This window comes from Schistocerca serialis, chromosome 2, assembly GCF_023864345.2.
Source record: "Schistocerca serialis cubense isolate TAMUIC-IGC-003099 chromosome 2, iqSchSeri2.2, whole genome shotgun sequence".
Lineage (NCBI taxonomy): Eukaryota > Metazoa > Arthropoda > Insecta > Orthoptera > Acrididae > Schistocerca > Schistocerca serialis.
This window is the reverse complement of record NC_064639.1, coordinates 703600898-703889255: the sequence shown is the minus strand read 5'-3', so window position 1 is coordinate 703889255 and position 288358 is coordinate 703600898. Positions and strand designations below refer to the sequence as shown.

The window sequence follows — 288358 nt, the reverse complement described above, 5'->3', positions numbered from 1 at the left end:
AAAGAAGCAGAAGGACGGGTTCGGGTGCCAAAATAACACAGCGACGGACTCACGTGTGTATTACGAAGTGTCTTGATAGAAGCAACAACGTAAATATAGGTGAACATTATTTTTTATAAAAAATAGATGGTCCTTATCACAAGTACAGTACAAATGGAAACAGGAATTCAAGGGAAGATACTCATTCTGGCTGACAGTCATGAACGAAAAACAGCAGAAATGGTAAAAGAACTACAAGCTAATGCGGCAGCTTTAGTTAAGTCGAGTGACCAAGTGAACACAGGACTACGAAACACTAGCAAGGCCACTAACCAAAAAAAGACGTTGTTGCAATATTTGGTGGAGCAAATAATGTCTACCAAATCAAAGAAGCAATCTGATCTGTTAGAAGTGCACTAAATAATTTTTTAAAATGTATATGTAGTGTTGTCAAGCATACCATTAAGGAAAGATATGTTTGTGTGAACAAGGGAATTGAAGTCATGAACAGAAATCTGGAAAAAAATTGCCAAAGCCTTCCCAAATACATTGCTTTTGGAACTTGATGGTATAGAAAGAATGCATTATGTCACATATGGAAAGAATGTGAATAATGTGGGAAGACAAATGTTTGTAAACAAATAAAAACTCGCCTGTAAATTAACTGTTGTTGTTGTTGTTGTTGTGCTCTTCAGTCCTGAGACTGGTTTGATGCAGCTCTCCATGCTACTCTATCCTGTGCAAGCTTTTTCATCTCCCAGTACCTATTGCAACCTACATCCTTCTGAATCTGCTTAGTATATTCATCTCTTGGTCTCCCTCTACGATTTTTACCCTCCACGCTGCCCTCCAATACTAAATTGGTGATCCCTTGATGCCTCAGAACATGTCCTACCAACCGATCCCTTCTTCTGGTCAAGTTGTGCCACAAATTTCTCTTCTCCCCAATCCTATTCAATACTTCCTCATTAGTTATGTGATCTACCCATCTAATCTTTAGCATTCTTCTGTAGCACCACATTTCGAAAGCTTCTATTCTCTTCTTGTCCAAACTATTTATCGTCCATGTTTCACTTCCATACATGGCTACACTCCATACGAATACTTTCAGAAATGACTTCCTGACACTTAAATCAATACTGGATGTTAACAAATTTCTCTTCTTCAGAAACGCTTTCCTTGCCATTGCCAGCCTACATTTTATATCCTCTCTACTTCGACCATCATCAGTTATTTTGCTCCCCAAATAGCAAAACTCCTTTACTACTTTAAGTGCCTCATTTCCTAATCTAATTCCCTCAGCATCACCCGACTTAATTAGACTACATTCCATTATCCTTGTTTTGATTTTGTTGATGTTCATCTTATATCCTCCTTTCAAGACACTGTCCATTCCATTCAACTGCTCTTCCAAGTCCTTTGCTGTCTCTGACAGAATTACAATGTCATCAGCGAACCTCAAAGTTTTTATTTCTTCTCCATGAATTTTAATACCTACTCCGAATTTTTCTTTTGTTTCCTTTACTGCTTGCTCAATATACAGATTGAACAACATCGGGGAGAGGCTACAACCCTGTCTTACTCCCTTCCCAACCACTGCTTCCCTTTCATGCCCCTCGACTCGTAAATTAACTGTGAATAAATATTACGAATGGAAGGAGAAGGCCCAACAAAGCACTCTGTGTACAGGAACGAAGGAAACATCCACATCAATTTGTCTAAGTCAAGTCTTGTCCAAGACAAATTATGTGCAGCACTCCAACAGAATCAAGAACCAGCAGAATAACAAATGCAGTACAGCCCATGTCTGTCGGAACAAATACATACAAGTCTGGAAGCAAGAACAATAAATCGAGGAAACACTCCACTAATCTAAGCTGTTCTAAGAATAACGAAAAAACAAAATCATTGCAACCTATCGTAGCAACCAACACACTGAAGAATGGAAAAAATGAGCTTATGACCAAAATGATCGTTGAGAATTAACCAAGATTTTTTCTACCCTAGAGTAGGAAAAGTTGCAGTTTAGTACTTTCAACAAATGTGCAGACAACAAAACCCTTTACGACCAACTTGACAAAATAAATTGTAATTGTAACTAAATCTAGGCTTCCCCCAAATTCTTTTCAAGTTATGAAACTAAATACACAGTGTCTAAGGAATAAATACCTTGAACTAGAAGTTACCTTAAAAGAGTTTTACACTGAGTGCTCGTATTTCTCAGAGCATAGGTGTATGGGATATCAGTCTTTCAGAAGACTTTTACTGAAGGTAAAATGCCAAAAATGGCGGTGCTTGTACAAAAAAAGAGTAAAATTCAAAAGGAGAGTTTATATTGAAAAGTTAAGTGTAGGAAGGCATTCTGGAACAGCTGCTGTTGAGTTGTATGGCAAGCAGAGAAAAACGATAGTAATAACTGTACAGGTCACCATGTTCGGCTTCGAGAAATTTATTTCCGAACTAGATACAATGTTAAACATTGGGTACAATAAAAAACTACTGTACTTCTTTGTGGGAATTTTAACATATATCTTCTGTGCAATAACACAGTTAAAGATCATCTTTTGAATATTTTACGCCCCCTCCCAGAGAGGTTTGATCTCTCTTTCTAAATTCTGTATCTGTAGTGTGAGCCATTTGGGGAAGATCTCGCTCCCTAATATCTCTGGTGTGGGTTCCTGCCCCCCCCCTCTCTTTCCCCCCTCTTTCTTCTCCACCATAGACCCCGCTGTCCCCACTAGGTCACCAGCACATGTAGCCAATCTGTGCGGTTGGGGAATTATCTATCCATTTGTCTGAGCTCCCTGACAACACAGGGATCACACTTCTGCTACCTGATCTTTCACTGCCTTGTGTATGCCTAGGAGTGGATGCTCACTTTTTAGGGGACATTAGAACTCCAGGCAATGACCATCATGTCAGGCAGCCATTGCCACGGCTGGGTGGCACCCACAATAAGCCTCTGACAACTTAGGGATCACACTTCTGGTGCCTGAGCTTTCACTACCTTGTGTATACCTGAGAGTGATTGTTCATTTGGGGGGGGGGGGGGGCATTGGAACTTCTGGCAATGACCGTCGTGTCAGACAGAAATTGCCATAGCTGGGTGGCACCCACAGATGAGCCCCTGATTGGAGTGGGTGGTACCAGGGTGGACACTCTGCACATGAAGTGTGCTAAGCTCCATATTTCTGACGACTCATCCAGAGCCATCTCTTCAGACAGGAATGGGTCTCCCTCTCTTCTCCTATTTTTGCTTCCTCAGCCTTCCCCTCCCTGGCCACCCTGTGGGAGGTGGGCCAGGTCCACTGGCTTGGGGCAAAACTCTTTCCCTATTACTCGGTTTGTTCCAGAACAGACGGAGACTTTCGCCACGGCCAAAAGGCTCCTTTTTATAGAACATAATGAAGACTGGTTTGGTGAAGTCAGCTCAGTAAGACACAATCTGGTTCCCTACTTATTAAAACCTCTTCTGCCAGCCATTTGGCTTCTCTTTGTACATGCGACCACTTAGGAGACATACCAGTAACCATTACTCTTCAAAAGTCTTTAAATATATCCCAGGGCATCATTTTCCACAGGGACCACCTTCTTCAGTCTGATGAGGAACTCGAGACTAATCTGGCATGGTTCAGCAATCATTTCGTCCAGCATGTCCATAGAGGCCCTAAGGACAATTGCTTTGATACCGGTGCTTTCATTCAGGCTTTAGGGGGATACCCTTCTGGAAAAATTCAAAGTTATGGTTTACTGTTGTGACGTGAAGCCCTGTATCCCATCTCCCACACACTATTTTTAGTGTCTCTGTTTTGGTCACATGTCTTCGGGATATGAGGTGAATCCTACTTGGGGTGAGTGCAGCCGCCCTCTCCATGTGGGGAGTTCTTGCTCCCCACTATTCAAGTGCATGAACTGTTCCTCCCCTCCATTCAATGGGGAGTTCATGACAGTTTGTACAACAGTGATCTTTTCCGATTGCGTTATCTTTTCTCCAGCATCACTCACCCAGACACTCTCCTAAGTGGGCCTTTACTAATACAGACTGGGATGCCTTTTGCTGGGCTGCCATTTCAACTGCTCCACCACTCGATGGCACTGAGTCCATACAGAGTTTGACTGACACCATCCTTTCAGTAGCTGCTTCAGCGATTCCTTCTTCCTCTGGTTCTACTTAATGGAAAACTGACCCATGGTGGACCCCCAAAATTGCTGTAGCTATTAAAGACTGCCATCATGCCCTCCAATACTACAAAAGGCATCCATCTCTTGACCACCTCCTGATCTAAAAACAGCTTTGTGCCCGGGTTCAGTATATTCTTAAACATCAGAAATGGAGGGACATATATACCCTCTTTGCAGGTATGGGCAAAGATCAAGTACGTTTTTGACCACCATCCTCCTACAGGTGTCCTCGTAATTTCCTTGAATGGTGTTAGCCTCACCATCCCAGACTCTGTCACTGAGCATTTTGCCCAGCATTTCATGTAGGCTTCAGCATCGGTCCAGTATCCAGTCCCGTTCTGTCTTCTCAAACACTATCTGGAACGACTCCCTTTATATTTCGTTCCCCATCACCTGGAGCCTTATAACGCACAATTTAGCAAGTGGAAATCAGCTGGTACACTTGCTCTCTGCCCTGACACAACTCCTGGACCAGACTGGGTGCACAAACAAGTGATTCAGCATTTATCAATGGCTAGCCAACGTTACTTACTTGCCCTTTTTAACCATATCTGGAGCGAGGGGGAATTCCCTTCCCAGTGGCAAGAAAGAGTAGTTATTCCATGTATGGTGAGCCAAAGGCTGTATTGGATCCTTGAATTCCAAAATCTTTTGGCTTTGACCCAGGGTGGTTTTCGCCAAGGCCACACTACTGCAGATAATTTAGTCCACATGGAGTCTGCTGTTTGAATGGCTTTTGCCCAATTCCAACATCTTGTTTCAGTCTCCTTCGATCTGCATAAAGCTTATGATACCACATGGTGCCATCTTATGTGTGTGAGAGCTTTGTAGCCCGTTCCAGATTTTTATCTGGAACTTTCTTTCGGGTTGTATTTTTGAGGCATATTTGGGTACCCCACGTAGCACTTCCCATCTGCAGGAGAATGGGGTACTGCAGGGTTCTGTCTTGAGTGCGCTCTCTTTTCAGTGGCTTTCAATGGTCTGGTGGTGGCTGGGGGACCTACAGTGTCCTCCTCTTTGTATGTTTATGATTTTGCATTTATTTTTGTTCATCCATGATGGGTGTTGCTGAGCACAGACTGCAGGGAGCAATACTCATAACACAATCTTGGGCTCTTGCTCATGGCTTCCAGTTTTCAGCTGCCAAGAAATGCATTGTCGTCGCCCTAGAGTTCATCCTCATCCAGATCTGTACCTTAATGCCTAATCCCACAATGTGCTGGACTCTCATCGTTTTTTGGGACTGGTCTTTCATGCTCAGTTGACATGGCTTGCCCATCTTCATCAACTAAAGCGGACATTGAGATCACACCTCAGTGCTCTTTGATGCCTCAGCAACACCAGATGGGGTATAGAACACCCTACATTGGTATAGCTCTACACAGAATTGGTGCAATCACATATAGATTATGGGAGTCTTGCATACACCTCAGCATCACCTTTCATGTTACAGATGCTGGGCCTGATACACTATTGTGGGGTAAAACTGGCAACTGGTGCCTTTCAAACTAGCCCTGTGATCGCCTCCTGATGGAGGCATGGCTTTCACTGTTGCAGGTTCTGCACCAATAACAGTTGACTGCTTATGCATTATGCATCTGCTGCTCCTTGGAGCAACCAAACTACCATCTCCTCTTTCCAGATATGGAGATCTACCTCCCACAACGGCAGCCAAGGTCTGGGGTTACAATCACCATCATCATCTGGTCCTTTTTTTCTGAACTCCCATTTTCCCCTCCACCTCATCTTCTCTGGGCCTCCTCACATATGTCTCAATGGTGCATCCCCTGTCCATAACTCTGTTTTGACCTATCACAAGGTCTGAAAGACTCTGCTCATCCTGACGTCCCCTGCCACCAGTTCTTCTCCATTCTTGTCATGTTTTGAGGTTCAGAAGTCGTCTGTACTGATGGCTCAATGGTTGCTGGTCTTGTCGGTTTTGTTTAGGTTCATGTGGGATGTAATAAACTCCACTCCTTGCCAGATGGCAGCAGTGTTTTCACTGCAGAGTTAGTAACCACCTCTCATGCTCTTTAGCGTATCCATTCCTGCACCAGTGAATCCTCCCTCATCTCCAGCGACTCTGTGAGCAGTTTACAAGCTCTTGGCGAGTGTTACTCTCGCTATCTCTTGGTCCGGTGACCCAGGATTCCTCTTTCATTCTTGAACAATGTGGATGCTTGGTCTCCAATCAAAATTATGAAAAGGATATATTGCTACCGCCATATAGACAAGATGTTGAGTTGCAGACAAGCACAACAATCTTTATGTTATGCCTGTCTGTAACTAAATACCCATATATCCTCTACATGGTGAGTAGCAATCTGTCCTTTTCATTATATAGAAATTGAAACAGGCACTGGATAACAAGTATACTGTAGAAGATTTACACATTGTTCACAACACAGGCATTACTCTCTTGTACTATTACACGATGAAGCCCTGTGGACTGCTCAAGTGTCCTCCTCCATCTTCTGTCCAGCCCTGCCATATGTCCACATCTATCACTGACTGATACAGCTCTTCATGGACGCCATCCCTCTACCTCTTCCTTAGCCTTCCCAAGGGTCTCCTACCAGTGGTGATGAGCTTTCATAGTCATCTGTCATCTTCCATGTGAGCCACATGTCCAACCCACTTCAGTAGCTTGCCTCTGAAGATTCCTGCTATATTAACATCATGGTAAAGTTCATCTAGCTCTTGGTTGAGTTTGACCCTCCATTCATTTGTGTTTTGAGTCCAACATCAGACCAAACATCTCCTGCAGCACTATTCTCTCAAGTCTTGCTATCAGATACTCCGTGTCTTATAGCCATATAATACCACAGTGTGAATTGTGGTTTAATTTTAGCCAAATCTTGAACCATCTTGAAGGACTTCTGGACCAAAGCAGTTGTTTAAGGTTGTAGAAGGATTGGCTTCCTTCCTGGATCCTGGTGTTGATCTCTACTTCATCTGATAAGTTCTCTGTGAAAGATGCTCCCAGGTATTTAAATTTGTGGACTTTCTCATACAACCAGTGGCTCTAGTCGTCCAGTATCTTGACCATGTTGACAAGTCATAATGAGATAATTCATCTTGGTTAGCACAAATTTGGTGGCGGCCATCTTCAGGGTCTTGGTCTTATGTTTCAGTTCCTCTTCAGAGCTGCTCAGTAGGCAGATATCATTGGCATAGGCTAGACATACTAGACTCTTACTTTCAACGTGGATCCCTTCAAAGTTATCTTTAAAAGCCTCACATGTGATCTTCTCAAGGCCAAAATTGAGCAAGGTAGGAGATAAACCATCTCCTTGCCTGAGACCCACCACAATTTAAAAGTCAGCTGTTACTGAGCTTTCCATCTTCATCTTACTGTGTGTTTCACTCTGGCCAACCATTACCGGGTTGATGAGTTTCTGTGCCATCCAAAACTCTTAAAAATTGAACAGGCTCTTGTGGTGTATGCAGCCATAGGCCTTCTGAAATTCATCAAACAAAATGTGTACTTCTTTACCATGTTCTCTCATTTTGCAGAGATATGGTAGAGAAGTAAATGTGATCTATTGTTGACCACCCTGGCCTAAACCTCCCTTGTATTAATGAATTACTGATTCTACCAAGGGTTGAATTCTAAGAATGAGGTAGCTGAACAGGATCTCATAGCAAACATTAAGCAGTAAGATTCCTCAATAGGTGTCAAACTGAAAAGTGACTCAGTAGTTGTCACATTTCAGTTTGACACCTTTCTTATGGATTGGACAAATCAAACTCTTTTTCCATTCTGTTGGTAGTAGTTCTTTGGTCCACATTGTTTGTATGAGCTGGATGATCTTTCTGCAAGTTTCTCACTTCCTCCTTGAATCATCTCAACCTTTATTCTATCTTCATCTGCACTCTTATTCTTCTTAAGCCCTATGATCTCAACAAATGTGGCTGAGGGGCAACCTGGGTCAGCTGTGGTTACAGACTGAAAATCAAACCATATTTTGAGTTAATCACAGATGAGAAGTTGGTCAAAATACTCCTTCCATCTTTCAGTGGTTTCACTATTATTGGTCAGGATTTTATCATACAAATCTTTGACAAAAGACTGTCTGATGTGGTACTCTTTGGAGATTTACCCAGTCTTGTTTCCTCTAAAATCTACTTCACACCAACATTAAAGTCCTTAACATACTTTCTCTTTGCTCTCCTCAGCATTGCTTGAGTAGCTCTGTGAACCTGCTCAAATCATGCTTTACCTGCACCAGATCAGTCTCCTCCTAATTCATGGCTTCCTGTCTCTTTTAAAAACATCTAGCCATTCCTTTCCAAACCATATCTTTTTGCCTACTGGCTCTCCTTGATCATTTCCTTTGGTGTGTTAGTGAGCTCCGGATGTCTCTCCATGTTTGTTCAGTGTCTTCACTCTCATCCTGTTTACTGAGTGTTTCAAAATGGTTGTTGAAATGAAGCTGATATTTGGTCTTTATTGCTTCCACTTTTAGCCTTTCGACATCATATCTGACAGTCTTCTGTAGCTTATCACAAGGCTCTGACCAGAAAGTGGTCACCTCCACACACTGCATCACCTTAATATCTTACATTCATCTTCGGGCTCTCATACTGATAGCAATGTGTGTGACCTACCTAGTTTATTGACCTCTCAACTGATGACACCCAGATTCCCTTATGTATGTCCTTACACTGGAAGTTTGTGCTGGAGATAAAACAGACCCATTGATTTGGTGAAGCTAATGAGCCTCACACCATTACCTTACTTAGCCCATGTAGGCTGTCTCTTCCTATTTTACCTTGGAATAGTTGTTCTATTCCAATTTTAGCATTCATTTTACTAATGAGAATCCTCAAGTGTCCATTTGGGATAGTATCTATCACTGCTATAGACTGCACATAGAACTCATCTTTCACTTCAGGTGCACTTTCTTCTGTGGGGGTATGACAGCCCAGACAAGTCATCTAGTTATGATTTGTATTCACCATTAAGACAGAGATTCTTTGGATGACAGAGACTGACTTTGAAATAGTTGTGGCCAAGACCTTGCTCACACAAAAACCAGTTCCTAGATGTCCTAATTCATAGGTTCCATAAATGACTGTATAAGCTTAAACATTGAAGCTGCCAGAATCTTTCCCATCAGATTTCTTTGATAACACTGTTTGCAGCTTCTGCCTTGTATGAACTCCTCACATTCCATGTTCAAAATCATATACCATTTCTTTGTCATTGTAGTCATCAGCTTTTTCCATTAGTGTTCTGAGTCTTATTTGTGGTTTAGAAATCATTTTATCATTTATTTTTTAATGAAGTAAAGGTGCTGGCCTCTAGTCCAACCTGTGTTACTTCACAGCTTACAGTGTTGCTGGCTTTTCTGTATAGCTTTCTCTTCGTTAGCTCATAAGGCATAGTTGAGAATAATTTGCCAGCCCTCCATCACAATCTTCTCACTGATCCTGTTTCCCACTGGGTTGATTACCCAACCTTGCACTATATTACTTGACTATGCAGGGAACACCTTATGCAGGTTTGTATTTGGAGTTGGAGTGGAAAGGCTATGAAGATCCCATTCAATTCATTGTATTATTAATGCTGTTATTCTGCATCAACCCATCAAACTCCCATTTTTCCAGGTCTCCCACTGGTCTGGAGACCATCTCTGGTTGATTCCAAGGGCCTCACAGACAGGTATTAGAGTAAAAAATAAAACCTTGAGGAAAATCATTAAATAACTATGAAGCACTAGTTCTCCTAGGTAATACTGAGTTTCTGCCAAAGTATGAAAATCATATGATCACTCTGGAGCTATACTTACAACCACTTGAACATTCAAGGTATACTTCCTCACAGACTAAAATTGAAGTAATGATGCCCAATTGAGGGTATGTTTCACTTGTACTTACAAACTTTACTTCTTGTAATATATAAAAGAAGTTAAGCAGCTTATAGTAAATTACTTAAGTCATTCCTCTGAGCACAACTTTTGGACTGCTCTGCTCACTAATTTACCATTTTTGTGCTCACACAGCCGAAACTCTACACAAGTAAGATGAAATTAGTAATAAAGTCACTACATGAGAAAAGGAACTGTGGCTTAATTTGACAAATCAAGTACTAAATAACTGTTGTTTATCTGCCAGTGCAAGCTATGACTAAACTATTGTTTATAAAGAGTAAGAATTACCTACATGCTTAGCAATAAGGGCCTGTTTTTTTATCAATATCCCAAATGAAAGCACTGCAATTCTGGACTGGCTGAAGCTAGTAGAAGTTGGTAGACTTTAGGTCATGAGCATTCCATGTCTGGCTGCTACAAGCATTGGCTACCAACACAGTACCTGTTTGTACCATACACATCTACGGTAATTTATTCAAGTTACGAGGGGAGGGGGCTGAGACCAAAATTGCCATTTTTTATATGAATGAGTTAGTCATTTTGGAGACACGTTGCTACAGTTGGCCACATAATGCTACGAGGGTCACTCCAAAAGAAATGCACACTTTTTTTTTTTAAATCCACCTTTTATTCTACATCTTTGAAAGTTTTACAGTGTGTAGATACATCCTTTAGGAACAATATTTTTATTTCTCCACATAATTTCCATCCCTCTCAACTGCCTTATGCCATCTTGGAATCAGCACCTGTATACCTGCATGGTAAAATTCTGGACAAACCTGTTGGAGCCACTGTTTGACAGGATGCACAAGGGAGTCATCATCTTCAAACCTTGTTCCACAAAGGGAGTCTTTCAGTTTCCCAAAGAGATGAGCACATGGAGCCAGGTCAGGACTGTAAGGCGGGTGTTTCAGTGTTGTCCATCCGAATTTTGTGATCGCTTCCATGGTTTTTTGACTGACATGTGGCCGTGCACTGTCGCGCAACAGCAAAACATCCTGCTTTTGCCGATGTGGTCGAACATGACTCAGTCGAGCTTGACGTTTCTTCATTGTCATCACATATGCATCAGAATTTATGCTGGTTCCATTTGGCATGATGTCCACAAGCAAGAGTCCATCGAAATCGAAAAACACCGTAGCCATAACTTTTCCAGCAGAAGTGTGGTTTTGAATTTTTTTTCTTGGGTGAATTTTCATGATGCCACTCCATTGATTGCCTCTTCGTCTCTGGTGAACAATGATGGTGCCGTTTCATCACCTGTCACAATTCTTCCAAGAACTTCATCTCCACCATTCTCATACCGTTCCCAAAGTTCGCTGCATACCGTTTTTCTTGTTTCTTTGTGAGCCACTGTCAACATCCTGGGAAGCCACTTGGCACAAACCTTTTTAACGCCAACACTTTCAGTATTCTGCAAACACTTCCTTCCCCTATCCCAACATAGCATGACAATTTGTTCACTATGATGCATCTGTCAGCAGTCACCAATTCGTTAACTCTCTGCACATTGTCTGGAGTGTGTGTAGTACGAGGCCTGCCGCTGCGAGGACAATCCTCAATATTGCCGTGCCCGCTTTCATCACATAACCTGCTTGCCCACCACCTAACTGTACTGCAATCGATAGCAGCATCTCCATACACCTTTTTCAACCTCTTGTGGATGTTTCCTACAGTCTCATTTTCACAGCACAGGAATTCTATGACAGCATGTTGCTTTTGACGAACGTCAGGTGTAGCAGCCATCTTAAAGACATGCTGTGACGGCACCATTCACGGGAACAGGTTGAACTAAGTTTGAAAACAAGCGAGAAGGATGTATCTACACACTGTAAAACTTTCAGACAAGCAGAATGAAAACTTTATTTTTACAAAAATAGTGTGCATTTCTTTTGGAGTGACCTTCGTACAATCATTTAGAGAGCTGTTAGAGCAGTTCTAGAAGTGTATGGGAATTCTGTAATTAATAAAAAATTTACTCTCCAGTTTCAAGGGAGTGGGCAAGCGGATCTCATTGTGTACGCCTGTGGTGTATACCATAGTCATTATAAAGTGGTTGTTGTATTGTGCTGTGCCAAACAAATACACAAGTAGTGCCAGCAGACCATGACGAAGGTCCAGCTTGTTTCCCACTGCACTGCCACTCTCCCCTTGGCTGTCAATGTGTTGGGCTTCAGTAGGTGGAGCTCACTTCCTCTGTTCACTGCACCTTGCTGAAAATTCCACCTAGATATCGTAAAATAACTATATTTGCCATCTAGCCTGCAGAAATCTTACATCCCAGAAGCTAAATAAAAAGGTAATTTATAATACTGAGGGTTAAAAATATGTTCCTTCTGGGGGGGTTCCTGATTTCTAGCTTTTAGTCTGATAGGAGTTTGTTGAAGACTTTCATACCTGAGTACAGCTCTTCACGCTGAACCCTATAAAACCAAGTGGGGTAGTGCAGTGGTTAGCACACTGGACTTACATTCACTAGGACAACGGTTCAAACCTGTACCCGGCCATCCTCATTTAGATTTTCTGTGATTTTCATAAATCGCTTATGGCAAATGCCAGGAAGGTTCCTTTGGAAGGGCATGGCCATTGTCCTTCTCCACCCTTCCTTAATCCGAGCTTGCGCTCCATGTCTAATGACCTTGTTGGCAATGAGATGTTAAACACTGGTCTCCTCTCCTTCCTCTTGGACCCTATGAAGGAAGTAAAGTTTGTATGCAAACAACTATAAAACAATTTCCTTCAGTACAAATTGTGTAGACTTCTGACTAGCATTAGCTTTAAAAAATGCAATTCCTGAAGAGATTATAAAAACCATCTAGTCACTCAAATGCTGTGCTTACAGCTGGATGTTAAAATCTTTACAGACTTGATAGGACTATCCTCTATCTACATTTGTAAACAGTCAGTGACGCAAGTCACATTTCTTAACAGACTTCAATAGCCGTCTACAAAATTGGAGATATGCAAATCACTTCAAATTACAAATCCATTTTATTTTTTCAGTCTTTTCAAAGCATTTTAAGAAAGTGGCTTACAGTAGACCACTGAGTCATATTTCAAAAGGTTGCTTGCTCACTATCAGTTTCACATTTGTATAGGGTTCCCTATTCAGAAAGCAATTTATGATCTCACCTATAAAATCCTGGCAGGGTACACAATAAAAACTAATCACTTGCTATAGTCTGTCATCTTGCCTAAGACTTTTACTGTATCACAAAATTCTACAAGGTAATCTAAAATGTTGCAGAATTAATGGCATCCCCACTACATGGATGAGTTTTACAAGCATAACAGAAAACAAATGGTTACTCTGACAACCACATACACTAAACTCAAAATGGGGGAACATAAAATCTGGAGTTTCACAAGGTTCAATATTGTGTCTGCTCCTGCCTTACACAAATGGTCTTCCAGTGATTAAAGGACTGTTCAAAAACTCCAGTATATCGAAATGATACAGGCATGTTAATCTAGGGTCCAAACTCAACCACACAAGGTAAAAGCCATATGATAGCTCAAGAGACATGCAAATGGTTCACAGCAGACAGTTAGGTCTTTGATTCAACATGACCTGTAATATGCAATGTTAAAGAATACAATATGATGACTAGTACTGGAAATATATGCTATAATTGTTCATAAAGCTATGCCTTTCTCATTCCATTGTATTACACTTAAAATGTACTTCTTCCTCCATCCCACATACCCCTTTTTGCACACAGTATAGGGTATTACCCACATAATGCAATGAAGGTGTAAAAATTATAAGGGCATAATGCATTGCCATATTTTGGTTGTACTTGTATTATGCACACCATGAGGTATAGATATGAAAAAGGTGAAGTTATTTATTTGTGCAAGATAAAAGAACCTGAATTGAAGGTACAGATAATGGAGCTTTGTGTTATCAATAATGGCATATTTTTTATATAAAAACATCAAAATTTTAAATTATTTAGAATATTTGCACACATTAATGTCTTACAACATATTATTCTGAAGCCAGTTATCACTAATAAAGTTAGTTAGTTACTTATTAGTTAGTTTATGTTCCATGGATCATTTTCACAATAAATCATAATGATGTGGAAACCAAACAATAGAAAATCCAGGATGGAATGTAATAATATTATGAGAAGGAAAGTTGATACCATATAGTGGAGATGCTGTGTCGCAGATAGCCACATGAAAAGACTTTCACTATTATAGCTTTCAGCCTTAAGGCTTTCATCCACACACACACACACCACACACACACACACAACTCTGCAGTCTCAGGCAACTGAAACCACTGTGGCCGAAAGTTGTAATTGTGAGAGTCTTTTGTTGTGCCTATCTGCGACTCAGCATCTCCGCTATACTGTGATAAGCAACTTTCCTTCTCATAATATTGTTACATAATGATGTGGAATAATTCATTTCAGTTAACAGAAAACCAGTGTTTCGTATCTACTGCACTACATGAGATATCTTTTCAGAAGATTGGAACTGATCTTGTATAATTTCTGTCACACTAAAGGGAATGAAATATTATCTGCTGAGATTTACCAGTAAAACCAAAAATCTGCACTTACAGCAGGAGCTTCAGTGAGAGTAAATAAATTACAAAGGGTATTTTGGTAACAATAATACTTCAATGTATAAATATCAAGACAAATTTTTAAAACACGCTAGCAGTGAGCGCAATAATTGGAGAATGTTGCTGGTATGAAGTGCACAGACACCAAACCTGCAATTCAAATAATATCTTTATCGTGAAACAATGTTTGCATAGGCTTAATGGCATTTTGACACATACAGGAGTATTTCTGTACAATAAATTACCTGACAATCTAAAGGTAATTCAGAATCGATTTAGGGGCAAACTAAAAAAGCTATTCCAGAAAAACTTTTTCAATACTGTTAAAGATTTACAGAAACCCAAGTAGCCTAATTAACACAGGGCAGTCCGTAACTTATTGGTAAGGGTTACTAGTAACTAGATAATGTATATTTCCATTTTTATATTTTGTGTGAATGCCCATCAGTGTATGAAACTGTGTAGTTATTAGCAAGTCATGCATATAGCTACTACTAGCTATTCCATATATGTAATATAGTTTTTACAATCTGCATCAGCATCTGGAAACACAAAATTGATTTATGGCACAAGTAAATAAGTTTTCTACAATACTGCCAAAGAAGAAACATAGCCTCTTATTGCAAGTCAGTTTTCTGAACAGAGTGGAGTTAGTGGAAGGGGCATGGCAACATGTTCATGGCCCTGGAGTCACTAGCCAGTGCCCTTAGTGTGTGCAGTGATAATGAGCAAAACTATGTTTTATTGTATAAGTAATCTGGATCAAATTGCATGTAGAGCAAAAGAACTTCGTACAATAAGGCCCAACCAAATGAGCCAGTTATCAGGACAGTTTCTTCATCATATGGCTGCAGCCAGCCACATGTTGTATCCTCATAAAAGCATACTTATGTAATGTGTGTGTGTGTGTGTGTGTGTGTGTGTGTGTGTGTGTGTGAGAGAGAGAGAGAGAGAGAGAGAGAGAGAGAGAGAGAGAGAGATTTAGAAATGATCCCTGGGTGAATCAATAAGCCGGCAATCAATTCATACATTGAGTAGTGCAACTGCAGACACTTTCCCCATTCAGCTCCCTAAGGCTGACGACAATTAAACTGACTAGTTCATAAAAAAAGCTGATGAATTACGACATGAGCTTGACTGCACAAATAAGTGACAATAAAAAAGTTTACATTTTAAGGTGCTACTGCAGCATATGTGCAATGTAGCACAACTTTGATGCAGGTATATGAGCACTGACATGTAGCCATGGAATTAGTGCAGCATTTGTGTCTTTCTAATGTGCATGTGGTAAATACAGAAATGTGAACTATGGTAAGATTATTACCAAATGCATCCAAACAGGACCGATGTGCTGTTATTCTTTTCTTGGCTGCCAAAGGACAGCCACCGGTAGACATCCATCAGACAATGAACAATGTGTACGAGTCAGCATCTCTTTCAGAAACCACTAAGGTGCACCAAGTTCCATCCTGGTCACAATTTGACACACAGGCGGAGGGATTTACTGGTTATTGGGAGCTTCAATGTTAGGCGCATTATGAAGCCCCTTAGGCAGATAGCATTCATGGCTGGAAAGAAAGCCAATGTACACTCGGTATGTCTGCTGGGGGGCCTCATCCAATATGAGGAGGCAACCTTGCCTTTATGGTTCAAATGGCTCTGAGCACTATGGGACTTAACAGCTGTGGTCATCAGTCCCCTAGAACTTAGAACTACTTAAACCTAACTAACCTAAGGACATCACACACATCCATGCCCGAGCCAGGATTCGAACCTGCGACCGTAGCAGTCGCGTGGTTCCGGACTGCGCGCCTAGAACCGCGAGACCACCGCGGCCAGACTTGCCTTTAGCTATCAAGCGTGCGGGATGTAGTCGTGTGCAAGTTGTGGCTCACATCAGCACCAACAAAGCCTGTCGTTTGGGTTCTGGGATGATCCTCAGTTCGTACAAGCAGCTGGCAGAGGAGGTGAAGACTTCTGGCCTTGTGCATGGGCATTATTCCCAGAGCTGATCAGGATCCTTCAGTTTGGAGCCAAGTGGAGGGACTCAACCAAGAGCTTCATCGACTCTGTGGTGGTCTTGTCTGCAGATTTCTAGACCTGTGGTACCATGTGGGGATTTGTACGACTCCCGTTGATAGATCAGGGGTGCACTATACAAAGGAAGCAGCTGCTCAGGTAGCAGAGTACGTATGGAGTGCACATGAGGGTTTTTTAGGCTAGGCGGTAGTTTGAGATGTTATAATGAACAATCCCCAGTCAATTTTCACAGCAACGGAAGTCAAACATCTATCAGAATAAAGACACTTTGGCTGTCACAATTTTATCAGTAAACTGTTGAAGTATTCACATTAAAGTTCCTGAATATACTGCCCTCCAGGAATGTTCACCCCTCGAATTATTTTTGGGACTGAGAGCTGGCTGAAATCCCATGTGGAAAGCTCTGAGGTATATAGTGAGTCATGAAATCTATATCAGAAAGACAGATTAGAGGCCATAGGAGGAGAAGTGTTCATGTGAAAACTGTGGTAGGGAAAGCAAATGGTTGACTTTGGTTTATATATGTATGTAAGGTATTGTCTCTGTTGAGGTCGAAGTTAAGTCTGACAGTGAAGTGATTTAGTAGTGTATAAGAAGTGTAGGTGAAACTAAGTTAATTGTTGGATGTTTTTATTATCCATCCGATTCCGCTGTGACAGTTCTAGAGTCTTTCAAAGAAAATCTACAGTCAACAGCGCATAAATACCCAGATTATGCAGTACTGGTTGGAGGTGACTTTTAACTTGCTGAGTATAGACTGGGATGTCCATGGATTCATTGCAGGGGGGGGGGGGGGGGGGGGGGGGGGTGCAGACAGACAGTCATGCGAAATATTTTTGAAAATTGTCTGGCATACAGGAATAAGTGAAAGATTTGAAAACAAATAAATCACCAGGTCAGGATGGAATCCCAGTTTGATTTTACAAAGAGTAGTCTATGGCATTTGCCCCTTACCTAGCTTGCCTTTATCGTGAATCTCTCGTCCAGCACAGAGTCCCAAGTGACTGGAAAGAAGTGCAGGCAACTCCAGTATATAAGAAAAGTAAAAGAACGGACCCACAAAATTCGCACCAATATCCTTAATTTCTGTTTGCTGCCGAATCCATGAACACATTCACAGTTCAAATATATTAAACTTTCTTGAAATAAAAAGCTTATGTCCAAGAACCAGTATGGTTTTAGGAAGCATCACTCATGCAAAACTCAGCTTGCCCTTTTCTCACACAATGTACTGAGAACCATGGATGAAGGGCAACAAGGAAATTCCATATTTCTAGATTTCCAAAAGCATTTGACATGGTGCCCCATTGCAGGCTGTTAATGAAGGTATGAGAATATGGAACAAGTTCACAGATATGTGAGTGGCTCAAAGACTTCTTTAATAATAAAACCCAGTATGTTGTCTTCAACGGCGAGTGTTCATCGGAGATGAGGGTTTCGTCAAGAGTACCCCAGGGAAGTGTAATATGACCGCTGTTGTTTTCTATATACATAAATGATTTGGTGGTTAGGGAGGGCAGCAATCTGCGATTTTTTGCTGCTGATGCTGTGGTGTATGGTAAGGTGTTGAAGTTGAGTGACTGTAGGAAAATACAAGACAACGTGGACAAAATTTCCAGTTGGTGTGATGAATGGCAGCTGGCCTTAAATGTGGAAAAATGTAAGTTAATACAGATAAGTAGGAAGAACAAAGCTGTAATGTTTGAATACAATATTACTAATGTCCTGCTTGGCACAGTCAAGTCATTTAAATATTGCAAAGCAATATGAGGTGGTAAAAGCATGTGAAAACTGTGGTAGGGAAAGCAAATGGTTGACTTTGGTTTATTGGGAGAATTTTAGGAAAGATAGGTTCACCTGCAAAGGGAACTGCATATAGGACGCTGTTGCAACCTATTCTTGAGTACTGGTTGAGCGTTTGCGATCCATATCAGGTCAGACTGAAGGAAGACATCGAAGCAATTCAGCAGCTGGCTGCTAGATTTGTTACTGGTTGATTTGAACAACACATAAGTGTTACAGAGATGCTTTGGGAACTCAAATGGGAATCCCTGGAGGGAAGGCAACATTCTTTACGAGAAACACTATAGAAAAAATTTGAAAAACTGGCATTTGATGCTGATTGCCAAATGATTCTACCTCTGCCAACATACATCGTGCATAAGGACCATGAAGATAAATACAAGAAACTAGTCCTCATACAGACGCATGCAGCCAGTCGTTTTTCCCTCACTCTATTTGCGAGTGGAACAGGAGGGAAATGACAAGTAGTGGTACAGGGCACCCTCCGTCACACACCATACTGGGGCTAGCAGAGTATCTCTGTTGATGTAGAAGATGCCGGTCAATCTGGGAGGCCAGTCTAGAACAACTCAAGTGGGAGGCATTCGAGCAGCCACCCTGTAGTCCTGATCCCTCCTCATATCATGCTTTCAGTCACTTAAGAAAGGATTTTAATGTGTTGACGATTCCTGTTGGGAAATAATTTGCAGCAGGCAGTCATGCACCTCTTCATGCAAAAGGACATGGTGTTTTACCAACTAAATTCATTGGTTACAAGCAAAAAGTTGTGCTGGAACAAGAGTTGAATCCAGATTTTCCATTTTGCTGGACCAGGACACAAACGCCTTAACCACTTGCTTAATGTGAGTACCGGTCTGGTACCAATTTTCACTTGTCGCCATTCAATTCATTTCAGTGGCCAATTGCAGCTGATACTAGAATTTATTTCATTTTATCATGTCTACAAACAGCTGAGAGATCACGACAGCTGTCTGTTCTTCTGGACATGTTCACAATAGACATCTCACTTAGAACTTTTGTGAGTGGACTGAAAAGCATTATCTTAACATTATAAATGCAGCATCCCTTAAAGAGGTACACTTCAGTAGCTTTAGATGAAAGCTCAGTTAACCTTCCACATCTCCGTAGCTGAGATCACTAACACACACTTGTTCGCTGGTGCAGCAAATTCTGCCGATGTAAAATGTTTCATTGCCAGTATTTGGCTAGTGAATGGAGGTGAGGTGATGGCATGAAATTCCTTGTTTATACAATTTTTGCCAATATCCCAGACTCTACAGTGTCTCACAGCACAAGGACGTGTGGCCCTGCTAGCAATGATCTGTTTGTTGGTTGGAGATGTTAAGCTCACCAATTTCATTAATACGGTTAAAGAGTAGTAGTCTATGTGCTGAAAGCAGTTTTCAAATTCTTCCATCTGCCATCACCATAACACTACACTACACTCACCAATACATCATAGTCACCTGCATAGGGAGGTTACATGTAACACATAAACTGCTCACGATATGTCAACTAGAAAAGCTGCTACCAGCCATAAGCTACACAAGTAAGAAAGTAAATAAGTTTTGTCCAGTAATTTCTATGTCACAGACATTTCTTTTACCACTTAGGATTTGGTGATACCCATTAATAAGCAATAATATACAGGGTGTAACAAAAGACTGCTGAATTTTTCAAGGGGCTTCAAGGGAGTCTTGAGGAGCAAATTAAAGAGAGGAAATCATGTCTGGAAACGACACTACAAACCGTTATGGTTGCAGAGACCAATGCCTGCCTGTAGACCATCAATTCAGCAACGAACACAAGTATTTAGCAGTCTCTACAATGCTGTGACAGAACTGGTCACGACACATTCAGTGCCACCTAATGTTTTAAACACTATATTGATCATTGTGAGAATATCTGCTTATGGTCCATCAGTGTACAAACTTGGGTGTACTGCTGATAGACTGGTCTAGTGGTGGGCACTGGCATCTTTTCTTCAGCACCAGGTAGTCCCATAAGACGACATTTCCCCACATAGGTTTCACCGTCAACTTATTCCTCGTGATATCCACAACCCCTCTAAGTTTATTCGGTATTTTTTTGTAACACCCTGTATATTTCATAGTCTTCTTAGGTTCTTTGCTGATGGTCAGTTTGTTTGAGATTCATAAAGTGGCCAGATACCTAAAAATTATGTGTAGACCTAACTGGGTCCAAAACAGAAAACAGAAAAAAATATTGAATGTCATAAACTGAAAAAGACTGCAACACAAGAGAGTTTTCTGTTAATGTTCTATGAGGATTGTGGTTGAAAATTCAATTTCCACCAGCCATTTGAAATGTGTAGGTTCTAACAGATCTTAATAGCAACACTGGTAACTCAAAGTTCTACATTCGCTTTTCTACTGGTTTCTGTGTAGCTATGAAATAACATCTTTAACTAAAATATTGATCAGAAGCTGAATATTGTGCTTTGCTGTAATTAACGAGTTTTATTCATAATAATGGATGCATACAAACTATTAACTTTTTTGATAGCATACGCACTGCACGACATCCCTTGTAACAGTGTTTCTGCCGTCTGATTTTAATACTTGTTTCTGTTGTTTAAGATATATATTTTGCTTTCGTCTCTTTGAAGTGTTTGTTATCATTGTATTAGGATGACAAACCCTTTATCATTGTGAGATGACCCCGGATGAATAAATATATAGATCATTAAAACATGGTTTCTGAAAAGATGTGATGTACTGCTCAAAATCTGTCCCAGTTATAATGAATCTTATTGGCTGATGGTGACAGTATGAAAAAATTAAGTGCTTCTATTTACCATCTGGGAACTAACTAGTTATTTGTCTCCAATAAATGCAAGAATATGACGTGGTTGAACATTCATTGAGGCTTCACGACTTTGGGCTATGTGTCACAACCCAAAAGCTGGTTTGAAAACTGCAGTTTTTTTATCGGCGTGAGTATTCAGTTACTTCCCAACAGTGACATATAGCAAATTACCGCAACTTCGGATAAAGACGTTTTTAATAATGATGGATTACAGAACAGACAAGACTCTGCGTACAAACAAATTAAGTCCAGAATCTAGACAAATTGGTCCAAAGTTCATCAGCCTCGGAGAGATACCTATAGTTCTTGACATGGAGGTAAGAATAGAGGGAGACGCCGTGACGTCACAGCTGCGAAGCTATGTGAAGCCGAGGGTAGCCATCTCAATCTGACCAAAACATTGCTGCTGTAAGCTTGTGTGCATAGGCTTGTCGCTCCCTTTTGGAAGGAATTTGCGCTATTATGGTGACTTGTGTGGTGTTCGGATGTACGAATCGTTGTGATTGTGATGCGAAATCGAAGGGAATAACATTTCATGTGTAAGTTGTCTCGTTAAGTGTGATTTTACAACTTCATTGTGAACGAACGTGTTATACATCTGTACTTGTACTATAGCGTATTTTTCTCCTGTATGATTTTAGATTTCCTAAAAATGAGCGTCTAAATGGAGCACTATATGTTCTCAGCATTTTCGAGAAGAGGACATAGACCGAACTTCCCATTCAACAGTAAGGCTGCGTGAAAATGCTGTACCATAAGTTTTCCCTACACAGCCAAAACATTTGCAAAAGGTATGTTAATTCAAAGAATTAAAATCTTAGTTTTCAAGTTCACGTTTCAGTATAATACATACGTATCATCGATAGTCGAAGTGTTGAGTAACTCACTTTGTCTTCATCATGTAGCAAATTAAAAGTTAACACTACACTAACTGGCGTAAAGTATAGGCCTAAACAGGACACTGTGTAGATTTGCCATTCTATGTACGGTATTTCAGTAAATATTGGTGGTAATGAACAGTGTTACCCAGTAGTGTAACGTAACTGAAATGTTCCAGTACGTATTACAAACAAAATGTATTTATGGGGCTTTGGAGGGAGGGTATAGCTGACTTTGTTTTCAGTTACTATTATTTAGTTTGTGATGCACGTTTATTACTGAATTAACAAAATTGTATCGTTTACATTGAAGACTAGCTATTCGTAATATTACATTAAAAACTATTTTTAATCAGAAGAAACGCGGAATTTGGCCTTTACGAGATTTTATTTTAAACAAAAACTTTGAAACAACCAGTCTGATGACGTTACATGCGTATATGGTGCAATTAGCGACTGTAATACACGCAGCGCTATAGCACACTGGCAATGTTTTGGTCAGAGTGTCATAGCAGCGAGCCACGCCCCCATGGCTTCAAAACGTAGTACGGCTGGGATACGTAGCGCCATCTCCCCTTATTCTTACCTCCATGGTTCTTGATTCAATTGCTGATAGTCGATCCAGTTCTGTTGGAGGTGGGATCACAGTCTAACATAACAGTCGCGACACTCACTAGTCACTGCTGTAAAAGTTTTTGCCGTTTGACAGATGGAGCGACACTAGCGCTCCAAGCGGCAGGTAAGGTGAACGTCAGACGCGTCGTAAGCATAATGTTTGTTTGCATCCATTACCTACGTAATTTCCCAATTATTCGAGTGAGTTTCTTGCCTCCAAGAGTTTGTGTAGTATCAGAAGGCATATATGTTTCTAAAAATGATTCTAAAATAAGCGCAAGTGTGGACAAAAACCATGAATAGTGTGGCAAGCTACAACACATTCGTGAAGAAACACTTATGACATTGGACAGAATTGCAGCTTACCACGTTGATATCAAAAGAGTATAAACACACAGATTCACATGTAAGAAGCACAGACATGCAAAAGCGATGGACAGCTCGTTTATCATTCTGTAGGCCTACTGTGTTTGTCATTGTCGCTGTGGTCTAACATAGCAGTCGCGACACTTCGCCTCGATTTTGTTGCCTTAAGCGCCAGCAGCGCCCCAAGCAGCCGGTAGGTTGAACTGTGAGTTCGGCGCGATCGTGAAAGAGAATAATGATTGTTTATTTTGATTTATACAATGGTTTTTACCATCGGGAGCGTTTGTAGCGCAATAAATCGCAGCAGCAATAGGCAGAAGACACCACAGCCGTCTTTTTTTAGGTTTCCTAAGGATCCTGAGAGGTATATACCATCATGTTACTAAACTGTATCATCAGGATTCACTTGCAAATGTATGTGTATAAATGATTAATGTTTCGTTTTAGGAGCAAAAAAATGGCTAGTTAATAGCAGACGAGAAGACCTTATGAAGAAAGACCCGGTTTACCCGTATAGTAATATTAGGTTTTGTTTGCTACATTTCGAACAAAACCAGTTCATGAACACAGAAAACAAACTCGTGTGGAATGCAGTACCCTCACTGTCTGACATTTCAAATGAACCACCTCAACTGACGATGAAGAGGAAACTGCCACAAAGATTCGACAGTCAATCTAAAGCTGTAAAACAGTCCTATGACACAGAAGCAGCCAGTTCAACTCTCCTTGTATTAGTGCCAGATTCGTGAGAATCGTCAACACAGACCTGCTTTGACGATGAAGTGGTTAGATTAAGTGCAGCTGTTCATGTCTTACAAAAGCGTGTGATGTGTCAGAATGTGCAGATCGCTAGACTTCGAGCGAAACTGTTATGGGACAAGGAAAGTGCCTACAGACAGATGGTTTGAAAATTATTCAAATATTTGATTTTTCGTGAAATGTTATGTAATCAGCTCATTATAATGTTTTCAGCATATTTCTCCCACTATTTGTCAGTTGCTTAGAATAATATAAAGATGAAGGTCGTACTTGTGGCAACAGGCGACAATGACAAACACAGTAGGCCTACAGAACGATAAACGAGCTGTCCATCGCTTTTGTATGTCTGTGCTTCTTACATGTGAATCTGTCTGTTTATATTCTTTTGATATGAACGTGGTAAGCTGCAATTCTGTCCAATGTCATAAGTGTTTCTTCACGAATGTGTTGTAACTTTATTGAAGATTGAGCCTGAAATGTGTATAAGATACTACAGAAAAAGAATTTAAATTGACAAACCAGATTTTTAACCCCAATGTCTCCCTAATACAAGGTCATGGTAAATATCTCATCTGTTAACCAACATTTCTTCAGCAAATTTTGCTTTCTGAGATGTATAGCAATAATTTTACGTATAGTTTTCCAAACTGAAAAAGTCTGGTGTGCAGCTCGGTTGCACGTAATAGAGTTTTGACGAAAAATCATAACTAATCTATTATGTGAATATGTAATTTAATTATCACTCTCTTTTATACAATGGTTACAGAGACTAATGTAATGCTTACAGATCACATAAATTACAAACTTTATCTCATGTAATAAGGGCACCTCACACTGCATCAAATTCATTTCCTTTTCGTCACTCCTGTAGCACTCACACTGACGCAGCACTGCACTTTTTGGCTTTTATGAGTCTTTTTGAAACGAGCTTTCCTCTGACTAGAATTTTTTTTAATCATTATGAGCATATTTAAGAGTCATATGAGACGAAACCTTTCTTTGTTTTGTAAATTTCCAATTATACCGATTTTCACTTATATTTTGACCAATATTTTCATTGTGTCCATTTGAATACGCGTAGTGCTCCATATGCATTAAAATTACACCCAAATAAATATCCTATCTAAACGTGTTTCCAAGCTACACTAATTTTCATAACTTTACACAAAGCTTATTTATTCATTTTTCATCCTTTCATCACTTTTATAGTGAAGGATGTCAGGGTATAAATGGATGGATTACAAAGTATTTTGTACTTACATAAAAAACTTAGATATACACAATTTTTCAAGCATTTCTGAAGTTGTAGAATTTACACCATATAAATAAAATTACCAGGGTGTATGTGACCCGGGACAACCAGGAGATCTGGGAAAAACCCGGAAATTTTTTAGAATTTTGGGAATTTTTCATAGTTTTAGTTTTCAGTTAAATTTTTGTAATTTTGACTGGTAAGAACCGATACTCTAACAAAGGATATTACTGTATCCCGCTACTGCAGAATAATGCTTCAACAATAAAACATAAACGAGAGAAAAAGACGAAAATAAATTGCAAAGGAAATGCGCCAGACACAACGACGACACACAGTGCTCATCAAGCGTCTGCCAACAGCAAAATGTGTCAAAGGCTTTAGGAAGACTACGCAGTGCTTCATAACAACAAATTGCCTCCAATGAGCGTGAAGTCACAACTGTGTACATTAGTTTCGTTTTAGCAGTTTCGAGCGGGCTCATGCGCGTGTGCAGTTGAGTTGTGCTTGAGCAGTAGATTCTCCCGCTTCTGGCTACAGGAATGTGCCTATTGACCGTGCAAGTATTCGCAGCAAGCAACTACATGCTGCCGGGAAAAGGGGGCGCCAAATTCATATTCTTGACGAAAAAAAAACTTGTTTCAGAAAGCGCCTAGCATCCAAAGCAAGTTTGTCTCTCGATTATTCATATGATTTTGAAACGCTTCCCTGTTGGTTTTCGAACATTTTTTAACACATTTTAAGTTGATTTTTGAAAGTGTGCACATTGTACATGATGTCTCTGTCAGGAGAATCCTCGTCGCATCTAGAAATAAACTTTCTGCAGACAAAAGGGGACAGGGCTATATGAACTGAGCAGAGCTATACGAGCTGAACAGATGAATGCCAATCGCTGTCTGATTATGTGGTTGATTGGTTTTGTGAATGATAAGCGTTTTTATAATTACTATCGAAATCCATAGATTCAAACTACCAGAATGGAAATAAACGACTGACAGGATTAACAGGTGAGAAAGATTACGTACTGTCTTCTTAGTGCATCCAAGAAAATGAAATTTTGACAGAAAATTTTTGGCCCATTCGCTACACTAGTAAGGACCAGTTGTACAGTCCCCAGCTAGTAGCCGCTTAAGTTCTATTTGGAAGTAACGTGGAAAATGTTTTATACGAACACATAATAACGCCTAACTGGAAAACAATAGCGGTGTAACTAAACCTGTGATTCTGGTAGGGTTAGTGAAGTTAATCGGCGAACAAATTTGGACAATCGCAGGAACAGCTGCAGAATTAGTGATGACAAGATTGTTTGTTAGAATGAGGAAGGAGAAGAAATGGGGACATCACACAATTTATGGAAGAATAAGATGATTCCAAATTTATATAAAGTTTCTTAATACTACTTTTCGATCTCATACCTGAGAAGCTGGTGCATATGAATGAAATGTGTAACTATTTCCTAATATAAAGCTGTTTGCTTGTAGTAGGCCTAATAGGCATTTGAAATTGGCACTTCGTGAATTATATTCTGTCGTGTTTCAAAAATGGCCATTTGTGCCAAAAAGTCTCGTTTATTTGGCGTGTCTTACAAAATTACTCCAATATTTTGTTTTATCTACCATACAGTGACAAAACAGACGTAATCAGATCGAGAAACCACACCAGTCTCGGTTATTATTTATGTTCACAGTTTTTTCACTATCAGATAACGACATTTCGATTTTTCATGTAGCGAAACGTTTGACGAACTTTGATGAGGTAATCGATTCTTTCGCAGAGTGGAAAGCTTTCCATGTAAAGCTGTAGCAAGATTAGAGGGAAAAAATGGTAAGAGCTAAGGATTGAAGAAATATGTACTGCCTTGCTTGTCTCTTGTCTTTACTGGTTTTATGTATCCTATATTTAATTTTATGTCACACAGAACAGCAAGTTATTAGCTAATAAGCAATGAAGAGAGCAAATATTCTGAACAGTTCTTGTTCTTCTGGTTACAAATAATCCCATCCAGTATTAATTGCGAGATTTTTTTAAAGGGGCAGGCTGACAGACCGGCCGACTGGGAGCAGGAGAGGCACCACAGGACATTTCAATTTCCACTGCCCTGAATATAATTTGATGCAATCCATTACAAACTATACTCGTTTCAATTCCACAGAGCGAAATACAGTGACACGTGATAGAAGAATGCTTTATGAAGAGGTGTGGCACTGCACTTTGCCACACTTAAGACCAAATATCATGTCTTACGTTTCCTCAAACACATAGTTTTACGCTTCAGACTTTTCAGAAATATGTGCATTACAAGATGAACATATTTTTGAAAATTCGATTTTTTTTAGTGTTGACCCAGTTCTCAAATATCATAGATCCGAGGCTGATGCGCAGAGCGGTCTGATGTGAGTTATAGTGGATAGTCTCCACGGGGCCCGTGTTTACATTTAGCGATTTTGCTGTTTCCCCTTCGTTTACTCTCACATCAAATCAAAACAAAACAGATATCTGTGGCCGGGAACTATAAAGTGAATTAAAATACATTCACATAATTACAGAAGGCTAAAATATGTCATTAGTTTCAGATTTTATTTTATTTCCACCTTTCTGACTGTCAAGCATTAATCGCCTTGCAGAACAATGAAGTTATTATTGTCTGTTTGCTAAAGAAATTTGACTTTTATTAACCTTTTCCACAGAGGCAGTCAATGTATTTGAAATGAAATGTATTTGAAACGAAATGTTTATTTCCACAGTACTGGCTAGTTTCAACTGTTCGCTGCATTTCAAGCGCACATTTTCATCTTCTAGCACGTATGGCATTATACCATAATAAAGAATCAAACATGATATAATACAGTACGGGAGTTCCAAGAAAATTTACATCCCGAAAACCACACTGAAAACCTTAATATCAGGTCGAGGTCTTCTTAATTGGGAATATGGTCATACGAATGTGCGCTTTAAGTATGCACTTTAAATGTGCACATTTTAGTATGGTTCACTAATTCAGACTATTAACTTTTCCTTGTGTGTTTGTGCTACGTAACAGTGATGTTGCTGTTGGCTGACAACATCATGTGTCCTATGCTCTGTGTATCCGCTGTCATCGGCTGGCGAGATCACATGACATGAGCTATGACTGGCTTACAGAACCGCATCGCTATCTCGATTTCAATGATTCGGAAAGTAACATGCAGTGTTTGGTGGAATTCCAATGTGTACTTTCGTAATACGAAAATACGCAACGTACATGTTGCTGCACATAAAAGATATTTTAGAAACGTATCTTTTTCTCTGAGTTTCGTTTTCTTATGTGCCAGGAAATTCTACGCCCATGTGTAAAACATTAACCGTTCGAAGGATTGATAAGGGAAAATATACAGTCACTTAACATGGAAAAAGCGTATTTTCACCCAGGAGAAAGTGTATTTTTAACCGGGAAATCCGGGAAAAATCCGGGAATTTTTGTTCCTTGTCTGCGTATATATTCTGAATTACTCATACACATACACAAAGCAGTTACAGACACAATAAAGAAAATACACTCCTGGAAATGGAAAAAAGAACACATTGACACCGGTGTGTCAGACCCACCATACTTGCTCCGGACACTGCGAGAGGGCTGTACAAGCAATGATCACACGCACGGCACAGCGGACACACCAGGAACCACGGTGTTGGCCGTCGAATGGCGCTAGCTGCGCAGCATTTGTGCACCGCCGCCGTCAGTGTCAGCCAGTTTGCCGTGGCATACGGAGCTCCATCGCAGTCTTTAACACTGGTAGCATGCCGCGACAGCGTGGACGTGAACCGTATGTGCAGTTGACGGACTTTGAGCGAGGGCGTATAGTGGGCATGCGGGAGGCCGGGTGGACGTACCGCCGAATTGCTCAACACTTGGGGCGTGAGGTCTCCACAGTACATCGATGTTGTCGCCAGTGGTCGGCGGAAGATGCACGTGCCCGTCGACCTGGGACCGGACCGCAGCGATGCACGGATGCACGCCAAGACCGTAGGATCCTACGCAGTGCCGTAGGGGACCGCACCGCCACTTCCCAGCAAATTAGGGACACTGTTGCTCCTGGGGTATCGGCGAGGACCATTCGCAACCGTCTCCATGAAGCTGGGCTACGGTCCCGCACACCGTTAGGCCGTCTTCCGCTCACGCCCCAACATCGTGCAGCCCGCCTCCAGTGGTGTCGCGACAGGCATGAATGGAGGGACGAATGGAGACGTGTCGTCTTCAGCGATGAGAGTCGCTTCTGCCTTGGTGCTAATGATGGTCGTATGCGTGTTTGGCGCCGTGCAGGTGAGCGCCACAATCAGGACTGCATACGACCGAGGCACACAGGGCCAACACCCTGCATCATGGTGTGGGGAGCGATCTCCTACACTGGCCGTACACCACTGGTGATCGTCGAGGGGACACTGAATAGTGCACGGTACATCCAAACCGTCATCGAACCCATCGTTCTACCATTCCTAGACCGGCAAGGGAACTTGCTGTTCCAACAGGACAATGCACGTCCGCATGTATCCCGTGCCACCCAACGTGCTCTAGAAGGTGTAAGTCAACTACCCTGGCCAGCAAGATCTCCGGATCTGTCCCCCATTGAGCATGTTTGGGACTGGATGAAGCGTCGTCTCACGCGGTCTGCACGTCCAGCACGAACGCTGGTCCAACTGAGGCGCCAGGTGGAAATGGCATGGCAAGCCGTTCCACAGGACTACATCTAGCATCTCTATGATCGTCTCCATGGGAGAATAGCAGCCTGCATTGCTGCGAAAGGTGGATATACACTGTACTAGTGCCGACATTGTGCATTCTCTGTTGCCTGTGTCTATGTGCCTGTGGTTCTGTCAGTGTGATCATGTGATGTATCTGACCCCAGGAATGTGTCAATAAAGTTTCCCCTTCCTGGGACAATGAATTCACGGTGTTCTTATTTCAATTTCCAGGAGTGTATATACAGCTGTGCAAGAACATAAATACAGCTGTGCATACATACACTGTCTAGCACTACATCATTACATAATTTTATATGGAACCATGGACCTTGCCATTGGTGGGGTTGCTTGCGTGCCTCAGCGATAAAGATAGCCGTACCGTAGGTGAAACCACAATGGAGGGGTATCTGTTGAGAGGCCAGACAAACGTGTGGTTCCTGAAGAGGGGCAGCAGCCTTTTCAGTAGTTGCAGGGGCAACAGTCTGGATGATTGACTGATCTGGCCTTGTAACACTAACCAAAACGGCCTTGCTGTGCTGGTACTGCGAATGGTTGAAAGCAAGGGGAAACTACAGCCGTACTTTTTCCCGAGGGCATGCAGCTTTACTGTATGGTTAATGATGATGGGGTCCTCTTGGGTAATATATTCCGGAGGTGAAATAGTCCCCCATTCAGATCTCCGGGCAGGGACTACTCAGGAGGACGTCGTTATCAGGAGAAAGAAAACTGGCGTTCAATGGATCGGAGCTTGGAATGTCAGATCCCTTAATCGGGCTGGTAGGTTAGAAAATTTAAAAAGGGAAATGGATAGGTTAAAGTTAGATATATTGGGAATTAGTGAAGTTCGGTGGCAGGAGGAACAAGACTTTTGGTCAGGCGAATACAGGGTTATAAATACAAAGTGAAATAGGGGTAATGCAGGAGTAGATTTAATAATGAATAAAAAAAATAGGAATGTGGGTAAGCTACTACAAACAGCATAGTGAACGCATTATTATGGCCAAGATAGACATGAAGCCCACACCTACTACAGTAGTACAAGTTTATATGCCAACCAGCTCTGCAGATGACGAAGAAATTGAAGAAATGTACGATGAAATAAAAGAAATTATTCAGATAGTGAAGGGAGACGAAAATTTAATAGTCATGGGTGACTGGAATTCTGTAGTAGGAAAAGGGAGAGATGGAAACGCAGTAGGTGAATATGGATTAGGGGGTAAGAAATGAAAGAGGAAGCAGCCTGGTAGAATTTTGCACAGAGCACAACTTAATCATAGCTAACACTTGGTTCAAGAATCACAAAAGAAGGTTGTGTACATGGAAGAGATACTGAGAGATTTCAGATAAATTATATAATGGTAAGACAGTGATTTAAACCAGGTTTTAAATTGTAAGACATTTCCAGGGGCAGATGTGGACTCTGACCACAATCTATTCGTTATGAACTGTAGATTAAAACTGAAGAAACTGCAAAAAGGTGGGAATTGGGGGAGATGCGACCTGGATAAACTGACTAAACCGGAGGTTGTACAGAGTTTCAGGGAGAGTGTAAGCGAACAAATGGCAGGAATGGGGGAAAGAAATACAGTAGAAGAAGAATGGGTAGCTTTGATGGATGAAGTAGTGAAGGGAGCAGAGGATCAAGTAAGTAAAAAGACGAGGGCAAGTAGAAATCTTTGTGGTAACAGAAGAAATATTGAATTTAATTGATAAAAGGAGAAAATATAAAAATGCAGTAAATGAAGCAGGCAAAAAGGAATACAAGCGTCTCAAAAATGAGATCGACAGGAAGTGCAAAATGGCTAAGCAGGGATGGGTAGAGGATAAATGTAAGGATGTAGAGGCTTATCTCACTAGCGGTAAGATAGATACTGCCTACAGGAAAATTAAAGAGACCTTTGGAGAAAAGAGAACCACTTGTATGAATATTAAGGGCTCAGATGGAAACCCAGTTCTAAGCAAAGAAGGGAAATCTGAATGGTGGAAGGAGTATATAGAGGGTCTATACAAGGGCGATGTACTTGAGGACAATATTCTGGAAACGGAAGAGGATGTAGATGAAGATGAAATGGGAGATATGATACTGCATGAAGAGTTTGACAGAGCACTGAGAGACCTGAGTCGAAACAAGGCCCCGGGAGTAGACAACATTCCATTAGGAACTACTGACGGCCTTGGGAGAGCCAGTACTGACAAAACTCTACCATCTGGTGAGCAAGATGTATTAGACAGGTGAAATACCCTCAGACTTCAAGAAGAATATAATAATTCCAATCCCAAAGAAAGCAGATGTTGACAGATGTGAAAATTATCGAACTATCAGTTTAATAAGTCACAGCTGCAAAATACTAACGCTAATTCTTTACAGACAAAGGGAAAAACTAGTAGAAGCCTACCTTGGGGAAGATCAATTTGGATTCCGTAGAAATATTGGAACACGTGAGGCAATACTGACCCTACGACTTATCTTAGAAGCTAGATTAAGGAAAGCCAAACCTACGTTTCTAGCATTTGTAGACTCAGAGAAAGCTTTTGACAATGTTGACTGGAATACTCTCTTTCAAATTCTAAAGGTGGCAGGGGTAAAATACAGGGAGCGAAAGGCTATTTACAATTTGTACAGAAACCAGATGGCAGTTATAAGAGTCGAGGGACATGAAAGGGAAGCAGTGGTTGGGAAGGGAGTAAGACAGGGTTGTAGCCTCTCCCCGATGTTGTTCAATCTGTATATTGAGCAAGCAGTAAAGGAGTAGGTATTAAAATCCATGGAGAAGAAATAAAAACTTTGAGGTTCGCCGATGACATTGTAATTCTGTCGGAGACAGCAAAGGACTTGGAAGAGCAGTTGAACGGAATGGACAGTGTCTTGAAGGGAGGATATAAGATGAACATCAACAAAAGCAAAACGAGGGTAATGGAATGTAGTCGAATTAAGTCGGGTGATGTTGAGGGTATTAGATTAGGAAATGAGACACTTAAAATAGTAAAGGAGTTTTGCTATTTGGGGAGCAAAGTAACTGATGATGGTCGAACTAGAGAGGATATAAAATGTAGACTGGCAATGGCAAGGAAAGCGTTTCTGAAGAATAGAAATTTGTTAACATCGAGTATAGATTTAAGTGTCAGGAAGTCATTTCTGAAAATATTTGTATGAAGTGTAGCCATGTATGGAAGTGAAACATGAACAATAAATAGTTTAGACAGGAAGAGAATAGAAGCTTTCGAAATGTGGTGCTACAGAAGGATGCTGAAGATTAGATGGGTAGATCACATAACTAATGAGGAGGTGTTGAATAGGATTGGGGAGAAGTTTGTGGCACAACTTGACTAGAAGAAGGGATCGGTTGGTATGACATGTTCTGAGGCATAAAGGGATCACCAATTTAGTATTGGAAGGCAGCGTGGAGGGTAAAAATCGTAGAGGGAGACCAAGAGATGAATACACCAAGCAGATTCAGTATGATGTAAGTTGCAGTAGGTACTGGGAGATGAAGAAGCTTGCACAGGATAGAGTAGCATGGAGAGCTGCATCAAACCAGTCTCAGGACTGAAGACCACAACAGCAACAACATATGGAATTTTTATAAGATGCTCTTATTCAAGGATTGCATCTAAGAATTCCTTTACACAGTAGCAATAGGCTGAGATTCACCGACATCTTAGTTTTTGTTTAAAAATATACTGTACTTTTAAGTTCTTAATATTACATGGCAGTTTCTTACAAAATATGCATCCAGAATTTGTGGATCTTTGTCACTTGAGCATATTTGTACACATGTGGTAGTTATCTTTACACTTAGTGCTGTAATTCTCTATATTTTTGCTCAGCAGAACTGTGTAGTTTCTTTTTAAAAATACAATGGTTCCAAAATCTTAAACATGGCTGCAAAACAGCAACTGTATAAATCTGAATAGATTGAAAAATCAGCCAACCAGTTGCAAAACAAAGGCTTACTAGCCCTTCACCGTAGTTTTGATATTTGTAAAAGTATCTTCTTCAGAAGTAGTATCCTTATTACATCAGATGGTAACACAATAGATTAGATGAAGCAGAGCAGCTCGTGTCATAAACAAATTGAATTCTGGCAAGCCATGGCTTTAGATAGCGCCAGTTACATGTATCATACTGCAGAATGAATACTCATTAATAAACGCCCACAGGTATCATGGTGAGTTTTGACGTCGTTTCCTTGTTTACGAAGGTACCCCTGCGAGAGTCATTAGAATTGATTAGTCAGAAGTTTGACGAGAAGACCACTCACCATTTTGGGCATGTCTTGACTTCCACGTATTTTCTTTTTAATGGAGAATACTATGAACAAACGGAGGGAGTCGCCATGGGTAGCCCACTCTCACCAGTGGTAGCGAATTTGTGCATGGAGAACTTCGAGGAGGAAGCCCTGTCGTCATCCGAATGGAAACCTACTTGCTTTTTCCGTTACGTGGACGACACATTCGTCATCTGGCCACATGGTATGGATAAACTCCTTGAATTCCTTACATATCTAAACTCCATACACCCCAACATCAAATTCACTATGGAGACTGAAACAGAGGGTAAATTACCTTTCCTTGATGTCTTGGTCAAGAGAAGGGCTGACAGGACCCTGGGTCATGGGGTGTGTTGTAAGGCAACTCACACTGATCTGTATTTGCACGTAGACAGCTGCCACCACCCTTCACAGAGGAATGGGGTACTTAAAACTCTAGTACATAGGGCGCGCACTGTCTCTGACGCAGTTAGTCTACCCCAGGAATTGGAACATCTGAGAACTGTATTTCGAAAAAATGGGTACTCAGAGTGGCGGATTCAACGTGCTCTCCGCCCAACCACTACAGCACAACCTGTGGAGATGGATGAAATCACGAGGGAGAAGGTAGGCACTGCGTTTATTCCATATACAGGCGCACTCTCGGCGAAAATCGCCCGCATTTTGAAGAAACACCGGGTCGGAACTGTGTTTTGTCCTCCGAATATAACTCGTACACTGGTGGGGGGCGCCAAAGATGACCTCGGTTTGAGGAAGGCGGGCGTGTACCAGATTCCGTGTCAATGTGGCAAGTCGTATATTGGTCAGACGATGCGTACCGTCTAGGATCGATGCTGTGAACACCAGAGGCACACTCGACTGATGTATCCGAGAAAGTCGGCGGTCGTTGAACATTGTTTGTCGGAAAATCACGCTATGGAGTATGAACGCACGAGGATTCTGGTACAGACGTTGAGATACTGGGACAGCGTTGTTAGAGAGGCCATCGAAATTCGCACCAATGACGACCTCATAAACCGTGACTGTGGCTATATCTTAGCAAGGCTTGGGGACCAGCGATTGGGTTAATCAAGAGTAAATCGAGCTAACTTATAGTTGTGACGACCACGGCGGACAGAGCCATCACTCCGACGTCACTTCAGACGCCGTCGCAATCTGTTCCACCCCGCGACCGTGGCGTGGGGCGCGGACAGCGGAGGGAGCGCGCCACGGGCGGAGGATATTTAAATCGGCCCCCGCCGCGACCGAACCCGTTTGTACACGGGGGCCCGTATTGTACAGTTTGTACACTGCAGACACTCCAACGGCCCCCCTGGTGCACACCGCGCATTACGCAGACGACACAGCCTTCTACACTAGAAATGCGAACAAGGACCTGGTCATTCGTAGGCTACAAAGGGTTTTAGATGACACAGAAACCTGGGCCCCTCGCTGGCGCATCACCATCAACTCGGAGAAAACGCAAGCAATGCTGATTACCCGCAGGCTTGGAAGGCGCGAACCTCCTCAACGTCCCCCCCCTCCACCTTCACCTAAATGGAACCCAACTCCCCTGGCGCAGAACCACCAAATACCTTGCCGTAACCTTGGACTCTCGTCTTACGTGGAAACCCCACATAGACGAGGTCCACAGGAAGGTCTGCGCCAGAATGTCCATCCTATACCCTATCCTGAACACAACCAGCTCCCTTCCTTGCCCAGTAGCAGTAAATGTATTCCAGGCCCTGATCCGGCCGGCAATGGAGTATGCGTGCCCTGTCTGGGGATACGCAGCAAAGCAGCACCTGGACAAACTCCAGAGGCTGCAAAACCGCGCCCTCAGAAGGGCACTGCGTCTACCTCTTGGATTCCCCACAGACGACCTGAACGCCGCAGCCGAAATCCCACTCCTGAGAGAGCGTTTCCAGGATTTGGCAAGGGCCTTCTATGAAGGTTCTTCCAGATCCGGAAATGCACTCATCCACTCCCTAGGTCCGTATGACATGTCCCGCGATAAGCATAAGCGCCCTATGACGATCTTCGACGATTAAGTCGAAGAGAAAATCCCAATAGCCAATTCCTAATCCAGTTCCTTCCCATATAACACCAATCTTCTCCCCTACCTCAGGCAAGTACCAGACACACTCACAACAATCATCACAAATCACAGACACCAGAAAAACTATAGAAAAATCACACACACACGTTCATAGGGGAATAAAAGCCAAAAGGCTACAAACTCCCCCTCACACTTCCCCAAAGAGGGGAAAGTAAGAGATGAGAGCAGCAGCGACCGAACCCAGTTCCTTCTGAGCAGCCATAGCATACAGATCTCCGTGCCGGCAGGTTCATAGTAGCTCAGTCCGTCAGCTCACCTGACGATGGCGACATATATGATCGCCGAAATATTGTTCCCGTTGGACACTATAGACCGGCAGTACACCCGTGGATATTTTGACTATGAAAGTCATGATATATTTGTTATGAACTCAACTATTATTTATACATTTATCTTATAATTATTATCGTACATCCACACAATGCCTTTTTCTATTCAATTTTGTGAATAGTCTTACATTTCCAATGGTGCAACTACACAGTTTCTTCGAAATATAGACCACACATAAAGCCCCTATTTCCACCTACAAAACTGCTTGGACCCTCTAGCCTATCATTGTCAGTTTCTTCTCCCTTTCATGCTAAAATAAAATGAGATGCAATCATATCAAACATAAACTTTCGTCAATTAAGGCGTAAGACATAGAAATCGAAAATCGCAGTGTAAATATTTATGCATGTTATTTAGAAATAAACTACTGCCAATATACCGTAAGTATGAATATCTGAAGTTAGGTGCTAGTGACAGGTGTCAACAATGACAGAAAAGTGTATCTGAAAAGTGTGGTTGGATACTCATGCTATGGCGCTTTAATGACGTAACTGAGTAGCCTGACGTCAGTACAAAGGAAATGATGGGGTAACTTAGTTGTAGCCATCAACAAACAATGGTTCTAGAAACTGAAATGAAATACACTGATGATGCAAAAAATATAAAAATTGAAAATGACAACCTCCATTCTTGTGGACTCTAACATGTATAACATTCCTGAATTTGACAAGTCCAAGGATGTTAATCTAAATATCATCTGCTAATATTAAAGTTACATACACAACATTTTTTATAAAATGAAGTACAAATGATACATTGAACATTAATTAACCATCACATATCGACTAGGAATCTCCATTGAGTATTTCTGTTTTAGGAATAATCACTGAAATGTTTTGTTTTGAAATGTGAAATACAAACGTTCAAACTGGTATATACAGTAAGTCTCCAGTTACCACTAACGAAATCTTGCCAGCCTTATCACTGCAGTTTCTCAAGAAGAAAATCTAAAATACAGCAGTGATCTCTTTCTGAAATTTGCAAACAAAACATTGACATCCCTTTATATTTCTCATTCCTCCGTTATTTAGATACTGTCTTACCCACAGTGACCATTTTGTTTTCTTGTTTTGTCGCCTTTTCAACACAATAACCGCAGCACAAACTCCTACGCAAAGACACAATGAGCCGGCATGTGAACAAGATAACACCCATGTTTACATGCATTCTTACCATTAATTTATGTGCATGTGCTTTAGCAATACAGGATTTGTTTGTTGAGTTGTGAGAGTGGCTGCTGAGCAGCGCTCCAGTCGTGAGCAGCATGCTCCCCAGTGGAGATCTAAGGTTGTAAGCAAAGCACTGGGCGTCAGTCGCATCTAAGCTCAGATGCACGGTGTGAGAACTGTTTTTGAATTTTTGTCTCTAGAGGAAACATGAAAAAAATTTTACTTTCATCTGTACAAAACAGCTTCCGAGAGACTTGCCTTGGTTAAGGAGCCTTACAAAGGCAATGCCCTGCAAAGGCTCAGATTTTTTGGTGGTTCACTGAGTTTAAGAAAGGACAGGGTAATGCTGAAGACATGAAGCGATCTGGACGCCCGTCAGGGAGATGTTTGTAAGAAAATATGGCCAAAGTGAAAAACCCCTTGGACTCTGACCATCGTTTGAGTGTAAAACTAATCGCTGCAGGCCTCAAGATGTGCAAAACAATGGTTCACATAATTATTTCTGAAAATTTAAACATGTGGAAGGTTGTGTGAAATTGGTGCCAAAAGTGTTGAGTGATGAACAGAAACAACAATGAGCTGACGTTTCCTGTGAGACGCTCAAGCAGTTAGAAAGTGAACTGGATTTTGTAGACAACATAAAAACAGGTGACAAATGATGGGTGTTCCTGTAAGACCCTGAAATGAAATGCCGAAGATCAGGGTGACACACCTCAAACTTACCACGCTCCAAGAAAGCGAAAATGTCGAAAACCAAGGTAAAGATAATGTTCGTTGTCTTCTTTTACAAGTATGTTATGGTCCACAATGAATTTAAACGTCCAGGATGAACAGGCAACGCCGTTTTCTAGAGAAAAGTCCTTGCATACTTAGAGAGAGACGTCCAACGTAAACAGCTGGAGACTGCTGATCACTGGGAGCTCCACCACAACAACGCTTCACCTCGAGCCTTCATTGTGATTGCCTACCTGGCCTGGACAGGGATTGCAACCTCATTGCAGCCACCATACAGCCCTGATATGAACACACCAGACTTGTTTCTATTCCCAAAGTTCAAGAGAAACCTGAAAAATTCCTGTTTCGATGACATTCCCCTCATGCAATGGGCTGTCACAGTAACTCTGAAATAGCTTATGACAGGTGACTTCTAGGAAGCATTTGCAGCGTGGGAATCCTGCTGTCAGCAGTGCGCCGACGTCTATTGAGACTGTTTTGAGGAATTTTAGCAGTATCTACCAATCAGATCAATAAATTATTTTTACCAGACCCAGTGTCACTCGTACACTCAAATCCTGTACATATCTAGTGGTATTTTGTCACACAAGAAAGTCCAACCAGTGAGTGAAAAGACATTTTCACATGAAATATACTTACTTTAAGTGTACATACTCTACAGTGTCTCTCGCTTTCATTCAATACTCACCACTGGAGACAGAGCAATACTATATGTATTGCACACACTCAATTTTCACCAATACTTAGCACCTATAGACATAATATATTCAATCGGGACTTCCATGTAAATTCTAAAGTGTTACATACCACAAGTGATTATCTCTTATCCAATACTTCAACACACTAGTATCACTTTTCGTTAAGCACTCGACACGAAATAACGATTAATTTTTAACTACACTGTTGCAATAGGCTTGTTACCTGATTTTTCCACTGTTCCACGCTGTTGAGAAAGGATGGCATAAACAACATTGGACTTCACACAACAAGAATAATGACATGTGGGAATGCTGTGAAGATGGCCTACTACCAATGAAGTACTGTGCTCAAAGAAACACAAATTGTGACCATTTAGTCTTCAGTTGTTGCAAGATGTGCAACAGCTGGTAAAATATTTCCCACAGATGTTCAAACGCCTTGTGAGAGTGTGAAGACACAGAATGAACTGCACAGATGTAACATGTTAGTGAAAAGTTGTGTGTTACTTATAGTAAAAGTGTATTACTCTGAATTAATTAACATTTTTCACATGCCAAAGACTTTCTTCCACTCTGTGTCAACAATTTTCGAGACAGTGGCTATAGGAGCTATATCACAGTATTCAAGTTCACGACATTTAGAGTCACTAACAGAGCAATTCCGAAGAAAAACTACATAATATGCAAGAGATCTGTGGTTTTTGCAAAACATTTTAAAGGAGAGGATATTAATAAAAATACATCTGAAGATTTTCAAGTAATGAGCATCAATACCCAAGAACACCATCAAAAATATGTGAAGATGTGATTAGAAGAATTTTCCCCAGTTTACCGCATTATTTAATAAAATCAACAAAAATATTCAGTGTGGCAATGACCCTAATGAAAGCATTCAGATATTAATTAAATCAACTGTGGGTTCTTGATGAAACATTGTAAGTTAACTAAACAAACACTGTTTTCCGCCTTGTTTCACAGTTTTATTATTAATGTTACTACATCAGCTAGGTTTTGGGTCATAAGACCATTTTCAAGTGCGTTAGTGATTCCCAAAGATGGTAATGCACAGATAAACATGATGATAAGGCAAAGATAGTCGTCTCAACTTCTCAAGATATCGATCCATAGCTTAATGTAAAATTCTCCAATAACCATCTTTTAACATATTTCATATGGAATTACATAATTCAGCAATTACGCTAACACGATGGGACTTAAATTACGCATCAGCCCAGAACTTTTTCTCTACTGATGGACTGAGGCTCAACTTTTGCTTCTATCCTGGAGTTGTGATCTCATCAGAAAGAGGTGAGTAATGGAAATGGGTTTGCTCGTTTAATAATAAGTGTGGGGGTGTAGACATCTGTCTTTTAATTTCAAAAATTTCTTATTTGATGAGTTTCGCCCCCTTTTCGTTTGTGTGTAAGACTTGTACATCCATTATGTATATGTGGTTATTGTTCAGACAATGTTCCACAAAGTCTGAATCAGTCTTCATCAATCTCCAGCTTCTATGGTGTTCTTTAAGCCCAGCGCAGATTCACCTCACTGTCTGTCCAATGCAACAAGACTGACACTCAATGCAGGTGATTTTATAAACCCCATTTTTGGCTGGTTGTTTGTCTTTTACATTGAACAAGCAACTACCTATTGTCTGAGGGTCATAGAAAACACAGAGAAACCCTTTGTCTTCAAAATGTTGCTTATCCTATTTGATGTTTCCCCTCAAATGGTAATCTGCACCATTTCTTTTCCAGTTTGTCTGTGTTTCTCATTGAGGACAGTAGGGAGGGATCTGGCTTGTTTCTTCATACTTTTACCTAGAATTTTCTCAGTGATGATGGGATTAAATTCATTACTTGTGGCTATTGTTTTTATTGCGTTAAGTTCCCAGTCAAAGTCTTCTTGGGACATAGGGATAGAAAGGAGACGGTGGATGATGTGGTGGAACGCTGCATGTTTATAGGTTGCAGGATGTTGGGAGGAAGCCAGGATGAATGTGTCAGTGAAATAGCCTTTTCGACAAATTTTAAATTTATGGTCACTGTCTTCTATCTTTAAGCTAATGTCTATGAAATTTATGCTGCCCACTCCCCCTCCACCCCCACCCCGCAACTCGATGCTCACCTTAATGTTAGTGTGCCACTGGTTCATATTTTCCACAAATATGTGGAGTTGTCTACTGGAACCTTTCCGCATACAAAGAATATCATCTACATATCTGTACCAATACACAACATGTGTTGCCAGTGGTTCCCTCCTAAGAAAATCAGTCTAAGAGGGATAAAGGTGAGGCCATCGTCAGACCATCTGCTTGGTGATAATAGCTCCCTTGAGAACATAAATAGTTTTGATTTAACCAGCATTCCATTGTACTAACAATGCTCAGCTGTTCTCTGGATTAATGTTCTGAGTATACAACGATTGTGACACAATATGTACACGGTCTTTCACCGGAATAGATTTGAACAAGGTTTGCATAGTAAAAGAGACTAATTTTGCATTTGTTGAAACCTTAACATCTGTTAATTTGTTAACTAAATCTAAACTGTTCTTAATGTTGTACTTCCCTTTGAAGTTCAGTTTCTTCTTCAGGATGTTGTTGATCCTCCTGGCAATCTTGTGTACTGGAGCTTGTATTGCGGATACCATAGGTCAGATTGACATTTCTGGTTTGTGGAGCTTTGGTAAACCATACAGCTGTGGTGCCCTAGGGTTTATTTGCAGAATGCTCTTACAGGTATATTCAGAGAAGAAGTTGGAGCACTCGTTTACTATGTGCTTAGCCTTATCATTCTAACTACCTGTTGGATCTCTCTGTAGTCTTTGTAGCTGCACTGACTACAAAAAATCTTCTACTTTTTTGGTGTAATCTGTTTTGTTTAACAGCACTTCAGCCCCTCCTTTATCTGCCCTAGTCACAATCACATTACTGTTTTCAATCCTCGTTTTCATTTCCTTCCTGACTAAGAACTCGTTGCTCTTCTGACATTACGCTTGTTGTTGTTTCTATGTCTATGATTTCTTCTACACACTGTACTTTGGTTACTATATCTTTCTGTAGGGCTAGTTCCAAACAGGGAGATCAATCTGCACCAGGCTTGAAAAACATCATAGAAGCTGGAGATTGAAAAAGACTGATTCAGACTTTGTGAAACATTGTCTGAACAATAACCACAAATAAATAATAGATGTACAGGTCTTACACACAGAGCAACTGGGGCTAAACTCAACCAATTAGAAATTTTATAAATGAAAAGACACCTAATATTAAATGAGCAAACCCAATTCAATTATTCACCCCTTTTTGATGAGATCACAACTGTGGGATAGAAGCAAAACTTTGGGCCACAGTCCATCAGTAGATAAGAAGTTCTGGGCTGATGCATAACTTTTGTCCCGTCATGTTAGTGTAATTGCTGAATTGTGTAATTCCATATGTAATGTGTTAAAAATGGTTATTGGAGTAATTTTACATAAAGCTATGGATCAATATCTTAAGAAGTTGAGATGACTACCTTTGCCTTGCCATCATGTTTATCTGTGCCTTAACATCTATGGGAATCAGTGATGTACTTGAAAATGGGCTTATAATCTGAAACCTAGGTGATGCAGTAACATTAATAATAAAATTGTGAAACAAGCCAAAAAACGCTGTTTGTTTAGTTAAAGCATACAGATGTATGAGCCAGATCTTCGTTAGATGGCAATAGCCATTATGAAACGGATGGTTCAAATTGTGTCTCTCTCTCAAAGGAAGCAAAGGGTAAGGTATACAATAGGAAAGAGTCCTGTATTATTCTATTAGGCATCATCCAACTGTGACCTAATTACAAGTGGTGTCCCACAATGTTCCCATCTTGGGCACTTATTTTTTCTAGCGTATATCAGTTACTTTACATCAGTAATATTACTAGATGCGAAGTATGTTTCTTTCACACATGTTGTAGCCATTGCACCCTAATTAGGAAATCAGGTGTTGTCTTAGAAAAACTGATCCATTAAATTTTGATGGTACTTAACCAATTTTTTGTCACTAAACATAAAAATACACAGTTCAGACCCTCCTCTGTATATCGATAAAGTGTAATGACAAGCAGGAAGAACATGTTGACAGTGTTAAACTCTTGGGACTGCTGCATGATAATACATTCATCAGACAAAAGCATACCACAGAACTGCTCAAGTGCCTAAGCGAATCGTTATTTGCAATCTGAGTGTTGTCAGAAATATGTGATATAAAAATAAAAAGCTATCATACATCACTTACTTTCACTCCATGAAGTCATATGGGATCATGTTTTGGGTTAACTCATCAAGCCAAACTCAAGTTCTCCGAGTCCAAAAATGTGCAATTTAAATTTTTTGTGGTGTATGAAATGAAGAAAGTTCTGAAGAGGCCTGTTCAAGGAACTGGAGATACTATCTACTGCTTCTCAATGTATTTCTACTTTGATCAAAGTTGTGATAAATAATATATCTCTTTTTCAAACCAACATATCAGTTCATGAAATCAATACAAGAAATAAGAATAATCTTTAGATAGATTTAAAGTCACTTCCTTTGGGCAGAAATGTTGTCAGTTACTCAGGAATACACAAAAAATGGTTCAAATGGCTCTGAGCACTATGGGACTTAACTTCTGAGGCCATCAGTCCCTTAGAACTACTTAAACCTAACTAACCTAAGGACATCACACACATCCATGCCCGAGGCAGGATTCGAGCCTGGGACCATAGCGGTCACACGGTTCCAGACTGTAGCGCCTAGAACCGCTTGGCCACTCCGGCCGGCAGGAATACACATTACCAATAACTTGCCAGCACCATGAAAAGTTTAACTACCAATAAAGTTCAGTTTAATTTATTGGTGGACAACTCCTACTCCACTGACGAATTTCTTACCAGAACTGGCTGATGAGCCTATATTATTAATAATAAGCATATGATTATGCCAGGGCTATGTTTGACCTTGCATGCCACATCCAATAACAGTAAGTAAGTGGTACAGTATCAAAGTATGGATGATGATACTGGTTTCACAAGTGAGGCCTTTTAAGTTCTTAAAGTCTTTTCGGTCGCAGGTTCGAATCCTGCCTCGGGCATGGATGTGTGTGATGTCCTTAGGTTAGTTAGGTTTAACTAGTTCTAAGTTCTAGGGGACTGATGACCACAGATGTTAAGTCCCATAGTGCTCAGAGCCGTTTGAACCATTTTTTGAAAGTCTTTTAGATTTTCCTCTAAATGCAACCTGATAACAGTTGATATATGAATTCGGCAGTACGTGGGTTTTGATGACCATCAATACTTATATTGATGAGGAAACTGTTATTGAGTCACATAGTTTGCCAGTAGCAAAAAGCACAATGGTGTCATCTTTGTGGGCATAAATAGCAGCTGGAAGCTGCCTGTTGCATATTTTTTAATTGCACAAACGAATGGAGCCGAAAGCGCAAACATAGAGAAGAAATGTTTTGTATTCGCTGAGTCTGTAGGTGTCAAAGTTGTATCTTTGATGTGTAATGGTGCTGCATCAAATTTCATGGCAACTTCACTCTTCACTAGGTTCTTGTATTGTACCATCTACTTTATGCACCACCTTCAAAGTTTCTGGTAAACCCAATTCTGAGTCACTTTTGTTGGATCCATCACATGTACTTCGGTTGGTACCAGAAAGTTTAGGTGACAAAAAATTAATTGATAGCAATGATACACAATATCATAGTGTTACATTGGCGCACTGCACAGGCTTCAGGATAATGATGGTCTCCATGCAGCTAAAAAGGTGTGGGCAAGCGACATTAACCGGTTTAAAAATAAAATGAAAGTGTCACTTGCCACATAGCTTCTTAGTGATTCTGTACCTGATGCTCCAGAGGAAGCATCTTCACTAGTGATATCGACTTTTGTTAGGTCTGTAGTTACTGTCAAATTTATAAGATTGATGTATCACCTTTTTGATACAAGAACTTGAAGCATCGATAAATGTGTTTGGAAGAAGCCAGTCGGTAACTTGTAACGACACAAGTACATCACACATTGTAGGAATTTGTAGTGTTTCGAGAATTTCCGCGTAAATTCTAGAAGCACTCGGCCTTCCACGATCTCGAACACACGAGATTTTAAATATAAGTGTGAGAGAGCCTATTTACTGCGCATCACCTGTCTGTGTGCGCAGGTTTGAAGTTTATTGTGAGACGAGCGTAGATGCAGCGTTCTAAAGGCACCGAAAAGTGTTTGACGGTCGCGCCATTGAAGCCACAGTGAAAGAACAAGGAGTGTTTATGTATTCTGTGCTGTTTTATAACTTGACTATTGTAGTGGAATAAAACAGTTGAAATATTGTTAGTTAATGCTCGTCTTGGACGTGGAGAGGATAAGACATGTATTCAGATTCATGATGAGAATGGGCTTATTTTTTAAGCCAACTTTCTCTTATGTGTAAGTGAACTTTGTTTCTAACCTTTGGATACACGAGGAGACTTACTTGACAGTGTTTCTTTATGTGGAGAATGAGATTTGTAAAAGTTTTATGTTTAAATATACATCGTTAAGTGAAGCAAAAGAGACTGCGTACTTCTGCTTATTTTTATCAGTAGAAAGAGTGTTGAGAGATTCACGTTCCTAGCAAACCTACTTCGGACAAGAAGGAAAAAAAGGATGTTGCAGCAGCAAGCTATGCCTCAAGGAAAGTCGGCTGACAGTATCAAGTAAGTCATTTTGTTAAAGAAGTGGGAGTTTACACACATACTTCACCACTTTAAGTCGTCCGAAATTGTTCCATTTCATCTTGTAGAAGTTATTTTGTTATTCGCTTTCCTGACTTATAGAATACTATGAGTAGCAGGACTGTTGTAAAAACCTCTATAAAGCAAGCAGTGAGATGATATAGCACTGAGGGCGTATACGCCATCTAACAGCTCACAGTAAAAGTAAGGCAGATGGCTGCTAAGGTGCTGCCACTAGCCTGTGGAGCACGCAACAAATAATCTGTAACTGTGTTTTAAATGTATAGCTGTAAATAATGTTTTCTTGTATTAATCTCTATATATTGTTAAGTAGATTTTAGTTTTAAAAGTATTATGAACATCTGTAATTAAAGCTGTGACGAGTCATGACTTTATTTAGGCTTAAGTTAAAATCTAAAGGGAATGCCCTGCGGAAGAATAAGGCGGGAGAAGCGTTGTGACAAAACGTTCCAGAACGTCTTGTTTATGAGATAGAAATGTTGTGAAGTAGCGTGTGGTGCGATGCCCACGTACTGTATTGTGTGGTGAATAAATGGAGCACAATCATTGTTAAATGGCCTCAGATGGGTGGGAAATTATTGCTATACATAATTATACAGTGTTAAGGAGCTATTTACGAACCAAACAGAAGTGGCATGAGCGCCAGTGGGGAGTCATTGTTTACTGTGAAGGAGGTAGACATTATGTTGTAGACCAAATATTAAAACGGAAATTACAACGTGGAAGCCACTGTGTAAAAGCTACTAAACTATCCATCGGTAGCAAAATCTCGAAAGAGGCTACAATACATTGCTCAACACCACGAAGGGATTGAAGTATTTATTTGGTATGGTGAAGTTTAGTATATGCTATCTTTCATAGTACTGGACATATTGTAAAAGTCATCCTTTGCTGTGTTCTTGTGCACGTTAAGTAATACAAGTTTTTAAAAGTAACAAGCTTTATCACAGTGTTGTTATTTAAGTACATATTTAGTGTGTCCTTTTCACATACTGTGATATTTAATCAGCAACATTTTCAGATCATAAACTGGATATACATAGGCCTATATAAAGTGCTTAAAATCATCATTGTCATAATAAGCAAAGCATCAGACAGGGTTCAAAGTACCAGCTAATTTAGTACATTGACCATCATAATAAAAGCTACTGCAGAAGAAAACAACAAAAGGTACTGCGCATATTTTTAATACTACAAAAAGATTATTACTGTGATGTTCAGAACATACTATTTTACTGATGCATGGTATGTGTCAAACTAAATTGATGTTTCAACAAAAGTGTAGGAAAGTGTTATTACGTTGCATTGAAGTACTATCAGTTAAAAAATTCTTCACGTAAAGAAGTAAAAAATTAAAATGTCATTGTAGATACTGAAGTTTGATCACATGAGCAGCGAAAATGTAGTAAGTGATAAACTTTTTACATTCCATCATTTTGTGAGGGCTGCCAGCGAGAAGTTTCATAAAAGTTTGAAGTTACGTATGTAGTTTGTTGGAAGTCGTTAAGTGTTATCATTTTCCAGTAATGGAATATTTGAGCCTCATCAGCTTCAAGACAAATACTTTGTTTTAATTGTAATGCTTATGATTTTGAACTTAACTTACTCTTAATGAGCCGGCCATTGTGGCCAAGCTGTTCTAGGCGCTTCAGTTCGGAACCGTGCGATTGCTATGGTCGCATGTTAGAATCCTTCTTCGGGCGTGGATCTGTGTGATGTCCTTAAGTTAGTTAGGTTTTAGTAGTTATAAGTTCTAGGGGACTGATGACCTCAGATGTTAAGTCCCATAGTGCTCAGAGCCATTTGAACTATTTTTTACTCTTAATGAGCAGATTATGATGTTGTTGTTGTTGTGGTCTTCAGTCCTGAGACTGGTTTGATGCAGCTCTCCATGCTACTCTATCCTGTGCAAGCTTTTTCATCTCCCAGTACCTACTGCAACCTACATCCTTCTGAATCTGCTTAGCGTATTCATCTCTTGGTCTCCCCCTACGATTTTTACCCTCCACGCTGCCCTCCAATACTAAATTGGTGATCCCTTGATGCCTCAGAACATGTCCTACCAACCGATCCCTTCTTCTGGTCAAGTTGTGCCACAAACTTCTCTTCTCCCCAATCCTATTCAATACTTCCTCATTAGTTATGTGATCTACCCATCTAATCTTCAGCATTCTTCTGTAGCACCACATTTCGAAAGCTTCTATTCTCTTCTTGTCCAAACTATTTATCGTCCATGTTTCACTTCCATACATGGCTACACTCCATACAAATACTTTCAGAAATGACTTCCTGACACTTAAATCAATACTGGATGTTAACAAATTTCTCTTCTTCAGAAACGCTTTCCTTGCCATTGCCAGCCTACATTTTATATCCTCTCTACTTCGACCATCATCAGTTATTTTGCTCCCCAAATAGCAAAACTCCTTTACTACTTTAAGTGCCTCATTTCCTAATCTAATTCCCTCAGCATCACCCGACTTAATTAGACTACATTCCATTATCCTTGTTTTGCTTTTGTTGATGTTCATCTTATATCCTCCTTTCAAGATACTGTCCATTCCATTCAACTGCTCTTCCAAGTCCTTTGCTGTCTCTGACAGAATTACAATGTCATCGGCGAACCTCAAAGTTTTTATTTCTTCTCCATGAATTTTAATACCTACTCCGAATTTTTCTTTTGTTTCCTTTACTGCTTGCTCAATATACAGATTGAACAACATCGGGGACAGGCTACAACCCTGTCTTACTCCCTTCCCAACCACTGCTTCCCTTTCATGTCCCTCTACTCTTATAACTGCCATCTGGTTTCTGTACAAATTGTAAATAGCCTTTCGCTCCCTGTATTTTACCCCTGCCACCTTTAGAATTTGAAAGAGAGTATTCCAGTCAACATTGTCAAAAGCTTTCTCTGAGTCTACAAATGCTAGAAACGTAGGTTTGCCTGTCCTTAATCTTTCTTCTAAGATAAGTCGTAAGGTCAGTATTGCCTCACGTGTTCCAGTGTTTCTACGGAATCCAAACTGATCTTCCCCGAGGTTGGCTTCTACTAGTTTTTCCATTCGTCTGTAAAGAATTCGTGTTAGTATTTTGCAGCTGTGACTTATTAAGCTGATAGTTCGGTAATTTTCACATCTGTCAACACCTGCTTTCTTTGGGATTGGAATTATTATATTCTTCTTGAAGTCTGAGGGTATTTCGCCTGTTTCGTACATCTTGCTCACCAGATGGTAGAGTTTTGTCAGGACTGGCTCTCCCACGGCCGTCAGTAGTTCCAATGGAATATTGTCTACTCCGGGGGCCTTGTTTCGACTCAGGTCTTTCAGTGCTCTGTCAAACTCTTCACGCAGTATCTTATCTCCCATTTCATCTTCATCTACATCCTCTTCCATTTCCATAATATTGTCCTCAAGTACATCGCCCTTGTATAGACCCTCTATATACTCCTTCCACCTTTCTGCTTTCCCTTCTTTGCTTAGAACTGGGTTTCCATCTGAGCTCTTGATATTCATACAAGTCGTTCTCTTATCTCCAAAGGTCTCTTTAATTTTCCTGTAGGCGGTATCTATCTTACCCCTAGTATTATGATAGCTTGTTAAATTTTTAAATTTCTCAATAATTATGCAAAATATTGAAAATGATTTTTTGTTGCCCCTAGAAGCCATTATACAGGTTGAATCACGAAGATATGCAAATATTTTAATATGTTATTCTAAAAGTAAAGCTAAAGAAAAAAGTTCATATACACTGAGGTCCGCAAACATTTAGTTATGGAGTTAGACTAATAAAAGATTTTGCCTGAAATTTAGCAACTTTGCTAATATGAAGCCATTGCAAAACTGTACGAGGTTAAAGTACGATTTCCATTTATTTTGTTGTTATTGATTTGGTGAATCTAATAAAACATGTCTCAGGCGTGTAGCTGCAGTAGTTTTCCAGAACATCCACAGAAACAAAGACGTAATTTCGTAAAATTTTTAATTTATCATGTACTTGGCCCAATTTTTCTTTAATTCCAGACAACTGCGCAAAGGTCTCAATGGAAGCTGCAGAGAATTTAATTTTGGAAAAATGATGGTAATAACGTTAACCGAAACTGTATGAATATGTCAGATAATCTGCTTTCATTAATACCATAGCACGAGAATTCATGTTGAACCGGAGAAAAACAAAGCTCAGTGTTAAGGAAGTTGTACAGCGTACATACAGCTTCACAATAAATATTCAAAAATGTCTCCACCGAGTTCAATGCATTTAGCTGCACGTGTATGAACAGATTCCGTTGCTCGCTTCAGTTTCACAGGGTGGTTCTTAATTTCGTCTATTGCATTCATAATGCGAGCACATGCATTGACTTCGTCCTCATAACCTATGACTTTCATCCATTCCCATGAACAAAAATCCATTGACGATAAAATGGGCGATCTGTGTGGCCACAGACGTGTAGCACCACGACCAATCCATTTCTGGGGAAATGTTGATTTCAATGTGTAGTAACGGCGTTGGTGAAATGTGGATGCGCGCCGTCATGTTCAAATACATTTGCAATCGCGTAGCAAGTGGAACATCTTCGAGCAAGCGGGGCATTTCTTCTTGAAGGAATTGTAAGTATGTCTCGCTAGTTAGATGTTCTGGGAAAATGAATGGTCGAATAAAGTGTGTATTGATAATAAACTTTGCTTCTCAGGGTGTTCTGGAAAACTACTGCAGATACACTTCTGGGACATGTTTTATTAGATTCAGCAGACCATTAACAACAAAATAAATGCAAATCGTGCTTTACTTTAACCTCGTTGTTTTGCGATGACTTCATATGAGCGATGTTGCTAAATTTCAAGCAAAATCTTTTATTAGCCGCCACTCCGTAACTAAGCATTTGCGGACCTCTGTTTATATTTACTTTTTTCTTTAGTTTTACTTGTAGAACAACATATTATATTTGCTTCTCTTTGTGAATCACCTTGTATAGCCCACCTGCAACAAAATTCCAGGACACGCGACAAAAAACGGATTTTATAGTGTAGATTGTAGATGTACTATCCTTAGCGAACTAATTGATGATCTCTAACCAATTATGCGATCCAGTAATGCTGGGGCGTTGGCAACGCTGATAGAGAGGACTTTCAACAATGAATGTAATGTATCTACAACAGTCTTTTCAGTGTTGTGAGTTTGTTAGCTGTGTGAAAATAGATGAACACTGTATTTACCTTGTAGCTAATAAATATTCTTAAGAAATCCTGTGATGAGACCATGGGTGCCTTACATTCAAACATTCAGAAAATATCCTTGAACAACCTTTGAAATATTGTTGATGGTGTTCCGAGTTGACCCTGTAGCCTTACACAACTAAATGTGGTGTTAGACACGCATATGGATTTTTCAATCAACTCATACAGAAAAAAAAATAATTTTCGATGAAAACTTTTTAGAATGTGAAAGACAAAAGTTAATTTAACAGTTCTAGCTGCAACTATCACTCGTTGTCCACAATGAATTATAGACGATTGTGAAATGACTGGACGACTATTCTGAATGGGAATGAAGAAGAAAAGGAAGAGAACGTCCTGAAGAAACGAATGGAGGTAAGAGTTACGAAAAAATAAGTAACTGAAAATAAAATATAACTGTAGTGAGATGTACTGATAGTCCGCTACGGAACCTTTTCAGCAAAAGTCATGGCCTGCTTTGTAGAAGGCCGTGCTAGAGTAAATACTTTTCTGGACAGAATATTTGCAAGAAAGAAATATTTGATAAATATCAATGTATAAAATACAGTTTTAGTTCAGATGGCAAGAGGGACGTAGCGCTTCGCTTACAGTCTAGTCTTTCTATAGCTGAATTCCGAAAACATCGATGGGAATCATTGGCAGGTAGCATAAACTGTGGCATCTTTTGGAATCCATATGCTTTGCATGTTTTGTTTGTTGTGAGAGGGAACATTCGATGGTGGAAGATGTTTATGTTGAGGTTTGAGCAAAGGCTTTCACGCACTCATGGAGACTGACAGAATTTTTTTATAGCTGTTTATACCAGGGCCATACGTCAGCAGTAAGATGAAGCGTTCAAAAAGCGAAGCGATCAAATCTGCACTGAACACTTATCTGAAACGCCGGCACTATGCGGTATGTCATAACGGGTGACATTGCAGACGTCACCACAAATCATTACTTTCTTTAGTTGTCATGAGCTGTTTTCAATAATTCAGGTGCAAAATTCTTGAGTGCGGACGTCTTTGCCGTGCGAAGATGATTTGTGAACAAAGCGCCGTGTGAGATCTTCGTTGTGTTTTCCGCGCTTAGGAAGACTGGGATGTAGGCAAACATGTTATTCAATCTCCAAAGAAAACTGTTTGCAATGATCGTAATTAAGCCATACGCGTTACGGGCATACTCATCACAGTTTTACTACGCAATCAGTTCTTTCAGACAGGGTTGCAAACTGAATGCACTGCTGTAGCTACATCTATTGGAAGATAATCTTACGTTATATTTATTTTTTACCATAAATACATTTTTGCCATGGATTTAGACATGTCATCTTGCATGTTTTATACAGAATAAAGGATATTGTTTGCAAATTATTACCGTTCAAACAGAAAAATTTTAAATAGTAGTAGCAGCAAGAGTAGTAGTAGTAGTAGTAGTAGTAGTAGCTGGTGCTGTAGCTTTCAGTGCAAAGACTGGTTTGATGCAGCTCTCCATGCTACTCTATCCTGTGCAAGCTTCTTCATTTCCAAGTAGATACTGCACCCTACATCCTTCTGAATTTGCTTAGTGTATTCATTTCTTGGTCTGCCTCTACAATTTTTACCCTCCCCACTGCCCTCCAGTACTAAATTGGTGATCTCTTGATGCCTCAGAACATGTCCTACCAACCGATCCCGTCTTCTAGACAAGTTGTGTCACAAATTCCTCTTCTTCCCAGTTCGTTCAGTACCTTTTCATTTATTATGTGATCTACCCATCTAATCTTCAGCATTCTTCGGTAGCACCACATTTTGAAAGCTTCAATTCTCTTCTTGTCTAAACAGTTTATTGTCCATGTTTCACATCCATACATGGCTACATTCCACACAAATACTTTGAAAAAAGACCTACTGACATTTAAATCAATACTCGATGTTAACAAAATTCTCTTCTTCGGAACCGCTTTTCTTGCCATTTTGTGTACATTTTATATCCTTTCTACTTTGGCCATCATCAGTTACTTTGCTCCGCTAATAGCAGAACTCATTTACTGCTTTAACTGTCTCATTTCCTAATCTAATTCCCTCAGCATCACCCAATTTAATTCGACTACATTCCATTATCCTTGTTTTGCTTTTATTGATGTTCATCTTATATCCTCCTTTCAAGACACTGTCCATTCCATTCAACTGCTCTTCCACGTCCTTTGCTGTTTCTGACAATTACAGTGTCATTGGCGAATCTCAAAGTTTTTATTTCTTCTCCATGGATTTTAATTCCTACTTCAAATTTTTGTTTTGTTTTCCTTTACTGCTTGCTCAATGTATGGATTGAATAACGTCAGCGATAGGCTACAACCTGTCTCACTCCCTTCCCAACCACTGCTTCCCTTTCATGCCCCTCGGCTCTTATAACTGCCATCTGGTTTTCTGTGCAAATTGTAAATAGCCTTTCGCTCCCTGTATTTGACCCCTGCCACCTTCAGAATTTGAAAGAGAGTATTCCAGCCAACATTATCAAAAGCTTTCTCTAAGTCTACACGATAGAAATGTAGGTTTGTCTTTCCTTACTCTTTCTTCTAAGATAAGTCATAGGGTCAGTATTGCCTCACGTGTTCCAACATTTCTACGGAATCCAAACTGATCATCCCTAAGATTGGCTTTGACCAGTTTTTCCATTCATCTGTAAAGAATTCGTGTCATTATTTTGCAGCAGTGGCTTATTAAACTGATAGTTTGATAATTTTCACACCTGCCAAGACCTGCTTTCTTTGGGATTGGAACTATTATGTTCTTCTTGACGTCTGAGGATATTTCACCTGTCTCATACATTGGTGATGGTAGAGTTTTGTCTGGGCTGCCTCTCCCAAGCCTATCAGTAGTTCTTATGGAATGTTGTATATCCCCGGGGCCTTGTTTTGACGTAGGTCTTCCAATGCTCTGTCGAATTCTTCATGCAGTATCATAGCTCCCATTTCATCTTCACCTACGTCCTCCTCAATTTCCATAATATTGCCTAAAGTACATTGCCCTCGTATAGCCCCTCTGTCTACTCCTTCCATCTTTCTGCTTTCTCTTCATTGCTTAGAACTGGTTTTCCATCTGAGCTCTTGGATATTCATACAGGTGGTTCTCTTGTCTCCAAAGGCCTCTTTAATTTTCCTGTATGCAGTATCTATCTTACCTTTAGTGATATTCACCTCTACATCATTAAATTTAGTCTCTAGCCATCCCTGCTAAGTCATTTTGCATTTCCCATTGATCTCAGTTTTGAGATGTTTGTATTCCTTTTTGGGTGCTTCATTTACTGTATTTTTATATTTTTTCCTTTCATCAATTAAATTCAATATCTCTTCAGTTACCCAAGGATTTCTACAAGCCCTTGATTTTTTACCTACTTGATCCTCTGTTGCCTTCACTATCTCATCTCTCAAAGCTACCCATTCTTCTCCTATTGTGTTTCTTTCCCCTATTGTTGTCAATCGTTTGTCCCATCTCCTTAAATTCCCACCTTTTTGCATTTTCTTCAGTTTTAATCCACAGTTCATAACCAATAGATTGTGTTCAGACTCCACATGTGCCCCTGGAAATGTCTTACAATTTAAGACCTGGTTCCTAAATCACTGTCCTACCATTATATAATCGGTCTGAAACATTTCAGTGTCTCCAGGCTTCTTCCATGTATACAACCTTATTTCGTGATTCTTAAACCAAGTGTTAGCTATGATTAAGTTGTGCTCTGTGCAAAATTCTGCCAGGCGGCTTTCTCTTTCATGCCTTAGCCCCTTTCCATATTCACTTACCACTTTTCCTACTCTTCCTTTTCCTACTGTTGAATTCCAGTTCCCCATTACTCTTAAATTTTCATCTCCCTTTACTATCTAAATAATTTCTTTTACCTCATCATACATTTCTTCATTCTCTTTGTTGCCCGTGGAGCTAGTTGGCATATAAACTTGTACTGCTGTGGTAGGTGTGGGATACGTGTCTTATCTTGGCTACAATAATGTATTCACTATGCTGCTTGTAGTAGCTTACCCGTGCTCCTATTTCTTTTATTCATTATTAAACTTACTCCTGCATTAGCCCTATTTGATTTTGTATTTATAACCCTGTTATCTCCTGAACAGAAGTCTTGTTCCTACTGACACCGAACTTCACTAATTCCCAGCATATCTAACTTTAACCTATCCATTTCCCTTTTTAAATTTTGTAACCTACCTGCCCGATTAAGGAACCTGACATTCCATGCTCCAATCCGTAGAACGCCAGTTTTCTTTCTCCTGGTAACAACCTACTCCTGAGTAGTCCCCGCATGGATATCCAATGTTTTACCCAAGAGGACGCCGTCGTCATTTAACCATACAGTAAAGCTGCATGCCCTCAGGAAGAATTTACGGCTGTAGTTTTCCCTTGCTTTCAGCTGTTCGCTGTACCGGCACAGCAAAGCCATTTTGGTTAATGTTACAAGTACAGGTCAGTCAATCACCCAGACTGTTGCCCCTACAACTGCTGAAAAGGCTGCTGCCCCTCTTCAGGAACCACATGTTTGCCTGGCCTCTTAACAGATACCCCTCCATTGTGGTTGCACTTAGGGTACAGCTATCTGTATCACTGAGGCATGCAAGCCTCCCTACCAACAGCAAGGTCCATGGTTCATGGGGGGGGAGTAACAATAGTTAAATGCATCACCTACAATAGTAGTAGTAACAATAACATAAAGAAGATGAAGTAGATAAAGGAAAAACATATTTGCAATAATATGCAGTACCAGAAACACAGTTTTCCATTCAGTCTGTATGTTCTCTTTTGTATTTTCAACACTACACTCCCTTTTTTTTACTCATCCAAAAGTTGTTTTCCACGTGAAGAAAATCTTTTTTACGCCAATCCCAGTTTTAAATTTATCTTTGCCCTATGAATTTGCCTGTGAGTATTGCTTTACCTTAAATCAGCCTCCAGAGACGAAAATTTCCTTCAGTTTTCTTTAAATTTTTGAAGAGAAAACGTTTGGTTATCATTAGGGAATGATTTTTTTTACTTGTCATTGTATCAAAGAGTATCAATTTATATTCATCATTTATTTCTCTGACCCCTGCAATACTGAACTTTGATGTCACTGTTTACAATGTGTTAGAAAAGAAATAAGATTGAAGTGTGATCAGCATTGTTCTTCTCTTGCACCGAGCCGGATAGCGCAGTGGTTAGCACACTGGACTTGCATTTGGGAGGATGATGGTTCAAACCTGTATCTGGCCATCTTGATGTAGGTTTTCCGTGATTTCCCTAAAATAGCTGGGATGGTTCCGTTAAAGGGGCCCGGCTGCTTTCATTCTCCAGCCTTCTGTAATCCAAGCTTACGCCGCCTCTAATGACCTCATTGCCAGCAGGATGTTAAACACTTGTCTTCTCTTTTCAAGCATAAAACAGTAATTTCTTCAGTTATGTAATTTGTTTAGAACTAAATTTTTTTTTTTAAGAATACGTAGTTACATTACATTAATACTTGTTCTATGGATCATGAACATGAAATTTTATGGAATGTGTCAGTAATTGATGATGTGTCACTATTATTGTAGTGTGTAAATATGGCACTTGTTATCCGATAATATGACACATTACATAGGTAGTTGTACCAGTAGATATGCTTTAGCTGCGTTGTAACTGGATTTTGCTAATTGTGTCATAATAATTATTTTGAGGGGACTGATGACCTCAGATGTTAAGTCTCATAGTGCTTAGAGCCACTTGAGCCATTTGAATTATTTTGAACCATCCCTGTATATATGATACCTTTTATTGGCAAATCTGAAACCTTCACCGCTCATAATTGGGCAAGTTGCATACAGGGTGTACGGCCGAACTTTCAGGAAACATTCCTCAGGCACAAATAAAGAAAAGATGTTATGTGGACATGTGTCCAGAAATGCTTAATTTCCATGTTAGAGCTCATTTTAGTTTCGTTCTTCCACCTACGCTCAATGGAGCACGTTATCATGATTTCATATGGGATACTCTACCTGTGCTGCTAGAACGTGTGCCTTTACAAGTACGACACAACATGTGGTTCATGCACAATGGAGCTCCTGCACATTTCAGTCGAAGTGTTCGAACGCATCTCAACAACAGATTTGGTGACTGATGGATTGGTAGAGGCGGACCAATTCCATGGCCTCCACGCTCTCCTGACCTCAACCCTCTTGACTTTCATTTATGGGGGCATTTGAAAGCTCTTGTCTACGCAATCCCGGTACCAAATGTAGAGACTCTTCGTGCTCGTATTGTGGACGGCTGTGATACAATACGCCATTCTCCAGGGCTGCATCAGCGCATCAGGGATTCCATGCGACGGAGGGTGGATGCATGTATCCTCGCTAACGGAGGACATTTTGAACATTTCCTATATCAAAGTGTTTGAAGTCACGCTGGTACGTTCTGTTGCTGTTTGTTTCCATTCCATGATTAATGTGATTTGAAGAGAAGTAATAAAATGAGCTCTAACATGGAAAGTAAGTGTTTACAGACACATGTCCACATAACATATTTTCTTTCTTTTGTGTGTGAGGAATGTTTCTTGAAAATTTGGCCGTACCTTTTTGTAACACCCTGTATATCTTATTGTCAAGGAATACATGTAGGCCTATTAACATCCACAATGCCCATGGTCTTGCCACTGTTGGACACTACCTATCCCAATGGCGATGGATTTCAGACTACAGCCACCTTGCTGATCACCATGACTAACTGTATCCTCAACCACAATTACTTCTCCTTTAAAAGCATCACCTACAATCAAATCCTTTGTAGGGCAATGGGCACTAGCATGGCACCATCCTCCACAAGCTATTCATGGGCCATATAGAGGAGTCTTTCCTAACCTCCCAGAAACCTAAACCCCTCACCTTGTTCAGATTTATTAATGACATTTTCGTAATCTGGAATGAGGGTGAGCACACCCTATTCATTTTCATCCAAAACCTCGACACCTTCTCCCACATTCTCTTCACCTGGTCCTCCTCAACCAAACAAGCTGCCTTCTTTGATGTTGATGTTCACTTTAAAGATGGGTACATCTGTACCCCTGTCCATAAAACTTACCAACCACCGGCAGTACATCCACTTTGATAGCTGCTATCGATTCCATACCAAAAGTCTCCTGCATACAGCCTAGCTACCAGTGGCTGTTGCATATGTGGTGATGAGCAGTTCTTCTCCAAATATATTAAGAATATCAATGATGCCTTCACAGGCCAAAATTACCCTCCCAACCGTGCTCGAAAACAAATGTCCCGTGCCATATCTCCGCAGTCCTCACCACCTCCCAAAGTCCCACCAGATGACTCAATACCATGCTGAACTGGCGCAGCTGAATCATATTCTCTGCCAGCATTTTGACTACCTCTCTTCTTGCCCTGAAATGAGGAATGTCGTACCACTATCCTTCCCACCCCTACCGCAGTAGTATATGTTTCGGCTGAAAGCTTACTTGTTTAGCAGTCTTTGTTGTGCCTTTGTACAACTCAGAATCTTCACTACATGCTGAATAACAGTCTATCCTTTTCATAATATTGTTATTATTCCATCCTTCATTTTCCATTGTTCAGTTAGAAATAAACATACAATAAAATAAGAATAAATGAATAAAATGCATGTGGCTAGTATGTACCTTAATAACTAAAAAATAGTTATTTAATCAGTTTCTTGATTAAAAATGGTAGCCACCTAAGTTAAATATTTGGATTAACTGAAGCCTTCAATACCGCTTTTCAAACTCACCGAAAAACTGTCACCTTTCAACCTAACCTAGATATTGGGGAACACTACAGATCAGTATCTCACCACAAATGAGATTTTGTATTCACATTTGTTGGCTTTGCCAACTCTCAACCAGCTTCTCACTCTTCAGTTCAATTCATATCTCAGTTTACACTGTAGATCAGTAAAAAAAAGAAGACATTGCGCTGTCTGCACATGTACGTCGTCACATGCCCCAACAACATTAAGTCATGGAATGGAGCTGATATCTGGTATTCGTAAGTTTAGTTGACCTAATGGTTTGGTTGTGAGTTGGCAGAGCAGTATCAAAGACTTTGAGTAATCCATAGTGCACATTTGTGTGAGGAAGCTCTTTTATGTAATTATATAGAATCATACAGATATCAAGTATGGCCACCTTTCCTCCATTCAGGAATTTTAACAAATTGCAGTTCTTCAGTCACTTAAATTAATACTGTGACGTTGATGAAATGTGACAGTCAAAAGAAGAACTGTAATACAATGTTTCTGGGCAGAAAAGTCTTGGAAGATGGAATTCTGTGTTGTGACCTTCAGTGTGGCATCTTCTGGGTCAGTGCCATTATAACCACTGAGAAACTGTGTGGATTATTGAAATCCATTTGTGACTGTACATAAGACGAAATTAGACTTTCCTTCAGATTGGTAGACGGAACATGAATTTCAGTTTTGTTGATAACTTTTCACATTGCTCTCTGTACAAAGGAATTTAACTTCTGAATCCAGCGTCATATTGTAGCTCTTATGGTCAGTAATCAGTTTATTATTGTAGAACTTTAGTCTATGGTAAGATATTTCACATTCCACTTCCACTGATAAAATTCACATAGCCATAATTTATACTAAGTTGCTTTCATATTGCTCCGTTTGAAGATTACGGTGATCAATGGTCTCATATTGTTCTCAGTTAGGAACAACTGAGTCACTAGCTATTACACTCTTCTCAGTGCCTGTTGCATGTAAAAAAAAGTAGTCTGGGCTGGAAAGCTTCCTATGTAGCTGAATTAAGAATGACAACAACCTGGGCTTTCCATTGTTTGAACTAAGAGGTTATTAGGAAGTGAAGCTGTGTGGTGTCCTGTAAGTAACATATGCAGATATTCCGAGATGTCCTAAAATCCAAACAAGTTATATAAAAAAACTCTCAGACCATACCAAAAAAACTGACTTGTTGACTAGTATGTAGACAGACATTTGAACTCTGTAGTATAGCTTTGTCAGTAAGGGGCTTTGAGTTATATACTGTGTACTTCATACCAGTACCTCTCAAGGTTGATTAAGTTCTCCTATGCCTTATAATAAAGAGATCAAGACTTTTTCTCATTCCCGTCCATGAAGGGATAGGCGGGCTGTTTGAGCGCTTGCATTACCCTTTTCAGCCTTTTGTTGTACAGATACATTTGTTGTTTGTTACAACTATTTGGTTGTTGCAGTGACTTTACATAGCTAGGGTTATAGTTTAAGCTTTATGCTTTGAAGCGGCTGTTGTGTGCACTTTTTTTTTGGTTCTTGTAGTGTTGTTTCATTTGGTGTGCGCGTGCTGGTGGTGTTGTTTTGTGCTACTTCTTAGAGAGAGAGAGAGAGAGAGAGAGAGAGAGACAATTTTCTTTATATGATCCGCTATTGGTGGGAGCCCGCCCATGAACCATGGACCTTGCTGTTGGTGGGGAGGCTTGCGTGCCTCAGCGATACAGATAGCCGTACCGTAGGTGCAACCACAATGGAGGGGTATCTGTTGAGAGACCAAACAAACGTGTGGTTCCTGAAGAGGGGCAGCAGCCTTTTCAGTAGTTGCAAGGGCAACAGTCTGGATGATTGACTGATCTGGCCTTGTAACAATAACCAAAACGGCCTTGCTGTGCTGGTACTGCAAACGGCTGAAAGCAAGGGGAAACTACAGCCGTAATTTTTCCCGAGGGCATGCAGCTTTACTGTATGATTAAATGATGATGGCGTCCTCTTGGGTAAAATATTCTGGAGGTAAAATAGTCCCCCATTCGGATCTCCGGGCGGGGACTACTCAAGAGGATGTCGTTATCAAGAGAAAGAAAACTGGCGTTCTACGGATCGGAGCGTGGAATGTCAGATCCCTTAATCGGGCAGGTAGGTTAGAAAATTTAAAAAGGGAAATGGATAGGTTAAAGTTAGATATAGTGGGAATTAGTGAAGTTCGGTGGCAGGAGGAACAAGACTTCTGGTCAGGTGACTACAGGGTTATAAACACAAAATCAAATAGGGGTAATGCAGGAGTAGGTTTAATAATGAATAGGAAAGTAGGAATGCAGGTAAGCTACTACAAACAGCATAGTGAACGCATTATTGTGGCCAAGATAGATACGAAGCCCACACCTACTACAGTAGTACAAGTTTATATGCCAACTAGCTCTGCAGAGGATGAAGAAATTGATGTATGATGAGATAAAAGAAATTATTCAGATAGTGAATTGAGACGAAAATTTAATAGTCATGGGTGACTGGAATTCGACAGTAGGAAAAGGGAGAAAAGAAAACGTAGTAGGTGAATATGGATTGGAGCTAAAAAATGAAAGAGGAAGCCGCCTGGTAGAATTTTGCACAGAGCACAACATAATCATAGCTAACACTTGGTTTAAGAATCGTGAAAGAAGGTTGTATACATGGAAGAACCCTGGAGATACTAAAAGGTATCAGATAGATTATATAATGGTAAGACAGAGATTTAGGAACCAGGTTTTAAATTGTAAGACATTTCCAGGGGCAGATGTGGACTCTGACCACAGTCTATTGGTTATGACCTGTAGATTAAAACTGAAGAAACAGCAAAAAGGTGGGAATTTAAGGAGATGGGACCTGGATAAACTGAAAGAACCAGAGGTTGTGCAGAGTTTTAGGGAGAGCATAAGGGAACAATTGACAAGAATGGGGGAAAGAAATACAGTAGAAGAAGAATGGGTAGCTTTGAGGGATGAAGTAGCGAAGGCAGCAGAGGATCAAGTAGGTAAAAAGACGAGGGCTAGTAGAAATCCTTGGGTAACAGAAGAAATATTGAATTTAATTGATGAAAGGAGAAAATATAAAAATGCAGTAAATGAAGCAGGCAAAAAGGAATACAAACGTCTCAAAAATGAGATCGACAGGAAGTGCAAAATGGCTAAGTAGAGATGGCTAGAGGACAAATGTAAGGATGTAGAGGCCTATCTCACTAGGGGTAAGATAGATACTGCCTACAGGAAAATTAAAGAGACCTTTGGAGATAAGAGAACGACTTGTATGAATATCAAGAGCTCAGATGGAAACCCAGTTCTAAGCAAAGAAGGGAAAGCAGAAAGGTGGAAGTAGTATATAGAGGGTCTATACAAGGGCGATGTACATGAGGACAATATTATGGAAATGGAAGAGGATGTAGATGAAGATGAAATGGGAGATATGATACTGCGTGAAGAGTTTGACAGAGCACTGAAAGACCTGAGTCGAAACAAGGGCCCTGGAGTAGACAACATTCCATTGGAACTACTGACGGCCTTGGGAGAGCCAGTCCTGACAAAACTCTACCATCTGGTGGGCAAGATGTATGAAACAGGCGAAATACCCTCAGACTTCAAGAAGAATATAATAATTCCATTCCCAAAGAAAGCAGGTGTTGACAGATGTGAAAATTACCGAACTATCAGTTTAATAAGTCACAGCTGCAAAATACTAACACGAATTCTTTACAGACGAATGGAAAAACTAGTAGAAGCCAACCTCGGGGAAGATCAGTTTGGATTCCATAGAAATGTTGGAACACGTGAGGCAATACTGACCTTACGACTTATCTTAGAAGAAAGATTAAGGACAGGCAAACCTACGTTTCTAGCATTTGTAGACTCAGAGAAAGCTTTTGACAATGTTGACTGGAATACTCTCTTTCAAATTCTAAAGGTGGCAGGGGTAAAATACAGGGAGCGAAAGGCTATTTACAATTTGTACAGAAACCAGATGGCAGTTATAAGAGTCGAGGGACATGAAAGGGAAGCAGTGGTTGGGAAGGGAGTAAGACAGGGTTGTAGCCTCTCCCCGATGTTGTTCAATCTGTATATTGAGCAAGCAGTAAAGGAAACAAAAGAAAAATTCGGAGTAGATATTATAATTCATGGGGAAGAAATAAAAACTTTGAGGTTCGCCGATGACATTGTAATTCTGTCAGAGGCAGCAAAGAAAGGACTTGGAAGAGCAGTTGAATGGAATGGACAGTGTCTTGAAAGGAGGATATAAGATGAACATCAACAAAAGCAAAACAAGGCTAATGGAATGTAGTCTAATTAAGTCGGGTGATGCTGAGGGAATTAGATTAGGAAATGAGCCACTTAAAGTAGTAAAGGAGTTTTGCTATTTGGGGAGCAAAATAACTGATAATGGTCCAAGTAGAGAGGATATAAAATGTAGACTGGCAATGGCAAGGAAAGCGTTTCTGAAGAAGAGAAATTTGTTAACATCGAGTATAGATTTAAGTGTCAGGAAGTCATTTCTGAAAGTATTTGTATGGAGTGTAGCCATGTATGGAAGTGAAACATGGACGATAAATAGTTTGGACAAGAAGAGAATAGAAGCTTTCGAAATGTGGTGCTACAGAAGAATGCTGAAGATTAGATGGGTAGATCACATAACTAATGAGGAGGTATTGAATAGGATTGGAGAGAAGAGAAGTTTGTGGCACAACTTGACCAGAAGAAGGGATCGGTTGGTAGGTCATGTTCTGAGGCATCAAGGGATCACCAGTTTAGTATTGGAGGGCAGCATGGATGGTAAAAATCGTAGAGGGAGACCAAGAGATGAATACACTAAGCCGATTCAGAAGGATGTAGGTTGCAGTAGGTACTGGGAGATGAAAAAGCTTGCACAGGATAGAGTAGCATGGAGAGCTGCATCAAACCAGTCTCAGGACTGAAGACCACAACAACAACAACATTGGTGGGAGGCAAGGATAATTTGAAGATATACAATTGAATTTAGAGAGCAGTTGTCAATTGGGTGTTTGTTTAAGGTACTGTCCTGTTTACATCAGGTCCTCCTGTCACCTTAGGGAAATGACTTTCATGGTAGTGATGAACAGTTACATATTGTAATTTTTAGTCTATGCTACGTTTTATGTCTAACTTAATTCTATCGTGTGTATATATATGTGTGTGTGTGTGTGTGTGTGTGTGTGTGTGTGTGTGTGTGTGTGTGTGTGTGTGTGTGTGTGTGTGTGTTTACGGGGCTAGTTTCTCTGTCTTTGGTCCAGATATGGGGGAAGTGAGATGTCTTGGGTTAGGGGTTCCATGGTGGGGGCAAAGTCTGGGTATTCTTGACTGGTGTTGTGTGCTACTGTCTGGTTGGATGTATTTGAATTTTGGTCGCCTATTCGTTTGTGGTCTTCTCAGGAAGTCATCCATGTCTGGGCGTTTGGTTAATATGTCTCTCCCGTAGTTTGCCCTGGGTTTAGTCAGTCTGGTTTGTAGCGGTTCCACGCCAGTGATGTCATAGGTGTGAGCCTTGGCAGTCTAGAAATGCTGCATAAGAGTTGTCTCTTGCTTGAGTAAAGTCATTCTGCTACCAGTTTATGCAGGACCCCTAAGGGGCTTGAAGCATATTCTATCACAGGTCTGATTAAGTCTTGTAGGTGTGGATCGCAGTTTGATTGTCACATCTGTGGAATCGTCCTTGTACTCGTCTGATTAGACTTTGTCTTTTTCTTGTCATGTTAAGCAGGTATGTGAGGTTTGTTTTACAGTTTAGATGTTTGTCTAGGTACACACCTAGGTACCCGGCAGTGTCATTAAGTCTCAGTGATGTGTTCCAGAGCATCAGTTGTATGTCATCTGTGTTTTGCTGTCGTTTTTTTTGCCAGGTGTCTATGTCTGAATAAGACCATTTGGGTTTTGGATGGGTTTGGACGGATTCTCCATTTTGCCATCCAGGTTTCTAGTTGTTGTAGGCAGGTTTGTGTCTTTCATTGTATGGTTGTCATCTTCAGTTCCCTACACCAGTAGGCGGTGTCGTCAGCAAAAAGTCCTACCGTTTTTGTAGGGATTGTTGTCGTTGGTATGTCAGCCGTGTAAAGTACATATAGTAGCGGGGACAATATGCCTCATTGTGATACTCCTGCTTGGGGTGTAAATTATAGAGAGGAAGCACCGCCGACATGTACCTTGCATTTCCTGTTTGTGAAATATGCCCAACTGGTTCAATTTGTAGAGCAGTCCTGTGTGTCAGAGCACACTTTATGTCTAATAAGACTGTGAGCGTGCAGTGCCCTCTCTTAAAACGTTGCATTATTCTGTTGGTCAATTTGATTAGTGGGTCATTGGAATGATTTTGTCGGAAGCCTGATTGTGTCAAGGGGAGGATTTCTTTGCATTCTATATACATTTTCATGCGGTCAGTTAGTATCCTTTTGTATGTTTTTCCTTTGACGTTGAGTAGAGATATCTGTCTATAGGGTCACGCGTCAGTCTTTGCTTTGTCTGGTTTTGGTAACATTATTGATTTGCTAGTTTCCCAGCTGATTGGTAATGTTTTGTTGGTGAGACAGTTGTTATAGATGAGGGAAAGAAGGGGTACCAAGAGGTGGGCTGGGGCTTTCTGGAGGAGGTGTATGCAACTTATGTCATTCTATCCAGGGGCTGTGTTGCATCCTGAGTAGATTGCATTTATGATTTCTGTGTTGGTGATTTCCGCCGTCAGTGTGTTCTCATCTTCTGTCTTGTTGTTGGGATATTTAAGTATAGGGTAGTTGGTGCTCTATGTGTTGTCAGAAGTTGTCATCGAATTTAGCAACTTGTGGGAAAGGATATACTTGCTGTAGTACTTGTCTAAATGCCTCAGCTTGTTCTACTTTGTCTGTTGTTGGCTCGTTGTCCACTATTAATGTGGTGTTTTTTGTTGTCCTGTTAGTGTTTTAAAGTGTTGCCAGAATTTCCCTTCTTCCCTGTAGTTTAGTCTTCTGCATGTGCTGTCCCATTGTCTTTGTTGGTATTCAGATATGATTCTTTTAATTCTGGCATTCAGTCTGCTGTTCCATTGTCTTTTCAGGTCTGGTTTATTGTCGTGTCTGATTTGTCTGTAAAGTTGTTTCTTCTGTCGTATTAGGTTGACGGATTCCTGTGGGATGGCTCGTTTCCAATTTTCGACTACTATAGTGGGAATGCCTTCATCTGTTGCTTGATGTATGGCAGTCTCTATTCTGTTGGTGGCGTGTTGGAGGTCGTCGTAATCCCAGTCGGCATTTGTATATTTGTGCATCATTCGCCTTGTGGGGATATGGTCTGGAGGCAGGGTGGCACTGGTCGAAAAAAGGATTGGTTGGTGGTCGCTCGTTATAGCCTACAACAGGCTCTGACATTGTGTTGCTAATGTTGTGTCCATATAGCACGTGGTCTGGTGTCGAGTGGCTTTAGTGACCTATGAAGGTCGGTTGGCTGACTGGTAGTCGGTCCATCAGCTCTCTTGTCAGGAAGTCAAATAGATGTCGGCCGTTTCCATTATCGGCTGTGTCTCCTAGTCTATGGTGCCTTGCATTAAAGCCTCGTAGTATTATGTATTTATTGTACTTCATCATATGTCGTAGAAAGTGCAATAGTATTGGCATTGAGGATGGGTTTTACAGGCAGGTTATCATGAGAGTGTGTCTGTTCCTGTTTCTTATCTATACTATAACTGCTCCCATAGTATTAAGTGGTGCCGGCAGAGGGACTTCCTTTGCTGCTATTGTGTCCTGTGCAAGCAGTGCTACTCCACCTCTTCCATCTGGTCTGCCCTCCTGTAATTTAGGGAGGCCAAAAGTGTCTATATTCCTTAGCCATGTCTCGGTGATGCCTGGAACATGGACGCCTTCCTGTTGTATTGTATGCATTAATAATGTGTGTTTCGGTTTGACGCATTGAGTGTTTACAGATAAGAGACGTAGTGTGTCGGCATGTAGTGTGTTGGCCATCGTGGAGGTGCCTGGAAAGGGTGTAGGTGGGAAGTTGGGGGAGAGGGGTGCCCGTTTAGTTTGTGTTCTGTGGTGTGTGTTGTGGTGTATGCTGAGGTGTGTGCCTAAAGTGAGTTTTGGGGTGCCAATAGTCAATGTATCTTGTTTCCTGCCTGTGTCACCTTAGTCTTTTTCCCTGCTGTCTTGGAACAAGTTCAGCATAGTTACAGCAAGAAATCGCACCAGGTCTTCCTTTAACACAATCTCCTGTTTCAGGTCATTGTCGTTATTTGCGAGTGGTGCTAGCTCATTGATGACTTTGATGGGCACACGTGTTTCTTCGCTCGTGGCCTCTTTGGGATGCTTGCGGCGCTTGTAGGAGAGGGCTGAGTGGTTGCCCTGCAGTTTGCACACTGTTCTTTCTCCTTAGGTTGCAGTTAAAGAGTTAGTGCAATTCCCTGTATTTTGGGTTTGTTTGTTTTCTGCAGTTTGCTGTGGTGTGCTCAAAGTTCAAGCACCTGCCACATTGCGTGGGCCGGGGAAGGGGTGGGGGGTGTCCCGGGTGCCCTGTGGGGGCTCTGCTCATTGCATGGTAAACTTTGTTTTCGCTCTTTCAGTCAGGAGTGTGTCCACAGTTTGTTGGCAATGCGTTATCACCCAGAACTTCTGTGTGAGCGCATTATTGCTTCCTGTCCTTAATGTGCCATGCCTTTACTATGCCATAGCCTTGTTGACGAAGTTGATCAGTCACTGATTCTGTTGTGCTATGAGGAATTTGTTTTAGGATGACACACATTGAGGGATTCTTCTTGTGTCTCCCTTGGTCACCTCGTGGTTCTCTTGTGTGTCTGGGGCTTACAAAAACCTCAGGATACCCACATCTTCTAAGTTTGGTCATGATTTCCCTCTTAGTGTCTCCCACCTGACCCCAGATATAGGCTGCTGTCCCGTTATGGTTAGTTTTGAGGTCCGTGATGATCCTGAGGGAGTCTTGTTTAAGGTACTTCGTCATGTCTGATGCTAGTGTGGGTTGCTTAGTGCTTTTGGGGAGGTTTTTCAGTTCCTATTTCATGGGCTAAGGGTCTCTAATTTCCTGTCCCTTTGCCTGGGAGGACGATTCACTTGGGGTCCTACTTCTGTTCGGTGAGGGAGAGGGACTGGCTGGGGGGCTTACTGTTATATTAGGGTAGGTTGGTGGTGGGTGGTGGTGGTGGTGGGTGGTGGGTGGTGGTGGTGGTGGTGGGGGTGGGGGGGGGTGGCCTTGGTCACTGTCGCTGCTCATGGTGTTTTAGTCAGTCTGAGTGCCCTACTGTGAGTGTGGTTGTGCTCGGGATGCCAGCTTCACACTTAGTTGGCACCTTGTGTTGGCTGCTGCCTCAGCCTGAAGGTTTCCGTGTGTCAATTCATCTACTCGACACGTGCGCAGGTAACGGGGCAGTGCTGTCGGCCCTGACATGGAATGTTCCCTAATCTTTGGGAGAAGGCAGAAGAGTTCTGCCGCCCAGCACTATCCGACATGACACTTTTGCCGCAACCAAGGTGTAGTAGCTAAACAGTGACTCTTTTGCTTTCTTTGGCACGGTGTCACAATGAAGTGGCACTGTGTGCAAGACACCTTTGTTCTTCAGTTCAGCACAGGTGGTTGTGCTGAGGCAGACAGCTGGTCATGGCGCGGTTGTCGGGATCTTCCTCCTCTGGCCTGCCTATGCGGCTGCCTTATCGCGTACCGAAGATCTCAAAGTAGCTGGTCTCACTCCGCTGCACGTCTGCTCTGATCAAGACTTAAACCCTAACTTACTTTCTTATTGTGAACCCATTGTGGGCTTTCATGTTTGAAGGGAAATTATTAATTTCTATATAAGCAACATGTGATTCTCCAGGAAAATGTATTGTGAATATTAAGAGGGTTTGATTGAATACTCGTGTCCAGTCAAATAAAGTCTAGTTGTAGTTGTTGTTATTAGTTGTTATTTATTACATAAATCAAAATTATATTTTGGCTTTTAAGAGTAGTAATTCTCTGAGTATGTGATAAAACCAATTTTCCTTAGTTCTGAAAGAAAATTTTGATAACATTTGACTAGACACATTTGTTATATTGCCACAGTTTTTGCACAAATTTGTCTTGTGGATGTAAGTAATAATACTGTAGTAATCATAGTAAGCATTTCTGCCACCAGGTACATTCCAAATATTCGTTGTCACATTTATGTTATTGTGGTAACATAGTTGACTTCTGAATCCATCTACGTGACTGCTCTGCAATTCATAGTTAATGTGGGTAGAGGGTTGATAGAGTCACTTACAGACAATTTCCATTCTTGAACAGCGTGCAGAAAAACAAACACTTAAATCTTTTCATGCAAGTTGTGGCATCTTGTAGTTTGTGATGAGCGTTTCTTCTTGCATAGTTGGGTGCCAATAAAATAGTTTTACATCCAGAGGAAATAGCAGGTGATGGAAATTTTGTGAAAAGATCTCATCACAATGAAAAATGCCTTTGTTTTAATGACTGCCATCCTCAACTCGCATATCATATCCGTTACACACACTACCATATTTCAGAGTAATACAAAGTGGACTGCCTTCTTTAAACTTTCCTGATGTTCTCCATCAGTTGTATCTGTTAAGTGTCCACACTGTGCAGCAGCACTCCAGAAGAGGATGGGCAAGCTTAATTGAGGCAGTATCTTTAGTAGGCCTGTTGCATCTTCTGAGTGTTCTGCCAATAAAATGCAGGCTTCGGTTTGCTTTCCCCACAGTTGTAATTGCTAAGTATTTCGTTGAATTGACAGCCTTTGGACTTGTGTAATTTATTATTTAATTGAAATGTAATGTAATGGATTCCCTTTACTACCTAAATCAAATGGATGACATCACACTTTTCATTATTTAGAACCAGTTGCCCCCTTTTGCTCCATACTGATATCTTATCTAAATCATTCTGCGATTAGTTTTGATCTTCTGATGACTTTACTAGATGGCATACGACCTAAGAGGGCTTCCCATATTGTCTCCTAAATTATTTTTGTAGATTAGAAACAGCAGAGGGCCTGGATCCTGTAGCACTTTCTTGGGGAATGCCAGATATCACTTTTGTTTTACTCTATGACTTTCCATCAGTTTTACTATGAACTGGGACCTTTCTGACAGGAAATCTCTAATACAGTGGCACAACTGAAATGATACTTCTTAGACTTGCAATTTGAGTAGAAGGCTGATGTGAGGAGCAGTATCAAAAGCCTTCTGGAAATCTAGAAATATGGGATCAATTTGGGATTCCCTGTTGATAGCACTCATTACCTTGTGTGAATAAGGAGCTAGCTTTGTGTTTCACAAGAACGATATTTTCTAAATCTGTGCTAACTGTTTGTCAATAGATTGTGTTTTTTGAGGTAATTCATGATGTTTGAAAACAGTATATGTTTCAGAATCCTACTGCTGGTTGACAACAGCAATATGTGTCTGTAAATCGGTGGATTACTCCCATTTCCTTTTTTGAGCATTTGTGTGACCTATGCAGTTTTCTAGTCTTTAGGTATGGATATTCTGTCAAGCAAGTTGTTTTATATGTTACTTAGTATGGAGCTTTTGTATCAGCGCACTGTGATAGGAACTTAATTGATATACAATCTGGAGAGGAGGATTTGCTTTTATTAAGTGATTTTAGCTGCTTCGCTACCCTGAGGATGTTTGTTTCCAAGTTACTGATCTTGGCAGCTTTTTTGATTCAAATTCTGTAATATTTGCTTCATCTTTTTTTGTGAAGGAATTTCAGAAAACTGTATTTAGTAACTTCGTGTTAGTGGCACTGTCATCGGTAACATTACCATTGAGAAACAAAGCAGTAACTGTAGCATTAAACATTGATTACACCTGCTTACTCAATTATTAACTGATTTATGGATTCATATAATTTTTTCATATTATTCTGACAGGATATTGAAGATTGTTGCAAGATTAATACACTGCCATGCAGCCAAGAGGAAATGGCTGTTGGTTGTGCAGTGGAAAGAGTTGTTGGTCGCTCAAATTCTTTTACGTTCAGCACTATCAATAATGATGTTAACCTAGCTGAACAACATTTCTTAAGGTAAGATTCTGCACGAATATTTATTGAAGTGAATTTGGCTGGCTTCTGTATTTATAATGCTTTGCAATTGCTAATTATGTATGGGAATTATATGTATGTCTTAATCTCTGTCCCCCTCCCCCCCCCCCCCCCATCTCTCTCTCTCTCTCTCTCTCTCTCTCTCTCTCTCTCTCTCACTGTCCGTCACCTCTGCCCTCCCCCTCTCTTCCCCAAAATCTCTCTGACCATCTCCTTCTACTTCTTTTCTTTGTTCATTTTCTCCCCCTTCATTTCTCTCTCAATATTTCTTCTCCTCTCTCTCTGACCATGAGCATTGTTTGCTATTATCGCAAATGCGAATGAAGCCTTGATTGGGAAATGAAGTCACTTTAAATGAATGGGTAAATCCACTGAGTTCATTATTATGAGGGGTATGAGAGAGACCTCTCAAGCTGCTGGATTGTGAGGATTCTAGCATCAGTGACGGTATTTCTCATACTTTTAATCTGTGAATGGATGGGACTGCAAATTTTCGGATGGTGCAGATTCCATAGTACAGTAGTATTCTAATCATAAGTTGATAAGCCATGAATGAAGCATTCCTCTTTCCTCATAAAAGTGACTAAATGAAGAAAACAAATCAACACACTGGTGTGTGTACAGCTTTTGTTTAAAATCATGCATAAGGAGGAAGAGTATGTGTGGAAGAAACAATTTGTGCAATGGTTTAAATGACCTGATAACTAAGTTAAAGTGGACTGTGAGGAAGAAAATGAAATTACACATATTCACAGCCTTATGTTAGTAGATTTTAATAGAAAATACATACAATGTTGTTTACAGAAATATATATCTTGTGTCCATCTGAACATTTATTAGAGTATCGTGTAAAAATCTGAAGTAAATTGGTCAAGAACGTTTAGAGATTTTTGGTAACAACGTTAAACTGCAACTTTCTTTATGTAATAGTATAGATTGTAATCTACAAGTGGCTAGTCTTGTGGTAATATAATTAAAAATAAGAGAGAGAGACAGACAGACAGAGTGTTTGTGCTAAAGTTGGAAAAGAAGTAAAAGCTCACATTTTAATTTGGCCTCATAAGAAACCATTTTGCCTCCATTGCAACAAGCATGGACATGCCCAAAGTGTTTGTAAATTGCAAAGGGCTTGCTATATACACACAAAAAAAAAAAATAAATGGCTCAGTGCATTCAATAAAAATACTATGGAACCCAGGAAATCCTCAAAAGTCTCTGACTTACAACTTCTGGGAAAAAATATCATTGCAAATAGATATAGGTGCATTAGATTCCCTGATTAATTGGGACATACAGCACTTGGCCTCCAGCACTGCCAAACCATTTGAAGTTGTTGAATTATGTAACCAGTTTTCAGCATTGTTTTCTCCAGACTTGGGTGGCAATAAATATAAAATCACAAACTGGTATGCAACCGTCCCTGGTTCCACATTCTGAAAAGCTCAGGCGAGACTTTAAGTATTAACTAGAGTGTTAAACGGGTACTGCAGTAACTGTAATTGCGCCTACTTCCTCTAATGTGAGGGCATTACCTGTGATTGCTGTGTGCTCAATAAATAGCTCTCTATGATTGTGTGGAGACTTTGTCTCAAGGTGGAACCTTTGTTGTGGTTACAGACTGATCCGAAACATAGCTCAAAGTCTAGGGTAGGTTGACAGGTGTCAGTTTGACTGTGAGCTGGTGAGGCTGACAAATACAGAAGTTTTGTAATAGACTGAACTGCAGCATAGCCAGAGGTCTATGTTAGCTTGGAAGCAGATTGTTTCATCTTACATTATTTCCTGTATACTTGTGCCCACAGTACTACAGTATGGGCTATGAGTAACACTAATCAAATTGCGAAGATATGACAAAAGCAAAAATTTAAAGCTCAGTAATAACTTGTTGTTTGTTACCTTGTTACTGTACCACTCTGGAAGAGTGATGTGTAACCCTGCTTCTACCTTTCCGACGAATAGTGCTCACAAACAGTAAAGAGAGAATAATTTAATGTATACGAGAGCGCAGCTATTGTACGATTTTTTTATGCATTCTGCATGTGGTGAGTAATCTTGAGAGGAAGTGTGTGTCTTCAAGGTGGGATGACGATTGCAGTAACTTCATGCGAGGAGGCACCTGTGGGGGTTTTGTGCATACTCCAAGTATCATCAATACAGTTTGGAGTAACATATCGACAGAGGACCAAGGGCTACAGTGAAAAACAATGTTGAAATTGATTGGAAACTGAATAATGTGTTCATTCTGTAGTCATATCCCAAACTTGTCATCTTTATGTTTATTTCAAGGTTCTGAGGTTTTAGAGTTCTGCTAATGTTCCCATAGAAAAAACTTTTTTTTATAAAGTGAAGTGCTAATGGTATTGTACTTCGAGAATGTATGGCACATAGATCTGAGAAGCGTTGCATTTATTTACGCAATTGCATGTTGACTTCCAGCATCTACTGCAGAATCAGAAAACTACGTCTACATCTACATATATACTACGCAAACCACCATATGGCGTGCTGCAGAGGGTACCATGTACCACTACTAGTCATTTTCTTTTCTGTTCCACTTGAAAATAGAGTGAGGGAAAAACAATTGTCTAATGCCTCCAAACAAAAATTAATTTGTGATGTCTTGTCTTGATGGCCCTTACATGAAATGTATGATGGCACCGGGAAAATCATTCTGCAGTCAGCTTCAAATGCCACTTCTCTAAATTTTCTCAATAGTGTTCCTTGAAAAGAATGTTACTTCCCTCCATGGATTCCCATTTGAGTGCCTAAAGCCACTCCGTAATACTTGTGTCTTGTTCAAACCACCCCTGAATTACTTGAATCTCTTTGTTTAATCCAGTCTGCTATGGGTACCAAACACTAGAGCAGTACTCAAGAATGGGTTGCACTAATGTCCTGTGTGCAGTCTGCTTTACAAATGAGCCATGCTTTCCAAAAATTCTTCCAATAAGCCAAAGTCAACCATTTGGTTTCCCTACTCCAATCCTTACGTGCTCATTCCATTTCATATCACTTTGTTTGCAATTTATGCAATTCAGTCGACATGGCTATGTCAAGCAGCACAATAGTAATGCTGTATTAGAATATCACAGGACTGTTTTTCCTACTCATTTGCATTAACTTACATTTTTCTACATTTAGTGCTAGCTACCAATTCATCACATGAGGTATATTGTCCAAGTCATCTTGTACCGTCCTACAGTCACTCGATGGTGAAACCTTCCCATACACCACAGCATTGTCAGAAAAAGCTGCAGATTGCTGCTCACCCTGCCTGCCACATCACCTACGTATATAGAAAATAACAGTGGTCCTATCACACTTCTGGGGGCAGTCCTGATAATACCATTGTCTTTGATCGAGGATGTTGTACTGGGTTTGTTAATTAAGAAGTCTTTGAGCAACTAAAATGTGTGGGAACCTATTCCGTATGCTCATACCTTTGTTAACAGTGTACAGTTGGGGACCGTGTCAGGTGCTGTCCAGAAATCTAGGAGTATGGAATCTGCCTGTTGTGCTTCACCCGTAGTTCGCAGGATGTTGTGTGAGAAAAGGACAAGCTGAATTTCACACACATGATGCTTTCTGAAATTGTGCTGATTCATGGATAGAAGCTTTTCCATCGCAAGGAAATTTATTATATTTGAACTGAGAATGTGATGAAGAAATCTGCAGCAAACGGTTTTAAGGATATTGGTGTGTAATTTTGCAGGTCCATTCTTTTACCATCCTTATATGCAGGAGTTGTCTGTGCTTTTTTCCTGTTGTATGGGACTTTGCACGGGGCATGTGATTTGTGATAAATACAAGCTAAGTAAGAGGCCAGTGCTGCAGAGTACTCTGTAAAGCCGAAAGGGATTCCATTGGAATCCATTTCTTTTCAACTCTTTCAGTTGTTTGTCTACAGCAGGGCTACCTATTACTATGTTCTCCTTATGCGAATCTGTGCATCTGTGGTCAAACAGCAGTATGTTTGTATGACTTTACGTAGGACCAAAAATTTTTTAGGTTTTCAGCAAGATCTTTTGTTAAGGTATGATGGTGGTAGTTGCTGTTTGATTTGTGCATCAATCTATTTTTACAGACGCGCAAATCTCTATCCCTCAGGGGCTCAGCATTTGTTTGCTGGTTATGGGCTTGATGACCCCTAGGTTCATAAGCTGGGGACTGATATGTGGCACCAGTCCTCTGTCACCGTAAGCTCTGGTCATGCTTCAACGATTGCTGTAGTGTATGATGGTGGAACATTGTGTGTCACAGGGATTGGGGATCTTGGCTTGACCATCCAGATCGTGAGGATGATAAAAACCTTTATAAAAAAAGCCCACAGTCTCGATGTGTGCTATGCACTGATGAGATGCATGGATTTTGAGGTGGAACAATTGTTAGCTACAACCTCTGTGGAACCTGCCACACCTCGACTGTATATGGTGTGCCTAGGCACATGGGGCACTGTCTAGGTGGATTTTTATTTCCTTAACGGCTCATCAGCTCATGGGACGAGATGGACCTTTCGAAATTTTTCTTTTCCACTTCCCAGCAGAATGGGTGGGCCACTGGTAGGCACCAACATCCAGCCAAGTAAGAGGATTCATGTAGCCATTCCTCCAGACTCAAGGATGTTTCAGAATTCTAGTGTCTATAGTAACAGAATGCCTGCTGCTAGTCAGATTGTTTTTATTAGTTAAAAGAACAGAGCAAAGGTTGGAAAAAGTCTCAAATTTTTACGTTCAAAAGGGTTTAGAAGGGTTTATAGGGATTTCAGGTACATTAAAATCTATCAAGCGGTTGTGGAATGTGATGCTGTTGGTTGAAACCTCAATTTCCCAACAAGCGACAGACCTACAGAAGGCCAAAAGCCTTGGGAAATATGCCATTGAGACTGAGCTCCATATGACCTTAAAGATGTTGTGACATGCAGGGACCCAGTGGATGTCCTCAAAGTAGGCCTGAAAGGTGAGTGGGCAGAAGAAGGCATTGTAGATGTCCATAATATCATGAAAACAGTGGAAAATAGTCTGACAAAATCTGACTGATTCATTCACACTTTTAATAGCACAAAACATCTGGAGCATATTAATGCAGGTTTTGTTCATTTAACTATGCAGTACTGTGTTCCCAAACCAATGCACTGTTTTAAATGCCAGTGATTTGGGCACAACACTGTTGGATATGATGGAGGGGCCAATTGTGGCAAATATGTTAATACTGCCCATGAACGAGTCGGATGTGCGTGAATTGCTCTGGAGCTCACCGTGTCTGGAGTAGGAGCTGCTGTGTGTTCCTTGAAGCACAAAAAATACTGGAGATCAAAATGTCAAAACGGAGGCCAGAAAGATTTATAAGGCCATGCAACACCCCCAAATCCACTACTTCATTTGATTCGGTTGTTAAACATACGGTTCAGAAACCACTGCTGCTACACAAAATGAAGTTGCTTGTGTCAGCACCAGTACCTGTGTTTGTCAGTGCACTTGCGCTGCTGCAGTTACTTTGAAGCCTGTACTACCTGCCAGAATGTCAGACAAGACCGTGGAAGCCGATGTTGTGGATCTCTCTGCTCCAAAGGTTCTGTCTGGTCCATCATCCAGTTTTGCCACTACCACTGCCGCTAGTTGTGGCTCTGAAGCCTACCCAGGGTAAAAAAAATCAAAGACAAAAGCAAAGGCAAAGACTCAGCCACTGATGGAGATATGCAGTCTGACAATTTCTTTCTCATGATTCGTCTTCAGAGCTGATGGAGCTTGATGTTCATCTCCTCCAAAGTGCGTGAATTGCTCTGGAGCCTAGGGCACACATATTGCTCCAAGAGCAAGCCGCCACCCACTATGGGCTCCCCTCCCCAGTGGAAAGACACGGTGAAAGTGCTACCTCCTTGATGAATGGCTCCCATACTACAGTGGAATGTTAATGGATTCAGGACACATGTGGACAAATTGAAACTCGTGGCACAGGCATACCCCATGTGTCTGTGTTTACAAGAAGCACATTTTAAAGCCACTGATGGCCCTTCACTATAGGGCTATACCCTTCACCAAAAGTATGTTCCTGACAGGGGACAGAGCCAAGGGAGGGGTTGGTGTGTTTGTCAATAACATGTACCATTCCTCTGCACTCATTTGTTATTGACCTATAAGCAGTAGCTGTTGCTGTTCATGTGACTAACAAGATCAGTGTCTGCTACCTGTATTTACTTCCACAGGATGCAATAGACTCTGAGGTACTTGCAGGCCTTACTGCACAACTCCCCCATCCATTTCTCCTACTGGGTGATTTCAATGCCCATAATTGGGGCATACTTGCCTCAGGGATCGAGTCTTGGAGAACGTCAGATGTCTCAAGCTGTGCATTCTTGACACAGACAATCCCACTCATTTCTCAGCTGCTACTGGGTCGTCCTCAGCCCTCAAGCTCTCTTCCTGCTCTCCAGCCCTTGCTGACTTGGCACAGTGGGAAGCAACTGATGACCATAATTCCAGTGACCACTTCCCACTGTGGATCCACTTACTGGCTGGAGGATTGCTTGAACAGAAGTGACCAAAATGGATGGTCAGTGGTGTTAACTGGCCACTGTTCAGCCAGCTGGCTGTGTTTCAACACTGCAACAGCTTCTAGGAGTGGGTGGACTGTATCACATGAGTGATCCATCATGTCACTGACTTATCCATCACAAAACCTTCAGCATATCTTAAGAGGCACCGTGTACCTTGAGGGACTGATGAGTGCCGTTCAACATTCCAGAACAGGTCTGTGGCTTGCCGACAGTTTAAATGCCACCCAATAGCCAATGACCTCTCAGCCTTTTGAGTCGCCTGAACCAAGGCTCGACACACAATTCAGGGGAGCAATGAAAGGTCGTGGCAAACATTCCTGGACTCCATCAACCATTCTACACAAAAGTATGGAAAGCCACCCAGAGGCTTTCCAGTAAACACAGTGGTTTACCAGTAGCAGCAGCATTGAAATAGGGTTGTTTCCAAACAGTGCCCGGAGACATTGCTCAGATGAGGGCAGATCATTTTGCGGCGACTACTGCCAATAGCAACCAGGATCTGGTGTTACGCCACCTCCATGCGATTGCAGATACGGATGAAGTTGGACTCTTTTTCAGATTCCACAATCCTGTGTCTTACAGCTGCCCATTTGGGAGCTGAAATCATCACTATCTGAGACTGGTGACAGTGTGTCTAGTCACATCCAAATCCAGTACTGCATGCTTAGACATTTGCCAGCACCATCAAACCTCCTCAGGGGAAACTTCCTCAGGGGATACCGCCTTAACGTAGCACTGTCCATGCAGGTGAGGAGGTTTATGTGCTCTGTATCCAGAGGGCTATGCTGGTGGTGGTGTAGCTACCAGCAGGGTCACCCATGCCAGACAGGCCGAAGGGGAGGAGCCAGACCAAGTGTGTCCCTCAATGACCTATTGAAAACCTGTCTCCTATCCTATTCCCATCCCTAGCCCATCCTTTTTCTTTTCCTTCCCATTTCCTCCACATAACCGATGCTGGTGGTTAAACCATGTATAGGGGTGCGAAGGAAATGCCAAGTCCATACGCCGAACATCTGGCAAATCATCAGTGCCTGGGCAATAAGGTGGCAGCCCCACCAAGGCAATCGGAAGCGGTGGGCCAATCACCCGCCCTTCTTAAATAACCTGATTACTGAAACTGAGACGAGAATACAAAACCGGATGGAGAAACTGGTAATGACCTTTGGCATGAAAAGGAAAACGAAAATTGGCTTTTGGAATATTCGAACCGTGAGGGAGAGTAGCAAGCTGAAACAAGTGACAAGGGAAATGAATAACTATAAGCTCAATATCCTGGGATTTAGTGAAGTGAGGTGGCCAGAGTTTGGTGAAATGTGGACATCAGATGGAATTACGTTTTTATATTCAGGATGTGAAGAGGAAGAGAAACACTGGAATGGAGTTAGGCTATTGTTGACCAAGGCAGTAAAGAAGAGCCTTCTAGAATGGAGACCTGTGTCCAGTAGGATCGTGTCTGCCAGATTTAAGACGAAGGTCCGAAACATGACACTTATCCAATGCTAGGCCCCCACAGAGATATCAGAGACTGAGGAGGAGGAGGAGTTCTATTACCTGCTACAAGAGACTGTAAGGAAAGTGAGCAAGAAAGATATCCTCATTGTTATGGAAGACACAGATGCCAAGGTGGGAGAGAACAATGAGGGTTTGGAACAGATAATGGGGGTACATGGCTTGGGGGAAATGAATGATAACGGGGAAAGATTTAGTGACTTCTGCGCGAGCGATGACCTTGTAATAGGAGGGACCTTGTTTCCTCATCGGAGATGTCATAAGATAACATGGGTATCCCCAGGTCGTATTACAGAAAATGAAAATTGACAACATCGCAGTACTCAGGAAGTTCAGGAGGAGCCTGGAAGATGTGCGGAATAGAAGAGGAGCAGATGCAAATAGGAACCACCATCTTATTACTGCCAGTTTCTGAATGAAGATTGTGGCTTCCAGAAAGAAATTTGCGCCAAGAAATGAAAGATCCACAGATAGCTGAGGGGCACCAGCTGGAACTCCAGAATAGATTCCAGGCGCTGGAACTGGAGATGGCTGAGGATAAGGACCTGAGGGAAATGTGGATTTAAGTTAAGAATACTTTTGTGCAAGTGAGTGACAGACAACTTGGCTTTAAAAATCGCCTGCGGGGAGATTGGATGTCCAAACATACCTGGAGGAAAATAACCCATAGAAAGGAGGCCAAGGGAAGAGTAAATCAGAGCAGGACCAGGCAACAAAAAGCACAGGCACAAGCTGATTATAGAGCAGCAGATAAGGAAGTGAAAAGGAGTGTGAGAAGAGATCACAGAAGATGGATAGATGAGCAGGCTGATAGAGCAGAACAGGCAGCATGGAGGGGGAGTGTGAAAGAACTATATGTTATCACTAAGATGCTCTCAAAGAAAAGCTTCCAGAGGAACCGACCAGTAAGGAATAAGAAAGGGGAGATACTAACTACACATGAAGAACAATCACATAGGTGGAAGGAACACTTTAAAGAAGTTCTAAATAGAGACCTCGGTGGGGAGGTAGAAGAACAGGAACAAACGGAATACAATGAGCCTAGTCCTAGCATAGGTGTAAATGCACTCACAAAAACAGAAATTCGGATAGCACTGAAGCAGATCAAGAATGAGAAGGCACCAGGACCAGATAATATAACATCTGAGAAGCTGAAAACAGACTTGCACACCGCTGTCGAGTTATTGCACATCCTCTTAGAGAAGATATGGAGAGAGGAGAAACTGCCAACAGATTGGAAACCAGGTAGTATCATGAAAATACTCAAAAAAGGAGATGTTACTAACTGCAACAACTGGCGGGGTATTATTGTCAGTACCGAGTAAGGTACTTTTGAGGATCATTTTAAACCGCATTAAGGATTCTGTGGAAGCACAATTGAGGAGAGAGCAGACGGGTTTTAGAAAACATCGAAGCTGTGTGGACCTTATCAATACTCTCAGAATTATTCTGGAACAAAGTGCGGAGTGGCAATACACCCTCTACCTTACCTTCATGTAGTTTGAAAAGGCTTTTGACTCTGTCAACCGAAGAGTCATGTGGGATACTCTTGCAAAATATGGCATTCCAACAACGATTATTAACATCATCAAGGAAATATATGAAGACTATGAATGCCAAGTACCACATAATGGAGAACTAACAGAGCCTTTCCAAGTTAATTCGGGAGTACAACAAGGGTGTATTCTTTTGCCAACACTTTTTCTTTTGGTGTACGATGCCGGATGCGGGATAGGCTCGAAGATCTAGATTTCGCAGACAACATTTGCTTAATGGCACAATGATATTGAGACATTGAAGAGAAACTGGCCAGGTTACAGAGAGAGGCGGAATTTGCAGACCTCAAGATAAATATTCGCAAAACTAAAGAAATGCGGGTAAGTTCGACCATCACGAATAGGCTGGTCATTAATGGAGAGGATGTAGAACAGGTCCAATGTTTCCTCTATCTCGGAAGCACAGTCACAACTACAGGAGGTGCTAAGGAGGACGTCTGTAGTTGCATCCGCAAAGCAAATGGTGCATTTGTACAACTGTACCCTGTCTGGAGAAATAGGGACATCACAAAGAAGACCAGACTCCGGCTTTTCAGTAGCAATGTGAAGGCTGTTCTGTTGTAGGGTTGTGAAACTTGGAAGGTGACTAAGCACATCAAAAATCAGCTACAAGTTCTTATCAGCTGCTATCTCCGGCATATTTTAAATGTGAGATGGCCAGATATAATGAAAAATGAAGATCTTTGGAGGGAGACAAATCAGCAACCAATCAATATACAAAACAAAGAAAGAAAATGGAATTGGATTGGGCTTACATTGAGGAAACCAGATGGAGCTATTGAAAGGATGGCTTTGGATTGGAACTCTCAAGGAGTTAGAAAACGTGGTCGTACCAAACAGACGTGGAAAAGGCCAATTGAGAGAGAAGCTGCAGAGGATCGGAAAACCTGGAGTGAAGTGAAGAGGCTTGCTAGAAATCATAACAGGTGGAGGAATTTCGTCACGGCCCTATGTTCCAGAGGGAATGACAGGAACTAAGCAAAGCACTATCAAAGGAAATCCTCCTCAAATGTATTAATTTGATATGGTAGATTGGTCACTTCCTCAACTTGTGGAGAGAGGCAATTTTGATACCCCTCCTCAAACCAAGAGGACCAGTTGTTACTGGAGTGTCACCTTAATGAGCTGTGTAGGAGAACTTCTGTAGCAAATCATTAACCATCTACTGGTCTGGCTGTTAGAGACCAGGCTCTCCAAAGCTACCGAGCGAGGTGGCGCAGTGGTTAGCACACTGGACTCGTATTCGGGAGGACGACGGTTCAATCCCGTCTCCGGCCATCCTGATTTAGGTTTTCCGTGATTTCCCTAAATCGTTTCAGGTAAATGCCGGGATGGTTCCTTTGAAAGGGCATGGCCGATTTCCTTCCCAATCCTTCCCTAACCCGAGCTTGCGCTCCGTCTCTAATGACCTCGTTGTCGACGGGACGTTAAACACTAACCACCACCACCACCACCTCTCCATAGCTGGTCTCATTGTGGATTCCAAAGATTTAGGTCCATTGTTGACAACCTGACCCCACTAGAGATGGCCGTTCAGCAGGCTTTCCTACGTTAACATCACTGTCTTGGTATATTCTTTGATATAAGTAATTCGCATGACACTATTTCAAGACACAGTGTACTTGTGCAACTGCATCAGTGGGACTTTCTCCATATGATCCTTCCCGCCTAAGCGCTTTTTTAGGCCCTGAGTTGGAGACATGCTGTCGGATCATTTTGAGCAGGAGAATGTTGTTCCTGGGGGCTTAATAATAAACAATATCACATCTACGGAAATGAGTCCTATACAATGCTCCTTATTTGTGGATTATTTTGCTGTTTTCTGTTTCTCCCCCAGTGTTGAAACTGTGATCCGTCAGTTGCAACTTACAGTGGGGAAGTTAGAGGAGTGGGCGACAAAGACGAGTTTTCAGTTTTCTGCAGATAAGTGTGTGTGTATGTTCATTTTAACCATTCTCTTAGTATTTTTAATTTGCCTGTCTTGCATATGAGGCACCATTCCACTTTTTGACTCATTGATGTTCCTGGGCCTCAATTTTTTTACTCCAGACTGTCATGGTTACCACACCTGAGAGACCTTAAAGCTGAAACCCAGAAGGCATTTCATATCATAAACTGCCTTAGCCACAGGTCTTGGGGAACAGACAGGCCACATGTGCTCCAATTTTATAGGGTGTTTGTGCATTAACAGCTAGATTATGCTTGCACAGTGTACCAGTTAGCGAGGCCTTCTTGCCCAAAGATTATTGATGCTATCCACCATGAGGGTATTAGGCTGGCCACAGGTGCTTAAAGGACCAGCCCCGTACCCTGTCATTGTGCTAAGGCGGGGGAGCCGCCAATCGCCATCTGGCGGCAGTTCCTCATGGTGTGTCACGCATGTAAGTTCCTCACAGCTCTGACTTCACCTGCATACCATACTGTTGCTCATCCACTTCTGGAGTATGCTCTGAGTGCCCTTCACTCTAGTCAACCTTTGTATCTGGCAGATAAAGTAGTCCAGAATATCCAGTACACTCTCCTCCAACTACAAAGGCTGGCAAAACAGGCATTTGTCCTCTGGGTACTAGGTCAGATGTGCAAGGAGACGTGCCGTGATTCTCAGTTATCTCAGTGTACCATCCCCCTACATGTTATCGCCTCGCTGTTGAGGTACAGAGCTGTGTCGTAACTGTCCACTATACTTCCGGCTAATTATGACTTAAATGGACCATGTACCTAAAGTACCCTGTTGTGCAGGAAAGGCATCTACTCTGAAGAATAAATGAAATCCTTGAAATTTAGGTGCAGTTATAACCAAATTGCCAATGTTCTGTGCTTGCAACAGGGATGACAAGAAGTATAAACTCTAAGATAATTGAATATAAAATTGTCTTGGGCTGAATACCTGTACGGCCACAGGATGCAACGGCCCATAGTGGATCGCCTTCATTTATTCTATCTTAAATATTGTGTGGCTAAAGCCGTTTTGGCGTGTTAATTGCTTTATACGTGACATGTAAGTACTGCTTATGCCTTTTACTGTTAATCAGCACTTACACTCCTTATATAAAAATGTCTTACCCTATAACTCTGTGACTATGTTATAGGCCACTTTAATCGTTTTCAACTCTGATGAAGGCACTCCTAATAGTGTCGAAACCAGGTTAATTAAGTCTAAAAATAGTGACCGAGGGCTTATTTCTTGCAATTGCACTCTCCTGTGTTCCTCTCTGTACTATACTCAGCTGCTAGCACACTTGCATACTCAGCGATAATGCAGCTGCCGTTTCACAATACTATCTGACAATATCGCATCACCCTGACTAAACCAGCTTGTTTACTTAGAAATGGCTTAAGGGGAGTTAGAATGGAAAAAGTTTTTTTTTTCACATTTTTGGATTTTTATCTCATTATAAAATTTGCAATTTTCCGAATAAAATGATATATATCACTTATAAACTCAATGGGAAGTATTTTATTTTTTAGATATAATCTACACCAGTTGAAAATGTTAAAATTTTTATTTGCAGTACTTGAAGATCTAATAAAATTGATAACTTTTTATATAGAAGGCTGTGGATTGCTGTGTTGTAAAGGTTAACAGTGTTGTTCATGTTCAGAAGAGGATGGGCACCAGGTTGAGGAAGCTGAAACAAAGTTTGAGAGGCAAGAAACTTTCTCATGGGAAAACCATAAGAAGCAGGCTGACAGACAAAATGATTGATGAACTACAGCAATATTATGGGATGGCCATTAGAAGTAATACTGATGATTTGTTGAAAATGAAACAGTATGGGCTATCTTCTTCCACAGACTGTCAACTCATGAAAAACTGGTAGACCACATTTGCCCTTCTGGACCTGATTCATGATGCAATTACCGCAATGCCTAGTACTCAAACAGTTCATACAGCCATAAACATTCCATTGCAGCAGCAGCCACGGATATCATAAAACCTATTTACAGAGACCTGGCAAATCCTGAATTACTGAAGTGAAGTGTCTGCTTGGTCAGACTCAGAATCCTAATGAGTCATTCAATAATCTTATATTGACTCGTTACCAAAAAATGTTTTTGTTGGACTGGAGACACTAAAGTAGGGGGCAGTGATGCTGTTATTGCTTTTAATGATGGCAACATTGGTAGGATGAAAGTGCTACAGCATATGGAAATTAATCCTGGAGCAAACAGAATTAGGGAACTGGAATGGATGGACAAGGTTCGCATTGGTAAAGCAGAGTATGCAGCACAGTTGTCCACTAAGGAGTCCAGAAAGAAGAAAAAACTTGGAAAAAGATCAAGAGGATGATATACAGTATGGTGCAGGCTGCTTCTGAGTGACTAAAAATGAAAAATTAAGCATACATTAAGTGAGTTACAGTCTTTTGAAACTTTAGAAGCCGTTCCTGAAAATTTACATTTTCTGTTGCATTTTTCCCTAAATCTCAGAAACCACTTTGAGTAGAGTATTCAAATTTTCAGGGAGTAATAACATACATATCCTGAGTCTACTGAACTAAAGGAAAAACATAATGTTTCATATAATTAAAATTATTTAGAATAACGTACTGAAAAGTATACAAAATTTTAACCGTAAAATTAAAAAATTGTATTTCCGAAAGCAATGACTGAAACACAATTATTGTAGTTCAGTAAACTCAGAATATATAGTTCAATGTCCTGTAAAAGTTTCATGTCAATAGCTACAGTGGTTCCTGAAACACTGGGAAGCCAAGTCACCAAATTTAACATCGTAGGGATAGGGCATTCCAACTCCCATTAAAACTAAAATTTATTTAACTTAACAATGAGAAAACATTCAGTATTAGTACACTTGTTTACAACCTTTGATTCATAGAAAAAATGCTTTGAAAAGTAAACTTGCAAGGAAAAAAAAATGGTAGCCCACAGAGTTGTTGTGTTACAATGCATCGATGGGAAGACAAGTACTTTGCTACCCAAGTAGTTGCTACCTTTGTATAGTGTACCCTGACTCTTCAAGGGAAGTCCTCTAATTCCCCACCCAATAAATCAGGTTCAGAAATCTGCAGCCAAGACCGTCACAGAGTCAATGAAGCTTTCGGTTGAGAGCCTCCTGTCGGCTCCAAACCAAAGGACCCTGATCAACTCTGCGAACAATGAAGCAAATTGCGAGCATCACTTGCACACCATGTGTGGTGTCAGCAGCCTTTACCATTTCCGCCAGTTTTCCATTGTTGAATTTTGCCTGATGGCTTTTCTTCCATCCCTAAACCAGTACTATTGTCTAATGAATTGCAATACTCAGTGTCCGTCCTTTATTCTCTTCTTTCCTGTGTTTCTCTTGTCACCTTATGAACCACATTGCATGCTCTACTTATGAGCCACACTGTATCAACCATCCCAGCTGCAAACAGACGGCTACAAGACCGCTCTGATTGCTGGTGCAGCATCTCATGTCCCACATTACTCCCGCTGATATCATTAATCCAATACCTTCAAATTGATTATTCTGCCTGCTTCACTCTTGTGTATTTTCATGTGTTATTTCACTTAACTTCCTGTTCCACACCATCTTGTATCTCTTCCTACCAACCCTTCCCCCACCCCTGCTCCTTCTCTTTATTCCAATTCACACATAAATATCTCCCCTACGTCTACCACCCCCCCCCCCCTTTTTCAAACTTATCCATCAACAACTCTCATCACAATCATTTTATTTATTTTGTCTTTAATCTCATTGTGTCTTCGTGCCAATTTCAGCTGATTTTCAAAAATTAGGCAATGTGGGCTCAGCAGCCAGAGACTGCGGTCGTATATGTGAGTTGCGCTTTTTGTGTGTGTGTGTGTGTGTGTGTGTGTGTGTGTGTGTGTGTGTGTGTGTGTTTCTATCTCCGCAAAGGCCTTGTTGCCCGAAAGCTCATTATCTGAGTGTGTGTTCTATCTTCGCGAAGACCTTGTTGTCCGAAAGCTCATTATCTGACAGTCTTTTTGTTGTACCTATCTGCGACTCAGCATCTCCGCTATATGATTCTTATTCAGCAATTACAGCCTAAGAAAGAATCCAGCTTCAAGAAATATGAATCTACATGGGAAATACTTCTTTCTGACAATCTGGTGACAGAACATGGAACAATTGGCTGTGGGAAGTGAATTAAAAGAGAATAATAATAATAATAGAATTATTCAAGATTATGTATGAATTTTAACTGAAGTGTTATTGGAAAATTTTACTGCTTCCCTTGACACTAAGTAAACAATGGAAACATCGAGTCGTAGTCCATAGCTAAATACACGTACTGGAAGGACATATTTTTGCCGATAAATAGTAGTTAAAGTTACTGTAAAAGATACCTCATAGAAGAATACAGAGTCCATGAGATGGAAGATCAGTGTCCAACAACTACTAAGGGGAACAAGTGTGTTCAAAGGGTTCCCGGAAATTAGCAGTATCAGTGGCAGTTGCTCGACAACCTACAACCATACAATCTCATCTGGTACAACGCCATCACTTGTACATCATCATCATCATCATCATCATGAGGCATGCTGCTCAGTTAAGTTTGGTGAGCTGCATTGAGTGAAATTAGTATTTTCTTTTTGTTTTTGGTGGTGATATGTGTTTAGTGTAATCGAAGTTGGTGGTGCCAGTAGAAATTTTCTAATGAAATTATCTTTACTGATTAAAGGAAGTGTTGTTGTAATCTGTTAATTGTTTTGAGTGTATGGCTTTAGTAACTAGAGGCATGGATGAGCATCTTATAGAATTTTTGATGAACTTTAAGGCTGCATTTAATGCAAAAATAGAATGCACAGACTATCACTGAACGAGTCGACAAAATAGATTTCACTAGTGGTGATTTAAAGTTTGAATGATGATCAGCTAATGAGAAAATAGATCAGCAGGTTCAGAAATTAAATGAGCGTAGCACTGAGTCATGACTAAAACTTAGAAATTCACTAGAAATAGAAGTCAGCATCTTAAAACATAAAATGGAAGTTAAATTCTGAGATACTTGAATTGTCCGATCTAGTAATAAAGGAAGCAAATGACTATTTTACTGAAATAGAGATCTCTAACAGATATCAGGCACAGATCTAAGCTTTTAGAACAAGGTCAGATTCAGATGAATTAGAAACTTCATATTATTCTTTGAGAACATTGGAGGCATGTGTGGATATTTTAATTGAACAAAAGCTTCAACAAAATAATGCCTCACCTGGTGACACAGCTCTTTCATCAGATGTTGCCTGTAAATAATCTATTCGGGAGATATTATTTAAATTCAGTACACCAACTGAACTAGTGGAACACACACATAAAGAAATTTTGTCGACAATTCAGAACTAACAGCAGTGAATTTGGTATTAGTATTTGATGTTGTTTTATCTGAAATGTGTGATTTTCATTTAGACAGGGTGTATATGCTCCGGGATATCTGGGAAAATGCTGGGAATTTTTTCATCCGGGAGGAAACCAGGAAAAGCCCAGGAATTTTTTAGAATTCCAGAAATTTTTCATTGTTTGAGACTTCAGTAAAATTTTTGTAATTTTTACTGGTGAGATCTCATAAACTGCAAAATGTGTCAAAGGCTGTAGGACGAAGACCATTGAAGAATTCATAGCAATAAACTGCTGCCGACGAGCATGACGTCATACTGTTTACGCTAAGTTCGCTTGTGCAGTTGCCCATGGGGTCACGTGCATGTGCACTTGAGTTGCGTATGGGCAGTACCTTCTCCCGCTTCCAGCTACTTGAAGTGTGGCTGTTAGCTGTATCAGTAACAGCAACAAGCAGCCAGATGCTACCCAGAAAAATTTTTCTGGCGCGTCCAAGCTGCCAGATAGCTGCATGCGCACAGCAGTCTGGGTTGTAGTGGGGAGGGGTTTAGTCTCCATGTACATTTATTGATTTTGCTGATTCCTCTTTGTTTACACTTCTCACATCAAATGTAAACAAAATGTATTTCTGTAGTTGGGTTTTCTGATTATATTTCATTTCCATGTTTTTGACAGTCAGTTGCCTTGCAGAACAATGAAGTTATTTTTGTTGGTTTGCTAAATGAAAGTGGCTTTTATTAATCTTTTCCCCAGAGGCAGTCAATGTATTAGAAATGAAGTGTTTCGTTCCATGCTATTGGCTAGTTTCAACTGTTCACAGAATTTCAAGTGCACATTTTCATCTTCTGGTACATATGGCATTATGCCATAATAAAGAACAAAACATGAGATAATAGAGTACTGGCACTCCAAGAAAATTTGCATCTCGAGAACCACACTGAAATCTTAAAATCAGATTGGGGCCTACTTCATTGTGAATCTGGACATATGAATGTGCACTTTAAGCCGAATTACGCATTTTAGAATGGTGTACAAAATTCCGCTGCTCTTAGTGTATCCTATTTCTTTTATAACATCATGTAAGATCTTTTAATATTACATATGTATGAAAATGTGGGCTTCCTATGTCATCGTAACTGCTAATGGGCAGTAAAGCATGTTTTCTGGAACCTCTGGCAACTGCTGAAATGAAGCTATTTCTAACAGGTCGCGGGAACATATTGTGAATAGTGCTTTGAAAAGTGTTAGTTTAAAAGTAAATTTCCTTTTACAGGTGTGAATGTGCAATAAATATCTTAAATAACAGAGTCTTTGACTCTCACTTAAAACCTATCACATAGAAGACTAGCCACTTAGAGGAATTCATGCCCAGGAGACCAGACATTAATGTCATTATTTAAAGTTTTACTAGCTTATTTGTGTGATGTATCTTAAAGCGTAACACACGCAAAAAAGACCAATATTATATGTGAAAGTTTAACGTTTCTTGTAGCTGCACTATGTACATTAATTTAAACCATTAGTTTTTTGTGTTTGCGTGTTCACACTACTTAACAGTGATGTTGCTATTGGCTGACTACGTCACGTCTCCTACTCTCTGAATATCTGTCACTGGCTGGCGAGACATGAGCTATGACTGGCTTACAAAAGCGCATTTCAGTCTTGATTTCAATGCTGGGGAAACTAATGTGCTGTTTCGAATCTATACTTTCGTAATACGAAAACAAAAATTTGCAACGTATCTTAATAAGAAAATATGCAGCATAAATTTTTCTGCACATCACAGATTTTCTCAAAGTTTTCTTTTGCAGAGTTTTCTCGTTCTATGAAATTCCACAATTCCACACTGGTGTATAAAGTTCCATGATTTACCATTCAAAGGACTGATATTTTTACAGTCCAAGGTAAAATATACTGTCACTTATCGTGGAAAAAGTTTATTTTTCACCTTGGAAGAAGTGTGTTTTCACATGGGAAGAATAGGTTTTTAACCGGGAAAAATCCGGGATTTTTTTTCCTTCTTGTGTATACATCCTGCATAGAATTTTGTAATTTTAACTTAGCATTAATACTGAGGAGATTATTGAGAAAAAGAAAAGATTGAGATTCAGATGTGTATTTAACTTTGAACTGTACTTTATAAATAATGATGAGTTAAGATATTTGTGAAGTGAGAAGAAGAAACAGAAAGGAAGATCTGAGGAGAAAGGTAGACAGCCTCATGCCTCTGTTAAGTGAAGGGATGTACGTGCGTTCACAGGTGTATCCTGGAATACATTTTTTTGACACTACTTTTTCATAAATTTGATTGGAGAAGATATTAGTTGTAGGCTAATAGATATAAAGCCTACCTCTTTATGTGATATACTGTTTCGTTCAGCAATGAAGATTTGGGCCCAACTAATGCTATTTGTTAATGAGAGATGCATTTCACAGCAGAAGCACAAGAGGAACTTTCACAGTGCCTCATTCTCTTTCTGTGAGTGCAGAGAGAATAATGTTATCAGCAATAGTATAGACGGCCACATAATGAAGGGGGAAACATTATGGAAATGAAGAAAAAAATACAAAAATGTTAGCACTAGATAACACTGCAAGTGGCAGAAAATGCAAAATAAGACATGGGGTACGCTGCTGTTCCTCAGTTTGCACCTTGGACAGTTGGCATTACTTTCTCAATGCAGGATTGCGTACTGCTGGTAGAGCTCTTTTTACAAGAATGGTGACTTTGCCAGTAGCTCTTCAGAAGTTCCAGACACTCAAAGTTATGAAAAAAGAAATATGTCTGATGTCTCCCAAGAGTCTGTAGAAAATGATTACCAAATTCAAAAAGAGAAGTTATTTTGAAGTGCATTGTGGCAGAGGGATGAAAACAACTGATCCAACGTCAGTAGATGATGTGGCCACAGCATTGCAGGAGGAGTTGAGTGGTGATGTGCAAACGTGTAGTGCGCAAGACAAACGATTGTTCTACACTTTCTTGCTCACATGGAGTTGAGCAATGAATGGCCATGGAACGCACTGTGGAGGGGTGAAGCCCATTTCCATCTCCAAGGGCCTGTCAATACACAGAATTGCAGAATATGGGTAATGGAAAGTATGCTACACATCAACCAATACTGCTTCATTTTGTAAAGGTAACTGTGTGGTGCGGGATTGACAGCATCTTTAATCATAAGGCCATGTTTCTTCAAGGGCTTACTGGTAAACACAATAAGAACCTTTTGCGCATCAATGTCATTCCAACCCTTCAACAGTGCAGATGTGTAGGTAGGATAATTTTTATACAAGATGGTGCTCCTCTGCACATTTCACAGCCAGTGAAGCAGCTACTGCAGAGGCATTTAAGAAGTGCTAGAATTATCAACTGTCATTTTCCTAGTCTGCCCATCCAGATAACTTGATCTTAATCAGTGTGACTTCTGGCTGTCAGGTTATCTGAAAGATACAATTACACTCCTGGAAATTGAAATAAGAACACCGTGAATTCATTGTCCCAGGAAGGGGAAACTTTATTGACACATTCCTGGGGTCAGATACATCACATGATCACACTGACAGAACCACAGGCACATAGACACAGGCAACAGAGCATGCACAATGTCGGCACTAGTACAGTGTATATCCACCTTTCGCAGCAATGCAGGCTGCTATTCTCCCATGGAGATGATCGTAGAGATGCTGGATGTAGTCCTGTGGAACGGCTTGCCATGCCATTTCCACCTGGCGCCTCAGTTGGACCAGCGTTCGTGCTGGACGTGCAGACCGCGTGAGACGACGCTTCATCCAGTCCCAAACATGCTCAATGGGGGACAGATCCGGAGATCTTGCTGGCCAGGGTAGTTGACTTACACCTTCTAGAGCACGTTGGGTGGCACGGGATACATGCGGACGTGCATTGTCCTGTTGGAACAGCAAGTTCCCTTGCCGGTCTAGGAATGGTAGAACGATGGGTTCGATGACGGTTTGGATGTACCGTGCACTATTCAGTGTCCCCTCGACGATCACCAGTGGTGTACGGCCAGTGTAGGAGATCGTTCCCCACACCATGATGCCGGGTGTTGGCCCTGTGTGCCTCGGTCGTATGCAGTCCTGATTGTGGCGCTCACCTGCACGGCGCCAAACACGCATACGACCATCATTGGCACCAAGGCAGAAGCGACTCTCATCGCTGAAGACGACACGTCTCCATTCGTCCCTCCATTCACGCCTGTCGCGACACCACTGGAGGCGGGCTGCACGATGTTGGGGCGTGAGCGGAAGACGGCCTAACGGTGTGCGGGACCGTAGCCCAGCTTCATGGAGACGGTTGCGAATGGTCCTCGCCGATACCCCAGGAGCAACAGTGTCCCTAATTTGCTGGGAAGTGGCGGTGCGGTCCCCTACGGCACTGCGTAGGATCCTACGGTCTTGGCGTGCATCCGTGCGTCGCTGCGGTCCGGTCCCAGGTCGACGGGCACGTGCACCTTCCGCCGACCACTGGCGACAACATCGATGTACTGTGGAGACCTCACGCCCAGCGTGTTGAGCAATTCGGCGGTACGTCCACCCGGCCTCCCGCATGCCCACTATACGCCCTCGCTCAAAGTCCGTCAACTGCACATACGGTTCACGTCCACGCTGTCGCGGCATGCTACCAGTGTTAAAGACTGCGATGGAGCTCCGTATGCCACGGCAAACTGGCTGACACTGACGGCGGCGGTGCACAAATGCTGCGCAGCTAGCGCCATTCGACGGCCAACACCGCGGTTCCTGGTGTGTCCGCTGTGCCGTGCGTGTGATCATGGCTTGTACAGCCCTCTCGCAGTGTCCGGAGCAAGTATGGTGGGTCTGACACACCGGTGTCAATGTGTTCTTTTTTCCATTTCCAGGAGTGTACAAACGTAGCTGAAATGAAGGCATGCATTTCACATTGCATCCCGAATGTGACCCCTGAGGCACTCCAATCTGTTGTACAACATGCTGTTTCTTGACTTCAACTAGTGACAGAAAACTGTGGACAGCAATTGACCATTTCTTGTGCTAGTCTCATGACATTTTATTGCTTTTTGTGCGGTTTTCGGCCTCAGGACAATTAAAAACCAGTGTCAATGTTGCTTTTTATGCTGTTTTTGGCCTCAGGATAATTAAAAACCGATTTTTCCCATCTAATGTTGTGTGTCTACTGTCGTGAATGTGCAACTAGCACCTTAGCTGTCATACTGTGTGTGATTCATCTGTCATTTATAGCTGAACCCATTTTGTTTATGATGCTAGTGGTAAAATTTATGTTAATTAATTAATTTTTTTGTTTACACAAAATAATGGACAGAATGTAAGGAGAAGGATGTAAGATGAACATCAACAAAATCAAAACAAGGATAATGGAAAGGAAGCAATTTAAATCTGGAGATGTTGAGGGAATTAGGTTAGGAAATGAGACACTAAAAGTAGATCAGTTTTGCTGTTTGGGCAACAAAATAACTGATGATGGCCGAAGTAGAGAGGGACTGGCTATGGCAAGAAAATGGTTTCTGAGAAATAGAAATTTGTTTAACATCACATATAGATTTAAGTTTTAAGAGGTCTTTTATGAAGGTACGTGTCTGAAGTATAGCCATGTGCGCAAGTGAAACAGGGACAATAAACAGTTTAGACGAGAAGAGATTAGAAGCTTTTGAAATGTGGTCCTACAGAATAATGCTGAAGATTAGATCGGTAGATCACGTAACTATTAAAGAGGCACTGAATAGAATCACAGAGAGAAGAAATTTGTAACACAACTTGTCTAAAAGAAGGGATCAGTTGATAAGACACACATGGAGACATCAAGTGACCACCAATTTAGTGCTGGAGGGGAGTGTGTGGGTAAAAATCGTAGAGAAAGATCAAGAGATTAATACAGTAAGTGTATTCAGAAGGGTGTAGCTTGCAGCAGTTATTTGTAGATGAACAGACTTGCATAGGATAGAGTAGTGTGAAGAGCTGCATCAGATCGGTCTTCAGACTTGGACCACAACACCAAACATTTCCCACTTCTTCGATAATATTACGTTCCAATTTGATGTCATTCTGAGCAGTGGTTCTTTTTTTTTTTTTTTTTTTTTAAGGCATTTTGAAATTGGAACTTGAATTATAATCACTGTGCTTATAAAATATAACAAAGATTCACTGTGCACATATTTAAAGAGTGCAGTCAAGTGGAGAACTTGTAGAAATGATCACAATTGCGATTTCTGGATCGTGTCATCAATAGAAAAAGACATTCGTCTAATGGTTGTGTTGTCTTTGTGTGGAATGAAATTGGACAAAAGAGGCATTGACAGATATTACAAGTAAAATATAAATCTATGATGTAGAAGCACTTAGATTTGGCAGTCACTAGTAAACAGAAGCTCATTTGATGACTCACCATTTAAATTTAAACAAAATAGTTAAAATTTTAATTGTTTGCAGACCCCTCTTAGGAAAGCTTGAGTTTTCTTCGTACACCTTAATTCTTTATTGTTTGTTTGTCATTTAGAAAGAGAGACTTAGTATACCTTAATGCTTGCATTGTAGATTTGATGGAGGAGTCTAACAGGAAAAATTATCGGAAATTTTCTTTGAGTTATCATATTTGATGTAGCACTAAACTATCCAATTGTGTATAAAGCAAGATAATAACATGCTGATTGATGATAATGTTCTCATTGACAAAACACGATGTTGGCCATACACTGCAGGTCTATTCATAATAGATACTGAGTTAAGGTAAAACTTATACCAGGTTGCATAAAAAAAAAATCAAAAACAGACAAAATAATTGAACGAAGACCAATACTTTAAAATGACTTGCAATAGGCAGACTTCTGAATCTTAAAAGGAACCAGATATCAAAAATAAATTTAATGTGTTGTGATATCAATTTGAGTCACTAATCTTTTTTAGCATTCCTATTAAGCTAATTAAAATTAGCTTTAAAAGTTTATGTAGAAAATATGATTTGAAATATCTTGTGGATGGAGAAGAGTAGTTTGTATAACATTTGAACAAACAGAATGTCCTATTGCTGTTGCAGACTTTTAAAATTACTTGGGCACAGTAAGACATGTTATTGACACACCTGAGAATGTATATTTCATATAAAAAGTACAGTTCAGACAATATCGCATACAAATCATGATAAATTACTATTTAGCAGAATGAGAAATAAGGTAATGATTGGTGCTACACAATTAGCAGTGGTTACCAATGCATGTGTTTGATTCTTGCCCGAAATGGGCTGTGGGCTGTAGTGACTTGCAGCAACTTTTCAGCACCACTTCTAACACTAGAACCACCAAGCACCCACAGAAATTGCATGCATATTTTTCTTTTGCTAAAAAATCATAACAAATGTCCTATGCTTATGAGACTTTTTCTAGTTTTCATTCACCTTATAAAGTACTGTATTGGGAAAGTACTATATTGGAAATGAAATATACAGCTGTTATACTCAAGGGCATATTTTGCCCTGGGTTCGTACTACCTGTGACCATAATTCAAACTGTGCCTAAATTTCATTTGGCAGCCTTGGCATGCAGTAACTGCAGTAATTCATTCAGAAAACTGCTGTTTCTTCAAGTAAATTTGTGGCTACTATATTTTTACTTTTCGTACTATCATCATTTTTTTCTTTTTTTTTTTTTTTTTTTTTCCTCCCCACTTACACGAACTCTTTCGAATGTGGAGATTGTCACCACCTGTGTAAGAGCAATTCAGAATCAACTATTTTGTGTGCAGGGGGTAAAAGTCATCTGTAGATGACAGTATTCTCCCAAACTGAGGAGTGTTTCTCGGAAGTTTTTCGATATACCATAACCCCTATTTGTGCAAGTGATTATATTTCTGTTTTTGAAGCTTTTTGGAAGTATGGACTTTACATTTCTAGTTTGTACAAACTTTCCTTGTGCGAGTTGTGACCACGTTTGCTTGTTATACCTTTTACCAGAGAAGAATGGTATATTGAATTATACATTTTTGGACACCTTATATGTTCCAAACATTACAGTTTTGGTTATAATGCCACTGAGCACTTTTAAACTAATCTCACATTGGAAACACAATAACTTGAAGTAAATACATATTAAAAGGTTTATAGACTGTTGTAACACAGGCAAATTTTGCCCATGGTTGGTGCTCCACATAACCTAAAATAACTTGGTGCTCCTGCGTTAAGACCCAAACATGCGCAAAAACTGTAGGACTTTCTGTACGAGCCCTACAGCTAAATATAGAAGGAATGTCAAGGACAAATGTGATTACTTGAGCAAAATAGCAAAAGAAAACAAAAGTTAATATCGTTTTTGTAATAACTGATCATAAAATATTAAGCATTGTACCCTTCGATATCTACAGATCAATCATGTATGTTCAACAAGACATACAGAATTTAAGGTCTTTGCAAGCTGTCAGGTAGAAAACACTGAAACTGTAATAAGCAATCTGGCAGGAATTACAGTCATGGCAAATGACTCGTAGCAAATGACTCTTAGCGGAATCCCCGACTACTTGCCGTGCCCTACCCTATAGGGGATTTTAACAGCCAATGCTATGTGGGATACAGGTCAAATGGTTTGAACAGAGAAGCTCTTACAACTTGGATTGAATATCGCCGTCACCATGTGCCAAACAAGACTTGAAAACATTTCACTCTGCACAATGGCAAATCCAGATCTTTGTATTTTAACAGCTGTAAGCAGTAGACCCCAGTATCCCACACAAAGAAGGTATTATCAGGTTTTCTTCATATTCATCATCAGCCATTACTTGTAAGCATTGGAATTTAGACTCCTGTAATGAAATCTGTTCAAAAACGAAGATGGAATTTCAACAAAGCTAGCTGGACAGTTTATGCAAAGGATGAAGATGTACATCTCTGCTGGATTCCACCGATGTTAGTAAACTACCTGCGCTTTGTTGGTGGTGTCAGAGCAGCAGCAAAATGCAGTCTTCCATGTGGTTTCAGGAAGCAATGTGTGCCCTACCGGAAACAGGAGGAAGAAGACCTCTGCAAGTAATAAGAGGCCAGTGGTGATTTGGGCATGGGCAACAAGCTATTCCAGTCTCTTAAAAGCCAAAGGTGATTAAGGAGATTAACAGCTATCCAAGAAATGGACTTCACCCATTCAGGCCACAAAGTATGGTTCATTCTCCGACATTAGGAGCAGCAACACCAAAAGTCAACCACAAACCAGAGACCATCCCATTGCAGATTATAGAATATCTCAACTCACAAGCAGACAATGTTCCTCTGGACAGCACGATACAAAAAAGTTGCAAGAAGAGCTGAAAACATATATGGCTCTCCCAACGAAAGATCATCCTTGACACCTCTTATTACTGACAGTGAGGTCGAGAAAGCCATAAGGTGTGTAAAGCTAAGGAAAGTAGCACAGCTAGATGGAGTGTTCCCAAAATTTATCATCCATCTTGGCAAAAATGGAAGAAAATGACCAAAGAGATTTTAAACCTCAAACCAGGCAAACTGAAAGATGATTCCTCAAGCTATCATCCAACTGCCCTTCTTAGTGTCTGTTGTAAACTGCTAGAACATTTTATGTACAACAGGATTTGTCTTATCTACAACTGGATTTACCAAACAGTTGACTTTAAAGTGACTACCTAGACTCTAAAGTGATTTCTTACAAAGCAGGCTTCAGGCAAAATCACAGCTCCTGTGAGCAAGTACTGGCACTCACTTCTATATTGAAGATCTGGCACTCACTTCTTACATAGAAGTTGGTTTCCAGAAAGGATTAAAACCTTCAGTAGTGTTTGTGAATCTAACTGCTGCTTATGACACAGTGCGGCTGATGGACTAATGCTAAAGCTAAAGCAAATTCTACCTTGCCTAAGGTTAGCAACAGTGTTGTCCAACATGTTGAGAAACCGGTATTTCCGTGTCTGCCTTCATGGCAAAAAGAGCAAGTCATACACTCAAGGACGATCTGCTGCAAGGATCAGTGCTGGCCACACTGTAATTCAACCTGTATATAAATGACGTGCCATTAACTTAAATCAGAGAAGTTCTGCTATTGAGATGATGCTGTCATTGCATTTCAAAGCAGGGACCTAGAGGATGGAGAAAATGTGCTCACATAAGACCCGAGAGACCTTGGCGATTGTTGAAAAAATTGGCAATTGTGCCCTAACCCTATAAAAACAGAAGTGATGGCTTTCCACCTCAACAACTGTTAACAAACCAGTCGCTAAAAGTCACCTTTTGTAACATGACAGTTAAGAACAACCCTCACCACAAGTATTTTGGAATCACACTGGATCATTTGCTATCATTCAAAACTCATGTCACTTGCAGAAAAATTAAACACCAGTAACAACATTATGTAGAAACTAGCGGGAACTTCTTGGAGGGGGGGGGGACTTAAGCCAACACTATGTGTACAGCAGCTCTGTTTCTTGTGTTTCCTATGGTTGAATATTGTGCACCAGTGTGCTACAAGAGTGTGCGTGTCAGTAAGGTGGATGTTCATATGAACGATACCATGAGAATCAAAATTGGCACTTTTGAGATTGGCTGCTCCACCTTGGTTGTCTGTTCTCAGTAACATTGCTCCACTACATGTGAGACAAGAAGCAGTGACCTGTGAATGAGAAAATATTAATAACTTAGTTTTTCCTGAAGGCTACCTGTCCAGAAATTGTGCACAGTCCCTCCAACATGCATCTCAAGTCCAGGATACCGTTCTGTACAGCTCGTGAGATCCAGCCACCGTAAATCAAAGATACGTGGAAGGAGATGTGGAAAAACAACACAATCATATCTTGTCATGGCCTCAAAGACCCCAAAAATGTATCAGGCATGCAGCTGCCTAGAAGAACCTGGTGACACTGAATGGAACCGGATGTTGACACAGAAGAACTAAGTCATTCATGTACAAATGGGGACTCTTGGACACCCCATTGTGTGACTGTTCAGAACAGACCATTGACCACGTTGTATAGGACTAGTCCCAAGAGATATTCTAGTGGAGACTGGAAGGGTATCACAATACCTCTCCAACAACATTGAAATGAATAGACTCTCTTGACATCTCTCTGTAAGGTCAGTTGAGACCATTGCTCATGCATATTCCTTTTGTACTTCATTATGTAAATATTGCTGTGAATTGTAAATGTATATCCATGCAGTCAGTAATAATTATAAATGATCTGAAATGGGTTTATTACCAGTGATATAGTTAAGGAGCTAATAAAAAAGAAATTTCAAATTTTTTTGGTATGGTTATAGATGAGAATTTATTGTAAGTCCCTGTGATAATGAATTGGTAATGTTATATGTTTTACACAGTTTCATTCATTAGTTTTATTTTGGCTTTATGTTCTAGGCCAATTCAGTGGTTAGGTTGAAACCTTTCAAAGCTCAAAGTTTGCTGCAAAAATAACTTGCAGTGCTTCATAACATGTACACACTCTAGTGAAATATGTTGTAAACAGAAAAAACAAATTTTTTCAGTCTGCCAATCACTGTCCTTTATTTCAAAACTACCAGTTTCACGCATACACTATGCGATCAAAAGTATCCGGACACCTTTAAAAACATACATTTTTCATATTAGGTGCATTGCGCTGCCACCTACTGCCAAGTACTCCATATCAGCAACCTCAATAGTTATTAGACATTGTGAGAGAGCAGAATGGGGTGCTCCACGGAACTCACGGACTTCGAACATGGTCAGATAATTGGGTATCACTTGTGTCATTTGTGTGTACGCGAGTTTTTCACACTCCTAAACATCCCTAGGTCCATTGTTTTCGATGTGACAGTAAAGTGGAAACGTGAAGGGACACATACTGCACAAAAGCATACAGGCTGACCTCGTCAGTTGACTGACAGAGACTGCTGACAGTTGATGATGGTCATCATAATGTGTAATAGGTAGACATCTATCCAGAGCATCACACAGGAATTCCAAACTGCCTCAGGATCCACTGGAAGTACTATGACAGTTAGGCGGGAGGTGAGAAAACTTGGATTTCATGGTTGAGCGGCTGCTTGTAAGCCACACATCTTGCTGGTAAATGCCAAACGACGCCTTGCTTGGTGTAAGTAGTGTAAACATTGGACAACTGACCAGTGAAAAAAAAAAGTTGTATGGAGTGACGAATCACGGTACACAATGTGGTGATCTGATGGCAAATGCCCGGTGAACGTTGTGTTTTTCATGGAGGGAGCTTGTTGTTTTGCGTGGCACTATCGCAGCACAGGCCTACATTGATGTTCTAAGCATCTTCTTGCTTCCCACTGTTGAAGAGCAATTCGGGGATGGCGAGTGCATCTTTCAACACGATTGAGCACGTGTTCATAATGCATGGTCTGTGGCGGAGTGGTTACACAACAATAACGTCCCTGTAATGGACTGGCCTGCACAGAGTCCTGATCTGAATCCTATAGAACACCTTCGGGATGTTTTGGAACGCTTACTTCGCGCCAGGCCGCACCAACCGACGTCGATCTCTCTCCTCAGTGCAGCACTTCGTGAAGATTGGGCTGCCATTCCCCAAGAAACCTTCCAGCACCTGATTAAATGCATGCCTGCAAGAGTGGAAGCTGTCATCGAGGCTAATGGTGGGCCAACACTATATCAAATTCCAGCATTACCGATATAGGGCGCCATGAACTTATAAGTCATTTTCAGCCAGGTGTCCACATACTTTTGATCACATAGTGTAGTTGCCCATCTTCACGCCTGTTAAAAAGAATATGAAAAGGAATGACAGTTTGGGACGTAATTCCATTGGGGACATAATTCCGTGTTTTAACTATTACAAAGCTATACTAACAGAAACCAAAGTTTGCTGTTTGGTTGATTTGGGGGGAGTGGACCAAACAGTGAGGCCATCGGTCCAATCGGTTTAGGGAAGGATGGGGAAGGAAGTGGGCCGTGCCCTTTCAAAGGAAACATTTCGGTATTTGCCTGAAGCAATTTAGAGAAATCATGGAAAATCTAAATCAGAATGGCTGGATGCGGGTTTGAACTGACGTCGTCCTGAATGCAAGTCCAGTGTGCTAACCACTGCGCCACCTCGCTTGGTGAAACCAAAGTTTGTATAACATACCATATTCATATAATGTTAATTGAATAGATAAAAAAATCTACTCGCCAAGAGGTGGCAAAAGAACACACAAATGAAAGGTATTAGTTTGCATACTATCAGAGCCAATGGCTCCTCCTTCCGGCAGAAAGGTTGATGTGGGAGGAGGAGGGGTGAAGGAAAAGGAGTGGTGAGGTTTAGGAAAAGGTGTAGAGTTTGGTAAAGGTGTCCTGAACCCAGGGTAAGGGATTAGAAGGAAAGACTGATTGCACCCAACGTGATTTGTAAACCTGACAGTTTAAGCATGGAAGATAGGGTTATATGCACGACAGATTACTGCTAAAACAGTGTGCGCAAGTTAGTAAGAGCAAAAAGCTAATGCCTGTATGTGATAGAGTTCGGAGGGATATGGCGAAAAAGAGACAAGCCAGAAATGAGAGAGGTAGAAAACTAAAAGAGTGTGAAGAAAGGAATAGCTCGTGTGAAGAAATGCTGAAACTGGAGAAATTAATGTAAAGTAAGGACAGATTGGTGATGGGTACCAAGGACATGTTGTAGTGGCAGTCTCCAGAGTTCTGAGAAACTGGTGGCTGGGAGAAGAGGTTGGGTTGTTTTGAGGGAGGAGACCAGACAGCGAGGTCATCGGTCTCATCGGATTAGGGAACGACGGGGAAGGAAGTCTGCTGTACCCTTCCAAAGGAACCATCCCGGCATTTGTCTGGAGCAATTTAGGGAAATCACGGAAAACCTAAATCTGGATGGCCAGACATGGGATTGAACCATTGTCCTCCTGAATGAGAGTCCAATGTGTTAACCACTGCACCACCTCGCTCGGTGGGAGAAGATTCCAAATGGCACATTTAGTGAGACAGACACCGAGATCACAACTGTAATGTTGTAAAGCGTGCCCTGCAACAGGATACTGTGCATCGCTAACTAATAACTTGAGTGTAGTCATGCCGATGTAAAAGGCTGAACAGTGTTTACATAACAGCTGGTATATGAGGTGCATTTCACTGGTGACTCTCCTTTTGATAGTATACATTTTGCCTTAAGGGGCTCCGGAACGCCCTATACTTGCAATGTTAAAATAACGCTTATAAATTACATCTTTCCTCGCAAAGTATTTAAGGTAGGAAGTTGAACTTTTTACAGATTATTTATTGGAATATGGGCTACAACTTAACACAGGGATTTTACAAAATTTTAGTTCAGTTATTAAAGATGATTTTTTTTCAATTGTAATGAAAATTCACAACATGTTTTTGCAATTTTTTATTTATATATTCAAAAATATACAGTTTTTTGGAAAAAGGCTGTGTTAAATTATGCAGAAGGTACTGTGTAACATTTACTGAAAGTTTGAAACAAATATCTTTGGAATATCCTTAGAAAACATGTAATTAGTATGAGAAAATAAAAGTTTTGGGAATCGAGCGACAAAGATTGGATTAACTTTTTAGTGCATTCCAGGTCCATAGGATGGATTATCTTCATCCTCTGCAAACTCCTCCTCCAGCTTCCTCTTGTTCCTCCTCCTGTTTACTCTTGCTTGTATTTCTAGACTCTTTACAGCCCTGTCTGCAGCCCGAAGGCGTTCCTTGTCTAAAGCAAGCATCGCTCGTTGTTGTGTTCGTAGATTTTGCTACCATTTTCTTCAGTTGCAGTTACTGCAACACTGTTCCAAAAGGTGGTCATGTATGAACACTTATCACATTTCAGTTGTATTTCACTAGCAAGTCCTACGTGCTTTATTATGGAGAGTTCCAGACCAACTTCACTACAATGAATACATCTTACACAGTTTGAAAAAATTCCTTTGAGAACCGACATATCAAATATTTCATTCACATCCGATTCGCCCATAAAACATTCATAGTTTTCACTCATTGAACCAAGCTTCTTCTGTGAAGTATTTTCTTTCCCACTTTGACTGCTATGGGCAGGTGTACTTGAGAGGTTAGGTTCACTCACTTGGTTATCGTCTTTATTGTTTACAGTAATAACACATACCTTTGGCTTTCCAACATTTCTCCTTTTCTTAAAAGCCTTCAGAGGATTTCTAATAACTTTACTTTTACTCATTATTATACTTCAACAAAACAGAGACTCAAGAAACAGAATTAATTACGAATATTTTCGAGATAATGACAGAGTAAATAAACATGAAACAATCGACAATCACACCAGCGATATATATTGAACCATCACAGGTTAGCCACAACACATACTTTATCTCACATCACTAAAATGTACCTGATGAACACGTACGCTAATAATAACACCGTTCGACAGCAATTTAACAGCGCCACAGTGGGTCACGCCCATGTAGAACACATTTCAAAAAAAATTTAAAAATAGTTGTTGTCTTCGGAATTGAATACATTATTTATCTATTAAAAGGCAATAGTCTGCAGATTCAGAAAACGCAAAAAAGTAAAAATTGAACTTTTCATGATTTTGAGCCTTTCCGGAGCCCCTTAATGGGGCTGCTATAGCTGATGGCAGGAGGGTGCATAGGGCAAGCCTTCCTTGCAGTTGGGGGGGGGGGGGGGGGGGGGTCACAGGGGCCATAGGGCACGGAAATGGGTACAGAAGGAGCACAGAGTCTGACAAGGATATTTTGGAGATTGGTAGGATGATGAAAAGCTGTCCTACGTGTGGTGGACAAAATCTTGGGCAGAATGGACTTCATTACAGGGCATGATTTTAGGAAGTTGGAGCCTTGTCGAAGTAGTTGATTATTACATTCAAGACCAGGATAATACTGAGTGATAAGTGATGTACTCCTAAGTTCTAGTTTGGAGGGATCAGCAGTACTAGGAAAGGATGTGATGGCCAGGGATATCTGCTTACGTTAGCCCCAAATGCCAAAACTGATTGAGAGGGAATGTTTGGCCTGGAAAGGATGGCAACTGTCAAAATGTAAGTACTGTTGTTCGTTAGTAGATGTAATGTGAACAGAAGTATGTTTCTGACCTTCGATGAGGATGACATCAACGTCATGGAAACTAGCATGGGATTTGGAAGAGCACCATGTTAAATTTAATTGGAAGAATGTATTTGGAGATTCCAGGAAGTTTAACAGGTCAGGTTCACCTTGAGTCCATATGGCAAAGGTATTATCAATGTATCTAAACCAGACCAGGGGTTGAAGGCTTATGGATCCCAGGAAAGCCCCCTCCAAGTGAATCATAAAAAGGTTGGCATAGGAAGGAGCCATCCTGGTTCCCATGGCTGTACTCATGACGTGTTTGTATGTCTGACCTTCAAAGGTGAAGTTGTTGTTGGTAATTATACAGTTGATTAAGGTGAGCAGAGGGGATGTCATAGGTTTGGAATCATGTGGGCACTGACTGAAGAAATGTTCAGCAGTAGACAGACCACATACATAGGAGATGTTGGTGTAGAGGGAGATGATGTCAATGATAACAAGCAAGTTGCGTGGTGGGAATGGGACTGGCACTAATTTCAGATTATCTAGGAAATGGTTGGTGTCTTCAATATAGGAAGTCTTTGTACTATGGGTTGAGCTATTGATCAACAAAGGCACCTGTGCGTTCAGTTGTGAGAGGCCTGAGGTTTTGAGGAGGGACTACAGGTCAGTGTGAATCATAGGGATGGGATTTTGTTGGGAGATGCTATATGTAGAGGTGTCAGACAACTGACATACTCCCATCGGTCAAGTGCCACAGTGTTAGATACCTTGTCCACTGGGAGGATAATGTTGTAGTCCTAAGCTTCTAGGGAACGAAGAGCACGAAATTCTGTGGAGGATAGATTAGGGTCATTTTGTAGGGACTTGGGGAAGGGCTGTGAAGCAGTTCGTGGTATGACGAATTCATGGAATGTTTGTAAGAGATGATTTTGAGGTGGTGGTCTAGGGGTATCGTCTTTGATTCATAATCAAAATGTCTTCGGTCCCGGGTTCGATTCCCACCACTGCCCAAATTTCGATAAATAATCAGCATTAGCAGCCGAAGACTTCCGGCATAAGAAGTCAGCCTCATTCTGCCAACGGCCTTGTCAAAGAGGGCGGAGGAGCGGATAGAGGTTCAGGGCACTCTCTTGTCCTAGGGGTGGGAAATTGCCCCTAAAGGCGGAAGAATCAGCAATGATCAACGACATGAGGATGCAGAAGGCAATGGAAACCACTGCATTAAAGACACATAACGTGTATCCACAGGACATGTGGCCTGTAATTGAAGAAGTGTCATGATGATCTCTCCATTGGCAAAAGATTCCGGAATAATCCCCCATTCGGATCTCCGGGAGGAGACTGCCAAGGGGGAGGTTACCATGAGAAAAAGATTGAATAATCAACGAAAGGATAACATTCTACAAGTCGGGGCGTGTAATGTCATTCTACAAGTCGGGGCGTATAATGTCATAAGCTTGAACGTGGTAGGGAGACTAGAAAATCTGAAAAGGGAAATGCAAAGGCTCAATCTAGATATAGTAGGGGTCAGTGAAGTGAAGTGGAAGGAAGACAAGGATTTCTGGTCAGATGAGTATCGGGTAATATCAACTGCAGCAGAAAATGGTATAACAGGTGTAGGATTCGTTATGAATAGGAAGATAGGGCAGAGGGTGCTTTACTGTGAACAGTTCAGTGACCGGGTTGTTCTAATCAGAATCGACAGCAGACCAACACCGACAACGATAGTTCAGGTATACATGCCAATGTCGCAAGCTGAAGATGAACAGATAGAGAAAGTGTATGAGGATATTGAAAGGGTAATGCAGTATGTAAAGGGGGACGAAAATCTAATAGTCATGGGTGACTGGAATGCAGTTGTAGGGGAAGGAGTAGAAGAAAAGGTTACCGGAGAATATGGGCTTGGCACAAGGAATGAAAGAGGAGAAAGACTAATTGAGTTCCGTAACAAGTTTCACCTTTTAATAGCGAATACCCTGTTCAAGAATCACAAGAAGAGGAGGTATACTTGGAAAAGGCCGGGAGATACGGGAAGATTTCAATTAGATTACATCATGGTCAGACAGAGATTCCGAAATCAGATACTGGATTGTAAGGCATACCCAGGAGCAGATATAGACTCAGATCACAATATAGTAGTGATGAAGAGTAGGCTGAAGTTCAAGACATTAGTCAGGAAGAATCAATACGCAAAGAAGTGGGATACGGAAGTACTAAGGAATGACGAGATGCGTTTGAAATTCTCTAACGCTATAGATACAGCAATAAGGAATAGCGCAGTAGGCAGTACAATTGAAGAGGAATGGACATCTCTAAAAAGGGCCATCACAGAAGTTGGGAAGGAAAACATAGGTACAAAGAAGGTAGCTGCGAAGAAACCATGGGTAACAGAAGAAATACTTCAGTTGATTGATGAAAGGAGGAAGTACAAACATGTTCCGGGAAAATCTGGAATACAGAAATACAAGTCGCTGAGGAATGAAATAAATAGGAAGTGCAGGGAAGCTAAGACGAAATGGCTGCAGGAAAAATGTGAAGACATCGAAAAAGATATGAGTGTCGGAAGGAATGAAATAAATAGGAAGTGCAGGGAAGCTAAGACGAAATGGCTGCAGGAAAAATGTGAAGACATCGAAAAAGATATGAGTGTCGGAAGGACAGACTCAGCATACAGGAAAGTCAAAACAACCTTTGATGACATTAAAAGCAAAGGTGGTAACATTAAGAGTGCAACGGGAATTCCACTGTTAAATGCAGAGGAGAGAGCAGATAGGTGGAAAGAATACATTGAAAGCCTCTATGAGGGTGAAGATTTGTCTGATGTGATAGAAGAAGAAACAGGAGTCGATTTAGAAGAGATAGGGGATCCAGTATTAGAATCAGAATTTAAAAGAGCTTTGGAGGACTTACGGTCAAATAAGGCAGAAGGGATAGATAACATTCCATCAGAATTTCTAAAATCATTGGGGGAAGTGGCAACAAAACGACTATTCACGTTGGTGTGTAGAATATATGAGTCTGGCGATATACCATCTGACTTTTGGAAAAGTATCATCCACACAATTCCGAAGACGGCAAGAGCTGACAAGTGCGAGAATTATCGCACAATCAGCTTAACGGCTCATGCATCGAAGCTGCTTACAAGAATAATATACAGTAGAATGGAAAAGAAAATTGAGAATGCGCTAGGTGACGATCAGTTTGGCTTTAGGAAAAGTAAAGGGACGCGAGAGGCAATTCTGACGTTACGGCTAATAATGGAAGCAAGGCTAATGAAAGATCAAGACACTTTCATAGGATTTGTCGACCTGGAAAAAGCGTTCGACAATATAAAATGGTGCAAGCTATTCGAGATTCTGAAAAAAGTAGGGGTAAGCTATAGGGAGAGACGGGTCATATACAATATATACAACAACCAATAGGGAATAATAAGAGTGGACGATCAAGAATGAAGTGCTCGTATTAAAAAGGGTGTAAGACAAGGCTGTAGCCTTTCGCCCCTACTCTTCAATCTGTACATCGAGGAAGCAATGATGGAAATAAAAGAAAGGTTCAGGAGTGGAATTAAAATACAAGGTGCAAGGATATCGATGATACGATTCGCTGATGACATTGCTATCCTGAGTGAAAGTGAAGAAGAATTAAATGATCTGCTGAACGGAATGAACAGTCTAATGAGTACACAGTATGGTTTGAGAGTAAATCGGAGAAAGAAGAAGGTAATGAGAACAGCGAGAAACTTAACATCAGGATTGATGGTCATGAAGTCAATGAAGTTAAGGAATTCTGCTACCTAGGCAGTAAAATAACCAATGACGGACGGAGCAAGGAGGACATCAAAAGCATACTCGCTATGGCAAAAAAGGCATTTCTGGCCAAGAGAAGTCTACTAATATCAAATACCGGCCTTAATTTGAGGAAGAAATTTCTGAGGATGTATGTCTGGAGTACTGCATTATATGGTAGTGAAACATGGACTGTGGGAAAACCAGAACAGAAGAGAATCGAAGCATTTGAGATGTGGTGCTATAGACGAATGTTGAAAATTAGGTGGACTGATAAGGTAAGGAATGAGGAGGTTCTACGAAGAATCGGAGAGGAAAGGAATATGTGGAAAACACTGATAAGGAGAAGGGACAGGATGATAGGACATCTGCTAAGACATGAGGGAATGACTTCCATGGTACTAGAGGGAGCTGTAGAGGGCAAAAACTGTAGAGGAAGACAGAGATTGGAATACGTCAAGCAAATAATTGAGGACGTAGGTTGCAAGTGCTACTCTGAGATGAAGAGGTTAGCACAGGAAAGGAATTCGTGGCGGGCCGCATCAAACCAGTCAGTAGACTGATGACCAAAAAAAAAAAGTGGTGGATGAAAGTGGGATCATGATCGGAACTGTTCAAGGCAGGGTTCAGTGTTACATTTGCTGTTGGAAAGGTTCTGGGATTGGGTTGCAAAGTGATATTTCGTTATTATGTGTGAAGGAAAGTAAGTCCTTCACCAAAGCAGCACGATGAAATGTAAGTTTAGGAATGAACGAGAGACCCTTTGATAATAATACAGGAGGGCAGAGTGCTTTAGACGAGAATTTCTGTCTGTGATTTTGCCCACCACACTTTGAATAGCTTTTTATTGCCCTCTCAATATTCACTATATCCTTGTCAGACCCTATGTACCTTTTGCACCCATTTCCCCACCATATGGCTCCTACCCCTGTAACCATGTCTGCTGCAAGACTTGCCCTATGCGTCCTTCCTTATCATCATGTATACTAGACCTGTAACTTGCAAACCACATACTATCAAAGGGAGAGCCACCTGTGAAATATCTCATATACAAACTGTTATGTAAACACTGTTCAACCTTTCACATGGACATGGCTGCAACCAAGTTACCAGTTAGGGTGAGTGGGCATAAGGAGAGGATGTATATTAGCAACACACAATGTCCTGTTTTAAGAGCATGCTCTGCAACATGACAGTCGTGACCTTGGACCTGTTTCACCACTTCTTCCATCTAGATTCTTCCTCAAGACACCAGTTTCTCAGAACTGTGCAGGTGGGAACTGTCACTACATGTCCTTGATGCTTGCCACCCACTTGGCCTCGATTTATGTTAATTGTGTCATCTCAACATTTCTTCACAGTAGCTATTCCTTTCTTCACTCTCTTAGTTTTCTGCATGTTTCATATTCTGGCCTGTTTAGTTTTTGCTGTCCCCCTCCCACCCCTATCAGATACAATTCGCTTAGCTTTTTGCTCTTATTAACTCATGCGCACTGTTTTAGCAGTAATCTCTGTCTTGCATATTATCCCATCTTCCACCTTTAAACTTTCAAGTTTGGAAATCTCATCCAGTGCGGTCCCCAACAATCAGTCATCCTTTCTCATCCTGCCAGATAAGTCTCTGCTGACCTTTCCTTCTGCCAGAAGGAGAAGCCACTGGCTCTGAAAGCTTGAAAACTGCAATATCTGTTATAGGTATTTTCTTCTGCTGCCTCTTGGTGAGCAGATTTTTTATCAATTCAATTACATTATATTTAAAAAAATCGATTTTTTGTTGTTGATATATATGCCTCTGTGGCCATCATTCCTTCCTATATAACTCTCTTGTCAGTCTCGTTGTCATCTGTCTTTTTTAAACTGTCATCTGTCTTTTACCTTAAGTGCTAGTCCACATGTTTATTTCTCTGTACCACCTTCATTAACCAACATTATCCCCTTACATAATTTCTAATACTGATTTCTGTGCATGTAGATAGGTCTACTGTTATTTACGAATTGCGTATAACAATTTATTTACAGTTCACTGCACTGCAAGATCTTCTCCCAATCATCTTTATCTGATTTATTTGACAGTTATTTTCATTCCCTCCTCCACTTACCTTGCTTATATGTAATTCTTTCTTGTTTTTTCGCAAACTGTTGACATCGCCTTGTACTACTGTCTCCTGCATTACTTTATTTGCCAAACACAGTAGATTACATTTTCACCAATGGCTTTCTCTTTTGTTTGCCCAGTTTTTAAAATTTTGTCTGTTTTCAAAATTTTTCCAATCGATTTTTTTTGTCTTTTTTTTTATTTTCCATTCTTTTTTGGTTTCAAATAGACTGCCTTTCTGTTGAGAAATTCTAGGCCCTCATTGCCTGTTATTAACCCTTCTCTGTTCTCACGATTTTCATACGAATTTTTCTTATTTTTTGTCATTGCCTTTCTTTTTTTTTTTAAATATCTTATTCCATGCCCTGCTTCTCTTTTTTTGCCACTCCCACCACTTCTAACACTGAAACCCTCCACCCTTGCCACGATAAATCGCATCACATATTACATCTGTTCCTTTAAAAAACATGTATTTGCACTATCAAAACTAAGGTCTCATATTCTGTTTCTTGAAACCTGCTTTACCCTTAGAGTTACTCCTGAAAGCCTAACATTTAAGTCCCTGTTTCTGTGTGTAAACCTACTTTACAACAGCCTCTTTAACAGTTGCAAATACAGCAATCTTTTGCAGTTACCTAGCTAATATGTGACCTATATGGCTCATCTGCCAGTTTCCACTCCACCAGACCATGCTTCTCTCCTTGTACAAAATCCTGCAAGTATCTGCCCTCAATGATTGCTTGGATGGTAACATCCACCAAGTCAACTTCAAACTGTAACAAGCGGCCAGACTTCATCTCAAGAAACTAACCCACCTTCTCCTAAAATATCTCAACAGTGGTACTTCCCTTCCTGTCCCTCTGCAACTCCCTAAATAGCTACACCATCAGCCACTATTTCTCTCCTGCAAACTCAGCTTGGCCAACCTCCTTAACATCACTGCCTTTACCACTGCCTTCCAGACCAATAGCAATCATGATTACAACCAAGTCACTACAGTACGGTGTTCTCAACCTCTCATCTAAAGCACTCTCCTCACCTAAATTATCTGTATTATCGAAGAGTCTCGCTTTCAGCCCTAAATCTGCATTTAACCGTGCTGTTTGGTGAAGGACTGCTTTCCTTCACGTTTAATATCAAATGGAAATATCACTTGCAACCCAGTCTCAGATCCTTTCCAACAGCAGATCTGACTTTGAACCGTACCTTCAAAATTTTCAGCCATGCTCCCAACTTAAAGATCCACCACCATTACTTCAAAATTATCCCTTACAAGCCATCCATAAATTACTCACATTAAGCATTGCTTCACAACAGCTCCTCAGGTCCGTACATGACACTAACCTGGGCTCTTTCTGTGGTGTCACCGCCAGACACCACACTTGCTAGGTGGTAGCCTTTAAATCGGCCGTGGTCCGTTAGTATACGTTGGACCCACGTGTCGCCACTATCAGTGATTGCAGACAGAGCGCCGCCACACGGCAGGTCTAGAGAGACTTCCTAGCACTCGCCCCAGTTGTACAACTGACTTTGCTAGCGATGGTTCACTGACAAATTACGCTCTCATTTGCCGAGACGATAGTTTAACATAGCCTTCAGCTACGTCATTTGCTACGACCTAGGAAGGCGCCATTATCAGTTACTGTTGATCTTGTGAATCTTGTACCGTCAGACCGACGTTCACCATTAATGGATTAAAGTTAAGTATTCCACCAGCTACGTCCATTTTTCTAAATTCTTATTTCCTTGTCCTGTTCCAGACCTCAACGCCAGCCTGCGTGAGCTAAAATGCATGCCTTTCGGCCTCCTCTAGTAACACGGTGTTGGCTCTCCTGCCAACCAAAACACTTTGTTCCCTAGAAGCTGAGGACTACAACATTATCCTCCCAGCAGACAAGGGATCTACCACTGTAGTACTTGACCGATGGGAGTATGAAAGTAATGGTCTATGTCAGTTGTCTGACACCTCTACATACAGCATCTCCGTATAAAATCCCATCCTATGATTCAAACTGACCTGTAGACCCTCCTCAACACCTCAGGCCCCTCGCAAGGACTAACACCTCAGTCCATAGAACTTCGTACCCCAGCCTTTTACCTTCTTCCTAAGATCCACAAACCCATCATCCTGGCTGTCGCATAGTTGTTGGCTTCAAAGCACCCAATGAATGTATATCTGCCTTAGTTGATAAATACCTGCAACCCATACTACAAAGACTTCTTCCTATTTCAAAGACACCAATCATTTTCTGGCTCATTTGAAATCTATGTCTGTCTCACTTCCACCACACACCTCTTGTCACCATTAATGCCACCTCCCTCTATACCAGCAACCCCCATATACATAGTCTGCCTGCTGCTGAACATTTCCTCAGTCAGCACCACCTGATTCCAAACGGATGACGTCCTTCCTACTCATTTTGATCAACTTTATACCTACCAACCAGTACTGCTTCTTTGAGGGGAATGCGTACTAACAGATCAGGAGTACAGCAATGGAAACCAGGATGGCTCCTTCCTATGCCAATCTTTTCATGGGTTACTCGGAGGCGGCTTATTGTGATCCATAAGCCTTCAGCCCCTCGTTTGGTTTAGATACATTGATGACATCTTTGCTGTATGGACTCAGGTGAGACTGACATATTAAAATTCCTGGAATCTCTAAGTACATTCTCCCAATTAATTTTCATATGGTGCTATTCTGAGTCTCATGCCAGTTTCCTTGACGTTGATGTCCTCCTGACCAAAGGTGAGCTACACACTTCTGTTCACATTAAATCTACTAAAAAACAAGAGTATTTACATTTTGGCAATTGCCATCCTTTCTATGTCAAACGTTCCCTCCCAAACAGCCTCGGCATTTGAGGCTAACAATTGTTCAGATGCAGACTCTTTACAGCAATACACCACCATTCTCACCTCAGCCTTCACTGGACATAATTATCCCAACGACCTAGTTCAAAAGCAGATATTCTGGGCCATCGCATCCAATTCTGGTGCTGCTGATTCCTCCAAAAAACAACTTAGGAGTACACCACTTGTCACTCAGTATTGTCTTGGTCTTGAATATATTAATCAACTACTTCGACAAGGCTGTGGCTTTCTAAAATCATTTCCCCACCCTATGGCTCCTACCCTGCGACTGTCCCTACTTTAAGACTTGCCTTATGCAACCTCCTACCACCACGTACAGCAGTAATGTAACTGGCAAAACATTTACTATCATGTAAACAGTGTTTGGCCTTCTACATTGGCATAATTACCACCAAGGTATCAGTTAGGATGAGTGGGCAAAGACAGAGGGTTTGTACTGGCTACACACAATCTCCTGTTGCAGAGCATGCACTGCAACATGACAGTCATGATGTTGGTACCTGTTTCACCACATGTGCCATCTAGATTGTTCCCCAAGACAGCAGTTTCTCAGAACTCTGCAGGTGGGAACTGCCACTACAAAATGTCCTTGGTTCTCGCCACTGCCAAAGCCTTGATTTACATTTTCTTCCATCTCAGCGTTTCTTCACAGTAACTACTGCTTTCTTCACTCTAGTTTTCTGCATCTTTCATTTTCTGACCTGTTTATTTTTTCCACCTTCCTCCCACATCTATCACTTGCAGTGCACTTAGTTTTCCCAGTTATTAACTCATGCACAATATTTTAGCAGTAATTTGTGTCTTGCATATTATCCTATCTTCCATCTTTAAATTCGTTAGGTTTTAAAATCTCAACCGGTACAGTTGCCAGCAATCAGTCTTTCCTTCTCATCCCGTCTTGTAAGTCTCAACTTACCCGGGATTCGGGACAACTTTTACGGCCTCTACCCCTTTTTCTAAAACTCACAAGTCCTTTTCCTTCACCCCTTTTTCCACCCCTTCATCCCTTCTGCCAGGAAGAGGAGCCTCCGTCTTCGAAATCTTTCAAACTGTAACACCTTTGATATGTGTGTTCTTCTGATGCCACTTGGCGAGTAGATTTTTTATTTATCCAATTCACTATCAGTTTCCCTTATATATGTACTAAAAACAAATTTGTATTTTATATCTTTTATTTTCAGAATAAAAAAGTGTCTGTGGTATTAATCTGTGTGAACAGATTTTTAAACTTATAAATAAGTCTGGAGTATTGTAAAATTTTAGAATTTCTTTCATTAAGTTGAACATGTTTTTTTTTCACCTTCTTCTAGATGCCTTAACTGTTTGGACATATTCTACCCTCATTATTTCGATTGGAGCTAGTTTGTGTGTCCATGTTTATAGGGTTATTAAGAACATATCAGAAAACTTTAATGGCATAGAAGTACAAGGAAGTACCCAAAAGAAACCAAACTAAATTTTTGATTGGCAGAGCTTTTGCAGTACCGCACTAGGAGTACTTGGTGTGAACATTCCAGAGTCAGTAAGCAGAGTGACATCGCTGAATAAGGTCAGGACTAGTTTTGTTAGTTTTTCTAGTGACAACCGTTTTGTGCGATTGTCATTTTTGCGATGGCTGATTTTTCGTGAACAGCGTGCTGTGGTGAAATTCTGCTTTTTTGCTTGGAAAAATGAACAGAAACTCTTGAAATGTCAATTGATGATAAATCTCATTCTGATTGCCTTCCAAGCCGGAAAATATGAAAATGCAATCATCAACAAAGGTCAATGACAGACCAGTGAAGAAATTGTTGAGCTGTCAGGAGTGATGTAAGAGTTCAGTGCAGCGAATTGTGACAGAAGATTTGGGAATGGAAAGGGGGGATGCCAAATTCGTGCCTTGACTGCTGACTGTTGAACAAAAACAAGGCCCTGTGGAAGCATGCTGTGCTTTGAAAGAAGAGTCCCGAAATCATCCAAACTTTTTTCAAACATTATCACAGGTGACGCAACTTGTGCTTTGCTTATGATCCTGAATCAAAGCAACAATCAAACCAGTGGAAGACTCCACCGTTCGCCTCACCCCAAGAGAGCTCATCAGGTGAAATCAAACATTAAAACAAAGCTGATTCCCCCTCCACAGAGTTTGTTCCGCAGGGACAGACAGTTACTTGTACGTTTTGAAAAGATTGCACAACAGAGTGCGGCAGAAGTGGCCTGATTTGTGGCAGTCGGTTGATTGGTTTTTCCATTTTGACAATACCCCTGCTCACACAGTCCTGTCTGCATGACAATTCTTTTCTTGACCAAAAATGGTATGTCCCCTGTTCCTCACACCCACACTCACCCGACCTTGCCCTCTGTGACTTTTTTGTTTCCTAGAGTTAAAAGAAACCTGAAAGGAAAGCATTTTACTAATGTGATGAGAAATAAAGGAGGCATTGTCAGGCATCACAAAATATAAATTTAAACAATGTTTTGAAAAAAGAAATAAAATATTACACAGGTGTCTTAGTGCAGATGGAGAGTACTTTAAGGGAATTGAAAGTTTGTGCTTAAAATATGAATAAATAAGCTAAAAAAAGTTTAGTTCCTTTTGGCACCCTCTCGTATGTAACTAAATATGTCAAGGAATGTGCTATAATACTTAGTGACTGCTCATTATTATTTTGAATAAACATTGTAATATGTTCATAATCTTTGTTGCAGGTTCAAAAACTGGATTGCAGAGCTTAAGCAAGAGTCCTTTCAGTGTGAATTAGCCAGTCTGCTGTGTCCAATGTTTTGTCATCTTTATTTGGAAATGCTGTGTGGAGGCCACCGCCAGGTAGCAAACAAATTTTTCAAGAGGCATCAGGTTCTCTTCACAAGAGAACACAATCGACCATTGCTGGAAGAACTAGCTAGCGTAACTAGTAGCCAGGATATTGAAAACAATGCCCTTGTTAAAGATTTTAGGTAAAGTATGTGCACCATTAGTGCTAAACCAAATGAAACGTATTAAGATTTATAAGGTCAGACTGTTGAAATATGATACTAATAGCAAAATTTAACTGTGAACAAATCAATAATTTTCTCATCGCTGAGAGGACATGTGAAATGTATTACTTGCTACTGACATGTCTCAGGAAACATTACAACAGTAGAAAAAAAAAGTGTTATTAGGTAACAGTACAATGTAATTTCAAACAGTTGACTGGCAGCTACATTTAGGAAATATAAGAATCACTTATTTTCTATACTTCCAGGCCCCACAATCCCTGTCATCAATGAGCTAACCCTCATGTTGAATACTCTCCTGTACAACTGTTTTTGTCACCATCTTTAGAAACAGCTGACAGCTCCTAGTTTTTTTTCTTGACTTCTTCAGTGTTGTCAAATCGGTGCCCTTTCGTGCCCCTTTTCGTGTGTGAAAATAAGAAAAATCGCACACAGCCAGGTCAGGCGAGTAAGGTGCTTGGGGCAGCGGAACTATGCTATTTTTTGCCAAAAACTGTCTTAACAGAGATGGCTGTGTGTTCAGATGCGTTGTTGTGGTGGAAGAACCAGTCTTCTGTCTGCCAAAAAACAGGTTGTTTTTGATGAGCACTGTTGCACAAGTTTCTTAGAACTTCCAAATAAAATGTTTGATTGAGGGTCTGACCTGGAGAAACAAACTCTGAATGAATGAACTACGCCCTTGATGGACGTCAAGACGAGGCTTGTCATCAACTGACATGTCATCATTTTTAAATTGAGCAAACCACTCGTACACTTGATTTTTCCCTTGTTAAGCTGTTTTAAACGTTAACATATTTTAAGCAGCATTTTTACCGAGTAGAAAACAAAATTCACAGCTGCATGTTGTTCACTTAAACTTCCATCATAAGAAACGGTGCAAGAACAAAGCAACAAAACAATCATTGCAGGTGAACAGAACAAGCCAGGTCGACAACACAGGCTGCACTGAAATTGAGATGTTGTGCTATGCATAGCAGCAGAAATGCGAACTACATAAGCTCTTCCCATAGTATGTTGTTCCAGTTTTTTTGGGTACTCCAGTAGTTGTGGCGGCACCTACCAACATTTTTCAGATCTTCTGCTTACTTTGCACTCGATTCTAAGCCACAGACGGTTTTTTGGATTACAAAAAAACGGAAAAAAGTGCGGCTTAGATTCGAGTAAATACAGTATATGCAAGACAGAGATTACTGATTAAACAATGTGCACGAGTTAATAAAAGTGAAAAGCTAAGTGCATTGTGTTATGGAGGTGGTAGGGGGACGACGAAAAATAGACAGGTAAGTAACTGAAATATGTGCAAAACTAAAACAGAGTGAACAAAGGCGTATTATTGTGAAGAAATGCTGAGATGGAAGAAATTAATGTAAATTAAGGCCAGGTGAGTGGCGAGAACCAAGGACATGTTGTAATGCTAATTCCCAACTGCGGACTTTACAAGAAACTGCTTTCTGGGAGAAGAATTCAGATGACGCGTGTGATGAAAAAGACATCGAGGTCACGATTGTCATGTTGTAGAGGAAGGTTCCCAGTATTGCATATGCCCATTCATGCTAACTGATAACTTGGTGATAGTCACGCCAATGTAAAAGGCTGAACAGTGTTTACATAACGGCTAGTATATGACATATGTTGTCCATAGCTGGCTCTCCCTTTGATAATATATCTTTTGCCAGTTACAGGGCTGGTATAGGTGGTGGTACGAGGTTGCATAGGGCAGCTCTTGCAGTGGGGATGTTCACTGGAGTAGGAGGCATAGGGTAGGGAGGTTGGTGCAGATGGAGTGTAGGGTCTGACAAGAATATTGCAGAGATTGGGAGGGCGACATAAAGCTACTCTAGGTGTGGTGGGGAAAATCTGACAGAATGGATCTCATTTCAGGCAAGATTTTAGGAAGTCATGACCTTTTTGAAGTAGCTGATAAATACTCAGAGAATGCAGGAATTTTTAACAGACCAGCCTCACCATGAGTGCCTATGGTAAAGATGTCATCAGTGTATCTAAGGCAGACTAGGGGCTGAAGACTTATGGATCCCAGGAAAGCCTCCTCCAAAAGCCCCTGAAAAGATTGGCACAGGAATGAGCCATCCTGGTTCCCATGACTGTACCCCTGATCTGTTTGTATGTCTGCCCCTCGAAGGTGTAGTAGTAGTTGTTGGTAGGTATAAAGTTGATTAAAGTGAGTAGGAAGGATGTCATAGGTTTGGAATCAGGTGGATCTTGACTGTGGAAATGTTCAGCAGCAGAAAGACCATGTATGAGGGGGATGTTGGTATAGAGGGAGGTGGCATCAGTGGTGACAAGCAAGGTGTATGGTGGGAGTGGGACAGGCACAGACTTCATAAGATCTAAGAAATTGTTGGTATGTTAGTGAAGAACCATGCCAGCAGTCTGACACATTTACATACAGCATCTGCCATCAAGATCCGATCCTTGTTGTTCCAAATGACCTGCAGTCCCTCCTTAAAATCTCCAGCCCCTCACAAGGACTAACATCTCAACTATAGAACTTCTAACCCCACCCAAACCCCACACCTCCACTGTTTACCTTTTTCCTGGCCATCCTATAATTGCTGGCTTTAAAGCAACCACTGAATATAGATCTGCCTTCGTTGATCAGCACCTGCAACTCGTGGTACAAAGACTCCTCTCCTACAGCAAATATACCAACCATTTTGTAGATCAAATGAAATCTGTGCCCATCCTTTTTCCACCACATACCTTACTTGCCACCATCAGTGCCATCTCTCTCTATACCAACATCCCCGACGTACATGGTCTGTCCACTGCTGAACATTTCCTCAGTCAGCATCCACCTCATTCCAAGTGTATGACATCCCAATACTCTCTTTAATCAATTTCATACTTACCAACAAAGCCAACCTCGGGGAAGATCAGTTTGGATTCCGTAGAAATGTTGGAACACGTGAGGCAATGCTGACCCTATGACTTATCTTAGAAGAAAGACTAAGGAAAGGCAAACCTACGTTTCTAACATTTGTAGACTTAGAGAAAGCTTTTGACGATATTGACTGGAATACTCTTTCAAATTCTGAAGGTGGCAAGGGTAAAGTACAGGGAGCGAAAGGCTATTTACAATTTGTACAGAAAGCAGATGGCAGTTATAAGAGTCGAGGGACATGAAAGGGAAGCAGTGGTTGGGAAGGGAGTGAGACAGGGTTGTAGCCTCTGCCCGATGCTATTCAATCTGTATAGTGAGCAAGCAGTAAAGGAAACAAAAGAAAAATTCGGAGTAGGTATTAAAATCCATGGAGAAACAATAAAAACTTTGAGGTTCGCCGATGACATTGTAATTTTGTCAGACAGCAAAGGACTTGGAAGAGCAGTTGAATGGAATGGACAGTGTCTTGAAAGGAGGGTATAAGATGAACATCAACAAAAGCAAAACGATGATAATGGAATGTAGTCGAATTAAGTCGGGTGATGCTGAGGGAATTAGATTAGGAAATGAGACACTTAAAAGTAGTAAAGGAGTTTTGCTATTTGGGGAGCAAAATAACAGATGATGGTCCAAGTAGAGAGGATATAAAATGTAGACTGGCAATGACAAGGAAAGTGGTTCTGAAGAAGAGAAATTTGTTGACGTCGAGTATAGATTTAAGTGTCAGGAAGTCTTTTCTAAAAGTATTTGTATGAAGTGTAGCCATGTATGGAAGTAAAACATGGACGATAAATAGTTTAGCCAAGAAGAGAATAGAAGCTTTCGAAATGTGGTGCTGCAGAAGGATGCTGAAGATTAGATGGGTAGATCACATAACTAATGAGGAGGTATTGAATAGAATTGGGGGGAAGAGGAGTTTGTGGCACAACTTGACTAGAAGAAGGGATCGGTTGGTAGGACATGTTCTGAGGCATCAAGGGATCACCAATTTAGTACTGGAGGGCAGCGTGGAGGGTAAAAATCATAGAGGGAGACCAAGAGATGAATACATTAAGCAGATTCAGAAGGATGTAGGCTGCAGTAGGTACTGGGAGATGATGGAGCTTGCACAGAATAGAGTAGCATGGAGAGCTGCATCAAACCAGTCTCAGGACTGAAGACCACAATAACAAAAACAACAACAACAACAACAACAACTACTACTACTACTACTACTACTACTACTACTAGTTCTTCACCTTTGCGGGGCAGACATACAAACAGATCAGGGCTACAGCCATGGGAACCAGGATAACCCCTTCCTAGGCCAACTTTCTCATGGATCGCTTGGAAGGGGCTTTCCTGAGATACATAATTCTTCAGTCCCTCATTGGGCTTAGGTAAATTGATGACATCTTTACCATATGGACTGATGGTGAGGCTGGCCTGTTACAATTTATGGAATCTCTGACTCCTTCACCCAACTAAATTTCACATTGCCCTGTTCCAAATCTTGTGTCATTTTCCTTGATGTTGATTTTGTCCACAGCAAGGCCACTGCACACTTCCGCCTACATTAAACCTACAAATGAACGACAGTACTTACATTTTGACAAGTGCCACCCTTTTCATGTTGAATGTTCCCTCCCATACAACTTTGGCATTCTGGGGAAACGTATTTGCACGGATGCAGGCTCTTTACAGCAATACACCACCATTCTCACCCCAGCCTTCACTGGATGTAATTACCCCACCAGCCTAGTTCAAAAACGAGATTTCTCGGGCCATCACATCCAATCCTGGTACTGCTGATCCCTCCAAAAAACAACTTCAAAGCACCCCATTTGTCACTCATTACTATCCTAGACTGATATGCTTCTTCACCCTCCCGATCTCTGCAATATTCTTGTCAGACCCTATGCACTTTCTGCACCCATCTCCCTGCACTACGGCTTCTACCATTGCGACCGTCCTCGCTGCAAGACTTACCCTATGCCTCCTCCTACCACAGCCTATACCAGCCCTGTAACGGGCAAAACATATTCTATGAAACGGAGAGCCACCTGTAAAATGTCACGTCATTTACCAAGTGTCATGCGAACACTTTTTACCCTTTTACATTGGCATGACTATCACCAAGTTATCAGTTAACATGAATAGGCATAAGCAAAGGGTGTATACTACAACATGCATTATCCTGTTGCGGACTGTGCTCTTCAACAACAGTCGTGACCTCAATGCCTGTTTCACCACACACACCATCTAGATTCTTCTACCAGACACCAGTTCCTCAGAACTCCGCTGTCCTCGGTTGTCACCACCCAACAGGCCTTAATTTACATTAGTTTCTTCCGTTTCAGCATTTCTTCACAGTAACTACTCCTTTCTTCACTCTGTTTTTGTTTTCTACATTGTTCCATTTTCTTACCTGTCTATTTTTTGCTGCCCCCTCCCACCTCTGTTACATACAATGCACTTAGCTTTCTCTTATTAACTCGCACACGATGTTCAAGCAGTAATCTCTGTCTTGCATATAACCCTGTCTTCCACTTTTAAGTTCTCAGGTTTTCAAATCTCATCCCCTACAATCAGTCTTTCCTTGTCATTTTTGTTTTGTGAAACATTTAATTGTTTTCATTATCTATTCTCATTTGTGAGATAGACATCTACAATTTTGACAATTATGTTTTTGGGATAAAAGTTTTGAGTGTATCATTAGTAGTAAGTATCACTACATTGTTAATGCACACTTAAATATATTTGGATTATTTCAGGTCCTGCAAATACCATGTGAAGTTGTCAGAAGCATCTATGGCATGCTTACAAATATATCTGTCAGAGTATAGCCACACTGTTCTGATTCAGGTTAGTTCTGTTCTTTAGTGATTAATCTGTCTGAGACTGCAGTCATGTGTGTGAGTTGCATTTGCATGCATGCTTGTGTGTGTGTGTGTGTGTGTGTGTGTGTGTGTGTGTGTGTGTGTGTGTGTGTGTGTGTGTGTGTTGATGCAGGCCTTACTGGCCAAAAGCTTTATTTGTGACAGTGTTTTTATTGTGCCTATCTGCAACTCAGCATCTTCCACGTATGATGAGTAGCAACTTTCTTTTTCATAATATTGTTACACTACATCCTGGATTTTCCATTGTTTGATTAGTGATTAATCTTGTTTTTATCACAAACAAAATATTGTTATGGTTATGAATATAATAGAGGGAAACATTCCACGTGGGAAAAATATATCTAAAAACAAAGACGATGTGACTTACCAACCAAAAGCGCTGGCAGGTCGATATACACAAAAACAAACACAAACATACACACAAAATTCAAGCTTTCGCAACCAACGGTTGCCTCATCAGGAAAGAGGGAAGGGGAGGGAAAGACGAAAGGATGCGGGTTTTAAGGGAGAGGGTAAGGAGTCATTCCAATCCCGGGAGTGGAAAGACTTACCTCAGGGGGAAAAAAGGACAGGTATACACTCACGCGCACACACACGCGCGCGCGCACGCACACACACACACACACACACACACACACACACACACACACACACACACACACGTGCGGATGGATATGTATGTGTATGTGTGTGTGTGTGTGTGTGTGTGTGTGTGTGTGTGTGTGTGTGTGTGTGTGTGTGTGCGCGCGCGCGCGCGAGTGTATACCTGTCCTTTTTTCCCCCTGAGGTAAGTCTTTCCGCTCCCGGGATTGGAATGACTCCTTACCCTCTCCCTTAAAACCCACATCCTTTCGTCTTTCCCTCTCCTTCCCTCTTTCCTGATGAAGCAACCGTTGGTTGCGAAAGCTTGAATTTTGTGTGTATGTTTGTGTTTGTTTGTGTGTCTATCGACCTGCCAGTGCTTTTGTTTGGTAAGTCACATCATCTTTGTTTCTAGATATAATGTTATGGTTAGTTAAATAGATACACTTTTGCACCATAGCCATGCATTTCCTAATCAAAGGTAGCATACTCCATTTTGAGCTATATTTATTTAGGCATTTTCTTCATGGAAAAAGTCATACAACCTAAGTGGAAAAATGCCACCTTCATTTTATATGATTTCACTGATGTAGCACTAATATTATGTTAATGGAAATTCCAGATTGGTAACAGTAAACAGAAATGAGGAAAAGAAACCACTCATTTGGAGCAGATCCATGTTTAGCACATGGACACACATAACAGTTTACGAAATATTGCTAGCATTTGAGCTACTATTTGAGAGGACCTTCATCAAGATTCTGAAAGCTGGCACATATACACTGCACCATTGTAAGTGAAGTCAGGAGAACATAATTCATGCCTTTTAAAACAACAGAAAGTTTCACTCTAAAGCTTACGGGTCTAGTTAGAGTTCTTAAGGTTAGCCTGGAAAAAAATATTCAGTTTTAGTTTTGTTTATGGTGGTCTAAGGCATTTTTGAGTTACAGTATTAATTCTACTGTACTGATTATTTCCTGTTCTACACAATTTTTACAGAGGTTTTTACACAGTTTTCTGACAAATTTTTCTTTTCGTCTTTCTTTAATAAACTTTGCCATCCTCCCAATGAGGATGTGTCTTGTATACTACCATGTCATCTTTCTGATCAGTTTGTGTTAAATTCATGGATTCTGTGAATCCACCATTGCTTTGATTCAGATTTCATGCAAACAACTCCCACACCCGTACATCACGAGAGACTTCATGTGCATCGTCATGGCAGTGGCAATGTGAATGAATGACAGCAGTATATTACTATTGTTACCGTTAGTGTTAAATGTGGAAAAAGGCTTTAGAATAATGTTGGATCCATTTTTCTTTTATTTTTTATCATTCAGTTAATAATAATAATAATAACAATAATCCACTCTTTTTTCTGCAACCCTTAGATCACCTAACTTTGTTACTACTTGTTTCCATGGTAAGTCTAGTTGTGTACTGGATACATTTAACCCTACCCCTCCCTCCCCGTCTATTTCACTTCCTTACAACAATCAGTTTCCCTATTTTTGCTGGGGACAGTGTTAGTAAGCACATCCCACTGAGGCCAATGTCTCGTGATGTATGTTCGTCACATAAAACTGTTACAGCTTGTTCTAAGGGAGTGGCTTACACCCATTTGTTACTATTTAAGTCATCCATGATTTTCTTTCTAGTGCTATTGGTTTCCTGATGCACTCTTTTATAATGATTCTACTTTGTAACAGTTTTCACTTCACATTCTTAATGTTCGTTCATTGATAGTGTTACAAAAGCCTGCTCCCATATTTTCTTTCTTTTGCTGATATTATTACAATCTTGCATACAACTTACTCTTCTCTGGTTGAAAGTATACATAATTTCCTTTTCCACCTCTGATCTTCATCAATAAAGGGATCATCTTGTTTGTATCAAATTACTTATCTTCTATCAATGGGATACTGATTACGTAACCTAATACATTATCTGATACAGATACATCTAGATCCATTATTTTCAAGTACAGAGAAAAGTACAGGAATCCAGTGTTCCTTAAACCATTCTCAATTAACCATAAATATTTAATTATTTGCACTAGAGTTATAATGTGGATGCTAATATTCTATTTATGGTGTGCTTTATGGCACTTACTACTTGATCATACTCTGTACCTAATTCATTATTTAACTGCATCATCTGTTCATTGATTTTAATTAATCCTTTTGATCATACTCTGTACCTAATTCATTATTTAACTGCATCATCTGTTCATCGATTTTAATTAATCCAGCTATTCTTTGTAGCCCTCGATCTATCATCTTCAAGGAATATGTTGTGAACTGTTCTAACTTGTTCATACCTGTTCGTAGGAGCTGCTCATTAGTGGCAGTTGAGACAATGTTACTTGAACCATGGCAAAGTGCTCTTCCGACAGCCTGAGTAGTAGTTCTGACTTTGCTTCCTTTGTCTCAGTCTGGGTTTTTATACTATGAAATGTCTGCCTCATTGAGAGTTTCGAATAAAACCTTGCAGATTTCTCCCACAAAATTAAAAATTCCCGTTTGTGTCTAAACCATTTCTAGTTAACTATTGCACAAAATCTTTTGTTCTAGTTTCCATCTCTTTCTCTCAGTTTCTCTGCTTAAAAAATTGCATCCAGTCTTACTGATATTTAGCTTATTTAACCTCTCTCAGCATTGATGGACTGCCTTGTTTCCTTCTCTGGCTATGTTACAGAATTTCTGTTTCAGTGTTTTCAAAATTACATAAGTGACAATTTTCCATGGGGTGCTAGTAATCTCAACTTTTAATTGATGATGGTAATATAGACCTGGTGACACCTCTGTTATCTTGACCTTGACTGTGTGGCCCATGTCCCCTTTTGATTCCAAATATAAGCTTTCAGGTTGATTTTGATCAGCATCCAGTGGATCATTTTCTCTTGTCCCAAGACAGGTTTTATCTACAAATTAAAATTACTCTCTCTGCTCACTTGATTTATGTCGACTCTTACATAAATAATGTTTTAATAATAGAACAATATACTGGATTTTCCATTTATTTCTAATATTACAGCTTTAATTGGTTCTCATTTTCTTTCATTCTCTTCTTTTTGTTCACTTTGATAGATATATTCAGAAGAGTCGCTGCTACCACTCATATGGTCCTCTAAATTGGGAATGCAATTTCTTTGAATTACCTCTTCTGTTTCATCATATATCAGGACCCTGTCTCCTTTTTCAAATGATCTTGAATTCTTCGTCCTGTCATTATGAGCCTTTCTGGCTTCCTTTGCCATGTTTAATTTTTGTGTACACTACTCTGTGATATTCTTGCTTCTGCTGTAACAAACTGTCATAGTTTCTCTCTGTGAAACTCCTGATACGTGTACTGTTCTATCATACAGTAGTTCAACTGGAATGTACCTGGTGCTACTACGCGGTGTCCTGTTGGACATGAACATATTGCATCATCTTCTTCTGTAGTGCTACAGCACTTGGTGAGTCTTGGCTTCTTCATCTATTTTCCTCTATGCTTCCCGTGTTGTTTCTTCTTCTTTTTTTCCACCCAGTCTCCCATACTGATGAGATCTTGTACTACATCATCAATCAACTGTATTCTAGGCCACCCTTTTCATCTAGTAGCAGCGTTCACACCTTTCATCATTTTCTTTTGTGTTCTATCCTCTGCCATTCTCTCCACAAGTCCTATCCATCGTATTCATTGAGATTCAATACATTTTACTATTTTTATTGTATAAATGTTACCGTGAAACACTGATGTCTGTATTTTCCTCCAACCTGGAGGACCAGGATTTGTATCAAATTTACTCAGTTAGACTTCACTGTCAAATTACTTGGCACCCATAAATCCCAATGACTGTGGTCTTCATTTATAAAATACCTCAGATATTCGACCAATGTCCTGTGAGTTGTTTCTAGTACTCCATTCCTCTGTGGGTCAAACACTGTTTCCTGTATTCGTAATAGTTTACATAGTTTCTTAAATATGTGTCACTCAAAAAGCTTGACTCCTGGTTGGTTAATATTACTGAAGGACTCCTGTACCTCAGCATAATCCCTTCAACAAACTTGTGCACCACAAAAATGGTTTCTCAAAATCTCTGTAGCTCAATAAGGGAGGGTTAACCAATTTCTCTTTAAATTCTTTGAACACTTTATGTAGTACTTCGCCCTGCAACAATTTATGTAATGGACTGGCAGTCTTACTGCATTTTGTAATAAAATGACAATAATACCCAGTAAGCTCTAGGCATCCCGTCAGTTCTTTCATGTTCCTGGTAACAGAAAAATTCTTCCCTTTTTCCAAATTTCTTTGGTCCAGATCTACCCCTTTATCTGGTATCTTGGATCTTAAAAATATCACTTCAGTCCATAAAAACTCAGATTCACCAGGATGGGGCTTCAGCCTGTGTTCCTCAAAACTGTCGAAAACTTCTTATTACTTCTCATTATGCTCCTTTAATGAGCTTCAGCAACAAATATCATCATCTAAATATAGAGGGCACATTGTTTCCCTGTAATCCTGACAATGATACATTCATTAACCTTTGAAATGTACTCATTGCATTTTTCAGTCCTATTGGATGAAATTCTTTGTGTATTTTTGTGTGCTTGCATAGTTTAATTCATAAATTCATTGTGTATTTTTGTGTTTGAGAAGTTTAGTATCTGCAGAAAAATGTGTGCCACACAAAAAGAGAAGGAAACACTTTGGTGGAATTATTGGCTGAAGACAGCAGTAAAAGATAGGAATGCACTAAAAAGAAAATTAGACCATGAAAAACAGAAAACAGAGGATAGATGAAATTAATTATTAATTGAACTTCTAGTACAGGAATACTGGTGAAAGGAACTAGCTGTTTGGAAGAGAGAAAGGTGCCAAAGGACCCAATTGATAAAGGCAAGATCCTATACCAAAAGTGTTAAAGCTGTGTCCGGATAAGCAACAGATGATCAGAATGGTTTGAAACAAAGAGAGGTGTCCAACAAGGAAGTGTCTGTCACCACCCCTGTTTGTAATAGTAATGGACAAAATCATAAAATATATCAAGAAAATATACAGTGAACCAAATGCCCTGGTTTTTGCTGATGATTTGATAGTATGGGGAGAGGCAGAAGCTGAAGCACAGCCGAAACTTAATATGACTGGAACAACACATTCAACATTTTGGACTAAAAATAAGTAAATAGTAGAAATGACCATCAACAGACAGGGAACAACCTCAAATATATTTCCAGAAGGAGTCAAAGTAGAATATGTTTCCCATTTCAAGTACCTAGGAAGCATGATCTCGAAAGACAACACCATTACGCAGGCAGTACTCTGGCAGGACACAGAAAGCATCCAATTTTCACAGCCAAATCAGAAATCTTCTCTGGGACAATAAAATGCCATAAAAAGCAAAAGTGGCGTGTACCACGCCTATTTTGTGCTAATCTTTAAATAAGGTTTAGAAACATGTACCCTAGCAGATGTCAGTAGAATTCAGCCAACAGAAATGAGGTTCATGAAAACTATGAATCAAACAACTAGAAAGGATGAATCAGAAATGAGGTGAATAGAAAAGTAGGTGGTATTGGGATTCCTGTAACCAGTGTCATAATGAAACGTAGGCTTCAGTGGTATGGGCACATAATGAAAATGAACAGTGAAAGACTTGCCAAAAAGTTCAACCTGAACCTCGTAGGAAGAAGACCACAAAGAAGACAAAGAAAATCTGGATAGAGACTGTAAGATCAGATGTGGAACAGAAAGGACACAAATGGGAAGTTGTCCTGGAACAGAAGATGTATGAACACAGAAGGAGATGGTGAGCACTTACACACCACACCCAGTAAAATGGAGTGGGAAGATGATGATGTTGCAGTCACTTGTTTTTTGTTTGTTTTGGATGGCCAGCAACTGTTGACCTCCCCCTGTGCATTTGGGGACTAGAATGGGCTTGAGGTATTCCTGCCTGTCGTAAGAGGTGGCTTAAATGAGTCTCCTGCTTTTCGGCATAATGAGTTACGTTCCCCTTTTTGGGTTTGACCTCAGCCGTTCCAAATTCTACAGAAGTTTGATCCATTTGGGGAAGGAAGCCTTACGTGGTGCATCGTGTATCCATCATGCCCCGAGACCTTCTGCAACTATTATTATAACTGAAATGTAACTGTAGCTGTCATCCAGCTTTTTGGGCAAGGAAGTGCATACTTTACATCCATTGTGTGCTGTCTATTCCTGAACACACTATAATAATGGAGCTTTTTGCTCCTAATATCCAGCACTGTATCTGGTCCATTGTGGGGTTGTCATGTACCCTCTTGGTTGTAGCCCCCTGGCAACACAGGGATTGTACTGCTTATGCCAGAGCTGCAAACTCCCCATGTATGCCAAGGAGTAGGTGCTTGTCTTCTTTGGGCATCAGGACTTCTGGCAACAGCATCGCGCTGGTGGGCTTTGCTGTGGCTGAGTGGTGCCCGTGGGGAGAGCCTGTGTAAAGTTTGATGGGAAATCCTTTAACACCAAAGCCCCTGTTTTCTGTCAGGAAACTTAGAGGACAAGTATGGGGAAGTGGCGGGAATATCCAAAATGCAGAATGGGTAAATTCTGATAAAAACAGCATCCCCTGCCCAGTTGTGTGTATTGCACATCCGTACCAAGCTGGGTGATGTCCCAGTCTCCATCAACCCCCATAAGAGTTTAAACATGGTCCAGGGGATTATATTCTATAGAGATCTCCTCTTGCAGTACAATGATGAGCTGTGCACGAACTTATAGCAATGAGGTGTACACTTTGTCTTGCGTGTTTGTAGGGGACCTGTGGATAACATGGTTGCTGTCGGTGCCTCCATCTTGGCCTATGAGGGTGATACATTGCCTGAAAAGATCAAGGCGATGGTCTACCGGTGTGATATAAAACCCTATGTCCCTCCCTCTACATAGTGCTTCAAATGCTGGAAATTTGGGCACATGTCCTCTCGATGTAGTGCAAAAATGACATCCCCATCAGCTAAGCCTCTTAAAGTGCCAGACTACGCCTGCCCCCTTGGTGGTTGGGGGCATTTCTCCTCCCATTGCTCCCCTAACAACTACTTCAGGAGCGCTACCCCCCCCCCCCCCCCCCCCCCCCTGCCATCGGGGATATTGCTCCCCACCCCTCGGCCAGAGAAGCAACAGCCTCCTCTGGCTCTGCTCAAAAGAATGGTTTCGCTAGGGGCACTGCCTTCCAAGGCTAATACTGCTATGAAGCCGGGCACCAGACAGTGGCTGTAGGAGCCACAAGCTGGTTGTAGTACTTAATGATCATCGTCGGTTTCTGAGACAAACTGAGAGAAGCCCTCCAAGCCAGAGAAATCAAAAGAGAAGTGAGAAGACAAGAAAAAGGTAACAATTAAAAAGAAAGATATCTTGGTGACTTCCACACCCATGCTTCCTGCAAGTTCTATTTCTATGATCCTAGTGTCCTCAAGGCCTCAGAACCAATTGTAACAGTGACCACAAGCCCTCAACAGGTGGTAGCAGTTGACCCTGAGGTGTAAACTGCCTCCTTGGTCTCTTCATTCCTTCCCAGACTACAGAAAGCGTCATCCTCCTGTGGAATTATGGTGGTTTTCTTCCACCTGGCTGAGCTACAACAACTCGTAAACTTTACACCTTCTGATTAAATCTTCTCAGGCTTCCATCCGGGTAGCTGCATCAAAAATCCACAATGTCACGGATTTTCAACACAGTTACCCGGATGGAAGCCCGAGAAGATTTCATCAGCAGTATACACCGGGAAAGCCTGCATTCACATATTAACATCTTCTGTCTGTATTGCCCTTCAGGAAACCTGGTATCCAGCCGTGCAGATCCCTGTCCTTTATGGCTATCGGGTGTATTAGAAAAACCTTAATAACTGTAACAGGATGTCAGGTGGAGTATGTACATATGTCCTCACCTCTGTCTGTAGCGAAGCTGTGCCCCTTTCAAACAGCTTTAGAAGTTGCGGCTGTCAGGGAGAGGACAATGCAGGAAATTACCATCTGCAGTGTCTACCTTCCTCCATATGGTGTTTGTCAATTACCCCACACCTTTTCTACTTTTGGATGATTTCAGTGTTCATAACCCTTTGTGGCTTTGAACCGAGTTTACTGGCCATGGTAAAGATGTGGTGAATCTGCTAACTGAATTTAACCTTTGCCTCCTTAATAAAGGTGACCCCATTCGTTTCAGTGTGACACATGTCACATACTCGGCCATTGATCTCTCAGTTTGCAGTTTTGGCCTTCTACCATCTGTACACTGGAAAGTTCATGATGACTTGCATGGTAGTGACCACTTTCTGCACTTTCTGTCCCTACCCCAGCATCCCTCAACTGCATGCTTTCCCAGATGGGCTTTCACCAACACTGACTGACACACGCTTTCGGCTTTGCTACCACTGTTGGATCCCCATTTCATGGCAACTTTGATGTGGTGATCCAGAATGTTACTACAACCATTGTTTCTGCAGCTTAATTGGTAATCTCTTATTCCTCAGGTTGTTACCGAAGGAAGACAGTGTGTTGGTGGTTGCCAGAAATTGCTGTGGCCATTAGAGAGTGCAAGCGGTCCTTACGACGTCATAAATGGCACCCATCGCTGGATCATCTCATTGTCTTCAAACAGCTTTATGCCTGGGTCCGTTAAACAATCAGAGGACGGAAGCACGAATGTTGGGAATGGTACTTCTCCAACATTGGAACACAAATCTCTCCTTCCCAGGTTTAGACTAAGATCAGGTGCCTTTGTGGATATCAGATCCCTGTAGGTGTACCTCTCGGACTTCTACGAATGGAGTTCCCTCTATCAACCCAGATGAAATCGCAGAGCGTTTTGCTGAGCATTATGCTCGACCCTCAGTGACTGAGAATTGCCACCCTGCCTTCAGTACCCTCAAACAGCAAGTAGAACGAAAACACCTATTTTTTTACTGCATGCCACCCTGAACCATACAATGCTCCATTCAGTGAGTGGGAATTTCTCAGTGCTTGTGCACACCTTCCCAACACAACACCAGGGCCAGACCACATCCAATCCCAAATGCTTAAACATCTATCAGCGAGTTATCAGCCATCTTCAACCACATCTGGAATGATGGTAAATTTCTGTCACAATGGCATGAAAGTATCATTGTTCCAATGCTAAAACCTGGTAAGACTGCACTAGATATGGATAGCTTTCGTTTTGTTAGCCTCACCAACATTCTATGCAAGCTGCTTGAACACATAGTGAACCAGTGGTTGTGTTGGCTCCTTGAGTCTCGTGGCCTTCTGGCTCTATCCAGGGCAGATTTCGCCAAGGTTGCTCCACCACTGACAACTTGGTATAACTGGAGTTTGCCATCACCTTGTCGCCATCTTTTTTGACCCGATGAAAGCCTATGACACCACGTGGCAACACCACATCCTCGCTGTATTACACGAATTGAGTCTCTGGAGTCTACTTCTGATTTTTATACAGAACTTTTTGTCACTCCGCACTTTCATAGTTCGAGTCGGTGCTTCACACAGCCCCCCCCCCCTCCCCCCCATATCCAAGGGAATGGGGTCCTGCAAAGCTCTGTACTGAGCATCCCTCTTATTTTAGTGGCCATTAATGATCGCAAGAGCTGTGGGGTCCTCAGTATCACCCTTCTTATGTGCTGACGACTTTTGCATTTCCTTTTGCTCATCTACTATTGGTGTGGCTGAATGTCAACTGCAGGAAGCCATCCAAAAGGAGCAGTCATGGGCCCTCACTCGCGTATTTCAGTTTTAAGCTGCCAAACTTGTGTCATGCACTTCTGTCGCTATTGTACAGTTCACCTGCACCCACAACTTCATCTTGATGACCATCTCCTTATATAGTGGATTATTATCACTTTTTAGGACTGGTTTTTGACACCCACTTAACTTGATTTCCGCATCTTCGTCAGCTTAAGCAAAAGTGTTGGCAGCATCTTAACAGTCTTCGATGCCTGAGCTACACTGGCTGCGGTGCAGATTGCTCTATACTGTTGCAGCTTTACAGTGCACTTGTACAGTCACATCTTGACTATGGAGACATCGCCTTCAGCATTGCAGAAGCTGAAACCTATACACCACTGTGGAGTTTGTCTTGCAATGGGAGCTTTGTGAATGATCCCAATGAACAGCCTACTTCTGGAATCTGGCATTTGTCCATCACGGATCTGGCAACAACAACTGCTTGCCAATTATACCGTGTACATTCACAGCTCGCCTAAACTTCTGAATTACCATCTCCTTTTCCCTAACATGACGATCCATCTCCTGCAATGGCAGACCAGATCAGGGATTACAGTTGCAATCTGTATCCAGTCCCTTCTCACTGAACTTGAGTCTTTTCCTCTACCACCTCTCCTCCAGGTCCACTCATGTACACGTCTGTGGTCCACGTTTCGGCCACAGCTTTGTGTGGGCGTATCACAAGTCCCAAAAGACTCACTTCATCTTGCGGCCCTCTGCCACCTATTTCTCTCTATTCTTGCCACGCCACAGGGTTCAGAGTTCATTTACATGGATGGCTTGATAGTTGCTGATCATGTTGGATTTGCCTTTGCTCATTCAAGACATACTGAGCAGCACTCCTTGCCAGAGGGCTGCAGTGTTTTCACTGCAGAGCTGGTAGTCATCTCTCACGCTCTCGACCATGTCTGTTTGTCTACTGAGCAGTCCTTCCTCATTTGTAGTGACTCCTTGAGGGCCTTACAAGCTCTCAACCAGTGCTATCCTCACCACCCTTTGGTAATGTCCATCCAAAAGTCCGATTACAACCTCGAACAACGTGGACGGTCAGTGGTGTTCGCATGGGCTCCGGGACCTGTTGGAATCCTGGGAAATGAACTTGCCGACAGCTAGTCAAAGAGGCTACTCTTAAATAGAGTATGGAGATCAGCACACCAAAAACTGATCGCTGATTGGTATTACACCGTAAAGTTTTTGGGATCTGGCTTACTGAATGACACTCTCTATCTATGCCCAATAAGTTACATACTGTAAAGGAGTTAACAACTGTTTGAGGGTCATCCATATGAGCCACTGGCAGGGAATCCATTGTCCTTTGCCGGCTCTGCATCGACCATACTTGGCTGACTCACGGTCGTCTCCTCCATTACAAGGACCCACCCCAGTGTTGGTGCGACTCTTGATTCACAGTAGTCCACATCTTGTTTGACTGTCCCAGTCTAGCCACCCTGAGGCAGACTTTTAACCTTCCTGGCGCACTACCTATGGTGGTAGGTGACAATGCCTTGACGGCTGATCTAGTTTTAAGACGGTTTTTATCACTCAATCTGAGAATGGGCACCTGGCCTTATCTACCGGACCTTCCTGGCTTGTGTGTTTAGGTTGGAGATTTTAGTGTGTTGCAGAGTATTTAACAGTAAAAGATTGTCTTTACCAAGTTATCATATTAATTTATTTATGCAATGACATAAATAGATCTAAATAGAAAAAGTTTCACCTTCACTGTATGTTTCTATCTAAGCAATCAAAACTCGTATATCGCAGCAGTTAAGACAATATGGAATGTGGAAGTGTTAAGCTTTGATGTGTTAGTCACTATGCTGTATGTGCCAGATAACTAAATTTCCAATAAAAATGTAAGTAAATGTATTCATGAAATGATATAAATACGCAAATCGCTTAATGTATGCACTAAAATATATGTATCTTACTGTAAAGGATCCTGTTTCAACACAACCTCACTGTTACACAAAGCAAATGAACTTAAGCACACTTCAGATTAATATAATGGACGTGTTACTGAAATACACCTGAGGACAGCAGCATGCTGCCGGAATGTATCATGCTAATTATGTATTAGTAGAAAAGGAACTGAAGCAGTAGAAATTATTATTTTATAAATTTATAATATAGTCACAGCTCTCAAAACATTCTATATAATATGCATAAATTTAAATTTAAAATGTGATTGTGCTTTGTGTGCAAAATTCAACCAGGCAGCTTCCCTCTCATTCCTTCCCCCCTAGTCCATGTTCTCCTACTGTTTTTCCTTCTCTTCCTGCTATTGAATTCCTCCCCCTGCCCCCCACATAAGAATTAAATTTTCATTTCCCTTAACTGCTTGAATTCAGTAATTTCTTTTATCTCATCAGGCATTCTATCAATCTCTTCATCTGCACAACAAGTTGAGATATAAACTTGTGCTATTTTGATGGGTGTTGACTTCCTTTTTATCTGTGCTATGATAATGCATTCACTATGTTGTTCATAGCAGCTTAACCACTTTCCTTCTTTCTTGTTCATTATTTGACCCACTCTTGTGTTACCACTATTTGATATTGTATTTATAACCCTGTTCTTGCCTAATAAGAAGTCTTTGTTTTTCCTGCCACCACACTTTTCTAATGCCCGCCATATGTATTCACACTCTTGATGAATTCCCTTAGATTTAACTTAGTCCATCAAAAGAATTACTAACACTAATATGCCCCACTAACTTCATTGCTAGTAGAATGATACATGTTTTACAAGCACAAATGAATCTAATAATAATGATGTTGTCACTTATCTGCACTGTCTTCTGTAGCTGTGGTGATGGCATCCTGCCGTTGGCATTGTCCTCTATATAATCTAAACCTATTTCCTCTTACAAGTTCTGCTGGGTCTTCTTTTTGTCTTTTTTCAACTTGTCTGGTTTCAACAAGCTTGGATGAGCTTCAGAATGGGTATTTTCCTCTCTCTTTAATCTATATTACTGTTATAGGTTAGGCAAGGCTTTGCTATTGTCTTCTTGCTGTAATCATTTGGGAATCTGAGCAGGCATCCTTCCTACTCGCTCCACATATGTTCTCCCACGTAATTTCTGATCCTGGATGTAAAAACTGCCTTCATCCCATACCTGACACCAAAAAATTTTTTAATGTAGGAAGCACTCTGGAATTCAAAGAGGTATTGCCCAAACAGTTCAACAATTTATTTCATGTATATAGGGTGTTTCAAAAACTACAGGAATGGATTTCTTATATAACAAAGGGAAAAAAGGCTATGTCAAAATGGGTCTGGAATTGAATCGTTACAAAATTGTGTGACCTACAGTTTCTACAAACTGCACTGTATTTCTGTAACGCCAGGTAGTATACTCTGGTTACATATGAGAGGAGTCATTTTGATTACAATCAAAAATACTTGGTGTAGTTAATACTGTCTGGAAAGCTGCAACATTGCGTGCATGGAGAGTAGGTTCATCCACAACAGTATTTGAATATATGAGAGACTTTTCGTCGCCCCCACAGGTGAAGTCCAGGGGATTTAAGTCAGGTGAATGGGGAGGGGTGGGGGAGGCAAGCAATTGATCTACTTCTACCTATCCTGTGCTCAGGAAAATGTGCCTCTGGGCAGACAGGTCGAAATGTGCGGGAGCACAATCGTGCACGAAATACAGTTGGTGACTGGGTGCAAGTGGCACCTCTTCTAGGCACTCGGGCAATGCTGTACATGAGAATTATGTATAGTTCTGTCCAGTAAAACTACATAGAAGGATGTATGGTCCCAACAAGCAATTGCCAACAATGGCTGCTCAGATGTTAATGGAGAACCTCTGTTGATGAGATGATTGGATAGTTGCGTGGGGATTTGTGTCAGCCCAAACGTGTTAATTATACAAATCCTGGATTCTGTCCCTTCATTTAACCTGTGAATAACAGCTGAAAAGTTGGGCATCATAACACATTGCTGCAGGAAACGCTGGTAGGACATCACTCTTGGAGAACTATCTGCAGGAGACGAGGCTTGTACACACTGTAGATTGTATGGAAATAGCCCATTTCTTGTAAATGTCTCTAAATTATCGCATGCAGCACATTCCTCTGCAGGTCTAACTGCATTTTGCTGATTCCAAGATTTCCCTCCACAATGTTGAGTAGATCGTTCTCAACCTCTGGTGTAGTACATCTGAAAAGTTGGGCATCATAACACATTACTGCAGGAAACACTGGTAGGACATCACTCTTGGAGAACTGTCTGCAGGAGACGAGGCTTGTACACACTGTAGATTGTATGGAAATAGCCCATTTCTAGTAAATGTCTCTAAATCATCGCATGCAGCACATTCCTCTGCAGGTCTAACTGCATTTTGCTGATTCCAAGATTTCCCTCCACAATGTCGAGTAGACCGTTCTCAGCCTCTGGGTAGTACGTCTTGGCAGACACCCTCTGCCCATGGATGCCTTTAGCACCTGTTTACAAAGAGACAGTAATGAATTCCTTCAAATGTCTTGTTGTCTGGTAATCTGCATGATGGGTAGCTTTCCTGGTACAAGTGATGTGCCTCCAAAGTGTTGCCATCTGCCAAACTGTATATGTAATGCATAGTTGTGATCTCTTGGTTAGTGTACTGCTAACCCTGGGCACAGGCAATTGCAAATCACCACATAAACACCTTTGCTAATGCCTATGGATGCATTTAATGTTCCTAGTACTTACGTGTCACTTTAGAATAGACTGCACACCATAATTACTACCCACAGGTATGTCAGCAGCTATGTATTTACCTGGCAATTACTGTACTTCATCTGCGAATGCTGAAGAATATCGAGATTCATATCACATTGATTCACTGTTTGGTTACTGTAGTAACATTTGTAACAAGCATCGTACAGTTGCCTCCAGCAAACACCATTTGGGAGCATGCACTGCATAGCAGTAAAATACTCAAATAGCTATAAACTACTCATTTCTGGTCTCATGTTGGCAAGACCTTTTTCTATTCTTGTTATATGGGGAATCCATTTCTGAAGTTCTGTCATCAAATTTTGAAACACCCTGTATACATTACTGGGGGAGGTGTCATACAGGGGCTTTACTCTTACGGCTCGCTGCCCTAACTCATTTTAGAGACAGTTACAGTATAGCAAATTCCTCTTATTATTCTAACAATATTGGTTCCTAGCCACCAGAGATGAGCCTTGTTCCATGACTTGTTCTGCCTACTTACAGAGAAACATATATTTCACGCTGTACCTTTAATTACGCTGCTTTGTCATGGATGAGTACTGTGCCACACAGGGGCAAACTTTGTTAGTTCTTCTAACTGTTATCTGACACAAAGACACCCAGTATTTTTGTCTCTGTACGTATCTACGTCAGTGCTCTCCGATATGGAACATGGTCTTTCTCACAGATTGCTTACTGCTGTAGAGGAATCAGCTCTGCAGCTCTGAGGATTTGCTAGTAAACTCAGAGGTATCTAGGTATGCATTCCAACGGAAACTTCCTGTTCTGTGACAGCTCGTAATTGTGATAGCTCCTTATTTATAGTGTGCCAGAAGATAATTAGTTTCGTGTTCACATAGTGTCTTTGCATTGTTAACCACAGCCATGATATTGTAATGTGGTGATGTTCTTGCTGTGGTTGTGGGTGAACCACTTTTATCTTTGCATGTTGAAACCATTAAGTTTGCTCGTTTGAACTACTTTGTGCTAGTGCTGTGTAGTCTGTATCAAGGAGGGACTTTCCTCATATCAGTAACATATGTTCAATTAAATTTAACATTAATGAAATTTGACAAAGCTTTGCCATCTGCGTCAAAGTGCTGCAAAAGTCATCACATCATCACTGCAACTGTCTTTCAGTTCTAAAGTCAGGCACTATGGCACCCATCTTGCAAACAATTTGGGACCTGCAAGCAGTTGCAGTTGAAATTCACATGTGTTTGAGGATCACAGTTTGCTCGCTGTATTTACCTCCGTCTGGTGCAGTAGACTCTGAGGCCGTCTCAGATCTTATGGCACAACTACCTCGTCCATTTCTCCTCTTGGGAGACTTCAATGCTCACAATGTCTTGTGAGGCTCAATCTCCACTTGCCCTATTGTTTGGGTTTCGGAGGGCCTCATGACATCCCAAGAGCTGTGCAGCGTAAACACTGGCACTCCCACTCATTTCTATGCTGGTACTGGGTCATTCTCAGCCATTGACCTCTCTCTCTGCTCTCCAGTCCTTGCAGACTCTGTTCAGTGGGAAGCCATTGGTGACCTTCATTCCAGTGACCATTTCCCACTCCGCATTAATTTACTGGATGGAGGATTGCTTCAACAGAACCTAACAAAGTGAATGGTCAACAAGGCTAACTGGCTGCTGTTCAGCCAACTGGCTGTGTTTGAACACCATAACAGCATCCAGGAACGGGTGGGCCACATCACATGAGTGATCCATCATGCAGCTGACTTATCTATCCCAAAGTCCTCAGGTTATCTTATGAGGCAGCCTGTACATTGGTGGACAGACGAGTGCCGTTCAGCAATCCAGGACAGGTGTATGCCTCTTTGACGATTTAAACACCACTTTACAGCAGACAGCCTCATAGTCTTTAGAGTCATGAGGATCAAGGCTTAAGTGTAGTTAAGGAGAGCAAGAAAAGGTCATGGCAAGCATTGGTGGACTAACTGTTCCACTTTTTCTACAAAAGTATGGGAAGCCATCAGCAGGATTTCTAGTAAACACAAGTGTTCACCAACAGCAGCAGTATTGAAATATGGATGTCTCCAAACGCCACCTGGAGATATTGCTCATATGCTGGCTGAGAATTTTGCAAAAACTGCTGCCACTGCCGGCCAGGATCTGGCATTTCATTGCTGTGTGTAGCTGTAGAAAGGGGAAAATTGGACTTCAGAAACCAACAATTCTGAGACTTAGAACAACCCTTCTCCATTTGGGAGCTGGAATCTGCTGTGTCTGAGACTCGTTGTACTGCACCTGGTCACAACCAGATCCGATGCTGTATGCTTCGACATTTGCCAGCTGCGTCGAAGGAAGTCTTTCTTGCATGTTTTAATCTCATATGGCAGACAGGGAACTTCCCCAACTCGTGGAGAGAAGCAATTTTGATATCTCACCTCAAACCAGGAAAGGACCACCATGTCTAAGTAGTTATTTGAGCATCTTCTTAATGAGATGTGTATTAAAGACCCTGGAGCGTACAGTTAACCATCTTCTGGTCTGGTTGTTAAGAGACCAGGCAACTCCTTAGCCCCTCTCAGTGTGGATTCCGGAGGTTTTGGCCCCTGCTCTGCTAGAGGCGGCTATTCAACAGGCTTTCCTACATAAACATCACTGTATTGATATATTTATGATACTACTTGGAGACATTGTATTATTGAACAACTGCATCAATGGGGCTTTTATGACCACCTGCCGATCTTCATACAGTCTTTCCTCTCTCAGCAATTTTTTAGGACCAGAGTTGATGACTCGCTGTCTGATTATTTTGAGCAGGAGAATGGTGCCCCTCAGGGCAGTGCTTTAAGTGTTACCCTCTTTGCCATAGCCATAAACAGTTTCATGTCTATGGTAAGGAGTTCTGTACAGTGCTCCTTATTTGTGGGTGATTTTGCTGTTTTCTGTTTTCTCCTCCAGTGTTGCAACAGTGAGCCGTCAGTTGCAACTTAGAGTGCGGAGTTAGAGGAGTGGACTGCAAAGACAGGTTTTCAGTTTTCTGCAGATAAGTGTGTGTGTGTTCATTGTAATCCTCCTTGTAGTGTTTTTAATTTACCTGACTTGCATATGGGGGACACCATCCTACATTTTAGAGACTCATTGAGATTTCTGGGCCTCATTTTTGACTCCAATTGTCATGGTTGCCACACCTGAAGGCCAGAACCTTGAAAGTACTGAATATCTTACAGTGCCTTAGCCACAGTTCTTGGGGAGTAGACAGGACACATCTGCTCCAATTTTATAGGGCTTGCATGCGTTTGCGGCTGGACTATGAGTCACAGTTTATGGATTGGCCAGGCCTTCTTTTTTGAAGATCTTGATGCTGTCCACCATGAGGGTATTCAGCTTACCACTGGTCGTTATAGGACCAGTCCCATACCCAGTCTCTATGCTGAGGGCAGTTAACCACCACTCATCATCCAGCGGCAGCTCCTGATGGTGCAGCAGGCATGTAAGTTTCTTGCAGCTCCAACTTCAGCCACATATTTACTGTTGCTCGTCTGCCTCTGGAATGTCTTTTCTCCAACTATCCACAAGCCACAGTACTGTTTGGTATCTGTGTGCAGTGTGTGCTGGAGGCACTTAGTGTGGAACACGTACAACCCCAAATCCAGGGTTTTAACCATCTGCTGTCCTGGTTACTGCAGAGGCCCTGCGTCATTTTAGATTTAGTACAGTACAGGAGAGATTGCACTCGTGCTTCAGTTTTTAACGCATTATTTTTTTTATGTTTTATATGAGCACTACAACTGTTTAACTGTCTTTACGGATGGGTCTAAGCAGGGTGACTCCGTTGGGTGCTCTGTCGTTTTCCCGGATCATGTCCTCAAGGTCTGGCTGTCTCAAGAATTTACTGTATCTGACGCTAAATTATGTGTGATCTTGCAGGCACTGGAGTGGGTGAGACATTCTTCCAGTGCTAAATTTCTTCTCTGTTCTGATTCTCTGAGTGCCCTTCACTCTCTCCAACGTTTTTACGCAACAGGTAAAGTAATCCAGGATCATTGAGGGGATGAGATCCTACTTACTTGTCTTCGTATAGGCCACAGTGCTACGATGCTTGGCTTCCTGTACTCTGGCGAGAGGGCTCTCCAAAGTGCGTTGCTTTGTGGCATGCAGATCACTGTGCGCCATATTTTTTTTTTTTGGACTGTGTTTTATTTTATGACCAGTGGGTCTCCGTGGATTTGCTGACGAATCTGCCCTCTATTTTAAGTAATGTTCAAACAAATGTGGTTCAAGTTGTAGAGTTTTGTGAATTGTCCAAAATTTTTCCCAAGGTTATAGGGAGATGCGTGACTGGCTCACCCAAGTTTTTTGTAAGTAATCAACAAGGCACATTTCCCTGCGCTTTACTTTGTTTCCCCTGTGTTTTAATTTCCCTCTTTCTAAGTTGTTTTAGCGCATGTGAGATAGAATGACTATGTGGTCATTTCGAGTGCCTGAGAGTGCAACAATTTTAGAGGTTATCTCCACATTCATTTGTTTTAAAGCTGGTCTGGCTTAGTGCCTCTAAGGTCCAAAACACACACACACACACACACACACACACACACACACACACACACACACACACACACACACACACAATTGGGAAATCTAAGCATGTCATGAATGTTGTGATGTGGTAAGCCACGAATAATATTCAGATTTGTGGTTGTTTTATCTGCTGTCACACTATGATTGTCCTTGTAACTGGCTTCAGCTACTGTGGTAGACTCTGGTGTCACAATGTGATGTGCCTCAACTGTGCGGGGAGGTTACCCACATAATTTATGAAATTCGTACACCACTCGTACACTTACTACAGTGATAAACATGCCTTTCTATACTGAACTTTCATTCCCTAATGGACCGCAGAATATACAGGGTGTTACAAAAACGTATGGCCAAACTTTCAGGAAACATTCCTCACACACAAAGAAAGAAAATATGTTATGTGGACGTGTGTCCAGAAATGCTTACTTTCCATGTTAGAGTTTATTTTATTACTTCTCTTCAAATCACATTAATCATGGAATGGAAACACACAGCAACAGAACGTACCAGCGTGACTTCAAACACTTTGTTACAGGAAATGTTCAAAATGTCCTCCGTTAGCGAGGATACATGCATCCGCCCTCTGTCGCATGGAATCCCTGATGTGCTGATGCAGCCCTGGAGAATGGCGTATTGTATCACAGCCGTCCACAATACGAGCACGAAGAGTCTCAATATTTGGTACAGGGGTTGTGTAGACAAGAGCTTTCAAATGCTCACAAAAATGAAAGTCAAGAGGGTTAAAGTCAGGAGAGCGTGGAGGCCATGGAATTGGTCCGCTTCTAGCGATCCATCGGTCACCGAATCTGTTGTTGAGAAGCGTACGAACACTTTGACTGAAATGTGCAGGAGCTCCATTGTGCATGAACCACATGTTGTGTCGTACTTGTAAAGGCACATGTTCTAGCAGCACAGGTATAGTATCGCGTATGAAATCATGATAACGTGCTCCATTGAGCGTAGGTGGAAGAACACAGGGCCCAATCAAGACATCACCAACAATGCCTGCCCAAACGTTCACAGAAAATCTGTGTTGATAACGTGATTGCACAATTGCGTGCGGATTCTCGTCAGCCCACACATGTTGATTGTGAAAATTTACAATTTGATCACGTTGGAATGAAGCCTCATCCGTAAAGAGAATATTTGCACTGAAATGAGGATTGACACATTGTTGGATGAAGTGTACCCGTGGAGGCCAATCAGCTGCTGATAGTGCCTGCACACGCTGTACATAGTACGGAAACAACTGGTTATCCCGTAGCACTCTCCATACAGTGACGTGGTCAACGTTACCTTGTACAGCAGCAACTTCTCTGACACTGATATTAGGGTTATCGTCAACTGCACGAAGACTTGCCTTGTCCATTGCAGGTGTCCTCATCGTTCTAGGTCTTACCCAGTCGCGAGTCATAGGCTGGAATGTTCCGTACTCCCTAAGACGCCGATGAATTGCTTCGAACGTCTTCCTGTTGGGACACCTTCATTCTGGAAATCTGTCTCGATACAAATGTACCGCGCCACGGCTATTGCCCTGTGCTAATCCATACATCAAATGGGCATCTGCCAACTCCGCATTTGTGAACATTGCACTGACTGCAAAACCATGTTTGTGATGAACACTAACCTGTTGATGCTACGTACTGATGTGCTTGATGCTAGTACTGTAGAACAATGAGTCGCATGTCAACACAAGCACCGAAGTCAACATTACCTTCCTTCAATTGGGCCAACTGGCGGTGAATCGAGGAAGTACAGTACATACTGACGAAACTAAGATGAGCTCTAACATGGAAATTAAGCGTTTTCGGACACATGTCCTCATAACATCTTTTCTTTATTTGTGTGTGAGGAATGTTTCCTGAAAGTTTGGCCGGACCTTTTTGTAACACCCTGTATAAGGTAGAATGCTGTCCTTAATTGTTGCATGCAGAAACTTAGTATTCTGTGACTAAAACATTAATTAGACACAGTTAGAATAACGCAACTCATGCAAATTGCTGGGAGTAGCAGTTTGTCATGGTGTGAAGTGGATTAATCACACAGGCTCAAAGGGGAAATACAATCAGTCCACAAATTGCTTACAAGATGCTCTTGCCACCCATCCTAGAATATTATTAAGTGTGTGGAACCAATACCAAACTGAACTGAAAGAAGATACTAAAAAATATGCAAGGGAGACCAATGTGAATGGTGATGGGTTTTTTACCCAAAGTACAGGTACGTGAAATGCTAAAAGATTTGAACTTGCAGATGCTTGAAGATAAGTGCCAACTTCACTGTGAAAACTTAGTTACAGTGTTTCAAGAATCATTTTTAAGTGAAGAATCTAGGATACCACACCCTCCCACACATTGGTCCTGTAGGGACTTGTGAAGACAAGATTAGATTAAATAAAGGGTGCACAGAGGCACTTTCATATGTGAATGGAATGGGAAGAAAGCCTTAATACATAATACAGTTTGTAATATCTGCTGCCACACACCCTTCATACTGGTTTTCAGAGTGTAGATGTAGGTATAGACACAGATATTGTGTTCAGTAAGATATTTGTTTCGAATTCCAGTTGTATCTTATTGTCTGGTCACCAAATTCAGCATAAGTTCATCATTAGTTAATAGGTGTCAGGTCCACAAATCCAAAGGTTTTGAGTTCAATACTCAAATCTATTCTGAATTTTTCTTGTGACTTATCATTTCTTTCACCTCTGGCTATTATTCCTGTATGTGAAAAATTACAAGCTGCACCATGGTTTGGAGTCAGTGTTAAACTATAGCCCCAAATCTTCACCATCACCCGCACCAGCAGCACCACCACCACCACCTGTTATACTACAGATTCTAGAGCCCTGCAAGTGATTGACCCATAAGAAAGGTCTTCACATGCCTCCAGTGTGCAAGAGAGAGCATCTGTACACTTCAAAAAAATGTCAGTAGGTGTTGCCAAGTGACTTGAATACTGCCTTGCCTAATAGCACAGTCGAGTTAGTGCTTGTCAATGGCCAGAGGGACGTAACTTACTTGTCTCCAGCCAGACACATTTCTCACGCTCGCACTCTCTTGCACATAGGCTGCGAATTTGTAGTGATCACGTGCAATGTGCCTTCCTTTTCACCAGAGCTAGGCAGAATTTATTTGCAGATAAAAATTATTAGTCATTATTCGAGAATCATAAATAAAAATATTTACTTGAAATATTTTTCATTTACACAAATAAGAACATGTATTTGTCATCTGTGGGTAAAATAATTAATAATAGATAAATTTGAAATCCAGTGACATTTATTGTTCCAGTTCTTTGTCACTTATTAAACAAATGTACATTTTGTTGCCTTTAAATTTGTTTTCAGAATGACACTTTTTTCAAACGTCTTGTCAGAAAGTTTATCGAAAATTTGCTGTTGTGACACTAAATGAACAAAATACATTCTACATCTTCAAAGAGGATATTGATGTGTTATATCTCATGAAGTTGTCTTTATTTCAAGATAACAATGCAAGACTTTCAAATCACAATCTTCTTCAGCAAAAATTAAGAAGTCATCAGTTCTGTTGTAGTTTTTGGCAAATAACTTCATTGTGATTCCAAGTTAGTTTCACCTCCCAAATCATCTTCAAAATATTTTTTTTTTTTGTTTTCTTCAACATTTCTTTGGCTATCACATGTCTGTAGTTTGTTGTGAGTGTTGTTTGTTCATGGACAGCAATACAGATGAACTATTTGTTTTTAATTCCCGGGTAAGACATTGGTGCAATAATTTGCAATTCATGTGGAAATGTGAAAAAAGTCTCCCAGTTATATCTTGGTCACTTTCTCGGTTAAAAAATTGCCAATGAGCTGAAATATTATGAAGTCTTTCTTGTACTCAAACTCAGTAGCTCTTTTGAAACTTTTCAATCTCAACACTCTACATAACTGCACAGATGCATGTCAGATTGGAAAACTATTCAATCTTCTAACAGACAGCTTACTCAATGTTAGCCCTAAACACTTTAGGATGACTTAAGATCTCCAGCATCATTCCACAAATGTTGTAGGAAACTCTACATTTGAAGTGTGTGAATGTTAGTCATTAACAATCATGAGTTCTTGCATTGTTCACTCATTTTTTAGCACTGCAAACAAATTTCATAATTATATCAACCAGACATGTCACCAGGCTTGTTACAATGGAGGAAGTTGTTGCATATTGAGAATTTCTATTGGCTGCATTTTATCTTTGGCTACTTTCGTATAAAGTTACAAATAATTTGTTCGTGAAGAAATTTGTTTGAATGATTTACTTCAATTATAATAAGTTGTCATGCTCCTTAACGTAGATTTTTCTTTTATTCTGCCCAAAATATGTCTCAATGCCTGTGTGATTTTAGCTGCAGACTGAATGCAAGCATTATTTCATCAGCTGTTCATTCGGACAAATTTCCAGTTCCACAGCTAAATCAGCCACATTCATTAATATTTAGAATTCAATTATCCCTTTAATTTTCGTTTGTGCATATAATATTCAGTCTCTGTGGCAATATTTGATGACACTCAGATATACAGCATATAATTTCTGTGTAGAAAACATGGAAAATCGACAGCTTCAAAAAAATTCTAATTTTTTATTCATTCCAATGTTTGCGGAGTCCATTGGTGCCACTACATTGTGACAAAACTGTATAGAGTCCATGTTTCCTCAGCTGTATGCCAGGGCCATTCAGAGTGTAATTCCACTACTACTGCAAAGCGAGTGACGAGAAGGAGCGTCTATTATGCAATTTGCCCTGTGGATGCAGGGCTATGATCAGCTCTCATTTCTTCTCCTTGCCAGCCAAAGGCTGCCAGTAATTTATTTTCATCATTGAGATTTAAAGTGGTTAACCCTAGTCGAGCACCACTACTTTAGTGTGCGTTAGTGACAGGTATAGATGCGCATGTAAGTAATAGAAATACTCTGGTCTAAAATAGAACTATGTATTTCAAACAATGTAAAATCCAGGAATGTAACAATACCAGAGAAGGAAAGTTGCTACTCGCCATACATAGGAGATGCTGAGTCGCGATAGGCACAACAAAAAGAATCACACAATTATAGCTTTTGGCCATTAAGGCCTTTGTCAGAAATACACACACACACACACACACACACACACACACACACACACACACAACATTTATTAATTGTGGTAAGGAATGAGAATGTTATTTACTGTCGCACATTTTGTTATCTTTGCGTTTGGAACATAGAGTTCATTAACTCAGGAAATAAAAAAGGGAATCTATGAAATGAAAATGTAAGGCAAGAAATACAATTTCACTTGCACTACATTAATAAGATAATGAAGTTGAAAAGGGGAGAAAGTCCAGTTGATCTTCTAAAGCAATTGTTAATATTTTTTTCTAGTCTTCATTAGAATACAATTTGGAGTTGAGAATGAGCTTCTCTACCAATTATATTTTCCATACTACCAATCCAAAGCCACCTTCATAGTCATAAATGTCTGCTAATTGTAATTGAAATTCAGAACCAGCCACTTTCATTGTGGGTTTCATGTAGCATTAAACCTGTGAGCTTGTTTTTCATTTATTAGAAAGGAGCTCCCTTTCCCGAAGATCTTTTTTAATATTATTCTTCACACAGTTTTAATTTTGCATTAACACCTCTGATTGCAGCTACTGCAGGACAGGTTCAGTCTGGAGGTAGATGGCACCATCCTTTCTATCACCCAGGAGAAAGTTGCAAATGATCAGGCAACCACAATGGAGGATTCTGAGGTAATGACCTGCTGCAGACTCTTGAAACTATACTCCCACAGTTTATTTATTGATTCTGACTAGTGTTTGTGAAGAAATACTGTACTTCCTAATTTTTCATATCGTTTTTTTTCCTTAAAAATAAGTTTCATTAAGACAATCGAAATCACTGAAGGTAGAGCTGTCATGAACTTGAAGATTAGTTTGAACATTGCAGTGCATTTCTAGACATGGTTCTATTATTTTTTTTAACAGAGAGGCAAACACACATGTAGTCTAACATCAGTACACACTACAATTAATAAAATGTGCATTAAGTTAGGAAGCCTCAGTACTGTGAAAATGAAAAGTTTTTCCTGTAAGTTAATTGCAGAGTTATTAATGTAATACTTACAAATTTTATGCATTAATACACCTAACAGTTAATGTGAATCTTTGTTTACATCCAAATTGTTACTCTGGATACTGAAATAATAATTTATGGTATAATTATCAAACATGGGCAGCATAGCCTGTTGCAGTATGAATACGGCATAGGCATAAACTAATACTTTTGAGTGCTACAGATCATGAATGAAGTGCAAAACAGATAGAATCAAACATCATTCTAGTCCGTGCCCATTCACTGAGCCCATAAAGTAAAATCTGATCTGAATCATGTCATAAAGCATCATTCAGATCACTTCTGCATGGCCAGTGGTATCCAGTTTCGTATCTTACATCCAGCTAGCCCCTCTGCTGGGAACTTTATATAATTGGCGTCAGATCTGCAGGTGTGTCACTCACTCACTGCACTATACATGGTGGAAGCTGACAAACTCTCATGCTGGATTTACTGATTGATGCGGGGGTAATACAGCATCTCATCACCCTAGGTTGAGAACGTATGGATGAATTCAGCCTAGTTTATATTAGCTCCATTTTGGGGTGTAGGGTAACCAATACTGGAGGTGATGGGGTTTCTCTGGGATAGGGACAGGCACAGATATCCTATGGCACCAGTTATGTATATGGCAAAGCTGTGCGCTACATGACGATTTGAGATCCTGCACAGAAGTTCTGTGGTGTGCCATGAAACTGGGAGTGACTAATGCTGTTGGTCCAATACTAACAAGCTGCAATTGAAGTTCCCTCAGCATCCGTGGTCAAAGCTGGTTTTGGTGGCAGAGTGAGCATGATTCTGGGTCACCCAAAGACACAACTGTCACGCGTGTGCAGCAGAAAGCATGACCAGAAACCAACTTGTCTGCCAATCAAAAGTCTGTGTTCAAAAACAGGTGCCAGTTGTGAGGTGTTAGGATTGGGGTGGTGTGAAGAAGCTGAACAGTATCCTTGGTTGGTGTGCTCCCAAACTTTTGGATGGGCTGCATCTGGCAAAGGACATTGACTGGGACATGTTTGTAAACAGAGTAAATGCAGCATAAAGATAAGTTGGTGCAATTATCATTTTCATCTGGAACACTTTTGACTAAATCTGATTGCACTCTGTTTACTTTCAGTCAGTGATGCAATAATTAAGAAATCTAAATTCCATAATACCTGTATTTATCCACTTTAACATGTTTAATTTCTGTCAAAAATGGGATTGAAGTCTGCTGGAAGAGTAGTTGTTCAGTCCCAAAAAATTTTGTCATAGGTGTGGACGACATGTGTTTTGTAATTATGCAGCAAATTGACTTCAGTGAGATAAGTCTGTAGTTCATTGCATATGTCCTGCGATCGTTGTTTTCAATTTAAGGCTCACATATTTCATATTATGATTTTTTGCTTGCGTGTGATGTTCTTAAGTAGGAGCTGTGTTGCAATCTTCCATGGTGACTTAATTTTGGAAGACATTTAATACTTCATTGACTTACGTTATGTTGGATCAAAACTTTCTAAAGTTTGTTGACAATGTGGCAAGTAAGATCTGTCTTATCAATTCATTAAATGCTTCCCATGTAAGATGCTAACACTTTTTTTTTTTATTTTGTTAAATTTTTGCGTCTCCTCAAGGATTTGGTTCCGTTTGAGCTAGTTATGCTAGTCTCTCCGCCTTTGTACCAAATTTCTAATATTGAATGTTACTGCTGAATCATGGTGGTTTTCTCGTCTTTCACTGTTTTCCATGCTCCAAACTTGTCACCTGGCCTACAATATTTATATAGATCATCTACATTCTCCTCTTCAGACCTCTTTATTTGCTGTTGACAGCCTAAGTAGCTTGTAATCATTTTATTGTTACCTTTGTTATGCAGAAAATTCTTTCCACTTTTATTAGCTTCACATTGAACACTAGTGATTATGGATAGTATAATATCCTTGTGTTTACTGACTCCTGTATCTGCAGTCACTGAATTCAAAAGTTAAAGCATATTTCTCTCTTGAGTGATTTATCTAACCAGTTCTTCAAAATCATTTTTGGAAAATATGTTCAGTAGAATGTCACAAGATAGTTTACTCCCACCTCTTGTTCTAAGCAACCGGTGCATTTCAAAGTTCCTAATTGGCATATTGTAATCTCCTCCAATGTCATAGTGCGTGAGCGGAGATTCTGCATGCTCTCCCTTCTTTGACATTTGTCCACATTATTTTGCATTTTGCTTAAGATATCTGATTATTATTTTTGATCACCTTGTACTATTACTCCACTTAGATTATCTCATTTTTTGGTTGTTTGTATCTCATCTGACATAACTGAGTTTCCAAATAAATAAAGACACCCCTGCCATTGTTCAGCTTCTCTTCCCACCATATATTCCGTTTGGAATTAAAGTAAATTTTTTCCCCTTCGTTGCATGGTATGTGGGATGTGATAACTTAAAGATGGAAAGATTAGCACAAGATAGAAGAAGATAGGGGACCGTATCAAATGAGTTGAAAGATGGATGAGTTGAAAAAAATATTTATGGCTTCAACCAGCTTTGTGTTTATACTGTTATGTGTGTATTACTACTATGAATAAGCAAAATTGATTATGGGGCCTTGCACTGAACACTTTGAAGTTGACTAATATCAGGTTTATATTTTTGGTGTGCAAGGACATTTTGTCTCCAGTAAAATAAATACAAATTATTTGTTGTTGGCTCTGTAGTGTACTACATAAAACAACTTACACCTACTTTGTCATCAGTAGACAATAGACTACAAATAGTTATCAAAGAAACATCCTAAATTTCCCTCACCTCTCCTCACATTTCCCATTTGTCCTTTTTTTGACATTTCCAAACCACATTCTTCCCCCGCTAATTCCAACTCCCCAATCGTCAAACATGAAACTTCTGTTGTGTGACTGTATAGCATTAGCAGGGAAAAATTAGTTACACATTAAAAATATCATCACTGTACTACAGCAGTGACCAAGATGTTAAATTTATTACCTCAGAACCCAGTGTCCTGATTTTCTATCATTTTCAAATGTATTTTTGTTGCTCTGTCTCAGTTGTAATTATCTTTTGTAAATATATCCTTAGACATGTTTTTCTGCATAGCTGCAAAATCAAGTGTCATTTGAGAGTTTAAATGAAATTTCAGAGTGCATCAGATAAAGAAACTGAGTCCAGAGATGTGGATGAAGACTTCAAGATTGTAAGAGAAGCAATAGAAGAGGTATTTGATGAACCGAAGACCCCAACTACTGTTCTGTACACTATAAAAAATTGTGAGGAAATGTGAGTGTTACTTTCAGTTTGTACAAAAACTGGAGTATACATTACTTGAATATTTAGAAAAATGCTGCAACTGAGATATGTTAAGCCAATTGACAAGTATGGTCAAAAAACTCACTGAAGTTGTCTATATGGACTAGAAACTAAACTAGCTTCATACCAGTAATAATCAGTGCATTGTTTACTTACTGTTTTTACAGTTGTGTTATGAAGTGTGAAATGTCTCAGACTTTTAATTTGAATGAAATATAGAATTATACAAGTAGCTTGGCAATATCCACATATCAAAAATTATGTCAGAAATTTTATGCTAAAAAATCTACAGTCTTGTGCACAATTGCCCCCAGTTCTTTTTACTGTTAATATGCCTTTTGGAGAACTTGAGTCATGAAATAATAATACAGAACAATAATGGAAATTCCTGGATGGAGCAATACATGAAATAAGGGAAAGGCCTCCAGTCTCCTATAGCAGACCACTGCTTGGAACACAAAGCCACATACCAGGAAACAGCACTCACACTAGCTTTCAAGCTCTTGCTCTTTTTCTAACAAAAGTACGCGAACTAAAGAACTACCGCACAGACGCTGGAACGCACATTCCCTTATCCACTGGAGTGGATGTTTCTACATATACATCTACATGGATACTCTGCAAGTAACATTTAAGTGCCTGGCAGAAGGTTCATTGAACCACCTTCACAATTCTCTATTAGCCCAATCTCGTATAGCGCGCGGAAAGAGCGAACAGCTATATCTTTCTGTACTAGCTCTGATTTCCCTTATTTTATCATGGTGATCGTTTCTCCCTATGTAGGTCGATGTCAACAACAGTGTCAAAAGCCTTCTGGAAATCCAGAAATACGGAATTGATCTGAAACCCCTTGTCAATAGCACTCAACACTTCATGTGAGTAAAGATCTAGTTGTGTTTCACAAGAACGGTGTTTTCTAAACCCATGTTGACTGTGTGTCAATAGACTGTTTTCTTCAAGGTAATTCATAATGTTCGAACACAATATATGTTCCAGAATCCTGCTGCATATTGACGTTAATGATATGGGCCTGTAATTAAGTGGATCACTCCTACTACCTTTCTTGAATATTGGTGTGAGCTAATGCATCAGCATACTCTGAAAGGAACCTAATTGGTATACAGTCTGGACCAGAAGTCTTGCTTTCACTAAGCAATTTAAGTTGCTTCACTTTGAGTGTCTGTGTGGTTTTGTATGTGACTGTAATTTTTGCTAGAAAAAGAGCAAGAACTCAAAAGCTCACGTGAATGCTGTTTACGGCTAAGTCAGGGTGTATACGACCCAGAACAACTGGGAGATCCGGGAAAAACCCGGGAATTTTTTCATCCAGTAGAAAACCGGGAAAAGCCCAGGAATTTTTTAGAATTCTGGGAATTTTTCGTTGTTTTATTTTTCAGCAAAATTTTTGTAATTTTGAGTGGTAAGAACCGATACTCGAACAAAGGATATTACTGTATCCCGCTACTGCAGAATAATACTACAGCATTAAAACATGAACAAGAGAAAAAAAAAAGAAAAAAAAACTTAAATTGCAAAGGAAATGTGCCATATAAAATAACACAGTGCACGTACAAGCATCTGCCAACAGCAAAATGTGTCAAAGGCTTTAGGAAGACTGTGCAATGCTTCATTACAACAAATTACCTCTGATAAGTGTGACGCCACAACTATTTACATTAGATTCATTTAAGCAGTTGCAAGCAGGCTCATGCACACGCGCAGTTGGGTCACGTATGAGTAATACCTTCTCCCGCTTCTGGCTCCAGAAATGTGGCTGTTGGCTGTGTAAGCAGCAGCAGTAGCAACAAGCCACATGGGGTACCTGGAAAATTTTACTGGCATGCCCAGGCTGCCAGATTCACCCTTGTGCAGCAGGCCCGTATCTAGTGGGTGAGAGGGGCTGCAAACCGAGGTATCTGAACCTGGCTGCAGTTTCGGGGGGAGGGGACAAATATATATTCTTGAGGAAAAAAACCTTGTTTCACAAAGCACCTAGCATTCAGTGCACGTTAGTCTATAGATTATTCGCATGATTTTGAAACGCACCCCTACTGGTTTTTGGACATTTTTGATCACATTCTAAGTTGATTTATGAATGCATGCAAAGTGTACGTGATGTTTCTACCAGGGGAATCCTCGTCGCATCTAGAAACGAACTTTCCTGCCGACAGAACAGGACGGGGCTATACAATCTGAGCGGAATAAAGCCGAACTGATGAATGCCAACTGCTGCTTGTTTATGTGGTTGATTCAGTTTGCAAATGCTTATCATTGTTTTAATTAGTAGCGAAATCAATAGATTCAGACTACCAGAGTGGAAATAAATGACTAAAAGGAATAACAGGTAAGAAAGACCATGTATTATCTTCTCAGTGTATCCAAGAAAGTGAAATTCTGACAGGAAATTTTTGGCCAGATCGCTACACTAGACATGGCCAGTCGTAGTCCCCAGCTAGCAGCCGCTTAAGTTCCATTCTGGCAGTAGCACGGAAAACGCATTGTACGAACACGTAATAACACCTAATCTGAGAATAATTGCTGAATAACTAAACCAGTGATTGTGGCAGGGTAGTAAAGTTAACCGGAGAATGAGTTTTGACAGTGGTAGGAATAGTTACAGAATTAGTGATGACAAGATTGTTTGTTAGAACGAGGAAGGAGAAGAAACGGGGACATCACACAAATTATGGAAAAATATGATGATTCCAAATTTATACAAAAATTTCGTTCTACAACTTTTCAGTCTCATGCCTGAGAAACTGGAGCGTATGAGTGAAATATGAAACTATTTCCTAACATAAAGCTTTTTGGTTGTAGTAGGCCAAATAGGTATTTCGTATTGGTACTTCGTGAATTATATTGACGTACTATAAAAATGATCATTATTGCCAAAACAGTCTTGCTTATTTGGTGTGTGTTACAATTACTTCAATATTGGAAAGGCCTATTTTGTTTTATCAAAGTAATCAGATCCAGAAACCACACCAGTCTTTGATACTATTTGTGTTAACAACTTTTTCTGTATTAGATGATGACATTTTGATTTTTCATGTAGCAAAATGTTTGACGAACTTTGATGAGGTAATAATTCTTTCACAGAAAGGAGAGCACGCCATGTAAAGATGCAGCAATATTAGAGAGAAAAATCGCAAGGAGCTAAGGATTGAAGAAATGTGTACTGTCTTGCCTGTCTCTTGTCTTCACTGGTTTTAGGTATCCTATATTTAATTTTATGTCGCACAGAAGAGCAAGTTATTACTGGCCGACTGGGAGCAGGAGAGGCACTACAGGACATTTTAATTGCTGCTGTCCTGAAATAGTTTGATGTCATCCATTGCAAAATATACACGTTTGAGTTTTACAGAGCGAAATATAGTGACGTGCGGTATAGGAATGTTGTTTGTAGAGGTGTGGCACTGCACTTTGGCACACTAAAGACCAAATAACATGTCTTACATTTCCTCGAAGATATCTGTTTTCTATACCAGACTCTTCAGAAAGATGTGCGCTATAAAATGAACTTATTTTTGAAAAGTGTTTTTCTTTTCCCTTCTGGTGCACTGAGCAGTGTGAGTTATAGTGGGGGGGGGGGGGGGGGGGGGGGGGTAGTCTCTATGTGACCTGTGTTTACATTTAGTGATTTTTTTCTGTTTCCTCTTCGTTTACTGCTCTCATGTCAAATGAAAACAAGATGGATTTCTGTGCCTGGGAGCTATCAAGTGAATTAGAATACATTCACATAATTAAAGAAGGCTAAAATATGTTACTAGTTTCAGATTTTATTTTATTTCCACCTTTCTGACACTCGAGCATTAATCACCTTGCAGAATAATTAAGTTATTTTTGTCAGTTTGCTAAAGAAATTTGCCTTTAATAAGCTTTCCTGCTCAGGCAGTAAATTTATTTGAAACAAAGTGTTTAATTCCGCACTATTGGCTAGTTTCAACTGTTCGCTGCATTTCAAGTGCAGGTTTTCGTCTTCTAGCACATATGACATTATGCCATGATAAAGAACCAAACAGGAGATAATACAGTACTGGTACTCCAAGAAAATTTGCGTCCTGAAAACCATACCGAAAAGCTTAACGTCAGTTCAAGGCCTACGTCATTGAGAATCTGGACATACGAATGTGCGCTTTAAGGCAAACTATGCATTTTAGTATGGTTCATGAAGTTCTGACACTCTTGAAGTATCCTCTGATGTCTTGTTTCTTTTATGACATAATGTAAGAAGGATCTTTTAATGTCTCACATGTACGAACTTCCTACGTCACCATAGCTGCGCAAGCGCAGTGACGCCTCTTATCTGGTGCTCTCTGGCAACTGCTGAAATTAATCTATCTCTAACAGATCCTGCGAAAATATTGCGAATTGTGGTTTGAAAAGTGTTATTTTCAAAGCAAATTTCCTTTTACGCAAGATGAACTATGTGAGAGAATGTACGATGAATTTCTTAAATCGCAGAGCATTTACTCTCATTTGAAAATCAACTCTTTGATGACAAGCCATTTAGAAGAATTTTGAGCCCAGAAGACCAGAGATTTATGTCACTATTAAAAATTTTATAGGCGTATTCGTGTGATGTATCTTAAAGTGTAACATGCGCTAAACAGACCAACATTATTTGTGGAAGCTTAGCTTCTCTTGTATCTTATTAATCTTCAAGACAAATATTATATGTGAAAGCTTTGCTTTTTTTGAAGCAACACTATGTATAGTAACTTAAACCATTAACTTTTCCTGTTGGTGGAATTCGAATTTATACTTTTGTTATACGAAAATATGCAGCGTACATGTTGCTGCATATCAAATACCTTTCCAAAACGTGTTTCCCCCCCCCTGAGTTTCGTTTTCTAAAGTGCTGAGAAATTCTACACTGCTGTATAAAACCATAACCATTCAAAGGATTGATAAGTTTTACAGTTCCGATGGAAAGTATACTGTCACTTAAAACGGAAAAAGTGTATTTCCACCCGGGAGAAAATGTATTTTTAACCAGGAGATCCAGGAATTTTTTTTCCTTGTCTGTGTATTCACCGTGTAAGTGTGTCTGTGCTCCACGCCAGTCTGCTACAGGTGAGTGGCTGCCTTTCCCTTATTCAATGATCATGTAGTATAGATAAGCTTATTTAACCCTTTCACTGCGCATTTACTCTCAGTGGCTCCCACCTTGTGTGCGCTATTTTCACCCGGTGCGTATATATATGGCTGTAGCAGTCTACTGTTATTATTTAGATAAAAATGAGATGCAAAATCCAGTATTGCTGGTGTAAATCATTTCCTTTTTTTAAATCTTTGTTCAGAAAGTCTTATTTTGTTCAAAAAAGGTACTTTATTAGGAGAAAAAAATACAAAACATATTACATTAGTAATACTTCAAAATGTGATACCTCGAAACAAAAATTCAAACATAAAGGCACATTACATTTTACACAAATGTATCTTGTGTCACTTTGTTTATCATGTTTTGCACATACATTACACCTTCTCTGGGCGGCCTTCTTCTTTGAAGTTCGTGGGATTGGCAAGATAAAGTGGCACTCGGTTAGGCGTAAGGGATTGTCACCACCAGCCGATCTTATTCCACGACGTCCCTCTGTTTGCGGTTGGTGGTGAATCTCTAGGATCTCCTTGATAAGTTTCTGTTGAAAACGAGATACTGAAATATTTCATCCCCTTTGAGTTTTATATAATGCATGCGCATTGAGCAGAGACAGATCCACCAAATGAAAAAATACTTTTTTATACCATTTTACAGTTTTTCGTTCACATTCTACTGAACTTAGCATCATGTTGCTCCTGTCGACGGCCCCCATATTTTCAGTGTAGCCTACGATGCAAGCTGGTTTTGTTTTTGGTTCATTCGTGGTTCTGTCAATTTTTGTCAGTCGCTGTACTTTTGCTTGTATGAAGAGTTGAAAGCATCCTCACTTCCCGCTTGTCCTGCCACTTCAGAGCAAGAAGTTTATCTGTTGACATAAACTAGATCTCGTCTATGATAAAGCAGGCATGCCTTTGCGGTTTGTTCTCACAGTTCCACAGGCATTAGTCACTCTGTCATGCAAATAAGAAAATAACGTTGGGCTAGTGTACCAATTGTCAACATATAATGTGTGACCTTTACCAAGGTAACTTTCAAGTAAAATGAGAACAAAGCTTCCAGGTATTCCAATATTTACACCAAAGTCAGTTTCTTTTTTTACATCTGTTGCTGCACCCACATAAATAATAAAGTCAAGAATGTAACCAGTTTCACAATCACATAACACAAAAAATTTTACACCAAATCTGTGGCATTTGGAAGGAATGTACTGCCTGAAGAAGACACGACCTTCGAAGAGAACTAAACTTTCGTCAATACACAAATTTTTAAAAGGATAGAAAGCACCTGGAAATACTTTTCTTAAGTGATCCACAATTCGACGTAATTTCCAGATTTTGTCATCTCCAGGATCCTTACTGTTATCAGCAAAATGTAACATTCTAAGTAACATAAGATATCTATGTCTCGGCATGATTTGCGCAAACATTGGAGTATACATTAACTGATCATTGGTCCAATAACTGTTTATTTCATTTTTTCTCACTTGAGCCATCAGAAAATTTACAACAAGGAAACAGTAAAGTTTCTCATTGTTTATGTTTTTCCAATGCCGCAGTCTTGATTTTTCACTGGCATCATTGCAAAGGTGTTAATAATATAAATTACATTGCTCAGTTATGTAGCTCACAATTTCTTGGCTAAAAAAAACTTGGAAGCAGTCGTATACAGTACATAAATCATTTAAAGTGACGATTTCTACACTTTAGGGTCCAAATCAGAGTCTTTCCATCTAAAATCAACTGTTTTTGTCTCTTAGGAGATTTTTCAGGTATACACTCAGGCTCTTCTTCGGAATCGGAGAAAGAATCGACGATAACATCAAAATCGGGATCTGCATTTACTGGTTCAACGTTTGTTAGTTCACAAATATTTTTTATATTTGTGGTGACAGATTTATCTGCCAGCTCATCGTCGTCATTATCTGTCCACCCATAATCAGCTGGATTGGGCATCATGATGTCCTCGTCGTCACTTGGTTTAGAGTACTCAGCAGTTCATCATCTGTAAATGGACGGTAACGTCGCATCCTTTTATTCGGTAACGTGGAAACGGCCGCACACAAACTAGGTAATATAGCGATACGAATGAACTCAGCAGAAAGAGAATTCAGCATTCAGTAGTCATTCAGGTATTTCCTAGTACTCCAACTATTAAACTGAATACTTGCGCAACAGTTACCTCCAACTCGCTGGCCTGATTGTCGGCGTTAGATGTAACTATATGACTGTAGCAGGGAACCGCTGTAAGTATTTTTTATAGCAAATAGTATATATACGTCTGGAGCACTGAAACATTTAGCGTATATTTACATCTGGAGCAGTGAAAGGGTTAATAAATTTTGAGATGGATCCACGTTACACACACACACACACACACACACACACACACACACACACACACACACACACGTTATCTCCCTGCCTTCAGAACTGTGCAGCCTCTTGCCTCTTCCACGTTAGTTGTGCATGGATATCTCAGTTGGTGTAAGCAAATCGTGTGAAAGCAAGGTTTTAGCTTCAAATCTTGCCCTACCACTTAGTTTCAAAATAGCATATTCTCTGCAGCAGATGCACCTTATGCTGCCCTCACACAGAATGTTTCTCAACGTGAAGCATGGCAAACGTGTTTTCCAATGCGGTCGGTGTGAGCTCAGAAATGAGCTAGTAAATCCCATGAAACTTGCTCTTCGGTGGGATTAGCAACAGTTGTAGTCTCTGGCGACAGATGTTAGCTGTATCTTTCAGTATAAAATGTGTTACGCATACTTACGAATTTGCTTTGGCAGTCCTTTTGAGTCATTAACTCCAACCTAACACATTTTGCTTCCTTAAATATTTGGGAAGGTGCATCAACATAGCAATATTTATCATGGTAGTTGTTATAAAAACACTAATCCTTTTTCACACTCGTTTGCTCTGACGCCTGTATGCTGGCCGTGTTGTTTTGTCTATAGTGTATATTGTGCAGAATTGCCTGGGAATTGGCCAGTGATGTAAACAGCCATGGTCGAGGGTCAGTGTTTCCTGACATGTTCACAAAGTTGAACAAACTTACACTTGAACAGGGAGTCTTGTTTGTACATAACATTGAATGTAATAAATTTATAAGAAAGATTCAGAATCTTTCAGAAAACATAAAAATAAATAAATAAATATTTGCAGAAAACAAGATGTGAACTGGCAATCTTTCACTGTACTACAGTTTGCAGATGTGATTTGAGTCTGTATCTGTGATATTACAATGTGCTAAAGGATTCACTCACCATTATGTCATTGTCTGACATTTAATTGCAACATGTCGTTCCAGAAAGACGTGTTTTTTGATAAATCTTCAATGTGGGGGAGACTTGAAACAGCATATTTTCAAAGCACCTAACCTATATTATGAAATGGTTTTAACCACTGACATGTTATGCTCCACTATTTTATTATAAAAACTGCACCAAAACCATGCATTTTTGAGAGGTCCTCAAAGAGCTCTTGCTTTGAAACAGTGTATATTCATAGCACATAAGTTGTTGTATAAAAACCACCAAATAGGGGCTTCACTTGCAAATCATGATATTTAGTGTGTGTCTTCGAAGTTCCCTTGTTCTGCAGAAAATGATCTTGGATATCATCACTCACACTCCTCTACATTGTGCAAAGAACTGAATTGTCTGATTCTGTCTTTCATGCTTGGGAGTACTCTGTGATGTGAAATTTCATGTTGTGACATTTCAAAACTTGTCCAGCTACATGTCACTTCCATGGTCCATGGGAGGAAAGATTTAGAAACACTCCCAAGGCACATTTAAGCTACAGTTCACTATCTTTTCTCCCAGGTATGTTAGTCTAGCAGGAGATAAAAGAGAATTCCTGAAAAATTTGAAGGTAAGAGGAAAATACTGGCAAATGCCTAAGAGCTGGCTGTGAGTCATGCCTGAAGAACTACTTGCTAAGAACAAATTCGACAAAAGTCAAGTACCTGTGTTTGAATTCTCGCTCTACACAATTTAAATCTATCGAATTTTCACTACAGAGTGAAGATCCATTGTTGTCTAAAAACTTTCTTTGACTACCTGTTTATGTTGACAGCTAATCACCTTTCTAGAGTTTATAGAGGTCCACAAGCCCTCTAACCAGTTCATCAAAAGTGAGCATTTTGGTAAGATTTCAGTGAACTTAGGATGTCCCAAAATACTTCCTGTGCATTTTAAATGTGTTATATTGAAATGTAATCTGTCAGTCCAGGCAAACATTCAACCAACATATCAAATACTCTGTAAAACAAGAATTTTTTGTGGTGACATTGTCATTTAGTTTCCAAACAAAGGAATTGATGAAAGTGCCTAAAGAAAAACCACAGGGAATGCGGGTAGAACACACACTTTATTTGAATGGGGGAACGGTGTCATAGTACTCATGTTTCCATGAGAAGTGAACTCAGGGAATTCTAGTTGTTCTGCTCTGCTCTTGAATGCTGAGCCTAATAGTCAGTATGCAAATGATCCATGTTGTTAGTTGCTGCCTGTGTTTCCCATATTATTCAGTGACTGGGAGCAGATGAGAAGCATATGGTTAGATTAGGGTGTAAAACTTTCTTACACTGCGGGCAGCAAACCCTTCACTGTGGCTATGTTAAGGGCTGCAAAAAAAGAAAAGGGGATAAAACATTTGTTGACATCATTTGTGTCACAATTATTTATTTTATTTAATAAAAAATACAATTAAAGGATATTTTTACAAAAACATTCTTTGCACAAATTAATTTAAAACACGACACATGAATTGCTTTGATGTTAGTTTCAATCTTTTATCATAGACAAGTGCAAAATTGACTCTAAATTGTCATTCACCAGATGGTTCTTATTTTTACAGGCTAGCATGTTTTAATGCAGTATCTACCATAACTCCTAATTGTTTCTGTCAACACAAGGATAGAAAAGCAACAGGATTGCTTCATCAAATTTACCATATTTACCTGAGCATAAGACGACCCTGAATATAAGATGACAGCCCTTTTTTTAAGAGGCTCCATGGGAAAATTTTATTTTTAACACAATGTGATTGATTGTCTACATTTTTATAATAGAAAGAGAAGTAAAATGAACATAAGGACATAGTTCAGCAAAATTTTTGATCAGTGTCACTATCATTGTTGTCACCGCCAACCCGTTCACTAGGATCAATATCTTCATTTGTAAACTTACTGGTATTTCTTCCATCCTGACACTCCTCCCAAAGTATTTCATCTTCTGGACCATCCATAGCATTGGATACACAGCATTTTTTTGAATCCTTTCATAACAGATTCATTTGAGATTCTGCCCCAGGCTGGGCATGGATACTGATCGTTTTATCAACTTCCTGCCTGGAGTGTGTGTGTGGTCTCCTTGAAGAAGCCACTTGTAAAGCTTTCACAGGTGAACCTTAAAAAGATCTATTCACAGCAACATCTATTACCCGAAGTTGTGAGGTCATACCACCAGGAATTATTACAACCACTGTATTGTACTTCAATAGGAGATCTTTAACTGCATGTGTGAGGTGGCCCCTGAACGAAACCAGCACCAACGATTTCCTTCTCTTAAGCAAAGAGCCTGGTATTCTATTCCAAACAACCTTCAACCAACCTTGCATCAAGAGTTTCCTTCCATCTTCTAGTGTACCCAGCATTACTGCTATTCTAGCCTTTTCATTGTCAGATGTCTTTACAGGAATACTTTAACATTTGATGGCATATCAAAATAAACGGGCAGTTGATCAGTATTGCCCATGTGACTCAGAAAATAATTGTACAATTTCCTATGGTTGATTACATGATGCTGATACGCAACTCATTTTCTGTTGTACGCTGTGGGAAGTTGCTGAGTTTGTATAGTCCTGTGTGTTAGTGTAAGCCTCACCCTCTTCATCATCCTCACGCACCAATCAGTATTTGGAAAATTTGTCTTCATCTCCAACTTTCATTTTGGTATTTTTTCAGCAACTGAGAAGGCTTCATTACATTTCTTTTGTATGTATTGAACAACCTGCCGCTCCAAATTGAAAAATCTTCCCTGTTTTGGTCTCCTGAAAGTTTGACATGTAGAACTGATGTTCTTTAATTTATTCTTTATCTGACATCACCTACATACATCCACTTCTGTGACACCAAACTTTCTACCTGCTGCACAGTTGCTTGTGGCCTCTGCTTTATGGATCACCATTACCTCTCTGCTATATGGATCACCATTAACTTAAAACTGATGTTGTATTGTCTATGCGAACCAGATGGGAACTGTGAACTAGTAGATCACATTTCTCCACTGAGTCATGGCTGTAATTTGCATCCGTTTTTGATTGCTACAATTTGCAGTCTTTACATCACTGACTACAGAAGCATACTGAGTGACAACAATATGGTGTCCTCGGAGCTCCCTATAGGGGAATCGGCAGAAATCGTATAACTTTGGATTTACACTGTAGCCAACCTGGAAAATCAAGTGCTGTATAGCAGTGGCAGCTTAAGGGTCCACAAAGGAGTGATTTTTTTGTTTTTATTTAATTTCATGTTTCGTAGATCCTGGTAGTGAGTGAATCGCAAGGATATGGAACGTGTCAGATTCTACATAGTTCAAATATAACTTGACTAAATGCAATAAAAGATACAATGTAAATAAAAATCAGTTGAACAACAGCACAATCAATTAACAGAAAATTGTGTTTCACATGTTAAGGATGAGTAATATATTTATGATATGGAATGTGTCAGATTGTGCACAATTGAAATATATCTTACATAAATAAAAGATGCAACATAAATAAGATTTCAGCTAAACAGCAGCACATTCAGTTAACAGAACATTTTTGTTTCACGTGTTAAGGATGTGTAATATATACAGGAGTCAAGATAAACTAAATATTCCAAAGGAAATACAGGAATACCAATAAATAATTGTCATATGCCTATGATAGTACTCAAAATAAAATTAATTATACTAAGTTCACAACACTTACAAATTTAGTGTTTACATACATTTTCTTTCACATATTCATCAGTTGTACAAAAAAATTTCTCTATCAGGTACTCCTTGAGAGTTTGTTTGAATGCTGGCAATCTTTTGTGAAGGCATTTGATGTGTGGTGGGAGAGCAGTAAACAGCTTAATGCTGGAGTAATAAACTCCTTTTTGAACCATAGTGAGGCTTTTCAGTTCAATGTGCAGACTGTTATTGGTTCTTGTGTTATAGTCATTAAATTGGCTGTTATCTTTGTAGAAGAAGGGTTTTTACAGACCAGACAAAGGTCAACAAGGAAAAGATATATTGTGAGGAGGTGGTAAGGATCCCCATCTTTCGAAACAAGTGCCTGCAAGAGTGCCTGTGATGGTCACCGCTCATTATTCTAATGGCTTTTTTTTTTGTGCAGTGAAAATTTTCTTTGCTATAGATTGGTTCCCCCAAAATATAATAGCATATGACATTAATGAATAAAATAGCTGAAGTACGAACCCTTAATGGTGTCTACTTCAGCCACTGAAGCAATAACCCGCAGTGCAAATATTGCTGAGCTAAGTGTTTTATAGAGATGAAGAATGTGTGCCGTCTATAAAAGCACCCAGGAATTTTGTTACCTCAGCTTTTTGTATTTCTTGATCTCTGCACTGAGTGTTAATTTCCTCCAGATTTCTTTGTGGAGTACAGAATCTCATATAAAGGGTTTCATCTGTATTGAGTGAGAGACCATTTGAAGAAAACCAGTTTATAATATCATTGAAAACTTTATTCGTAGTTTGTTCAAGATTGTTGTCTGTAAAATCATCAGTTAGAATTGTAGTGTCATCTGCAAAAAGAGTAAATTTACTGTTTGTATCAGAACAAAGTGGGAGATCATTAATAAAGATGAGAAATAGCAGTGGATCCAAAACAGAGCCTTGTGGCACACAACAACTTACTGAGTCCCACTCAGATGAGGTAGTTTCTCTGGATGAGCCATTCAGCATTACAGTCTGCTTTCAGTCCTTTAGGTATGATTGGAGCCACAAACCAACAGTACAACCTGAGTCATAATATTCTGCCTTTTTCAAAAGAATTAGATGGTTTACACAATCAAAGGCTTTTGAGAGGTCACAAAAAATATCTACTGGAGACATTTTTTTATTCATGGCTACCAGAACTTGATTGGTGAAACAGAATACTGCTCGTTCTGTAGAAAGACCAGCATAAAATCTAAACTGGCTCTTGTTTAGGATATTGCGGAAGCTAACATGATTGACAGTCAACCTGTGCATGAGTTTTTCAAGAATTTTTCAAAAGATGGTTAAGAGGTAGATTGTTTGTAACATTGTTTTTCTCATCCCTTTTAAAGATTGGGGACTATTCCTTCTTGTAGAGATGTATTGAATGTGTTGCATAAGACTTATTTATAGCATATATCACTGTTTTACAGGAAATATTGTCCACACCAACAGACTTTTTATTTTTTAATGAGTTACTAATTCTTTCAATCTCCTTTACTGTAACTTGATGACTTTTAACTTTTCTGACTCTTCTTGTAATTAGGAAATTTGATGTAATTGCCTGACTTTATTTGGGTTTGAAACAAATTTAATTTACACTAATAGGGTGTAATATGGCCATAAAGCTGAGTAATTAATTGATTTTTGCCTGGAAGTCATCTGTATCCAAATGATTAGAGTTCAGTCAAATATGCTAAGTCACATAACCAATACATATTTGTAATCCAGAGATGTATCTGTTCTTTTCAGCCATGAAAATGGAGTATTTGTTATCAGTTACTGCAAGAAAACTTTTAAACTGTTGTGATTGAAAGCTTGAGATTTTATGAAATTATTATTGACACTACAACTTTTATGTCATGTTCAAAACCTATTTTCTTTGGGCACAAAGTCTTCTGGTGGGTTGTACAATGTAATTGTATCAAATCATGAACATGCACCCCTAAATGCTGTTTTAATAATGACACCAATCCAGAATTAATGCCAACCATGGAAGGCACTCAGTCGTCCTTAATACCTGCTAACTTAGTTGGATCTAAATCAATGTGCGAACATGTTCCGGGAGTCCAGTGAATGTATCGTTATGCGTAATTTGTCATTCCAATCAACTCTTCACATACTTCAAACTTTTGCTTTGTCCCATGGGCAAATACTAACAATTCGGGGTGTGGAGGTGATCTCAATTGCCTCGTCAATAGCCAATGAAAAGCAAGCAAATTTCTTCCAGCAAGTTTTTTACTGGTGCTTTATATTTGACAGCATTGCAGGAATTCTCCTTTGCAGTCATCTGATTTAATTGAATTTTTGCAAATTGTTTAACTGATCTCAGGCAAATCTTTTTAGCAAATAGCTCAAAACAATTTTTGATGATGTCTCCATCCATAAATGGCTGTCAGCTTTTTTCTATAAGGCAAGGTACAGTGAAACTCCACTTTTACACTTTTCAAGGGACTTCAAAAGAAATGGTGTAAAATTCAGAAAAATGTAAAATGTGGGAAATAACATTTCAAGCTGCAAAAGTTACGTATAGGCTACCCCCTTGCATTTTTGCACTTCGTGTTTATATACATAATAGGCATCAAAATATTCTTGTCGGGGACTTGTTTTTAAACTATTAAAGGTTTATTATCTAATAAAAACTGCTGATACAATGGGAACTGATAATTGGGAAGCAGAAACGTTTTACTCAATTTCATATATCATTATCGATGTTTTTGGAATGCCTGCAGCTGTCATTCATTATTTAAATAATGAAGCAATGCATCAGTTACGTATTTTTTCATGCTTGGCACAGTGTGTTTGAAAGTTTTTTGTATTGAGTGCAAATATTTACAAAAGTATTTTGTGTGATGTTTGCATATGTGTTGTTCTGCGTCTCTCTAAGTGTAGTCATCTTTTTAAGGTTATCGGGTTCTGTGCTTCCTCAGTTGTGTAGGAAACCATACACACACAAACTATCACTCACATTGTTTTTTTTGTGTAACATCACAAAAAATACGTGTGTGAATACTGCACTTAACAATGAGAATAAATCCTCGAAACATGTCTTGCTCAGCATGAGAATATACGTAATTTGTGCTGTGTTTAAACCAAAAATATTTGAGCAACTTAATCTGAATGAAGGTGTCAACTACAAGTGGCCAAAAGATGAAACACACTAAATATGGTTCAACAAAAGTGTGGCGACGATTAGAACAATCACAAAACTGAATGCACTGTAGAGACAGTTTGAAAATTGTAGTGATTGGTCATGATATCTTTATTTGTATGAGTGTAGTTGTTCCTATCAGCCACCAGGCAGAGTAGAGTTTGGCAGTGGCAGGAGATACGGCACGAATTGTTCCAACTTTTACACGTTTACCGGTTTAAGTCCGCTAAATTATGTTTGTAAACACTACTTAATGGCCAACATCATAGTTCTTCTCCCTCGGACATTTTTTCATAAGGCATAAATTGCGGGAAAATTATAAATATGTTGATGCAAAATCAGATGTGAATTAACATTGTGGACATAGGAAATTTGATGGCATTGATAAAAAATGTCGTAAATGGCAGAAAACATTAATTCCAGGAATGTAAAAGCAGGGATATACTGTATTTCAAAACTTATTTCTGATGCACTTTCTGAGTCTTTAACAGGTTTTCTGAACATTGCTTGCTGGCACGTCAATTACAAGAAGAAGAAATTTTGTGTATATATAGTTCTTCTGGCAATTCAGAAAATGCAGAAAGCAGTCTCTTATAGTGTCTCCTAAAGTTGTATTCCTTTAGGCCAGCTACAACAGTTTTGCAAATAGGCAAGTGGTATTATTTAGTGTGTGAACAAAGAAAATGTTTTATGATCTAGGTATCTTGAAATTGCCACTTTTTGTCCTATAGGGCTCCTCCAAGTGAGGACAGTGAATTTTCGCAGTCACATTTAGCAAGAGAAAAATAAAAATGTTCATATGGGTAAACAAACCTACTGCATGAAATTCAGAGGAATGTATAAATTGTTGCTTACCTTTGCTGCAAAAAGTTCAGTGCACAAATGAGTAGGCAGATGAAGCTTGTGATGCAAGATATGTATTGTAGAAATCACGAACCACCGATGACTAAATAATAACGTTCCCTGCAGGCCACCGTGCTGCTCTTGTTGCTCTAACTGCATTGTTGCACAATTCAAAAATTATGTGCCATGAGACAAGTTGTTATTTCAAATTGGGACTCCTGTGACACAATGTCATCTAGACTGACATGGCCCAAATGAACCTAGGTCTATGAGGGCCCACCCTTTCGTTACCAGGAGAGGATGAAAGAGGAGTAAAAAATTACAAGGACAAATGGTGAGGGGTGGGTCGCCATTAGATCAAGGTTGTCCACATTTGCTCTGCAATCTGTGCATCCTTGATCCAGAGGAAACCCTCCCAGCAAACCAAAATCCCAAAACCTTGTTCATTAATGATATCTTAATTATCTGTACGCATGGCCAAGACGCTCTGTCTTCATTCCTCGCCAGCCTCTACACCCTCTCTCCCATTCACTTTTTCTGGTCTTTCTAAGCACAGCATGCCACCTTACTGGCTTTTGACCTCCACTTTTCTAACGGCTCTGTAAAATACCTGTGTCCATATCAAGCCCACCAACTATCAACAGTAATGGCGTTTTGATAGTTGCTACACCTCCACTCTAAGGCCATGTGTTACATGAGCGACAGAAGTGACCGAACAGTGAGTGACTTCTGGATATGCGACACTCCAGCGACAAGTAGCAACATTGGGTGAAACGTTCGGGTGTCCTGCATGTGAGCGACCATGTCACACTACAAGATGACTGGTTAGAGCCAACCAGCTGTTTCTATAAAATGATGCTCTTAAACTATAGAATACTGTAGCTGGAGAGTAAGGCAAAAAAATCAGGTTTACTTAATAAAATAAAAGGATAAGGAATGCTGTGCATGAAATTTACAAAGGGAGGCATCTCCACGGAAAATTTCATAAATATCATCAACTACGAAGATCACCAGACAAATTTTTCGAATACGCGTGAATGAGCAGAGGGAATGAGCAGAGGAGCATTCGACCATCTCATCAATACATCAAAGATGAATCTTTGTTACATGATCAAGAAAGAACTTTTAACAGTCAATAATGATGCAGAAGAATGACTGACTACGTGACTAACTACCCTAAATACATACATAATACACATTTTGATAAGTTGAACTAATAGCTAGCTGTGGTGTAGCGGTAGCGTAAGAGTTTGTGATTACGAGCTTCAAAAAAGTCCTGGGTTCGAAGAGTAAGAAGCCAGTGGAATCTAAATACAGTATATCATTTTAATCACAAGAAGACTTAGAAGATGCCCTAACCAGAGCTTGGGAAATGTGTCTCCATTCACTAAACAACTTTCCAAGTGTGATAGAATGGTGGACCCAACGAGCGAAACCGAAGCTAAAGAAAGTTGTAATATCTTTTAGTGTAGATATGGCCAGAAAAAGGAAACAGACTGTAGAATTCAACTATAGTGTGCTAAGGGACCTTTACGATCGGACAGATCAAATAAAAGCAAAGTTAATAAGTCTGAAATGTAAAGAACTGGGGGGACTTGAGATAAAATCCAAAGCAAAGTCAGTCACTGAAGATGAGACATCTGCATTGTACCACCTTGTCAGACATGCCAGGAATAGAAGAAGAAGAAGTTTCATGGATGAACTTCAAATCGATGATGGTACCATAATCACCTCCCAGAAGGGAATAATTAAAGTGATCTCTGTGTACTATGAACGTATTTATGCGTCAGGGTAAACAAACGAAGAAGAATATGATGCGCTCTTTGGTACAGATCTTCCATTAATGTCATGAGATGATGATGAAAACATTTCTTTGGACATGACCAAGGAAGATGTATTGGAAATCATAAGCAGCTCCCCAGCTAGGAAATCTCCAGGACCTGATGGACTGCCCATTGAATTCTATAAACGATTTGGGACCCTGACAGGAGAAAAGTTCACTGAAATTGTCAATGAAGTGTTACAGGGAAAGCCAGTGCCTGCAGAGTTCAAACAGGGCAAAATCGTGTTGACCCTGAAGAACAGAGGCTGCAAAAAAATAAACAACCTATGGCCGATTTCGCTTTTAAATTCGGATTATAAAATTATAGCTCGAGTAATTAATAAGCGCTTTATGCCATGCACTGCTGACATCATAGACCAGCAGCAGACTTCTGCTTTCAGAAGGACAATTTTACAAACTGCAGCTTTGTATCGTGATGTCATTGCGCTAACGCAGGCATGTAACATAAAATGTGGACTGAGACTTCCATACGGCATTTGAGCAAATTAATCACGAATACCTGATAGAGACAGTGTGCCAAATGGACTTCTAGCCAAAAACCATCGACATCATCAAGAACATGGCAATGGGTGTTAGTGCACAAATCTTTGTTAACTGTCAACTGACAAAACAAATTGAAATAAAAAGGTGTGTTACCCAAGGAATCCCCTTATCCGTGTTCCTGTTCATCATATCGCTGGAACCTTTCCTGAGACCCAATGTATCGACTAACATTTTCTTCAGACCAGAAGAAAGTTACTACCCTCAGGCAAAAAATAACGCAGTGATTTGGTTTATGGGCAAATATACAAGTTACATTTTTAACAATATTGGGAGCAATGAACATATTGAATACAAGATGTATATGAAAAATGAATTTGAGAAAACACTCAAGTATTTCATAGCTGCCGTCACATCCGCTCCACTGCTTTGCCGAGAAGACACATGGCGATCACTCTCTGTCGTGCATGCTGCAGCGACAAGATTCAAACATGTTTGAATTCAAACATCGCCAGTTCCAGTGGGAGACAGGCAGTGACACAGATGTCACTCACGTAGGACACTTCTGTAACTGTACCTGCAGTTGTGTTTTGTTGCCTGAAGCTGTTACGCACTGTCGGTCGCTTCTGTGACTTAAGTAGGACGCAGCCTGAAGTCTCTACCATATAGTCTGACCAGTCATGGATAATGCAATCTGTGGTAATGAGCAATCCCCAATATGCTGCAGGTCTTACTAATGTTTCCACAGACAGGCATTAATTCACAAAACAGTTTTCACAAGCCACATCTAAAAATGTCCCTAATCCTCTGATCATCCCCACAGACCAGCTGCAAAGGAGCACCCACCTCCTGATCCAATTTAATCACAGACTGGAAAAGCTTAACCATATTCTTCGTCAAGGTTTTGACTGTATGTGAGTTGCTGAAAGAATATCTGTGCCATTTACAAATTCTAGATCTTAGATTGGTGCTAGTGTATCCGTTCCACACAGTGTGCTATGTGTGCATTAAGTGTCTGTGAAATTCTTCCAGTGGCCTGATTATACATGTCATCAAGCCTGGAAATGAGGAACATCTTATCCACAATCCTACCAACCTTCCCGTTGTTGTATTCTGCTACCCATCCAATCTAAAAAAAACTTTATTCCACCCTTACATCAAACCTGTTCCAAACTCTACCTGTCACATGGATTATATCTCTGTGGAAGAGCCAGATGCAAGACCTGTACACTTCACCCACTGAGCACGTCTTACTTGTCCTGTCACAGACTTATCCTATCGGAGCCACCAGCTAAAGAAGCTACATATATATACATCAGCTCTGATGTAGCCTCTACTCAGGACTTTATGTGGGCATGACCACCAACCATCTGTTCACCCGAATGAATGGTCATCACCAAACTGTGGTATAGAACAGAGTTGACCATCCAGTGGTGGATTATGCTGCTGAGCATGTCAAACTTGACTTATTAAAGCTCAGCAGAGTCTCAATTTTGTTTGTATACCGGTCCACAACTCTGAAGTCTTAAGTATATGGTAAGTTCGTACCTGTACTCTGTTTCTTATCTAAAACAATACCTTTGACACCTTGGTGTCAGTCTACAAGTTAACCGCAATTCAAGCAGTTCTGCCTCAGATGATATAAATTGAAGATTCGCTTCTTTCATCACCTTACGTAATACACTGCTGCAATGTTACTTGCAGAAAGCTCTTTCAGCATCTCTGCATTCACTGTTAAATTAAGAATACAACATTAATTGCCCTTCAGCAGGTTTAGAGTGATTGCATTGAGCCAAGATGGGTCTTTATTAACGAAGAGGGCGCGCGCACCCGCGCACACACACACACACACACACACACACACACACACACACACACACACACACACACACACACACACTCATATTTATACGTATTGCGATGAGGAATTAATTTTACTGTTGACAAAAACTGTTTTGTACAGTATGTGAGCTAATCTGTTTTCTTATTATTTTTCAGTTATTGTAATTTAACAGATCACTTTATCAAACCTTAATACCCTGCTATTATTGTCAATAATTTTTCTGACCTTAGTTGTAGTGATCAGAACTCTAATAACAGCATGCATGATAATGCCCATTTATCAGGTAAGATGGTGATGATCATGACAATCACACAACCATCAATTTTTGGAGTTAGAAGATTGAATGCTGCCATCTTTTGTTTGGAGCTGGACAAAGATTGAATGCTGCCATCTTTTGTTTGCAGCTGGACAAGTTGTTCCCTATAGTTACCACATAATGCATTCAGTATTATTTCATAGTTGGTTGCCTGTTCCAGCTGGAATGTACACATAACAATACTGATATGTGGCTAAGTAAAGCCACCTTATTACTTATCAGTCATTACTTTCGAATCACTAAGCTAAAACTGTCGTTGAATGAAATTGTGATGTTGTCACTTATTCTAGCGGACAGTAACAATATATGATTATTTGATTTATTGTAATTTCCAACATGAATTTAAGTTGTCTTAGCTTATACTACAGAAGTGGGTGTAAGCAAAATCATGCCATGTACTCAACTAGGGAAAGAAAATTGGATGTTCATATTTAAATAGTGAACTTACTGCAGCTTGAAATGTCACACACTGTACCAATATAATTTCTACATTATGTAGTCAACTGTTAGTTAAAAATAGTGTATCTCATGAAAGAGTACAGTATTCGAAAAGTGTTGCAGCCGGCCATGTCTGCGTCTACAGATATATCAGGATCTATCCACTCCAGGACATCTGGGAAATCCTGGAAAAACCTGGGGATTTTTTTATCTGGGAGAAATCTGGGAATTTTTCATTGTTATACTTTCCAGTTAAATTTTTGTATTTTTGACTGGTAAGAACTGATAGTTTAACAAAAATTTTACTTTAGCCTGACACTGCAGAATAATATTGCAGCAGTAAAACATAAATGACAGAATAACACCAAAATAAAACTTAGTTGCAAAGAGAATGTGCCACTTACAATAACAAAACACAATGCACACCCAAGCATATGCCAACAACAAAATGTGTCAAAGGCTATGCAGTACACCATAACAATGTACTGCTTTCAGCGCATCTCTCTCATGGGCCTTGTTTTGACGAGTGTGACATCACAACTGTTTACTTTTCTAACAGGGTGCAGGAAAATTTTGCAAATGAAGCTTTGAAAAGCGTTACTTTCAATGTAAATTTCTTTTCATGCAAGGTGAATTATGTTATGTGTGAGAATGAGTGATGAATTTCTTAAATCACGGGGCATTAGGCTCTTATTCAAAACCTGACACTGAGGACTAGTCATCTCACGTAGACAAAGTTTGGGCTGAGTTGACCAGCCATTTATGCCATTATTTTAAATTTTGGCTGGCATGTTTGTGTTTTATATACCTTAGAGGGTAAGACACACTAAAAACCAAGTTTAAAGGTTAGTTTTTCATGTGTGTTTTAATTTTTTCATAATTTCAAATTACACAATAATGAAAGTGCAGAGTGAGTTCTTGAACAATTTCACACACAACTGGCTTTTCTGCGGAGAATTCGAAGTGCTTGATGGGACATATATATTCAGTCAGGTAATCCATGAAACATTTGGTACACAACAGTAAAATTCATAATGGTACTTGTCAGAAATATTCAGCTGCAGCAGTTTAAGCTGTGCTCTAATTCAACTTTTCCTATTTGTATGTTTGTGTTACATAACAATGATGATGCTATTCGCTGACTACATCACGCATCTTATGCTCTGAATATCCGCTGTCATTGACTGGCAAGATCATGTGGTATGAGTTGTGACTGGCTGACAAAAGTGCTCTCGACTTCAGTGCTTCAGCAACTCCTGTGCTTTATTTGGTGAAATATGAGTTTATACTTTCGTAATACAAAAATATGCAGTGTACATGTTGTCACGCATCAAAACTCTTTCCAAAATGTTGTTTTTGCTGGGTTTCATTTCCTAAAGTGCCAGGAAGTTCTGTGCCGGTGTATAAACGTTCATCGTTCAAAGGATTGATAAGTTTTAGAGCTCCGAGAGGAAGTATATTGTCACTTAACATGGAAAAAATGTACTTTCATCCGGTTAAATTTGTATTTTCACCTGGAAAAAGCTAATTTTTTTCTTTCTTGGTCTGTGTGTGTGTGTGTGTGTGTGTGTGTGTGTGTGTGTGTGTGTGTGTGTGTAAGCTCTGTATATTTTAGACTCCCAAACACATCCTCTTGAAACATGTGCCTAATGGCACTCTCCAAGCGATGGCGTTTGATTTGCCGTTTTATTCCATGGCAAAGTGCCATTTATTTTCAAAAACATCATTTTTAAATAATAGTTAAACCCATTTTGGGGAATGAGTGTAGAGGAATATTTGGATAATTTATTTGTGTGTTGTTCATCCAACTCTTCTGTCCATAGAACAGCATGTGGAAGATTCACAAATAAACTTGACAAATTAGCAGTTGGCATGGGATCTGTTGTAAAGCTGTGGAGCTTGACAAATAAGAAGCTACCTGTTCCAAAGAAACATGTACTGTTACCGTTTCCTGAAGCTGAGACTGACGTAGAGGGAAGTGATGAAGATGCAGATGATCGGTATGTTTCTGGTAATTGAAATTTCATGAGTGATGATCTTTTATTTATTTATTTATTTATTTATTTTTTTTTGGGGGGGGGGGGGCTGTGGGTGTGACAATGGAGGCCATATTTTTAATCTTTGCATTTGTTACAGACATGAGAGTGACATGGTATCCCTTTTTGGCCACTGTAAGCAAGTTCAAGATCTCAGATTTGTAAATGAAGAAAAATCTGAACAGATGCTTCTGTCTGTTTCACATGATGCTACAATGAGATGTTGGACATTAGGGAACAACATCTGTGCAGCAATATACAGGTAATTATTACATCAAATTGTCTTTAACTTTCTGTAAAGTGTTTAAGCAGATAGCAGTCACTCTTCTGTGTAGTGTAACATGCATTCCTTGAACATCTATTTTAAGTCTGGGACTGAGTAATTCTCTGGCGTATTGTTTCTCCCAGAGGTGGCAGTCCTCAAAGATATGCATGGGTCCTCTATGAAGCTTGCAGAGGAGTCGTGGCAGAATGAAACTGTGACACTATTATTTTTTCACAGACAATTTACAGAAAACCAGGAAAAATATGAAAGGTCCAAATATAATGGTTAATTGAAATTACTGTGATATTGTCACATAACAGAGAAGAAGCCAGTAACAAGATGCTGTAATTATGACTAGTTGTGAATTATCACTCAGTTTAAGGTGCACTGTATCAATAACTAACAATGGATTCGTTTTTTGTATGATGATGCAATTGTTGGTTATTCACTGATTTTATTTATAGCAGTCTATCAGAGAACACTAAATATCATTGTTCTTGCCAACTGATTTGAATTTCTGAGCGGTTTTCCAATTATTCTAAGCAGATTCTGACTACTCAAAAATGTTATTTGCCGTAATGAAATACACTCACAATATAATTTACATACCAGCAAAGTAGAAATGAATTGCTTTCTTTCATAGACACTGCTGTTCCAGTGCTGTCCCGTGGGACAAAGGCACTTGTGAACACCTGTCAGATCACCTTCAGGCAGATGCAGGTACTGTGGGCTACCCATGAAATAGCCCTATTGCATGCTTTCTGCATGTGTGCCAAGCCGCTTGGCCATATCTGCCCTAGGGCAATACAGTTATGGAGCCTTGGCCAGGCTACCTGAGTGCCTGCACATCAGCTGTTTTGACCACCTGTGTCCATGGGCACCTGATGGTCTGCGGGCATGCACACAAGCTAGAACAGCCTATCATAAACGTTAAATATATTCTTAGGTGAAAGCAAGTTAATTCGACTCAAAAGAATTTTAAGCAAACATCAGTTTGTAATTAGGCATCAACAGCCCAGAAAAATTTCCGATATTTAGAAAACCAAAAGAAGTAGACAGACTACTACAGCTTGATTGCTGCTCAGACCTCTGTCCCAACATATGAGCAGCATCTTGCTACCAATCCACCATAGTAATATCAAATTCTTAGTTTTACAGAATGCTCTGGTTAACTTTTGGCCATAATTCTGTGGGCAACTTAACTGTATGTGCGGAAGTTCAATAACTGCTTCCAATCCAAAAGGAGGGTATTAACATCAACAATTTTTGTAAGAACTGAGTCGTCTCACATACTTCTCCTACTTAAAATGTAGAGTGTCTGCTCTTCTTTCTGAACTGTAGTTGTTTGAATTTATCCAGAGTACATCAGTACTTAATAAGAGAGAGAGAGGGGGGGGGGTTGAAAGTGGGTAGAAAAGCTGATGCTGTTTATCTAAGGATAACAGAGACAAGAGAGGAATAACTGCATTATACCTGAAGCGTCACTGATCCATTAGTAACACATACACAGATAAAATGACTGTAATAGCATATAAAGTTGCGTATCTCTCTCCCCTTTATGCTACCTCCAATCCTGAAATTCCCTCCCACCATCTTCACCCTATCTTCCCTTCTCCACCTCCCTCTTTCTTTTCTGTCTGCCATTTTCTTCTATTCCTATTGAGTACATGGGTTAGTGGATAAAAAATTGCATGCGTATTGTAGTGAAGTAGGGCACACATTTTCATCCTTATTTAGATATTCTGTGACTTCCCTAGATCCCTTCAGGTGAATTTGTTCATCTTGGATGGAGTCATGCCATTTCTCATCCTCATCCAGCTCAACTAGTGCTTTGACTCAAATGACATCAATGTTAGTGCACAAGCAAGATAGGCAGTAGTTGCAACACTGGATGTACTGTCTGGAGGAAATATTTCAAATCAGCTAATCAGTTTTACATGGCTTCCCTAAACTATGAGGGTGGTTCTTTTTATAAAGACATGACCAATTTTCTGTCGCCTCATTGTCCAATCCAAGTTTGTGGTCCCTCTGTAACGAACTTATTGTCTTCACGATATTAATGGAAATCCTATCTACCTACCTATCCACCTACTCAGATAATATGTATTGCTGAATGTTCACTCTTCATGAGGTGATCTGTCACCCTGATGCTGTTCATAATATTGGTTACCTTGAATATCTTATTATGGTCACCTTTTTGTTGAGTCTTCATGCAGTGGTTCTGCTGTGCGATGTCATTAATTGCACCATGAAACTTCATCTCCGTCTGCAGAGGGTCAAGGGCTTTAAGAGAACTTGTATTCTGTAGCAACTGGCTACAAAACCAAATAACCACCCTTTAAAGAATTCTCTGTGTTGTGTTCTAACATTTCTTGTAAACCATTACAACAACGAGTGAGCAGGTCACTCACTCACAACATGCTCATAGCCAATCTGAACATGATAACCTATAGAATGACAGGTAGTAAGTAAGAGAAGTCACAATATAGTTTCTTTTGTTCTGGGGCTAGACCATTGTCGTCAGATCCCTTCTTCTCTTGAGTCCACGGCATCCCCAAAGTGTGACTGCATAGTGTAAAAGACTTCCTTATTGCAAGTAAAGACGCTCACACATTATCTTGTGACGCGTGGTCTGAGGCTCCTTGGCACGGTTCATGCAGCTTTCCTCTTCAGAGGTTCGAGTCCTTCCTTGGGCATGGGTGTGTGTTGTCCTTAACGTAAGTTAGTATAAGTTAGATTAAGTAGTGTGCAAGCTTAGTGACCAATGACCTCAGCAGTTTGGTCCCATAGGAACTTACCACAAATTTCAAAACATTATCGTGTCTTGTTGATGCACTGTGCTCACATTTCTCCCTTCATATCTACACATACAAGAAGTGTGCACGCAGTGGGCATGATTAAAAATCCAGTTTCTCCATGAAAGTGTTTCATTGGTACAATAGGAAGAAGTTATACTTGTTGCTTATTAAATAACATTGTGTATCACTGCACTACTTACGTACCTTACTTCTTACATTCATTCATTCTGTCAGTCAGTGCCTCTCTGACTGCTCTTTGAATTCATCTTCTTTATTATACTCCATTCCTAATGTCTGACTTACACTTACCTTGTACTCTATTTATTTGATTCTGTTTTTCCCTTTAATAAGTCACAATGGTAGATTCTTCCTCAAGTTGTATTTTGCAAGTTGTCTTTTACCAAAGTTAATTTATTATTTGCGTGCATCAGCAAAGTGTACTGTCACATAAAGACAAGCAAAGCTCACACTAGAGTTTAGAAAGATGGAGTTTTCCAACATTCTTTGCCACCTATGTCCTGATCTATTTTTAAGTTCATCAAACAAGAATTTTAGCAGACTAGCTCATTCACACATAACAAATATGACAGAATTAACTAAACAATAAAAATAATGTGTAATTTATAGAAATACTGAATATCAGTTACTTGTGTTACACAATATTGTTGTTGGTAAAAAACATTGAATACCTGCAGCAATTTATCTGTGGTGAGATTGTGCAAGCTATCATAGTTACATGTCTACCTTTCATGGCAATTTGTTTTAGGAGATAATCATAATGCAATGTGTAGTTTTAGTGATGGCCCTTTACATGAATCTAATGTATTTAGTTTGTATGTTGTTAATCATCATTTAATACGGCTCAGCATTTTCTCTGCAGAACATTTCTCTAATTTTTTTGTTTGTAGATGATTTGGAAATGCTTCATCATCATTCTTTTTCTGGATCATTTTGACAATGTTTTTGTCATGTGTTGTGAACCCTCTTCAAAATTTTTACACCACACCATCTGTTAGATAATCCAGCTCACACCAACATCCAACCCTTGCTTGAATGTAAACTTTATAATGACCTAGAATGGCTAAGTAGCGTTCCATTTCATTGGTTTTATCATATTTTTGACAGCTGAAGGATCCAGGGTATGTAAAAACTTGATTGAACAGCTAACTTACTTCTTCATTGTTTTTAGAAATTAATCTCATTGTTATACTCCAGAATTACTGTTGAGTTATTATTTCTTGTCAAATCAGTTTAGATTGGCTTTCAATATTAGTACAATTTTGCACGAGGTAATGACGAGTGCCATACAACGTGTGTGTAAAAGAAATGGAATGATACTGCATACTTAAATCAAGAGCTGCAGTTCTCAAGTTCACATCATGTCACAATATGTTAATATTGTGACATGATTATGCTTTTGTGGATATTGAGGTGCTAATGAAGTTCTGGTATACTTAGTATTTGTTTGTTGAGTGCCTCTGATAATGAACCTTCAGATTATTATCTATATATTTACAGAGGGCACAACAGACCTATCTGGTCTCTTGATGTAGACTCTCTGGGGATGTTTGCTGTCACGGGATCCAGTGATTATACTGCCAGACTCTGGTCACTTGATAGGACTTATGCTTTGCGTGTGTTCATCGGACATACACAAGATGTTGAGGTAAGTCCACTGCACTTATTTGTGTATTATGTCTTCCTCACTTAGCAAACATTTTGTGAGAGAAGTAATAATAACATAACTACATTGTATATAGTTGAGAACTCAAACAATGGAAAATCGAGGGTGGAATGTAACAATGTTATGAGAAGGAAAGTTGCTACTCACCATATAGCGGAGGTGCTGAGTCGCAGATAGGCACAACAAAAAGATTTTCACTCTTAAAGTGCCTATCTGCGACTCAGCATCTCTGCTATATGATGATCTGAATAACTGTTACACACGTTCTTGCACTTGCCTTTGTGTACAAAATCATAGTTTATATTGTAGTGATTGAAATAGTTGAAAAGTGCTGGCTAAACTTCAGTTAGTGAATTATTACAAAAAATAAAATTTTAAGCATAACAAGACACATTGTTGATATGTATAAAGTAGTGTTTACTGAAATAATCAATATCGTTTTTAGTGTAGTAAAACCCAAGTGTAACTTATACTCTTTGGAAAGGTCTGTGAGAGTTGTCCCCCACCTACGTTTTGATTGTCCCCAACCTACGTTTTGATTGGTATCCTTTTACCAACTTAATAACTACTTCTGCTGCTCCTGGTTACTCAGATTCACAAATTCGTCAAGTATATGCATCATAAGGTTGATTACAATGATTGTTTTTATGTAAATAAATATTTCACTTTTCAAAACAGAGGCAACTTACTTTTTCCTGATGTTGCTATGTTTCTCATTTTTATTTGGACAGATTTACTTGTGCTTTTACCTGTGTATAATGGCAAACATTTTAGTAGTAAGCACTTGCATACAATACAACAAAGTTGCCAAGATTCTTTCAAATCAGTAACACATTATGATTCACTTAAACATACCATTAGTCAGCCTTTGTCCAGTTCCTGTGTCATACTGAGCCTACGACTTATCTTAGAAACTAGCTTAAGGAAAGGCAAACCTACATTTCTAGCATTTGTCGACTTAGAGAAAGCTTTTGACAATGTTGACTGGAATACTCTCTTTCAAATTCCGAAGGTGGCAGGGACAGGGAGCGAAAGGCTATTTACTATTTGTACAGAAGCCAGATGGCAGTTATAAGAGTCGAGGGACATCAAAGGGAAGCAGTGGTTGGGAAGGGAGTGAGACAGGGTTGTAGCCTCTCCCCGATGTTATTTCCTCTCTATATTGAGCAAGCAGTAAAGGAAACAAAAGAAAAATTCGGAGTAGGTATTAAAATACATGGAGAAGAAATAAAAACTTTGAGGTTCGCCGATGACATTGTAATTCTGTCAGAGACAACAAAGGACTTGGAAGAGCAGTTGAACGGAATGGATAGTGTCTTGAAAGGAGGATATAAGATGAACATCAACAAAAGCAAAACGAGGATAATGGAATGTAGTCGAATTAAGTCGGGTGATGCTGAGGGAATTAGATTAACTTAAAGTAGTAAAGGAGTTTTGCTATTTGGGGAGCAAAATAACTGATGATGGTCGAAGTAGAGAGGATATAAAATGTAGACTGGCAATGGCAAGGAAAGCATTTCTGAAGAAGAGAAATTTGTTAACTTCGAGTATAGATTTAAGTGTTAGGAAGTCGTTTCTGAAAGTGTTTGTATGGAGTGCAGCCATGTATGGAAGTGAAACATGGACGATAAATAGTTTGGACAAGAAGAGAATAGAAGCTTTCGAAATGTGGTGCTACAGAAGAATGCTGAAGATTAGATGGGTAGATCACATAACTAATGAGGAAGTATTGAATAGGATGGGAGAGAAGAGAAGTTTGTGGCACAACTTGACTAGAAGACTGGCTCGGTTGGTAGGACATGTTCTGAGGCATCAAGGGATCACCAATTTAGTGTTGGAGGGCAGCGTGGAGGGTAAAAAACGTAAAGGGAGACCAAGAGATGAATACACTAAGCAGATTCAGAAGGATGTAGGTTGCAGTAGGTGCTGGGAGATGGAGTAGCTTGCACTGGATAGAGTAGCATGGAGAGCCGCATCAAACCAGTCGCAGGACTGAAGACTACAACAACAACAACAACAACAACAACTACTGTAGCTTGTAGATATACAGTTGCTGGAGATAGGTTACCCGCAGGTGGATACTGAATTTATTTAATGATGATTACAAACTGTACCTCCTGAAACTTAGTTGTGAATGAACTTGGTTCCATTGTTAACTGAAGTTGTTGCCTACTTCAGTGACATACTGGATGTTTAAAAAAAAGTGTGACATATTTATCAAAACTAGAAGACAAGTTCCTGTAATTCTGTGTTCAGAGACCGCTACCTGGTGAGATATGGATTTTACTTATGGTGACTAATGTGCAGTATTTGGTGATGTAGGCTGCCTTACTATAGCAGTTAATTGCACATGCATGAATGGTCATAGCTTGCAGTACACTGATTATAGTGCTGATGCCAGGCGTAGCAGTGCAACAACCTGCTGCATCAGTCAGTTGAGGCTGTTATATCTGTGCACTACATTAGTAGAATAAGACTAGTGATTTTGTGCACAGTCCATGAACTGTACTGTAAATGGTGGAAAGAAGGCCTCCTATTCCATGAACGAAATGGCAGTCAAGTATTCTTTTATGGGTTAGTCAACAGCAGCAATCTGCAGACCTGTGAGGTGTAAACTGAATGACATCCATAATGTGCCATTTCATCTATAAGAATATCCAGCAGGCTATTCCAGGAAATTGCAGGCATTGGATCATTCACAATAAGGATAAAGGGCCCCTGTAGCCTTTCACAGTTTGCATGTCAGAGATATAGGAGCAGGTATTGCAACATGCACATGGTGATCCTGAAACAAGTGTACAAAGAATTATCAACTTTTCTCTTGTGTGATCAGTTCTGCACAAGCAGTTGCTTTATCCCTATTGTATGCAACATTTGCAAGCCATTTGGCCAGTGGACCACCATTCCTGATTACAGTTCTGCCACTGGTTTCTATAACAGATTGCTGAAAATCTGCTATTCACAACTTGCATTTTATTTTCAAATGAGGCAGGATTTATGAGAGATGGCATAATAAATTACCACAGTACACACACAAGGGGAGTGCAGATCTTCTAGCAGTCAGGGAACTGAGGCATCAGAATCGCTTTGGTATTAGTATATGAGCAGAGATTGTCAATGATAGACTCGGAGGGTCACAAACTGTGCCAAACAGTTCTACGGTATCTGTATACCACCGATTTCTACATGATGAATTACTAACACTGTTGAGGAACATTATGCTTGCTGAAAGACAATGAGTGTGGTTTATGCATGAGTAGTCACCACACCATTTTGTACAGATCTTACAAGCAGTACCTTACCGCAACATTTCCTGGGTGATAGATTGGTCTAGGAGGTCCAGCAGCATGGCCAGCCCATACACCAGAACAGAATTTGTTGGATTTCTAGCTATGGGTACATTTAAAGGCATTGCTCAATGCATGTGACACCGCCTGAAAGAAGTCAGTGTATTTAAAAGAGTGCATGCTTCATTGCGAAGGAGGGTTAAAAGATGTGTCCGGATGTGTGGTAACCATGTGCAACATTGCCTATACTGTATCTTTCTATGTAACAGGCAGACGCGAATGAGAAAACAGATTTATCCATGTCCCAACAGGTATTGGTTACTGAACATATCATTAAAGGAACTTTTCATCTAATTTTGACCAGAACTACATCCTTAAAAAAGAATCCTGTATATAGCGAAATAATTTGATCCAACTGTTAAAAGCCTCACAGTGCCAAATGACCAGTAACTTGACATGTGATATAGTTGAAGGTATCCAACACATATACGAAAGAGTTTTAGAATGAAGCAGATATTAAAAGGATGTCTTATTTACCTAAGGCTAAAATGTAAAATGTAGAAAAAATAATTGTAATGAATGTCGTGGTGCTAGAGGGACGCCAGTTACATGATCCATGGGCCACTTTGCAATAGATCATAGAGACATTGAACAAGTCAGCTCACAGAATATTAGCTTAATTGGTAGTTAAATATCACTGCATGCGATCCATGCACTGATGAGTTCATGTAAAGGTACACAATATCTAGTTATCAACACAAATATATTTGACACACTTTTGCACAAAGTAAGCCACAAGTTTCTATGTTAAAACTCTTCTTTGGAATGGGAGAAATTGCCCAGAAGGAACTTCAGCTTAGTTTCAAATTTAATCTATATGTATTGTCTCCACATGTTCAATACCACGATTAACTGATTAAAAATTTTTGTTGAAAGGGTAACTTACAGAATCAGAGAGAGAGAGAGAGAGAGAGAGAGAGAGAGAGAGAGAGAGAGAGATTACACTGCAACAACATGTGAGTGGCAAATTACGTAACAGTTTCTCACTCTGATGTCTCAAAATACGTTGTTACTTATATATTGTAGATGAACACTTTGGATTTGAGAGGTTTAGCTCTGGAACCAAATAGGATGTGCTTTAGAAACTTTAAAAGTGGGTAAAAATAAGAGGAAGAAGATGAATTGATTGATGATTTAAATTTCAGTATTTAAAACAGGTATCATCATTCCTTTTAATTTTTGTTCCAGTCTGTATCATACCATCCTAGTTGTAAATATATAGCTACTGGATCAACTGACAAAACTGTCAGGTTATGGACTGTGTCAGAGGGAAAGTTGATACGAATATATGCAGGTCATCGAGCAGCAGTCCAAGTTGTGAGATGCAGTCCAAATGGGAAATACATTGCTTCAGCCGGTAAGTCCCTAGTTGACTTTTATTATTATATAGTAAAATGCAAGGATCATGAAGCAAAAATCAAGTTTAGTTTACATTTGTGTAGAATCATACTATCACTCTTCCTGTATCTTGAGATCAGATTTTGCTGTTCATAGCTGACAGTTACTCCACTATCCGCACTCTGTCAGAGATCTTTGTACCCACACACGCCCCATTAAAGAGAAAGTGTTATTCCTTCATTTCTTGATTTATGGTACATCAGGTTAATCATTTGATTGATTTTTAACATGGTAAGTCAGAGGCAAGTTACATGTCGCTTACAATATTTACATCATAAAATATGTGTGACTAATAGTGGATAGTCTGCGACGGCTCACCTGAAGATGACTTGCAGGTGCCCAGTTGAAATATCGTGCGAAGTATTGAAAGACGGCCGGCTGCAATCCCGAAATTTGTTTGAACAGTGGATACTATTTGTTTTCTGATGTTTTCCTAACATGATGGATAGAAGATATATTTCCAGCTAATCAGCTTGGTTAATGATTCCATGCCTCTGCACAGTATTTCAGTGAAATTTGCTCGCAATAGTGAATTAAAAAAAATAAGTAAAAATAAGAGAAAGAAGATGAAACAATGGAATACAGATGGAATGTAACAATATTATGAGAAAGAAAGTTTCTACTCAACATGTAGTGGAGATGCTGAGTCGCAGATAGGCAAAACAAAAAGACTGTCACTGATGACATCTCCTGAATTGCGTACCCCGCTAGACCCTCATAAATGTATCTTCTGTCTACACTATTGTTAAAACAGATCAAACAGCGCATATAGACATGAATATAACAGAGGGAAACATTCCACGTGGGAAAAATATCTCTAAACACAAAGATGATGTGACTTACCAAACGAAATCGCTGGCATGTCGATAGACACACAAACAAACACACAAGCATACACACAAAATTCAAGCTTTTGCAACCAACGGTTGCTTCGTCAGGAAAGAGGGAAGGAGAGGGAAAGACGAAAGGATGTTGGTTTTAAGGGAGAGGGTAAGGAGTCATTCCAATCCTGGGAGCGGAAAGACTTACCTTAGGGGGGAAAAAAGGACAGGTATACACTCGCACAAACCCACATATCCATCTGCACATACACAGACACAAGCAGACATTTGTAAAGACAAAGAGTTTGGGCAGAGATGTCAGTCGAGGCAAAGATGTTGTTGAATGACAGGTGAGGTATGAGCGGCGGCAACTTGAAATTAGCAGAGGTTGAGGCCTGGTGGGTAATGAGAAGAGAGGATATACTGAAGGGCAAGTTCCCATCTCCGGAGTTCTGACAGGTTGGTGTTAGTGGGAAGTATCCAGATAACCCGGACGGTGTAACACTGTGCCAAGATGTGCTGGCTGTGCACCAAGGCATGTTTAGCCACAGGGTGATCCTCATTACCAACAAACACTGTCTGCCTGTGTCCATTCATGCGAATGGACAGTTTGTTGCTGGTCATTCCCACATACAAAGCTTCACAGTGTAGGCAGGTCAGTTGGTAAATCACGTGGGTGCTTTCACACGTGGCTCTGCCTTTGATCGTGTACACCTTCCGGGTTACAGGACTGGAGTAGGTGGTGGTGGGAGGGTGCATGGGACAAGTTTTACACCAGGGGCAGTTACAAGGGTAGGAGTCAGAGGGTAGGGAAGGTGGTGTGGCGATTTCATAGGGATGAACCAAGAGGTTACGAAGGTTAGGTGGATGGCGGAAAGACACTCTTGGTGGAGTGAGGAGGATTTCATGAGCGATGGATCTCATTTCAGGGCAGGATTTGAGGAAGTCGTATCCCTGCTGGAGAGCCACAATCAGAGTCTGATCCAGTCCCGGAAAGTATCCTGTCACAAGTGGGGCACTTTTGGGGTTCTTCTGTGGAAGGTTCTGGGTTTGAGGGGATGAGGAAGTGGCTCTGGTAATTTGCTTCTGTACCAGGTCGGGAGGGTAGTTGCGGGATGCGAAAGCTGTTTTCAGGTTGTTGGTATAATGGTTCAGGGATTCCGGATTGGAGCAGATTCATTTGCCACGAAGACCTAGGCTGTAGGGAAGGGACCGTTTGATGTGGAATGGGTGGCAGCTGTCATAATGGAGGTACTGTTGCTTGTTGGTGGGTTTGATGTGGACGGACGTGTGAAGCTGGCCATTGGACAGATGGAGGCCGACGTCAAGGAAAGTGGCATGGGATTTGGAGTAGGACCAGGTGAATGTGATGGAACCAAAGGAGTTGAGGTTGGAGAGGAAATTCTGGATTTCTTCTTCACTGTGAGTCCAGATCTTGAAGATGTCATCAATAAATCTGTACCAAACTTTGGGTTGGCAGGCCTGGGTAACCAAGAAGGCTTCCTCTAAGCGACCCATAAATAGGTTGGCATACAAGGGGGCCATCCTGGTACCCATGGCTGTTCGCTTTAATTGTTGGTATGTCTGACCTTCGAAAGTGCAGAAGTTGTGAGTCAGGATGAAGCTGGCTAAGGTAATGAGGAAAGAGGTTTTAGGTAGGGTGGCAGGTGATTGGCGTAAAAGGAAGTGCTCCATCGCAGCGAGGCCCTGGACGTGCGGAATATTTGTGTATATGGAAGTGGTCTCAATGGTTACAAGGATGGTTTCCGGGGTAACAGATTGCGTAAGGATTCCAGGCGTTCGAGAAAGTGGTTGTTGTGTTTGATGAAGGGAGGCCACATCAAACCCACCAACAAGCAACAGTACCTCCATTATGACAGCTGCCACCCATTCCACATCAAACGGTCCCTTCCCTACAGCCTAGGTCTTCGTGGCAAACGAATCTGCTCCAATCCGGAATCCCTGAACCATTACACCAAGAACCTGAAAACAGCTTTCGCATCCCGCAACTACCCTCCCGACCTGGTACAGAAGCAAATTACCAGAGCCACTTTCTCATCCCCTCAAACCCAGAACCTCCCACAGAAGAACCCCAAAAGTGCCCCACTTGTGACAGGATACTTTCCGGGACTGGATCAGACTCTGATTGTGGCTCTCCAGCAGGGATACGACTTCCTCAAATCCTGCCCTGAAATGAGATCCGTCCTTCATGAAATCCTCCCCACTCCACCAAGAGTGTCTTTCCGCCATCCACCTAACCTTCGTAACCTCTTGGTTCATCCCTATGAAATCGCCAAACCACCTTCCCTACCCTCTGACTCCTACCCTTGTAACTGCCACTGGTGTAAAACCTGTCCCATGCACCCTCCCACCACCACCTACTCCAGTCCTGTAACCCGGAAGGTGTACACGATCAAAGGCAGAGCCACGTGTGAAAGCACCCACATGATTTACCAACTGACCTGCCTACCCTGTGGCTAAACATGCCTTGGTGCATGGCCAGCACATCTTGGCACAGTGTTACACCGTCCGGGTCATCTGGATACTTCCCATTGACACCAACCTGTTAGAAATCCGGAGATGGGAACTTGCCCTTCAGTATATCCTCTCTTCTCGTTACTAACCAGGCCTCAACCTCCGCTAATTTCAAGTTGCCGCCGCTCATACATCACCTGTCATTCAACAACATCTTTGCCTTGACTGACACATCTGCCCAAACTCTTTGTCTTTACAAATGTCTGCTTGTGTCTGTGTATGTGCGGATGGATATGTGTGTGTGTGCGTGAGTGTGTACCTGTCCTTTTTTCCCCCCTAAGGTAAGTCTTTCTGCTCCCGGGATTGGAATGACTCCTTACCCTCTCCCTTAAAACCCACATCCTTTCATCTTTCCCTCTCCTTCCCTCTTTCCTGACGAAGCAACCGTTGGTTGCGAAGGCTTGAATTTTGTGTGTGTGTTTGTGTTTGTTTGTGTGTCTATCGACATGCTAGCGATTTCGTTTGGTAAGTCACATCATCTTTGTTTTTAGATATAGTACATATAGACAAAAATATTGTGGATAAAATCAACCAAAATTATGCTGTAGTTAGAAATTGGAGCAGTTGTGACCTATATAACAACACATATACTCCAACACACTCCTTTTCTATTATAAAACCATTATATAGTTGTCTTGGCAGCCATGGTTCTTACATGCAGTGTTAGACTTGTGTATGTTATGAGATTTTTAAATCCAATTTTATACATCTAGGATTACTTGTGACACAAGCAAAACTACATGGGGAATGTATATCAGTTTAAAGGTTCGCAGACAATGTTGCCATTCTTTCTGAAGCCACAGATAACTTGAACTATTAATTGGAGTGGCAGGCTGTGTAGTACTAAATTTCAACTAAGTTTAACATTAAAACCAAAGAGATTAAGAACAATCATCCTACACTTTCTTCTTGTAAGGTGGACCCACAAATCATGGAGTGATGTGTTGCAGTGGTTAGCAAACTAGACTCGCTGTTGGGAGGACGATGGTTCCAATCCCTGTCCAACAATTAGGTAGGAGCAGATAAGGATTAGAGTACTTGAAAAAGATAATTGAGGAGATTGACTGTAGTAGGTACTTAGATATAAAAAGGATTACTGCAGAATAGGGAAGAAACAAACCAAACTAAGTAAAAAGGAGGATTATCATGATACTACAATAAAAAAAACCTCTGTCCAATTGCTGTTACTAATTATGCATTATAAGCATAAAATTACGTTACCTTTGATACTGAACATGAGTTACTGGCTGTGTTGAATGAGGGTTCCCTGCAGCTGTACCAAGATCTTAGTAAACCGATCTATAAAAGTACAGTTGCAAACCAGGATAATTGCCAACATTAAATCTTGTACCAGTGTCATACAATTAGTAAAATTAGAAAAGTCTTTCTGCTTACATGAAGTAGCAATTTCTACAAAACAGTGAAGTTGACACCTGAAATTGAAATGTGTTACTGTAAAACTTAGTATAGACTAATTTTTGTGTGGTAGGCCTAGAAATCCTAAGACAGTTATGTAATGTATTTATTTGCAACTGTAACGTTAATGACACTTCTATTGTACATACGTCAAAACACACACACACACACACACACACACACACACACACACACACACACACACAAGAAACTATTATTTGAAAACAATTAACATCATGATATTATATTATTGAAAACAATTAACTTCATGAGAATATTACCACCCATTAATAAAATACAAAATTTAAAGTCCTATTGTTTCGCCAGGATTCAGTTTTTGGCAGTAACGTTCTTCAGCGAACTCTACAGTGAAATGCATATAAATAGCACCATAGTCCCATCTATGTGACACAAACCTGCATCCAGTGTTTGAGTTAATCCATCCAGCTGAAAGGAAGTTCTGAAGTACTAATCTTTTAAAGAATGAATAGATAAAATTCTGTCATGGTTAATCATCAGGGTATCACACAAAAAATAGTGATGAACTGTCATGGCCACACACAGAAAAGCATTTTAGGTTAAAAAAAATTGTACGTTCATATACTTCAAAGGCCTCAAAGATTGTGGGGATAATATTGTTGCACATAATTATCTCATTTAAGCAACTACTCAATTGAGTAGACAGATTGTGGAGATTTGTACAGTATTCGTTGTTGTAGTCTCCTAGTCTACATTTACATCTCCTACTAATGATGAGAAGCTACAAATTGATATCTACGTGTATGCTATGCAAACCACTATGAGATGTATAGTACAGGGTACGTTCCATTGTACCAGTGATCAGGGTTTCTTCCTGTTCCATTCATGTTTGGAGTGTGGGAAGAAGGATCTTTGAATATCTCTGTACATGCGATAATTAGTCTAACCTTATCCTCTCGATAGTTACATGAGTGATATGTAGGGGGTTGTAGTACCGTATTTACTTGAATCTAAGCCGCACTCGAATCTAAGCCACACCGGAAAAATGAGACTCGAAATAAAGGAAAAAAAATTTCCCGAATCTAAGCCGCACCTGTAATTTTAGACTCGAAATTCAAGGGGAGAGAAAAGTTTTAGGCCGCACCTCCAAATCGAAACAAAGTTGGTCCATTGTAATATGAGACACAATTTAGGTCGAATGAATGACGATACAGCTACAGTAGTTTGCTTCGAGTCGTAAGCATAACAGTTAAGCTTTACCAGGTAGCCATTGCTATGCGTCAGGCGCTCTGTCCGTATTTATTCGGGTACCCTTCTTTTTTCATGTGCTTCGTCTGGTTTGAATCGATTGCTTAGTTTGCTTCGATCTGATAATTGCCGTTTTCTTTGTCATAGGTGTTTACGTCACTCTTAAGCTGAAAATGCATTACTGTACTGTGTCATGCATTGTTTGTCGCATTCTGATAGTGCGTGTTTACGGCCTGTCGCGGCTCGCAGCATGGCTTGCTTTTGTGCGTGCTACCGCCACTTACAAAAAAAAAAAAAGAAAGGAATCGTCTCATTAGCGAAACAATGGCAAGAGACTACTATTTGTTGTTACTTACACTGCTGCTTTCTTTGATAATGATCAACAAGAACCAAATAATAGACTGCGTATGATAGAACATGTTCTGAACGAGAGTTAGGTGAAAATTTTTCTCTGTTTGAAAATCTTTGCAGCCGCTTCTTTAGTACATCAAATTCTGCACAGAAATTAGTCATCTTAGGTTTAAAAATCTAGTCAGTTGCCGTGCTTCATTTCTGACTGTATCACTATTAGGCATAAGAATAATACGAATATAAACATGACACGATACGTATATTCTTCCGCGTTTGCTGTTGTCTCACTCTAGTTTCGTAGTTTATTAGGCAGACAGGATTTAAACGAGATAGCAGCAAACATGAAAAATACGTGGCAAAATGTTTATTTTCGTATTATTCTTATGGTGAAGAGAATACTGCATGTGATTCACATTTCATCAGGTTCCTATTAGCAACCATCTCTTCTCACAGGTAGGAAAAAATTGAGAACGTAGAGTTCGCCATATTGACAAACATCCTAAACAGTCTTGCCAGTTGGATTTTCATAGTACATTGAAATTCTGCTACATTGGAAGATGAACAATACGGAATTTGTATTTATTTCGTTGGATAATGTATGAAAATGCAGTGGTCGAAACTCGGGGTGGAGAAAAAAAGCTCGTCTTGCACCCGTTGTTTTTTTTTTTTTTTTTTTTTTTTTACTGGCGCATCGGTTTTGGCGCCAGTATTTATCTTTGTGCCTACAAAGCTTGCCTGTGTAGCGCTACATATATTCGACGGCAGAAGTTAGTTGTGGCGGCACCTACCAACATTTTTCAGAACCAGAATGAGATTTTCACTCTGCAGCAGAGTGTGCGCTGATATCTGCCAGGAAGTTTCATTTTTCAGAACTTCCGCTTGCTTTGCACTCGATTCTAAGCCGCAGCCGGTTTTTTTGGATTACAAAAACCGAAAAAAAGTGCAGCTTAGATTCGAGTAAATACGGTATATCCCCAGAGTAATCATTTAAAGCCGGTTTTTAAAATTAGTTAATAGACTTTCTCAGGATAATTTGCCAGTTCAGTTCCTTCAGTATCTCTGTGACACTCTCTCATGGATTAAAGAAACCTGCGACTATTCGTGCTGCCCTTTTCTGTATACATTCATATCTCCTGTCAGTCATATCTGGTACGGGTCTCACACACTTGAGCAATATTCTAGGAGGGATTGCACTTGGGTGATTGCACTTCACCAGTATTCTACCAAAAAATCGAAGTCTACCACCTGCTTTACCCATGACTGAACCTACGTGATCATTCCATTTCATGTTCCTACAAAGTATTACACTCAGGTATTTATATGAGTTGGCCAGTTTCAACAATTACTCATTGATATTATAGTCATAGGATACTACCTTTTTTTGTAAAACTTTATATTTCTGAACATTTAGAGCTAGTTTCCAATCTCTGCACCACATTGAAATCTTATCAAGATCTGACTGAATATTTATGCAGCTTCATTAAAGATAACTGCCTCATCTGCAAAAGCCTGATTCTTACTATTAATATTGTCAGCAAGATCATTAATATACAATATGTACAGCAAGGGTCCCAACATACTTCCCAGGGGCACACCGGAAGCTACTTCTACATCTGACAATAACTCTCCATCCAGGATAAGATGACCTCCCTACCAAAAAGACATCAGTCCAGTCACAAATTTCATTTGATTCCTCATGTGATTGTACTTTCAACAATATGCATGAGTGTAGTACTGAGTGAAATGCTTTTCGGAAATCAAGAAACACTGCATCTACCTGATTGCCTTGATCCGAAGCTTCCAGTATTTCATGTGAGAAAAGTGCGAGTTGGGTTTCACATGATCAATGTTTTCAAAATCCATGTTGGTTGGCTTTGAGGAGGTCATTCTGTTCGAGATATCTTATTATGTTTGAGCTCAGAATGTATTCTAAGATTCTACAACAAATCTGTGTCAAAGATATTGGATGGAAGTTCTGTGGATCACTTCTACTACTATTCTTGTAGACGGGTATGACCTGTGCCTTTTTCCAAGAACTTAGATAGATTATAGTTAGAAGGAGGAGTAACTCAGCCACAAATTCGGTATGGAATCTAACATGGATTCCATCAGGGCCTGGAGCTTTGTTTAGTTTTAACGATTTCAGATGTTTGTCAACACCACTGACACTAATATTTATTTCATTCATCTTTTCAGCGGTACGAGGATTAAATTGGGGCAAATCTCCTGGGTTTTACTTTGTAAAGAAACATTTGAAAACGGAGTTATGCATTTCAGCTTTTGCTTTGCTACCCTCAATTTCAGTTGCTGTCTCATTCACAAGGGACTGGACACTGATGTTGGTGCCATTAACAGCCTTTACATACGATCAGAATTTCTTTGGCCCTATGTTTTGTTGTACACCTATTATGCCAGTAATCTCAATTTCTTTTGCAGCGACTGTATACCATGGAGGTTCTCTTCCATTATGAACTGTTCTACTTGGGACATACCTGTCCAATGTGTAGTCAACTATTCTTTTAAACTCGAGCCAGAGTTCCTTTACAGGCATCTGACTAGTGCTCAAAATTTCAAGTTCTTCAGTGAGATACGACACACTGTTGATTTTTCTCTAGTTTACTGATCATGTATATCAATGGTAGCTTGAACACTCAGCGAATTATTATCCTTGTTTTGTAGATCTTGATTCTTCTTGTGTGGATAGATCTTACATTCTGTTGCCATCATTACTTAGAATGTGCTCAATTGTAACAACTGATCATATCATAACTCTGTTGTCGTTATCGAATACTACTATAACAACACAGTAATTTAAAGGTTCCCTGCAAGCAACGACTTCTACAGTGGCCATTTTCTGTTTGTAATATAACCAGTGTCTAATTTACATATGTGTTGTACGTTATAATCAGTATACTTACTGCATGTTTTGCTGCTCAAAGATTACAGTTCTAAGATCGTAAAACATCTTGAATGTCTTACAGACTTTGCTTCTCTTAATGTAGTCACTGTTACAATCCTCTTTACAATCACATCTGATCAGTATCAAAATTTCTCCATGAATTCTATTTGCTGCCTGTAACAATTAATTACAGCAAAGCCCTGCCCATTGCACTCACTTATCTAAACAAAATAGAAATTAAATGTAAATATGTCAAATGGTTATTGAACAAACAATTGGAATAGCATTATTCATGGAATTTTGTGGCAAATTACAACCATGTACCAGAACCCTGAATTCTTCAGTTTTACCCTTGATTTCAGGTGAAGACAAACGAATCAAGATATGGGATATTCCGTCTGCATCTACTGTGGCTGAGTTTAAAGGACACTCTAATGCTGTTGTGAGTTTATCGTGGACACCTGACAGTGAGTATCTTGCTTCCTGTGCATTAGATGGGACCATAAGGCAGTGGAATGTGGCTCGTTGTGTGAACAGGGAAATGGGAACTGGAGAAGATGGTGAGGGAGGTGAAACAGATGCTGCTAAGAATGCAGAAACTCGGACAGAGACTGCTAGTACATCGGTAGAAAGCCATGGTCCCACTTCTCCGAGTGCATCACATACTGTTGTGAGTGTCAGTGCTGAAGCTACTCCATCTAACATATCATCATCTGCAACGCCTTCAACAAGCTCTGCATCACCTGGTCCTGCCCCAGTGGTTGCTGGACAGCCTATTGCAGGGCCATCTTCTGCAACAACTTATGACACAGTTTCTGATGACCCCATGGAAGGACCATCAACTGGTGTCCCAACAGCAGAAGTGTCTGAGAACACAACAGAAACTGCCAGTGCTCCAGTGGCTAGGTTCGTACCTTTCAAATATTTCTGGTTGTCCCATATTTCATTGTAGCATGTGTGCATTATTGTGGTGATATGAACACAGTATAAATTAGGATACCGTATTGCTTTGTGTTTTTACAATGGTTCACACTTTATCAGTGTTTAATGATGATAATGTTTCAGTCTGCTAGTCAGTGTGACATAACTGCTTAATGTGATAGAAATATAATCACTTATTGTGTGATCTTGTGCCTCTTCCATTTCCCTCTCTGTGTACCACTTATTATCAGCAGTAATAGATCTGTATCAACCACAGCAGAGGCTGGAAGTGTTGAGAAAGGGATGAAACAGAGGGAAGAGGGGGAGAAGCCAAAGTTATTATTCTTGTCTGTCTGAAAAGAATTGTGTGGAATTAAAAATTGAACATATGAGTTTAAATGATTAAAATTCTTCAAAGTAGAGCCCTTGGGCATTAACCCATCTTTGTCAGAAATTTCCATACTTACTAGGCATCCTTGAAAGAGTTTTTCTGGAACAGCATGTAGGATCATTGCTGAAGTCTTTCATATTGTCCACTATTTTCAAATGACATTGTTTTAATACAGTGACACAAGAGAAACCGGACTATACAGAGGTTCAGCAATGTAGCCAAGAGAAGAAGAGATACTCTCAGACCAAAAGGCTTATTTGGCTGGGATCAGTGTTGTGGTGCAGTAGCTAGTTAGCTGCAGTGTCTTTTTCTGATGTGTTTGATCTCTGTTTGACTGTTAAGCACTTCCATATGAGCAAAATATTGACAGTTGCCTATCAGGTACAAACAGTGGACAACACCCTTGCTCTGAAGCATACAGTGAACATTGCTTTTGCTCTCAACAGCCTTAGATATGGTTTTTTTTTTTTTTTTTTTTTTTTTTTTTTTTTTATGCGGAGAGATATATAGGTAAAATTTTGTGCCTCTGCATTTTGTCTCTGTGTTGAACTAAAAATTTGATTGTTGTTAGTAGCATCCACAGAGTTGCTTTGAACACAGTTCAAAAGATCTTGCTGGACAAGTAGACATTTCTCATGGCTATCAGTTAACACTTTAGGGCCAACTTGACACACTCAGTCTTCATTTGTAAATCCTTGGTGACAGTTTCATGCACATCGGTTTTGTCTATTCTTACAGGCCCCCCCCCCCCCCCCTCCCCACCACCCCCCCACCCCTGCGGGTTCGGGGGTAAGAATAGGTATGCGGTATTCCTGCCTGTCGTACGAGGCGACTAAAAGCACTCTCAAACGTTTCGGCCTTATGTGATGGTCCCCTGTTGGGTTTGACCTCCATATCTCAAAATTCTTCCGAAGAGTGAGCTGATTGGGGAAGGGCGCCTTACTTGGTGCATTGTATCCATCTTGCGATCAGAACTTTCGCCAGCTTGTTTGTCGTTGCATTGCAGTGCTGCCCGCTCTCCATCTTTTGGGCATGGATACGTTCCTGCGTGCACTTTCCACCTTGCGCTGTGCAGTGCCACTTTCTGCACTGACGACAACCACATGTCACCTAACATCCAGCACGGTAGCCAGTCCGTTGTGGTGGGGCCGCCATGTACCCCTGACAACACAGGGATCGCTCTACTGATGTCTGCACCGTTAACTCCCCACGTATGCCAAGGAGTAGATGCCCGTCTCCCTGGGGCATCAGGACTCCCGGCAATGGCCATCCTGCCAGATGGCTATTGCTGCGGCTGGGTGGCACCCGTGGGGAGGGCCCTTGGTCGGAGTTGGTGGCATCAGAGCGGATGACCTGCAATGAAGCGTGGTACATCATCTCTCGCTGGCGGCCAGCTGCCAGCAGTCTCTAAGCGTTCCAAAGCTCACTTTAAGGCTAATGTGTATGACCCCAAATCGTTCCCATCCCTGGCCACACCATGGGAGGAACGAAAGGCTATGAATGACACCGAAAGGTATTTGCCCCGGTATCTCGTCTGTACCAGAGCTGACGGGGGAATCGTTTGTGTCTGTGAAGCCTCAGTTCTTTGTAGAACATTTAGAGGACAAGTTCGGGGAGGTGGAGGGCTTGTCCAAAATGCGGTCAGGGTCAGTCTTAATAAAAACAGCATCCTCTGCCCAGTCACAAGCCTTGCTCGCTTGTACGAAGCTGGGGATTGTTTCTGTTACTATCACCCCGCATAAAAGTTTAAATATGGTCCAGGGCATTATTTTTCACAGAGATCTTCTTTTACAGTCTGATGACGAGCTGCGCACCAACTTAGAGCGACGAGGTGTCCATTTTGTCAGGCGCGTCCACCGGGGTCCGAGGGATCATCAAGTTGCCACCGGTGCCTTCATCTTGGCCTTCGAGGGTGACACATTACCTGAGAAGGTCAAGGTGATGGTCTACTGTTGTGATGTCAAACGCTGTATCCCTCCCCCGATGCGGTGCTTCAAGTGTTGGAAGTTCGGCCATATGTCTTCTTGCTGTGCTTCCACCCTCATCTGTCGCGATTGTGGCCGACCATCCCCTCCTGATACTCCATGTGCCCCGCCTCCCATCTGTGCACCATCCCCCTTATTCGCCGGACTTTGATTCTGCAGAAGGAGCGGAAAATAATGGAATACAAGACCCTGGATAGGCTGACCTATACTGAGGCTAAGCGTAAGTTTGAACGACTGCACCCAGTACGCAAGACGTCCACTTATGCCACCACTGTCGCTCCTGTTACAGTTCCCATAGCTGCACCACACACCGTTAGCTCTCAGAGCCAGAGAACCACACCTGCCCCCTTGATGGTGGGTGGCACTTCACTCCCTGTTGCTCCTGCGCCATCTACTTCAGGAGCAACGCCCCCCCCCCCCCTCCCCCCCCCTCCCCCCCCCCCCCCAACCATTGGGGACATCAGTTCCCCCTTCCCAGCCGGAGAAGTGTAAGACTTCTTCGGCTCCTCTCGCCAGGAAGGGGTCCCTTGGGGACCTCCTTTCTCAAGTTCCGACTGGTACAACAGCGGACGCCCGCAAGTGGCTGAAACAAACACCAGTCCCTGGTCATAGGGCCTCATGGTTGTCGTCCGTCCCTGAGGCTGACCCAGTGAAGCCCACGAAGCCTGAACCACCGAAGGCACACCGAGAGAAGTAGAAAAAGAAGAAAGTCGCCAAGAACAACGACATTGCGGTGGCACCCGTCCCACCGCTTCCTACAAGCTCTGTGTCTGAGGAGGAGGTGGAGATTCTGGTGTCTGCTGAGGACCTCGATCTCGCCGGTCCCTCGGACACCATGGATAGCACTAGCACAGGCGCTCAATCGGAGGCAGCAGGTGACCCAGCGGCGTAATCTGCCTTCCCAGTCCCGTCCCGCCTTTCTCAGACATGGACAATATCATCCTCCAGTGGAACTGCAGCGGTTTCTTCCACCATCTAGCTGAGCTCCGACAACTTATCAGCCTTCACCCTTTCTTCTGCATTGCTCTTCAGAAAACTTGGTTTCCAGCAATACGAACCCCCGCCCTCCGTGGCTATTGGGGTTATTATAAGAACCGGGCAGCTTATGAAAGGGTGTCTGGTGGCATCTGCATCTATGTCCTTCACTCTCTTCACAGCGAGTCTGTCCCTCTACAAACACTTTTAGAGGCTGTCGCCGTTCGGGTGTGGACGCCACAGGCTTTACCTTCCACCGGATGGTGATGTTGCGCAGCATGTCCTGGCTGCACTGATAACCCAATTGCCGCCACCTTTCTTGTTACTGGGCGACTTCAACGCCCACAACCCTCTGTGGGGTGGGTCAGTTGCAACAGGTCGAGGCACCACCATTGAGCATTTTTTGGCACAGCTCGATCTTTCCATTTTAAATGATAGCGCTGTCACACACTTCAGCGTGGCGCATGGCACGTACTGCGCCATCAACCTTTTGACCACTTTCCGATCTTTCTGTCACTGCCACAGCATTACTCTTCTGGGCACCCTAGCAGATGGGCTATGAATAAGGCTGACTGGGACTTGTTCTCCTCCATTAAGGCTGACTGGGACTTGTTCTCCTCCATTGCCGCTATTGAGCTTCTCTCTAATGACGCCATTGATGCGGTGGTTCACTCGGTCACCACCAGCATCGTTACTGCCGCAGAATCTTCCATTCCCCGTTCTTCTGGGTCCCCTCGGCGGAGGACTGTGCCTTGGTGGTCGCCTGAGATCGCTGAGGCGATTAAAGATCGCCGGCGGGCGCTACAGCGTCACAAGCGACATCCCTCCATTGAACACCTCATCACCTTCAAACGGCTGCGTGCGCGGGCCCACCACCTTATCCGCCAACACAAGCAGGAGTTCCGAGCGAGGTGGCGCAGTGGTTAGCACACTGGACTCGCATTCGGAAGGACGACGGTTCAATCCCGCGTCCGGCCATCCTGATTTAGGTTTTCCGTGATTTCCCTAAATCGCACCAGGCAAATGCTGGGATGGTTCCTTTCAAAGGGCATGGCCAACTTCCTTCCCCGTCCTTCCCTAATCCAATGAGACCGATGACCTCGCTGTTTGGTCTCTTCCCCCTAAAAAAAAAAAAAAAAACAACAACAACAACAACAACAACAACAACAACAAGCAGGAGTGCTGGGAGCGGTATGTGTCCACTATTGGCCTCCATGTCTCTCCATCGCAGGTCTGGGCCAAGATTAGACGCCTCTATGGCTATCAGACCCCTGTCAGCGTCCCTGCGCTCTCACTGAATGGAGCAGTTAGTACTGACTCCGACATAATTGCCAACCGCTTGGCAGAGCATTTTGCTCTGAATTCCGCTTCTGCGAATTACCCACTGGCCATCCGCTCCATTAAAGAGCGGATGGAACGTTGGAGCCTTTCCTTTCAAACGCACCATCATGAAACCTACAATGTTCCATTCAGTGAGTGGGAATTTCACAGTGTCCTAGCCACTTGACCCGATACTGCTCCTGGGCCAGATCACATCCACTGTCAGATGCTGAAACACCTTTCAGTGGACTGCAAGCGACGCCTCCTCGACCTTTACAACTGTCTCTGGGTTGAGGGTAAGTTTCCGTCGCAAGGGCGGGAAAGCATTGTCATCCCCGTTTTGAAACCTGGTGAGAACCCTTTGGAGGTGGACAGCTACCGTCCCATTAGCCTTACCAACGTTCTTTGCAAGTTGCTAGAACGGATGGTGAGCCGACGGTTGAGTTGGGTACTCGAGTCGCGGGGCCTTCTGGCTCTGGCTCAGGGTGGGTTCTGTAAGGGCCGCTCTGCCACCGACAATCTGGTGAGCCTGGAGCCAGCCATCTGTACAGCCTCTGCGCACCGTCAGCACCTCGTCGCTGTATTTTTCAACATGCGGAAGGCATACGATACGACGAGGCGTCATCACATCCTATCTACGCTTCATGGTTGGGGTCTTCGGGGTCCACTGCCGATCTTCATCCGAAATTTTCTGTCGCATCGTACCTTCCGCCTGCAAGTCGCAGCCTCCCATAGTTCTTCCCGAGTCCAGGAGAACAGGGTACCACAGGGATCTGTCCTCAGTGTCTGCCTGTTTTTAATTGCAATAAACGGGCTCGCTGCAGCGGTGGGCAATTCTGTCTCCGCTTCCTTGTATGCTGACGACTTCTGCCTCTACTATAGCTCCATTGCCATTGCAGCTGCTGAACGACAGGTGCAGGGCGCTATCCACAAGGTGCAGTCTTGGGCTGTAGCGCATGGTTTCCAGTTTTCGGTTGCCAAGACCTGCGTTATGCATTTCTGCCGGTGCCGAACAGTCCACCCTGAGCCGCGGCTTTATCTTGCCGGCGAACTTCTTGCTGTAGTGGAGACACATAGGTTTTTGGGAGTTGTTTTTGATGCCTGGTTGACTTGGCTGCCTCATATTCGGCAGCTTAAACAGACGTGTTGGCGGCATCTAAATGCTCTGCGATGGTTGAGCCACACCAGCTGGGGCGCCGACCAATCTACCCTCTTACGGCTCTACCAGGCGTTAATCCAGTCCCGTCTGGATTATGGGAGTCTGGCTTATGGCTCAGCATCCCCATCTGCATTGCGGGTGCTGGACCCAATACTACACAGCGGGATACGACTTGCCACTGGTGCCTTCCGGACCATCCCTGTGGACAGCATACTTGTGGAGGCAGGTGTCCCTCCTCTGCGGTTGCGGCCCAACATTTACTGGCCGCTTATGCTGCCCATGTTTTTAGCTTGCCCGGGCATCCAAATTATCGTTTTCTGTTCCCGCAATCGGTCATCCATCTGCCAGAACGTTGGCCCTGGTCAGGTTGAACGATCGCGGTCCGCGTCAAATAGCTTCTCTCCGGGCTTGGGGTTTACCCTGTTCCACCTCCTTTCCGGGCCCCTCTGTGTACACCCCCATGGTGTGTTCCTCGCCTTTGCCTTCGGCTCGACTTGGCACAGGGCCCGAAGGATTCAGTCCCTCCGGAGGCCTTCTGCTGCCGCTTTTATTCCATGCTAGCCACGTATCAGGGCTCTGGCGTTGTATACACTGATGGTTCGATGGTTGCTGGTCGGGTTGGTTATGCTCTCACTCTAGTGGACCACTACGAACAACCATCCTTGCCGGCTGGCTGCAGCGTTTTTACTGCTGAGCTGGTCACCATCTTTCGTGCCCTAGAGTATATCCGATCCTGCTCAGGTGAGTCCTTTGTTATCTGTAGCGATTCCCTGAGCGGTTTACGAGCTATCGAACAGTGTTTCCCTCGTTCTCATCTGGTGATAGCTATCCAGGCGTCCCTGCATACTCTTGCCCGTTGCGGCCGCTCTGTGGTCTTTGTGTGGACCCCCGGTCATGTCGGTACCCCGGGCAATGAACATGTTGACCGTCTGGCGAAAGAGGCCACCAGTAAACCATCTCTGGACGTTGGCCTCCCAGAGAATGATTTGAGGGCAGTCTTACGCCGCAAAGTTTTTGCGCTATGGGACGATGAATGGCGCGAACTGACCACACATAATAAACTCCGTGCTGTCAAGGAGACGACAGCTGTGTGGCGGTCATCCCTGCGAACCACTCGCAGGGCCTCAGTAGTCCTTGGCCGGCTCTGCATTGGCCACTCCCGGCTGACACACAGTTATTTACTGCGCCGGGAGGACCCCCCTCTCTATGTCGCTGCGGGGGGGCTTTGACAGTGGTCCTCATTTTGTTGGCCTGCCCCCTTTTAGCTGTGGTCAGGCAGACATTTGCGCTGCCTGATACGCTCCCTGCCCTTTTAACTGATGACCCTGCTATGGCTGGCTTAGTTTTACGTTTTATTCGGGCAGGGGTTTTTTATCGTTTAATCTGACTATTTCTTATGTTCTTTTGTGTTGATTCTGGCCTTTGACCTACGATTTTAGACTGAGTTTTTAATGCGTCTCTTGGTGGTTGGCTTTTCCCTTTTTTTTCTCTATGGTCGGCCAACCACCGCCACACTCCGTGTGATTTTAATTTGTTATGTCTGTTCTTTGTCTGAGTTTTTCTTGTCCTGTGTTGTCTGTTGTCTCTATTATCCGTTTTTTACTCTATGTGGGTGTTTTTAAGCTTTGGAGCAAGGGACCGATGACCGTTGCAGTCTGGTCCGTTTAATCCCACAAACCAACCAACCAACCAACCTATTCTTACAGTCCCTGGTAGTGTTTGATCAATGTCCAGAGGTTCATGCACAAGATTGTCATTGCCCTGGGATTTTCTAATTCATGAATTTCCAGGTATGGTCCTGAGTTTTTTCCTTCGCAATACAGGCTACTTCTTAAATACTTCTTCATCCATTTGGTCTACAAAATATGGATAGTACTTGGCAGTCACTTTTAACCCTTTGCTAGGTAACCAATAAGAATAATTATTTTTTAATATCACATCATTTTTAATATTTCCGATAGCTGACTGAGTTCTATCCACTGCTTTGGATGCTGTTTCACGTCTTGTGCAAAGTGGGTGACTCATGCCTAGTGAAGTCGTGTTTTTACAAAACATGTTGCACAAACGCTTTACTTATATACAAGGCCCATTAATTTTAAATTGGTAACATATCCAGTAGGCTATGTAAGAAGAGCAGGTGTACTGACCTGTACGTTATTGTAAGGCCTCAATATAATGTCTTGTGGGGTTAACACACCTACACCGTTACACATACAATTTACTTCTCTTCTTTGTTCATTTCGTTATTGGGCCAATGACGAGACATGACTCGAGAGACTGGCACCACAAATGTAGTTGAAAGCTTTGCAGATTTTATTTCTTAAATGGTTTATGGAGTTTCCAGATTTTACAAATTAATCCAAGATTTAATAAACGCATTTTCATAATTTTCTGTACAGATCTACTTTTTTATGTTTATCAAACAGTCATGATTCACTTTTAAACATATATGAATTAATTCAGTTTGAAACACTTACTTCCAGCTTAGGACAATCAGCAGCCTATGTGGCTCAGAGTCTTTCAAGGTATTGTTGCAATCTGATATAAATGGCTCAATGTCTAACTTAGCAAGAGAGCATGCTTGTCTTAATGCAGTAGAAAGTTATTTGCATCCTGCTGTTGACGTATGTGAAGATGTGCTATACTGTAGCTGGTATTTGCAGATGTCAGTTGCAGTGTACCGAGGACGAGGACATATAGACGCATTTTTGACATGGATGACAAATTGAATTTTGGTGGGAGCACAGGAAGTAATCAAGTTGTCAGAGCAATCCAAACAGTTGGGTAGAGATTGAGAACAGTGATACAGTATACTACAGTCTGCAAGAAGTAAAGTATGAATGTGGGGCAACATAGTGGGGTGAGAGTGAGACAGTTTTGTTGAACACTAGTTATGATTGACAAGACCACTGAGAGGAAGTGGAGATTGAATGTCTAACCACGGCACAATTTTGAAATGATGCATATGGAGCAATTAAGTTTCGCTGCTTTGGCTTCTGGACAACTTATTGTGGGGCTGTTTCTGTAACCTCATAAGCTTTACTAATATTCAGTACATCATCATATGTGAAAGCTTAATCATTGTAATTCTACTTCCACATGGATGACTTTTCAAGTCAATGAAGACTGTCCAATATTAGCAATTCAGTATATAAATACCTGTAGAAAGGGTGGGAACAAGTGAACTTACAACAGGACCTGAGTGCTTTGATAGAGATTACCCATGTGCCTTAAGATTTCTGTTTCAGTTTTTGGGACTGGAAACATTCTAACAGCATGCCAACAACACATAAGTTAGTTTTTACTGAAGCACTCTTGACAGTGTATTATAGCAGGCTGTTCCAACATTGTCCAGTGGGGTATGGGTGCTCACAAGCTTACAGTTCTCTTGCTGGGTAAGTGCACTAGCCCCATTCCACTGTGTCTTCACCCTCTTCTGTTGTGTGCACACTGCCTTTCTCACTGTTAAAGGGACATTTTAATACCTTAAATACAAGATTTCAAGGGCCTGATCTACTGAATATTTGCATGTATTATAAAATTAATCAACTTTCAAAAACTCCATTTGAAAGGAAGCTTGGTATAGGAAGCTTATTTTGAATGCCTTTGCTCATTACTATTACCTCCAAAGACATTTCATGGTTTAACACCCAATAATTTTACTACTTGGCCAGCATTTTCACACGAGATTTCAGAACCTTCACTGTCTAGAAAATAAATTATTATTATTTAGCACTCTGTTTTAAGTTACTCCAATTCCTGTATGTTTGGAAATGCAGTGAGAAGTGTGTGATTCACAAAATTACATTCAATTCAATAAATTTGCACTGTGGTGTGTGCTCGAGTGTTTTCCAAGATACACAGAAAAGCAGCAGACATGTTAGTATTTCAATTAACATTTGGTTGTGAACCACTTTTTTTGCCCTGAAAAGGTTTAAAAAAAGGCACAAAATTCCCAACACTGAAGAACTTTTTGCAACGGAGTTTGAAACCTAATGTTTTGTCACTAGTTAATAAAGAAAAATGTCATGTCCCACAAAAGTAATAAAGCCTTAACATTTTTTTATTTGGATAGAATTCTTCTGCTACGTATGATCATATTTGTTCAGCTGTAGTTCCGTCACTATCTGGAATTGTTGTGTACAGAGTGGTAAATGCCTGTGGGCACTCATCTGTTCACATGCAGGCTCTTGATTGTCGTCCAATAACCTGTATAGATGGGCTTTAGTCCCTGATATAATCTGTTGGAACTTCCATTACTTGAGGACAAATCCAAATGCATGATATGCCTTCATTTATGATGACCGTCTGGTGGTAATGCAATTCTCAGAAAATGTAGTGCACATTCATTAATAATGAATGCATTATAACACCTAAACCAACTTGCCCTGCTGTTCTGGAGAGCAGTAAGTCATTTCCTTCATTACTTTTTTAACTTGGTGTTTTGTGCCATATGCATTCTTAAGACAAATGATTACACTGTCAGAAAAATTGGATGATGTCCCATTTTGTTTATTTGCAACATGTCTCATTACAAGTTTTCTAATACTACATGTTAATTGTTAATTGGGTGATTTATTCTAGAGTAGGAGCTTCAAAAATTGAGCAAATCAGTAACGATTTGGTCCACCTCTGGCACTTACAAAAGCAGTTATTCGGCTTGGCATTGATCGTTAGAGTTGTTGAATGTTGTTGTGAGGGAAATCATGCCAGATTCTGCCCATTCATGCATTATGTTGTAAAAATCCCAAGCTGGTTGGAAGACCCAGCCCCTAATGCTGACCGAGCGAGGTGGCGCAGTGGTTAGACACTGGACTCGCATTCGGGAGGACGACGGTTCAATCCCGCGTCCGGCCATCCTGATTTAGGTTTTCCGTGATTTCCCTAAATCGCTCCAGGCAAATGCCGGGATGGTTCCTTTCAAAGGGCACGGCCGACTTCCATCCCCGTCCTTCCCTAATCCGATGAGACCTATTACCTCGCTGTCTGGTCTCCTTCCCCAAACCAACCAACCAACCCTAATGCTGCAAACATCCTTAGATGGGGAGTGATCTGGGGACATTGCTGGCCAAGGTAATGTTTGGCAAGCATGAAGGAATTTTCACTGTGTGTGGGCGGGTATTATCTTGGTGAAATGTAAGCCCAGGATGGCTTAGATCAAGGGCAAATAAAAGGGAGGGGGGGCATAGAATATCATCGATGTACTGCTGTACTGTAAGGGTGCTGCAGATGACAACCAAAGTCATCCTGCTATGAAAAGAAGTGGCACCCCAGACCATCACTCCCAGATGTCTGGTGATAAGGTAGGCAGCAGGCAGGTTGGTATCCCAACACTATCCAGCTTGTCTCCAGACATGTCATCACTGAACACAATTCTAGTCCAGTCAGTGAGACTCCAAGCCGAAGAGATGCCTGGAGACAAAACAGACTGTGGTGGGATACCAACCTGAATGTCACCATACGGCCCGACAGCCAGGAGATATGGTCTGGGGTGCCATTCTTTTTCATAGCAGGACTCCTTTGGTTGTCATCCGCAGCACCCTTACAGTACAATAGTACGTTGATGATATTCTAGGCTCCGTTTTGTTGTCCTATGTAGCAAGCCATGCTGGACTTGAATTTCGAGAAGCTATTGCCTACACTGATACGGCGAGAGTTTCTATTGCTTGTCTTCATGCTTGCCAAACCCTGCTGTGGCCAGCAAGGTCATTGGATCCCTCCCCAAATGAGAACGTTCGGAGCATAATGGGCAGGGCCCTACAACCACGTTGGGATTCTGACAATCTGACACTTCAATTGCACACAGTTTGGCACAACATCCCTCTGCAGGACAACCAACAACTCTTAGCTGACTAACTGTGTGCCTAGGGCCAGAGGTGGACAAACACATTATTGACTTGTTCAAATAATGAAGCTCTTTCACCTGAATAGTTCATCCAATTTTTCTGAAATTGTGATCATTTGTTTGTCTGTACATGTTCATTGCATCTATAGAACTCTGCCCCATTCGTATCATTACGTTGTGATTAGTCTTTTTTTTTTTTGTAGCCTTAGAGTATATTTTGTCTCTTTATTTCACATTTTGAAATCAAAATTGATGCTGATAATAGGCTTTCAAAAATAGTGTCCAAATTATTGTGTGATACATCTTATTTTGTTTTGTTCATTCTTCCATCTGTTTCAGTTCTCCGAGTCCATACCAGTCAGCATGTTTTTCTGTAGGAGATCATATACTGTGTGTTCATCATGTGTCAAAAGATACTTTGGCCGCTGTGAATATCACTTACATTGATGAATGAAATGCGATAAATAATTTATTTATCCATAGATTGCAGGAAACTGTGTGGTTAATGACAGATGTAATCAAAACTGTACTTTACCAAATTTCTTCAAGCTTATGGAGTGTTCGGACTGAACCTTGTAACAGACACTATTTCTGGCTGCAGACAGTCTCTGAAGTAGAAATTTGGTGAACTGTACTCAAATAAAAGTTTTTGTACATTTTTTTTAACTTACAACCCTCACCCTTTAAGCATACTCAGTGTTATGTGTGTATACAACATGAATATCATCTTTCATTGTGTTTTATTAACTAGATTACAGTTTGTAAGTGAAAGAATTTTTAAATGCTTATAAATGCATGTAAATATGTGCATTAAGAAGAGAGAACTTCTTTCTATCATCCAGAAATCATAGTTTTCTGATAGGTGTGATTCTGATAGGTATGCTATGCCATATTTATTTTTCCTCTGATTTGATAAGGCTCACACAATCCTCGTGTGGACTTGATATGCTTATAGTGTCTGCCACGGTGTCATGGAGTTACCATGGACACCAGTTTCATGATGTGATCGTTCATGCTGTGTTGAGTGTTGTAACAGGTGCATCGTGGGTGCCAAACAGTTCCATGTCCAGCTGTCAGGGCCACTGTGTTTATTCTCCGTACAATCTGTGTTACTCTCTGTTTAAAACATTCCTTCATTTGATACATACACTCCATGTAAATACTTTCTCCTAGCTACTCTTTTACCATGGCCACTGTCTGAAGTTGTTCACTTTTTTCCTGTTCTGAATTATTTGCTGTAATGAGAAAACTGAACTGTATCATTAAACAGTATCAAGGTGACAATAACTCTGAGCCTAATAAATTTGTTCTCTCTAGTATGACATCTGATTACTAAACTTAAGGACATTTCTCTGCAAAAGTATGCCAGTCAAAAGTTCTGCTGTAACAAACATGCTCACCAATTGCTGTTCATAATTGAAAATCGTATATTTCACATACAAGTGTGCAGTGATTATGACTTTGTTTTTAATCTTAGAAATGATATTTATATTAAAAAATGAGTGGTTGTCTGAGCAGTTAATTATAGACATTCATAGCAGTAGTGAAAAAGAGCTAATTCTTGTACAGAAATTGGAAATAATTGCGAGTGCTACTGGTTGGTTATAATTAAACTGAAGGAGTTTAGAGTGTGCAGTGCAGGCTTCATACATCACAGGATGCTGAAGCATTATGTGTTCACGAATCAGTGGGCTCGTGGAGTATGCTGAAAAAAATTATAGTTCCACTTGCTGCCACCAGGTGAAAATATGGTGCTGTAACAGTCAGAATGTGAACTGTTGCTGTTTTGTTGTCAGTATGCTGTTTGTTGATTGGCAATGCGTGTTGCTTTCTTTAGTGAAGTTATTGTACTCTATAGGAATCACCATGGGTTTCGAAAAAGATGATCGTGTGAAACCCAGCTCGCCCTATTCGTCCGCGAGACTCAGAGGGCTATAGACACGGGTTCCCAGGTAGATGCCATGTTTCTTGACTTCCACAAGGCATTCGATACAGTTCCCCACAGTCGTTTATTGAACAAAGTAAGAGCATATGGACTATCAGACCAATTGTGTGATTGGATTGAAGAGTTCCTAGATAACAGAATGTAGCATGCCATTCTCAATGGAGAGACGTCTTCCGAAGTAAGAGTGATTTCAGGTGTGCCGCAGGGGAGTGTCATAGGACCATTGCTATTCACAATATACGTAAATGACCTTGTGGATAACATCGGAAGTTCACTGAGGCTTTTTGCGGATGATGCTGTAGTATATTGAGAGGTTGTAACAATGGAAAATTGTACTGCAATGCAGGAGGATCTGCAACGAATTGACACATGGTGCAGGGAATGACAATTGAATCTCAATGTAGACAAGTGTAATGTGCTGCGAATACATAGAAAGAAAGATCCTTTATCATTTAGCTATAATATAGCAGGTCAGCAACTGGAAGCACTTAATTCCATAAATTATCTGGGAGTAGGCATTAGGAGTGATTTAAAATGGAATGATCATATAAAGTTGATCGTTGGTAAAGCAGATGCCAGACAGAGATTCATTGGAAGAATCATAAGGAAAAGCAATCCGAAAACAAAAGAAGTAGGTTACAGTACACTTGTTTGCCCACTGCTTGAATATTGCTCACCAGTGTGGGATCCGTACCAGATAGGGTTGATAGAAGAGATAGAGAAGATCCAATGGAGAGCAGCATGCTTCGTCACAGGATCATTTAGTAATCGCGAAAGCGTTACGGAGATGATAGATAAACTCCAGTGGAAGACTCTGCAGGAGAGACGCTCAGTAGCTCAGTACGGGCTTTTGTTGAAGTTTCGAGAACATACCTTCACCGAGGAGCCAAGCAGTATATTGCTCGCTCCTACGTGTATCTCGCGAAGAGACCATGAGGATAAAATCAGAGAGATTAGAGCCCACACAGAGGCATACCGACAATCTTTCTTTCCACGAACAATACGGGACTGGAATAGAAGGGAGAACCGATAGAGGTACTCGAAGTACCCTCCACCACAAACCGTCAGGTGGCTTGCGTAGTATGGATGTTGATGTAGATGTAGATGTAAAGAGTTAAGAAGGTTGAAGTTTTCCATCTGAAAGACTATGACTATTGAGAAAAAAGGTCGTGCATTACCGGCATTATCGGAATGGTAGCAACAGCAGCACTGCTTTGCGGGAGTATCCCAGACAGAAACTGCTATAAAAAAGCCCCAAGTCAATAAATGGGTGAAAGAATATGATCAAGAAATTTGAAGAAAAGATGAGTTAAGTTGTGCAACAGAGAGAGGGAGGTGTCCCATTCCCATTGCAGTTTTTGATGAAGTTGATGTACCTATAGCCGACTTCGCAGCAAATGCCCTCAAATTCTGCAGCCAGTGCTCAAGCTGTGTGATGGGAATTCTCTCTCCACTGGTCAACAATTCAAAAGATTTTGAGCATAGTTTACACTGGTACCACTACGAGATTCAGAATCCAGGTTTGCAAGAACACATTTGTGTCCACACCATTATTTTGATGCAAGATGGGGCAAACACAACACATTCCTTGCCAAATGAAAGATTTACTTCGAGAAACCTTTGGTAATGACTGCATCACCTCTAGGCAATTTCAAGATGCATGGCATTCTGGATCCCCCAACTTAAATCCACATGACTTCTGGTTGTGGGGATGTGATTCTATCATGGATTTATCTGGACTCTTCCTAATCTGAAGGATAGTGCATAACATGTCACTCTGATTACACTGAATATGCTGTGGGTGACTGTTGACCATGTAGTGTTAACAGGTGCAGCATGTTACTGAGTCGGGAGACCATACTGAACACCTTGTAACTTGTGACCATATCCTAATAAGTTGTGCTTGAACCTGTTATCATGTGTTTGATCATTCCTCCCCTTTTCCTGCACTCACACCACATTCTGACTGTTTACAGCATCATATTTTCACCTGGTGGCGGAAAGTTGAACTTCAGCATAATCTTTGAGCATAGCAATTAATGAACGTACCTACAATGTTGAGATGTCCTGCAGTGTATACATACCATACTGCAACACATGGATCACTATCAGTTTAATTATAAACACCCAGTACATGTTCTTTCTTTGATACGAAGAAATTATAAAACCATATTCACAATAATTCTGAGGAAAGTGGAATGAATTTTGGTTATTTATGTCATACAGTAAGGTAAATTGTATTCTGGCTAAGACACTGGACATAGGTTGAAATCATGGTTCATCATATTTCTTGGCAGTTTCTGTAATTTTTCTACATTGTTTAAAGTGAACGGCGGGATTCCTTCTAGAAGACCACAATTGTGTCAATTTCCTGCATCATTCTGCACTTCATATTTAATTATCTTGTCATTGACAGGACATAAAGAAGGAAAAGATACTGGTTGAAGGACTCAAATGCTCAAAAGTGCAGTGATGGGTGCCTCAGTTGAAGACTATGTTATTTCTAAATGCTTTCGACATCCAAGTGATGAAAGTGCATACCCCATATTAATTGAAACACATGTGTGAAGTCTTCATTGAGAAGTAAATATGTTAGTCATTGAAAAAAGTGAAGTGAAAAATTGTGGCCAAGTGAAGTGCTGATCTGCAAGGAAAAATAAGAAAAATATAGGTAATATCACTGAAGTAAATGTTATACTAATGTATGATCTAAGAGTAGTGTCTTTAATTAATAGTCAAAACGTCCAGGATTCTGGGTTCAAACCTCAACACTGCTCAAATTTTGAATAAAAATCAGCAGCAATGGCAGACGAAGACTTCTATCATAAGAAGTCAGCCTCATTCCGCCAATAGCCTTATCAAAGAGGCTAGAGGAGTGAACAGAGGTTCAGGACACACTCTTGCCCTTGGGGGGTGGGAAACTGCTTCGAAAAGTGGAGAAATCAACAATGATTAATGGCATGAGGATGCAGAAGGCAATGGAAATCACTGTATTAAAGGGACACAGTGTGTATCCACAAGAATTCTGGCATGTAATTGAAAAGTGTAGTGATGATCCCACCATTGGCAAAAGATTGCAGGCAAATCCCGCATTCAGATCTCTGGGAGGGGACTGCCATGAGGGGAGATGACCATGAGAAAAAGATTGAATAACCAACAAAAGAGTAACATTTTACAAATCAGGGCATGGAAAGTCAGAAGTCTGAAAGTGGTATGGAAGCTATAAAATTTGAAAAGGGAAATTTTAGGCTCAATCTAGATATAGTGGGAGTCAGTGAAGTGAAATGGAAAGACGACATGGATTTCTGGTTAGATGGGCATAGGGTAATATCAACAGCAGTGAAAATGGTATAACAGAAGTAGGATTCATTATGAAAAGGTTGGTAGGGCAGAACAGTTCAGTGGTAGGGTTGTTGTCATCAGAATCGATAGTAAACCGTCAGCCACAACAATAGTTTATGTATATATGCCAACATCACTAGCAGAAGATTGCGAAAAAGTATATGAGGATACTGAATGGATAATTCAGCATGTAAAGGGAGATGGCAATATAATAGAGGATTCGAATGTGTTTGTAGGGGAGTAAGTAGAAAAAGGGTTATGGGAAAATATGGCCTTGACAACAGGAATGAGAGAGGAGAAAGATCAACTGAATTCTGTTATAAACTTAAGCTGGTAATAGCAAATACTCTGCTCAAGAACCACAAGAGGAGATAAACTTGGAAAAGGCTGGGAAATATGGGAAGATTCCAAGATCATGGTCAGGCAGAGATTCTGAAAACGGGTGTTGGATTTTAAGGCACACCCAAGAGCAGATATGGACTAAGTTCATAATTTAGTAGTGATGAAGAGGGCTGAAGTTTAAGAGGCGAGTCAGGAAGAATAAATGCACAAAGAACTGGAATATGGAAGTACTAAGGAATGAAGAGATACACTTGAAGTTCTGTGAGGCTACAGATACTGTGATAATGAGTTGCTCAGAAGGCAGTTCAGTTGAAGATAAATGGACACCTCAAAAAAGAGAGAGATAGCAATCACAGAAGATATGAAGGAAGACATAGTTACAGGGAACATAATTGCAAAGAAACCATGAATAACAGAAGAAACTCTTCAGTTGATCAATGAAAGAAGAAAGTACAGAAATGTTCAGGGAAATTCAGATATAAAGAAATGTAAGTCACTCAGGAACGAAATAAATAGGAAGTGCAGGAAAACTAAGGTTAAGTGGCTGCATGGAAAAAGTGAAGAAATAAAAAAAAAACTGATTGTCGGAAGTACTGAATCAACACACAGAAAATTCAAAAAACCTTAAGTGAAATTAAAAGCACGGGCAGTAACATTAAAGAGTGCAATGGGAATTCCACTGTTAAATGCAGAGATGAGAGTGGATAGGTGGAAAGAGTACATTGAAGGCCTGTATGAGGGAGGCAGATGTATCTGATGATGTGTTGGGAGAATAAGCAAGAGGTGATAGGGAAGAGAGAGGGGACCCAGTATTAAAATCAGAATTTAAAAGAGCGCTGGTAGACTTAAGGTCAAATAAGGCAGTAGGGATAGATAACATTCTATCGGAACGTCCAAAATCATTAGGGTAAGGGGCAACAAAATGACTATTCATATTGCTGCGCTAAATGTATGGGATTTTCTGATATACTACTAGACTTCCAGAAAAACGTCATCCACACAATTCCGAGATAGCAAGAGCCGACAAGTGCAAGAATCATCACATAACCATCTTAATAGTGGAAGCATCCAAGTTGCTGAAAGGAACAGTATACAGGAGAATGGAAAAAAAAAATTGAGAATCTGTTAGATGATGCTGATTATGATAAGTTTGAGTTTAGGGAAGGTAAAGGCACCAGAGAGGCAGTTGTGACATAGCGATTGTTAATGAAAACAAGACTGAAGAAAAATCAAGTCACATTCATAGGATTTGTCAACTGAACAATGTAAAATGGTGCAAGATGTTTGAAATTCTTAGAAAAATTGGGGTAAGCTGTAAGGAAAAATGGATAAACAATATATACAAGAACCAAGACGGAACAGTAAGATTGGATGACCAAGAACAAACTGAATGAAAAAGGGTGTAAGACAGGGATCAGTCTTTTGCTCTTGCTGTTCAATCTATATATCATAGAAGCAGTGTCAGAAATAAAAGAAAGTTTCAAGAGTGGAATTAAAATTCAAGATAGAAGGGATATCAACGATAAGATTCACTGACAACATTACTATCCTCACTGAAAGCAAAGAATTATAGGATGTGTTGAATGGAAAGAACAGTGTAATGAGTACTAAATATGGAATGACAAGTAAATCAGGTAGGTTAGAAAATTTAAAAAGGGAAATGGATAGGTTAAAGTTAGATATAGTGGGAATTAGTGAAGTTCGGTGGCAGGAGGAACAAGACTTCTGGTCAGGTGAATACAGGGTTATAAATACAAAATCAAATAGGGGTAATGCAGGAATAGGTTTAATAATGAATAAAAAAATAGGAGTGCCGGTAAGCTACTACAAACAGCATAGTGAACGCATTATTGTGTCCAAGACAGACACGAAGCCCACGCCTACTACAGTAGTACAAGTTTATATGCCAACTAGCTCTGCAGATGAAGAAAGAATTTGAAGAAATGTATGATGAGCTAAGAGAAATTATTCAGGTAGTGAAGGGAGACGAAAATTTAATAGTCATGGGTGACTGGAATTCGACAGTAGGAAAAGGGAGAGAAGGAAACATAGTAGGTGAATATGGATTGGGGCTAAGAAATGAAAGAGGAAGCTGTCTGTTAGAATTTTGCATAGAGCATAACTTAAACATAGCTAACACCTGATTCAAGAATCATAAAAGAAGGTTGTATACATGGAAGAATCCTGGAAATACTAAAAGGTATCAAATAGATTATATAATGGTAAGACAGAGATTTAGGAACCAGGTTTTAAATTGTAGGACATTTCCAGGGGCAGATGTGGCCTCTGACCACAATCTATTGGTTATGAATTGTAGATTAAAGCTGAAGAAATTGCAAAGAGGTGGGAATTTAAGGAGATGGGACCTGGATAAACTGAAAGAACCAGAGGTTGTACAGAGTGTCAGGGACAGCATGGGGGAACAATTGACAGGAATGGGGGAAAGAAATACAGTAGAAGAGGAATTGGTAGCTCTTGAGGGATGAAGTAGTGAAGGCAGCAGAGGATCAAGTAGGTAAAAAGACGAGGGCTAGTAGAAATCCTTGGGTAACAGAAGAAATATTGAATTTAATTGATGAAAAGAGAAAATATAAAAATGCAGAAAATGAAGCAGGCAAAAAGGAATACAAACTTCTCAAAAATGAGATCGACAGGAAGTGCAAAATGGCTAAGCAGGCATGGCTAGAGGACAAATGTAAGAATGTAGAGGATTGTTTAACTAGGGGTAAGATAGATACTGCCTACAGGAAAATTAAAGAGACCTTTGGAGAAAAGAGAGCCACTTGTATGAATATCAAGAGCTCAGATGGAAACCCAGTTCTAAGCAAAGAGGGGAAAGCAGAAAGGTGGAAGGAGTATGTAGAGGGTCTATACAAGGGGGATGTACTTGAGAAAAATATTATGGAAATGGAAGAGGATGTAGATAAAGATGAAATGGGAGATACGATACTGCGTGAAGAGGTTGACAGAGCACTGAAAGACCTGAGTCGAAACAAGGCCCCGGGAGTAGACAACATTCCATTAGAACTACTGACGGCCTTGGGAGAGCCAGTCCTGACAAAACTCTACCATCTGGTGAGCAAGGTGTATGAGACAGGCGAAATACCCTCAGATTTCAAGAAGAATATAATAATTCCAATCCCAAAGAAAGCAGGTGTTGACAGACGTGAAAATTACCGAACTATTAGTTTAATAAGTCACAGCTGAAAAATACTAACACGAATTATTTACAGACGAATGGAAGAACTGGTAGAAGCCGACCTCGGGGAAGATCAGTTTGGATTCCGTAGAAATGTTGGAACACGTGAGGCAATACTGACCTTACGACTTATCTTAGAAGAAAGATTAAGGACAGGCAAACCTATGTTTCTAGCATTTGTAGACGTAGAGAAAGCTTTTGACAATGTTGACTGGAATACTCTCTTTCAAATTCTAAAGGTGGCAGGGGTAAAATACAGTGAGCGAAAGGCTATATACAATTTGTACAGAAACCAGATGGCAGTTATAAGAGTCGAGGGACATGAAAGGGAAGCAGCGGTTGGGAAGGGAGTGAGACAGGGTTGTAGCCTCTCCCCGATGTTATTCAATCTGTATATTGAGCAAGCAGTAAAGGAAAAAAAAGAAAAATTCGGAGTAAGTATTAAAATCCATGGAGAAGAAATAAAAACTTTGAGGTTCGCCGATGACATTGTAATTCTGTCAGAGACAGCAAAGGACTTGGAAGAGCAGTTGAACGGAGTGGATAATGTCTTGAAAGGAGGATATAAGATGAACATCAACAAAAGCAAAACAAGGATAATGGAATGTAGTCGAATTAAGTCGGGTGATGCTGAGGGAATTAGATTAGGAAATGAGACACTTAAAGTAGTAAAGGAGTTTTGCTATTTGTGGAGCAAAATAACTGATGATGGTCGAAGTAGAGAGGATATAAAATGTAGACTGGCAATGGCAAGGAAAACGTTTCTGGAGAAGAGAAATTTGTTAACGTCGAGTATAGATTTAAGTGTCAGGAAGTCGTTTCTGAAAGTATTTGTATGGAGTGTAGCCATGTATGGAAGTGAAACATGGACAATAAATAGTTTGGACAAGAAGAGAATAGAAGCTTTCGAAATGTGGTGCTACAGAAGAATGTTGAAGATTAGGTGGATAGATCACGTAACTAATGAGGAGGTAATGAATAGAATTGAGGAGAAGAGAAGTTTGTGGCACAACTTGACTAGAAGAAGGGATCGGTTGGTAGGACATGTCCTGAGGCATCAAGGGATCACCAATTTAGCATTGGAGGGCAGCGTGGAGGGTAAAAATCGTAGAGGGAGACCAAGAGGTGAATACACTAAGCAGATTCAGAAGGATGTAGGTTGCAGTAGGTACTGGGAGATGAAGCAGCTTGCACAGGATAGAGTAGCATGGAGAGCTGCATCAAACCAGTCTCAGGACTGAAGACCACAACAACAGTAAACCAAAGAAAAAGGAAAGTAATTGAGAAGGAGCAGAAATGAAAACACTGAGAAACTTAACATCAGAATTGGTGGTGATGAAGTAAATGAAGTTCAGGAATTCCGCTACCTAGGAGCAAGGAGCACATAAAGAAGTAAAGTAGTATTGGCAAAAAGGGTATTACTGGCCAAGAGAAGTGTAGTAATATCAGACATGTCTTAATTTGAGGAAGACATTTCTGAGACGGTACATTTGGAGCACAGCGTTGTAACATAGACAGTGGAAAAACTGGAACAGAAGATATTATAAGCATTTGAGATACGGTGCTACAAATGAATGTTGAAAATGAAGTGGAATAATGTAAGGATGAGGAAGTTCTCCACAGAATACGCAAGAAAAGGAATATAACGAGAACACTGACAAGAAGAAGCGACAGGTTGATGGGACATTTGTTAAGACGTAAAACAATAACTTCCATGGTACTAAAGGGAGTTGTACAGAGTAAGATCTGTAGAGGAAGACAGATTGAAGTACAAGCAGCAAGTAATTGAGAACATAGGTTGCAACTGCTACTTTGAGATGAAAAGGTTGTCACAAGAGAGGAACTTCTTGCAGGCCACATCAAACCAAGACTTCTCAGATAACCTAAGACGTGGTCTTATGGAAGTTTCTGAAACAATTTCTATCTAAAAGCATATAGATATTTGAAACCAGGAGCACTCTGGGTTGTTGTCAAGGACATTTTAATATAAAAAAGAACAAAAATTGTTCTGCTCTTATAATTGAAGACACATATGATTTGTACAGACGTGAATTGGCAAACACTATCTTCAACCTAGAAATGCTCTGAGCTCAGTTCGAAAGCAATGAGTAGTTGTTACTGGAATATCTCATAGGCAGGACCTCATTACTGTTTCATATGTTAACACAAACACTGATGAAACAAACGAACAGTAGGATTGTTGATAAGGAAACGTTCATCAGACAACCTTTTCAATAACCAATCCAAAAAGAAAACGTTTCAATAGCTTCCGGTTCATTTATGTCAGCATAGTACATAAAACCTGCACTTGTTGTGTTGAAAGAATAAGTTGATGAATTAATGACTTCCTTGAGTGTGAGAATCATCCAACTTGTGAAATTTCCGCTGTGTGAGACAGAATTGAGTGTGTCATTATTCATGCGCATTGTGAAATTTTGAACTTTTGCAAGTGCTAAATTAAACTCATTATCATCAATTTTAGGCTTAAACTTAAATTGTGCTGATTTGGAAATATTCGAGACATCATCAGGCCTACCTCTTTCAAAAACAATTGTTACGGAATTTCATTAGATAATTACATGAGAAACAGATTTTGAGGCACCTACAAAAGTGTATTTCTGAAAATTTTTGTAAGTTACAAGTGTTGTGGACAACTTATTACATAGCAGATCAGCGTTTGTGACTTGCAGTTTCGATCAGAGAACAGTTCGCCCCTTATGTTTTGGAGAATTTCGGAAGTTAGGTTGTTGTGTGCAAAAGGTATTTCAGAATAAATCAGGAGTTGTGGTTTAGTCGCTGTAGCACATATTATAACTAACATATCGTGTTACATATATTTCCCTTCGAAGAGGAGTGTAAATTACTAAAAATTTATTATAAATTAAGGCTGTTTTCAAGTTTTTTGATGACTGTAGAGCTAACATGAAAATGTTTTAGGAAACGGTTTTTACCATAGGTTTTTCTGTCGCCTTAATAGAAATCTTGTTTTGTGTGCCTAATTGCTTCAGTTCTTAAAGAAACTTAGTAATATTTTTAGCTCAACAGATTGAAAGATAATCAGCAGGCTTAGTTTAAAATTATTTGTTCACTGTTCAGTAAAACATTACACCAGTCACATCGCAGCACCACTGTGACAACGCATGGCGGCTGCTGGGGTTGAGTACAACAGGCACCTCAAGTACCATCCTTGCCTTTCAATTCTTTCTTTCGTGGGAGAACTGCGGGGTCTGGCGTTGCTTGTCTATTTGATTGCAAGTGATGTACCAGTGCTAGAACTAGGCATCCTGTACATGGTAGACAGGAACCATGGAGGGCTCAGTGTGTTACACCAACACAACCCCCCCCCCCCCCCCCCCCCCCAAGGAGGTTCAAGGTGCTGTCTTTTACTGTAACTGAAACTAAGCCAGCGGGACTCACTTTGCCTGTTGGCAAATCTGCTCTATAGTGTGTCAAGAGGGGCAATCGCAAAAGGTTAGGGGTCTATTAAACAGCAGCAGTTGAAATGTATTGCAAGTAATGGTACCCCTTAGGGCCATGATAGGAAGGAACATCAGGTGCACTCAATGTGTATGCCTGGGAACTCATTCTGTATGTTGAAGAGGCTTTTACGGCAGCCATTGAGGGAAAAGGATGCAACCAACTGCAGATTGTGGTGCACATTGAAACAAACACTGCATCACTGGGCTCGTAGATCATACTTTGGTCATTCCAGTGACTGGCAGAGAAGGTTGAGAAGACCAGCCTTGTGTGTGTGGAGTTTCAACAAAGCTCACAATTTGCAACTTTGTTCCCAAAAGTGGCTGTGGCTGCCTGGCTCTGACTTAAGTGTATGATTGAACCAGGGACTTCCAAGGTTCTGTGCAAACTAAATTGCGACTTCCTGGACTTGTGCTATAGTGTTGAAAATTGTAGGGTCCCCCTAAGTGGTCAGGTGTGCCCTACACATTAGAGGCTGCTGCCCAAGCAAGCAGCTGACTCTGTGTGCTGTGCGCCCAAAGCTTTTTTCTTTTTTAGATTAGGTGACTCCATCCAGTCCAGGTAAAGACAGCTGTAGGAGACCCAGAAGTATTAGTGGAAGATTGAAAGGAATGCCCCTAACAGGTGAGAGTATTGAGATCCTAATAGTTAAGTGCTGAAGTATGTGAACAAAGTGTCAGAGTTTGAAGCACTCCTGAAAAGCAATGAAGCTCACATAATACTAGGTACAGAAAGTTGGTTCAAGCCTGAAGAGATTTTTGGGGAAAATTTAAGTGTATACCGAAAGGATATGCTAACAGGAAATTGAAGTGTTACATTTGTCACAGTAAACAAGATACTCAAATCCAACAAGATAGAAAATGAAGCTGCATGTTACAGTCTGGGCAAAACTCAATATCAGGGGTGGTCATAAAATTGTAAATGGGTCCTTCTATCAACCACCAGACTCACTACCTGATATAACTGAAAACTTTAAGAGATAACCTCAGTTTGCGTGTATGTAAGTTCCCTAATCGTACCGTAATCATTAGTGGAGACTGTAACCACCCAACAGTCAATTGGGAAAATTACGGTTTTGTCAGTGGGGGAGGCATGACAAGACATCTTGTGAAACATTACTAATTGCCTTCTCTGAAAACTTCCTAGAACAGATGATTCCGAACCCCACTCATGATGGAAATATTTTAGATCTAGTGGCAACAAATAGACCTAATCTCTTCGAGGATGCTCACATTGACACTGATAACAGTAACCATGATACAGTTGTGGGAACAATGATTACCAAAATACAAAGAGCAACTAAAACAAGGAGAAGATATATATTTTCTGTAAACTAGATAAAAAAGCAGTAGTGTCATATCTCAGTGAGGAACTTAAAACTTTTACCACAGGAAGGGAGCATGTAGAGGAACTACGGCTCAAGTTTAAAAAAGTAGTTCACAATGCACTTAATACATATGTACACTGTAGAACAGTTTATAATGGGAGGTACTCTCCAAGGTATACAGGCACTGTAAAGAAACTTATAAAGAAACAGAGACACCATGTTTAGCTGTCAAGAGAACAATACTTGAAGCCTTCAGTGACTACCACATCAGAATTGTGTCAAATGATCTCTCATAAAACCCAAAGAAAGTCTTGTCACATACCAATATATCTGGAACATAATTTAGAATTTAAACTGAAGTGCTAATATTGCATTCTTTAGGAACCTAATTGTTTGGAAGTTGGGACATGTCACGATGGTAACTGCAGGAACAAAGTACAAAAAGCATAATTAGAAATGGCAATACCAATATAGTATTGCTTGTACTATGATTGGTCAACTTAAATTGATTTGGGTTACCTGCATGGATGGTCGTCAGGTTCCAGATTGTTGTTACCAAGCAGACAAGTTTGGTGACAATTCACCATGTTTGTATAAAATATACTGCAACAAAATTATTTGTATTACATTAAAAGACTAAGTCAGACTTCGCTTAACAAATCTAGACAGCAAGGTTCGACTTTTTCTGTATCATGCAAAACTGCACATAATGACGTGCAGATTATACAGAAATCAACATGCCTCCTAACTGATCTACTTTTGACTTAACTGGTATTGAAATATGACAAACTCTATATATGATTAGTGAACGGTAGTAGCCTCATATATCATTAGTGAAAGGTAGTATCTTCATACTGGTAAATAAAACACTGAATAAATCAGAATTTCCAGTTATTATTTCTAAAGATCTTACGTACAAATACAAGAGATGCTTATGCTCTGAGATGCATTAAGAGACAGACAGAAGGTAGGAGGTGATCGGCGCCTCTTATTTTGAAAAATGAACTTAGAAAATAGCAACAATGATGGCTGTAGAAATATGATAGTGAAAATATACAGTTTAATATTTGCAGAGCAAAATAATTAATTACAGTGCCCCCCCCCCCCCCCCCCCCCCTCCTCCAGCCATTCAGCTTGATCACTTTGGGGGTTTCCTTCTTTTAATGTAATACATAGTAGTAAGTACACGGTTACATTATATAGATGTAAAGTTACAATAATCTTATATGTCAGTTACATTATTATGAAAAGAGCAAAACAACTCATATCAATAACACGATATTCTTGCTGACAACCTTGCTTTGTAAGACAGTTATTGTATACAGTTTAGTGTTTTTGTTTGTAAGAAGTCATGAGTCATGTACTGATGTAAACGATCAACTCCATTATGCTCCAGACAGTTTGAACAAGGGGCTGCCCACCATCTGGGCATAGTTGACATGAAACTGGAGAAGACTGCAACGAGACCTTTCGTCATTCATATTACAGATATTACAAGAGTTGTTTACTGTGAAAGATTGAACTAACATTGCTTGTTTTCATAATAGTTATTAAAGATGCACTGCTTTGAAACAAGTTGTGACTGAAGTAAAGTTCATCATTTCACATAAATATTATATTGTCACTTTGGCATTACATAATAAAGGTTACAATGTATAAATTTCATTCTAGCTTCACAAAATTGAAATAAAACAGTTCATTAGAGGTTGTATTATGGTAGTGGTTGAAGATCGCAGCGGCGGATGACCAGATAACATGTACCTGAGGATTTGGTTCAGGTGTCGTCACTGGCGGAGATAGGATCCACGTGAATGATTAGATTCACAACAGGAAAATTCATCATTGGAACAACAGGTGGAGTATTAGCCCAGACTTCTTTGTTTCTTATGTTTCCCTCATACGACACTGCATTGTTTCATCATATGAAACAATTGCACAATTGAATTATTACTATGTAGAGTAAAACGTACATGAGTTCTATTGAAAGACCGTTTCACTGGGTAAAAATAGAATTTTTGCTTTATATCAGCACACAACAACAACAACAAAACAACAACAGATGTCATGGCACAATATATGGATCTATGTTTTATGTAGAGGAAATAGGCCTGTTTTATTTTTAATTTCTGAAAGACCATTTTTGAAATGTGTATAGTGTCCAGTTACTAAAGTTTATGATGAACAAGTTCTTGTAGTCAGTCATCCTTCAGTTAATGCCTACAACATGCACATTTAGTGTATGTTAGGCAAGTCTCTTTGTTTTTAATACATGTTTCAATTTAACAATGGCAGCATGCAGAGTATTCTTAGTGGCAGTACCCTGTTTCAAGGTAGTTACACACCTCCAGCTTGGCAACCCTGCGTGTCGTAATTCAGTGCATTCCTCAATGAGAGTGTTTGTGAAGCATGCGAGCAGGCGTTGTGCTCTCCACTTGGATAACACCATCATTGATCTGTGCTATACCAGTAGCAGATAACCCATTGCCAATTACATTACTGGTAAGTGCAATATTTTGTTCGAGGCATGCACTGGCAGTGGTTTTGCGCCCCCCAATAACATGCATTCTTGCATTATATTGGGACCACATTATGGACAGGTTAGGATGACATTGTCTGTTTGTTGAATAAAAAATCTGTCACACAGAGTTTCAGGTCAAATAAACACATGATAATGGAACAGCAAAGGAACACAAAAAGAAATCGAAAGCTCAAAACTGATAAAAAATCGTGAGAGGAAAACTGTTGTCATATAAAACCTGGCTGCTTTACTTAAGACTAATATTTCAAAAATTTTGCAGAGTACAAAATCTAAATCATTTTCTAAAGCCAGTTTAGAGTAACACAAAATATAAGGATATGTACAAATTTTTCATTGTAACAAGCCTTTCATTTATTATTTCCAGAAGTAATAGTAAGGATATGTTTGGTAATAATCCATGCAACTTACTATCAACTACTGTACACCCTATAATAAATTGTTCATGCCACAAGAAGTTGCTCAGATGAATATACTAGTATTCTGGTTTTCTATTTTTTGAACCAACACATCAAAGTACTTTCCCGTTATGAAAAAGTATTATGTCCAAATAATTTGAAGTAGTAATCCTCATTAGGTTCATACGTTGACATAATGATGTCATATGTCATTACAGTGTTAATGCTCTATTCTGCAGTGCACTCCCCATACAGTATACTCAAATTAACATCATAGTGATTGTGTTCAAATCTGCTTACAATTACTATTTACACAGTTACGTACATCTACTAATACCTTAAATATTCTAGGAAGATCAATGTCTAGCAAGTAATGTATTTTACTTACACAGTTTGTAAGTGGTAGTTATACTCACTTAAACTACACTAATCTGAATTTTCGGTTTTTCAAGTCAAATATCTTAATACTAATAGTATTAAAATCCTAAGATTTCTCCAATCCTTACATCCCTTTTCTGATACAGCATCAATTCTTTCACTGTCAGCACTAACTAAACCAGTTACAAATTATACATATTAGTTACATTAAATACAAAATGTAAAATACGACACATACTGGTGTCCAAAATTTGGGCAACAAACCACTGTTTCCCTGGATGGTGTCTAATGCACGATATGATCATACAAACTGTCAACAGATGTCCGTACGATCTTGTTCTGCACAGAAGATGGCACTTTGGTCAACAGATAACCATGCCAATGATGATGTCAGGGCATCTTTTAAATGAGGCAGTGTTTGCTGGGTAGTCCCACATCCATAATCATTTTGTATGCAGTCAAAGACTGTGCAGTATGGCACAGAAAAGACACCTACCATACTCCCTGCAGTGGAGGGCCATAGGAGGAATGGAAGCAGGACAGTCACAAACTCATGTGTCCCAGTGGCTTAATGTGAATCGTTCTGTTGTTTCTTGGATGTGGCGGCAGTTTATAGAGACTGAAACTGTATAATGAAGACCAGGGCAGGGCCGAGCACATATGACATCAGAAAGAGAGGATCATTATTTGGCTGTAAGGGCACGACAGTACTGCCTCAGCATTACGCAACATCCACCGAACGTGCTGTACTGAGGTAAATAGTTTAAAGAAGGCTTCGAGAGAGTGGCCTGTATTGTCAGAGACCTGGAGTATGTTTGCCTCTGGCCCATCTTCACAGAAGGGCACGTCTAGAGTGGAGTCGTCAACATGCCACCTGGACATTTGAACAGCGGGCCAACGTTCTTTCCACAGGTGAGTCCCAATTTGGTCTGGAGGATTCTTGATGGATTTGCATCTGAAGGGAATGTGAAACAGGATTTCGAGATTTCAACATTGTGGAAAGAGACTGATATCTAGGAGGATCACTAATGGTGGGGGCAGGGATTATGTTGACCACCTCTTCACGAAATTGTATTCGTGAACTGGAAAGGCTTAACTGTATTGTGACGAGGTCTTGGGACCTCTTGTATGGTTGCTGCGAGGTGCTGTGCGCCCAGATTTCATACTAATGGACACTAATGCTCCATCTCATAGAACACGAGTGGTTGCTGTTTTCTTGGAAATGGAAGATACTGCACGCATGACACGGCCTGCTCGCTCTCCCAATCTGAAACCCCTAGAGCGTGTCTGGGATGCACTAGGGAGATGGGTTCCATCACATCAGAATCCACCAACCATTCTCAAAGACTTGCAAGCAGCTTTGCTGGAAGAATTTGTGTTATTGCCTGAACATGACGCTGATGATGATATGCACAGCATGCTCTGTCGTTGTCAGGCCTATATTGTTGCCTGAGGTGGTCACACCCCCTGGTGAGCACATTAAACAGTTGTCGGAATGTGTGTGCAAATCCGTTAAGTTGGAAAAAATGAAGAACGTTTTCACCTACTGTTAAGTATGTTGCAGTTGTTTGTGTTCTGTATTTTTTACATTGTTTCTACTTTGCTATCATATGTTTTGGGTCATTCCACCGTAACTCACACTACAAAGTGATGTTTATAAGTTTTGGACAATTAACAGAAGGAAATGTTGCTATTAAATATTTTTTATACCTCAAAACATACTTTATACAGAATGCTCTATAAACCTATATCACAATAATTGTTACATTACTGTATCTATAAAACCAAATCTTATACTTATTCTTGGTAACTCATATTACATTTCCAAGAAATGGCTTTTGCATATGATAAAGAAAATACAAAAGTCTGCTCTGTTTTATGTGAACATTTCTTGGAAGTTTTACACAATACCAGATGATCTTATAAGTATTTTAACAAAGTTCCAAACATTTAATCTCCAATAAAATGAATATTAAAACATAATGAACAAGTAACTCGTGTTACATCATACGGTAATTCACATTACATTGTCACAGATCACAGTCAAACTTGAAGTAACCACAGGAATTTACAACACTTGGAGCATTCACTTTTCTGACAAGCTTGTCTTTAGTGTGGTATAGCTCATCTTTAACTTCAGGCCACTTCCAAAACTCCCCATCATTCATCATAATATCAAACTTTAAATTCATCATTTTCAAATTAGTAACATAACCAGGAAAATATGAATTGTTGTTGTTTACCACCACCCAGTCATCTAGTTGTACATCTAGTGGTTTTTCTGTTCTATTAGTGTTTTCCTCTGCAGCTGATGCAGTGGTCTGTCCTACAACTTCATTACTATAGAGTTCCGAGTGATGAATTTTAGAAATGTTCAAGAAAGGCTTGCAGTTCTTGATTAAGGCTGAGAGATGTAGTTTTTTGCTTCTGTGGTAAAGTCTTATTCATCCATAAGAACTGCTATCACATTAGAAGAAGAATTCAACAATGCTTTTACAAAATCTGTTGCATTGTTTACAACACATTTCCTGCTTTTCACTCAAGACCAAACTTGGCGTTTGACAGCCCCACCAATTCCATCCACTGGCCCCTTCCCATGAGAAGTTGTATAGTACTTCCATGTAATTCTTTTGGCATGAATCTTACTTAGAACTTTTATTGCCCCTGCAATATATCTGTTTTTAAACTGGGAAACAGGACTATCTGACGAGATTGTAACTTCTCTAATATTTTTTGGTAGTTATTCAAGAAGTCTATCAACATAAGGGACGACAGGGTTTTTTGTGTGGGCCACATTATCAGGTACCAACACATAGGGGTGAGAAGTACCTGAATGCCAAATCATGGCAGTAAAAATAATAATTTGATTCTGCTGCCAGCGTGTACTTTGAATTTCATCTTGACTTACACATGTAAAATTTTCAGAAAAATCGATTTTCATCACGGCAGTTAGCATTGCAGAAGGCAGCGATTCCTTATCATTCTGGTAGTTCTTTGATTGTTCTCTCTTGAAGTAGCAGTGCTCCAAAAATCTAGGTCCTATCATAAGAATATGAACAATAAAATTCTGTAATGTACCTTCTTCCTGTACTTTCAAAATTCTGCTGTCACTCTCCTACCACACATACCATTTCACACCGTACTCTTGTACACCAGTACATAAATCACAAAGTTTAGCTACCAATAAACCTTTACATTTCATGCAGTTTGCGAACCAACAATCGGGTGTAGGCTCTACATATAGAAAAAATTCTGGGCAGTTACTGGTGTACTTAGGTATTTGAGGTACTATGCTCTGACAAGAGTTAATAGCACAGATGAAATACTCGTGATATCTGCAGACACACACGTTGTATGGAAATTTATTGGCAAGCATGACATGTTTGGGTCTTAATTCTACAAATTTACTTTTACCAATCACATTGCCATTTTCTTCACAAAACATTGCATGGGATTCTTTCAAAGAAAACATCAAGTGGGCCTGTCGCACTTGCAACTTACTGTTACCTTTCTCATCTTGCACAGTCACAACGTCTTTGCGTCCAGGGGCCTGTCTGCTAATGTCATCCCTTTCATAGAATTTGCTCACTGCACTTATTATTACATCACCTATTTTATGTTTAGAGACTCTTCCTACTTCTAAAGGTTCAACATATGTATGATACAATCTCCTAATAACACATTTTTGTTTTCTGGGTGATGCTGGAAGTACGCGTTTCACTTTTGATATGGCTTTTCCCAATGAAGATCTATTTTTATATGGTGGAGAGGCAGAACTACTTTGTGTAGCTGAAGGTGCTTCCTTTAGCCGCTTCCTGTACTTGGCAACTCTTTCTCTAACATTCCGTTTCTTGTCTGCAGCAATCCTTTCTTGTTTTCCTTTACTCAAACATTTTTCCTGTTCCTGCTTCGTTTTCCTGAATTTTTTCATAGTTTCCTAGTGTTTGGTTTTATACTCTTCATATCTGACTTCATCTTTCAATTTCTGCCTTCGTCTTCTCATCTTTTCAGCTAAAAGGCATTCTGCAAAAATTGCAAATTGTTGTAAATTAGAAATAGCTATCCCCATGGGATTTTATGTGGTATATGGAGATAAATATACATTAAATATGTTGAAATATATTGTTAGTTGTGTTGTTCGTATTTCAGAACCTATCTGACTGCTCAAAATTATAACATCCTAGAAAAATTATGGTAACTCATGTTACATAAAGGTAACTCACGTTATGTGAATTAAATATCCTATACCAGGAGAAGGCTTCCAGGAGGAAATTTGAGACACCATATTATCAGATACACTTATGTGAAGGACAGCATGGAATGTAAGTTTCTATACTTTAATGTATTTTGTGAGAATCTTAAAAAAATTGGCATTTGGTAACTCGTGTTACACATTTTGGGTTAAGTTATATAAATGTTTTGGTATTTATCATACTTACATTGTTTGCTTCTAAAAACATGTGAAAAAGAAGAGGAAGTTACTCACTTTAAAGTAACATATAAACCATGAAGAATTATTATAAATTTCATGATTTTTCCTTACCTTGAAATTGATCAAATCTTCTGCATGAACGAACTCAACAATATAGTCTTCAAAACAATGGCTCCCACAAGTAAACAATAGGTTTTGGAGGGAAAAATTAATCTTGCCAACAAAATTCAATGCCCAACCTACACATGTTACGGGGGAAAATATTCCCACAGAAAAATTAATTTTTTCATAATGATTCCTCATTTTCATGGAATGACCCTTTATACTATTTTGTGGCAAAATAAATGTAACCTTGCAAAATTTCTGTTTGTTGCTTTAATTTTGGACATCAGTGTAGATAAGCTCATTTATTTGTGCAAATATTTCTCCAGGGCATGGTGGGCATACAACAGCTTCATATTATTGGTTTTAGAGTATTCCAGGAGATAACTATCATCCTGTGGTATCCTTACAATCTTACGTGGACCTGTGCACAAAAGTTGCCACATGAAGATGGTATGGAAGGATCATTTACGAGGATTGGAACTTTAGTAGTGGCAACTATTGAGTTACAGCTCGTACAAAACAGATATATGTTTCAGAGTTTTACTTACCTTCAAAGTAGTCACCAGCATTGTGTATAACCTGTTGCCAGCGATGTGGAAGTCATAGGATACTTTAAGCAGTGCCAGTTGTGTTGACGTTTTGAGCAGCGTGGTCTATTGCCCGATAAATCTGTAGCAGTTCTGAAGCGAATGCCGTGAAGTGTTTCCGCAGTCAATGATCGACGGTATATCTTCCTGTGCAGCACTGCCTGATGTCGTCTCTCTGAGACACCAAGTCACAACATACGATGCCTTTAGTGCCCTGCTACTGACCACCACCTCTGAAGCCATAGCTGTGACCTGCCACAGACTCATCATTCAGTGTGTCAGCAAGACAAAGTATTTATAAGTACGCTTCTCCCAGCTGCATGTGTACGCCGTAGGCTCTATTCTGTGCCTGCCGCACTGACGCTGGAGTACTATGGGACGATAACAAGTTGAGCTCAGAATTAGGGCCCATTCAAATAATTCTTCAACCCTACGATAATTATAAAGAACTGTTACGTTCACCTATATCACCTGAACCCAGGATGCCCCAGGTGGGAGTCTAGGGCCTCCTGATAAATATCAATGAGGCACACAACAACCTTAGTAAAATTTGCACCTATCTGCCACTATAGATGAATGGAGTGATGGACTATCTCTCTGTGAAGAACCAGAAATTGCACTGGTGCTCAAAGACTGGTGTACTGCCATCGAGGCATTAGTGGGAAAAGTGAAAATCAGTTATGGATCGAGTGTTAACATCTTTAATAACATTTTAACATGACATGGGTCATCATCCACTAGGGGTTCCACGACTGCTCACTTCCATTTAACTCCCCCCTCCCCTCCCTGTACAGAATCATCAACAGGAATGTTGCATCTCTTTGAGGCCAATACAGTCTACTTCTTTAGCTGCCTCATCACCATGGAAAAGTGCTGGGTGTATAGCTACGACCCCAAGAAAAAGAGGCAAAGGAAACGTGGATTTCTGGCTGCAGAAAATTCAGCTATCATCAGGCAAGGCGATGTTGAGTAATTTTTGTCTGTTGCGGTGTGGTGCTAATACTTTATGTTCCTAAGGAGCAAACCGTCACAGGAGCACTGTACCAGCCGGCCGAAGTGGCCGCGCGGTTCTGGCACTGCAGTCTGGAACCGCGAGACCGCTACGGTCGCAGGTTCGAATCCTGCCTCGGGCATGGACGTGTGTGATGTCTTTAGGTTAGTTAGGTTTAACTAGTTCTAAGTTCTAGGGGACTAATGACCTCAGCAGTTGAGTCCCATAGTGCTCAAAGCCATTTTTTTTAGCACTGTACCAAATTCTCATGACCAGGTTATGGGATGCTGTCCAATGAGTGTTTGCTCCACAACAATGCCCTAGCTCATTCTGCAGTCACATGTGCTGCTTCTTTGAGCTACCCAATTTTGCCTCCACTTCCATATTTTTGTGCAATGAAACTCAATGACTTCTTCTTCTTTCCTCATATGAAGAAACCATTGTGTAGCAGGCATATCTGGCATGACGACGAGATGATTTTCCAGGTGGGATGTTTGCTGCACAGCCGAAATTCAGACTTTCACAAATAAAGTCTCCTCGAAGTCATCCATCATAGGGAAAAGATGTCTCTTTGAAGTGTGAATGCGTAGAAAAGAACCAACACCATGACCAAATGTAATGATCACAACTTTATTACATTTTCGAGATCATAATTAAAACCTTATAAGTATCACTCGTACATCACATTCCAATCTGCATCATATGTAACCCTTCTGAAACTTGAGCAGGTGTCTGTTGTTGGCTTCCCAAAACCTGTGGCTAAGGTACTTTTCCACTTTAGAAGTAACCCCACTGAGGATGCTTCAGCTGTGGTGAAACATGTTTTGGAAAGTAAATTTATGACTGTGTTTTGCTAAAAGACAGACTCTGGGTACATAATTTAAAAAATCCGAGATGCTGCCATCAGGATAGTAGGAAATTCTCAGTCGAATAGGCAGATTCCACATCACCGAAACTATTCTTAGGTGTCCTTGAGGTGGTTTTCATCTCTTAATGGAATATGTCTAAAGCACTGTCGATTTGTTGATGACATTATACTGTTTGCCTCTAGTACAGTTAAACTTCAGCTAATGAGAGAAATTGTGGTTGTTTTCAGTCCAGAGACTGGTTTGATGCAACTCTCCATGCTACTCTATCCTATCCAAGCTTCTTCATCTCCAAGTAGCTACTGCAACCTACATCCTTCTGAATCTGCTTACTGTATTCCTCTCTTGGGCTCCCTCAACGATTTTTAGCCTCCATGATGCCCTCCTATACTAAATTTGTGATCTCTTGATGCCTCAGAACATGTCCTACTAACCAATCCCTTCTAATAGTCAAGTTGTTCCACTAATTCCTCTTCTCCCCAGTTCGATTCAGTACCACCTCATTAGTTGTGTGATCTACCCATCTAATCTTCAGCATTCTTCTGTAGCACCACATTTTGAAGGCTTCTATTCTCTTCTGGTCTAAACTATTTATTGTCCATGTTTCACTCCCATACATGGCTATACTTCATACGAATACTTTCAGCAAGTACTTCCGGACACTTAAATCTATACTCGATGTCAACAAATTTCTCTTCTTCAGAAACGCTTTCCTTGCCATCGCCAGTCTACATTTTATATTCTCTCTACTTCGATCATCATCAGTTATTTTGCTCCCAAAGAGCAAAACTCATTTACTACTTTAAATGTCTCATTTCCTAATCTAATTCACTCAGCATCACCTAATTTAAGTCGACTACATTCCATTATCCTTGTTTTGATTTTGTTGGTGTTCATCTTATATTCTCCTTTCAAGACACTGTCCATTCCGTTCAACTGCTCTTCCAGATCCTTTGCTGTCTCTGACAGAATTACAATGTCATTAGCAAACCTCAAAGTTTTTATTTCTTCTCAATGGATTTTAATTCCTACTCAAAATTTTTCTTTTGTTTCCTTTACTGCTTGTTCAATATACAGATTGAATAACATCGGGGATAAGCTACAACCCTGTCTCACTCCATTTCCAACCACTTCTTCCGTTTCATACCCCTTGACTACATAACTGCCATCTGGTTTCTGTACAAATTGTAAATAGACTTTTGCTCCCTGTATTTTACCCCTACCACCTTCAGAATTTGAAAGAGAGTATTCCAGTCGACATTGTCAAAAGCTTTCTGAAGGTCCACAAATGCTAGAAATGTGGATTTGCCCTTCCTTAATCTTTCTTCTAAGATAAGTCGTAGGGTCAGTATTGCTTCACGTGTTCCAACATTTCTACGGAATCCAAACTGATCTTCCCTGAAGTCAGCTTCTACCAGTTTTTCCATTCGTCTGTAGAGAATTCGTGTTGGTGTTTTATAGCTGTGACTTATTAAACTGATTTTCACACCTGCCAACTCCTGCTTCCTTTGCGATTGGAACTATTATGTTATTCTTGAAGTCTGAGGATATTTCGCCTGTCTCAGACATCTTGCTCACCAGATGGTAAAGTTTTGTCAGGGCTGGCTGTCCCTAGGCTAACCATAGTTCTAATGGAATGTTGTCTACTCCTGAGGCCTTGTTTCGACTTAGGTCTTTCAGTACTCTGTCAAATGTCAAATTCTTCACGCAGTATCATATTTCGCATTTCATCTTCATCTACGTCCTCTTCGATGTCCATAATATTGCCCTAAAGTATATTGCCCTTGTATAGACCCTCGGTACCCCTTCCACATTTCTGCTTTCCCAATTATTATTTATTTAGCGTATGACTATACATGCAACATTAATACATCAAGTGTTAGACATTAAAATCTTGTAACAATCATAAATATAATTTATGTTTATATTGGTCAGTTAAAAGGTTATATCGAGGTTTGAGATCCATTCTAGCGCCGATGGGGATGCCTCCAGGAATTCGGACCAGTTCCCTGCATATGCTCGCAAGGAGCATTAACCATGGGTGTGTTGGATCGTCTGTCTAGGGGCACCGCAGTCGCATTCTGGTGACATCGCTCTTCCCCATTTGTGTAGTGAATCCGCACACCTGCCATGTCCAGTACATATTCGATTTAATGCGGACCATGTTTTCCATGTTAGTTCCATTCCAGAGATGTTGCAGTTATAGCTCTCAAACCAGGTCTGTATTTGGTCATTTGTCTTTTGGTTCCAATCTAGTCTCCATTGTTTCATGTGGTCATAGTTATTATTTTGAAGCTGCTCAGCTGTGTGTATGGGTGGCTTTCTTGATTTCAATCGAGTATGTCGCAGTTGTGAGAATTCTTCTTTAATTGGTAGTTCTGGTTTTGTCTCAATCTTTCTGAATTCGTGCAGTAGGGCTGCTTTTCTACGCAGGTCCGGGGGCAGGATATTACATAGCACCGGTAACCAGTACGTGGGCGTTGATTTAACGGTTCCAGAAATCAACCTCATTGTGTTATTTAATTGCCTGTCAATAACTTTGGTGTGACAGGTATTAATCCAGACTGGAGCGCAGTACTCAGCCACAGAGAACACTAAGGCGATAGATGAGGTACGTAATGTTTTTGCGTTAGCTCCCCAAGTAGTACCGCTAAGTTTTTGGATGATGTTATTCCGTGTTCCAATTTTTGCAGTGGTGTTCTCCAGATGTTTTCGGTAAGAAAGAGTGCGATCCAATGTTATACCTAAGTACATTGGAAACTTATTATGTTTGAGGTTGGTGTTTCTGAGTTTTATGTTAATAATTTCATTTGCCATTTTGTTATTAAGATGGAATGTAGATACTTCAGTTTTGTTAGGGTTTGGCTTGAGTCTCCATTTCTTGAAATAATTGTATAGTATTTCAACGTCATTATTAAGGACTTCCTCTCTATTGAAGAGATACTTGTCTCTGGTAGCCAGTGCTATGTCATCCGCATAGCAAAATTTTCTTGACTTTGTGCTTGGGAGACCTGCTATATAGAGGTTAAACAGAAGAGGGGCCAATACGGAGCCTTGCGGAAGCCCGTTGTTAATAAGTTTTGTTTTGATTGTCTTTCCGTTTAGGGTGACCTGGAAGGTTCTGTTACTCAGCATATTATGTATTGAGGATGTTAGAATCTGGCAAGGAATCACTCTTAAGAGTTTGTAAATTATTCCATCTCTCCAAACAGTATCATATGCAGATGTTAAGTCTAGAAATACAGCACTTGTTTTAAATTTCTGTTGAAAGCCAGCCTCTATGTAGGATGTTAATGCCAGAACTTGGCCACAGCAACTACGGCCAGGTCTGAAGCCTGCCTGTTCTATAGGTAAGTTCTCCATAATAATGCCGCTAATTCGATTATGGACAAGTCGTTTGAGAAGTTTGTATGTACAGCTAAGAAGTGCTATTGGTCTGTAGCTTTGCGGTTGGTCTGCTGGTTTCCCTGATTTCAGCAAAGCTATTATTCTTGCCTTTTTGAATTCTCTAGGGAGATGGTTTGTAGTCAAAATGTTCGAAAAGAAATTTGCCAGCCATTTGACTACGTTCTTTCCAGCGTAGGTTAGAAATTCTGGATGTATGTTGTCAAAACCTGGGGCTTTGCCCGGTTTCATATCCCTGAGGGCAATAATTACATCATCCTCAGTGAATGGTCTGGAAAGCTCTGATGTATTTGGGGAGTATTCTTTTTTAGTGTTCTGAGTTCGCGCTTAATCATCCTGGTATGTGGTTTGTCTCTCGGAGCTCTTGACATTTCGACAATGTTATTTGCAATTTCCTCTGGTGTTGTGGTTGGATTTTTCTGGGCTGGTCTTGTCGTGCCTCCGAGTTTACGTAACAAACTCCTTGCCTTCCTACTTGATTGAGTGAAATTCATTCTTTCAGTTGCTTCAGTCCATCGTTGTCTTCTTGCGGAATCTAGATTGTGGAGGAGGTCATCAGCTATTTCTTGGTCACCACTACTAGTAAAATCCTCATATAGCTGATGGCATTTTGCATCCCATCCTGGGATGTATTCTTTTCGAAACCCCCTAGGGATGTGTTTTTTAGCTGTGGTAATTATAGCTTTCCTGAAACGATCGTAGCATTTAGGTAGTGACGGTACAAACCGGATGCATTTATCAAGGTCTGCTGAATACTTCTCCCAGGCAGCTTTTTGGAAATTCCATCTAGGTCGAGGAAAGGACTGTATCAGGGGTATAGTGACACTGATGTCTAAAATAACAGGCCTATGTTGGCTGCGTGGGAAATCTGTGGCAACCCTTCTATGTATAGGCACTGGTTTTCCCTCGTTATCGGTAGTTACAAAGCAGAGGTCTGGATTGTAGTCCCTGCACCAGGCGGCCGAGTGGAATGTACCCCTCTCCTTGGCATCGAATATAAGATGTAGATTGTTCTCGTCTGCCCATTCCACCAGCGCTTCTCCATGTTCATTATTTTGGGTGTATCATCACATTTCATGATGGATATTAAAATCACCGGCATATATCGTTGGGTGTTCATGTACGGGTAGTACAATACTTGGCCAGATTTGGTTTGGTGGTTTGTAGACATTTATAAGTCTTATGTTGTCTACTTTTATATCAACAACATGGATGTTGTTTTCTGTGCTTGTGGACAGCAGGTGTGCATGTTCAATATCAGATCAGGCATATGTGGCGGTGCCATAGGTGTGATGATATGTTGCGCCTATTTGTTGGAAGCCTTGAATATGTCCTCTTCTTTGTAAGTCTTCCTGCGAGTCGGTATGTGTTTCCTGAAGGAGTACTACATCGATGCTATTGTCCAATAGAAACTTTGAAAGATATTCAGATTTGGATCGACTAATTCCCTCAATATTTAGCTGGCAGATCCAGACTGATGGTCCCAATCTTCTAGTCGGATGGTTCCCAAAGGAATCGTTCGTTTGGTCACTTCGTTGCATGTTTGAATTACCAGGAGATCCCAAAGGATAGTCTGGTAGCCAAGTTTGTAGACTATTTAGCCGCAATATAATCACGTTGCCCGGGGTGCACCATGTGGAGGCTAGTCTACTACGCACCCCCCCCCCCCCCCCCCATTTATTATTAGAATTGGTTTTCCATCTGAGCTCTTGATATTCATACAAGTGGATCTCTTTTCTCCAAAGGTCTCTCTTACTTTTCTTCCCCTTAGTGGTAGACACATCTACATCCTTACATTTTTCCTCTAGCCATCCCTGCTTAGCCATTTTGCATTTCCTGTCGATCTCATTTTTGTTTGTATTCCTTTCTGCCTGCTTCATTTACTGCATTTTTATATTTTCTCCTTTCATCAATTAAATCCAATATCTCTTGTGTTACCCAAGGATTTTTACTAGCCCCTGTCTTTTTACCTTCTTGATCCCCTGTTGTCTTCACTATTTCATCTCTCAAAGCTACCCATTCTTCTTCTTCTTCTTCTTCTTCTTCTTCTTCTTCTTCTACTGTATTTCTTTCCCCCATTCTTGTCAATCCTTCGCTAATGCTCTCTCTGAAACACTCTACAACCCTTGGTTCTTTCAGATTACCGAGGTACCAGTAGTAGGAAGATGGCACTACGACTCCACTTTTGATATCAAATCAATATGCAAATTAATTAAGTTAATCAATTAATCATTCCTACCCAGCCCACGACCACCACATATGACGTCACGTATTTTTCTCAGCCTGCATGTGTGCCCCATCCCCTCCCCCACCCCTCCCTAACTGCTCCCCCTCCCCCTCTTCCAACCTACTCTGTTGGCGGAAATTTTTAATTTGGCGGAAATTTCGAATTTTGTCGCGAATTTCTTTGTCCCAGGACTGTGCTGACATCCCACCCCACCCCCAACCGGGAATTGATGGGAAATTGAAATTGCTGGTGCCCTTTCTGGGACTCGAAGCCTCGTGCTCCTGGATGGAAAGTCAATTGCACCCCCCCCCCCCCCCCAAAAAAAAAACATACACGCACAATTATACCAGCAGAGTGGTGTACTAATGGCGTGAAAGATTGTCTGAAATGTCTGTAATACACACGTGGATGACAGTTTGTTTACAGACATTGACCACAAGAGACGCTCTAAGGTCGTGTAATTTGTTCAACAAGCTGAAAAAAATTTTTTTTTGTGCAGTCGAACGTAAAAACTATGCCGAGTTTGCCCAAAAACTGAAAGAAAGTTGACGTCAAACGAAAGTGTTTTCCATCGCAGAACGAGAGGCCTATTGGTGGTGTTAGGTCGCCGCTGCAGGTGCGCTCCCTAATCATTAGGGGCGGCTGTGTCACTATACTTTAGATGAACAAGTTGCACTTGAGGCGGCCGTCCTTTTATCTCCTATTGTTTAGTTGATTGTACATGCTACTGTGTTGGCGTAGGAGCGTCACATTATATGGCGGAAAGCCGAGCGCTGCGGGCCATCTGGACCGTTCTCCGGATGGGCTGGGTTATGCCTGTAAATTACCCTTTCGTGCTAAGGGGCGCCGCCTCAAAGGCATGTGTCGCGAGTGACTACGGAGGGCATGGTGGGGCCTGCAGCCATACACGGGTCGGCAGAAAAACAACAAAGGGCGGGCAGCGGGGCTGCGAGAAGCGCTGTGGAGCATCTGGCCGTTTGAAGAAGGATGTGTCCTCCCCGTAGAATAGATGGATGAATGGAGGAGGGAGGTTGAGGGGGAAGCATGAGGGGAAGTGAGTGGCCCTTGGTTTTCAACAGTTTGTGATTGTACATGGAGAAGAATAAACGTTGAACTACCACCCTCTCTGCAGTCTTTTAGGATGACGATTGTCCCCAGTATATGCACTGCATTATGACCAGTTCATTACGAGTGCTGATTTTTTTCACAATTTCGAAGTGTAATTAGAAATGTGACACATTTTTTTCCCGTCAGTTATGGTATCGTTTATTGGCTTCGATTACCTGGGCTGCAGGATGGTTTTTGAGACATGCGTCTGTAGTGAACTCTGACGTCAAACAACGATAGATACTGTGTAATACACTTTTTAAACTCATCTCTGTCCACCACCAGCATCTTGTCAGTTGAACGTATTTCCCACCAAAAAGAATAAAGCTAGTACCTTACACCCATGCCTTTTTCCCACCATCTTGTAGATGTAGGGTAAAGTTTGAGTGTGTCTGTCGCTATTTTCGAGTGGCATTGCGAAATTTTTTTCCAGCAGGATAATATCAGTTGCATGGTATCGTCAGTTTTTGAGTTGTATTGCGATTTTATGCCATCCTTGTGTAGCACTATGCATATGGTCGTTAATTAGGCCCTATCTTTGTGATTAATTACATAGTTAGGATCACTCTTTGTGTCAGTTTCCCGAACAAAATAAATAAAGTATACTAACCTCTGAAACTTCCTGGCAGATTAAAACTGTGTGCCGGACCGAGACTCGAGCTCGGACCTTTGCGTTTCGCGGGCAAGTGCTCTACTAACTGAGCTACCCAAGCACGACCCACGCCGCGTCGTCACAGCTTTAATTCCGCCAGTACCTCCTCTCCTACCTTCCAAACTTCACAGAAGCTTTCCTGCCAACCTTGCAGAACTAGCACTCCTGGAAGAAAGGATATTGCGGAGTCATGGCTTATCCACAGCCTGGGGGATGTTTCTAGAATGAAATTTTCACTCTACAGCGGAATGTGCGCTGATATGAAACTAGATATACTAACCTAACCCTCCTCTCCCGCATCTGGACAGTTTCCATGTCTTACGGGGTGCACTTGGGCTTTCCATCCAGTAGAATCACGGTTCGATTCCCGGAAATGGCACCGCTATTTTTAATTTCCTGTCAATTCCAAGCGCCTCTAGCGGTATAATTATGTTACGGGGGGTGCAATTGTGCTTTCCGCCCGGGAGCACCAGGGTTGAGTCCCGGAAAGGGCACCACCAATTTTAATTTCCCATCAATTCCCGGGTGGAGGGGTGGGGTGGGATGTCAGCATAGTCTCGGGACTAAGAAATTCGCGCAAAATTCGAAATTCCCACCAGATTCGAAATTCCTCCCAAAATTCAAAATTTCTGCCAATAGGGTATTTTGAGTGAGGGGTGAGGGAGAAAGATGGGAATTTTGATGAATCAGAACAAGGAAGCGAAAAAGTAATGGGGAAGGCATTTAAAGAAGTTTTCATGAATTTTCTTGCCAAGAACAGAGCATCTCACGACAAGAAGGTTGTTGACAACATGACTGATGCACTCAGAAATATGGGCTATAACAGGTCGGTAAAATGTATTTCTTTTACAGCCTTTGGTATTTCGCCCCACACGATCTGGAGGGCATTAGTGACGAGCATGATGAGAGATTTCGTGAAGAAATCTCTAATGTGGAATGACGGTACCAAGGAAAATGGACTCCAGCAATTCTTGCAGATTACCGTTGACATATGAACGAAAATCATATTCAGAAAGATTATGTTATGTATGAGTGTTTGAAAATACAATTTAGCATATGAAAGTAAATACGCTTTGTTAAACAGTTTGCTTATAATGTGCTCTAAGAAAAAAATGGATCATAGTAATGGTAGTAGCTGCATTAGAGTTTTCTCAAATATATTTCTGAGTCAGGTTTGATTTCAGGCGATGTAAATCTTTTCACAATAGCAAGTTTCACGCACGAATCAAACAAAATTAATTTTGTTCCATAGTGATTGGGCTTTTAAACAAAAGCTTTTTAAATGAAACAACGTTAACAACTTCTACATCATTATTAGTCGTGCTTACATATTTACTTCTCGACATAACGACCCTGGCGACAAATATATTTCTTCCATCAAGAGACCAGTTTGTTAATACTGTCATTGTAGAACGTTTGAGTTTGTTGACGGGTGAAGCCCTCGAAGGTGTTCCTTAACTTGTGGAAAGAGATGAAAATCGGATGAAGCCAGTTCGGGACTGTGTGGAGGATGATCGATGACTGAACGCAAGGCGGCGCAAATGTCGCAGCGCTCGTGTGGGGTCTGGTATTGTCATGTTGAAGGAGAGGGTTCTACACGTGTAGACGAACTCTTGGAATTCGAAACTCGGTTACAGCACGCTCTTTCTCACGCACCGACGTGTTACACACTACAATTCGAAGCCTTCTAGCGGCAGAGGGCTGCAAATATGTAGACATGAAGAATAAAGATGTAGAATGATTTATTTTTTTAAAAAAATAAGAAGACAGCAACCAGCCACTATTAATACTGCTATTTATTTAGATAAATAGCGCCGTTACCGGTTTGGAACTGGCAAGTTTATCATCAGACGGCTGTTCACATTATTTGCAAGATACATTTTACATTATCGTCCGTTTTCGATTTTTATTCTTCCACTTTGGCGAAGATATTTTTGGTGTGTTGTTGCCGTCGAAAATTCCTCGCGATTTTGTTGCGAAGTTGCACACACACACACACACACACACACACACACACACACACACACACACACACACACACCAAAAAGAATCTGCACAATATGGTGATGTACAGATTACAAAAGTGCTGGATATATTTTGGAATATTCGAAAAATACAATCCTGCAACTTCGCAACCAAATCGCGCGGAATTTTCGACGGCAACAACACACCGAAAATATTTCGCCAAAGTGGAAGAATAAAAATCAAAAACGGACGATAATGTAAAATGTATCTTGCAAATCATGTGAACAGCCATCTGATGACGAACTTACCAGTTCGATACCGGTAACGGCGCTATTTACCTAAATAAATAGCAGTATTAATAGTGGCTGGTTGCTGTCTTCTTCTTTGTAAGAATTAACCTACATTAATTGTACACAGCCGCGGTCTCACCATGTCAGTTTTAGACAAAATAGCAAAAAATTAAGAGCTTAACTTCGGAGGCATTACTGTCCAGCTCGCCCTCTTGTAAGTGAAATTATTTGAACATTTGGGTTTTCAGTCTTACAAGTGACACTTTTCTTCGTCGAAAATGATTTATCTATTTTTCTATTGAATGATGGATTATATTTACAGAAAAACAAAGTATAAAATACAAATATTGTTCACCACTGCCACCTTTCAACAATTCTACGCAGAAACACTGCTAGTATCTATTGCTGATCAAATTTTTTCCTGGCGTAAATTCGACGAACTACTTTCATACGAGTGTCGTTTACAAACCTAACAGCGTACCAAACACTGTGTACCAAAGTAACACGGAGTCAAACAACTTAAGGTGAGTGATATGTTCGGCCGTTGTGGTCGAGCGGTTCTAGACGCTGCAGTCTGGAACGGCGCGACCGCTACGGACGCAGGTTCGAGTCCTGCCTCGGGCATGGATGTGTGTGATGTCCTTAGGTTAGTTAGGTTTAAGTAGTTCTAAGTTCTAGGGGACTGATGACCTCAGATGTTAAGTCCCGTAGTGTTCAGAGCCATTTGAACCATCTGAGAGAGGTATGTTTACTGTTGATGAATACACCAGTCCTCCAAATGATAGTTCACACCGTCAATAAGGTACACATGTAGGAGAAAATTTTGATCGCGGTAGAGGTATCTGTTTGGGAGCAACGAGGCGTCACAGTAAATAATTTAACTGTGGAGTGAAAACATCTATTAGAATGATGGTAGTATAACGGCTATGATACACGGTAACTCGCTACTGAACCATCGACACTACAGCGAAGTTATGATGCTGTGAACCTCCTGTACCTTCCAGACAACATAGCTCCTCAACATCCTGTATTGGACATCATTACAGGCTGGGAGAAAGGGTATAGCTGGACAGGTAGAGAAGGAAAGGGAGAGGTAGCGGCAGTCGGAACCTGTGGTGACTCGTTAGTCGTGCCGTGACTCATTAGTCGTGCCTGGGAATCTCTGTCAGTAAAAGCACAGCTCTCGAAAGGCAAAAATCCGGTTTCGGGATCCGGACTGCGTTATTTCCTTTTCCGTGTTCAGTAGGAGGCAATAGTGCCTTGAAACACGAACGAGTTTGTTACGATAACTCCCTCTCTAAACCCGTGTTCATTTCAAGGCGCGCGTCTTCCGATCGTGCACGGCTCTGAAACACATTAAAAAAAATTAAAAATCTGTTCCAAACACATGATTTCAGGTCGCTCGCGTTTCCTTCCTCAATGACGTTTGTTTTTCATTGTGCAGTGTTCGCGTTTATAGCGCGTGCTGTCGCTTAATAAGGAACTTTTGAAGGTAGTAGTGTGGTACGGTGAGCAACTTTGAAATTGTAAAATATGATGCAGACAGTGATAATTGCCAAAGTAAAATTCGATGCTCTTTATCTTGTAAATACTTTGTACCCAGTCTCAAGTACTGAAATCCCGCGGTAGTTGGATACTTATGTGGCATCTCTCTTCTTGAAGATATGTACCCGTTAGCTGATTGTGTCTACAGCCCCTGTGGTTGAATTATATTCTAAAATCATTTTTGGATTTTTATCATCCCTGTCACACATTTCCCCACCATGGTGGAGAGTGCTCATTAGTGCAACGTTCTTATTTCTCTTAGGAATAAACAAGCTACATTCTGACCTCGCAAATCAGAGGTAAGGTCAGCAATTACTCTTATTCCCTGATTTTTTTCGGGTGCCGCTCCACTATCCTTTCTGTATAAATTTGGGCTTTCAGTACATATGAAGATTTGGTGGCACACAGCTGTCTTGATCCAATATTTTGCCGGTTTGTTTGTGATGTACTGCTTGAATGGACAGCGATCTCCAAATGCTACCAGCTGCTCGTCAACGGTAACATTTTCCCCTGAATTATACAGTTTAGAAAGGACTTCTAACTACTTCTCCCAACTGGCAGTGGTGGACGAGCGGTTCTAGGCGCTACAGTCTGGAACCGCGCGACGGCTACGGTTGCAGGTTCGAGTCCTGCCTCGGGCATGGATGTGTGTGATGTCCTTAGGTTAGTTAGGTTTAAGTAGTTCTAGGGGACTGATGACCTCAGAAGTTAAGTCCCATAGTGCTCAGAGCCATTTGAACCGTTTGAATTTCTCCCACATACTGCGAACTGCGGCGAGTTTATCAGTACGTCGTCTTTCCTCTCTTGTGGATTTCTTATCAAATCGCAAGACGCAAGATATTTTACAAAATATCTCTAGGGACATGTTTGCTCGAAATACGTTCCGCCCAGTATCCTTAACGATATACACTGCAAGGAATGGAAGTCCTAAGTATGTGTGAAAAAGAGAATCATCAATGTTTGTCCATTTTTTACCATAAACTCGTTGCCCCTCAGTATTTGACATCTGTATTATATCATTCTGAAGTGTGTAGAAAATAATACTTCAAATGAACTTGTTGCATCTCTTATCCTGCTGCTTGCATACCTGGCAAGTCCCGGGGTACTGCTGATAACGTCCGAAGCAGGTAGGCAGCCATGTGCTGGTGGTTACAACTGCCGTTCCCAATTTTAGAAATAGAAGTCTGTAGTCTACTTTGAACAGGCTGTGGACTGTCGTCAATGTTACCAGAACACTCGCTTTCGGATGCATTATTGACATGATCTTCAAACTCGGAAAGTGATCCTTCGTCTGTTGAGCTATTTACTAATTCTTCCAACTCAGCGTCAGTGAATGATGTAATCGCCATGACGACACAGTTCAGACTGATCACAAACAATGGATAATTCGAACAGTTGACAAGTCGTAATAACAAGTCTGCTGTTGTAAACGCAGCGGTTTTGTTGACTTGTGGAATGTTGAGAGTAAGTATGAACAATGAAAGTCATTACTACTATAAAATATGAGACAACGAGAAAGTATTTGACTTTTGAATAACCATATTAATGTCGGGTCACATTGACCCGAACATCACGTATGTAACTCTTAAGGTTTATGACGATGTGACTTAAAATCTTTAAAACTTTTCTAACCACATACTGCCCTTGCATTTTCAGTCACCAAATTCATAAAGTTGTTATGATGTTGTTGTTGTTGTTGTTGTTGTCTTCAGTACAGAGACTGGTTTGATGTGCAAGCTTCTTCATCTCCCAGTACCTACTGCAACCTACATCCTTCTGAATCTGTTTAGTGTATTCATCTCTTGGTCTCCCTCTACGATTTTTACCTTCCACACTGCCCTCTAATACTAAGTTGGTGATCCCTTGATACCTCAGAACATGTCCTACCAACCGATCCCTTCTTCTAGTCAAGTTGTGCCACAAATTTCTCTTCTCCCCAATTCTATTCAATACCTCCTCATTACTTATGTGATCTACCCATCTAATCTTTAGCATTCTCCTGTAGCACCACATTTCGAAAGCTTCTATTCTCTTCTTGTCCAAACTATTTATCGTCCACGTTTCACTTCCATACATGGCTACACCCCATACAAATACTTTCAGAATCGACTTCCTGACACTTACATCTATACTTGATGTTAACAAATTTCTCTTCTTCAGAAACGCTTTCCTTGTCATTGCCAGTCTACATTTTATATCCTCTCTACTTCGACCATCATCAGTTATTTTGCTCCACAAATAGCAAAACTCCTTTACTACTTTAAGTGTCTCATTTCCTAATCTAATTCCCTCAGCATCACCCGACTTAATTCGACTACATTCCATTATCCTCGTTTTACTTTTGTTGATGTTCATCTTATATCCTCCTTTCAAGACACTCGCAGTTCCGTTCAGCTGCTCTTCTAGGTCCTTTGCTGACAGAAGTACAATGTCATCGGCGAACCTCAAAGTTTTAAATTCTTCTCCATGGATTTTAATTCCTACTCCGAATTTTTCTTTTGTTTCCTTTACTGCTTGTTCAATATACAGATTGAATAACATCGGGGATTGGCTTAACCCTGTCTCACTCGCTTCCCAACCACTGCTTCCCTCGATTCTTATAACTGCTTACATATTATATACATCTTCGAACGTAGTTTTATTTCTAGCCTTTATAATAAAAAATACGGAAGATTTTGCGTTTTACTGTCCATTCACCACACACAAAACAGGCCAGAAAACAAACACAGTTTTGTAGCGCCCAATCAGTGCGCATAGTATTTATAAATCCGTGCACGATTGGAGGATGCGCGCCTTGAATTGAACTCGATTTTGCAAAGGGGATTACCGTTACAAAACCAGGAGTGTTTCGAGGTATCGGTGCCTCCTATTGTACACGGAAAAGGAAATGCACGATCCAGACCAGACCGCACATAGATTTAATCGTCATTTCGATTTCATCACCGGATACAACGGATTGTCCCTTCTGCTCGGACGACTAAATATTGCTGCTTAATTGGGAAGAAATACTTTCAGCCTTGCAAAAGAATCTTCCGGTTAAAGCGATACGCCAAACAATATTTTTTCTGCGATCTACAGGCCTCTCATCGCTCCGTCCGGTGTGCTTCGGCCAAAGTCCAGTTGGGACACTCCTGAACTTCGTTATAAGCTGCGACACCAGTGCGCCCAGCGACGGATAAAACACGTTATTGAATATGTGAAGAGCATCATCATAGTGAGCGTATGCAATGCAATACATTACAGTAATACTGCGACAGTAACAAACACAAGGCACCACATTTGTCTTTCTTTAGATTCTCTAGGCACCCTGAGAGGTAAGAGACATTACATTACAGGACCTTTTTGTTACGATCCTCTTTAAAGTTACAGGAGTTAAGTGAAAATCAGTATGTCTTTTTAGAAACACGAAATAATTAGTAAACATTAGATCTTTCTCAGAATGATGTATAGTTACACAATAACGTGGAATCTTGTTCACTATACTTTGAGCTCAATCAGTCCATGAATGCAGAAAGTAGGGAACTGGTATGTAATGCCGTACCTACATTATTTAGCGTTCCTAATAAACCATCCAACCACCGCTGAAGAGAAAACTGCTACACAAAATAAACCAATTCCACGGCTGCTTCTACATCAGAACCTTCAACACAAACGTCTCTTGAATGTTAAGTAATTAGATTAAATTAAATTAAATTATTCGTGTACTGAAAAGTCGAGTGATAAGCAAGAAAACATTAGGCTCAGATACTGGAAACATGAACCAGGTTCATTTTTAGGCGCTAATTTATTGGAGGTTTTTAATTTATTTCTGTCGCTAGCTTCGTTCTTGCTTTACAGATGTTTCTTCTCCCCCCCCCCCCCCCCGCCCCCACCCCCACCCCACCTTTCTGCTGGTCGTTTTGCAATGAATAGGGATCATTAATACAATACGTGCATTTATGTTAACTGTAATATAATATAAACTATTTATTAATGTAAAAAAAGTCAGGGCCGTTTTTACCATTAGGCATAACTAGACGGCCGCCTTGGGAGCCAAAACTCTACGGGCGGCAAAGTGCGGAAAAAGTTAATTTCAAATGAAACAGCGAAAAAATTGAGCAAATGAGGAGAAAAAATGAAAAAGAGGAAAATTTAAGACACAGAATTCTTTTCAAAGGCATATGGAACAGTTACCTAATAAGTATTTACTTATTTTCAAAAGAACAAGTCCTGCTTAGGGCGGCAAAGGCCCTGAACAAAGTTTGGATCATACTTCTATCTTTAACCGGAAGAACTTCGCAACGTAACAGTTTTGCAGCTGGGTTAATCGCTGACGAGATCAAACACTTAGGACTGCACGAGATAATTTGTGGTAGCAGATAAATGGAATGAAATTACTGATCAGATAAATAAGTGGTTGTTACCTTACAACCGCAGGGCGAATTCCCAACAGTTATTTAATCGCGCCTCGCTTCCTGACACACGGGTCTGGTTATGAATCGTTTCATTGTGCCCTTAAAATCTTCCAATAAATCATAAGCCGGGCTAATGAGCGATCAGTGAACAAATACTGAACAAATTACATGTGAATTATTAAACAAGGATATAGGCATTCTTCCTTAGGACAAAAACGTACTCTAACCACGGTATTACTTAAGATTCACTTCCAGTTTATTATTTGTCTTGGAAAAACAAGTTAATACGAATGATGGCCTTAGACGAATATATATACACAGCACAGAATTGTTCCGCGAAAGGCAAATATTCTGGGTTTGAATCTTGTCCGGCGCGCTGTTTTAATCTGCCAGAAGTTTCGTGTCAGCGCACAGTCGACGGAAAAGTGAAAATTCAGTGTGTCGTCGTGTCCTGGCCCTACATTTTTTTTCAATGAGAGGACACTATCAACTTTTGAACTAGTAACGAAGATAAAATCGTATGAAGTATCTTCATAAAAATGTGACTGGCTCGAAGAAGTTGTCTGTAATAGAATCGACAATAACATCTAGTACGTCCCCAACAAGCGGAAGAGAATCTACATCTACATCCATACCCCGCAAGCCACCTGACGGTGTGTGGCGGAGGGTACCTTGAGTACCTCTATCGGTTCTCCCTCCTATTCCAGTCTCGTATTGTTCGTGGAAAGAAGGATTGTCGGTATGCTTCTGTGTGGGCTCTAATTATTCTGATTTTATCCTCATGGTCTCTTCGCGAGATATACGTAGGAGGGAGCAATATACTGCTTGACTCTTCGGTGAAGGTTGTTGTTGTTGTTGTGGTCTTCAGTCCTGAGACTGGTTTGATGCAGCTCTCCATGCTACTCTATCCTGTGCAAGCTTCTTCATCTCCCAGTACCTACTGCAACCTACATCTTTCTGAATCTGCTTAGTGTATTGATCTCTTGGTCTCCCTCTACGATTTTTACCCTCCACGCTGCCCTCCAGTGCTAAATTTGTGATCCCTTGATGCCTCAAAACATGTCCTACCAACCGATCCCTTCTTCTAGTCAAGTTGTGCCACAAACTTCTCTTCTCCCCAATCCTATTCAATACTTCCTCATTAGTTATGTGATCTACCCATCTAATCTTCAGCATTCTACTGTAGCACCACATTTCGAAAGCTTCTATTCTCTTCTTGTCCAAACTGGTTATCGTCCATGTTTCACTTCCATACATGGCTACACTCCATACAAATACTTTCAGAAACGACTTTCTGACACTTAAATCTATACTCGATGTTAACAAATTTCTCTTCTTCAGAAACGCTTTCCTTGCCATTGCCAGTCTACATTTTATATCCTCTCTACTTCGACCATCATCAGTTATTTTTCTCCCTAAATAGCAAAATTCCTTTACTACTTTAAGTGTCTCATTTCCTAATCTAATTCCCTCAGCATCACCCGATTTAATTAGACTACATTCCATTATCCTTGTTTTGCTTTTGTTGATGTTCATCTTATATCCTCCTTTCAATACACTGTCCATTCCGTTCAACTGCTCTCCCAAGTCCTTTGCTGTCTCTGACAGAATTACAATGTCATCGGCGAACCTCAAAGTTTATACTTCTTCTCCATGAATTTTAATACCTACTCCGAATTTTTCTTTTGTTTCCTTTACTGCTTGCTCAATATACAGATTGAATAACATCGGGGAGAGGCTACAACCCTGTCTCACTCCTTTCCCAACCACTGCTTCTCTTTCATGCCCCTCGACTCTTATAAGTGCCATCTGGCTTCTGTACAAATTGTAAATAGCCTTTCGCTCCCTGTATTTTACCCCTGCCACCTTCAGAATTTGAAAGAGGGTATTCCAGTTAACGTTGTCAAAAGCTTTCTCTAAGTCTACAAATGCTAGAAACGTAGGTTTGCCTTTTCTTAATCTTTCTTCTAAGATAAGTCGTAAGGTTAGTATTGCCTCACGTGTTCCAAAATTTCTACGGAATCCAAACTGATCTTCCCCGAGGTCCTCTTCTACCAGTTTTTCCATTCGTCTGTAAAGAATTCGCGTTAGTATTTTGCAGCTGTGACTTATTAAACTGATAGTTCGGTAATTTTCACATCTGTCAACACCTGCTTTCTTTGGGATTGGAATTATTATATTCTTCTTGAAGTCTGTGGGTATTTCGCCTGTCTCATACATCTTGCTCACCAGATGGTAGAGTTTTGTCATGACTGGCTCTCCCAAGGCCATCAGTAGTTTTAATGGAATGTTGTCTACTCCCGGGGCCTTGTTTCGACTCAGGTCTTTCAGTGCTCTGTCAAACTCTTCACGCAGTATCTTATCTCCCATTTCATCTTCATCTACATCCTCTTCCATTTCCATAATATTGTCCTCAAGTACATCGCCCTTGTATAAACCCTCTATATACTCCTTTCGGTGAAGGTATGTTCTCGAAACTTCAAACAAAAGCCCGTACCGAGCTACTGAGCGTCTCTCCTGCAGAGTCTTCCACTGGGGTTTATCTATCATCTCCGTAACGCTTTCGCGATTACTAAATGATTCTGTAACGAAGCGCGCTGCTCTCCGTTGGATCGTCTTTATCTTTTCTATCAACCTTATCTGGTACGGATCCCACACTGCTGAGCAGTATTCAAGCAGTGGGCGAACAAGCGTACTGTAACCTACTTCCTTTGTTTTCGGATTGCATTTCCTTAGGATTCTTCCAATGAATCTCAGTCTGGCATCTGCTTTACCAACGATCAACTTTATATGATCATTCCATTTTAAATCACTCCTAATGCCTACTCCCAGATAATTTATGGAATTAACTGCTTCCAGTTGCTGACCTGCTATTTTGTAGCTAAATGATAAGGGATCTATCTTCCCATGTATTCGCAGCACATTACACTTGTCTACATTGAGATTCAATTGCCATTCCCTGCACCATGCGTCAATTCGCTGCAGATCCTCCTGCATTTCAGTACAATTTTCCATTGTTACAACCTCTCGATACACCACAGCATCATCTGCAAAAAGCCTCAGTGAACTTCCGATGTCATCCACAAGGTCATTTATGTATATTGTGAATAGCAATGGTCCTATAACACTCCCCTGTGGCACACCTGAAATCACTCTTACTTCGGAAGACTTCTCTCCATTGAGAATGACATGCTGCGTTCTGTTATCTAGGAACTCAATTCAATCACACAATTGGTCTGATAGTCCATATGCTCTTACTTTGTTCATTAAACGACTGTGGGGAACTGTATCGAACGCCTTGCGGAAGTCAAGAAACACGATATCTACCTGTGAACCCGTGTCTATGGCCCTCTGAGTCTCGTGGACGAATAGCGCGAGCTGGGTTTCACACGACCATCTTTTTCGAAACCCATGCTGATTCCTACAGAGTAGATTTCTAGTCTCCAGAAAAGTCATTATATTCGAACATAATACGTGTTCCAAAATTCTACAACTGATCGACGTTAGAGATATAGGTCTATAGTTCTGCACATCTGTTCGACGTCCCTTCTTGAAAACGGGGATGACCTGTGCCATTTTCCAATCGTTTGGAACGCTACGCTCTTCTAGAGACCTACAGTACACCGCTGCAAGAAGGGGGGCAAGTTCCTTCGCGTACTCTGTGTAAAATCGAACTGGTATCCCATCAGGTCCAGCGGCCTTTCCTTTTTTGAGCGATTTTAATTGTTTCTCTATCCCTGTGTCGTCTATTTCGATATCTGCCTTTTTGTCATCTGTACGACAATCTAGTGCAGTCTTCCTCTGTGAAACAGCTCTGGAAAAAGACATTTAGTTTTTCGGCCTTTAGTCTGTCATCCTCTGTTCAGTACCATTTTGGTCACAGAGTGTCTGGACATTTTGTTTTGATCCACCTACCGCTTTGACATAAGACCAAAATTTCTTAGGATTTTCTGCCAAGTCTGTACATAGAACTTTACTTTCGAATTCATTGAACGCCTCTCGCATAGCCCTCATCACACTACTCGATAATGTTCCCAGTACAAACAAACCATTTATCTATAGAGTCAAAATTACTATCACATACTTGCTGACGATGCTATTATCCGCAGCGAAGTATCGTTGCTGCATGATCACAAGAAATGCCAAAAGACCTACAGTTTTTCTACTTGGTGTAATAAATGGCAGCGCTCTTTAAATGTTTATAAATGCAAAATAAGGATCATACCATACAGAAAGAAGATGGTAGTATCTGATCACAAAATAGGACAGAAAACATGTTGTTCCATATGGACAGTGTCAAATCGCTTCTGTTTAACAATAGAAGAAAGTCACCCAGTGACTGACTAGAAAAGCGCGTTGTTTCACGTATCAGTGACGCTGTCAACTATTGCTGAACGAAAGTAGAGGTTGCGGAATGCACTGGAATTCCTCGATACATGACACATCGAAGATGTCAGTCTTTGAACGAGTTGAACGCCGAAGCAAGAAAACTGTTTCCTTTGTTGCTCTCAAGAGGAAAAGTCAGACGTACAATCCGTTTTTTTCGGTTATTTATTTACTGACAATATGGTCCATTACAATATTAGATATGAACAACGGTATGATTTTTTAAATGGCACCTTATATTTTTTATTCGGTAATTCATTTCCTCTCCTAAAGTCCTATTCAGAAATATATCACAGTGTACCATTCACTGAAACACAACGTTATTAATTACATAATACAATACTGACTTTGAGCCCACAAACTCGTCCGCTTGCTGGAGTTGTCAGAAGACAAATGAAAACCAAGTAGCCGTTTAGACTACCATTGATGAAATAAGGGCAAATAATTGTAGTACCAAGCATCCCACACCAGACGTTAACTCTCTATTGACGTTGATGTTACACCTATCTAAGCAATCGTGGGTTGTCGCTGGACCAATAATGCATGTTCCTTGTATTTATTTACTTGTCCTTTGTTTGAGAAGCAACATTCATCGATAAACAGAACATTGGAGAAGTTCGGGTTGGCGAGGATTTGCTGCTGTGCCCACTGACAGAAGTGTACATGATTCTGGAAATCATTCCCATGCAATTCTTGATGTAGGTGTACATGGTAAGGATGGAACCGGTGACGTGTAAGAATACGATGTACAGTGGTTTTAGGAATGCCATTCTCGTGTTCAAAGCTGTTGTGTTCTCACATGTTGACGGAAGCGAGAACAGTAACTTCGGCAGCTTCGTCTGTGAGAGTGCTATGACGATTGCGTTGTCGTGGGTTGGACCTTCCTGTTTCCTGAAGCGTCGCAACAAGACGAGAAAACATCAGTCGGAAAGGTGGGTTCTTGTCAGGCTATCGCTCTCTGTACAGTTCCGCAAATGTTATGTCGATGCAGTTTGCAGGAAGGCAGCCTATGCCTACTCTTCACAACAGTATTTAAAAGGACTAAACTACTGTACTAAATGTACCCGTACATAAGAAAACAGTATTGCCATTACTTTTCTGCTAACTTACATTCCCCATAGATGAGTAGCGTTTCTACCTTTTCTTCGTTGGTGTACTTTCTACTCACACAACTCTTCCGCTGACGATGGTTGACGGAATGACGGGTGTGCGTTCTACTTATGTTTACATTTGTCCTCTGTCAACGTCAGCATGTGGGTGTGTTCCATTACCCCCAGTACCTGCACTAAGCACTGGAAGCATTAACGTCAGTGTTGTGTTATGTAATAATAACGTTGTGTTTCAGTGAATGGTACACTGTGACACATTTTTGAATAGGTCTTTAGAGGAGGAAATGAATTACCGAATAAAAAATACAGGGTGCTGTTTAAAAAAAGTCATACCGCTGTTCATATCTTTGTAAAAAAACAAAGTTACAACGAAGGCAATCATACTGATTGATGTCCCCCAGACGGCTAAAGAAACGTTTTGTAATTTGCATGTGGACAAACAGTTATTTAGGATGGTCAAGATAAATGGGACTCCCTATATACAGGGTGGTCCATTGATAGTGACCGGGCCAAATATCTCATGAAATAAGCATCAAACGAAAAAACTAGAAAGAACGAAGCTCGGAAACTTGTCTAGCTTGAAGGGGTAAACCCAGATGGCGCTGCCATAGATCAAACGGATATCAACTGCATTTTTTAAAATAGGAACCCCATTTTTTATTATATATTCGTGTAGTACGTAAAGAAATATGAATGTTTTAGTTGGACCACTTTTTTCGCTTTGTGATAGATGGCGGTTTAATAGTCGCAAACGTATAGGTATTTTGTATCATGCAACATTCCGCCAGTGCGGACGGTATTTGCTCCGTGATACATTACCCGTGTTAAAATGGACCGTTTACCAATTGCGGAAAAGATCGACATCGTGTTGATGTATGGCTATTGTGATCAAAATGCCCAACGGGCGTGTGCTATGTATGCTGCTCGGTATCCTGGACGACATCATCCAAGTGTCCGGACTGTTCGCCGGATAGTTACGTTATTTAAGGAAACAGGAAGCGTTCAGCCACGTGTGAAACGTCAATCACGGCCTGCAACAAATGATGATGCCCAGGTAGGTGTTTTAGCTGCTGTCGCGGCTAATCCGCTCATCAGTAGCAGACATATTGCGCGAGAATCGGGAATCTCAAAAACGTCGGTGTTGAGAATGCTACATCAACATCGATTGCACCCGTACGATATTTCTATGCACCGGGAATTGCATGGCGACGGCTTTGAACGTCGTGTACAGTTCTGCCACTGGGCGTAAGAGAAATTACGGGAGGATGACAGATTTTTTGCACGCGTTCTATTTAGCAACGAAGAGTCATTCACCAACAGCGGCAACGTAAACCGGCATAATACGCACTATTGGGCAACGGAAAATGCACGATGGCTGCGATAAGTGGAACATCAGCGACCTTGGCGGGTTAATGTATGGTGCGGCATTATGGGAGGAAGGATAATTGGCCCCCATTTTATCGATGACAATCTAAATGGTGCAATGTATGCTGATTTCCTACGTAATGGTCTACCGATGAAACTACAAGATGTTTCACTGCATGACAGAATGGCGATGTACTTCCAACATGATGGGTGTCCGACACATAGCTCGCATGAGGTCGAAGCGGGACTGAATAGCATGTTTCACGACAGATGGATTGGTCGTCGAAGCACCATGGCCCGCACGTTCACCGGATCTGACGTCCCCGGATTTCTTTCTGTGGAAAAAGTTGAAGGATATTTGATGTCGTGATCCACCGACAACGCCTGACAACATGCGTCAGCGCATTGTCAATGCACGTGCGAACGTTACGGAAGGCGAACTACTCGCTGTTGAGAGGAATGTCGTTACACGTATTGCCAAATGCATTGTGACTATTACAGCGCCATCTATCACAAAGCGAAAAAAGTGGTCCAACTATAACATTCATATTTCTTTACGTACTACACGAATATGTAATAAAAAAATGGGGGTTCCGTTTGACCTATGGCAGCGCCATCTAGCGGGCCAGCCATTGCGCCATCTGGTTTCCCCCTTCAAGCTGGACGAGCTTCGTTCTTTGTAGTTTTTTCGTTTAACGCTTATTTCGTGAGATATTTGGCCCGGTCATGATCAATGAACCACCCTATATATGTGTGTGTGTGTATGTTGTATGATGATGAGAGAAGAGGGTGGAACAGGGTGCCGATATATAGCATACTCCTTGTGAAAAGCAGCATCAAGGAGGCTGCCAAGCTTGTTGGACCATCCGATGGACAGTGACCCATGTCCTCCCTGCATGAGACATGCGGAGAGTTTTGGTATTTAAACCACGACATTGGCGCGAAGTCTGGTCATCAGGAGTTGTACGCCCCTTGCCGGCCAAGTACTAGCAATGAAAATTTTTTTCCACCACCAGGATTCGAACCGGCTTATGCCACCGCGCAAGTGTGGGTTAGCGACTTTTTTTACAATCTTTTTTGTTTTTTTGTCGTTTTTTTCATTTTCTTTGTTTTTTAGAAAGCCCCTTAATAAAATGGAACTATATATAAAAAAGAAGAGACCTAAGTGCCACCGCCACTTTTCATCCTATAACAAAAAAATCTGGTCCACTTCAGGCGTTGGCTCCTGGCTAAACCTACTCCAGAGAGCTGCCTATATATCAGGGGAAATATGGGAAGTCAAGGTTAGGGCTATCCTTACAAACAACAAAATTTTCCTTTTTTTTATTTTTATTTTTTTATTTTGTTTTGTGTAGTTTTGTTGTGTAATTGATCAGAGGCCTTCTGCGCCCCGCTGGTAATATGTTGAGTCACGTCTTCTCGAAATTGATGTGTTTCGTTGAATTGTTCAGAAATGTTCATTGGTTCAAACAGGAAACCTTCTTCTCTCTTGGCTTAACACATTCCAGCTGCGAGGCGGCTCGTGGAAAGCACTCCCAAGGAAGTTCGAGAAAAATTGTCTGTATTTTGGGTGACGGACAACGACATAATGACGGTCATTGAGGTATGTCCAAAAATCGAGTACAGAGTCTACAGTTTGTCCAAATAGGTAGTGAATGGCATGCCCGCGAATCCAATTCACAGCATTGGTCTTTGTCCGAGGAAAATAGTCACGTTCCGGAAATAATAATGAAAGGGGAGTAATCCGATCCGGAATGTCCCGCGTTAGAAAAGCCACAATACGTCGAACCAAGTGCCAAACCTCCGCCGCCGGGCCGCATACAAACCGATGTTCATCATTGTCTGGCACTCCACACGTGGAACATAGAGGTGATTGGGCGAGGTGGATACGATGAAGGCGAAATTGGTTGATTTGCTTACCGTTGACAGTTAGGTACCAGACAGATTGAACATTCGTGTCAAGGTAACAGGCGAACACCGCGCGCCTTACATGACGCCAGTCAACCTGGGGGAACTTTCGTTCAATCGGGTTAGGTGGACGATCTAATTGGAGGACATTGTATACTGCCTTTGTCTTGAGTAAAAGCTGTCTTGGTAAGGTGAGGCGTAGATAACTGAGTTCAAGAAAGAAGTACCGTATATGATGGAACTGGGCCGGAACATCCGAGATCATCACTGGGGCTGACAGTGAGACCGGCGAATATGCCGACAGGAGGAGACCAGTGAGGGTCGTTGGGCAACGTGTCCATACCGTCATCTGGGAGCTGACAAATAGGGCGCGAGCTCTATCCGGCACGCGAAATAGACCTATCCCACCTCGTTCACGGGGAAGAGTAAGGGTTGCGTAGTTAACTTTGAACAACAGCCCATAGCTGACGAAAATGCCATCGCTGCCAACATGCGACGTGCCACAGTAAGCGGGAAAGGTAGAACTTGTGCTACATGGGGAACTCGGGATGCGATATACACTCCTGGAAATGGAAAAAAGAACACATTGACACCGGTGTGTCAGACCCACCATACTTGCTCCGGACACTGCGAGAGGGCTGTACAAGCAATGATCACACGCACGGCACAGCGGACACACCAGGAACCGCGGTGTTGGCCGTCGAATGGCGCCAGCTGCGCAGCATTTGTGTACCGCCGCCGTCAGTGTCAGCCATTTTGCCGTGGCATACGGAGCTCCATCGCAGTCTTTAACACTGGTAGCATGCCGCGACAGCGTGAACGTGAACCGTATGTGCAGTTGACGGACTTTGAGCGAGGGCGTATAGTGGGCATGCGGGAGGCCGGGTGGACGTACCGCCGAATTGCTCAACACGTGGGGCGTGAGGTCTCCACAGTACATCGATGTTGTCGCCAGTGGTCGGCGGAAGGTGCATGTACCCGTCGACCTGGGACCTGACCACAGCGACGCACGGATGCACGCCAAGACCGTAGGATCCTACGCAGTGCCGTAGGGGACCGCACCGCCACTTCCCAGCAAATTAGGGACACTGTTGCTCCTGGGGTATCGGCGAGGACCATTCGCAACCGTCTCCATGAAGCTGGGCTACGGTCCCGCACACCGTTAGGCCGTCTTCCGCTCACGCCTCAAAATCGTGCAGCCCGCCTCCAGTGGTGTCGCGACAGGCGTGAATGGAGGGACGAATGGAGACGTGTCGTCTTCAGCGATGAGAGTCGCTTCTGCCTTGGTGCCAATGATGGTCGTATGCGTGTTTGGCGCCGTGCAGGTGAGCGCCACAATCAGGACTGCATACGACCGAGGCACACAGGGCCAACACGCGGCATCATGGTGTGGGGAGCGATCTCCTACACTGGCCGTACACCACTGGTGATCGTCGAGGGGACACTGAATAGTGCACGGTACATCCAAACCGTCATCGAACCCATCGTTCTACCATTCCTAGACCGGCAAGGGAACTTGCTGTTCCAACAGGACAATGCACGTCCGCATGTATCCCGTGCCACCCAACGTGCTCTAGAAGGTGTAAGTCAACTACCCTGGCCAGCAAGATCTCCGGATCTGTCCCCCATTGAGCATGTTTGGGACTGGATGAAGCGTCGTCTCACGCGGTCTGCACGTCCAGCACGAACGCTGGTCCAACTGAGGCGCCAGGTGGAAATGGCATGGCAAGCCTTTCCACAGGACTACATCCAGCATCTCTACGATCGTCTCCATGGGAGAATAGCAGCCTGCATTGCTGCGAAAGGTGGATATACACTGTACTAGTGCCGACATTGTGCATGCTCTGTTGCCTGTGTCTATGTGCCTGTGGTTCTGTCAGTGTGATCATGTGATGTATCTGACCCCAGGAATGTGTCAATAAAGTTTCCCCTTCCTGGGACAATGAATTCACGGTGTTCTTATTTCAATTTCCAGGAGTGTATATATTGACATATCGAGCTCGTTGGAGAATATCTGGAGATCGAAGGCGATGGTCCATAAGACCTGCTCTGATCATTAAAAGGAGGCGTCGGCAGTTGATGGTGGCTGAACGCCGGAGATCAGATGAAAAATCTATTCCCAAACATCGAATGGTATCAACGGTGGTGAGAGGTGTAACGCACTCCACGGGAAGTCCCGTGCCAATGAACATAACTGGTGACTTACGTACGTTTAAAGAGCTACCCGACGCCTCACCATAAGTCGATACCCACGTCAAAACAGCTCGAACCTCGTCGGCATTACGTAAACAGATGACGTACATCGTCAGCATAGGCCGTGCAACAGAATCGGTAGCGATCTATGGACAACCGTACCAAACGTTGTCTTAGTCCACATAGCAAGGATTCCAAGGAAAAGGCGTACAAAATTGCTGATAGAGGGCAACCTTGACGTACGGATCGACCTATTTTTATCGGTGGAGTGAGTCTGCCATTGTACATAATCCTGGACGAGGCACTCCGCAGAAGGCGCATCACTACCGTGATAACGGTGACTGGGAAACCCATATGGTGGAGTACGGCCGTAAGGAACGAATGGTCAACCCTATCAAAAGCTTGACTAAAGTCCAAAGACGCAAGTGCCCCAGAGAGGCGTTGTGCCTGGGTAACGGCGATCATATCCCTGTAGCGGCATAAAGGCGTGCGGATATTATTATCCCCTCCCAAAGACGCTTGGTCTGGCGACACAACATATCGGGCAACGTTTTTAAGTCGTGCCGCCAAAAGGCGAGTGAAGATTTTCATATCACTGTTAAGGAGGGTGAGGGGCCGATAATCACTGATATTGTTGCCACCATGCGGTTTATGTACAGGAATAATAATTCCTTCCATGAAAGCGTCCGGCACAGGTACTTCCGGAGACATCAGTTCCCGACAGATGGAGGTGAAGGTGGACTCTAACAAATCACGGAAGGTGCGATAAAATTCGAGGGGAAGACCGTCGGGTCCTGGGGAGCGATTGATGGTTCCTGCCCGGAACGCATCGCGGACTTCCTTATCAGTCACCTCTGACATCAAGTCAATCGCCGCATCTCCTGGGATACCACCGAAGTTGAGCTGTGTGACTCGATCAACTCTGGGGAATGTGGAATTGCGGCGTATAGCTGCTGGTAGTGGGCGTGAAGCACATTCCCTATTGCAGATTGGGTTATGTAGCGGCGCCCTTCTTCATCTGTTAGGACGTGAATCAATTTTCGGCGTCGATTTTGGCGTTCTTGGATGATATGGTATATCGACGGATGTTCATGAGGCATGCGATCAGCAGTACGAGATCGTACTATCGCTCCTTCCAAATGCCTTCGCATGAGATTGGAGATTTGGGCCTTAGCATGGTTCATCCTTGTATGGCGCTCAGGGGAGGCTGGCATCGTGGAGCATTCTCGTAGGATCCTGTAGTAAAAGTCCATAGTGCTCTTCCTCCAGCCGACAACATCTTTGCCATACCGGATTAAAGTTTTTCGAAGTGCAGGTTTTGCACACTGGATCCACCAGGATATGGTAGACGGATACGTGGGTCGGCGTCTATTGCATGTGATCCCAGTGTCTTCTATTAAAAGTCGACAGTCAGGTGAATTAAGAAGTGCCGTGTTCAGTTTCCATAAACCACGTCCGTGCCATACTGCCTGTCTTGTGAGAACAACATCACAGAAGTAAGCCTCATGATCTGAGAAAGCAACAGGCCAGATTTCAGCCTGTCGAGTGTGTTGAATTAGGGATCGCGAGATGTAGATGCGATCCAGTCAGCTAGAGGAGTGCGCAGTGTAGTACGTAAAGCCCAAAAGATCACCGTGAACATGTCTCCACGTGTCAACAAATTGTAGCCGCGTGACGACTGTTTCCAGTGCTGCGCATGGTGAGTGACGCGGCAATTGATCCTGAGGTCGCTGGGTGCAGTTGAAGTCTCCACCCATGACCCAGTCATCGTGTGGTCCCTTAAAGAGGGGTGTGACTTCACTCGCTAAGAAGGCATTGCGTTCACGGCGGTAGCTGGAGCCCGACAGCGCATAAATGTTGACGATGCGTACACCAAAGAGAGTAAGGGCTATACCTCTGCCGTTGGGGAGGTATAGGACATCTTCGGCAGGAAGACCTTCGCGTAAGATGATGACAACACCACTACCGGTGTCCGAAGCGGGAGAAAGATGCACCGTGAAGCCATGTGGTGGTGAAAAATCGGCGACATGCACTTCCTGAAAAAGCGCAATATCTATGTCCGCATCATAAATCATATCGCGGAGCAGCGCTAGTTTGTGGGGCGCACGAATGGTCGCGAGGTTAATCGTTGCGACACGATAATGCTGGTGTTGGAGTCCCATAGGCACAGGTGGGGCTCCTTCTTCAGGAGCGAGAGGTCGTCGATCTTGCCGGTCCGCTGAAGAGGCTGCTATCGTGGAGAGTTTGCGGGCGCGGCCGCAACCGATGGGGGCGCCCCATCATCAGTACCGTCCACCCCACTCCCTTCGATCTCCACGTCGTCTGCCCAGGAGACTGATACTGCGGTAGGGCATCGCCTGTGCACATCATCCACGTGGAGAGGAGAAGTAGTTTTCGTCTCATCGGATAGGCTCTCTTCAACGTCGACATGTGGGGGCGACGGCGCCAGTAAGGAGGGGTGGTCGTTGCCAGTGGTCGCCTGTGGCGGGTCGTTCGCATCAGACTTTGGTCATCAAAGAGCGGTTTGCCGTCCATCTTCGGGTCTGCATCCCTGGTATCCATCCGTAGAATGGATTCATCAGGGGGTGTACGGCTACGTTTCTTTCTCTTTCGTGTCGACCCTTGTTTTCGAACAGGTCGTTCAGAGTCCGATTGCGGGTGGCTTTCGTCTGACTCCGGACCAGTCTGAAGGTAAGCAGAAGTGGTACCACTCCCGGATCAACGTCCATCTCGGTAGCATTTTCAGTCACACTGCTGCGAAGATTCGGCAGGTCAGGATCTGGCGTCTGTGGCACCTCAGAAGGATTCTCAGTAGCGATCGCATTTACCTGATCAGACGACGTCAACGAAGCAGGAAGACCCTGTGGAGAGGTGCTACCTTCCTTGGCAACCTTGGCATATGTGACAGGGATCTGAGTGATCACCGCTGGGGACGCTTCCTCGCCGACCGGCGTCTGGATCAGGCGGCGTCGCATGCAGGCGGATCTGACGTGGCCTTCTTATCCACAACCCGCACATGTTCGGGGTTGGCCGTCGTACATGACAATGGCTCGCACCCCGCCAATTGTCAGGTATGATGGTATATGTTTTTTCAGTTCAATTTTGACCTGACGCACACCATTAAGGACGTGGTAGGTCGTGAAGGTTTGCCATTTTTCCTCTAAGTAACCGATGACGTTACCGTATGGTTGTAACGCAGAGACAACTTCGTCCTTCGGCACTTCAAAAGGTAGTTCAAACACCCTAATCGTGCGTTGACCGTACTCTGCGAGTTCAAGTGTTACAGCTCCGACGTGACCATCAGAGTATTTGAACTTAAGTCCATTGGCATGGCGGCGAATAACATCTTCACACGCCTCGGTGTTTGTCATTTTGATATAAACGACACTACTCATGATTGAAAAATGGACTCCGATAACCTGGTTAGGATCTAAAAGAACTTCTTCACGAATGAACGTTTCAACTTCATGTGCACGAGGTCGCGCATGTTCAGCTGGGAAGGAAACTTTAAGGGTCGCACGGCGGTAAGCGTTCGACATGTTGTTCACGGTGGACGGACACAAGCCTGAAAGCTACGACGCGGAAGTAAACAACGCCTGCAGCGGAGCACTGGCCGGCGCGCGGGGCCGTCCGCACGCTGCCACGGCTGAGAACCGACTGCGACCTCGGCCATGGAGGTGGATAGTATGAGCCATTCACAGCGGAGTCAATGGGAAACTATGTGCGTAGATGTTTCTTTATACATTTCATGAATAAAAGTCAGTGACTGACCGTATTTCGATTTTTATTTCCTATACGTATTTCGGAGCGAAAAATTCATCAGAGTCTCCAAGTTTCATTTCAGGCTTTTCGGCACTTCTTGCTGAAGCAGTCGCCTCTGTCTACTGTCAGATTCTGCTTCGCTGGTAATTCTTCTACTTCGATCGAGTTTAATTTACCACATAGCGTTAACATACTGATGCATGAAAGCATTCTAGCAGATTCTGACAATATCCAGATGTGACTGTTTCACCACGCCATGATGAAAAGCTCGAAGTGAAACTTGGAAACACTGACGATGGAGCTTTCACTCCGACATACCTACAGGAAATAAAAATCTAAATACGTACAGTCGAAGAATTTTTCTTCATAAGATGTTTGACATAAAAAGTGAAACACCTAGAAAACATGTCAATGTGACTTCATACACGTAAACATAATAGGCGCGTAAACTAATGGATTATACGAGGAAGGTTTAAATAGTTTTATATTCTGTAAGAAAGAATTGAAGAAAATAATTTATTTTACAAAATACGTTTACAGGCCTTCAATATAATTTCCAGTCCTGCTTATGACAGCTTTCCAACTTTTTGGTAACTTGTGTATTCCGGATAGGGCACCTTCACTGTTGAGCTGTCTGATTACTCAGGTCACCTCACGGGAAGCTTCATTAACTGCATCAAACCGTTATCCACAGTGCCGTCCCTTCAATTTGGGTAAGAAATCAATGTCTGGTGTGGTCATATTAGTATAGTATGCGGGTGTGCAAGTATTCCCGAACCACATTTGTCGAGCGTTTCTCTCACTGGTAGGGCTATACGTGGTCTTAAATTATCGTGCAAAATGAGGACACACATTCCAAGCATGTCAGGCCTGTTTTGACGAATTTTCTATCGCAAGACATTTTACAGAAACAGCTTTTATTACATATCTGTTATAGACGTCTCCTGGGGCACTCAGTTTGTAGCTATGACTCCCATTCGTGTCATAGGCAAAGACCATCATCAGTTTCATCTTTGATTGTTGGCACAAAATTTTTCAGGCCTGGAGAGTCATACTTTTCCATTGTTACAGGGACTCACAAACTTGCAGTTTAGTCCCTTTAATCTCCAAACCTACCAACCCAACATTGTTACGACGAAGACTTCAGTTATCGCTCAAAATTTCGTATCCAGGTTTCATCAAGTGGAACAATCCTTTTCAGAAACTGTTCTACATCTCTTCAGTTGAAACTGCCGGGCTGAGAGTTCGTGGTCGACGTATAAAAATTTCCACATAACATTCCGTCTCCATCTGCGGGAGACATATACATGCGCGCATGATAATGGGATGTTCGTGCTAGAACGCTTGTGTCATTAAATTTAATTTCGTGGTTCCCATCTCGAAAAACATGCTCAGCTACGGCCGATTTTTCGATATGTCCTAAGCAACAGTTTCTTTTATGTTCGGCTGAGCGGGTATTTACACTTCTTTTCGTAGTTCCAATATATACTTGACCACAACTGCATGGAATTTTGCATAACCCAGGTGTTGCTATGGGGTGTCGGGCGTCTTTTGCAGTCCTTAAATATTCCTTAATCTTCTTGGTGGGCTGTAGATTGTTTCGATCCCATACTTGGCCAGAACTTTCCCGACACAGTCCGTAACCTTATTAATAAACGGTAGGAAAACTTTTCCAGCAGGTGACCGTTGTTGCTCTGGACTTCTGGCTTCTTTTCCTTCTTTGATGGAGGGCTCGATCAATTTCCTTGCTGGTATATCCGTTTTTGATGAAGGCTGACCGTAGGTGATTCAGTTCATCTTGTAAGTAAGCCGGCTTGCAGATTTTGTTGGCTCTGTCCACCAAGGCTTTTATAACACCTCTTTTTTGCCTAGGATGATGGTTAGATTCCTTGTGGAGGTATCGATCCGTGTGAGTGTTCTTTCTATATACCTTGTGGCCCAGCGTCCCATCCACCCGTTTAATTACCGACACATCCAGGAAACTGAGTTGACCGTTGCTCTCTTTCTCCGTCGTAAACTGTATCTTCGGGTTAATACTATTCAGATGCACCAAGAAGACATCCAGCTCTTCTTCATCATGAGTCCACACTACAAATGTGTCATCAGCATAGCGGTACCATTTAGCTGGCTTTTTACTGGCAGTCTGCAGCGCTAGCTGTGTTCGAAAATCTCCATAAATAAATTGGCAACAGCTGGGCTGAGAGGGCTTCCCATCGCCATCCCGTCGATCTGTTCGTAAAACTCGTTGTTGTACAGGAAATAAGTTGTCGTCAGGCAATGTCTAAATAAAGCCACTATGTCAGTCGGAAAAGTATCTGCTATGTATGAAATAGCTTCGTTTACAGGCACCATGGTAAATAATGACACTACATCGAAGCTTGTGGTGTCACCGTCAGACACCACACTTGCTAGGTGGTAGCTTTTAAATCGGCCGCGGTCCGCTAGTATACGACGGACCCGCGTGTCGCCACTGTCAGTAATTGCAGACCGAGCGCCGCCACACGGCAGGTCTAGAGAGACTTGCTAGCACTCGCCCCAGTTGTACAGCCGACGTTGCTAGGAAAGGTTCACTGAGAATTACGCTCTCATTAGCCGAGACGATAGTTAGCATAGCCTTCAGCTTAGTCAATTGCTACGACCTAGCAAGGCGCCATTTATCCTTTGCTATGTATCTAATGAAGCATGTACAGTAACAAGACCGATGTTCACCAATTGTGGATTAAAGTTAAGTATTCCAGAAGCTACATACTTTTCTTTATAGCATTCATTACGTATCCTGTTTCAGACCTCACGCCATCCTGTGTGAGCTTATAGCGTGCATTTAGGCTTCCTCAAACAACTCGGTGTTGGCACTTCTGCCGACACTTCATATTGGCGACGAGGCTTAAAAGAGGATTTCGCATTCGTATTGCTCTAATTTCTTTGTGTCATGGCTTCGCCACAATCTCCAGATGTACTGTCCGAATTTTATCGCTTGCAGAATCAGCAGAAGCAGGCGTTATTGGATGCCCTTGGACAGCTCGTCCAGGGTCAACGTGCAATGCAAAACGATGCGGCAGCCGCCGCTCCACCGCTACCGCAGCCACAACACGCAGTTGCACCACCTTTTCGACACTTCAATGAGGCGATGGAAAGCTGGACGGAGTGGTCACGCCAATTTGGATTTCATCTCGCCGCCTACAGAATTCAAGGTAACGAGCGGCAGCCTCATTTATTGGCGTGTGTAGGGGTGCAAACGTACCGTGTGATAGTGAAATTGTTTCCCTGACGCAACGTAGCAACTCTGTCCTACGAAGAAATTTTGTCGGCATTAGATGCATATTTCAAAGAAACAGTCAATGTAGTTGCAAAAAGGTATACGTTCTTTCGTACAAAACGTACGGCCGGTCAGACTAATAGGGAGTGGGTTGCAACCTTGCAAGGCCTTACTAGGGATTGTGCTTTTGAATGTGAATGTGGACTCCCTTATTCAGATACTATGGTACGTGATGCAATTGCACAGAACGTTTCTGATGTTCGTATCAGGGAACAGATTTTGAAACTAGTCAATCCCTCCCTTCAACAAGTGATAGACATATTGGATAGGCAAGACACACTTGACTTTGCTCAGGAATCATTTGAAACTTCGCCAACCGTGTGTCACATTAACCGGCCCGCTGGGCGCGCTGCACGGAACTCGCGCCCGTCCGCGCAGCTGCCGCCACGCTCTAAACCTGGTGTGCCACACCAGCATGCAAATCAACCAAGTGTGCCGCGTAAGCGAGCAAATGCAGTTCTAAAATCATGTCCGCGTTGTGCCACTAGACATTCGCGTGACAATTGCCCGTCACGCCAAGCTATTTGCTTTTTCTGTAATAAGAAAGGACATGTTCAAAGTGTTTGCCAGAAAAAGCTCAGATCGGACACTCACAACTGTTCCAGGCCCTTTGCTTCGCGCCGGAATCGAACCAAGAATACTCAGGCTCGTGAACCTTCGCCCATGGACATTTATGTCATTAATTCCACTCCGCCCAGTGCCACTTTCTCTAACAGTGATTGTGTTCGTCCCACACATAGTGTGCGTCGACGTCGCCGGAAATCCCGTCAAGTCGCGAGTGCTTCTGTACCAGTATCAGTTCAAATTGCACGAGAACGTCGCTCTTGTCGTCAGCAGGACAATAAACTTTTTGTAGACTTGGACTTTCATGGCCACGTGATACCATTCCAGCTCGATACCGGAGCTGCAGTTTCATTGATCAATCACGACACGTACAAACAGCTGGGCAAACCTCCATTGCGTGCCGCAAATGTTACGTTAACTAGCTATTCCGGTCAGAATATCCCTGTGTTAGGACAGTGCAGCCTTCTTGCAACTTACAAGGGACAAACAAAACTTGTGTCATTTTACGTTCTTCGTTCTTCTTCTGCAGTGAACTTGTTTGGTTTAGATTTATTTCAGTTGTTTAACTTGTCAATAGTAAATCAGGTGCTATCAGTGAACCAGACTGTGCCTTCAGCCAGTGTTTCTCGTCTATGTGAAGAATTTGCAGACATTTTTGCACCGGGCCTTGGTTGCGCTAAGAACTATAAAGCACATTTGGAACTGAAAGTAAACGCGCAACCGAAATTTTTCAGAGCGTGCAATGTTCCCCACGCATTGCGTGATGAGGTCGCAAGAACATTACACGATTTAGAATCACAAGGTGTGATTGAACATGTGCAGGCTTCTCTCTGGGCATCGCCCTTAGTGATTTTGCCGAAACCTTCCGGAAAATTGAGTCTTTGTGTGAACATCAAGGCAACAGTGAATCCGCAACTCGTGATTGCCACTTTTCCTTTACCCCGCCCGGAAGATCTTTTTGATAAACTGTGCCCGGTTAAATACTTTTCGAAGTTGGACCTAGCAGATGCGTACTTGCAAATACCAGTGGACGACGAATCCCAGCGCGTCTTGGTGGTTAACACGCATCTTGGTTTGTACCGATTCAAAAGAATGCCATTCGGGTGTGCATCCGCCCCTGCATTGTTTCAGCAATATTTACAAACTGTTTGTGCGTCGGTCCCTACTGCAGCAAACTATCTGGACGATATTGTGATCTCCGGAAAGACAGAAGAAGAACATTTAGCCAATCTTAGAACATTATTTCAGGTATTGCGGCAAAATGGTCTTTGCTTGCAGAAGGACAAATGTGTGTTTTTTGCTCGTGACTTACCATATCTGGGACATGTAATCAATGCACAAGGCATACATCCGAGTCCAGAGCACCTTCGTGCCATACAAGACTTGCCTTCGCTGCAGAATTTGAAGCAGCTACAGAGTGTGTTGGGAAAAATTAACTATTACACCCGGTATATCCCGCATGCCTCTTCCATTTCAGCACCGCTTCATCGCTTACGCCGTAAAGGTGTTCCGTTCGTCTGGACGATGGAATGCGAACGCACCTTTCGCCAGTTGAAATCGGCGTTGCTTTCAAATCCTTGCCTTACGCCATTCGATCCCCAGAAACCCCTTTTGTTGATGGTAGATGCATCTGATTTCGGGATCGGTGCTGTGCTTGGGCACAAAGATGGATTGTATGATCGCCCTATTGCCTTTACGTCCAAATTGCTCTCATCTGCGCAAAGAAATTATTCACAGATAGAGAAAGAAGCTTTGGCTCTCGTATTTGGTGTTACTAAGTTCCATGATTTCTTGTATGGTCGTCACTTTACCATCATCACAGACCACAAAGCTTTGACATCGCTTTTTCATCCGAACAAGCCTTTACCTCCACGTACAGCGCAGAAATTCATTCGCTGGTCTCTTTTCCTCTCGCAGTACCGCTACGATATCTTGTATCGGTCCACTGCTAAGCACGGAAACGCTGATGCTTTGTCCCGTTTGCCTGTTGCTGAGGATAGAGCATTCGATTCTACCGAACTTGCTTGCATGTTCATTGATTCGGAAACCGATGACGTGGTCGAATCGTTTCCGATTGATTTTCGTCGTGTAGCTACAGCCACAGCTGCTGACCCTGTCCTTGCTACAGTTTTGCGTTTTGTTGCTACGCAATGGCCTTTGTCAAATTCACGGATCGCGGATCCGTTGGTTCGCCGATTTTTTGCTCACAAAGCGAGACTTTTTGTTCGACGTGGTGTTTTGTTGTTGCGTTCTGATAATGATCAGGCCAGAGTCGTGGTCCCACGTTCGTTACAGTACTCTGTCTTACGGCTTCTCCACCAAGGACATTGGGGTATAGTGCGAACGAAACAACTTGCTCGTCAGCACTGTACTTGGTTCGGAATCGATGCTGCGATTACGTATATGTGCTCTTCTTGCATGACGTGTGCCGAACAACAATCCGCACCGCCGCGGAAATTCTTTGCATGGCCGACAGCCACTTCTCCTTGGCAACGCTTGCACATCGATTTTGCTGGTCCATTCTGGAATGCTCGATGGTTGGTTGTGGTCGATTCATTCAGTAATTTTCCTTTTGTTGTCCGGATGTCTTCCACGACGTCATCAGCCACCATCCAAGCGTTATCCGCTATCTTTTGCATAGAAGGTCTTCCACAGACTATTGTTTCCGACAATGGCCCACCATTCATGTCCGCAGAATTTCAGTCCTTCTGCACGGCCAGTGGTATTCAACATCTGACATCCGCGCCGTTTTCGCCACAGTCAAACGGTGCCGCTGAACGATTGGTCCGGACTTTCAAGTCTCAGATGTTGAAGTTAAAAGAGTCGCATTCTCGGGAGGACGCGTTATTGCTCTTTTTGTCCTCGTATCGCTCTCAGCCCCGCGATGGTCGCTCGCCGGCTGAGTTGCTTCACGGTCGTCCTCATCGAACCTTGATGTCTTTGTTGCATCCGCCACATCAGGTTCCTGTGCTGCGGGAGACGACTGCTTTTGCTCCAGGCGACGTTGTATACTATCGCAACTATCGAGGTTCACGGCGTTGGCTCGCAGGGCGCATTCTTCGCTGCCTCGGCCGCGCTATGTATCTGGTTTTGGGGGCCTCTGGTGAGGTGCGTCGGCATCTCAATCAGCTGCGCCTCTGTCGTCGCCTGGGTTCTGCCGCTCCCCGTCTGCTTTCAGCGACGGTGCCGTCCGGTCAGCGCCCTGGGGACCCATCTACTGGCTCGCCTCATCCCCAGGTGTTACCGACGCTGCCTTCCATTTTGCCCCATGGCGACGCGCCGCCGCCGCCGCCGCCGCCGCCGCCGCCGCCGCCGCCGCCTGTTCTCCCGCCGGCGCCGCCCGCAGTGGACGCGTCGCTGCAACCGCCTGGCGCCTCCCTGGGTCACGCGCCGCCGATCGCTTCCCGTCACCAGCTGTCCTCCGCCATGGACCTCTTGCCCGCTCCGGACCACATGGCGTCTTCGCGCGGCGGGTACCCCGACGCGATGGAGGTCGACCCTTCGGTCCCTCCTGACTTTCTTAGGGCGCATAACCCGCATGTTGGCGTGCACCCTGGACTAGGTTTTCAGGCGTTTCTTAGCTCCCCTCGGACCGAATGGCCGGGTGCGAGTGGCACAGCCTCGCCTGTTGTTAGGCTCCCCACCTCGTCGCATACGTCAACATGCGGTCCTCCCCACGGCGGGCGGAAGCCTTATAATACAACCGTTCGCCGATTTGCGGGGGAGGAATGTGGTGTCACCGTCAGACACCACACTTGCTAGGTGGTAGCTTTTAAATCGGCCGCGGTCCGCTAGTATACGACGGACCCGCGTGTCGCCACTGTCAGTAATTGCAGACCGAGCGCCGCCACACGGCAGGTCTAGAGAGACTTACTAGCACTCGCCCCAGTTGTACAGCCGACGTTGCTAGGAAAGGTTCACTGAGAATTACGCTCTCATTAGCCGAGACGATAGTTAGCATAGCCTTCAGCTTAGTCAATTGCTACGACCTAGCAAGGCGCCATTTATCCTTTGCTATGTATCTAATGAAGCATGTACAGTAACAAGACCAATGTTCACCAATTGTGGATTAAAGTTAAGTATTCCAGAAGCTACATACTTTTCTTTATAGCATTCATTACGTATCCTGTTTCAGACCTCACGCCATCCTGCGTGAGCTTATAGCGTGCATTTAGGCTTCCTCAAACAACTCGGTGTTGGCACTTCTGCCGACACTTCAAAGCTCACAGGAATATCACTCGGGCTGACGTTATTCTCCCTCAGTTTTTCAATAAAATGCGCCGAGTTTTTAATGTAACTGTCCGCTCTGCCAATGTGTGGTAGCAGTAAGCAGGCGAAATATCTGGCCACCTTTTGTGTTGGAGATCCTACGGGACTCACAATCGGTCTCAACGGGAACTGTGGTTTATGTATCTTTGGGAGTCCGTGTAGTCTGGGTGGATAAGCTTCCGTTTTGCAGAGTTGTTTTTTATCACCCGAAGAAAGAGAAGATTGTTTTGCCAGTTGATTGGTATTTCTCAAAATTTTGGTTGTAGGATACTTTTGAAGCTTTTTATACGTAGTGGGATCTAAAAGGTCACTAATCTTCTTGTGATAATCTTCGGTGTCCAGCAAAACAATAGCATTTCGTTTATCAGCTGCAAGTACAATAATGCTCTTATTCGCATTGATCTCCCTCAGTGCCCTCCTTTCCGCTTGAGACAGATTGCTGGTAGGTGGGTTCGCTTGGCGTAATATTCTGGCTGTTTCAGTCCTGATTTCATCCTCGGATTGTGCCAGAGTTGCAAGCGACTGAGGTTTCACTTCTACCTTTCTGTAGGCCATCATCACGTGATGAATGATGGTGCCCTCTATGCGCTCTATAAATGTCAGACTACCTGAAGCCTCAGTGGCAGTAGCCGGACGACCTCAGAAGATGTCTCCCGCACATGGAGACGAAACGTTAGGTGGAAATTTTATACATCGACCATGGCCTCTCAGCCCGGAAGTTTCAACTGAAGACAACACCGGCCGTGAAAGCCTACATTGTTTGATGTTCTACTTCTGTTCGGTAACGTTGAAGCAGTTCTTCTGTGATTCTTTAGCGACCTGTTTTCTGCTCTTCACTCAGATCGTGCAGAACCCTCTAACAGCAACTTTTCTCATGTTCAACTTTTCCGTTATGGTCCTGTAAACTGAAGTGGCAAACATTTTGGTCTCATATGCAATTTCCTCATAAGTTTCTCGTCGATCAGCTCTAAAAACGCCGTTAACAATAACCTGTGATGCATAACGCGTTGTAGCGGAAAGCCTTCTACTTCTTGAGTCCTCAGCGGCTACCCATCCTTAAAGTAAACGAACAGACCACCGCGATACTCAGCTATGATTCACTGCACTATTTCCACTCATCTCTCTCAAAGCGTTGTAAATTATCATTGGGTTCATTCCATGTAGGGTTCGATTTTGATGTAGGAACGCTGATCACTATGGGTAATCCGACCTGTCTCGATTTCAGCTTCCATTTTAAAACTGAATTACTCACGACCCATACTGACACAGATTCCGATTCATTTATTTTTCGATGATTCCTGGTGCTGACAACCAATGGCATGGCTCCACCTACTATCGCAACGGTAACCCACTCATTCCCGTGCTGTGCGCCATCATTGCTTGTAAGCGTGAAATTAAGTACACCACCACAGAACACTAAAGGACCATGCAAAATAACTTGTGCGCCTACATAGTTCTCGGTATTAATAACAATATTATCGATGTCTTTATACACTGTCGGCCGGGAATGCCTTCTCCTCCTATTATAAAGTGGCATCAGCCACACCTAAGTCTCGCTCACTGCTCATATGAATTTCAACTTTATAACACTACCGTAACGGTTGCACATGAGCGGTGTGCAGTACTTTCGAAATAACCCTCGTAAAGTTGCAAGTCTCTCTTGACGGGTGGAATAGCCACCACAGTGCATTAGTGTTGTTTGTGTTTAGTGTTGTTACCAGACGCGTTAGGGTGTATAAGAAGCATAAACAGTGTGATAAGTTGAGTAATAAGTGTTGAAGGACACACGCATGCCGCATACTCGTGTGAGATAGCGATATCAGCACCTGACAAAGTTTGAAAGGGGCCTCATTGTGGGTGTCCATTCGGATGGCTCTTCGAATCGTTCAGTATCTAGATTCGTGGGGCATTGGTATGTGATATTGGCCTGATGTCGGACCACATTGGAATGTGAGGGCAGGCGTACTTGTCAAAGTTCCAGTCGACCACATCTGACCAAGGGAGAATCGCCATACTATGCACCAGACACATGGTAAGTGCTTCACATCTGCGCCTGCCACCCGGAAACAAGTAATGGGGCTCCCTGCAGTAGTCTGTATTATCCCGCTCCATTTGTTGAACACTGGCAGCAGCTGGCCTAGAGAATTACTGTCCCACAGGTACGCTACCGTTAACACCGCAACACAAACTGCTGCATTTGGAGTGGGCCATGACAGGGAATCATGGACTGCTGACGTCGCATTCTGTTCAGCGATGAATTGCGGTTCTGCACTATCTTGGCTGACCATCGTATGCGAGTAAGGAAGCGACATGTGGAGCTTCAGATTTTTCTGATGTTTTAGGAAATGGAATGGGTGTATGGAATTATTGGCAAGGAGACTCCATCTAGGATGTTCGGCTGTCCGCTGCAAGTCTTCTTCTGTTTGTCGCCACTTTGGCGAATTGCACGTCAATGATGATGATGAAGAAAACAGACACACACACACACACACACACACACACACACACACACACACACACCAGCGGAGAAAATCTCTGACCTGGCGGTGAATCGAATCCAAGGCCCTGTGATCGATGGTCAGCAATGTTAACCAGAAGGGCACTAGCTGCTGACAATGTTTTGAAGAGTCACATTGGTGTTAATCCTGGCATCAATGATGTGGGGAGCTATTAGATATGACTTCAGATCACAAACGACAAGGACTGAGGGAACTCTGACAACACAGCAGCCCTTCATGGACATCCTGAGTACTCATACGTTACCTCTCATGCTACAGTATCGTAGTACCATTTTTCAACAGGACTATGCTCGTCCACACATGGCACCTGTCTGTTAACTGTCAGCATGGAGTTGAAGTATTCCGAAGTGAATTTCAGACCCAGATCTGTCCCCAACAGAACATTTTCGGGACTGCCTCCGACGTCAACTCCGTCCCAGTGCCATTATCCAGGGTATCAAGGACCACTTGCAACAGTCGTGGACCAGTATGTCTTAGGAGAGGATGCAATGGCTTTATGACACTTACCAATCAAATCAATGCATGCATCCAGGCCAGAAGAGGTGCAACGTCATGCTAACTCATACTGTCACATTCTCTATAAGTTCGACTCTACACATACATCTACGTCGACATGGACACCCTGCAAATCACATTTAAGTACCTGGCAGAGGGTTCATCAAACCAACTTCACAATTTTCTATTATTCCAATCTCATACAGTGTGGGGAAAGAAAAAACACCTACATCTTTCTGTATGAGCTCTGATTTCCCTTATTTTATCACGGTGATTGTTTCTCCCTATGTAGGTCAGCGTCAACAAAATATTTTTGCATTCCGAGGAGAAAGTTGGTGATTGGAATTTCGTGAGACGATTCTGACGCAATGGAAAACGCCTTAATTTTAATGATGTCTGCCCCTAATCCTGGATCATTTCAGTGACCCTCTCTCCACTATTTCGCTATAATACAAAACGTGCTGCCCTTCTTTGAACTTTTTCAATGTACTCCATCAATCCTATCTGGTAAGGATTCCACATCACACAGCAGTATTCTAAATGAGGATGAACAAGCGTAGTGTAGGCAGTCCCCTTAGCACATCTGTTACATTTTCTAAGTGTCCTGCCAATAAAACGCAGTCTTTGGTTAGCTTTCTCCACAACAGTTTCTATGTTTTCCATCCACTTTAAGTTGTTCGCAATTGTAATTCATAGGAATTTAGTTGAATTTAAGGACTTTGATTTTACTGATTTGTCGTATAACTGAAGTTTGACGGATTCCTTTTAACACTCTTGTGGATGACCTCACACTTTTTCGTTATTTAGGGTCAATTGCCAATTCCCAAACCATACAGATATCTTTTCTAAATCGTTTTGCAATTTGTTTTGATCTTCTGATGACTTACTAGCCGATAAACGACAGCGTCATCTGCAAACAACGAAAGATGGATGCTCATATTGTCTCCCAAATCGTTTATATAGATGAGTAACAGCAAAGGGCCTATAATGGTACTGTTGTTGGTGGTTGCCAGGATTTGCCATATTAAAACTGCGAGAACTTTCCAAATGATTTATTTGTTTCCACTACAGTACCCCGTTCACCTTGGTCCGCATCACAGGGTCCCGCAATGCTGAGGCCACCGCCCCAGCGAAGTGCGCTGCTGTGTGTCGGCCGTGTAGGACCGCGTCATTAGGGCTGCGCCTGCAGCTGGCTCAGCGGTCTTCTTCCCCATTGACTCAGCGCTGCTCTGCTGGCAGCTGTAGGCCGGCCCCGCTGCTGCTTCTTCCTCGCTGGCATAGCTAGGAACATGTCAGCAACGACCGCCTGAGATTCGGCATCCGAATCTGTGGCCCTTGCCTCGGGAAGTCTCTAGCATGTGTCGGGAGCCGAGACGACTGCCTGCGGTAGCGAGCCGAAGATTGGCATGCCCTGGCTGGCTGTGGACCCCACGTCGGCCTCAGAGGGCCGAACCAACGACCGGCCGTGGACTGGGACGCTGTTGCTGCGCGTAGCCGGCGGTGTGACACACCTCGGCGTCCAAGAGAGCTGCCACACTTCAATCACTCTCGTTAGAAAACGGCACGTATTTATATGCGGCTGTGTGCCTCTCTTTTGCTAATGTGCTGCTTTGCATCATGTACGCATCACACCCCGGTTGCGCCAGTGGACCCCTTCTTCCTGTAAATTGTGACATGCAAACCACTGCATTTATGCTTTTCATCGGTTCGACGGCCCTGTGGCTTCCATTCTACTTCGCAACCATTGGTATGTGTAACTCACTGCAATCCGGCCCGCACCTGGCTGTAACTTGTGCGCTCAGAAATGTTGCACTGAATGTAACTTTCCTATCTTAAACTGTGGTGCCACTACACTACCTTGGAGGACGCCAGAAATCACTTCTGTTTTACTCGATGACTTTCTGTCAATTAGTTCGAACTGTGGCCCCTTTGATAGGAAGTGTTGAATCCAGCTGCATAACTGAGAGGATATTCCATAAGCACGCAATTCCACTACAAGCTGCTTGTGTGGTACAGCGTCAAAAGACTTCTGGAAATCCAGTAGTACGGAATCAATCTGAAATCCTTTGTGAATAGCACTCAACACTTCATGCGAGTAAAGAACTAGTTGTGTTTCGCAAGAACGATCTTTTCTAAATCCATGTTGACTCTGTGTCAATAGACAGTTTTCTTCGAGGTAATTCATAATGTTAGAACACAACATGTGTTCCAAAATCCTGCTGCATACGTTAATGACATGGGCCTGTAATTTTGTGGATTAGTCCTACTACCTTTCTTGAATATTGGTGTGACCTGTGCAACTTTCCAGTCTTTGGGTATGAATCATTCGTCGAGCGAACGGTTGTATATGATTGTTAACTATGGAGCTATTGCATCAGCATACTCTGAAGGGAACCTAACTGGTATACAGTCTGGACCAAAAGATTTTGTTTCACTAAGTAATTTAAGTTGATTCACTAACCCAAGGATATCTGCCTCTATGTTACTCATGTTGGCAGCTGTTCTTGATTCGAATTCTGGAATATTTCCTTCGTCTTCTTTTGTGAAGTCATTTCTGAGGGCTGTGTTTAGTGACTCAGCTTTGGCAGCACTGTCTTCTATAGTATCTCCATTGCTATCGCGCAGAAAGCATTTGTTGTGTCTTTCCGCTAGCATACTTCACATACGTCGCTAGCATACTTCACATACGACCATAATCTCTTTGGATTTTCTGCCAGGTTGAGAGACAAAGTTCCTTTGTGGAAACTATAGCATCTCGCATTGAAGTCCGCGCTAAATTTCGAGCTTCTGTAAAGGATCGCCAGTCTTGGATATTTTAAGTCTGTTTAAATTTGGCATGTTTTTTCGTTGTTTCTGCAACAGTGTTCTGACCCGTTTTGTGTACCAAGGAGGATCAGCTCCGTAGTTTGTTAATTTGTCTGGTATACATGTCTCAATTTCTGCCAATACTATTTCTTGAATTCAAACTACTTCTGGTCTACACTTGTTCATTTGGAAGGAGTGGAGATTGTCTCTCAGGAAGGTGTCAAGTGAATTTTTATCTGCTTTTTTGAATAGGTATATTTTTCGCTTATTTTTGGAGGATTTGGTTGTTACAATATTCAGTCTCTCTACGACAACCCTGCGTTCACTAATCCCTGTATCCGTTTTGATGCTCGTTATTAACTCAGGATTATTTGTTGCTAAGAGGTCAAGTTTGTTTTCACAACAGTTTACTATTCGCATTGGCTCATGAACTAACCGCTCGAAATAATTTTCAGAGAAAGCGTTTAGCACAATTTCGGATCCTGTTTTATACGTACCTCCGGAATTAAACATGTATTTTTGCCAACACATCGAGGATAAATTAGTCACCACCAACAATAATCGTATAAGTCGGCTACGTGTTTGAAATCAAATAAGTTTTCTTTGAACCTTTCAGCAATTGTAGCTTCTGAATTAAGAGGTCGGTAAAAGGATTCAATTATTATTTTATTCCGGTTGCCAACAATGACCTCTGTCCATACTAACAGGAACTATCTACATCAATTTCACGACAAGATAAACAAAGAAAAGATAAACAAACACCCCACCGCCAACCGATTTCGCAATCACTGAAATAACATCTCATACTCTCTCAACTCGTGATATTTCATTTCCTCCTCCACTTCTCGATGCTTAACTTTTTTTTTGCGAGACAGTGTATATTATTAACTGTATCCGTCTGCCACGTGAAATCAGTGAATTCGTTGAAAATGATGTGCGTACATATTTTTGCTCACAGTTACATTCCATCCTTAACTTCTGTATCTAATATACATGAGTTTTTCCATTTCGTTGTGCTATCCGTTACTCCGATGGGAAATAATACAGATGTTGTGTCGAGCGACTTCATTGTGTGTCCATTTGTAATCAATACTGGAATTAATATAGGGATCTCATTCGCTTAAGAGTCCACAGCTCGTGGTCTTGCGGTCACGTTCTCGCTTCCCGAGCACGGGGTCCGGGGTTCACTTCCCGGCGGGGTCAGGGATTTTCACCTGCCTCGAGATGACTGGGTGTTTGTGTTGTCGTCATCATTTCGTCATCATTCCTGAAAGTGGCGAGACTGGATCAAAGGTTGGGAATTTGCATGAGCGCTGATTACCACGCAGTTGTGCGCCCCACAAACCAAACAACATCATCATTCACTCATTGTACATCTTTTTATTTGTTTTGTTTATTTATTTAGTTTTGCAACCGATGGCACAGAAGATACACGATTTTAGGAATTACTAAGGTAAAACGGGTACGTTTCTGACACTTTGCAGAAGTTACTCGTTATCTTTGTAGCTTTACAAATACCGAAAAAGTACGCAATAATATGCATTCACGTCTTTGCACACAAAACACAGCCTACTAAGAATAATTAAGGGAGGAAGATTATTTTCATCAAAACGCAGGAATCGTTTTGTTCCGTTTGGTATTCGGAAGAAATAAGTACATCAGAATAATGAAAATGGATCACACCGTTCCCACAGTTAACTGATGAATTTTGCCCTATTCTGGTATATCCAGGCCAGCCTTAGAGCAGCTTCTTGCTATAAATACTTGATGATTACGTGGAGTAATAATCACAGTGGGAATCCTGCATCGATCTGTAGCAGGGCCACTGCTTCCCAAGGTAACCTCTAGTTTCAACAGTCTCGGCTACTAGTTTGATTTGCGAGCCTCCGCTAAAGACAGTTATTTTTAGCGAGGTCAGAGCTCCAGAAAATTGCCTAAGATGATGACCGGCCTTGGCAGGCACGCAAAGTGGTGTGAAGGCTGGCAACTGGTATTAAATCTTGCGAAACGTCGGGCGCTGCACGAAGCGAACCGGACCAGTGCAGTCGCTCCCGATTACGACATTCGTAGCACGTACTGGGTGGACGCACTGTCGATCAAATACCTATGTTTCGTTTCTCAAAATTCCACCGAGACTCAAATACGGGCGGAAAATAACGAAGATGACGCAGATAAAACCGTCGAAATAAGCTTACCAGATTATAAAAAAAAGTCAATGCCCCCATTCCACACTAATACCGTGCAACACTGCCTTTAGCATTGATAATGACGTCAGTTTGGCGAGGAAGAGTGTCCACAAGGTTTCCAGATATGCCTGTTCCGCAGGTTCATCGGATAAACCATTACAAGCATCATTTACACTGAGGTGACAAAAGCCATGCTATAGCGAAATACACATATACAGATGGCGGTAGTATCTCGTGCACAAGGTATAAAAGGGCACTGCATTGGCGGAGCTGTGATTTTGTACTCAGGTAATTCACGTGGAAAGGTTTCCGTGGTGATTATGGTCGCACGATAGGAATTAACAGACTTTCAATGCGGAATGATAGATGAAGCCAAACGCATGGGACATTCCATTTCGAAAGTCGTTAGGGAATTCAATATTTCGAGATCTGCAATGTCAAGAATGAGACGAGAAAACAAATTTCAGGCATTACCTCTCACCACGGACAACGCACTGGCCGACAGCCCTCACTTAACGACCGAGAGCAGCGGCGTTTGGGTGGATTAGTCAGTGTTAACAAACAAGCAACACTGCGTGAAATAACGGCAGAAATCAATGTGGGACGTACGACGAACGTATCCGTCAGGACAGAAAAGCGAAATGCGGTATTAATGAGCTATGGCAGCAGACGGCCGACGCGAGTGCCTTTGCCAACAACACGACATCGCGCGCAGTGCCTCGCCTGTGCTCGTGACCATATCGGTTGGAGCCTAGACGACTGGATAACTGTGGCCTGGTCAGATGAGTGCTAATTTCAGTTGATAAGAACTGATGGCAGGGTTCGAGTGCGGCGCAGAACCACGAAGCCATGGACCCAAGTTATCAACAAGGCACTGTGCAAGCTGGTGGCGGCTCCGTAATGGTTTATGCTGTGTTAACCTGGAATGGACTGAGTCCTCTGGTCCAACTAAACCGATCATTGACTCGTCTGCATCAGTTCACCGACTTCATGTTCCCAAACAAATGTATATCGTGTCACCGGGCCACAATTGTTCGCAACTGGTTTGAACAACATTCTGGGCAATTCGAGCGTATGATTTAGCCACCCAGATCGCCAGACATGAATCCCATCGAACATTTATGGGAGATAATCGAGAGGTCATTTGGAGCAAATGCTGAAATGGCAACACTTTCGCAATTATGGATAGCTACAGAGGCAGCAAGGCTCAATATTTTTGCCGGGGACTTCCAACGACTTGTTGAGTCCATGCCGCGTCGAGTTGCTACACTAAGCCAGTCAAAAGGAGGTCCGACAGGATATAACGAATATCCTATGACTTATCTCACCTCAGTGTAATATCGCGTAATTCCGACCTTGAACTTCATAAGCGACTGGCTTCGGTTAGGAAGTGTGTTCACTAGATTGTGCTCGTTCGTTGTGGCCAGGTTTAGCCACTCGCTGAGGATTCGATCTCGCAGTTCCACATAATTGCGGGGATGCTGTTGTCGGCGTTTTACTTGCCGTTGAAATACGCCCCACTGATCCTCAAATGGTTCAAATGGCTCTGAGCACTATGGGACTCAACTGCTGAGGTCATAAGTCCCCTAGAACTTAGAACTGCTTAAACCTAACTAACCTAAGGACATCACACACATCCATGCCCGAGGCAGGATTCGAATCTGCGACCGTAGCGGTCGCGCGGTTCCGGACTGGAGCGCCTAGAACCGCTTGGCCACTCCAGTCGGCCCACTGATCTTCTACAGGGTTCAAGTTTGGTTATTTTGCACACCGGTCGAGCAGTAATACGATGGGCGAGTGTTCAGCAAACCAGTCACACATTCTTCCAGACCGATGAACTACGCTGTTGTTTTATGTATCTGTGTGAGCAATGGTCTCTTGCGAGTTGACCGACAAGAAATGTTCATTGAAAGCAGCTGCCGTCGCAATGTTCTTTCGCTGACGGCTTCGTGCCATTCTGTCAAATCCTTGCATTTAACCATGTTTACGTACAATGTCCGCTTGAAACAAAAATGTGTCACTGAACGGCATCGCCTGATGTTTACGTAGATGCAGTGCGCGGACGCCTGAACACGTGACTTGATCGCTGCGCCATCTGCAAAGGCTTATTATGAACAATTCATATGCGCGTAGTGACTAATTTTTACCCAGTGAGCTTATTAGATCTCATATAGTTATCAGATTGTTTTGTACGGCGGGCAACCACAGCCAAACTTTGACATTTTTCCAAAGAAAATTCCGCACTGGCTCTATCAATGATTTGTATTAAATCACCGACCGGTTTCGCACCACTTATCAGTGCATCCTCAGTCAATATACGCTATTTATAACATGGTAACGTTGAACATTGCCCTATAGCCACTCACCACCATTCACTTCCAATATACCGTTATCTGGTAAAAGCGATAGTTAAAATCTAAAAATCTTTTTTAAAATTTTTTTAAATGATGGGAGCGGCAATGACCGTGCAAGCTGAGAGGACCCGCGTGGCAGCGGACACGGCCTGACTGACTGGCCAGTCAATGGTGGTGAGTGGCTACAGGGCAATGTTCAACGTTACCACGTTATAAATAGCGTATATTGTCCGAGGATGCACCGATAAGTGGTGCGAAACCGGTCACAGATCTAATAAAAATCATTAATACAGCCAGTGCGGAATTTTCTTTGGAAAAAAGTTATCAGATTGTGGGGACGTTGATTGCTACATTTCATCCATTGTTTGAAAATGCCCCAGACACTTTCTACGGGTTAAGGTCGGGTAATTTAGTGGCTCAATAGAGATGGTTCAAATGGCTCTGACCACTATGGGACTTAACTTCTGAGGGCATCAGTCCCCTAGAACTTAGAACTACTTAAACCTAACTAACCTAAGGACATCACACACATCCATGCCCGAGGCAGGATTCGAACCTGCGACCGTAGCGGTCGCGCGGTTCCAGACTGTAGCGCCTAGAACCGCTCGGCCACCTCGGCCGGCAATAGAGATGCGATAAGGTACCTGACCTTTCGTGAAACCAGGAAAGTATGCGTGCAATACTATAAACAGTGCTGTTTTACATAAGATGTCCTGACTGACTGACTCATCTTCGTGCAGCCCAAACCGCTAAGGACAGAAACCTCAAATTTGCAGGCCCTGATCTTAAACTGTAGGGGGTCTTTTAACAAGGAATTTATCGATATTCCACCCCTAAGGGCTTGAAATGGTGGATGAAAGGTTTTCTGAAAATGTGTCACTATTATTAAGACAATTTTGAAGCTAAATCTACGAAAATTGCTATCTGGTTTCTCGGTCAGAAATAAAGAAGCACGTATTTCACAATTTTTGGAAATTTAACCCTTGTGGAGGTGAAATAGTGAGTGAAAGCTTTTCTTGGTAATGAATCATTATTAAAGAACAACTTAAATATTTTTGAATCTACGTCTATGGAAATTAGTTTTGACCTCTCCATAACAAGAAAAAACTTCTTTCATTGTTTTTGCAAATACAATGGAATGAATTAGGGGATGAAATGTTTAGTGAAAATATTTCATTATGAAAGTATTTTTAAAGCTAAATCTATGAAAACCTGAATTTTATTGGTCGGTTGGAAATTAAAAAAAAAGGGTTTCAGTGTCTTTGGAAATTCAACGCCTGAGGGAGTGAAAGAGGACCTGTGTGACTGATTGACTCATCACTGTCCAGCTCAAACCTCTAACGATAGAAACTTAAAATTTGGAGAATCTTATATTTAGGGCATCGTTTGGTAATGCATTGTTCGAAATTCCATTCCAAATAGATTGAAGTAGGGAATCCAAGGCTTTTTGATAATATGTTGCTATTAACGCAATTTTGAAGCTAGACCTACGAAAATGAATATTTGATTTCTCTTTCAAAAAAGAAAAAAAAACAACTCTTCCAACATGTTTTGAAGTACAACCACTAAGGAGTAAAATAATGGGTGAACATTTTTTTGAAAATTAATCACTATTAAAGTACTACTGCATTTTTAAAGCTTCACCTATGAAAATAGGTATTTGATTTCCTGAATGAGCTTTTCACTCTGCAGCGGAGTGTGCGCTGATAGGAAACTTCCTGGCAGCTTAAAACTGTATGCCCGACCGAGACTCGAAGTCGGGACCTTTGCCTTTCGCGGGCAAGTGCTCTACCAACTGAGCTACCGAAGCACGACTCACGCCCGGTACTCACAGCTTCACTTCTGCCAGTATCTCGTCTCCTACCTTCCAAACTTTACAGAAGCTCTCCTGCTTCAATGGCTGTAATTAGCGTAAGAAGTTAAGATGATGTTGCAGTTTGTGAACAACATAAAAATTCGATTAAAGAAAAACAAAAAAAGTCTGGTTCGCAGGAGAGCTTCTGTAAAGTTTGGAAGGTAGGAGACGAGATACTGGCAGAAGTGAAGCTGTGAGGACGGAGCGTGAGTCGTGCTTGGGTAGCTCAGTTGGTAGAGCACTTGCCCGCGAAAGGCAAAGGTCCCGAGTTCGAGTCTCGGTCGGGCACACAGTTTTAATCTGCCAGGAAGTTTCAGGTATTTGATTTCTTGGATGGAAATAAAGAAATAAATGTTGCAATGCTGCAGTGTTTTTGGAAATTTAATCCGCAAGGGAGTGAAATAGGAGACGAAAGTTTTACGAAATATTTCATTATGAAATCATTTTTCAAACTAAATCATCTCGTATATAAACTGAAAAAAGTATATATGTTTCGCTGTTTCTGGAGATTCAACCCCTAAGGGTTGTTAAGAAAACATTTCGTTGTATTAAAAAAAATTTGAAGCTAAATCTAATACTTCTTTGTTAGATGAAAGGAAATATGTATAAGGGGATGAACGTTTCTTTGAAATATCACCACAAGAATACAAAAAGGATGATCAACAAAACATTGGACTCCATTTACTAGAATCGCTTTTTGTTCAGCAGTACATTTGGCAAATATTATGCTTCAATGGCCGTAATTAGCGTAAGAAGTTAAGATGATGTTGCAGCTTGTGAACAACATAAAAATTCGATTAAAGAAAAACAAAAAAAGTCTGGCAGACCATTCAGTCTAAGTGTGCGAAGCAGCAGACAGTAAGCTAGTTTTTCAATAAACGCAAGTGTAGTGACAGTGTCCTCAGGTCGATAATACTGGTATGAGGTACCCGCCGCCATGCACTGTATAGTGCCATGACGAGTGTATACAGCGTGATTCACGAAGACATGCAAATATTTTAAAATGTTATTCCACAAGTAAAACTAAAGAAAAATGTTCATTTAAACAATGTTGCAATAAACATAAGCAAATGTTTGTTTACGGAGTTACGGCTAATAAAAGGTTTGGCCTGAAATTTAGCAACTTCGTTAATATGAAGCCATCGCAAGACTGTATGAGGTTAAAGTAATGAACAATTTCCATTTATTTTGTTCTTATTGATATGGTGAATCTAATAAAACATGCCCCAGACGTGTATCTGCAGTAGTTTTTCAGAACATACAGAGAAACAAAGACGTAATTTCGTAAAATTTTAAATTTATTATCTACTTGGGCCAATTTGTTTTTGAAATTCCAATACAATTGCACAAAGTTTTCAACAGAAGTTGTCGAGAATTTAATTTTGGTAAAATGATGGTAATAACGTTAACCGAAAGTATATGAATATGTCAGATAGTCTGCGTTTATTAATACCATAGCACACGTGAATTTATATTAAACTGGAAAAAACAAAGCTTAGAGTTAAGGAAGTGGTACAGTGTACATACAATTTCACAATACATTCACAATAAATGTTCAAAAATGTCTCCACCGAGTTCAATGCATTTAGCTGCACGTGTGAACAGATTTTGTTGCTCGTTTCAGTTTCACAGGTGTGTTCTTTATTTCGTCTATTGCACTCATAATGCGAGCAAGTAATGCCTCACGTGTATTGACTTTGAGCTCAAAAACTATGTCTTTTATCCATCTCCAGACACAAAAATCCATTGGTGTTAAATCGGGCGATCTAGGTGGCCACAGACGTATAGCATCAGGATCAATCCTTTTCTGGGGGAAATGTTCATTTAAATGTGTAGCAACGGCGATGGTGAAATGTGGTGGCGCGCCACATGTTGAAAATACATTCGAAATGGCGTAGCAAGTGGAACATCTTCGAGCAAGCAGGGCATTTCTTCTTGAAGGCTCAAATTTGTTCAAATGGCTCTGAGCACTATGGGACTCAACTGCTGAGGTCATTAGTTTCTTCTTGAAGGGATTGTGAGTATCTCGCGTGTTAGACGTCCTGGGAAAATGAATAGTCCAATAAAGTGTGTGTTGATTGTACCACACGATACATTTATGCTAAATCGCTGCTGGAAATTGCGATGCGCTGTTGCATTTGGGGCTTCAGTCTGGAACCGCGCGACCGCTACGGTCGCAGGTTCGAATCCTGCCTCGGGCATGGATGTGTGTAATGTCCTTAGGTTAGTTAGGTTTAAGTAGTTCTAAGTTCTAGGGGACTGATGACCTCAGATGTCAAGTCCCATAGTGCTCAGAGCCATTTGTTGCATTTGGGTTTGCTTCTGCCATACGTGCGCGTTATGTAAATTGTTTATACCATCTCGAGTAGACTGGACTTCATCAGTAAATAAAGTGTATTTGTGTAATTGCTGATTAGTATTTAACCAGTTGCACAACTCAAAGCGAAGGGCAGGTCTCCCAGATGTAAATGATGCAATTTTTGTTTAAGGTAAGGATACAGATTATTGTACTTCAGTGTACGCCATACCTTAGACTGTGAAATACCTAATTGTTGAGAGATACGTCGTGTACTGGTACCCGGGCAACGTTGAACAGCATCCATATTATCCTCATCATCTTCTTCACGTATCGAGCTCTCGTACTGTTTATGAACGCCAGGTAGAGAACCTGTCTCCCGTAACATTCGAAGTACTCCGCTAATCGTTCGTGTATACGGAATCCTCCCAGTTGGATAACGTACGCGATATTCGTTAAATGCAGCCGTAGCATTACCATCACAAGTAAACACCATATCAGCCTATTCCTCTGTCGTAAATTTGGATGGCATCCCTATTTCATAAATAATCTACAAACTACAACATTTCCTATGTGGTTTCACTTAAATACACTGTTGTTATTATGTTCTTTCACTGAACAATAAAGAAAACAAACTCGTTTCAAGGTCAGGAAACGACTGTAACAACTCATTAACGGTTGCCAACAATAACATAAACGTTTCTACATTGTTAATGGAAAGTAAACAAATTTACTAGTACGCGGTTCATTCAAATGAAACCTGGTCAGTGCGTCTACCTTTGCAAAAATGGCTCTAAGCACTATGGGACTTAACATCTGAGATCATCTGTCCCCTAGACTTAGAACTACTTAAATCTAACTAAACTAAGAACATCACACACATCCATGCCCGAGGCAGGATTCGAACCTGCGACCATAGCAGGCATAGCAGCAGCGCGGTTCAGGACTGAAGCGCCTAGAACCGCTCGGCCACAGCTGCCTTTACCTTACACGTAATGTTGCATCACGTAACTGTAGGTATCGTGGCGCCATCTATTGGCAGAGAGACTGACGCGTGCGCACCGTTTGATGTTGCATAGCGTCAGTATGGTTGCACGTCGAAGAGAAGGTAGTCACACAAGTTATCGTCCACTAGCGAACAAGCAGACGAGTAAGCAGGAACAACTAGTAGTGATCCGATTTTTGGGGGCGGAGGGAATTGGAGGCCGTGAAATGTATTGACGGATGAAGGCTGCGTATGGTGAGTCTGAGTCGTTCAAGTGTTGTGGATGGCGCAGACGAATCCCTGAGGGGCGCGAGTCACTAGAAGACGATGCTCGTTCTGGACAGACTCGTTGTGTCATCATACCAGAAATGTTTGCGGAAGTGAATGCTTTAGTCTTCAACAACTGCAGACTCACAGTGGACAAGACCCGTCTGATACTGGATATTAGCGTGGGCACCGCCCACACCATATTGCATCAACTCTTGACCTTTCAGGTGCCTGGATCTCTAAAATCTATACGCAATGGGTTCCCCACCAACTGACCGCCGAACAGCGCAGTACTCGAATGGTGCTGTCTTTGAGTCATCTGCAACGTTGTCAGTAGGAGGAATACGGCTTTCTGTCGCGTATTGTCACAGGTGCCACCATTTTGAACCGGAAAGCAAGCGTCAGAACAAGCAGTGGAAACATGCGACTTCAGCACCCCCAAAGAAATCAAAGGCCGTGCACACCAGTTCTGGAAAAGTCATGATGTCATTTTTTGACCACAAGGGCCCACTGCTTGTCGAGTTCCTGGAACGGGGACACACCACAATGCCCAGCGTTATCAAGCCACTTTACAGAACCTTAAACGAGCCATCCGTCTAAACACCGAGGCATGTTGTCAAATGGAGTTATCCTCCTGCATGATAGTACCCGCCCACACACGGCCAATGCGGTGAAGACGACATGCAGCAGTTTCGGTGGGAAACGCTTGAAAATCCTCCGTACAGTCCCGACCTTTCACCGTGTGACTTTCAGGTGCTTGGACCTCTAAAACAAGTTATTCGCGGACATCGATTCGCAACGGACGACGAAGTGTGTGACTGGTTTCAAGCCTGGATCCGACAGCAACCTACTAGCTTCTTCAAGGATGGAATAGACCAGCTAGTGTCGCAATGGGGTAAATGTTCCAACAGTTTTGGTGACTATTTTTGAGTATGTGTACTGTGTATAACTACAGTTTTGAGTTAATAAAATCGTTACCGTTACTTTACACTAGTGACCGGGTTTTATTTGAATGCCACTTGTATAATAATCTTTGCTTCTTTGGATGTTCTGGAAAACTACTGCAGATACACGTTTGGGGCACGTTTTATTAGATTCACCAGATTAATAACAACAAAATAGATGGAAATCGTGCTTTACTTTAACCTTGTACGTGTTTGCGATGGCTTCATATTAGCGAAGTTGCTAAATTTCAGGCAAAATCTTTTATTAGCAGTAACTCCGTAACTAAACATTTGCGGATCTATGTTTATATGAACCTTTTTGGAGCACAGCATTGTATGTTAGTGCAACATGGACTTTGGGAACACCGGAACAACATATTAAAATATTTGCATATCTTCGTAAATCACTCTGTATGCAAATACACATATAGATGAACAAGATTCATCAGCCTTCTGACTGGTGTGATAGGCCCGCCGTGTGCCAACCTGGATTATTATTTGCTGGATTACAAATTTTACAAGGCAACTATTTACAGCTGTCAATATTTGAAGAAATGCGTCGCTGAGCTATCAGCTGTACAATACGAGCCAATATTCACTGAATGTACTCCAATCTCTGTCTCACCCTACAGTTTTTAACCTCTACAGCTCCTTCTAGCACCGTGGAAGTTATTCCCTAATGTCTTAACAGGTTTCTTGTTATTCTGCCCCTTCATCTTGTCAGTGTTTTCCATATTATCCTTTCCTCTCCGATACTGTGGAGAACTTTCTCATTCCTTACATTATCAGTCCATCTAATTTTCAACATTATTATGTAGCACCACATCTCAAGTGCTTCGATTTTCTTCTGTTGCGGTTTTCCCAAAGTACGTGTTTTACTAACATACAATGCTGTCTCCAAACATAAATTCTCAGAAATTTCTGCCTCAAATTAAGGGCTATGTTTAGTACTAGTAGGCTTCTCTTGGCCAGGAATGACCTTCCTGCCAGTGCTAGTCTGTTTTTATGTCCTCCTTGCTCCAACCTTCATGGGTTATTTTGGTTCTTAGGTATCAGAATTCCTTAACGTCATCTACTTCATGATCGCCAGTTCTGATGTTAAGTTTCACGCTTTCCTCATTGCTGCTACATCTCATTACTTTCGTCTTTCTTCCATTTAGTCTCAGTCCACATTCCGTACTCATTAGACTCTTAGTTTCATTCAACAGGTCGTGTAATTCTTCTTCAATTTCACTGAGGATAGCAAAGTCATCAGCGAATCTTACATTGATATTCTTTCACCTTGAATTTTAATCCTACTCCTGAACTTTTCTTTTATTTCCGTCATTGCTTCTGCAATGTATGGTTGAACAGCTGGGGCGAAAGACTTCTTCCCTGTCTTACAACCTTTTTAATCCATGCACTTCGTTCTTGATTTTCCACTTATTTTTGCGTCTTATGCCCTGTACATATTGTATATTACCTGTCTTTCCCTATAGCTTACTCCAATTTTTTTCAGGATTTCGAACATGTTGCTTCATTTTACATCATTGAACTTTCTTTTCAGGTCGACAAACTCTTTGAACGTGTTTTGATTTTTCTGCAGTCTTGTTTTCATCATCAACCACAACGTCAGAACTGCATCTCTGGTGCCTTTACCTTTTCTAAAGCCAAACTGATCGTCATCTAACGGATTCTCAATTTTATTTTCCATTCTTCTATGTAGTATTCTTTTCATCAACTTGGATGCATGAGCTATTAACCTGATTGTGTGATAATTCTCGCACGTGTGGGCTCATGCAATCTTGGGAATAGTGTGGATGATATTCTTCCGAAAGTCTGCTGATGTAGCGCCAGTCTTATACATTCTACACACCAACGTCAATAATCGTTTTGTTGTGACTTTCCCCAATGATTTTAGAAATTCCGATGGAGTGTTATCCATCCTTTCTCCCTTATTTGATTTTAAATCTTCCAAAGCTCTTCTAAATTCTGATTCTAATATTGGATCCTCTGCCTCCTCCCTGTCGACTCCTATTTCTTCTTCTGTCAAGTGTCAGATACGTCCTCCCCCTGATAGATGTCCTCAATGTACTCTTTCCACCGATCCGCTCTCATCTCTGCATTTAACAGTGGAATTTCCAGTGCCGGCCGCGGTGGCCGTGCGGTTCTGGCGCTGCAGTCCGGAACCGCGAGGCTGCTACGGTCGCAGGTTCGAATCCTGCCTCGGGCATGGGTGTGTGTGATGTCCTTAGGTTAGTTAGGTTTAAGTAGTTCTAAGTTCTAGGGGACTTATGACCTAAGATGTTGAGTCCCATAGTGCTCAGAGCCAATTTCCAGTGCTCTATTAATGCTACGGCCCTTGTTTTTGATATCACCTAAGGTTGTTTTGACTTTTCTGTATGCTGAGTCAGTCCTTTCCGACAATCATTTCTTTTACGATTTCTTCGCATTTTTCACGTAGGTATTTCGACCTAGCTTCCCTGCACTTTTTATTATTTTATTCCTAAGTGACTCTATTTCCGTATTCCAGAATTTCCTTGTACATTTTTGCCCTTCCTTCTTTCGTCAATCAACTGAAGTATTTCTTGGGTTATCTGTGGTTTCTTCGCAGTTACTTTCCTTGTACCTACTTTTTTCTCTCCAATGTCTGCGATTACCCTTTTTAATGATGTCCATTCCTCTTCAACTGAAATACCTACTGATCTATTCACTATCGCAGTATCTACAGCCTCAGAGAACTTTAAGCGTCTCTCTTCATTCCTGAGTACTTCGGTAGCCCACTTCCTTTGCGCTTTGATTCTTCCTGACTAGTTTCTTAAGGTTTAGCGTTGTCTTCGTCATTACTAAATTGTGATCAGAGTCCATGTCTACTCCTGGATACGCCTTAGAATCCAATGTCTGATTTCGGAATCTGTGCCTGACCGTGATGTAATCTAACTGAAATCTTCCTGTATGTGTTGTGATGCCTGAACAGAGTATTCGCTAGTACTAGCTAATATTTATTGCAAAACTCAATTAGTTTTTCTCCTCTCTCATTTCTAGTACCAAATCCATTTTTTCCCGTAGCCCTTTCTTCTACTCCTCCTACAACCGCATTACAATCCCCCGTGTCTATTAGATTTTCATCTCTACTTACGTACTGAATTACCCGTTCAATATCCTCATATACTTTCTCTATCGCTTCATTTTCTGCCTGCGTCGTTGGCATGTACAGCTGAACTACTGTCGGTGTTGGTTTGCTGCCGATCCTGGCGAGAACAGCACTATGCTGAACTGTTGACAGTAAATCACTCTCTGTCCTACCTTCCTATTCATAACGAATCATGGTCCTGATTTCCCATTTGCTGCTGCTGTTGATATTATCCTATGCTCGTCTGACCAGAAATCCTTGTCTTCTTTCCATTTCATTTCACTGACGCCCACAATATCTAGTTTTGCGTTAGCATTTCCATTTTCAGATTTTCTATCTTCCCTATAACTTTCAACCTTCTGACATTCCACGACCTGATTCATTGAATGTCATCCTTTCATTGGTTTTCAGTCTTCTTATCATGGTCACTTCCCCTTGGCAGTCCTCTCCCGGAGATACGAATGGGTGGTGGTGGTGGTTAGTGTTTAACGTCCCGTCGACAACGAGGTCATTAGAGACGGAGCGCAAGCTCGGGTTAGGGAAGGATTGGGAAGGAAATCGGCCGTGCCCTTTCAAAGGAACCATCCCGGCATTTGCCTGAAACGATTTAGGGAAATCACGGAAAACCTAAATCAGGATGGCCGGAGACGGGATTGAACCGTCGTCCTCCCGAATGCGAGTCCAGTGTGCTAACCACTGCGCCACCTCGCTCGGTAGCTATGGAGAGCCTGGTCTCTAACAGCCAGGGAGTAGACCGGAATCATTTGCCAGTGGAGAGATCATAATGATTTTTTTTCAATTACAAGCCACATTATGTGTCACGTAATGTGTCTTCAATGCAGTGGTTTCCACTGCCTTCTGCAATCTCATGCCGTTGATAATTGCTGATTCTTCTGCCTTTTAGGGGCAGTTTCCCACCCCAAGGGCAAGAGAGTGCTCTGAACCTCTGCCCGCCTCTGGTAGAATGAGGATGACTTCTACCGTCATTGTTGATGGTTTTTATTCAAATTTTAAGCAGTGGCGTGGTTCGAAGCCGGGACCGAGAACCTTTTGATTGCTAATCAAAGATGCTACCCCTAGACAACGGGAGAGCATTCCGAATGTCTCATTACCCCCCCCCCCCCCCCAAACTAGGTCTTCTTATTATTGTAGGCGTTACTGGATCGTAAAAAGGATTGTCTTGCAGCAAGGAATAGTGACAAGCAAGTGTGTTCATAAATGGTGACATACAGGGAAACAATGAGAGAGAATCAATATGATTTCACCATTAGATCTAGAAAAACTGTACCACTGAGACGCACAGTATTAAATTGGGAGAAGAAGCTGTTTGAAAGCGGTTCCATGGGACCGGAAACAAAATAAGATCTATATACGAAAGTTGGAACGTTCGTCGGAGGTAAGAAACTCAAGCGAGTAGAGGAAATGATTGGTATTAACCGACTCGCA

At 41.3% G+C, this 288358-nt stretch overlaps 1 protein-coding gene across 1 annotated transcript; it reads left to right on the top strand.

The window, feature by feature from the left end:
* Positions 1 to 51854: 51854 nt before the first annotated feature.
* LOC126457852 (TAF5-like RNA polymerase II p300/CBP-associated factor-associated factor 65 kDa subunit 5L) lies at positions 51855 to 205999 on the top strand. The gene is made up of 12 exons (XM_050094492.1): positions 51855 to 52051; positions 70759 to 70913; positions 115289 to 115537; positions 121235 to 121325; positions 146583 to 146684; positions 150177 to 150313; positions 173163 to 173339; positions 173476 to 173637; positions 177957 to 178104; positions 182658 to 182826; positions 192479 to 193022; positions 205052 to 205999. Exons 1-12 carry the CDS (start codon positions 51983 to 51985, stop codon positions 205164 to 205166), a joined length of 2118 nt encoding a protein of 705 aa, XP_049950449.1. The 5' UTR covers positions 51855 to 51982; the 3' UTR covers positions 205167 to 205999.
* Positions 206000 to 288358: the final 82359 nt, after the last annotated feature.

What these genes read in the sequence shown, in the direction of transcription:
- LOC126457852 (XM_050094492.1), top strand. Translation starts at nt 51,983, where the DNA reads ATGAAGCGTTCAAAAAGCGAAGCGATCAAATCTGCACTGAACACTTAT. An exon ending in GCCACACTGTTCTGATTCAG is followed by an intron (nt 121,326 to 146,582) that starts GTTAGTTCTGTT and finishes CTCTGATTGCAG; the next exon opens with CTACTGCAGGACAGGTTCAG. An exon ending in GACATACACAAGATGTTGAG is followed by an intron (nt 178,105 to 182,657) that starts GTAAGTCCACTG and finishes TTTTTGTTCCAG; the next exon opens with TCTGTATCATACCATCCTAG.